We start from the raw sequence: 262603 nt of genomic DNA on the forward strand, positions 1-262603 counted from the left end.
GGTACTTTCTTAATCACAAATAACTTGACTGAAATAGCTTTGCTAAGATTAATAGAAAGTGCTTAAAATAGTAAATCACAGCTGTTTGTACCTTTTTTTTTTTTTTTTTTTTTTTTTTTTTAATTAGCAGCTGTTATGGTTGCTTGTGTGTGTGTGTTGTAGTATACTAAAAGACAGTAATTAGAAGATTATATGCATTTAGTACAAAGCTGTTCTTTGTATTTTTTTTTCCATGGTTAGTGCTTTGTTTCCTGCTCAGTTCTTAGCACAGAATTAAGACAGAGCTGTTAACTATAGGCCTTTCTGGTGCTTAGCATACATGTGCAACAACTTTGTAAATAGCAACCAGCTGATTTTTCACATTTCTCTGAAGCACAGGGCTCTCTCTATTCCCATTTTAAAACTGGCAATATGATACTCTGAAGATTAATACTAAAGCAACAAGCAATTTTATGTGCACATTTAAGGAAAAGAAAAGAAAAACCAAAAATGACCCAGCCTTCTGAAAATGAACATTGGCTCTAGATGCATGTCCTGTTCTTGTTCCATCTGTACTTCCAGAGGTTACCAGCCCTCCTCTTTCTGTGAAAAAAATTCTTACCTGCTGGAGTCAAAATAAGCTGGGTAAGTTTAAACAGTAAGCATATAGTTCTTCCCTGGCACAAATTTTGTTTCTTACTAGAATGGGCCAGAGGGTACTGCCATGCAAGCACCCAGGCAGCAGGCTGGGAAGGTGTGACACCCTTTCTCAAGGAAAACAATGAGCAGTGGGAGACAGAGAGGCTGAGTTCTGTCAGCCTCTGTACTTCAGCTGGTACAGTGCCACAAAGATGAGATTAGCTCCAGGTTAGCAGGTTACTTCTAGCCTACCAAACCGTCACATGTTAGCCAATCCTTTGTAATTACCTGCCACTTATTGGCCTTTTCCAATTACAGAATAACGTGTTAGTTTGCCTCACAAAGGCAGATGGACTTCAGTTTCTTTGTCCGTTCCCTGTCCATCCTTTTCAACCTTCTTTCCTGTTGCTTTGGGGATTTGGCTCTAAAAGGCATGGGACTGTACTGTTCAAGCAGCTCTTCCTGTTACATGTGGAGTATAATGAGCCTAAATGGGAGAAAGCTCTAAAGGACTGGCTGTAGGAGCAGGTTCTTCTTATGTTGAGAAAAGAGCTTCTGAATTCAAAGTGTTCCTCAGATGCCAGTTGACTTGGCTGGGACTGATATATGAGACAGTATTCAGGCACTGGTGGAAGGCTGCTCTGATCAGACTTTGTGCCTGAAACTCAGCTTCAGAGTCTGGAGAAGCAGGCCAGAAGATCTCAGAAGAACTTTTCCAGGAGCTGGAGATTTCTGGACATAAGTGAAAAAACCTCTAACAGCAATCAGGCCTTGCAGGAAGAAAGGGACTGAGGTTAAGTAGCTACGAAAATTTTCAGAAAGCATAATTTGGAAGAAAAAAGTTATTTACTTGTCTGAATGACTGACAGTTCCATCAGCAGCAGTTTACACAGCCTAAATGCTCTTTCCATTAGACAAAGCAAAGATAAATATACTCTAGTCCTGCATAAGACTGATGCATTTAGCAATTAATTCTAACTTTCTGTAGTTGTTTATGTGAATATTTATGTAGTTTGTTACATGTACTTTCGAGAGTATTCTTATGAGAAGAGGAAAACTTATAATATGGCATTTCCTATATCTTTCCGATTATTCTGAGCAATGTTTTGTTTGCATTCCCTCTCACTGCTGTGTGGAGGTGGGATGGTGGAGCTGTAGCCACAGGAAGAGATCTCTTGTGTATTTCAGTGAGTTATCTTGTCCTAAGGGTGTGGCAAGAGAAATAAGAAGCGAATGGAAATCTGTCCTTGAGCAGTTACAGAACCCAGAAATAGCACGTCCTGTGCCCTGTATTGCCCCATGTAGTAACTAGAAAGTTTATGTGGGCTTGGATTTATTTGGCTGGACTCTGAGGGATATTTTACTGCTGTGAGTAAACAGCAGCTTCTTGAGAATGGGCTCTGTTTAAATGAGAGTAATGTGCTGGCCAGCATACACGAAATATCTGGTAAACAGACGATGAGCCTTGTTCCAGCGCCTGTCTTCTAGCTGATTCACAAACTAGACACAAAATTTGCTGAAGGATTTTGTTTAATCTAAGTAGCGGGGACAAATGTTGCTACAATAAAATGCCCAGGACTTCATTTCAAAGGATGTGCAAATAAAGATGGGTGTTTTCACCATATGTGAAATTAAGGGTTAATTCCAGAGGAATATACTTACATTGATTATTTACCCACATTGATTTTTAATGTCCCTTATGAGGCATTTTGCCCCCTCCGTGTGGAATCTTGACCCCACTAAAGTAAGTCTTCTATTTACTGCATTTTACCCTAAAGTTTCAAAATGTGCTATTTTTCTTACGCCAACAAACTAAAAGTTTGTATTCTATAATGTCTTACTTCATATCCTTTGTCGTATCTTCCCAGACCCCAATAAATTCTCCCTTTTATTTGTAGGAAGTGCCCTGTTGCTATTTATGCAATCAAAATGCATGTAACTTTTCTTTCCAAATCTTTTTTCACTATATGCATTTTTGTAGCCATTTATTTTCTAGCACATACTTGTGGAGCACAGCAAAAATTCTGATTGATGCTAAACCTAAATAAAATCCTCAGAAATACATCTGATTCAAATCAGATACTTTGCCTGATTCAAACATTAATTTTTCACTTTAGAAAAGGTCATGTTACATGTGAGTCTGATTGAAGAAAATGTTTCAGAATCTTACATATCCAAAGATGAGTAAGGGCTATGTCTAGCTTTACTTTTGAGTGATAATGACATAGTTTCTTCTTCACAGAATTGTAATTTCACGAGCTAATTAATTATTTTTGCAAATGAAACTGGAAATGGGTACTGATAAATCATATTCCAGTGCTGATTAACAGTGTGGTCTAGGGTTAGTTGATTAAATGCATTATGCATTTATTCAGAAAGGACAGATAGAATATGTCACTTGCAGCAAGGGGAAGCTTGTACTAAAATCATTGTTTTATTTTTCAAAAAGGAACCATTGAAGATAGAGGCTGATCTTTCAAATATGTTGCAAATGAGATTAATGCACATACAGAAATGGAGAAAAGTACTTTCTATAGAGACTACAGCATTTTCTAGCAAAGCATAGATCAACGTGAATAGCTTATTCTTAACTTGACATTTGCCTTGTGTTTGACATTCTAAAATTCAAATTATCTCCTTAAAATGCTGAATGTAAGGAATCTGTATCCTTATATTAACCTCTGCAATATATTAGAGAAGCCCAAATAAACTGTGAAAGGCTACTGGGTTTAAAAGTATGGAATATTTATATATATATAGATATTGATATATAGATAGATACAGGTATATATATAGATATATGGCATATGTGTATGTATATACATATGTACATAGGGGTATGATGGACAATGGAATTTTCTGTGTTCTCAGCTTTCTGTAGAATTATTGGTCTTTTTTTTTTTTTAATATGTTTTTTAAAGTACTCTTTCAAAGGAGATCCTATTTCATAAGCATTGTATCACTTTTTCCCGACATTTTTAACAAGTATTTCTTCCTAAACATTATTCAAAGACAATAGACATTGCAGAGCCCTTTACAGAACGATGACTTTATGGTGTGCAGATTTGTTTTGTTAGTAAGAGTAACCACAGTAACGTGTGAGTGTATGTTTCTGTAGATCCAGAAAAGATATAGAAGATAATGTTAACAGAGTGATGATGCAGAGAACAGTAGAAAAGTGCTTAAATTATGAGAAAGGATTGCTGCGTTAAATATTTCAGGTGACAGAAATCATATATATATGTTCACTTTACTTTTTTTTTTTTTATGTACTGCAATGGTAATGGCTGCTTTATCACTTTATTAGGATTAAAAAAATATTTTATATCCATGTAATGCAGCTATTTTTTTATCTTGCATTTATGGGCATTAACATCTTGCTATTTCATTCTTGATAAGAAAAGACTAGTCTATTTCTTTCTCTTCAATTTTGTATACCACACGTGGTAATGTAACTCAAAAGACAAAAAGCAATAGGTACCGCAAAAACATTCCACTGACAATTGCCCTTTTTGGTTAACAGATATGTTGTATGTAGGCCTTTTCTGCCCTGGTCTGAGTAGGGTGACCGTAGTGTAGTATCTCATGAGTGGTGTATAGTGAGGCTATTAGAAACTTGCATTTATTAGTTTATTTATTATTCTCTTGAATTAGAATGAGTTGGGCAATAATAAGCAGAAAATTGATGTGGAGACTGGTGGGAGAAGGCAGAAAACCATAACTCTGTGCTAAATAACAAAATGCTGATAGAGTTCTATAATCTAGGAAGAATATGTAGATCGGGACGGTGCTTTTAGCTTTTGGACTACTGAGTGCTGGGGGAATGTTGTGTTGTTGGAGGTGCTGCTTTCTAGAGAAGAAATTTCCAGTTGCAAGTAAATGGCATTGGTAATTACAGAATGAGAGAAAACAGGGGTGTAGACATCCAACAGTTTCAAATGCATGCATTTCCTTAAAGATACTTTCTCTCATTGTACAAATAGTTGCATTGCAGCAGTTCTGTATGAGTGACTATTGTAGAGCTCAGTAATGTCTGTGTATGTCTTGTGCATCCTTTTCAAAGAAAGAATGTTTTACTAATAGTCATACATTTATATGAATAACTCTGTTCTTTCATGTCTAATACTGAGTAAGTAACTGAACTTCCATTCAAGACACAAAGCTGAAATCTAAGAAATTCTGAGAGCAAAATTCAGAGCTATGAATATCTATAATGTCAAGTAGTGGAAGGATTTAATTAAGTCCTTATGCACAGTTGAATACCTCCTGAATTTCATTTCAGTTGCTATTAAGCATCTGCAAATGGAGTCGATATAATCGCAGGCTTTGTGACATTTGATAAAATATTTTTATTAGCAAAGATGAGAATCTGCATCAGCTACAAGACTTGAGAATACTTCTTCACTTTAGCTTTTGCAAGTCCAGTAGTAAAAGAAGGGTTTTACTTCATGGAAGGTCTAGTTGGTAGGATGTTTTAGGAAGGAAAGTTGTTTAAGGAATAAAGATTCTAAAATCTGGCAATAATTAAACAGAAAGTTTGAATTTAATGCTTAAGTTTTTGTGCTTTTATGCAGCTTTTAGAAATCGGACTCACTTTTCTATTTCCTTGGGGAACTGTGGGCTCCTAAGTGCTTGTGTCTTTTAAACAAGCCACGCGTCTCCAAAAAAGGCAAAATGTCATAGGAATGACATTTTAAAATAAACGGTATTTTTCCACATTAAAGTTTCTTGTTGAAAGACATAAGTTCCCTCATCCCCACCCTCTTACGGTAGAAATAGATACAGATTAGCATAACCACTTCTGCATGATAAATTATCATGTTGGACTTGGATAACCATAAAAATGTATCTACAGAAGAAATAGAATTGAAGAAATTTAAATTGTGCTTTCTGGTTGATAATGATATTAAAAAGCTTCAGTTGCAGTTGCATTGCACATCCTGGGAAATTAAAGAAGCTCAGATATGGTTAGTTTCACTGAAGAGCCCTCAGCAATGGCAATGCCTCAAAGAGACATTAAAGATTGCCTGTAGCATGGAAATATGTTGGAAAGACAATGAAATTAGCAGGTCAAATTGCAGATCCTTTAGTTTCTCTACTTTATGCACTGAAGTTTTTACACTGATTAATTCACTCCCCGCCTATGATTCATTCAGTAGCATACCCAGCCATTGCTTTCGCATTTTGGAGCATTGACTACCAAGCTACTATTTTGGTCTCCAAAGCAGGCTCTCAGTTTTATGAAGTGTGCACCGCTTATCCCAAGTTTCACCTCTGGAATGAAAAGAACGGTGTTATTTTTCAAGGAAATGTACATGCTTAAAGAAAATCATAAGCACTCTGCTGTAACCAAGGTCTCATTATTGAACCAGGTATGTACAATTCCAAGGTCTAAGGAAATGCTGGCATTTTGCTGTAGATCTTAATGAAAGGTAAAAGATGTACAGTCCCTGGGTACAGTTTCCGTTCAGAGTACATAACTAATACCATGTCTCTGACTTTGGTGTTTTTAAGCCAGGCTCCTACCAGAAGGAGAAATCCTGCCTTCCCTTCCATCCTCTGCCATGCATTTTGCCCTGTCCCTTGGACTGGTGCCAACAGAGCACACAGTATGCTGAAGCAAGGAACCATTCTGATTGCAAAAGAATCAGTTTTATGTTTTTTGCTGGCTTAGTTCCAGCCAAATCAGTTTTCTGAGAAGCTTACCATGTGGCCATAAAAATGTTTGCACTAATACAAGGCAGTAACACTCTACTTAGGGGTAGTGGGAAGCTAATAGGTATATAAAGGGGTAGTTGCCCCTTTAGGTAGCAGTGTCATATCAGATCAGATTCATATCTTCAATTGCAGCACATTCTTAGCTGACTGGCATTAAAAAATTAAACTGAGTAAAGCAGTTGCACTCATGTGACTGTTATCACTTATGTCTAGGGTCCTTCAACGGATTGGAAGTGCCTCTTACCTTTTCCACTTTCATTGCTCCACGTTCCCCATGGGGTCCATTATTACAGGAGTGCATAGCTGATGCATAGGGAAGCATGGCAACAGAAAGCTCCTTCCTTTCCTAAAAGTAAAGGTCTGCTGTTGGTGCTTGAGGGAAAGATGGGTCTTGTGCACACAGCCACTTTTGCCTCTGTCATCAAAAGCAATTAGCCACTAATATGGTGATACTGGTGGAGCTTTAAATGAAAGCAAGCAAGCAAGCTTGTTTCCAAGAGAGGTAAGCACTGCTATTAACAATGTTAGTGTTTGGAATTCTGTGTTGTTGTAGATACTAATTTTTGTTTATATCAGTAGTTAAAGCATTGGTTACTGTTAAACCAGACATACTTCCTGCGTTAGACTTCAGATTTTTTTTTCCAAGGGTCCATTAATGGAAGTGGGTGGCTCCTTGCCATCTTCAGTAGGATGCTCTTCTAAAAGTATCCAGCTCTTAAGGGAAATAATTTAATAACTGTGCTTTAGGCATGCAAATTATCTTCCATAGTGTTAAACCGACTTACATATTTGAGTCAGGACTCCCAGTCCATCTGCCAGAAGACATTCTTGCTGCAGCTGCTCCTTCATTCAGCAGCATTTTATCCCAGCTTCCTGATTTTTCAGTGGGGTTTTAATTTTGCATCAACATAGCCTTTAGGAGTGGCAAAGATAGGTCCAAGCAAGATTCAGAGGTGGAGCCTCCCAACTTTTTACAACAGACTTGTTCATTAGTCAATCTCAGCACTCAGACTGATACCCTCCAACATCCTGAGCACATCTTCAGAGAAAAGCTGCATCTGGTCTGACTGACTTGTGGCCAGATGTGTGATGGAGCAGGTGTGGAAGTGAAGAACTGCTGCTTTTTGTGGCAATGAATTACCACGTGCCTGCTGATCTGTGGTAAATGTCTACTTGTGGATGCTCACCTCTGGTAGGTGCAATGCCAGGCAGAGTGGCTTCCTCTTGCTTGTGCTGCTGCTTTTATAGGAGAAACAAAAAGAGGTGAAAGATTTATTTTAGTTACTGAAGTCAATAGCTGTTTCTGTTCTCAGTGTATATTCAAGAAAAATTGCCAGGTTAATATTTGTTTTTAGATTTTTTTTTTTTAAATCCAAAGGTTCGAATGTTTTATGGAAGCCTTCATCCCTAAGTGATTGAATGTGGAGAGAACTGAATTCCAAGATAAAAACAGGTAGTAAAGAAGCAAATACTACAAAAATGGAAGTATTTACTGTCTTTATTCTATCAAAACACGTATGTGATACAAGTATGTGACTTGCTTTCTTTTTTAACCAGCAATTTATTGTAGTTTGGAAATCCTCTAAGGCTTCCTGATTCCTTGCCAAATCTATAATTCATTAAATTTATGTCCCTATTCTTATAACAGAGCTTGCTCAGGGATATAAATCTCTCCTTTTTTAGAGGGTGAGAAAGACTCTCATGATTATATTTTGGTAAGCAGAATAATAGGGCCTCAATTTAAACACGGGAGCAATAAAAAGCAGCCTTAGATACCCTTGTTTTCAGGCTGTGTTTCTAATGTAACATCATGTAACTTTGATAATCCTTTTCAGCAAGAAATCCTTAATCCCATATAAGCAATGACATTTTTACAAACGATATGATTCATCACTAGCCTATGTGAATACACATCCATTAGTGCAGCTATTGCTAGGTGCTGTTTCTGTTGTTCTCATTTCTCAAGTATATGAGTGTTTAGACACAGTCAAATGAAAGGATATGTGATGAAATTGGAACATTTGGAACTTGCTTGGAAGTGAATTTTAGACTGTTTCATGTCAAGTTGCATTTCTCCTATTTTCTTGCTTTATTCTCTCTAACCATTAGATATTATCAGCTTTTCCAGTCTTGGGATTAATGTGAGCTTTAGATGTTTTTAAGGGGAGGGGTAAGGAAGAAAGATAGACATTTTCGAAGATTAAGTTCTGAATACTCTCATTAGAATTGCAGAATTTCTGTATTAGGTACAGCAAACAAAGAAATACCAGTACAAGAAAATAAAATGTCAGAAGCACTTTGTTGGTGATCAAATCCAGGTACTTAAGAGACGGTCACTGCCAAAACTGTTACAGTTTGATGGTTTTTATGTCTTGGAAGAAAGAAAAAGTTACTCGCTTAGCATGCTGTCAGACTTCACAAACCATTCTCCCTTACTCTCTGTCAAGCATGAATTCTGAAGTGCTAAAAATATATTCTTCCTGCTTGTTCTTATGGCACATTTCTCAAGAATTATTTAGTGATTTAAAACAAAACAAAACAAACAAAAACACACACACAAAAAACAAAGAACACATTTTATTTGTGTTTTTGGGAGGTGATATTAAAAAAATAATAAAAATAAATTACAAGGAAACTGTTTTGGTGGAGGATATTTTGAGAGCAAATGAACTGAAGTGCACTCATGAACTATTCTCCTTCCTTTGACTATTTGTTTGATCTCTATTTTCATAATCAGTTTAATGAAAGTAAACATAGAAATTACTATTATTATCTCATTCTTTAAGATATCCAAGTTTTTGAAAAATTAATCAAATAGAGAATTAATAAAAGCACTTAATGTAGGACATATACACTTCATGCTGCCCTACTTCCATTAGTTGTCAGCTCTGATGAGTCGGGTTGGCATTTACATGTTTCCTTGTGAACACATGGGTACAGGCTTTTTAGTAGAAATCTTGCATCATAATAGCTAAACTACAGCTGGCTGAGTGTGCCTAGGAGCCATGCGTCTCAGCAGTCTTAAACCCTCCCGGTGTGTGGGAAAAGAAGTTATTCCCTGAAAATTTCCGATAATGCAGACACATCTGAAGGAACTGTAGCCAGAGGTGAATAATGAGCTGCTGTCACCAAATGAGCCGAAAAACTGTGCTTGGCATTGCCGTCACTGTTGGCAGGAAAGGAAAAACAAACGCATCACTAAAGAACATCATGCAATTTTAGAGTTGGCCATTGTAATTATTTTGCACTCTTACTGCATATGAAATGAAAGAAAATAACATTTTAAAGAGAGAATGCAATTCAGATCTAATTAAGTTGCAGTATATTTAAGAATAGAAATCACCCTAAAGACATCTAAATATTGAATGTTTATAGTAAGGGATAATAGATGTTCCTAAATTACTTCTGTGTCAACAGAAACCTGACATTGTTTGATAAGATTGTGTTCAAAATGTAGTCTCAAGAGATTAGCAGATTAGCCCTGGATGATGGGCACAGAAGAAAACAAATTAATGCAAATGTGGAGTGCAACTGCTTGCGGAAATAAAGCTTCTGTAGAGGAGTGTGAGGCATTGTGGCTTACATTCAAATTCCCGCTCCCTCTTAGACAGGTTTTTACAACTCCATTCGTTCTAAGTCAGAGAGTTAATTTTACCCTAAAATATGGTTCTTCCAAATGTCAGGACAATGCCCCTGGTTCAAACACTCCTTTCAAATAACACTGAAAAAGTTTTAGTTTCCTTCCAGTATAGAACATCAAGAACAAAACCCTCACATTTCAAAATGTGTTGTGAAAAATGTCCTCATACAGAGCCCTGTTGTGAGTGAAAGCAATTTCTTGCTAAAATATTAGGCAGAATAAGGGACTTACTATTTTAATTACCTATTTATTTATTGAGACGTGGTTTTCTTTAAGAGGATTTAGAGCAGGGATGGTGAACCTCTACACATGAATCTCTTGTCTGCTGAAGGACGTTGTGTGACTAGCAGCACTTCTGCATTGTCAGAGGCCGTCTGGTGACCTGCACCTGGAGAAACAAGTGCTGCCCACCCATTTCTATTTGCAGCACCTTTGGGTGGTGTAACAGGGTTGCCTCCTGCCCATGACCTGTGCAGAAATGCCCTGGCTTCAGCTCTTCTGGGTGTGATGTCTGTGTCCTGCAGCTGCTATCTAAAGGTTCTGCCTCAGGGTTTTGATGGTCAGGAGGGTTGGCAACTCCAAGCTATTAACACTGGCCTTTGTAATTTATCTTGAATGACAAACAAACCAAATTCAAAAGTTGAAACAAACTATGCACTCACCACTAGCTTCCAATTTTTAACATCAGAACTACTTCTAATTAGTATAATACTTAGGTAAATCTAGTTTCCATCACCTGGAAAGATTGCAGTGATTTGTCGGGGGTAGCTTTTGTTTCTTTCTCTCTCCATTTATTTATTTATTTATTTTAAAACAATTTGACACTTATTTTCCTACTGTAGTGATTTAACAAGCATTGAGATGCTACCTGATTTTTCACACTGGGGCTATTGTAAGTTTTGAAAGTTTCTGGGGGATTTTGACTGAAGGCTTCTTGACTAGTTACTGTTGCTGCTGACATAATTTTTTCCAAATGTGAAACTGTTGCAATTAGCCTTTGGTAAGATATGGGTGTGTGTTAGGATTCCTAGATGTTGCACAATAATTTTGTTTTACATCTCCAGAATAATGTGGCCAAAAGCAGAAGCACTTCTGGCCCTGAGCAGAACATTCCTGCTTTTTACCTTGTTTTCCTTTTGTGCAAAATGTAGCTTGGCCAAACATATGATAAAGAAAATATTTACTTTAGTGGCATTACTCTGATTAATACTGGTGTGGCAGAAGACTATTGGGTTAAAGAGCCCCTGTGGGCCAGACTGCACAGCTGTTTGGAGCAAGAAACTGCCTTAAAGTCTAAGCCATATAAACTGTTTTATTGCTGTCATAAAGTTCCTTGTTATGACACAGGCTGGAATTCTCTGAAGTGCAGAATTGGTATTTCAAATCCATCCCACAGTGATATGGGTTCAACATTGTGCACAAATTAATTGTCGCATATTTATATTCTGTAGCCACAATCCAGGAAGTTTTGTAGTAATTCAGAAGCATCTTGAATCCCAAGTTGTCTGTTGACCTCAGCGCTGGCAGTTTCAACATATTCTTTCCAGTTCAGCAGGAGATTGTAAATCAGCAAAACTCTGGCAGTTTGCCAGGTTCTGTGCTGATATGCATGTACCTCAGAGGCGTCATTTGCAAATTTAATTTTGACACAATTAAACTGGCTGAAGCCCTGAGCAATCCAACCTCAGAGTTGACCTGGCTTTGAGCAGAAACCAGGACTAGAGACCTCCTAAAGCCCCTTTTGACCTGAATTATTCTGATTCTAGATGGAAGGGGTATGTATTCCAACTTCAATTTTATTTGGATTTATTGTTGATCAATTCTTCCCCTTGACGGGACTATAGGAATTCAGGTTTAGGAAATTCTTCCATTTGTGGCTGTTCTACAGCTGAGAGTCTCATGGAGGAACGGAAATGAGTGGTTGCATAAGTGGACCTGAGAACTGATTTCCACTCCCTTTGACAGCAGAAATACTTATTTCACTGAACAGTGTAATTGCATTTTCCTTTAGTCTTTCATTGCAGCTTGTGACATAGGTGATCATAGTTTTGAATCACAAAAGCAAACCCTTTGCTACCCATTGGCATTTTCTACTTTGTTCTGTCATTTGCAGTTTTGATCTGTGTGTCTTTATAGAAAAAAGCAGTGCATATGAACTATGCTCATAAAGTAGCCATCCACTGGGACCTGTAACCAGGTAGTTACATCTCCTGCTCATCCTCATCCCCTCTGGGTATAAACATTTTGGTCAGAGATTATAGATAGAGACCGTAGTATTCAGATGCTCCCTTTATCTCTCCAAAGACCAGCACTTCAGAACTGGCCCTGACTACGTCATAATAAAAAATAAATAAATACATGTAAAACAGATCGCAAATCAGAATTTTCCCTTTCAAACTACACAGGAAAAGATCTGACAGCACAGATGTGCAGTTTTTCTTACTTGAAAAATATCTTCTGTTCTTTTTTTTGGTCTTATTTGTATGACCAGTTATTAACATGTACTAGCAATTTAGTAAGCACTTCTGTCATGAAAGTGGTGCTCTAATACCAGCACGGGTTGCCCAGAGAGGTTGTAGAGTTGCTGTCCATGCAGATGTTCGATGTTCACAACCCAACAGGACGCAGTCTTGGGCAACCTGTTCAAGCAGTTCTTTCCAGCCTCAACTATTCTGTGATTCTTCTGTGATTCTCCAAAAGGTGGTTTTTTTTTTTTTTTTTTTTTTCAATAGGAGAGCTGTGATTCTTGTATTGGATTGTATTTATACTGTCAATAATCCTAATGTGAATTATTTCAACATTTTTTCACTATATATATCATCCCTAAGGATTGTAATCACAGTATAATGTCCTCCTATTGATTTTCACTCAGTTCCTGTTGACCCCCATGGCAGAGTATGGCTCTGAAGAGATCAATCAGTATTATACTCAAGTCTCCTAACACCTAATTTCCTACACAACTGAACTTCAGCACTTGTAAAATTTACTTCCTTGTGACCTTTTTAAAGGGCCATTTTGAATTTATAAACCATCCCTCAGCAATCGGGGGCTACTTTAAAATGAACTACATTGTGAAAGTGGGAGCTCTGTTGTATGTATACTGAAATATGAACAGCATTTAGCATCTGGATACAGTGAATCATTCAAATTATGACTGAAAAAAAACACCAAGGAATCTATTAAAATTTAATATTCCACTGGCATACAGAAAAGTCAGCACTTCTACCTAGCAATTTCTTTTAATCCGTTTAATAGACCGCTGAGTCATTGGTTCACAACTAAGGTTCAACAGCAATAAATGGTTTTATTTTAAATTCCTATAGCTTAGTAATTGCGTAGCTGATCATTCGATTATAGAAAATGTTTATAGGAAATAACCACCAGGTAGAAACACCTGCATAAAATGTTTGTTTATCTACAATATGCCTATGTCTCCTTGGTCCATGCAATTTCACTCTTTCCAATGACCAAAATCATGGCTCCATCTGAATTTCAATTCACCTTTAGTTTTGTGACCTCCTTCTTTCATGGATCAGAACATTTGCTGTCTTAACCAGTTTTAAAATGTCTGAGGTGCAAGTCAGAGTCATGTGGCAGCACTGTACAGTAGCTAAGCAGTACTGAAATGTAAGTTGATGTGACTAAGTATTATTTCTGCAAAGGGTGCAGCTCTAGTACTCTTACTGAAAGAGTGTTTTTCATATCCCTCAGCATCGTCATTCCAAGAGTTAACTTCTTGACTATCAAGACTCATTAAGTGTCTCTCTAGTCTGGAGCTGACTGTATACATGTCTGTGCTGAAGAGTTTTAAATCATGTAGAAATATGTATGGTAGAGGAAATGAACATCTTTTATGACTTTTCTCTTAACTGCAAATCCTTCAGACAGTTCAGCAGAAAGACTGTTATTTCTATTCTGTTTCCTTCTGGTTTTCCTAAGAAAGCTTCAGGACTTTGTTTTTATAGATTTCAAGCAATGTCAAAGTACATTTTTCTTTGATACTTACCAAAAACTGGGAAGGAAAAAAAGGGCCTTTTTGGGGGAATGCCTCTTGTAACGCCCAGTTAGGCTCTTGGGCACAGAAAGTACTTTGGATAATGTGTACAAGTCCTGTGCCCATGTGGGGCACTGTCCATGGAGCCACTGTCTTGCTTCTTGGTTTTGGTCTGCTGTTTAGGTGTGACACACGGTGACTTTGATTTCAAACTCAGGAAATAGGGAGCTGGAAGCTCTGCTGAAGCTGGGTGTGAACACCACATGGCAGCAGCAGCTGGCCACCTTGTTTGCCCTGGCTGGCATTGGATGCAGGCTTGGATGGGCTGCTGTCAGGGAGACTTGAAGCAGAGCCATGTTATTGTTAAAGGATGCTGCCAATGGTGACAAGCTGTGCAAGTCTTGGTCGCTCTGAAAGAATATCACTTAGGCCCTTAGGAGTCCCACAGATCCTCTGCATGTGGGAACAGTCAATAATGGGCATCTGGTTTTCAAGAGAGGAAGACCGACATTATGGCCCCCTGCCAAAAACTGGTGCCAGTTTGACAAATAGCATGGTTATTTCAGAGTTTCTGCCACACCGCAAATGAATCTCCTTCTGGATGCTGGCCACGGCAAATTCCTGAGGCGGTCCATACATCATCTTAATGCTGTGAAGTCTGTTGTGAGGCTGTGCAGCGAGGAGTGGTTGTTCAATTAGTGGTGTCTTTGTTCAAGGCTTGCACACACTGCATGTCCTGGCTCCAACAGGGAATGCTTTTGCTTATTTTAAGAGATCTAAATCCTTCATATCTTTCTGTGTTGCTGTTTATTGAAGTAAACACCTAAACCCCATTGTCAAACCCAGCAGGTACATGTGATAATCTGCATAATTTTGAACTTCAGCATTTGCACATCTGCCAACACTGTTGGTAGCATATCTGCTGTTGCCATGATGTCTATAGCCTTCATCTGAAAACAGTGATACCAGTGGAATGCTCTGGTGGGTCCTTAGTTCACTCCTAATGACCAGCAAATGTGCTGCAGGGTGCCTTAATTAGCAGTGTGTTTGCCCACAAAATCAGCGGGATCTGCAGACTCTGGAGCATATGTAGGATCTGTTATACAGGTAGCAAGGAGCCTTCTCAGCCCAAGCATGGGATGACAACAGAAACCTTGAAAGTAGTGGGACAAGATGGTACTGGAGACTGAACTAAAAGCTCACCATTGGCCAACTTCTGGTGCTTAAAAAAAAAAAAAAAAGAAAAAGACTTGAAAACAGACAAAATTGGTTTTAAGGGTAAAAAAGAACAAGTATCTGATGTATGTGAAACACACCATGTCTGGTGAATTTGGACATAAGGCAGACTTGTAGACTAATAAAGAAACAACAAGGTGTAAAGACTAGTTAGAAAATATAAAAATAGCCTTGAGTGGACTGTAGGCTGGGGAGGAAGAAACCATCCAAGTAGTATCACACCTCATGCAAAAAAGATACCCCCTGGCACACTCCTGTCACCACATCACCACCACAATCATGATCCTCCCTGTGAAGACTTGGGACACTGAAGTCTCACCATGTGGACTGACTAACGCTGGGACCTGAAGGGGCAGTGAAAGGCTGAAATGGGTAGACTGCAGAAAGCTTGTGTTTTGATTACACAGAAAATATCTGTTTTGACTTGGCAGAATTTGAACTATAAATGTTAGTGTCACATTTTGACTGATCAGATAACTCTTTTATTAGACTGTTAAAGCTTTAAAAAAACAAACAACACCTAACATAAGGTATGACTTTGCCTTTAAAGAGTATTCCTTGTTTTACTTGGAAGATGTTGAGTACAGCATGAATCAGCAGCAGGCATGCACGCGTGTGCACAAACACACACCCACTGCTCCTTCCCTATCCAGTGTAACAATGCTGTAGGTATTTTCACTCCCATCCTGCGTTTTGGGGCACTGTGCGGGGAAGAGTTATATCCGTGAGATACATGGCATAGAACGGTGTAGACTGAAATCAGTTGTACCATATTTTTCCATCCTTTATTTTCTAGGGTGATCTGTGTATGAACAAAATCTTCGGAGACAAAATATTCTGCTTACGACTATGCATCTGCTATCTCGAAGGGCTTAAGAGGAAACATTTGGCTCTTTTGTGATTATAGTATTTTTCTCTGATAATTTCTGTAACATACTAGCTGGCCTCCTACATCAACTCCTGAATGGCAACTAACAGCATTTTTTTTCATGAAAAGAAATTTTTAATGGGCTGTACCATAAATAGCTGGGACTTGCTGTCCTATGTGGAAAATACAGGATATGAGTCATTATCAACAGTAGGAGACCTTAGATCCTCTGTAGTTGTACATATCTTCTGTGGCCATATCAAGGACTGCATTTAATCTGAGAAGCACATGTTCATTCCAGATAGCTACAGGAGACAACTTGGCTCCCACTGGCACGTTTTGTAGTATCTGTTCTCTAGTAAAACCTACTCTACTCTTTAAAGAAACTCCAGTTCATTTTGTAACCACTGAGTTTCTAGTACCTTAAAGTGATAGTGAGAAAAAATCAAAAATAGTTATTACTGAATTACAATAACATTTACTGAATTATTGGCTTGTCTTCAAGACAAAAGAGAGAAACAGTCAGAAACCCAGTTCTTTCAGGAGTTTCTGATGTCCCATGTTCTTCCAGAGGGACCATTTTTGTCATAGATGTGATATCTTTCAGTGAATCTTTAAAGATCCTAACTAAGCTAACATTTTTTAACAAAGATCAATGAATTTTTACTATGACAATTTCTGCAACTCTCTAATTGTTTCTAACATTTTTAAGAATACAGTTCAAAAACAGTACCTTATATATATTTTTCTCCTTTTCCATTTCCAGGAGTTACATATGGATTTTGAAATTCTTGAATAAATTTTGCAGTTCACTCTTTCACAGATAAAAAAAGACAAGGAAACAAACAGTGTCATTAATTTCAATATAGGGATCAATGGGAGAGTAGAACACCAATACCCTCCAGACTTTTTGATCCCCATGACTGTGCTTTAATCAAACCCTATACTTCTGGGTACTTTAGCAGCAGAGTTAAACATGCTTAAATTAAGGAGACCTTATTGCTGGAAACCAGGGCTGAAAAAACTTTTTAATGGTTCACATATGGCAGCCTGATTCCCAAGTCTTCTTCTAAGGTTAAAAAAATAATTAAATATTTGTTTGGCACAAGTTGAGACAGTGATAATGGCAGCAAAGTCAGCAGGAACTTCCAGTGTGCTTTGAAGGCTAAGTAAAGTCTGCTTGAAATCTCTTCCACATACTACTGCAGCATGCTATACTATGCTATGTTAAGTTATTACAAAACAGCAGCAGCAAGCATTAAATCACTTATGATAAAGCAGGTATCTGTTTCTCAGGGTGCTAGCTAGCTGCTAGGCCATAAAGAATAGAAAAGGGCTGAAGCACTGAATGAAGGCCTGGGGCCACCTGTCCACGTCAGCCTGGTACTTAAATAAGCTTTTTTACAAGCATAATCCATTAAGATCAAATTTCTGTTTCCCTTTGTGGGTCCCAGACTAGAAAGACTTAGTGAGAATGAAAGACTGAAACCAACCTAGTAGCTGTAAACTTGAAGAATTACCTGGAATTTTCTCAGCAAGGTTGCTGTGTCTGAGCACCATAACTATAGATATTTCTTCCCATCCAACTGTGCATATTGCATTTTTGAAATTAGCCTCCACAAGGAAATGATGGACTACTTAATTGCAATTTAGGCTTCAGATTTGCAATTGTAGATACAGAGAAATTCCATTTCCCAAAGAAATAAGTGAAGAGAACTTTAATTAGTTCTAAGGGCTCTTTCAACAATGAAAGTGAGTAATTCTGTTTTTCTTAACAGAGTTGCTGATATGGATGGAGATCTTTATTTATTTACTTTTTCCCCACACATTATGAATAAATGCATAAAAACAATGAAGAGATGATTTGAATCAAGTTTGACTTAAATTTTTAAAATATCTAGCATAGAAATCACTAGTTTGGATTTGTCCCCTTGGAAGAAAGGCAGGAGAAGGCTCAGAATTGTGGCTGGCTCTCCAATAATGCTAATGTATTTTTGGGCATCAAACATTACTAATTAAACAGAAAGTAGAAACAATACTTTTGCTTCAAATGTTGCTACACAGAGGCTTTTCAAAGTAGAAGAATTGTACGGTTGGCAATATTTAGTTTTATTTTAAATTATCATATATCCATTGCCTGTTAGATGTTGATTTTAGAGTGTGAGATGTCAGACTGGTACCACGAGGGGTTTGTTTTCATATAAGAAAACCCATTGCTTTACAGCTATGATATTGTATCATCAAAGGAACTAATGCGTGCAAGTACCAGTTTTGTGCATCAGGAACGAGGTGAAAATGGCATAACAATTCTGACATTCCTTGAGAAGTAGTTTGGACTTGCTGGAAAATATACGATGTTATTTAGTGCCATGGACCAGCAGAAATTCTAAGCTGAATTTTCCTTCTGTACTGTGAAACCATCATCTGTAGCTGAACTTATTTAAATGCTAATGCTTACTTAGATCGTGATACTTTTATCAGTAACTGCATAAGCTGTTTGCATATCCTGCAAATAGCTTCTGAACTTTATGGTATACTAAGTCATACTGGAACTCCTGTTTAGCTGATTTCTGTGGCTGTGACAAGTCATGATGTGGAGATTTTGACTGTGGAATTATAAAAATCTTTATTATACTAACAGTAGGGTAAGCATACCATGACTGGAAGGACATACCCATCTACAAAGCACCCATAGTGAGCTGCAGTTGAGATTCTGATCTAGATGCACACCTTTCAGGCCCCAGTTTCCAAATACTTTCCATTCCATAGAAGCTACACCTTCAGCTCTTACTTCAAATATATGTCAAGCGTATATATTTTGCTCTGCTAAAGCTGCAGATTAACCCACTGCTGGGGAGCCTGGTGCAGTTACTCAAGTGAGACTCAAGATGCTCGGGCTCTAAGATTAAATAGAGAAAACTTTTATAGCTGCTCATGACATCAGTAAGTAAGCAAATTGGACAGGGCTGATGGGTCCTGGACTAACCTTGAACATTCGGATGTCAGAACAGAAAAAAGACGGGTGCCTATATGCTTTGTATTTTTAGATGTCAGCTTGGAGCCTGATTTATAGCAGCTTTCCAGTCTCAAGAGCAAACTGCTTATGGTCTTTCAGTACATACAAAGGCAGCTCAGAGAGGCTTTCAGCACAGAAAATGTGAGGTCAGATTAAGGGATTGATGTAAATCTACACTCTGAAGTCTCTGCTATCTGAGATTTCTGACTCTAAAAGATGAAGCACATAATCCTGAAACTCAGCTGGTACCACTGAGGATAAGAAGCTGTTGCCTTGTCTCTGTCTTAATTTTCTACTTCTGTTGAAACAGTTAAGATGTGAGAGTTTACAGATTTCTGGCATTGCTCACCAGCATTTAATAAGCATTTTTGCTTTTCTAGCAAAATACCTCTTTATATTTAATGGATAAGAAGCTATCTGCAACAGAGCAGGTGTGACAAAACCTTTTTACATCTCCTGAATTTTTACAGATTGCCTGTTACAACTGTGTAAAAGTTAAGCTGTGAGCCATAATTTAGATAAGGCCAGCTAAACATCCAGGCTTGCTTGGCAGCAAAATGTTCTAAACACCTCTCCTTGGTGGTACACTTTGATGAGGGGACTAGCTAGCAGGTTAAGGTGTGTATTGCTTCTGTGTGCATCACTCTGTATTTTCCCTGTTTTGTGGCAGTCAGGGAAGCTGACTCACGGCTCAAGCAGTAGCAGCTCATGATACACTGTTCACCAAGTGGCAGTCCCAAATTTCATATATGCTTTCCTCCCATCTGGTAAGTGGATGAGTCATTTATGACTCAATTTTCTCTGCTCAGCTTAAGAATGATTCCTAATGAGTCAGACAGAATGTTTTCAGGGACTCCTGCTGTTGGAGAGCACTTCACCTCTACCGCTCCCATCTTCTCATCTCTCCCATACTGTGGGCTGTGGTCTAACTTCCAGAGCAGAATCCTTCTACACTAAATTCAGGATTGGTGAAATTGCTGCTTTAGTGAGCCATTTTTGATGTAAGTATGACTTTTAGCTTTGCCTTTAGTATCGCCAGGCATGCTGATACAGGAACAGGACCTCCCTTTCTAGTGGCTTTGTGCAGCACTGCCAAGAGACCTTCATGCTGCCTCTGCAGCATGGGTACAGGGCTGCTTTCAGATGGAGGACATTCAGATAGTCACAGGTTTGTTCTTTCCTTTCTTGTGCACAATGGTTAGAGGGTTGGCCTGGGTTCCTTTACTACATTGGTAGACTAGATCTGTCTTGATTCTAGACAGATCTTTTATGCTGGCTCTCAGTTTGGAGTGCAAGTTCAGTACTAGTCCTTGTCATAGACAACTGTGCTCTAAACCAAGAGAATGTGGGGAAGGACAGGTGCCAAGCTGCAGGCAGGCTCCTGGCCATCACTGGCAGGCTGTTGATCAGAGGTAGGCCTCTGGGAAATGGTTAGGAATGCCATGTTTGTAATAATAAAAACGGGGCAAAGTGGTCTGCTAGTACAGAGAGCAGCAGTCTGCATTTGTGCAGAGCGCTTCAGTAATATTCTTAAAATTGCTAGTAATATCTATCGGTGGCAAAGAAGTGATAAAGGGATGGCAGAGAGAACTTTTGTTGAACTTATTTTCCTATGTATATATGTACTTTCTTGATACACTGCAGCTAAAAATATAAGTAAGTGTACTCTTTCCATAGAGAAAAATGCAGATAATACAACCATGAGATACAAATAGCAGCTTGTCTCTCACTGCTTTCCCAGACATATGGCCAGTCCTATAGATGTGCCCCTTATGTAAGAGAGATCTTGTGGCACGCTTTATTGCTGCATGACGGTTCACTGGAAAAAGCAGTTTGAGAACCACTAATTGAAAGAAACCTCAAGTTTGTTCCATGTTTGAATCCCAAAGATTTTTATTTCAAAATCATTCCATCAATAATCAAAGTTTGTATATTGGAAATTGAAAATCTTTGGACCGTATCTCCTTTTACTTATCTTTCTATTTAATTAAAATTAAATAGTTGGTTCTCCCCAGTTCATTCTTTTGCCCCTAAAGCTATTTCTAGTACTATGTTCTCACTAATTACTAAAATCACAGCTAAATAGCATCCATTCCTGATGGTTCCTTGATAGTTTAAGGATTCACCACCAGAAGCAGCATTTGCTCTACAGTCTATATCTGAAATTAAATGTCTCATAATAATGTCATTTTCTGCTTGACTTTATTCTCTGTTAGCAGAGATTTTCTAATTGGAGATTAAAGATAATGTGGTTATTGCCCCCAGACTAAATGAATACTTTTCTTCAATTTTTAGTAAGGTTGATAATGTATGTAGAGGCAAAACCAGGATGGTTAACAGAAATGACTGTTTGAAAATGAGTATTACTAAATCTGAAAGGAAAACTGAAGCATTTTAATATGATCATCTGAAAGGGATCAAATTATTTCCTTTCCAGACATCTGATAGCCATGGAATGTGAAAGGATTTTTATTTAATTTCATTGACACCAGAAGACTGGAGAATGATGTTTATAATAACCAAATTTGATGAAAGAGAGCAAAACAAACTACAGACCCTTTGTTATCAAAATTAAAAAAAGAGAAATAAAACAACAACACATATAAAAAAGCCTTACCAAGCTCTTTTAAAGAAAAAGAGTCATCTCTGGGGACAAACAGATACGGAAAAGTGAGACAAAAATGGGCCAAAATGAAAGAACTAATCAGGGTTGAGAAAGATTACCAGGTCAGACTCCCAAAGAACAGCCTGCTGACTGATTTTAGACATTGCTTTTATTAACAGCCATAGTGTAAAAGGTAGGCATGTACTGATTTCAATTTATTCATGATACAAAGTCAGGAGGTACAAAGTAGTATGGATGATCATAACTATACTGCATAAAAACAATTGTATGACCTCGTAAAACAAAGTAATAGCAATAGGAAATTTAATAATGAAAAAGGTAATGTTGTGCTTCTATGTAGTAACAATTCTTTTAGAAACTGGAGGGCTGTCAGCTGGAAGTGGTGCTGAAGGTGAAGGCTGTTAGTTGACTATGAGGCACAAGAGACTTGTAACCTCGAAAAAAGCAAACGTTCCCAGGAGTGCATCAGCTGAGGTCATTCCAGCAAAGATGGGCATGTACTTATGCTGTGGAACAAGGTGCTGGGTTATCTTAAGTGCTTCAGCACAATGAGTCCTTGCAAGTCAAAGCAAAAACAAAACAAACAAACAAAAAGTATGCAAAGCATTAACTTTTCAATTCCTTGTGCTAAACAGTGTATATGAATTACATACTTGCATGATTGTCACTCAATAACATTAGCATATCCTTACTAGTGTCTAGTCTTTGTGGATGGAAAATCTGGTCTTCAGAACTGACTAAGAATAGCTGTCTTCTCTTATGAAGCGATCTGCAAATAGTACACATGGAGAAAAATGGCCTCTGAACTGTTATGAACTGTTATTCATATTCTATTTAAATGAGAAGAAAATAGCAGAAGAGAATTAATTTCACTTCTGCATATTCTTCTTTTTTCATCACTTATATTTCCAATAGCACAAGCTGCCATGTAAAAACACAAAAACACATATGTAAAATAACATTTGGAGAGTGTTTAGCAACAGGCTAGATAAAGAACCTTTTCCTCGTGTCCAGTCTGACCCTCTCCTGGCACAGTTCTGTGCCGTTCCCGTGTGTCCTGCCATCGGTTCCCAGGGAGCAGAGACTGTCACCTCCCTTTCTGTAGCTGCAGAGAGCTGTGAGGTCACTTCTGAGCCTCCTCTACTGTCGACTGGACAACCCCAGGGTCCTCAGCCTCTCCCCATAGGACATGCCCTCCAGCCCTTCTACTGGCTTTGTTGCCTTCCTTATGGGTGCTTTCAAGTACTTGCATGTCCTTTGTATATTGTGAACCCAGAACTGCACACACTATTCAAGGTGAGGCTGCACCAACAATAATATAGCAGGAGAACCACCTCTTTTGACCAGCTGGCTGTGCTGGTCTCAAAGGTGCGGTTTGCCCTCTTGGCTGCCAGGGCATTTGCTGGCTCATGTGGAGCATGCTGCTGACCAGCACCCCCAGGTTTCTTTCTTCAGGGCTGCTCCCCAGCCACTCGTCTCCTAGTCTGTGCCTGTGCCTGGCATTGCTCTGTCCAAGGTGCAGCACCCAGCATTTTCCTTTGTTGAACTTCATGGTGCTGCTGATCACCCAGTGCTCCAAATAATGTCAGCAATTCTCCAACAGAAATTGGATGTGAAATAAATAGGTGATGTTTAATTAAATGAGGTAATTCTTGAAACTGTTGTAACTGGTCTGATTTTTACCTTGAAGTGTTAAGCAAGTACCTTTGTAGTTGTCTTCATATGGTGCTTCTATGCTTATTTATGCAGAAGGTTGGTGCTGGGATACTTCGGGCAATGAACCACTCAGGATTTTTTTAGATGTATTAGGCCCAGAGATCCTTACACATTTGACTAGAAATATCAAAGTAAGTTTCTCTATGATACTTTGACCTGGTGTCTTACAGCATTTTCAATCTGTTTACATGTCTGGAAACTTAGAGTTAAAAAAACAAAGAAACAAACCCACTGTCCCAATTCATTTTTTTTTACACTTTCACATTTCACGTAATTTTTTCCAGTTATCTTTGTGAAGTTAGCTGTTATCCATTTCCTTTGACAATTAGCAGTAAGCTGGGTATTATCAACAGAAATTTCCCTCTGAATGTAGAGGACTTCTTCTGCAAGGTATTATTTCTGCCTTTGTCCTCTTTCCAAACCTATAAGCATATACTCAGCTCAGTACAGAAAAGACAGATGGAATAATAAATCATTGGATAATAATTCCCAGTTTGCTGGTCAGCCCTTGCTTTAAAAATTGTGTTTGAATTTATTGCTCCATCGTGCCAAAATAAAAGGGGGAAGATTTTTTTTTTTCTCTCCACATAACAAGAACATCATGGGCAGCAGCAGCATTCACTTGTCCGCATTGCTCTGCCAATGTGCTTCAGCGCTCTCTCTGCAGGAGCCATCCCATGTGTGAGATAATGTGTTTATCTCTGTAGCCGCTAATTCTCAACTTTTTTAGATAGCCTAAGTGAACAGCAACTCTACCAATTATTTGAAGCAACTCTACCGATTATTTGCACTCCTCAAACTATGTTATGAATTTTCTTGTTCAGGAAAGCTACTCAGATTTGTTTTATATAGACCAATGCAGGCCAAATTAGAATGATTGCAGTGATATGAACTGAAACAGTGTTCTAAAGTGAATATAATTTTCTATTTCTGCATGCAGTTGGGATTTTACAGTATGATTTTCCACTTAATCAATTACATTAGGAATTATTACTCATATTTTAGAAACCTAATGAAGTTACTTCCTATTTTATGTTGAGGTTTGCAAAAGAAAAAAAATGTGCCACCTTTCTTTTTTTTTTTTTTTTTTTTTTTTTTTCCTGCAGCCTGTATTATCATTCTTTATTTTTCATCACAAAGACAGCTTGTTTCCACATCAGCTTCCCAATTGAGTGCCCTTTTTGGTGTGTTTAATTAGATGACTCCAGACAGCATGAACTACAATAAGCTTAAGCAACATCAGGAGCTGATGGCATTGTGTTGCCTAACAACTCCAGAACAGTTTCTCCAATTGTGCTGAGTTGCCATAGTAATATCTGCCCACTGCTGGTGGACTTGCTTGAGAAATTTAAATAAAAACAACTGTCAGACTAATATCGTGGCAGATGCATTAGCCTCAGCAACATCAAGAGACTCAAAATTATTTCTGTCACTAGCATATATGAAGCATAATTTTGCATAGGATCACCTGAGGTATGCATTTTTTGCAGGCCCAATAGCCTGGTGCTTTCTCTCAATAAATGTAGCTATATAGAATATGAGATGGGCACAAAAAGTTCACAGAATTATTTTTTCTCTGTGACACCACCGTTTCTTCATGGCTAACTTTGACCATATTGGAATCTTAAATTTCCACTTCATTCTGTTAAATATTTCAAAACTGGACACAGCATGAGTATCATATACTGCTCTGGTGTAAATGCAATGCAGCAATAACTTTGACTCTGTAGTCCTGTAGGAATGGCTGGCAGAGCTTTAGTCTCCCCAGTCAGTACAGGTTTTCATTTCCTAGACCTCTCTTCTCTGCAGATCAACCCCTGACTTTGATTTTTTTTTTTGAGGACTTCATTGGCCAAACTTTGAGCAATGAAACATTTTTAGCACTGGAAGATATAAGTACTATTTCTATGCCCAGATTAAGGTGCTTCAGGTATATGTGTAATGCTATTAAACTGCATAATTCACCCATTCGGAAATGCTTAAGGCATCTAATCTGTTCTTAACATATAAACTATGAAAAAACAGTTACCCTATAACATCAGAAAATGAAATTCAGAAGCTGTTTTTTATGTTGTGTTTCTACAGCATGCTTCCTTTCTTTCTCTTCTTGGGATGTAACCGTGCTTTATTCTATTTATTCTTCAATTTGCTGCACATATTCCTGAGATAATATAATTCTCCTTTTTATCAGTAGAGCTTATTGGTAAAGGGGAGAATGTTTGGATGTGATTAAAAAAGACCTTTTTATTTTAAAATGCCTCTGAGTTCTGAGTACTTCTGATTCTTCCCACCTCTTCCATATTTTTCAAATACTTTAACATGTATGCTGAAGTTATAGGGTTGAATTTTTCTGTCCTGGAAAGCTAATTGAGCAAACTTAAGCCAGTAGTAATTATTAGCCCATCTGTTTTACTTCACCATTCTTTTCAGACAGAAAGAGGAAAAAAAACAAATCGCTGTCTCCACAAAAGATGCTGGAGCCTTTACTTTGCATGCATGTTTCCAGAGTTGTTCCATTTAACTTGATGGAATGACAAATCCCTTTCCCCTCTGCTGTTTTGTCTGTCTGTCTGCTTATATCTTCAGGATTAAAATTCAATTTAGTCAAATACTTGGGTGAAATGATGCTTTAATTTGGTCTCCCTAACAGGTTTTTTCCTCTTCTAAGGAGAAGCTGTTTGCTTTTCTCAGTATGGTCAGCAGCTATGCTATTAAGTGATAACTGACATAGGTGTCTGTCTAGAGCCAGAATGTCAAAATCTCCATTTAGAAAGTGTCACATTCTGCCATCCCACTCTGCCTTAGCTGTCCAAAATTAAGTATGATCAGAGTGGGGCACTGTGTAAACAGACATGGCATGGAATATTAACTGGTTGCTGATGATGTATTTGCTGAGCAATTTGCAGGCTATCATTCTGATTAATAGAAAAAAAAAGCTGTATCTATGGAAACAAAGTGTGGAAAATAGCTTTTATGCCTGAGGAATGCTCAAGGAAAATGGTTAGGTGGTCTTAAACGTGATAGCAGATGTCTTCTTAGCAAATCTCAGGGCACTGCTGATGTGAATAGGGATGTAGCAATGAGTGGCACATAGAATCCTAATGTTGTGAAGCAAAAAGAGAGATCCCCTTTTATTTAAGATTATTTATTTTTTATATTATATTTCTGTATTTTTATTTTTATATTTATTATTTATTTAAAATTATGTTTAAAATTATTTAGAATTGTAGAACTATAGAATATCCTGAGTTGGAAGAGACCCACGAGGGTCATTGAGTCCAACTCCTGGCTCCACACAGGACCACCCAAAAACAAGACCATGGGTCTGAGAGTGTTGTCCAAATGCTCCTCAAACTGCAGCAGACTCAGTGCTGTGACAGGAGCCCATCACAGTGCCCGACCCCCCTCTTTGTGCAGACCCTTTCCCTAACTCCCAGCCTGACCCTCCCCTGTCCCAGCTCCATTCCGTCCCCTCGGGTCCTGTCGCTGTCCCCAGAGAGCAGAGCTCAGCGCCTGCCCCTCCGCTCCCCTCATGAGGGAGCAGCAGGCTGCCATGACTGCGATTTAAGAGCTCTCCATTTATAATAAGCAGAGAGATTTAAATTGGCGAGGAAGAAACAGGTTAGTTTTTTAACTGCATTCCAGTCACTTTTTTTTTTTTTTTTTTTTTTTTTTTTTATTGCCTGTTGCTGCTTTTGTGAATTGACAGATCCAAATTTCCCACTATAAGAGGTAGATCACATTTGCTGCTAATAAATTGCACCTAGATACATTCTAAAAAATTAAAATGGCTGCATGGGGATAAAAAATATAGTCACACCAAGTTTATCACTGCTTCTACTTTTTTGAAGAGCCTCTATGTGGAGCTTGGACTTCTGCCTCACTTCTTGCTGTAGAGCTAAGGAAGCATGCACCTTTTATTCTTCTCTTTCTTTCCCATTTTATTTCCCTGGCTAAAAGATGTTGGCCAACAAACAATAGTTTAGGTAAAGCTCCTGACATAAAAAACTCTATCCTTGAAGATGGCTTTTCCCCAAGAGATTTCCTCAGCGTATTGGCCTCTACAGGTTCCTGTCTGATCTGCTCAAAGCTTATGTTGCTGTGTGCCACTGTCACAGAAAGTACAGGAAACATCTGCCTTCTTTCTATGAAAAATATAAATAGGTGCCTGAGTTTTCTTATTGGTTCTGATATTGTTGACGGACACGGAGGGCCATAATCACCCCCAGTTATGACCTTTCCATTTGTATTAGGCACTTGTCTTGAGAACACGAGCTCAGTTCCATCTAGATGAAAGTAAGTAAGATTTGCTCCAGGAGCACACACCACGCTTTCTGACCACTAAGAGCTTCTTGATCTGAGGGGCTAGGTCGGAGTTTGTCTGGAGGCAATCCCTCTGACACACGTGTAGTGGAGACCTCATGCCCACAGCTCTGTAGATCTACTCCTTCTGCAGTCTCTTACTGAGGGAATTAGCTGAGCCGTGACGCTGCAGCAATGGCATAGATGTCCTTGTGGCATGGCTCTGGGCAGGGAATTGTTCCTTTGGAGACAGAAGGGGCTGAGGGAGCAGGTGGGTTTTCTATTCCACTACCTTCACTGTTTCATCAAGCAAAAGTATTTAGCAAAGTATTGTCATTGAAGAAGATTATGTCAGAAAGGAATATTCAATTTAGCAGGTAATATTAATATAGTTTATTTTATAATTCACATCCTTTATTGTAAGCTGGTTCTAATGTGGAGTTATGTCAAAGGACTTGCCTATTGATTTGTTTGAAGGAAAGGCTTCAGTGGAAGAATAAACAAAATCTTGTTTGGTGTACCTTACCTTGGTCAGCATTAAACAGGAAGCAGATCTGAAATCCTCTGTCAATAGTAATTTCTAAAGGTTTGGGGTAAAGGCAAAATAGCGGAGCTTTACAGAATGTATATTGTGTGGCCTGGTTGTTGCAGGTAGCCTTGGGTGACGTGAATTATTTAAAAGGAAAGTTTATTTTACAGTGGTAGAAGGGGAGCCCAAAGCATGGTGGATAATTATGTGTAACAGGAGCAGAAAGTTTTTTCAGTGGACAATTGTTCCTCAGGGGCCAGTAAAGATGCCAGAGTATGATGCAAATTATAACAAGCTTGGTGGTAGCAAAGCCCTGACACTGTGTGCGAAACCAGCCCTTGCTCATGTGGGGACATTTTGCAGCCATGTCCCTTTTAGATCGTTTGCAAGGTTTTTTGTCTGTGTAAAATTCATGCTCCTTGCCTCTACTTGGGTTCTAAGGGAAAAGAAGCTACTGAAAGTGAAATACCACCAGGAACAACCAACCTGGGGAGCTTGTCCATGGGTTCATCTTGTGGCCAGAATGGCAATGCTTACTTAGAGGTTTTTACAGTGAGACCATGTAAAAGCAGTGGAGCAGTTAGTGGGGAATTAAAAGTGAGATAAAGGGAAGAAAAAAGAAAATGTGACATAATGCAGAAAACTAAAATAAATGAAAAGGCAGTCAAAAATAAATATTTAAGATATATCTTCAGATATGTTTAATGCATAATATATTTGAGATATAATGCAACAAACCAAACATTAATAGCCAAAATATACATGATGATATTGGAATGTTTTAATACTTTTTGAAAGCGCATGAAAAGCCTAAAAATTCAGACATTTTAAAACTGCAATATAAAACTGGTATTATCACTGGATTGATGGAATACGTATGTTTATTTGCTTGAAACTGAGCTCAGTGAGGAATCTGAGCATATTGTAATAGTTCTAGCTGAATTTGTACCTCTTCACTATGTGTCAAAAGAATTCTTTACACAAATTAAATATTTTAGTGGTTAAGTATTACTCTATAATTTATAGGCAACTGGGTTTGGAAATTCACGTAGAGGCAGTACAAAACGATACAGCATCACCTGCAAAACCATGTGTGAAGGGCTGTACTGTGCTTTACCTAGGTTTGAGCAGCAAAGTGCTGCTAGTGGATGGTACAGCACAGCTCTTCTGTGAGAAACGCATTTTATTTCCATATAGTTCCAGATCTGATAAGAGCTTGCAGGAGTGTTTCCAGATCTTTGGCAGAAGCTATGCTGTATGCAATCTGGAAAGTCCGATGTCTGCAGAGGTGTCTGGGCCTTCCAGACGATACTGGGTTTGTTCTGCAGTGGGATCCTCCTGGAGGGGCACAGACTACTGATTCCAGCGGGTGAGGCAGGAACGTGGAAAAGCTTGGTGAACAATTCTAATGCAGCGACTCCTTAGATTTCTCACATTCTCTTAATTTGAGAATTAAGAGAAAAGAAATCACCAAATGTAATACATGCCAGGTTGCTGTAAAAATGCCCTTTTCATTTTGGCATCCAGATGTCCCCTCTCCCTCTTTCATAAACTTGTCAAGGAAAGGTTGAAGATAACAGATAATACACCAGCAAACCTATGACGGAACACGTTTCACTTCCATTTAGTAATGGGCAGAGAGAGGCATGGGGAGTGTAAGTGAGTTAGGTGAGCTCAGAGGGGCAACCTGCAAAAAAACAAACAAACAAACAAAAACAGACCATCCCTCTCTAGATTCTCAGGCTAGTGCACTTACAACAGCAGATTTTTCCAGCATGCCCATGATTAAACCAATTTCATTGAGAAGATAGCATCACTGATAACATGTGCAAATGAAAATGATGAAGTATTTGAGGAGCCTCTTAAAAATCCTCCTGCTAAATAGTGCTTCTGTAACAATGGACAGAGACCAGAATATTGCTTAGGTTCTAGGAAAAGTTTACATCCTAAGTATATAAAAGAATAAATGACAACAATGCAGATAAAACAGTGACTACAATTTTAAATCTACCAGGTAATATGACCAACATACTGATTTTTTTTTTTCCCCTGCATGTGTGAATTACATAAGTCCTTTCAAAAATGAAGCACAGCAATTCAAATTTTCCAGTTCAGTTCTCTGGATCAGTGACTTTAGAGAAGTTTTATTAAAAAAATAATACAGCAGAACATATTCTTAGGATATCATTTCTATTAAGTAATTTTTCTCAGAAGTTCCTCAGTGTGTGTTTCTATCTATCTATCTATCTGTCTAGCTAGCTGAATTACAGTAGTTTATTGTTGTCAAAATGTGTGATACTGGATACTGGTAAAACATACTGAAAATATTCATCTGCAAAAGCCATACTTCAAGAAAGGTGCACTTTTTTTTTTTTTTTTTTTTCTTTTTTTAATAAGAATGTTGCTCCTGTTTGCTTTTATTGATAGTACTGCTCTAAGAGGAAAGGAAAACTGTACTTCCTTGAATGTTGAATATATTTCCTTTTGTATTCACATAATCCAAAATAAGCTGTATTAACTGACATGTTTTATTTAGCTGCCTTTAGTAAATCTGTTAATAAATCTGAGATGTAATTTGGAAATGGAAAAGTGCAATTCCTTCAAAACCTCTTTTTATCAAGGGCAGGAAAATACAAGAAAATAAATATAGAAAATAAAAAGATGTTAATCTTGGAATTTCATTTGCATGCTTAGTGTCTATGGAGAGACAAACTGGTCAGTTATGAAATCACAGTTTACTTAAAACATCATTTGATTGAGTAATATTAGAAAGTTATTACAAATAAAGAGGAATAATCTTCCATGTTTTCTCAAGTATGAGTGGATACAGAAGGCATCCCATGTATTTCTTTTAAGTTTTCCTCATGGGCTTACAACCCCATAGGTTTCCTCATGCCCAAGTTTCTGTGCACCAGAATGAATTGTTCGAGATGTATGAGTGGCTTGAATAAACCAACTGAAAATAATAACATAATTCTATATTATGAATCACAATAGAAAATGGACTTTAAAAGAATGGACTCAAGCAGAACATGCCTTTGTGCACAATATAGGAAAAATATGCAAATGAAACACTTATTGATTACAGGTATGCTCTTTGGGATGACCTGAATGAGTGTAAGCATTTTTTTTTTTTTTAACAGAGGCCTTTACAGAAGGCTACATCTTGCACCAATTCAAATAAGCATCTGTTTATACAAAAACTAATGTGTAATCAAGCCTCAAAACACCACTTCTGTGCCATGTAAATATCCTTGAAAATGCAACAGTCGCCATTTCTGTCACAGGGAGTGTCCTGCAAGTAGTTAGGAAAGGGAATGTGGAATATACTGACGTGCATCTCTGACATCGTATTTTATTATTTGTGCTTACTTGCTCGATTTTGCTGTGTGCAGCTGTTTATGATATTAGGATTTATTTTCTTTTGTCAGATTGTTTTTTCTTGCACAATATTTAAATGTTGTCTAAGTACTTTTACTCATAGAAAAAAATATCTAATGACTTGTTTGGAAGAGAGGTTCATTTTATCTTTGCCTTGAAGATTTAATGTTGAAAGGGGTGCAGGGCAAGTGACAGTTCAAGTCATATTTTTATGTACTGTGCACAAAGCGAATAGCACTTCGTTGATTTTACTTCACTGCCACTTCTCAGTACTGTGTCATCACTCGGTAGGTGCACCTGTTTGTTCACTTTGCACTCATAAAACAAGTATTAACTTTTTATTCTCATTAAATCTCAGCACTGTATTTGTAATGTGGCTGTAAGCAGATAACAGTTTTAGGGTGCTCATACAGGTGATTACGCTTATAAATTTAGTTTTAACTGCTGTGAAGTCTTTTAGGATTTTGATCTGTAGTTTTATTGGATGTCCATGCTGCATTTAAAGGGAAAGAAGGAACTTCTTTTAGGTTTAACCACTGAAACTTCTTTTAAAATCTACTAATTTTAAGGCGAAGTGAACAGTGCTCTGACACATTGACTATTAAATATTCTGCTCTGTAATAGTGTGAGCAAATGTTATCTCCATCTGTGGTCTTCACTGAAGCCTAAGTAAGAGAGATACTACATCGAAGAACATTTTGAATATGATGCATTTGCTGTTGTAAAGGCCAAGTTTATGGCACTTTTGTATTGCAGTATTAGTATTTGGAAAACATGAAGACTATTCATTCATGTAAATGAGACTGCAGCTGAGGAAGAAGGAAAGAATGGCAACTCTGTAGTTAAAATAAACATGGATAGAGTGTCCCATAACACATTTAATTTGATGTCTTTTCTTTTGAGGATTCCTCTCATGTCTCTGTTCCTTCCCAGTTTTAAATGCCTTGTGACAACAAGGTGGTCTTTTATTTATTTATTTATTTATTTTTAAATAGAAAACCATCAACAAAAAGCAGATTTATAGGTCCCAATTGTAATGATTTTGGGTACTGGTACATCACAGAGAAACCAGTCCCATGCAAGCACACTGTGCAATTCTGCACCCATACCAGTGTTCCTGCAAGACCCTTGCAGCTAGCCTTGAATAGCCACAGGAGAAACATGTTCATAAAGTGGCACATGAAGGGGCTGACTTGTTTCAACGTAAATATTGAAATATATTTAAAGGGCATTTCCAAAATTGGACCAACTAACTCCAAAGAATTCCTATTTTCTAATTTTACAACAAATCAGTTAGATGATTAATATTGATGACAGAAACATTGTTACTACGATATTGCAAGGAGCAGTCACTAAAATGCTACTGGGATGATTTTTCTTTTTTCTTCTTCTTCCTTTTTATGCTGTCTGTAGAGGCCAGCTGCTGCAACTCCTAGCACAGAGATGCTTTATGGCTTCAGAAAAACTAGCAGAAACATAGGATGCCGTTTGCACATAGCATCAGGGTGCTGTGGGCAGGCCAGCTCACCTGGCATGATGTGCCCTGCCTGTGGTGCTACTGCGCAACTGCCACCGTTGAGCCTGCTTCTTGCTCTCTTGGTGACAACCTTGAAACAGCCACTTCAGGCAGTGCTGTGCTGGTGGGTTACGGGCCTGCAGTTCATGCTATCAGCATGCCTGCTTTAGTGCCTTCACATGGATGTTCAGGGATTTCAAATCATTAACTTAAATATTTTGATGAAGTAGGCCCATAGTTACAGCTTTCATTCTTTGCTTTTCTGAAATTCAGTGTGTAATTAATGCAAATTTTGTTTATCAGTTAATTAAAAATCCAAAATATTGTTTTTCAATTTTTTTTCTCCTGTTTACGCTTTTGTTCAGCAAATGGATTCTTGGCTTGGGACCAAACAACTGTGTTTTCTATATAATTAAGCACTAAATGTACATATATGAGAATGATGAAAATGAAAGGAATAGGAGGATAAAATGCAAAGATTTAATTCCTCAAAAATGACTGTCAGTCTTGTAAGTTCATCATTATTATTCTTGATGCATATTCTTAGCTTTTAAAGAAAATGCCAAGTCTGGTTAGAATCTATTTAAAGACCATAAATTCTTCATTGGGGAATTCTTTTTTGACTTAAAATCCATGTTATTTCTAGGATTTTGAAGGCAATTTATATACTGGCTGTCAGAGAACAGATTATGGGCAAAAATTATCTCTGCATTACTGTGATCAGAGTGATGAGTATTTTGGTTTTGTCTCCTGTTGTTTGTTTTCTTTGCCATTGACAATTTATTTTTCTGTTGTTTCTTTTCAATTTGAGCTCCTCAGCATGCCTACAAATATTTTGTGGCATCCTTTGGGATGTCATGGATTTGTACTGACTTTGGATTACGTTTATTTTTACTTACACTGAATCTGCAGCGAGTCTGTTGAACGTAAACCTTGCAGAGCTTTTTTTTCCCATTGCTTTTGTTGCATTGCAAAACATCTTTCTTAAGCTGCTGTCTTCATCCATATGGCTGAAATTTTACACAAATTGAAAAAAAAAACTACTTCAGAAAATATGGATAGATTATGAAAAGCTTGCAATATTGTATAATTTAAAAAAATTCAGAGAAAATATTTTGTTTAATCCACAAGATACTAGCTATTAAAAGCATGTGGAGAATAAGAATAATCAGAAATTCTGAACTAAAACAATTCAACAGAACAAAGTACTTTTTTTTTTTTTTTTTTTTTTTTTTACTTAAAAAGGCCACATTTATTGAAAACTTACATCAGTGCCAAGTGTAAGTTTGTTTGTGCAGCTCTTGGTGCCTTGGTCTGGTGTTAATTTACTGTGTAGGGCTACACAGTAAAAGCTGGCCATCATTTCTGCTCTTCTGCATCATTTTGTGCCAGGGATACAGCCCTTTTATCACATACTATAATCTTTTACATTTGCCCGAGCTTTGTTGGATACCGAATATCTCAGATTCATAAAGATACAGATTAAAATAATAAACTTTGCCCTACAATGACTGATATGAAAGTGCATTAGAAAAGGGCTTAAAAGGATGTACTTTACTAACTTCACGTCCTTTGTGCCTGCTGTGCCTTAGCAGTGTACAAGCAGGCTCTGAATTACGGGTGGGGGTAAAATGAACTGCAATGGCCCTGGTGAACGTGCCCATTTATGGCTTACTACCAGGGCCCTTTGGCTCTGCCCCTGGATTTCATTAAGTAACAAAACACTGCCTCGCATGCTTCCTTCTGCCAAGAAAACCGTATTTGGCAAACTTGTACAAGGTGGGTGTTATTGTCTTTTAACATCCTTACAACTTCCAGTCTGCAGCTTTTAAAGCAGATCAGTTGTTTCTATACATGATGCAGTTGAGCTTTGTTATCTGAAAAAATAATTTGGACTTTCTGGGCTTTATTTGCTTTCAGCAAAGACTATAGTCCAGTTTAAATGGTTCAGAACAAACAGATCAGGCTTGCTTTTGTAGCTGAACCTGAGCTATCATCAGGAGCTTTCTAACCTTCTCCTGAGGAAATCTAAACATCTATGTCCTGTCTTCTGCTGTTTCTTCTGCTTCTTTTTTTAAAAACAAACAAACAAACCCATGTCATTACTGCTGTTGGCAAGGGTCATAGCTAAAGAAAATTTCTACCCTTTTCTTTATTAGGAAGTTATGAACAGAGACTGAAGATGGGTAATGGGGAATAAATTTTTTATCAAAATAAAAGTTCCAGCTAGTTTAGGAAGTAGTTGTAATGTGGGAAGAATTGTTTTTATCTGCTAGTAATTGTGTGAAGCTGTGTTGAGAGATGACACTTATTCTGTTAAAACAAGGAACAACCATGTTTGCCTTCCCAGTACTCATTTTAACTAAGTTCAATGACTTTGTTAGCACAAAAGTTTTCAGGCATATCCACAATCAACAAAAGGAGTGTATCTATTATTGCATCTTTCACTTTTTTTTTTTTCTAAAATACCATTTGGTAATGTATAGTCAACTGTGATGTTCTTACAAATAGAAATTTAATTTGAAGATCTTTATTGATTAGGAAAGTAAAATTACAGGAACACACAAAAGTAGATTTTTCTCTGAAGAGCACTGCCTTTTTTCAGCGATCAGCCTTGAAGGCCATGTCCATCCTGCATACCCTGACGTTCTGAGTGAAATAGAAAAACATTTTTGCATTGTCTCTAGACTTCTGGTCTAATGCATAGGAAAACATTTCCAGATAAAGCTCCTGGATTGTGATTCTCTCTTTAAGTTTTTCTTTGGGCTGTTCGTATTTGTTTAACACTTGCTCCTATGAGGGAAGGAGTTGAGGAACTAAAGGAATGAAGGGTTTTTATATCCGATGGCACCTTTATGGGTTTATTATATGGATGTTTCAATGTAACTGAAAAGCATGCTCAGATATGTTTAGAAATAGAAATCCTAGGACCTGTACAAATATGCATGAGTAAGGATTAATGAACTATTATATAAGTTACCATTCAATTGATTTGGATAAAAACCAGCCTGTGTGTTTTTTTTTTTTTTTATGCAAGCAATATTTTTTGCATAAGCAAATATATACACTTGGAGCTCTGTCAGTCCCCAGCAAATTCCAATGTGGTCTTTTGTGAGATTGTAGAGTGCTCTGCCAAGTGTACTTTCAGATAAATTGTCTGAGCAGATAAATTGTCTGAGCCAGAGGTTCTCCCCAGCCTGGATTTTCCCGTGCTCTATTCTGTGCTTTGCTCATCGAGCCATACCTTTCTGTATAGTAGGAAGTACATTTTCACCATATCAATATATCAAAAGTCATCAAATTGTGACACAAAGCGTATGTCTATCTAAAAGAAAAAAGTGAATTCAGAAGAACTCATATCTGCACTGATGCTTCTTTGAAGTGCATAAGAGCATAAACCATGACAATAGTAAGCATCATATAGCAACCTAGAATCTTGTACCAAGCCAGTTTAACATACATTTCATCTATCCTTAATGTTAAGAACTGTTTACAGAAACCGTATTTGGTTAAGTTACTTTTTATTGTCATCAGTAGATAATGTCAGTCAGATGGCTCTGAATCTGCAGAAGGCATTACTTTTACTAAGGCTTCACTGAAATTAAATTTGGAATTTGAATCAATGCCCAGGAATGATGTCAGCTATAGCAGATTAAATTTGCTAAGGTCTCTTCATTTTAAATGTGTTTTTAAAACAAAGCAGATAATTTTTCCAGGCTTTGGCCTTTTAATGTTTTAGCCTTTGTTTGAACTGAATAGACCATTATATTTTGGGTTATTGAACATTACATTTTAAATGTATTTTGTAGTGCTTTTGCATACAAAAACATGGATTTCATAGATGCATATATTTGAACAGTAATTTGTAAGTAGCAAGCAAGACATTCAATATTTTATCTGTCTTTTGCATGCTGTCATAATTGTACTTTTATATTTTGAAGGAATAAGTGAAAGGAAAAGCAGAGAAATAATTACTGATGTGAGGATTGTCTTGTACTTATCTTCAGAAATCAATATACAAAATGCTTCTTCAAATATTTAGTACTGAAAACAGTATATAAGACATAGGAAAATGCTTAAATAATTCAATTTTCTGTCTCTGAAAGAATTGTGTATTAGATATGCCTGGTCAGGATTTTGTGTTGTTGTAACAAGATAACTCTGCCTTTGTTCCACCCGGTGATATGCTTATGGTCTGAAGCCTGAAAATTGCTAGCCTTTTTATTTTTATCTGATGTTACATTAATAGCAGCTGTCATTATTATTTATACCTTAATGTTATAATTGAATCAATGGCATCCTGCAGCAATGAATCCTGCAGGTAAATTATATAGTCTATATCCTGCTATTGAAGAGAAATGTGAAGTGTGCAGATTTCAAGTACTTTAAAATAACTTTTAAGTAATTGGAAATACAAAGTGCCAGCTTGCAGCAGTGCAGAGCACAGCTTTGCCAATGCAGCTTTATCCACAGTGGCACTCCTTTGCTCCATCTTAGACTCCCAGAACCCCGGTTTTAGTTGATAGGGACCTCTGCAAGTCAAGCAGTCAAAGCCTAGATCAAGGTACTCAGGGTCTTGTCTAGACCAGCCTGGAACCTCCTAGGACGGAGCTTCCACAGCCCCACTTCCAGCTTTCAAGCACCCTCATGGTAAAAATTCTTTTAAAAATATTGGAATTTCTCATTTTCCCCCTAACACCATAATTCTTTGTTTCTTTTTGCCTCCATTCTGTCGATGTGCACCTCGGAGATGAGTCTAGCTCCATCTCTGTTTCCTTTGGCTGGGTAGCTGTAAGCAGCAATAAGGTCTCCCTTAAGACTTCTCCAGGCTGAGCTCTCAGGTTGGAGGCTGAGTTCTCTTGGCCTCTGCTCATCCATCATGTGCTCCAGAGCCCTGGTGGTCCTTTGCTGGACTTAAGTCAGTATGTCAATGTCTTTCTTATTCCAAAGAACCCAAACTTGGACATGATTCTCCAGGTGTGGTCTGACAAATGTCAACTAAGGGCTCAGCAACTGTGAAAAGGCATGGGAAATATTTGTAATTCTTAGGAGGAGAACTGACAACAACCCAACAATGATATGCTATTCTGTAAATCTGCATCGTTCTCATATATTAATTTTTGTGTGGATAGCATGAAACTGTGAGTGGGATGGAGAACGTGAACAGGAAATAATTATCTAATGTTCTTCTAATGGAAAAATTTAGGGATAGCATGCATAGCATGTGTTACACTTAAAACATATACATGACAATGTATTTTCTGTAATGTGTTACTGAAGTGTACAGCAAAATTGCCCCAGGATGTTGTAGAAAATAATGAATAAATGATTTCAAGAGAGCTTTAAGGGAATTCATATTGAATGAATCTAGCCATGGCCAGGAGATGCGCTATCAAATGCAATCCCTGGCTCAAAAAGTCCCTTGTTTGGGAAGGTGCTGGAGCAGGCTCATTTTATGCTTAGTTAATTTGTTCCCTAGCTATGTAACATTGGCGGTTTCTGCAGATAGGATATTGGCCCGCAATAATCAAATCAAAGGCCTTGATAGCCCTGATATTGCAGAAAAGGGGCTGTTTTATTGAATGGAAGGAAGATATTATTAAGGCTGTATCCAGCATTTGAGTGGTCACAGTAATATTCTGGCATGTTCTTCAGGTCCCACTTGAGTCATGATTTAGTGTAAATGTTTGCAACAATTTTAGAGTTACAGCTCAAATAACTTTTTTATTAAAAGTGTAAGAATAATAACCGGTGTACATTCTTTCTGTTTTTGTGTGTCAAAATGTAATATCTTTACTTAAAAATAGGATCACAGGAGATATTTCCTGTTGTGTAAAATTCCTGCCCCAGCCCATGCAAAGGTCTGTGCCACTGGGTGGCCTCTGGCTTTGCAGCTCCACTTCATCATTTGCATCGGTGCTGACACAGGCAACAGCCACACAAAGAAAAGTTCTCCAGGCAGGGAGACCTCAGTGGGAGCTGAATCAGGCCTTATCCACACAGAGGAACTGTCTGGTCATTTTCTCAAGCAAAATCCCAAAGCAGAACACCTCAGTTTACACATTTGTTAAAATCAGTGTGGCCTTACCAAAGTTTTGCTGTTTTGTTTTGTTTATTTTATTTTATTTTATTTTATTTTATTTTATTTTATTTTATTTTATTTTATTTTATTTTATTTTATTTTATTACATGTCCACTCAGGCTATTGATTTTAAATGAGAAAAGGCTTATTGTCCAGCTTTTACTTATCTTTTAGTAAAAGTCACATACATAATCTGATGGATGAGCCCATCAGTATTGGAAGCTATCAAACAGATGATACTTTTGCTAACCAATAGGTATAAAATCCAACACCCCTTCCCCTTTTTTGCATGAATGTTTTCTTTCTGATGACCATTTAAGTTACTTCCCAGAAAACAGCTGTGGCAGCACAGAAAACAGAACAGTTTGAGAGCTCATCTGGGGCACTCAGGCTGATTTCACAATGGAGATACTTTAACAAACACTGGGAATTGTTTTGATCATGTAAGAGTGACAAATGCACCATTTTGTGAGGGATTTAAGAACTCCTTTTCTCTTTTTTTTTTTTTTTTTTTTGATTTATGAAACACGATTGGAAAATGATCTGTAGGTATGAACAAGAGTTAGCAGTGAGGATGTGTAAGGCAAAGAAGGAAAATAGAAAAAGGATGCTCTTATTGGAAGCTGGAGCTAAAGCAGCTGGAAATCAGGGACAAGGCTTTTTAAAATTATTTTTTAAAGAACAATTAAACATGAACAATTCAGAAACAAGTTGGGTTCTTTCTTACAATTATATATTACTCTAAGCTTTAAAATAAAAAAAAGTCTTTTGTAAAGATACACTTCAACAATACTATTGCTCTTGAAAGTGATGTGGAATTCATCAAATTGGTGTGCTAATTCATGCACAGCACTGCATCTGGCTGGATGAAGCAATACACTTTTCAGATCAAAAAGCATGCATTTATACTCAGTGCTATCCATAGATATTTTCTGAATAGTCAGAAACAGAAATATTTTCATTTTGAGTGAAGTACAGACTGCTATTTGTTTCTGAAGAGTTTCTAGAGTTGATAGCATGGATATTTTGAGGACACCCTCTCTCTTTATAAGAAAATGACTGCATTCCATTAACAGAACAGAAAATTTGATTTTACCAGTCATAAGAATTCTCCTGCAAGTAGCTGAGCATTCGTGTGCTTATAATGTGCTTTCCTGTTGCTTCTCTGTGGGATCCTCCACTCTCTTCTGTTTTTATAGGGTATTTTTGAATATCTCAACCCAAGCTAACTGAAACACGTTTTTTAAAAAATGGAAATAAGGAAGATACAAGAGACCATCTACATTTCTGATTTCACATTTTTGTCTGTTCTCAAGCTTTAGAGATAAAGGTTCCATTGTCAGCCTGGGTATTCAGCTCCAGTGTTTTTCACAGCTGGGGAATGCTTCTTTACTTCTAGCATAAACTGTGCTTGCTACAAATTAATCTGATTACTGTTTCTGGCACCCAAGTAAATATCGATAAACATTGATTATTTTTGGTTTGTTTTTTAGAGATCACATCCAATATATATATAAAGTATTATATCTTGCCAAACTACTCATTACAGTTATTGTATAATTTCTTTTTGCTAACTTTATTCTTTACTAACATTCATCTATACTCATGCAATTCCTTATTCTTGTCCATATCTGGACTTACGGAAATTTGCACACACGAAATAATAGTTTGGTGCCTAAAACTGGATAGCAGAGTTCACCTGAGGCTTCCTAAATGCTTCCTGTATTTTGCATTTGCTTGCTTATAATATGAAATTTGTACTTTTTATTTTATTTATTTATTTATTTATTTATTTTGTGGCAAGTAGACTTTGAGGACCTAACCTGGTAAGGTAGCTGTCAGGTCAAGCAGAAATTTTTCAGCACTTTTCCCATCTGTAAACTGATAAATCCATGTTTGGTTTATGCTCAGTCTGTGTTCTAATTCAAGGACAACTGCCTCACTGTTTTATTAAAGATTTTTATACATTTTTGAATGCAGCAGCAGAAGGAGTTCACTGCCACAGCTTGACACAAGTTCCATTTGAATTAACCTCTAGGCTTTTCTTTTTTTTTTTTTTTTTCTTTCTTATTGGTAAGAGGTTCACAACTGTTTACATGTGGTAAAAATGCTCTGAAATAACACTGATGGAGATTAATGCCAGCAGGAAGCACATTCAAGGAAGTGGCAACTTAAATTCTAGTGATAAATAAACAAGCAAAAGGAAGCAAAATAAGGCAGCCCAAAAAGGATCCTGATGAGCTCAGTTTTATAGGGCTTAACTCTTCTTTTATAGTCCTTTTTGTGAGTCTCTATCACAAGTACAACTTCACCAGCCATATCAAAGTTCAGTCATGGGCTTTTGTAGCTATACGAAGGCAGCAGATAAGGCAAGAGCTGCAGTGGTGGCTCTCAGTTCCCACCCCACCTGCAGTCCTACCTGTGGTTGTTGGATAACGCCAGCTGCAAAAACATTTAAATGAAAACAGACAGTGGCGTAGTAGCTACAGCTATTCCTACATATATAAAAAGCTCTTTTGATTTTACATCTGTAGGGGGAGCGGCTGAGGGAGCTGGGCTTGTTCAGCCTGGAGAAAAGGAGGCTCAGGGGCGACCTTATTGCTCTCTACAGATACCTTAAAGGAGGTTGTAGTGAGGTGGGGGTTGGCCTGTTCTCCCACGTGCCTGGTGACAGGATGAGGGGGAATGGGCTAAAGTTGCGCCAGGGGAGTTTTAGGTTGGATGTTAGGAAGAACTTCTTTACCGAAAGGGTTGTTAGACATTGGAACAGGCTGCCCAGGGAAGTGGTGGAGTCACCATCCCTGGAAGTCTTCAAAAGACGTTTAGATGTAGAGCTTAGGGATATGGTTTAGTGGGGACTGTTAGTGTTAGGTCAGAGGTTGGACTCGATGACCTTGAGGTCTCTTCCAACCTAGAAATTCTGTGATTCTGTGATATACTTGTGGCTAATGTACTGGTCCACCAGTAATGCCATTTACTGCATAGTTCAGTCACTCCTCTGGCCTCAGGTTTCAACCTGTAAATGTGAGTAGCTTTGCTGGTCCCCACTATCAGGCAGTCTTTCTACAGTTGTTTAATATCCAATTACTCAAAGGTCAATAAAATATGAATTAATAAAGTAGATAATTAATTTATGCTTTTAGAATCTGTCATTCTAAAGAAGTCCAATATTTAAGAAAGAAACAGTTTATTTTTAAACTCATTATGTTTATTATGGCTTTGATTTGAATTAATATATTTCTCTTATATTTTGTTTGGAAAATATATTCAAGGACTTTTATACCAAATCATGGGTTGATATGAAAAACTTGACAGAGGGATATTTTGCCAGCACAACTTTAAACTTCCCTAAACTTTACCTTTACACTTTGGTTGAACTTGCCTGTTCCAGTGATATTAAACACAGTTAAGTGATACTAAACATCTGACTGTCAGCAGAGGTTTGCTCTTCTCATTAATCTTGTTGCATGCTAGACTGTTGAACTAAGTTTTAAATGTGCTGCCAGTTTTTACCATCAGTTGAATACTCCAATCATCTTTTAAGATGTTTATAAGTTAAAAGCTGGATTTCATCTTGCTGGAATTAAGGTTAAAATGCACAATACGTTAACAAAAGACCCTTCTGAATTCAGCAAGGATTTCAAGTAACGTAGCAAGTCCCTGAAGTGCAGAGGTTCTGAACAGGCTAATTTTGAATCAGATAATACTGTGCGTACTCCAACACTGTCACGTCATGTATTTAATAATATTCAATTCTCTTTCATACTGACTTTTAGAGATTATTAATTTTATACAGATGGAAATTTTGAAACTAGATGCTGTGAAAATTAAGGTTGAATTTGTTGATTTTCTCAGGTATCTTACATACCTGTTGTAGCTTTGTTACTATATAACATATTATCCAGGTCAAGTTGAAGGATGTGGGGAATCTGTTCTTGGCTCTTTGCTAGGTACTCTTTATATATTTATTTTTTGTACCATGTGTATACAGTGCCAATGACTCCATCTCTTGTTAATTGAAGCAAATGGCATTTTGCAAAGGTTTTATGAAAGATTCCTTCTTAATAAATAAAGGAAGAAAACTACTGATTCTACAGATACATTTTTTTTAACTTTAAAATTATTCAGAAATATTTTCCTACATCACAAGAACCATTTTTGTATTGAATATATGTAAGAAATACCATACTTCTCTCACTTAGTATTCTATTCCCGATGATGGTCAGGAGAAAATACTTAGAAAAGGAATATAGCAAAAATACTGTATATAAAGTAATCCTTCTGTAATATGCTTTTTTTACCTTATGATATTCCACAGCTTGTAGACATCTTAAGCTGGAGGTTGCATCTGAACTATTTTGTTAAACAACCCTTGTTGGACTTGCACTGAATGTATTACCTAGTCCTTTTGGCATTAATTTATACTTTTGGTCTTCCTTGATGTATAATTCCATGCTTAATAATGCAGCTCGGTTAAGGGTAGAATCCCTATGTTGCATTTTCAGTCTGAGATGAAGAGAGGTTTTTCTTCTCTGCTGGCATCTGTTCTGTTATAGTCTTTTATAAATATCGAGAGGCATTTTCTTGTTGCTATGGTCCTGGTGGAAGTAATATATAGCTGAAGGGAACAATTTTCTTGTTTTTGTTGTAGAGTTGCTCAAAATGGATGCTTGAAAAAAACCTCTTTAGATAATAGTTAGCTAAGACAACTTCACTCCATGCTTTATTTGTCTACACACTTATTGCACCATGGACTAGTTATTTTCTTAGCCTCTGATGTAGTTCAGTGGGATACACTTGCAGATGCTTTGTCAAATCTGGTTTGCCTTCTTCCTTTTATTCTGTTATCTCTCTTTCTCCAGTTGTATGCCCATACCAACAACTTGGCAGTTCATTTTCCACAGTCAACCACAGCTTTTGTATTCAAGTGACTTCTACCTTACCGTTATCTCTTCCATGCACGGTTATCAAAATTATAGTGGCTTCATGAATACTCCTAAAGAAGAGATCAAAAATACAGGAAATGCGATAAAACAATGTGCTCTGTTAGGAGCATATCTAACCCAGAACATTAGCTTTTTTTTGTTTATTCTACAGCTGTTTATTCTACACTATGTGGGCAGTCTTGCCCTTTTTGCCATTTAAAAGTAGCAATCTCATGTTATTATGGAGAACACCATTATCCTTCTGATTCTCTGTGGCAATTTCAATCTGCGTGTCTTATTTCAGCAGTGCTGCCAGTTCCAGAATGTTTTTTTTCTTTCTTTTTTCTTCTCCAAAAATCAGCATATTAGTTTTGCAGCCAAACTGCTTCTTGAGGAATTCCTAAAAGTTGGTTTTTGTTTCATGAATGTTCCTCATGTACATGAATGTACCTTGACTTCAGCCAATGCTATCAAAAAAACAGTTTGCCAATTCTTTGTAAAAAAAGGAGTTAAAAGCCACAAAGCGTTAGAAAAACAATAACCTCTATTTTCTTAGGTTGTGCTGATTGCCCATCATGGTATGAGCTACATGCAATTGCTATAGTTCTTATTTTGAGAAACTTTAATCTGTCCTTCAGTGGTTCTCTATAACCACATTTTGAACAAAGTAACCACAGCCTCTCACTTTCTCTCTAAAGAATTAAAATGAACTACTGAAAAGTTATGATGGAATCATAGCAAGGAAGACCTCAGAACTATTCTGTACTTTCCATTCAGTTTCACTCAGACATCCCATTTGATTCCTCCTATTTTTCAACTTAACCAGTAAATTTCTGCTGACCAGTTCCCAGATGCCTGGAGATGTTGCATGCAACTGTGAACTGAGCATCTACCTTACAAAGCAGGTGAAGGCAATCCTTTTTATCACTTTGCCTTGCAAAACTCTCCTGCTTCATTTCATTCATTGACATGCAGCACACTTTCCACTGAACATTTGATTTCCTCTAGATTGCCAACTATCTTTCTTTGTTTCCAACACTTTTCAGTGGGATCTTCTCAAACTCTTTCCAAGTCCACCTATTAAAAATAGCCTTTGTTTTATTCTTCCCTTTCTTGCTCCTGGTGATGCAAGACCTTTCTCCTTTGTAGTTCTTTTTGCCTGGATTATCTGTAGCACACCTCTCATCTCTTAGTTTTTTTTTTTTTTTCCATCTGCCAGAATATTTACTATTTGTTTCAGTAAAGTAAATGAATAATTCCCTAAAGTAAATTCAGTGAAAGGCCATATTCAAAGCAAGCTTTATAAAAGGTGTGCCTACCTAAGGCACCTGGGCATTCTGTTGACTGCTGTGAGGTCCTAGATGACATTAATGCAGATTTGAGACATCTTGTGTAATTAACCCAAGTTCACTTGGTGCTGAACCTGTCTGTGACTGCTCACACAGTAATGACAGAATTTTGGCACTGGTGACCTCTAGTAAGGGGCAGTATTGAATGAACAGATGTGACAAAGTCTCACTATGTCATACCTAGATTTGCAAATAGGCATCTGTTTGTGCCTTGAAGTTTTATCGCTAATTTGGTTGAAAGCCTTCATAGATATTTGCTTTCATTTTTAATTGCCTAAAAGCTTTGATAAATCTGACTCAAAATTCTTAACTAGTATGAGATAACATGCACATAGCAAACCAACGGAAGATAATTTTTCTCTTTGCTATACTTAAAGCTTGCTAGTTGCGGAACACAAGATTGAATATACATAAATTAGTGATTACATGAAGAAGCCCCAAATAGAGTAAATTAAAAGTAGGAAAACATACTAAAATAAAAATATCAAAGGGAAATACTCCTTGCTGGGTCTCCTTTTTTAGGTCATCTAATCACTGTTAACAGTTATCAACCTGTATCAGTCCCAGCTCTTCTGGCTACTTAACTGAGTCAACGCCAATGCACTGTGTAGGCTGTGTGTGCAAGTCTCTCAAGTTGCTGTCCATCAGTTACGTAAGGCTGATAATGTTAATACTGTATTCTGTGGAGAGTCTGAAAATCCAGCATTACCGTAACATTGGTATTTTGCTATTGCAAAATTGCTGGAGACCTGTATATTTAAATCAAATCCTTGACCTTTAATAAGACTAGATGCTCCTTTTTCCTTTACTATGCTTCTTAACTGGTTAATAGTGAACACAGATGGGCATCTCAAGTAAGCTAGGAACTCTGTTCATGAAGGGACTGTAGCACAAATACACGTACAGGGTTAGCTAAGGCAGGAGCAGACAAACAGAACAAGAACAGGAAAAGGCCAGAGAAAATCCATCTGAGATAATTTATCATTTCAGGTGCAACCTTTCCCATTGTTCTGACTTCCTTAAAATAACTGCTTCTTGTTTAGTATTCTGGATCACCTTTACACCAGTTTGTACAAGAAGGGCACAGATGTGTATTTCTGAGCAAGTCAGGTCAGCTGTAATTCCTTCCCTGGTTCCCCCGCTGTTGCTTATGGGCTGTAATTTCTGGTTGCCCTCTGCTCCAGCAGCAGGCTCCTGCCCTTGCTGCTCCACATCACCTGGTGCAGCTGCGCGGAGCTGATGCTGCTTTGGCTCAGCTGCTGCCTACTCTCCTGCAGGGGAGGAGAGGCATGGGACTCTGCTGCTGCCTTCTCTGAGCCTTGCCCACAGAAGCTGAAGGGATGAAAGCTCTTTCCTTTCTCAATGTCTTCATGAGTGTTTCTTTGTTCACATTTCCAAAATAGCAGCATATATTTAAAAAAGTGTTTATTTTATTTATTATTATTATCACATTTTTAATTTAATAGTTGGTTTCTCTCTCTTTAGGGGTGTGCAGAGCACTTGCTTGGGCTACCTCCTTGGTTTGTTTTTTTTTTTTGTTTTTTTTTTTTTTTTAATGCCATATCTATCCCTTTTTACGTGGTTCCTGCTGCTTCTTTCATTTTTGAAGACGAGATTTTATCCTCCAATGTCATCTTTGGTGGTTTGCTGTATCAGTATAAGCCTTTAGGGAGGAGGCTACTTTATCTGTTCTTTGGCTAAGGCTTGCCAGGTGTTTCTGCTGTAGGAATTCCTATCGTTCTAGCAGTGTGGGCCCACAAGGAGTGAAGCTGTTTCTGTTTTGTTGTTGTTGTTTGTTTTTTTTTTTTTTCTGTGGAGTTCCAGTGAAGTCAGCAGGTGTATCTCCACTCGCAGTGGTATTGTTTGGGCAGCTTGTTCCTCCTGGAAGGATACTATCTGCTGATAATACTTCTCTCCAGTAACTCAAAACAAAAGCTACGTATTTTCTTGTGAGGGGGAGAGAACAGCTTACACATGCTATTTTTTTTTTTTTTCATTGTAACATTGGACAACAAGAGCAGGGAATACTTTATGAGAAAAAATAGGCCCTTAAAATTCCCCTCTGTCCTTGGAGGTTTATGTGGTTTCTATAAATACTTCTGTTCTTTGCGTTGCTTCAGAGGTCTGGAAGTTACGAGGCAAGGAAGAGCCCAGATCAGTGTGAGAGTTCTCATCAGTTATTCCTTGGAGGGATATTTATATTTTTTCTTCCAAACTTTAGTAGGACTCCATGCACAAAAGCAGTGGAAAGTTTGGAAGTTTCCAAGTGGTTCCTCAGTGAAGTTTCAAAAATACTACAGCCTTCCTTAACCAAATGAATGCTTTGCAGTTTCTGAAAAAAACAACAAAAACAAAAACACAGCGCGATTGTCTGCATCTCTTCACTGTTGCCTTATGATGCTGTTTGAAAATTATAAGAGATATTGCTCATCCAGTGACTATTTTTTGGACACTGCTAGCGAAGAACATGGGACTGACTATTATTTGTCTGAGTCAGGAATAAGTCTCTGAAAGTCAGTGAAATAACACCAGTTTAAAACTGTGTGTGCATTTAAAGCAGAGAAGTAAATAAAATGTACTATTTAATTATCCACCTGAAATCAACGTGTAACAGATGCATCTCAAATTGGTTTATGACTCCCATAGGGGATATTTTAAATCTTGAGCAGAAAAAAAGTTTCCTGGAGAAAGAAATCAAATTAAAAATTTCTGAGGAGCATTGGGATTGTTTCAAATCAGTGAGCTTCTTCTATTTTTTTTCTGCAAGATCCTGAATACTTAATGATATTACACACGTTTCTGCCAGTTGCATCAGATGGGAACCTGTCATCTGTGTGACATCATTGTTACAGATTTGTTATACCTTTGTAACGCTGAGCACAGATAAAGCTGTCCAATTAAAGCCATACTGAGATATGCAGCTGCCACCTTATGCTCCTTTCAGTCAGCATCTTGAGGACCCTTGTTCTCAGGGGTCCAGCCCAGCCCAGTGGCCGGCTGCAACGGCAGCAGCTGGCAGAGCTCCGGCACGGTTACTGCCACTTGGCACACGCCTCTTGCCTGGCTTCTGGTGCAGCTTTCGCTCTGATTGAAACAAACACAGTCATTGAGAGAAGTCTGTGGTATATTTGATTATTTGGCTGCTGCTTGAGAAACAAAGATTGTTGCTGATTCACCAAGTGAGACAGGTGCTATTTACAAAGTACAGGAGGTGCATTGCCAACTTGGGGCTGTGCTGAGCAGGCGAGGAAATCCTCCCCTTCGCCCTCTCCAAAACCCAGCCTTGGCTGTACAACCGGGTGCTTAGGTCTGCACTTGAAAACAGCTCTGGCAGCCTGCTGTGTGGCTGGCGTACCTTTTAGTCCTCAGCCCTTGTGCTGTTTACGTGTACTTTATTGTCTTGCTGGCAGACATGCAGAGTTCAGCATCAGATTTTGACACGGGCATGCTGCTATCCCGAAGGATTTGCTGAACGGGCTGTCTTGCAGCTGCTGCATTTCCCACCAGTTAAATTGACAGCTACCTACTGTGTGGAGTTGCTAGGAGAAGGTGAACAGTCATCATTACAGCATACTCCTTCAATAACAACCTGTAGAGCTCTCTGATTTCTCTTCTGCAGGGATTTATACTTGTCTTCACTGCCGACTTAGCATTTGTTCGGTCATTTTCTTCTCGAGAGGCTGGTAGATATTTATTCCTTAAGAATCAATTCAGGATCAACTAAAGAGAAGAAAGTGCTGGCATTTGAACACACGCTCTTTGTAGGGTGATGTGGCTGATACTGGCTCCTACCATCTGCTTTTCTATTGCAGCCTGTTTCTCCAACCTGCAGAGCAGAAGCCAGCCTTTCTTTCCTTCTGGATCGTTAAAACCATTCACATATATCCTGCATGGCAATGAATTATAGTCCATTTTAAGGAATCTTTTGTGCTTCTGTGCATATTCCTACAGCAGACAAAGTGCATGAGGAAGGAGCTTGTGCAGCCAGTCAGTAGTGTAGAAGCTGGCTCACACGTATGGATTAGACTCGTGAGGTCAGAGGAGCTGTGTGTGCTGCTCTGTGCTTGTGTGTGGGGGGGAGAGTGGATTTGTCTATCCAAGTGAATAGCAATTCAGGCAGGATCATCCCTCAGCTGTTGTAATTCTGATGTGTTTTGATGTGAAAGCTGCTACTGTCTAACGTGTGTGGATCTTCTGACATTTGTAGTGGACTAAGGAATGCTTTTACTTGCTGCTGAGCCTGACTGTAACTGTATCGCTGTAGGACAATAACGATGGGGGCTCGAGCGACAGAAACAACTCGGGAACTGGAAAGCACCTCGATAAAGTATCAAATAGGAGGACATGAAGAGAAAATGTGGCAACGGCTCAAAGGAATGTGAGTAGTTTCCGTCCTTGGCTTTTGTTTTGTTCCCTGGGAAAGACCGTTTTCATCTGTTTGTTAAAATGACTAATTAGCAAATGGCAGAGTTATCTGTAAGCTGTGAATAGTATTTGCTTTCATAATACAGTACCTCACTCTCTTCTATGATGGTAGTTAAATTAATGTTGGATTCTGTGTAAGGTTCAATCACCTCAAAAAGACATGACTAGTGAGAGTGGTTATCCAAATTGAAATGCAGGTAAGTCCTTTCATGTTAACACTCCCCTAGCTCTGATGTGATTTTGTAAATGTTGGCTTCAGAATCAGCATTACTGGAGCTGTTCCATCATTTCTGTCAGTGTATGTAGGTAAATACATGTTACTGCAGTTCCATAGGAAGTATCAGTACTTTGTCTTTTGAGACTGGAGGTAAAGAAGCTTGTGTTAAAAGAGATGCTCATCTATTAGGAGGCTGCTATGTGTCCCTGTTTTTTTTTTTTTTTTTTTTTTTTTGTCCCTTTTATCAATTATTTTTGTACTTAAAAATACTGAAAAATGATTCAAGGACTACTTTAAGGGACCACCATGCACCTGCACTGTGTAATTCATTCAGCTCAAATGCAAATTTCAGTTTAGACTTTTTGTGCAAGTGATCAGTAAACAAAGGTTTACAACTTGTCAGAGAGAAAGTCAAACAAACTAGTTTGTTATAAACACCTTAAACTTCAGTGTCTCCTTTGAAGTATTTATCTGGTTTTTGCTCTGAAAGCTGATGTCCGGATGTTACAAATGAATGGATGTGTTATATTTCTTGCTTTAGAAGCAAGGAAATTGCACTCATTTTATCTGGAAAGATTTGAAATAGTATTTCTAAGGGTATGCCACAGTTGCTACATAGTCCTTCAGCTGCTGAGGGAGCATGTTTGATTGAAACCTATGGGTCACTTAGAGTGCTACGAGTGGTAGGCTATGGCTCTGCCTGTTTCTGCTGTGCATTGGGTAGAGATTCAAGCTGGCTGTGGGAAAGGGAGTCTTTGCCATCTGCTTTCTTTCATGAGAAAGTTTGCTTGTTTCTGTGGAAAGTCACTTTTCAGCTGTGGTCACAGATTTATCACAACTTTTCTGTGATATCTTTTTGAATATTTGCTCTAAATACTATCATGACTCTGTTTTAGATTATGCATTTTGGGAACCATGTTGTCCATAGAAACCTGTAAGTGTACCCAATGGAGCGAATCTTTTGCTCACTTCCTGATGCCACACAACTTGCCTCTGACTTTCCACTACCAGGGAGCTCCACCAATTTGTGCAGACTTTCATTTATGTAGGGTCTAATCTGTTGCTTTTGTTCAGTTTGTAAATTCTCTATTAACACCAGAGTAATAGCTTTCTTGGGTTGAAATGCGTTCTTTCAGAATTGTTCCATTAAACAAACAAACGTAAATACTAAATATTACCGACACTGAGTACAACAGCTCCAGGAAATGAGGTTCAGGTTTCTTTAGGAGTTATTAAAACAATGGTTGGAATTTCACACAGAATCATCTAGGTTGGAAGAGACCTCTGAGATCACCAAGTCCAACCTCTGACCTAACAACTAGCAAGTCCTTCACTAAACCATATCACTAAGTGTGATATCATTTGTGTGTATCAAAATCAAATGGAGTTTAACTGTTTGAAAAAGCATTTGAAAACTGTCTTTCTTAGTTTGGTGCCAGCTTCTTGACTGTTATGACTACAAGACAAGATAGTGCTAAAATACTGGTATTTAAAAGAAACAGGTTATAATATTGGATAAGGTCTCAGCTGACCATTTCTCAGACTTCCCAATGATTTCATTTCAGTCAGTCACCAGTCAACAGGAAATCACTGACCGGTCATTATTTTGAATATTGTATGGGAAAAGTTCAAAGAGTTGAATTTCTCAGAGCAGATCTCTGTACTCAATTTATAGTATAAACATCAGTCATTAAGAAAAAGGATTAATTTTGCTGGTGCAGAGATATCAAAGTATATTTGTATGTGGGAGGAAAGATGGATAGATAAGCGGGACTGCCACAGACTATGTCATTTGGGAAGAATTGCCTTATGAATTATTGTCAGTCAGGATAATTGTTTCATCTTAGAGAGGGAATTGTTAGTGTGAAGCCAAATTACACCCTCATAGTAATATAACTATATTGTAGGCAAGATGCAGTGTGAATTATGGAGCTGAATCTGTTGCTGATACATTCCACAGGCCTGCAGAGTGTTCACCAATGTATACATATGATTTCAAAACAATTTTACTGTACTTTACTAGTTGAGAGTGCTGATTGTCTTCCTGCAGGCAGGTCATTACTTCTGAAAAAACATTAGATTTCATACAGGTAACTATCCACAAAGTGTTTAAAAGCTGCACAGTAGGTCCTTACTTAAAATGAGATTTTATTTTCTGTTAGCATTTTGGCTTCTTATAGTAGACATTTAGCTTTGGATTTGGCTGCAGAGTTCAGAGTTCCATATACATTTAACTTTGTCTTTTTTTTTTTTTTTTTGGTAAATATAGTTTGTTCTTTGAGATAGTTGAATTGGACATGATTAACAATGAATGAGAAATCATTATTTGAATGCCCTGTAAGAAAAGCTGGGCATTGGGAATGAGCTTGGACAGAAGAGCCTTTCTACACAGTTTCTATTCTATTTGTTTGCACAGTCCTTACTAACCTAATGCTCTCCCTGTGTGCTGTGGTAAAGACTAGGATGTTTTGAATAACATGAAACCTACATCCAGCTTCCACCCTGTTCATGTGGCCTTCCAGCCGAACTCTGCTTTCTGTATTACAAGTCAAAATCCAACTCTATTATCTTTATGTTGAAACTGTAGCAGTGCTGCAAACAGGGGGTTTCTCCTGCAGATAAGAGATTATTTTGAAATTAATAATTTGATCCTTAGAGTTGGTACTGAGTTTATTGATGTCTAAATGTATAAAACAAGGTCACTGAAGCAGGACTTACAAAAAGGAGGCGTGTACATTTCTGTCCTAACTTGAACTTCTGGTCTTTGAATTCACACATTTTCAATAGGCAGACTGCAAGCTTCCTCTGTTTTGTACTTCAGAGAGAAAGCAAAAACAAATAACAAGTGACAGCTAAATAAGTCATATAATAGTGTGGTTTTAATGATTCTTTGTTATGCAGAAGAGTGAAAGGAAAAGCCATGCAAACCACAGCTGGAATTTGCACTGCCAGCCTTAGGGCAGTGTAGTACACACTCCTCTAGAGAAGGAATCTCCTCACAACCTGGCCAGGTGGATCCTTCTCAGACCATTTAATGGCACTGAGTGCACTTCTTCTCCTTTAGCCTTTCATTCTCTTTCAGATAGGACCTTATTTTAGGCAGGAACTAAGTCTCCAGATTAATTGTATTCTGGTGTCAGCAGGACTGGAAGATTTGCTGCCCAGGAGAGCTTCTCTTTGGGCGCTGACAGAGCGGTAATGAGATCTGAAAGAGAAGCAGCTTCTTTAAAGCATTTTGCTTCACAGCTCAGAGAACCAGATCTAAAGCAGAGCTCTGTATGCTCACTGGCTTTACAGTGTTTGGTATTCTTAATCTGCAGATAGACTTGACTTAACCCTGTGTTCCTCATTATTCTGTGGAATGATGCATAGTCTGTTTACAGTATACCTTGGCTGTCTGCCACTGCACTCAATGTCACACACAGAACAGGCAGACTCCTCCACACCGTACTTTTTTTTTTGCAAGTAGGCGTGTTCTTTGCAAGTAGTTTGTCTCCATCGCTGTTGAACCTAGTATTAGAAGTGAGTACCATTTTTTGAACTTTAACTTAATAAGTGAGAAAATAACCTGCTTTTCATAGATAAGCATATTTGCTAGTATTGTCTCCTAGAGTTTAAAAAAGTCTCTGAATAGAAAAAGTTAAATCCAACATCCCAGAATTTTGGGGAATTGGTGTTCACCAATAGAATAGACTACTTGGTTGGTTAAAATAGACTACTTCATGCAATTGTTACTGATTTAAAAAGAGAATACATTCTATTGCCATCTCTATATGTGACAGTATATTTGCTATTGCCTAAAACTGATTTGTGCTAACTTGGATGGCAAAAGGCTGCTGAGGAAAAGCATAAGCTTCTTGCCTTACCTTCTTCCCTTTCTGTTCCTCTAACAACTGAAAACAGGCCCCAGAGAGTTTTAAGACACTAAAAGAGCCTGACTCTCCTAGACACAGTTTGTTGATCCTGGGGTGCGGCAGTGACAAGAGCCTATCACTGCGTGTGTACAAATTTTATAGAGGCAAAAAGTCACTGACCTGGGGAAACTTGACTTGATGTCAAGGAAAGTAGAAAAATGCCTTCCTCCACACTTGCTGAGTAAGAAATGAGGATGCTTTTAAATGCATCAAGTGGAATCACAGATTAGCAGCCTGTTAGGTCTAAAAAAGACCAGAAATTTTGGATAACTTTAGGTGGGGAACCTCACTCAGTCATTCCTTCATTCAGACCCTGATAAACTAGTGGGAAAGCTATGAAAGCTCACAAAAAAAAAAAAAAAAAAAAAAAAAAAAAAAAAAAAAGTTAACTGAAGAGATCATCATTATCAAAACCTAAAGTTTTATGATATGAAGGTTTATCAATTTGTAAGTACTAAAGAATCAGAGGAGAAGAGCTAGACTTAGAGATGGAAAATTGCTAAAAAAAGTGATATAGAAATTGTCACTTACAGGTAACTACATTAAGAACAGATAGATATACTGTTCAAGTAGCTTTTACTTGTAATGTTGCCTATCTTTACTTTTTCCTAGCATGAAAACTTTTCTTTATAAGAAAATCATAAGCTCTTAAAAAAATTCAAATGAGATCCATATCTAAATGGAATTTAAATAAAATAAAAGCTGTTACTTTTCTAGTATGACTTCAGAAATGATCTGAACAGAAAATTGAAGAAATTATGTACTGATTTAACTGGTGATTGATATGGATCCCATTAGCACTACAATTACAGTAAGAAATGCTCCATTACAAGTTGTGAACTGCTTCTTTTTATACCCAAACCAAAGTCTGTTTCTGTGACTGAGTAGTCAAGGTAAACAATTCATAATAATTCTGTAGCATAAAAAATATATCTAATTAAACCTATAAAATGACAGATGTTACATTTTGCAATAACTATTTTAGCCATACTCTGTTACTTAGCCTTAGCAATTTAAAGAACTCTCTTATCCAGTCATGTTAGTACAATAATAATATTTTGTTGTTGAATGGATTTTCCATTATTATCATTTATAGGATGCAGAGAACTAATTTCCCAGTGCGTATTAATTTTTGCTGAAATGTCCAGCACCTAGTGGTGCTTTTGATGGATTAGAGTAAATGCTAGTCCTCTAATTTACTGTGGGTAGGTGAATTGCTGTGCTTATAGAAAGCTCTACTAGAAGTAATTGCAAATAGAAGGAATGGTCCACAAGCCATAATTTGCCTATGATACCACTAAGAACAGGAAAAGTCTGTCTTCACTAGTCTCACAATCTCTATATGATATAACAGGGAAGTTCATGATTTCCAGACCTTCAAATGTACATGTGCATACACCCCTCACATATGTGTCCAATTACAATTAAGTGCTTTCTCTGAGAACATAGCAGAGGAAATTAGAGATAATATTTTATGAAGCTGACTGCTAAGCTGCAATTAAATGAAGTCTCAAATTTCTATCCTCTGTATCTTTGTTTAGCTTAGACTTCTACCTCTACTTATGCTACATCAAACACTTCTAAGATTTCCTAGAAGATACTTTCTCTGACTACCTCATACATGTTCAATTCAGATCTGCCTCGAAAGATATAGCATATCATCTGCTACAGAAGTAATTACTTTCCTCTTATTTTGAACTCCTGCCAGCTACTTGTGCAGGGGCCTGTGTTTGCCCTGCAGGATGAACAATTTTTATGCACATTTTTCAACAACCTCATTCTCCGGTTTAGATAGTACACACTGAAGCTTGCTGACAAACTGTTACCCACTTCTCAAAGCTTTTGGTCAAAAGTGCTGATTATATAGAGTTGAAAAAACTCAAATGCCTAAATACCGAAATTACATATTTACCAGTGGAAGTTATAACAAAAATAGGCATTGACTTCCAAAAGAGAAACATAACCTCAGGTTTATCAAAATTGTCTGACAGAAGTTTTCCTGGAAGATGTCAAAACAATCGTTTAGTAGTGAACTGAGCATTAGCACTTCTCCATTTTCTTTGCATTTGCCATCCAGTCTGGTTTGCTCCTGATATCTCTGGAGGAGGGCTAGAACAAAACCGTTGCAGTTATTTCTGCAACCGTTTACTGGGGACTGTCAGAAAACTAAGGCTGCAAAACCAAGGTAAAGATATACTGTTTGGTAGCAAGTCATCCTAGGCTACTGTGTCATCATTTCTAACTGGCAGGTTTTTGTTTTGTTTTGTTTTGTTTTGTTTTGTTTTGTTTTGTTTTTCCAAATAAATGGAACATTCAAAGCCCCCCAGAAGGGAGCAAAATAACCAACCAACCAACCAAGAGCCAAATGGGTTAAGCTTGACTCCCAACCTGCAGAGCAGCAGAGTGCTTGTTCTCTGGTGACAGCAGATATTTGGGAAGTTTGGATTTGTTTTAGTTGCCCTGTACTGCCTTGCTTTACCATTTCATGAAGTACTTTAAATCACAGATTTTTTAAGGTATGGCTTCACAGGGAAGAGATATAGTGATGGTCAGAGCTTAATAGAAAATTAATCCTTTAATTTTACAAAGGAGATAAGAAAACTGAGCAGTTACAACTAAAACAAGAGAGCAAATTGTGCTCCGATGTGGCTAAGGGAAGCTGAACAGGAATTGAGTACATCGATTAGAAAGTTACAGCTGACACCAAAGTGACTCAGCTTTCCCAGGCTGTAAAGCTGAACAATTAGGCAAGCAGTGTTGCAAACTAAACAAGCAAGCCGCCTTCCTCGTCTCTCTTCTCCTTTAGAAAACTGCTTAGACTTCCTTGTAAAAAGCCAGTAAATGCATTCAGTACCCCTTATGGCTGCAGCTGGTTGCCAAGTAGTCTGTGGCTCTAATCAGACATGCTTTCTGAGTACATATATGCAAGGAATAATGATTTTAAATGAGTATGTGAGCTAATCCTAAAACTCTGGGTGATTCTGGCTGTTCGCCAGCATATATCATTTCTTATGGGTAAATCAAATACTGTTACATGATTTGTTGTATTAATTCCTGTGGATTTCCATAGAAAAGCAATTTCCAAACCGGTCTTCTGTGAGCTGTGCAAGTTTGTCAGCTACTTGGTCCTGAGAAATGTCACCTTTTTCAGCAGCTATGATGGATTAGGTTTTCTCCTCTGATTCATTGTTGCCTCCCAACTCTTGCCTCCATGCTAACTTTCTTAGCTGTGCTAGTATGACTGGTTTTGATGTAGTTCTGGGAATACTTATATATAGTATCCCTACTATTAATTTTAACTTGAATCAGTTCCTTGGTTGGATTCTTTGAGCGTTTCCACACTCAGTAGCACCCTTGCAAGGGAGGAAGCTGTCTGGTTATAGGAATAGCTGGTGATGAGGTGAAAGGGTTCAGACTGGCTCGAGCTGGTGCAGTTTGCCAGCAAAAGAACTATAGTTTCACGTCGCTCTTGTTTTAAGTCTGTGATCCCGTGACATGATAAATCCTAGTCTAGGATCCTGCTATTAGATCAAAACATGACAGAAGGTGTTGATGCAATATGAACTGGTGCTGAGGGCTCAAGTTTGTTCCAGTATTTTGCAAGCTTAACTTTGTAGTAGCATATTTTATGAAAATCAAGTATCGTCCACGTCACTCCAGCTTTATAATGCATCAGATAACATCTGTGCTCCTGTAGCCAACAGAAAGCTGACCTGAAAGAAGTCCAGTGTAAACATCCATACTGTGTACTTTGGCGAATGCAGTACAATTGTAATCACATATTTGCACCTCAACTGGATCAGTTAAGTACTGCTAGGTAACCTATAACCAACAATCACAAAACCCTAACCTAAACCCCTTAGGCCTATTGTTTACCTGTGCCTTATAAAAGCCTTTGACACCACTGGCAATGTTTTGGATTCCTGTAAAACCCTCCAGAACCCTCCCCTGGCCCTCCCACCCCAATAATCAACCACCAGCATTATCAAACAAACAACAATAAAAAAACAACCACAATAAACTACTTCATTAAAAGTTTGATTCTTCTTGGCCAGAATGCTCAGACACGGCTGACATTGTGCTATTTATGGTCTGCATGATGCAGGTGGAGAGTGATGTGGTTTATTATAAGCTCTTTAGAATGAGTAAGAGAAGTAATGCTCATCTGAGTCAGAATCATAAAAGAACAAAATAAAAGAGTGGTCCAAAATATAAATGTATCAACATTAATGACATTCCTGAAAAGTCTTTAGAACTTCTAGAAATCAACAAACATCAACAGGTATCTGAGAAAAGGCAATTCTGACTTTGTGCAGGCATGCAGAAGTAAGGCTTAGTAGTTCAAGCTACTTGTTCCTTGTCAAAGAAAAAGAAAACATTTATATTTCTTGAAAAGCATGGGAGAAAATAAAACTTCTGTAAAATCTAAATTTTATATCTAACTACAAAAGTTAAATCAATAGGCATGGCACAGGAGTGGGCCAGAGTGCTTCTCTATCGGCAAATTTCAGCAATACATCAGATTTTTAGGCCTTTCAGACGAGCTGGTATAACTTTAAGCATCATTTGCTGGAGAACAGATTGATGAGCGAGACATACATTAAAGCATTGCATTTTCCAGAACTAGTAGTTCTACAAATTTCCTTCCAAAGAAGTGGTGTGGTATATTTTGTTGTTGGTGGTGTTTTCTTTGCTTTAAGAACTAAGAGAAAGGAATGGGCTTTTGCTCAACTATTCCTCCCTGATCTTATGCTTGCTGCATGATGGCATAAATATTTGTAATCATAGTCATTCAACATTTTTGCCTGTTTTTGTTGCTGCTTATTTAATGAGCTTTTCAGCCTTACAGACTGTTGAATTACAGCAGTGCAGCTTTCCAAGCAGAATGCAGATATTATTTGGTGCAGTGTTATTTAACAGGGAGAGATCTAAAAGAAGATGTTTGTCTATGCAAGTGCTTACGCTCCATTATCTATTGTTTGACATTGGCTGTAGTTTGTTTGACCCAACCCTTCTCCAGACTTTTGGCGCCCCCGGGAAAATAAGTAGCCTCCATAAATATTATGTTGACATTTAATTGTTGTGAATTTCTCTGATAAATAGTGTTTGGAGGCACTTGCATTTGAATGGTTCACTGTTAGTGTAATTTATGCCAGAAAGACACTAAGGAACAGACTACCGGGTAGTATTTACTTCTTTCTTTTGTTCGTATACAGTACTGAACTATTGTTCTGCCTGGGTAAATTTAAATGAAATACTATTGTTGGCTTTTTCTTTTTGGTGTGCCATCTGCAGAATTTATTTGAAGAATCAACAGCAGGTTACCTGCAGTGATGTGTTCATGCTTTTTATTTTTTTTTTTGCCATTTGTTTTCTATATTTTATTTGTTGTTATATATATATATATTTATATTACCTCCTCTACCAAGTAATTATTTTCAGTAGCTTCTTTTATGACTGTATGTCTCGTGACTACTAAGACATCTTCACTAACAATAACATCAGTTAGCTTAGAGAGAAACCAGGTTTATGGGATAGTCCTATAACAGCCAATGGCAGTGAGATGGAGATACAATAGCCTTTTCCCTGCTGAATAGTGCCATGACAAGGAAACTCTATTTTAGTGTTATATTTCTCTTGACTCTCATTATTGGTCTTTATTTTAAATAAGCGGGACAAAAGTGAGACTTCAAATTTATTCACCTGTGATGTGAGTGTATGTACCTATAGTTCTTTAGGAGCATTTTACAAATACATCCTATAAAGCTCAAGTTAATAATGAGAAGAAACGTGTGTCTTAACCTCCTCTTATAGTGTATATATTTGATAATTTTAAGAGTGCCACATTACTATATTGCACTGGAAAGTGTTGGGCTCTTCCTTCCTATTCCACCATGAAGCCTACTCCAAACTGTATAACTGTTCAGATTTCTTGAATGAAATAGTACATGTATCTTTGAGAGCAAAAGTGCAATCATTATCTGATAGGAACTATGACTTTAAGTGGTGAGAGCATATGTAAGAAGAGCAAAAATGATTTTTACTATTTGAAATAAGTTTGTCTCTTCTGGATACTTTCTGGTTTATGTGAGTTTAGTCAGAAGTATTATGTGCTTAACTTAAAATGTCATAGGTAAAACCACTCATTTATTTGGGCCTTTTGACTTCGAAGTTCTGAGCAGATTGATTCAATATTGTTTGTTTCTCTGGAAATATTTAAAAATATTTGTCAAGCACATGTCAAAATGAAGAATGTTAATAACATACACATTTAAATAGTTTAGCGATAACTGTGAGGAAGCTTTGCCTCCAAGAAAGAATTTACTTCTATTTTTAGTTTTTCTCTTGAATAGTTTGGTTAGACACTGTCTGTCTTGCGCAAGCTAGTCATCAGGGATTCCTTCTCGTTTTGATTCCTAGAACACCCTACTCTTCCATAAATGTTTAAGTATCTAATGTGCAGAAGTAACTAGGAATGAAAGCGTTAAAACATCTTGGTTCGACCCACTTCCAAACCTACATATTGGTTTCCTGGCTTTGTAATTAAAAAAGTATGATGCATACTTAGCAGTTTTCCATGGTTAAGTTCTACTGGGGAAGAAATGAAAGATTGGTAATAAATTTCTGTCCTGTTGAAACAGAAGATCAGAGAAGACTTATGGCCTAGGTCTTATGATTTCCAATTCTTCATTAAGATACCAAAACTTCCCCTTGCCTTCACCTCTAATGTATTTTATTCTTCAATATTCCAAGAACATGCCAATATACCCCTGCTGTGGATTGAATGTGGTACATATGCTGTGTGAAACTGAATTTTAGCTAAGAGAAAAATGGTTTGTCTGCATAGCAGACAGGGAAAAAGAAAGTTTAAAAGTGAACATACAACAGCTGCTTGCCTGTTTTAGAGCTGGATATGGGGTAAACACAGGATATGAGCATCCCCGAAGATTATGACAGTTTATAGCTGAATCCAAACTTTCTGAGTTGTTCCTCTCACTGTTATAACCTGTCTGTGCTCAAAAACTTAGAGACCTGTAGAAGACTAATTTGTGTATAAATTTAATGGAAGTACGACAATGCATGTCCTGATGTATAAAATAAACATGGTATTAGGATTCATATGGAAAATCTTGGCTTTGACTTGGCTTTCTAATTGTATTTCTGCTTTTTCATTGGAAGCTTGCATATCTATTAACACACCATGCCAGATCTGCTGTAGACTAATTGAATTCTACAGTAACAAAAATGCCCTGATTTATTCATGTTATCACTTTCTGAAAAAAATTAGGTGTCTCAGGTGAGCATATGCCATATCGAGTCATTTCTGTCACCTATTTCTCCCCTGAATTATACTCAGTTTTGGCCATATTCATTCTGGATATGGAAGACAGTCAAACACATCTTATTCATGAGGTCCTATTTAGCCACCTAGCACTGTGCCGATCATCTTTTCTATGTAATGAAAGGCTATAACCAGAATGCTGTCTTGTGTAGCTTAAAAATATCCTTGTGCTCACATTGAAATGAAAGCAAAATGTAAAAACTGTATAATGAGTTAGTGAAAGTGTGTAATTTCCTATGAGTTTTACTGAAGACCTTTCAGTTTGAAAGTTTAGAACATTTTCAGCCTCAGTTCAATATTAAGATCATCTCATTGATTTGGGAGAGGAGGACTCGGAAGTTGCAGAGTCCTTGAATCATGTTACTATTTAGGGACAGATGATTATTAATAGATCTTGATTTTTAAATATTTTTCAACCTTTATCTTTACTTAAGTTAAATGTAATCTCAAGTTTACTCTTAGTTTGAATGAACATGGGAATAGAATAAGACCTTAAGACTTCAGCTTCAGTAGAGGAAGTTCTCAAGGGGAAGGATCCTGAAGAAAAGGTAGAATTCATAGAAGTTTAGAGATTTACAACATTTTTTCATTCCAAGTAATGAAAAACAGTATGGCATCTTTACATACTGTGACTCTGCAATGAAGTGGCCTCAGAAGGATACTCTTTAAATCTCTGTAACAACAGCGTAAAGCCTCACAAGTGACAACAGATGTGATTTCTCATAGTGAAGTGCATTCTTATAATTTGACAATGATTAACATTATGATGATCCTCTTGGCGTGGAACTGGAATTTTTCTACATTGTACAAGCTATATTAAATCCGTCTTTAGCTGGCACCCATACCTTACTGAAATTGGCAGGCTACCACATGCATGGGACCAATTCCAGCTTTCTTCATGGGCATGAGTGCAAAAATCTCCACATGATGCTTTACTGATGAAAATTATTTGATGATTCTCACAAGGAGGCTGCTGCATAATGCAATTCTCTATCTCAGAAAAAAAAATGCTTTGTGGCCCAGTTTTGGATTCTACTTACTATCTCAGTCATCTTTCATCCAATACATTAGGATATAATAATATTTAAAGGCACTAAAGTTTCTGGTTGTACTGTGAATTCATGATTCAGTCTGAAAGATCAGAAAATCTTGTAGCTTTCTGAGACTGCAGTTCAGAGATGTGAGCAATTGTCAAGCTCCAATAGTCAATTAATTCCATCTGTGAAAACGTGGTGTTGGACTACAGCTTCTGTTGAAATGGACAGAATGAAAGAGGTTTGAGGTTTTTGAATGGGAAAAAAAAAAAAGTACTTTTTGAGGCCTATTTATCATGATGCAGTTGATGGTATGCCCGTAGACCTCAGAATTTCAGCCTGTGATTGTTCCATCAAACCCATAATTTAATAAAATTAACCTGGTTCTGGTCTCACTTACACCAGTTTAATTGGAGGCTATTGAATTACATCACAATAAATGGTAGTTCAAAATAGATTTACTTTATTATGACAAAAGATTGCGGTATTTCATGGATGCAGTGGAATTTGGCTAAGGTTTATTGGTCACTCTTTTTTTCTGAACTCTGGGCTACATCAAGTATGTTGTAATTTTTCAGTTAGCTGCTACTGCAAGTGATTCTTTTCTTGCATTGCTAAGTGAGCATGCCACCTGATAGGAAAAGGATTTCCTGAGGCTGCTTTTTTTTTTTTTTCCCTCTTTTTTTTTTTTTTCTTTTATCTTTTTTTTTTTTTTTTCTTCCCAAAAGGAAACATGTTTACCTCCCTTTGTCTATCACTTGGTTGGAGCTAGAAGGAATAACATAGAAGCAGACTGAAAAAAAATTGCTATTTTATTGATTTGGGGTTTTTGCCACTCTTGCTAATGAGCTTTGTTTTTGCAGACAGACAGTAAAGGTGGGCCCCACGCTCCCATGCACTTGATTGCATCCCAGTTTGTCACTAAATTTATTTTTAACAATAAAATAATCAGATTGTAAGTTGTATTGTGATCACTACAAGTAGATCTCATCATCTTTAAAGTAACTGTGAAATTTTCACTGTGCAGTTGATGGGAATTAGACACTGAAAAAATAGTCAGTTGCAGAGCATCATCCAGGCAGTTGATAACAAAGCAAATGGTAGAAATGAGAACTTCAGACCTCTTCAATCATACATCTGGACACCTTCTGCACTGTGCTTTCCAGCTCTGTTCTAGTGCTAGGGTACTTCATTTTAAAATTTTAATTTAGTGGTTTCTCTGTTGTAATTTGAAGAATGGGAACAGAAGGAAAGGTAGACACAGATGGGAAGGGACAGTTTATCTATAGACCCCATTTAAACCAAATAGCTACATTGCAATTCCTTCTTAGGCAGCATGCAACCAGCATGATATGCACAATATTGTACAGTGTTTGATATAATACAAGACTATACTACATTAGGTGATGAAGCTTTAAATGTTGCACTTAAATTTTTGTAGGTAGCTGAAGGCTTCTCACTGTACATGCTCAGAACTGCTAAAAGTATCTAACAAATAAAAGTTAGTTTTGTTTTTTTCCCAGCTGAGTTGCCTCAGAGGAAAGTGTCAGAAGCACAAAAGCCTTTGTTACTTCACTTCATGATTAAATCCAGCCTTCCCCATTGAAAGAGCTCTTTTCTTTTGCATTATTATCCTGTTACAAAATATCTCTCTTCCCATCACAAATATTCCAGTTTCCCTATGCTTCTCTTCCTAATTAACACTGAAAGCCATTCCTAATGTTGAGTCTAGAAGCTGCCACGCCTTCAAGTTTAAAGAATTAAACTCAGCAGTTACATATTTAAATTAGATGTTTTGCTCAGTAAACCATCTCTGTACCAAAAGTAGACTGTTAATAAGCAAATGTAGGCTACCATTTTTAATCTTTAATTTCATTATCTAGAAAGTGTCGATGCCGGCATGTATGATTGCAGCTACCCAGATTGCTGTATTTGTGTAAATGAATTATGAAAGTGAAAACAAATTAAGGCATTATCTGAGCAGCAATATATTGCCAATTATAGTGATGTAGTTATTCAATTATAACACTTCCATTTGGGCTCGTTGTACTCTAAGGTAAGGTAGCTTTTTTTTTTCCTGTTTACATTAAATTTTTCCTAACAAATATGGTAAGCCTAAAAAAAAATCAATTTATGCTGTGGGAAGAATTATTAATATCAGAGGTTATGTTGCTTAGCTCTGTCAGCTTCAGTCCACAGCTATGGATACAATAACCTGTGCTTGCTTCCTCACCCTATTTTGGAAAGAAGAGTTACCTTCAACCTGTATTGTTTGAAGTAATCCAGATGCTTTCAAGTCTGGTTTATTAACACAGTTAAAAGGACTGTGGCATGGAGCAGGAATGGACTGTCAAAGCTGGGGTGGAAATAGTAACTCACTGCTGAAACTGGGATATTGATGAATAAAATCCCTATTTTGTGTTGAAAAGATTTCCCTTCACTGAAGCTGACAAAAGGAAAGGAAATGTTATCCCCAGTGCCACTAACTGTGCTGCCAGTGCTGGAGTTCTGCTAACAGCAACATGCGATCACCTCCCTCCCTCAGTGCAACTGCAACAATAGAACACACTGAATCAAAGATTCAGGGTTTTACATTCGCTTGGCACCATGCTAACTTAATCAAGAATGAACTCGCTCAAGGATTTTTTCCATAGAAATAGGACAACAAGATGTGCTGGTACCACGCCCAGAATATGACTCACAAAGAGAAAGCAGCAGAGTGTTTTTTTCCTTTCACAAAATCCCTCACTTCCTTTCAAGGTTATGCACTTGTTTTTGTTTCTAAATGTGTTACTTGATTCTCTTCCTATTAATGTTTGGAAAAACAGTCTTAAAGGTAGATGGCAGTAATACTTCTGGAGCGGGCTGTGCTCCCCCTCCGCTTTTCCTGCAGGATGAGCGTTACATTCTTTCTGTGTTGGGTCACTTCAGTACAACATGAAATCCTGACATGACTACAAGCGCTCTTCACTCCTCACTAAAAGGGCTGGTTCTAGCAAAACAGACCAAAAGATGCCAATAGACTCTCTCTCAGCATTCATTCATTAGTGTTAACAAGTATTGTGACATACAAGTCTCCTCTTGATGCTAAGGTATTTCACACTCAGCCTAAACCTAAAGGCTAGCTTTCCCCCCTCTGCAGGTGCTAGTCATTTTGGATCAGTCAGCTTCTAAACAAAATGCTGCTCAAATCACCCTCCTCTTAAATATGCTGATCAATAGCTTTGTCCTACTTATTACAGAATGATTAGGTTGCAAAGTCCTAAGCTCACACTTAGTTGCAGTTACTTGGTATAACCTAGATCATTGTTCCATATTCTTGTGAATGTAGTATTTCCTCTTTGTAGTTAATTATGACTGTATTGGTTATTCTATCTGTAGAGATGGCAATCAAACAACTTCTCAGACATTCAGGTAGTTATGTGAGCTCCAGTAACACAAAAACTTTGTTTCTGGGACTTTTAAACAAATAAATACCTGTTCTGAGAACTAGTTCTGAGAGAAAACTAGTACCTGACCTAAAATAAAGGCTTAATTTTCAGTTTCAGTTGATTTAGTTTTGGTCATGTCACTGTGTTTTGCTAGCAAGAGAGTTCCTTTTAACCCTTCACATCTCAGAGAAATATATTTGAACGATTGGTGGTGCTGAGGTACTTCAGTAAAATCTGGTAAGTGAAGCTAATACACTTCAGATAAGCTTATGTTAATGGGATTTCAGGAAATGTGCACTTACTGGGTGGATGGTTCATCTCTGTATTATGCAGGAAGTATTACAAGTTACTTAAAAAGAATAGTTAAGACAAAAAATGGATCAAGCAAAATATATATTAGGAATATGAAATATATATCTTAACACCAAATTACCAGGATTTGTTTATAGGCCCAACATTTTGCTTTAGAGAAGGAAGGAAGGGAGGGAGGAAGGAAGAAGGAGTCGAACACATTCATGTTACTACCATGGAATGCATTTCTGTTTCTCTATGACTACTGTTGATTCTGGATGATATCACATGTACCAAATGATGGATCAGAGTTGATGTTTAGTGAGGTTTATAGCTGAGGGGTACACACTGTTGATAATTCCAGTATCTGCAATGTCAGGGTTGATTTCTTTGCTAGCTCTTCATTTTAAGTAGGCTTCCAACTTACTATTTTTTCTTCAGTGTTAAAAGTAGCAAAACCAGCTAACCAAATCACTTGGCTAGCAAGTTATGTTGAATTTTCCTCATCTCTGCTTCTGCTTTCCTCTGCACTTTCTGATTATTCTGTTTTTCCCCCTGTATGCCTGTATGAGACTGTTTCTGTGTACTGACTTCTATGTCCTCAAAAACTCAGAGTCTCTGGTAAAACTGATTACAATTTTAAAATTCTCATTCCATAAGAAATGCCAAATTCTAAAGGGTTCTTATGGGACTGTAAGCTGTTACAACGTTGTGAAGTTTGTGTGTCTTTTACTTTTCTGATATTTTACACAATCAGTGTTTCTTCTCTAGAGAAATATTATTGACTTGTTCAGGTGATTTATTGCAATGGGAGTTGCCCAAGTCCACCTTGCAAAGACACGATAGTGGTCTATAGCTAAAGATGAGAACACACTGGGGTAACAAATTCTCTCTCTTTCCCTCCCATCCTGCAAAAAGATTCTGGACAGTGGCCAGGCTTGAAAACTAGATATACATAGGGTTCACAGAATGCATATTTTATTATAGTTTATGCTGGTTGGCTAATAAACACAGTCTTTACAATAAGAAGTTTTTATAATGGATATAAGTGTGTACATCACAACCTTCCTCTCTCTGCATACTCACATAGACTCGCATCTCATTACTGTCTAGCTATTAATTGTATGTGTCTGGGAACAATGATTGCTTCAAGTTCTAAGCTGTCAATATGACTTTCCCAGATGAACATCCAAGTAGGCGTAAATGTCATGATAAGCATGCTGTCTTCATGTATCACAAAGTTATTATCTCCTTATTGCTGATTCTTATATAACTATGCTTTTGGCTGATAAAATAGAATAAATAATTACTTTTTTCCATAACTAACTGTTCTGGTATGTTTCGATGTGGGTGAAAATTCCTCTTACTAATAGTGATATTTTTCGCTTGAAAATCTGATAACTCTGAGTGACACTTTTTCACATATTGTTGTTTCCAGGCAAACTTTAGAATGCTTTAGAGCAGTTAGATATGTGAGGTTAAATAAACCAGTATCAGTTACATTCATCAGCATCAGTTGACCTTCAGAATGTGTGGAGAAAGAAATTAAATGGAATTATGTTATTTAACAAAATGTAAGAAGGTAAGAATAATTGTTAGAGACAGCGGCACTGCGTATTTAATCTACCAAAAATGTATCTGAGTGGCTGGAGATAAACTCATTCACTGTTTCTGAATGGTAAAAGACATTTTAAAACATAATATTTTTAGTCATTTTTTTTTCTGTCAGTTTTCTGAAATGCAATAAGATTACTCTCATAATAAATAGCAGAAAAACACAAAGGAATAATAAAAATATGCCATGAGATTGATTGTTTAGACAAAAATTGCAAACTAAAGTAACATCAACATATGCCACAGATGTACCTGAAAATATTTTATGTGCTAATGCTGACTGGGAACTCTGTGACTGACTGGGGAGTGAGGTGCTAGGGACTGTGATTGATATAGCTTTTACCAAATAAAAAATGATTTTTTTTTTAAATTTTATATTGAAATTAAATGCATTTGTTCAACATAGTCCATAGTCATTAATATTTGGAATTAACTTTCAGTATTTGATAACATTCAAATATTTGTCTCTGTAGTCTTCTGGACAGCCTAAATTTTTTTTTTTTTTTTTTGGGGCACAGTTATTTTCACATCTTTCCTGATGCACTTTCTGCTGTGTACTGGTATGGAATGAGGTTGTTGGATATTTGGTGTTCTTGGAACATGCAAAAATATACAAAGGTAAAGACAGAAAAGCCTTTAAGCTTTTTCCATGGAACATTTTCATGTATAGGTTCCTCTTGTGCATGTGCTTCTCTTGCTAGGTGTGTGTGATAGAAGTGAATTTAAGTCTCCAATAACACAAGGCTTCGAGTTTCAATCCTTTGTTTTCTGTCTAATCCTAAGCATTTCAGAGGATAACTTGTTAAGGCATGCCATGCCATGTTTGTATAGATAAATATAGCTTTTATTTTTGTGCATATATGAGCTATCTATAAAAGAAAAACAAAGACACCCCTAACACCCACTCCTGGGATTTGGCAGCAGCACAATTTATATGTGAGTGTAAAAGGAAACAGAATGTAACAGCACTTCTCTCACCTTAAATACTCCCTCTGGCTCTGGCTGTGTTCTGTAGGTTATCAGAATGCATGTTTGTAAGTATCCATATTTTTAAAGAGGTTTGAATTATCTGTGACACAGATTATATGCATGAAGTTACAGTACTTCATGGACACTCAACACTTTCTTCATTTTAAAGGTTGAAATTAATGTAACTATACTTATGCCCTCCTTAGAACAGAAGTGATTGGGATGTACATTTTCTCAAGACACTTATAAAGTAAATCTAAAACTGAAAAAATCCATATGCGGAGGTTTGAAATTCCTAGGGATTCACATACAGGTCACATGCACAAAACAGAGGACGTATCCAAAAACACTGGTACAAACACTGGGTTACATTAAGCCTTTCTCTGCTCCTGTTCATACCAAACCTGTTTCTTGAAGTCTAACAGACATATCAATAGCTCCAGGCAAATAAATCAGTAAATAGGCACTGCACATTCTGACGAGGTGTGAAAACTGCACCTTTCAGATAGGTATTGTCAGTGCAGAATATCCCAGGGAAAAAATAGGGGGGGAGAAGGAAAAAAAATGCCTTGCAAAGATAAAGGCAAGGTCATTAAGCTCCTGTATGAGTTTTATGCTTATAAGCACTTATTATTATTACTTAGAGTACAGCAGCTAAAAATATTTTAGAAGTTTCCAGGAATTAGTCTCTCTGCTTTTTGGATTGCAGCTGCTGGTGTAGCTGCTGGGTGGTGCTTTCCAGGAGGCAAAATCTGACCAATGTGGTGAAATACAGAATACTGATAATCAGAAACAAACAAAGAAACCAACAACAGATGTAAATACAGTAAAGGCTCGGGGCACTTCATACATGAACTTACAGGCTGTCAATACTCATTTTATATAACATTTACTCCTACTCCAAGCAAGGCTTTTTTTTTTTTTTTTTTTTTTTTTAATTTTAAACAAGGTCTTTCTTGAAGCTTTGTGTCTTTTTGTGTCAGGGTCAGGAGCAGATGCTTGAAATTTCTAATCTCTTCTTGTCAGATCAGTGCATGGAAAAATCAAACAATGTTGTCTGCTACTTTTAAGCCTCTCAGAGACCTTCTTTTTCAGTGGCTGTTGGAGAACGAAAATGTGAAAATGTTCAAACCAAAGGTTCTCCAGGCACCTCTCAGTGTTCATGTGATCCTCAGTGCTCAAAGGCTTTCTTTCAGAAGAAAACACAGGGAGGAAAAGATTTCTTATTTCTTTTTCTACTTTAAAAGATCCTGCTGATTCTACTTGTCCATTACTGCCATATTTGGATAAAACAGAAAATGCTCCTGCGCATAGGTTTAACTATTCTAAATCAGTTTCTGAGCGTGTTGTTTTCAGCTTACCTCTGTGAAGAGCATAGCTGTGGGGGGGACATAAGAAGCCATGCTCAGGAATGGCTGACTTTTTGTCCTATTTTTCAGTTAAATCTCAGATAAAATTGAGAGATGAAGGCTAGAGCTTGATGTAACAATTAGGATGTTTGTGCCAAGCTTTTTACTTCTGAGAGAGGCTAAGCCGAGAAGTTTCAGGCACTTTTGTTAGACTTGCCTCAGTCTGTGATGTTGAGAAATTCCAGTATTACAAGATTCCCCTTAGATATAAATGCCCATAGCAGTAATTATTTTACACAAGAAACAAACTCAACTCTTCATCTTTTCAGCCGTTTTCTTTTTCTCAGATCTACTTACACTTAATTATGTTTCTGCAGTTCTTTCATCATATCCTGTAGCTTAAAGCTCCTCCTAGTTCTTGTTCAGAATTTTTTTTCTAGATATTTATTCCATGTTTGCCCCTTGTGCCAGTTGTGGAAAGCTTAACATTCTGCCAGTTTAAGTAGAGCTTCAGACCATATATCTACAAATTGTTGGACTTTTGTTGTCCTTGGCTTTTCTTCCTTTCCTTTTCTCTTCTTTGAGCAGTTGCTTTCTTGTTGCATTTTTCTGTGTGCCTGTTTTAACCCTTGGTCTTGAAAAATGTGCTCTAGCTTTTTGGACTTATCTCAAAATAACCTAAGGATAACTGCCAAGTTCTTAGTTTTAAAATAAGACCAGCAAGAGAGTATGAAATGATTCATCACTTCCTGGCAAGTGTAATTATCACTGCAATCACCATTCATTATCTATTTGCACCCTTCAAAGATGAGCTAAATATTACTGTAAGTTCAGAAAGTTATCATTTCAACTGAATCAACTAAAAAAAAAGAAAATCACACAAAAAAAATCAAACCATAAAACAAAACAACAACAACAAAAAAGCCACCACAGTACAGGTGTGTTGTTTAAGCAGGCTGATCTCCAGGACTCCTGAAACTGCCTTCCTTAGAGTGACATGTAAGAAATACATCACATCTGTGTAAAAACTGTACGCGCTGAGGTAGCTGCTATAGAAAAGACAATAGATCAGTCTGTTTACCTATCGTATTTGTCATTATTGGAAACTGACTGCTGAAATGAGAAACCGGTTTCACACTAGTAGGTCATTTATTCACTGTCTGAACAGGGACACTAGAGATCCAGTAATTATGTCTAGTATTCAGTTTGCATGTTTATTTAATCTCCTCTTTCAAGCAAATTATATGTAGCTTTCATTCCTATAGATGCTTCCTGGCAATTATCTTGAAACAAATAAGGTGTCTATTTTAACCTAAAATAGCTATAAATTCTCAGTATTTTGAACCTCATAGAAGTGACTCAAACATAATTGATTCTGACTATAAGCAAACTACTGTGGGATGTAGTCACTGCACTGAATGTTTAAAACAAAACCCAAACTTGGTAACACACCAATGCACTCATTTCTGTTAATTTCTCGGTTAAGTTGCATTATGAGATCTTTGGGGTAGGAATCAGCTTTTTGTTCTTTTTGTATATCAGTTGTTACAAAGATGTCTTTATCAGAGGAAATTTTAGGTACTATCGCAACAAATAAACATCATTAGTAAATTGTTTAAAAATCTTGGGGTACATGAAAACTTTTTCAAGGTGTTATGAATAAATGCTATTTTTTACTAATTTGTACCAGTAGTTATATTTTAATATTTCAGCTGTTATTTTTTCCATGTCATCTGAGCTCTATTCGTATGCAGGCAGAGCAGGTGAAGAGAGTTGCATTTACTTACCTGGCCTGGTGATGTTCAGCTCTAACTGAAGGTCTCTCCTGTGAACTTACATTCTTGTATGTTAGAAGCAAAGACTTCCAAAACCAAATTTCATGCTGGAAAAATACTAAAAATATTAAAAATGGAGGAATCAAATGGTGTGGAACAAAAAATTTCTAAGAGTGACAAGAGGTGAAGAGTGGAAGCCGTAAGGGAGGAAGAAGACCTGGAACTCTGCAGAAGTGATGGGTGTAGGAATGGTCCTAACCCAAATTATCCCCTAAATCCCTTTGTCAGTATGTCCTGTTGCTTAGTAATTATGAAAGGACAAAACAGTATTTCAAAATAGGCTGAAATTTTAGAATGAGTGAATATGTTGTCTGTCTGGAAGGACTATGTCAAAATGTAGACATTTCAGTACTATTATATCAGAAAAAATGAATGAATGGATATCTTGTGCATCATAATGTTCAGTGTAGAATTTCCAGTGGATTTGTCTTTTTAAATTTCATGGTATCAGAAATGTTAGAAATTAAGGTAGATTTCATTTCAGTTTTCCACTGGAGTATGCAGCTAGGAAGAGCTCTGAACACCTCCCATGATTCTAGATCTTATTTTAGAGTACAGAACAGTTGTATTTTTGACATCTTCTCCAGGCTACCTGTATGAGGCTGACTTGTGAAATTTCAGTACTATTCCTTACACCTAGTTAAAGGCATTAGTGAAGAGTCCTTTAAGAAACTCAAACAGGATAAATTCCCTTGTTTCTGTAGCATCAACTGAAGGGGAGTTATTGACGGACAGTGGTCCTTTCACTGTAAAGTTTCCTTAACTCAAAAGATTGCACTGTGCTGATGGGAGAGGGTAGTTAATTTTGCTTAATTCCAAAGTCATCTAAAGTATATAAATATATATTTTAATTTAAACAAGCAAGATGATGATTATAAAACAAATTGCACATAATTTTGCGATTTTAGTGAGTCAGCCTGGTCAAGTGTAGTGGCCTTCTTCTAATGCAGCCTTTTTAGAACATTCCCATGCAGGGTTCTTCAGTATTTCTCACTGGGATTTGAAGGTTTATTTGCGTTACTGACTAAGCAAAAGGCTGATATCACAGATAGGGTTTGTGTCAGCAAGCTGGCAGAACATAAGCTTTACTTTCCTGGCACAGATTACTTTAAGAAATTTATCTGGGAATATTATGCAGACTCAAAATCTGTCAAAAATGTGAATGATGGTGTGACAGAAACCACCTGCATAGCTCATGATGTTCTTGGATCAAAGTACCAGCAGGAAATTGCTGCAGTATTCCAAATAGTAAGTGTGGTTTTGGAACAAAGCAGTAAAATTTGAGAACACGTTGATATTTGCCTTTTGTCACCTTAAAGCGGTTTCCTAAATCTTATATCAAAGGATATACTGAATTTGTGGAAACTGTTAGGAAAAAATATTAAGTTACATATCCACAAGTTTATAAGATCTGTGAGGCTAGGTCACTTGATGTATAAAAGGAACGAAAGAAAATGTATTGTTAGATGTGGCTGCATAGGAAAGATTTAAAAAGCAACCATTGCTAAAAAGTTACTAAAATGAGAAAGAAAATATACTTGATACAGCAGAGGAAACAAAGAAAGATAATCTGTTCTTGCAAAGCAATTTAATCCATAAAAAATCAAAGCACCTTTCTCAGGGGAGAAATTTCATCAGTTCCCAGTGTTGAGACTTAAGCAGTCCAAGTGGAAAGTGAAATCTGAGATCAGTCAATGGCCTAATCAAAAGCTCAGGGCTCTTAGGCCCCAGCCCAGAGCCTTATCTATCAGTCCACACTGTACAAGAAGGAAGAATAATCAGGTTATTTTTGCCATTAATCTATTCCAAACGCCACTCATGTCATATAACAATAAATGTTCAGCAAAGTGATCAGCTTAGTAGTGGGGCCAGTCTTCTTTAATATCTTTATCGATGATCTGGACGAGGGCATCGAGTGCACCCTCAGTAAGTTTGCAGATGACACCAAGTTAGGTGCGTGTGTCAATCTGCTTGAGGGGAGGAAAGCTCTGCAGGAGGATCTGGATAGGCTGCACCAATGGGCTGAGGTCAACTGCATGAAGTTCAACAAGGCCAAGTGCCGGGTCCTGCACCTGGGGCGCAATAACCCCAAGCAGAGCTACAGACTGGGAGAGGAATGGTTGGAAAGCTGCCAGGCAGAGAAGGACCTGGGAGTGATGGTGGACAGTCGGCTGAATATGAGCCAGCAGTGTGCTCAGGTGGCCAAGAAAGCCAACGGCATCCTGGCTTGTATCAGGAACAGCGTGACCAGCAGGGCTAGGGAGGTGATCGTCCCCCTGTACTCAGCTCTGGTGAGGCCGCACCTCGAGTACTGTGTTCAGTTTTGGGCCCCTCGCTACAAGAAGGACATGGAGGTGCTTGAGCGGGTGCAGAGAAGGGCGACGAAGCTGGTGAGGGGCCTGGAGAACAAGTCCTACGAGGAGCGGCTGAGGGAGCTGGGCTTGTTCAGCCTGGAGAAGAGGAGGCTCAGGGGCGACCTTATCGCTCTTTTTAGGTACCTCAAGGGAGGCTGTAGCGAGGTGGGGGTTGGCCTGTTCTCCCACGTGCCTGGTGACAGGACGAGGGGGAATGGGCTTAAGTTGAGCCAGGGGAGTTTTAGGTTAGATGTTAGGAAGAACTTATTTACCGAAAGGGTTGTGAGGCACTGGAACAGGCTGCCCAGGGAAGTGGTGGAGTCACCATCCCTGGAAGTCTTCAAAAGACGTTTAGATGTAGAGCTTAGGGATATGGCTTAGTGGAGGACTGGTTAGTGTTAGGTCAGGGATTGGTCTAGGTGATCTTGGAAGTCTTTTCCAATCTAGACGATTCTGTGATTCTGTGAAAAATGCAGTGCTATTGCTAGTCTTTTGCCACATTTAGGCAGCAGTAATCAGCTGTACAAACACAGGCTGGAGAACAACTAGCTACATTTCAATACTGCTGAAAAGCATCTAGAAGGTAATGATAAACTTAAACAAAATTAACTAGTGACATGCTGTTATGAAAAAGGTAAATGCTAGGAGATAAAATCTCTGCTAGCACTTGTGAACTGCTTCACAGCAATTCAACTCCCGCAGTCCGTGCTTCTCTTTCCGAACAGTGGGCATTGATTCTATTGCTTACAAAATGCTGTTTTTATGTATCTGATTTTGAGCTTCACATACAGTGTTACTCTTAAGAGGTTTTATATCCTTCTTAATGTTCCTAGTGTCACTCTGAAGTGCAAAATGCTCTTTAATTGCAAATCTATCTGGTCAAGAGCAGATACAGTCTTTCATTACTATCATTCTACAATTTTTGTCTGAGAGCACCTTTTTTTTTTTTTTTTTTTAACTCAGAAGTTCAGATTCTGTATTTGTGGTACAAATGATTAGGTCTCTTTTCAAGGATATATGTTTGCAGTTTTTAAATTTTCAGTTGTAGGTGGAGTACAACTTTATTTAGCATCTGCATTACAGTTTCTTAGTTAAGTCCCCTTGCCTGATCTAGCAGGAAAGTATTGATAATGTGAAGTGCATCAGAACCAGTTATTGTAAGAACTAAACCAACTTTCTGGCTTCTCACTGGTGACAGCCATTGTTAGAAGAGCCTGGTTTAAGTCTGCAATTATTCCTTCTGTTTCCAAAAAGTGTCAGCCAGGTTGGAGCTTTTAAAGATTCACTTGTTTCAATCAGGTTATTTCCTTTGTTCTTCCAGCTTTTGATACCCTGAGCCACTCAGAAGTGTAATTTGTCACTTTCCCCCACACTGGCTGTGTAACATGATCTTCCTCACAGCACAGTCACTCTTTGAACTCACCCCACAGAAGATAAGGTTCTTCAAACCAGTAAAATCCCTTCCTCTTAACATAAACAGTGGTTTACACAGCATTAGGAAAGACAGAAGTTATCAGAAGTAGAAAACAACTTGTTTTTATACAGATATTCCTGCAATTTCCATCATCTTCCTTGTCTTTCTTTTCTACAAAATGATCATGCCAAAATAACAGAGTTGACCTTATGTAGCCCATAATGCTTTCCTCAGGCTATGTGTTTTTGTGACATGTTCTTAATCTAGTTTTTAAGTGGGTCCTTCTAATCTCACTAAAAGAATCATCTCCTAAGGGTCAAAGAATGTAATAGCAGAATTAATATAACTAATCTGGATAAAGGAATTAAATAACACTGCATTGATCCAAGTGAGAAAAATTCTTAGAAGTAATAGACATTTTACTGACAGAAGTCGTGGGCATGTATGCTTGCTTGTATAGAGTCAGGGGGAAAACCTGGTTCATAAATGTCTTAAAAGCTCTGTAAGAAAGGCTGCTACACGAACAATTTATGTTAAAAAATATTTTAGTACCTGCCATATAGTCATTAATTATAACATGCTCATTTTGCTTTACATGTTATTTAAATACTCACCCTTGTTATGTAGTTTCTTGATTACATGTATGCATAAAGTGAAGCCATTCACTACACCAAACCAGAATATTCTGTGTTATTTTATTTCAAGTGCTTGACTACATTGAATGTTGTCATCTTGGACATGTTAATTCCAGTTCTAGCTTACCTTGTCAGGATAGTAGCAGAGGAATGTTAGTGGAAGTGTAGATCTCCATGCTTAATTAGAAATTCTGCAACAAGATAATTAAAAATCAGCTAGTTGGCTATTTATATAATTAATTTCAAATTAGTCTGATTATGCTTTACTGCTTAACAATAGTATGTATAAAAAACAGAGGCTTACTGTGCTCATGGCAGTGGTATTTAAAAGCTGTAGAGCATATGTATTTGGTATTAAAGAGAAAAATGTATGCTAAATACTAGCAGAGAGTTGATTTTGCTACTTTTAAAAAAGAGATTAAAAATTAATATCAAGTGTCAAACATTTAATAGGTAGGAGCACAAAAACAAATTCTGGTATAAAATACACTTTCCAGAGAAGAAACTGATGTCAAAATAAACACTGTATTGCAGAACTGCATGGGAACTCTTGCTTTGTCGGAGAAAATTGTAAAAAGGAGATAATGAAAGCACACAATATTGTGATGTGTTGACTAAGAGGAACTATGAAGTTCATGGGACTCAAAAAAATAATCTTTGCATCTTTGCATTAATTATTTTCATCTGGTGGTTTAGTTCAAACTGTCAGTTGTGATTCTTATCAGAAAGTACCACATAACACAGTTTAGAATCATAACAATAACACAACTCTGTGTTTTCTGACAGCTTCCAGAGAAAAGGCAAGCTGGAATGAGCTTGAAGCAAAACTGTTTGTCCTTGTTTTAGGGGATGAATGGAGCTAAGTGGTAGAATTCTTATAACAACTATGGAACTGGTACCTTTTTGGATGGGGAAAAACACACCTATTCTCCAGCTTAGATTACAAAACATTATCCAGAGATCAGTTTTAGCCTACATTTTATTAAAATAATCTTCCACCTGTTCTTAAGATATTTTTAATTACTAGAAAATATTTTTCTCACTGAATGTTGTGTTTTAATTTATCATTCAGTAGTGATTCATGAAAAACATTTAAATCTGGCAGTTCCATGAAAGAACTGAGAGAATCTACATAATTCATTAAAATGATGGTCTTTGTTGCTTCTACTTCAGTTTTAAAACTTCAGTGTGAAAAATACCAACTAGTTCTGAAGTCCAGGTACACCTACAAACCATATGTAAGGAAGTTAACAATGCCTTGGTGTGTGCTTTGTCTTCTGAGTCGATAAGGAAAACACTCTGTTCTCTGGAGCTGGCAGCATAGCCCATTACATGTGTGCTAAGTACATATGTAAAATAATTGTATGAGTAATAAAGCCAATTATATTGTACCCACATTTAAGTATTTCAGAATTTAACTAGCAAAATTAATCTGCCTGAACTGAAGGATGAGGCTGACTATTGTATAAAATGAATGCATATTCACTTTTTTTTTTTTTTTCAGTTTGTGGTTCAAATACAGTTTTGAAGTCATTTTTTCTAAAAAGAGATTTTGAATGTATGAATGTTAGAAGATTTACTGCCATGAAGAAGGGGAAGAGAAAAAAATCTAGGCAGGGACCTTGTGGGAAACAGTGACTCATCCAGTGTTTATAAAGTGCAATATGTTTGGTACATTTCACATTTGCTAGTCGAGTCCTTTCTATTTTACATTTGCTTGCAAACTTGTGACCCTTGAAGAAAAGTGTGAGCATTGAACTACTTTTGAGAAGTGCTTTTATTTTGAACCGTTATTGGCTAGGTGATATTCTGACTTACCTACTGTAGATTCTCTGACTGTTGAAACTTATCCAAAGGAGTAATAGGTCCTGAAAACAGACTTGCTAGTGAGCCCTTCTTCAGGGTCTTTAGCAGTGATTTCAGGGAAAAATACATTGTATAGTTGTGGAATTCTGCTCACTTTCTCCAACAAGAGGTTGAAGGATTCTCTGTCATTTTTGCACAGAATCTATTTAAATCAAGTGAGCAGATGCATTTGAGATACATTTCAAAGATTTATCTAAAATCTAGACTACAATTATTGGGAAAGCTGTGTTCTGTAATTCAACCATAGTAAGAATTCACTTTACTGGGTTAAGAGAGAGAAATATATGATACACAGAATCTAAATTTCAACTTTACTTGTTATTTTCCTCTGGAAATGCTAATGCCAAAAACAACCTAATTTTTTTGGTTGTCCTTTAAAGTATTGCTAGAAGAGAGAAACTTCCCACTAGTCTGCCACTAGCACACACACCGGGCACACTTGGACAGATGTCATTACATTAAACACAGACTTGGGATGTACTGTGTGTTGGGGGGAGATGATGAGCGAGTATATTGAGGAAAATAATATAGGTAATTTATATGTAGAATATGTAGAATAAAGGATATATCTACATAGTTTTCTTATCTTCGAAATCCAGCAGTCTGTATTGCAAAGGCAGTAATAGAATCTATACAGAAAAAAAAAAATCAGATCATTACTGTGTGCATTATGTTTTGTGAATATCTTTCTATTACAAAGATAAGAATGATCAAAATGTTATTATGTTAGAATAATAGATTTCTGAGTCATGCACAAGACATTTTTTGTCTATGGCCGTGTTACATATCTGGGGGTAGAGCTGAACACAGAATTTCTTTATCACTATTTGTAAGACTTTAAAATGATGGATGTCAGATTTCAAGACATCTGCAGGGAAACCATTATTTAAAAGCAATTTTTGCAATCAGAAAGCAAAGCTCTGGTATTATTAGTGATGCTAGTTCAAAGAAACAGTTTTGCAAGAAGATATATAATCACCTGTGGAGTTTTTTGCTGTTGTAACTTCTTTTGTATCTGGTCTATGGATAACGGAAATGTGACCAAAGAGCAAGTAGCTGATAGAAAAGGCACTGTGACAGCTCTCAGATACTGCTAATCCTCTAGGGAAATGCATGTGTATATACTTCCTAGTCTCTATGTCTCTCAAACTGGATGCCAGAAATCTAATGATGGAAAACCAGAAAATGTCTATAACTGTGTGTAGACCAGAGTATTTTAACCAACGAAAATGACTGAAATTCCAGAAAGCTAAGAAATAGATAGACTTGGAGACCAAGGCAGTGCAAAATACTTTCAGAATCTGAAATGAAAAAGTTAAATTACCAATGTATCTGAAGCAGAATTACCTGAAAAAAATCTTTTAAAATGTTATTTATTTTTAATGTGCCATTAATCAGAACAGGTCTAAAACTCTTCCAGTTGCCTTGCAATGCTTTCTTTATTATGTATGACTGATTGTTTAACTTGCTTGAAGATCATACTCTGCCACCTACACAGAAATGTAAAACTGGATTTGAATGGGAGTTAAGAATAATAACCTATGCAGTGGAGAGATAGCTATGACAGATTCTTGCATCTTTATTCCAGACTTTCAGGTGATAGCTTCTACTATTGAGAAAATTGTCACAGTCAACTCAGAATTTTTGTAAGTTCTTGAGAACTTTCTTCACCAAAGGAATTCAAGGAAAAAACATCCACAGTGTAGCATGTCTCTTCTGATTCTTTTTAGCACAGTCTCTGTGGTAGTAAATGGCCATATATTTTCCATGGAGAGCTGCCGTTTAACAGATAAATTCTTTTGGTCATGATCTTGACATTGTCCAATCGCCATTCCTAACATATGCCACAGTTACTCATGTTTTCCTTTTTGTATTATTTTGGGGATTGTTCCAAACTATTTTTGCTATCTTTAAACATTGTACTGAATATTTATACTGTCACATATATTTAAGACAATAACTTAAAAAAAAAAAAAAAAAAAAAAAAAGACTTGATATTTTGTAGTCCATCTACTAAGTCCCTTAGCGTTTTATGACCCCTTTACTCCCTTAAAGAATCACAGTGTGTTAGTCTGAAGCTGCTCTATTGTCTGTCATATGGTTGTCATTATATGTATACATTTAGTAAACTTACAGCACACCAGTTACAGTGTTTTCCAATAGAAATTGAATTTTCATCATCTGTGGCCAACAATAATATTGCACTGGCTCAAAACCAAAAAATGCCATGTTTTGACTTGTGTATCTCAGCACTAATTTAGCATCATATATCCCAAAGGAATTTCTTTTCATTTCCCTTCCTCTCCTTCTCATTTCCCCTCCCCCCCTTCCCTTCCTCTTCACTAAAGATACCAAGTATAACATTCTAGTAATATCAGATAAAATCAAAACAAAATACCTGTGATACTGGTCAAGTATTTCAGAAGAGTTATATTGATCTGGAGAATCAATATAGAGATTGATCTGGAGAATCAATGTCTTGTGAGACACTGGTATTTACATTTTTTGGTATTCATTCCCTGGCACTCTTAAATTCCAGTATCTAGTTATAGATATATGTCTATATATCGTGGGTATCTATATGGATGTATTTGTTTGTATGTTTATCTGTCTATAGGTATGCATTTCATAGCATGTTGCTCAGTCTGTATTCTGGCTCCTGTTCCTCATGCTGCAGAGCTGCAGCATGCACTTCAACAGCTGGTTAGTCTGCTTCTCCTTTGAACTACTATTTTATTATCTTTTGATCAGAAAAAAAAATAAAAATAGATGTTTCTTCATTCATGGTCATGTAGGGGATTCTAGACATCATCCTTCTTCATAGTTGTGCAGGACACTTTGTCACTTCAGTTACTTTGACGATTAATTAGTGCTCCCACCTTAGTGAAATAACAATACAAGTTTGTATTATAATTTTCAGTGAACCTGTCCTTTAGTCTAAACTAGCTTCTTAAATGTCTAGTCGATGAAGAGAGCAGACGCTATTGACAGACTTTGATAGACACTATTTGATTTTTAAGACATGCTGGATGAGTCACCTGGAGGTGCTCCTGCAGTAGCAGAGAAAGTTGTCTTCTGCAGAAGATGACTGTCTATGTCTGAAGAAAGCCTGAAAAGTGAAGGGACCAGTCAGATACTCCGGGAAAATATCAGGCTGGGACCCAAAGGCTTGTAGAAGATGAGCTTCCTCCCACTAAATGCCAGATCCTGTCTGTGAAGAAAACTTGCAGAGATATTGCAGAAAGGTTTTTCTGTGCAAAAGTACCACAGATTTGCTGAAGGCTTAAGGTGTAGAAAAATATAATAGCAAAAGAGAACTGGGAAGCTTCCTAAACCAAATTACTGTGCTCTAGTCTAAGCAGAAAAGTCTCAGCATGTAAATTAATCTGTGTGATGGCATTTACGTAAGTCTCTGCTCAGTTTGTGTGTGCATATAAACAGGGAAAGCAAGAGAGAATAACACAATTTTATAAATATTCTTACTTATGAGGAGTGAAAAGGGAAGCCAGATCTTAAAGACCTGCATAACTGTTTGCACAGAGCTTTACCACATGCACTACAATAGATCCAGCAATGTTTGCCAACTTTTCTATCTGTACTCTGAATGAGTCACGGTTATCTCCAGTACTCTCTAGTTTTTCAAGCCTGGAGAAGTCATTAGGTTAAGTTTCAGAGTGGGTTTTGCTGACGTCAACACAAAGAAATAAATTGACGCTGTCCTACACATTTATGTACACAGAGTGCAATCAGCTTAATGCAAACCTCACAGAGCTGTTGAGTGAAAAAGCATTCAGCCTGATCCATGATGGGATGAACTGTGCTGGGGAATATGGGTAGCTATAAGGAGAATGTGGGTAACTATAATTTAGCTCTTAAACCATTATACAAATGCAGTTTTTCTAGGTATATATTCTATATATTGATTTTTCAACTGAACAATGCAGGAGTAATCTTAGTTGGACTGAAGCTTCATACAGTCTAATTAACCTGTCATACCTTTCTTAAATGCATTTTTTGAAGAATTTGTGTGCATACTCATTCAACAAGTAGAGCTGATTTCTGAATATTATACGGAAAAATTCTGTGACTTGTTGCTGTGTTGAATGAAAACTCTAAGTGGACAAAAAAAGGCTGTTTGGAAGATGAAAAACAATCCAATTAAAACAAAGTGATGTTGTCATTTAATATTCACATTTTCCTTCCCTGCCTTTTTTTTCACAGCTCTCAAATTCCTTGTAGCCGAAGTAATTACACTGCAGGAATTTCAGCTGCCCCAAACAGTACTTTTTTCAGTGCCATGCTTGAATGGAAGTCCCATGAACAACAATGTTCATTGGACTAGGCCCAGAAAAAAATACTGTTAAGATGTGTACTGGTTTGGGGACTGGTAAAACTGCTAGATGAAAGGTTGGGGAGTTCAGTGGAAAAACATATTTGGTATAGCACTCACTGAGGATTTTTTTTCCTTGAAACTCTCAGAAGATATCAAGATCATTACCCTGAGCTACATAAAGTCTCTCTGAATAACCTAAGTACAGCAATCCTATGCACATAATGTGAAACAGAAAGCAAAGGGAAATTTCTTTGTGATTTGCATCTTTCTCTATAGATAGTGAGTGAACACGCTTCAAAAAGCAGTAAATTATTTTGAAAAGCTGAAAGACAGAGCAGGAAAACTGCATGAAAAGAAATGTGAATCTTGGCAGGCAAGAATAAGAAAGATCATGACTACATGAAAGGCTTTACAAATATGACAGCACTCTGAACACTGCATATTGTTGAAGAAAGATCCTCAGATCCTTCAAGATCCTGGCAAAAATGAGCCTGTGATCTGATAAAGATAGTTGTCTTGATGAAGGTGTAATTCTGCCTACTTCTCAAAGGAGTAGAAATAAAAAGTGGGGCAGGGTAAAACTGAATCAACAACAAATAGCTGGTGATGGCTGTCTGATCATTTTTCCTTTAGATAATTGCTCAGTGGTTGTGTCATGGAAATAGTTCCATGTAGTGTGGGGATCAGTTTCGGGCTAACCAAACTTTGCCCTATCATGACATTCTGTAAGCAACATACATTAGATCTAGAAAGGTATTTTACCTCTTTCAGTAGAATCTGTTAATCTAAATTTTCCTATGTGAAAGTGTATATTACTGGGATATTGGTTATCTCCCTGATTGTTATGTATCATTATTTCATGGAAATTTTGTGAAATTCATAATTTGTGCATAATGTAGTATGAATTTGCTTAGTTGCATACAGCCTAAGTCACATCTCAGTATTGCCTTTTTTCATTTTTTTTTCTTCAGACTTAGTGTCCCTCATGCTTAATTTGATAATGCCAGTATTATACTCTTAACTGTGTAAATTTACCACTCTTCTGCTCTCTGTCCAACTAATACTGCAGTTGCAAAAGACTCCCAGCCTTCCTGATCCTGCATGTCACATATCAGAAGCATTACCTAGCATATAGTAAGAGCTTTTTGAGAGTTAAGCTGGAAGAAAATGGGGTCACAGGGAAGGAGCCACTGTGGCAGGTCCTTTTCCTCTCTGCAAGAGGGCACATGCAGTGTCAGGGTGCCATGCAGCCAGCTGCATGCGGGTGAGTGCTTGCTTTCTGCTCCTCTGGCTGGGTTTCATGTTTCGCATCAAGACCTGTGCCAGCACCACTTTATTACGGACCCCTTGAATTGCCTGGGAAATGGCATCTCACCTTAACCACTCGTGACCAGTCCCACAAGAACCACAGTTCTGCTCCTGCCTTGTAGCTTTCATTACAGCCTCTGTTTGCTGCGGTTGAATTCTTCCTGATTTATGTCAGCATGATGTCAGAGCAAGCTCTTGACTTTGAATCTCTGTTGAAATCTTATCTTGCAAACAGTAACAGTTTGCTACTGTCACTATCTGAACTTGGTCAGCTTTGTTTTCTTCACTCACATAGCGTTGGTTTGTTTTATGTAGTTATGGTTCTACCAGCTACAAACACCATATTCTGCTTCAGCCAACTCTAGGTTATTAGGTTATGAATGCTAAAAATTATGAGCAGTGCTTTAATTTACATAGCTATAGCCACACATCATCCTGAGTGAATAAAAGCCAGATTGTAAAATAATTACAATCTCTTGAAGTGGAGCCAGCCTCACAGACCAGATCCATCCGTCTTCATTAATTTGTATACAGTTCTTTTACCAGAACAAACTTTCTGAAGGTACTCGCATGGGAATGCTGAAACAGCTGCACAACTTTTATTTTGAAGAAAAACAAGTTGAGCCTTGGAACAGTGTGTTTTAAAGAGCGAGGGAGAGAGTGACTCTGCATTTAAGACTTTGACCAGCATGTGTAAGAAGTGCTCTCATGGCTGGAATAATCTAAAACATTTTTACCTGGGTAGCACTTGGCAAAGCTCCCCTTTTTTCCTGCACAGTTGAAAGGAATCCAGTACAATTCTGTGCTTCGATCAACTTGACTCCAGTTTTGCTCAGCCTGCAGGGTCTGCTGGTGCACGGACGTGCCTGTCTTATGTGGCCTCTATGGCCCTTTTCTGCTCAACTGTCAGAAAGAGGGAGGGAGGCTTCCCCCAGAACCAAAATATCGTTCTGTGTGCTCTCTGCAGCACAGTAGCTAAGACCAAGTTTCCTGATTACTCCCTGGTCTTTTTGGAGTTATTTGCTGGAAGAAGTCTTTTTTCCGTCTTTAAATGGATGATTGTGTTACAATCAAGAAAAAGCATCTCCAAAGACCAATCTTTAGGTAAGTGATGCTACTGTTTCTTTGAACTGAAGACATTATGAACTTTTATCCTATTTGTTAGCTTAACGTTCATATGCGAACACACAAAAAATTGCTCAAGAAAAAGAGTTTAATCTTAGATAGTATTAGATAATTTTGGTGCTCAGATTATATTTTTTCTACTTGTATGGGGACTTTGGAGATTTTTTTTCTTTCTGTCATCTACATTTTCTAAAGTTTTGTGGGGGATTGCCTTTATTATGAAAGAGGAGCAACATAGCTCTTGAAAACTTTTTTTTTTTTTTTTTTTTTTTTTTTTTTTGGTGCGCACATTTTGTTTTGTTTTCCTACAGCTCTGTAGTCCCTCAGTGTATTCTGGAATTATAAAGCTGTTTAAATGTGGAACACGAGTCTTGGTTGGTTTAGTTGACTGTGTCTGGATGGCAGAGTTTTCGTATTTGAAATGATGCACCTAATAGTGTAAAGGAGCTTGCTTGCTCCTCAGGGCTAGATTTATTTTATTTATCTTTTACTAAAGCATACCCCTTTATTTCCTTTGGCCACTGCTAGCTTCAGACTAAGTGATCTTGCATGGGAAATAATATTTCTCAAACTAGTGAGAGTAAGGTTTCAGTGGTCACAGGATTAAATATACCTCCAATAGTTCACACTTCTGTTTATGGCTAGTGACATCTTCAACAAAACTCCAGTTCTTACTGGATGACCAGTAGGATATTGAAACCACAGTGTTTATATGACAAATATATATAAGATTATAGATGGTCCCAGAGTAAATACAGGTTTGTAATTTATTGGATGGCCACTACTGATGTCATATTTTATGAGATTACAGTAATGGCTGGCATTTCAACTTCAGGGTAAACTCAGGTAGCCATGCCAGGATTATGTTCTGCTACCTGGGGAGAAGTCTTTCAGTAGTGTACAGTTACGGTGCAGAAAGGGAATACAGAGATTAAAAGGTTATTACAGGAATGAAATGGCCTAAGTGCTAACCTTAAGTTGGAAAGTCCTGTGTGGATTTGCTATGTAATTTATATCAGAAATTAAATGAAATGCATTGCACTTTGCTTTAATGAAGTGTGGCTAAGGCATTATTTTGTAGAAAGCTGTTGACTGAAATTAATAGTTTAGTTCACTGTATTTCTGTTTAAACATCGGTAACCGTTTTTAAAGGATCAATGATAACTATCCAATAAACTGTAACCTTTAAAAACTTTATTATAAAAGCACATTCTTCACAGTCTTGGTGCCATTAGAATTGCGGGCGAAGTGCATATTTCCTGGTGTGTTCAGAAATCTGCTGTATGTCATGTAGCATTGGATAGTTTGCAAAAGTTTTCTTAATGGATATCTCCCTAAACTCTCTTGTGGTTGTAAACTTAACTCAATGAAATACAAGAAATTTCAACATTTCTTGCCCAATTCATTCCTGCAAATCAGTTTTAAATACAGAACAGCAACTAACTATTGCTGGCATGCTTAATCCAGAGCAAGAAAACCCCTAATATGGAAAGCCCCCTAAGAGCCCACGGCTCTGCAGTGACTCTTCTGGCAAAAGATCTCTGTTATACTACAGTAAATGCTTAAGAAACATTTCCAAGGTCGAGACCAGCACAATATTTTAGGCAGCTCAAACAGAAAGACAATCTCCGTATGCCATAAAGATCATATCATGTACAGTAAATACAGATGCTATCATAGTACATTAAACAGATGATTTTTTTAAAGTGTGCTCATTTTCCTTCTGACTTTGGAAAATATTCTCCAGTGAAATAGTGTTCTTACACATGAATTGTGAAGATTTAGCCTCAGTGCTTTTAATCCTGTAATATTTTTCCCATATAAGTAGTATGGTTTTACGGGGTGCAAACCTTACATTGAAGTAACTGAACCTGCAGTTCAGATTATATTTTTTCCCACAAAACAAGAAGAAAATATAAAATTGCCCATATATAAGTGTGTGCGTACATGTGTGTGTGAGTGTAATCTGTATATACAGGCAGCAGTAATTTTAGATGTACACTAAAAAAATCAGGTCTTTCTTGGGAGCTATAGCAGAACTTAAGTACCTATGAGTATCTTCCTTAATAAGGTAAATTTACAGTGGATATATACTTTTGTTTGAGTTACCTTCTCAGTAGAAAAAAAAAAAATAACAGACTGAGGATCTATTGTAAATGTTACCTTCCATGTTACTAATCCTTTGTGTAAGAGTATGATAAGTACTACATTTTCATATGTGGAAATCAATAACAAAAAAGATATTTCACACACTCATGTTTTTTTTTTTTTTTTTTTTTTTTTTTTTTTTTTTTTTTGTAAGTCCTGAATTCATGAAGTAATAATATAAAAATGCTGTGAAAGAAGTGTAACTTTTGGTATTTCCAATTTAGTTGTGGTAGGAATTAACTAAAAAATTCATTCAGAAATATAGCTGCGTAAAAAAGCCAAGCTTATGAATCATAAAGAAGTGATTAATAAATCACATCAATTGGATAAAATTTTGTAATTGCATCAGAACCCAACTGCCAGATACTTAGAGATTCCTGCCTTTGTTAATATCAAAAGATCTGCCTGTTATATGCGAAGATACTTCAACAGAGCTCAGATATTTCACAGAGCTTGGATATTCACTAGCTATTTTAATGCTAACATAAATTACTGAGGACATTCCATATTTTTATTAAGAACAGCATCTTGAGCATATTTGCTATAACTGGAAATGGTCAAATTAATTCAAACAATAAACAAATCAGCTTTCTCAAAGAATGCAGTGGGAGCTTCATAGCTCTGCCATTTAAAATTGGATTGAATAAAGCCACATAAAATATGCTTTAGGGAACAAATCCTTTCCTGCCAACTGCATAGATTAGATGACATAATAAGTGTTTTAGTTTTCAGATTTATGTGATTTCTATTAACATAAGAATCTCCACAATCATTAGTCAATGCTTACACTGAAGCTAATGTTTTTCTACACTCCAGTCTGTTTTTTGTTGTTTTGTGACTTTGGTCTTCCTTGTCTTCACTGTGAATGGAAGCAAAAGAATCAGAGTGTCATAAGAGAAGCTGTTCTGGTAACTGCCTTAGTTGGATCCAAGAAAACCTGGAATTATTTCAAGAAATCCATGGCCTTTTGAGATTTCCTGATCAACTGTAGCTGGATAATAACAATGAATTTGTCCTTGCTGTGTAACTTTGATTTAATGCATTTTTAAAAATATTAATGCGTTAGTTTCAAAATACCTCTCTTTTCTGTTCTCTGTTTGACACATTTTTTGTGGAAAAATAGGGCTCATGGTGTTCTTTCTCCTGCTTTTTGGGAGTGGAAAAACACTTGTTTTCCAACTCTTCAGGGAGCTCTACTGTTATCTTTAATATGGTGTTTGCCTATGAAAGAAGCTTCTTGTACTGTTGCTGTTGTTCCATTATCTTTGTTCACTATATATATGAACGTTGTATTAATTGTAATTAACTACACTAGATCTCTGTAACTTGAACTCCTCTTTTACTAAAAAAATGACCTAGTCCAATCCTTTGGTTTCTTACTTCTAGTCATGTAAATAAAAAAGTCTGCTTTGTTATTTTGTTTTATGATAAAATCAGCTTCAAAAACTGTATTCTGAATCTTACTGTAATCCACTTGCAGAAGCTGTTCCAACGTGATTCTTACACCTCTGCAGGGCACATAGGTGATGCTAGGTGATGGCTGTGCAGTATATTGCATATGTTTACAAAGACCAGGTTTCTACAAAATATTTATACTGCCATCATTTGTGGAATAAGAATAATCTATACCGGTAACTTTATTTTTCATTTACATGTAGTATAGTAAAATACAGAAACAGCATGTTCTGTGACTTCTAGACATTACAACTTTTTGGCAGACTCTTCTCCTATGGAAAAAAATACACTGACAAGTATTTTCTAGCAAAAAATAACCACCATTGTAATGTCCTTTTTTTTTTTTTTTTTTTTTCCCCTCTGGAAGCTCAAAATATTCAGGACTTTTCCAAGTACAAGCAAACACCTGCTTATATATAAGGATGGTATTTTTTTCTTAATTGTGATTTATAGTTTACTCTTTTTGCACTACGACTTCAATATAGTATGTACTGAACAGGGATCCTTGTATTTTACAGGAGCATAAATGGTGCTTGCACCTTCTCAATTAGTGTCCATGGAGCAAGCACAAAATCAGGATATCACATGAAAAGGATGTATCTCAGTGAAAAGGAAATGGTTGTAACAGTAGGCAACCTAGAAATTAGTAGACTTTAAAGCTATAAAGTGGTTTAGGAGCTTGTAAAAACAAAAACGAAAACAAACAAACAAAAAACCTGATCTTTTCTGTCTTTATTTGTAGTGGTCTTCAATGGGTCCAAATTATTATTATCCTTATTCCTTGTGTGTAGAGAATAAGCAGATAAATGGGAAACTTTGCCAGGTTTATATTGAATAGTGAACTACAATTACTACAAATCTACATTATATATCATTATTGCTAGTGATCATTTAATTGTAAATTAATGTAGCATATTAATTTAATGAGTGATAATTTATTCCAATGGTGTAGGAGGAAGGTGGGAAGGGAAGAGAAGATGTCATCATCCTTTGCTTCTTACTTTAAAGAAAGGCTGGAATGTAAAAGCACAGTTCCACAAGAAAACCCTGACATCAGTATGTTTCTTGATTTCCCTTTGCCCTAACAGCAAAGCTTGTTGCACCTTCTGAAAGGCTATATACAGTGCATAACCATGGCCATCTCTTTGGTGATACTGCTGAAGGTATTTTATGCTTACATGCTTGTTTCTGCCTCTTTTGTGTGGTTTTTGTGGTTATATTGATGGGTAAATACCCAAATTTTATGTTGTCGTGTATTGGTTTAAACAACAGTTGTTTTTAAATGGTAGTACCTTAAAAGACTTAACTTAGAAACTGGAATGAGAAAGAGGTTAATATAAAAAGTAATCATAGAAAAAGTGGGCATTGGGAGGAGGATTGAGAGGACAGAAACATCCGCTCTTACAGCAAAACATACTATATGGTAGAGATATCTCAATCTGGTGATAGCCAAGCTAGGAAGTCAGGAGAACTTTTATGGTCATCACAGTAATGATAGTCTAGATTGCTGTTGAAGTGATGGAGAAAAATCCTGTCTGGTTTTGAAAAATGAGTTGTGAAGAAGACTATTTGTTTTGGTACTTTTGACAATAGAAAAAGATTTGGTGGCTTAGAACCATGGATTTTTATTTATTTACTTATTTTTGTACTAAAATACAACTTTTTTGTGTAACTTAAGACAGTTCATTAACAAGAACACGCTCTTTATTTAAGCACTCTGTTCTGTATTGTTGTGTATCCAGTTTTGTTCTGCTCTAAGTTTCACACTCTAAAGAAAATACCATATGAAAAACAGTTTTGCATCATATCTCATGCTTCTTATAAGAGCCTTCCCTTCATTCGTACTTAATCAAGAACTGATTTAACAACAGTTTTGACTGTAGACTTCCAAAGAGAAAACGTGAAGTGAGAATTTATCTGCATTCACTGATCAACATTTTAATCTTTAAAGATTTCTTTTGGTTGGAATTAAAGTGTCATTATTTAGTGCAAGGTTTAAAAGGATATATGCACAAATGTCAGGCTATGCCTCCACTGGGATAAAAAGGAGTCAATTTTTTGGATAGTAGCAGAAGAGCAGCCGCAGATCATGCATTGCTGGTTGCATTTTAGAGGAGTTTAAAAGGGAAGAGAGGAACTTCTGTATCATGTAGTTATTTATTTTCCCTGAAGAAATAGAACTGACAGTACTTCAATAGAACAGTACTTCAAGCAGAGAAAGCAATAGTGCAAGAGAAAGAAGACAGTGAATTATTTTTTTGCATATCCTAAAGAATCAAGACGATGGGAGGCAGGAAAGAAATTAAATTCTGTTGAGATATGAGGTAGAATTCTGGAATAGGGATTTTTTTTTTCCCTATTTCTCTGAATAATCAGAAGTGATAACGTAATTCTTTCTAGGGTGGAATTGACATATTCTGAAGGCAGATTTAAAGAATTAAGCTGTAAGTGCAAGTATTTGGGGTCCTGGCATTGTGAAAACATTGTATTGGAAATATGTTTCATCAGAGCTAATGCCCCTGTTATGCTGAGTTCTCCACATGTTTGTGACAAGGCCCAGGAGTGAAGAAGAAGCACTGTAAGTCGCCACGGTAGACAGACAAGCACTATCCCACACCACAGATTAGCAGAAATTTTCAAATTGGTGGGAAAAGGAGTTGTAGCACAAGGTAAGAGTCATTCTTCTGCCTCACAGAACTTGCAGCCCTTGGCATGGTGGGAGACCGTTATTTTTACTTCTCCTTTGCATTATCCTTTTCTGGAGAGTCATAGACTAACATTGCCTGGTATAGTTGAAGAATACTTATTCCTGCTTTCCCATGGCATTGGTTCCTACACTTGCCGCAGAGTACTTGATACCCATTTTGTCTCAGTTTAACATCCTTTGTATCCATGTACGAGCGCCTGTGAATGAAAACTGCAGCTCAGCCAGTGCAGCAGCTCTGTGAAGCAAACTTGAAGTGTCCTCTCTTGTATTTTTGAAAAATAAGCAGGTTTTCCATGTGGTAAAAGCAGAGTTTTGAATTTGTTTCTGTGGCAGTCAGAAGGCTGCACTTGAGCATGGCTTGGCACCTGGCTGGGGTCATGGACCAGGACAGAGGCAGGTCTCTTGCCTCCACGCCTAGGATGGAGTAGGATGGGAACTTGCTGTGGAGAGAAGCAGCAGCAAAGAAAGGAAGTGGGCTTCCTTTATGCAGGTTTTAAACAGCTGCTTCTGTCAAACAAGATTAAATAGCTTCCAGCATAATCCTGGCTAGATCACAGGAATCTCATGCCCATCAGTTTTAAAAACAGACTAGGCTGACTTTCTGGGTTTCCAAGCTTCCTGTGTGCACATAAATGCACTTGAAGCAAAAGGAGTCCTGATTTACCCATGAGCAGAACCACATACGATGGGCCTGGTCATTGTATTGTGCTGAGATGTTCATTAGTGTTTGTTCATTAATCTGCCTGGTAATTATCTGCATTAAATATGAGAATGAGAACTGGCTATGTTTTAAACATGTATTTATTTATTTTCCTATAGTATATTTAATATATTTGTGTATTCTGTGTGTAGAATATTCTGGCATGTCCTTAAGGTGTTATCAGATAATGTTATTAAAAGTTGATTTCCAAACCAGGAGAGAATAGCAAAGAACAATCCAAGCCAGTAATCTGTTTATTATTGGACATTATGGAAATCTTGTTTTCTGAAATGTTTAATTTTCCATTTAGCCAGCGCTTGCAAACATTCATTTTAATTCTTCAATATTTCATCTTTTAGATACATAGAAAAGCAGATAATAGAAAAAAATGAAGCAAACTGTCTGCCCACCTAAGAATCATGAGTATGATGGTTTACTTTATAAATGCATGTGAAAGTGAAAATGGGATTTGGCAAGACATTTAAAAGAGTTACATTTTAAGTATTTTTAACTTTTGAAAATGCCTATAGTGCCTATGAGGCAATAATGACAAAGTAAATTAACAAATCCAAAAGAGAGTCTGAGAAACAGTTTACACAAATATTTGGAACTGTTATCCCAAAATATTACCAGGATTCTGCTCTCAAGTGTGATTTTAAAATTGTTTTAAAAATGTGAATTTTGATGAGCTTGATAAACAGCCATCAAATGCATAGACTGCATTTGTGTAAACCTGTGGTTTTCTGAGCTAAGCTGCTAATGTACAAAAAGGCACTCAATGGTATGTTCTGTATTAAGAAGTTGGCCATTACGACACTACATTTGAATTAATATCATTTCCTCTCATACTCTTTTCTGGCAATCTGATTTTACTCACAGCTTGAAAACCTGAGATTCAGCAGGAGGTAGTGGAGAATACAAAGGGTTCACGTGCAATACAGGACCATCTATAGATGCTAACTTGGCACGTAGTCGTAACTCAAACCAAAAATGGTTGGGGAATGACATAGCAAACTGGACAAGTGGGAGGATCAAGGCTGGTGTGAGCAAGTGAGGATATGAATCTCATTCTCCTACTTTCATGCACCTTGCAATGGAGGTTTCTGCAGTGCTGTGTGTGCCTGTTGTGCTGGTGCACACTGCTGAGGTGCTTCAAGCTCACCTGGTGGCTGCATGGTGACTTCTGTCAGCATCAAACTCGGTTTTGAGTGTGGCTTTAGCCACTCCAAGATGTCTCTTTGCTGCCTCAAATTTCTGTACTTTCCTTATACCTCTTTTAAGCTGACTTTTTTTTTTTTTTTTAATTTCAGAAGTCTCTCCATAATTCCCTGGTGAATTCCTGTGGCTGATGGTCATCTTCCTCTTTGACTTAAACAGTTTTGTGAAAACGTACTTTCAGAGAGTTTCCTCCATCCCATCCACACACACTACTTCTGCTCCTACTGTTATCCAGCTTTTTTCTTTCTCTCTCTTATTTATTTATTTTGGCCAAAGACAGACACTGCAGACACCTACACAGATGCAGATGAAGTGTTAGGAGTTTAAAGATAGGATGTCAGCACTAGAATTGAGCTTGATGGTTGGGTTGAATGTATAAGGAAGCAGAGGATCAAATTTGAGTAGGAAAGGTCACAAAGACCTACTGGTGGGAAGAGTCTGTTATTGTTCAGAGGAAAAAATACACGCAAAGATGAGGAGGAAAAAGGAGACAGAAAGTCCACAAGTATGTAGCTACTGGTAAGGCTACATAAGGGATGGAAAATAATGGATTAAAAAAATCCAAAACTGGAGATCATTTATGATTTAAAGAGTGGCTTTAGTGGCAGAAGTACACTGAGAAGTTGGATAAGAGTTTGTGGAATTGAGAATGAAAATGGTTGATGAGAATGGGTGGTAAGAAGCTGTGCAGAGATGATATGAAGCAAAAAAAGAAAAAAAAAAGTGGATAATAAATTGAAGGCAAAATTAAAAGAGAAAGAGAATGAGTAATGTAGAATATAATGAGTGATGTGGAAATGCAAAGACAAGCAGGTGGTGAGCTGACAAAGAAATTAATGAGAGTATGGTCATTTGCAGTTTTACATGCTTACTCATCCCTAATATACCAGAACATAATTGTGTTAAATTACTCCATGTTATCTGTAGGTAGACTACTGATAGTGACTCTGGTGAAATATATTTAATATTTAATATTGTCTTGATAGGCTGGTTGGGATACTGCTAGTGAGCTGTTTTGTACTACTTCTAGGAAAACTTTTCCAGTGATGAATTCAGGAGACATTACAAGAAGATTAGTAGTTAAGTCATTTTCCAACTGGCATGAGTGAACTTTGTAATGTTTCTCATTAATATTGTTAAAAGTGTCTGATTGTATAAAGTACTTCAAGGAAATAGTGATGTGAAAAATCCACTTAGGAAGCAGATCCTATTTTTTTTTTTCTTTTTTCAGTTTGCAAAAATTAAGTGAAGCGATTTCCTGATCACCAGAAAAGCTGACACACAGCTTTCCTCCAGGCCTGCAACTAGTGTTTAAACATTGCCTGACATAGAGAAATTAAGTCAGCTTGATTCCTCTGTATTGCTATTCTGATTGTTGGAGCTCTAAGGTTTTCAGTCTACATTCGGAGCTTAAAGCATGCAGCTTTAACCACACCATGGTGGTTGTTATACACTTTATGGGTAAACATCTGTATTTTTGGAGTAAATTAGTTTGGTCTCCTGGTAGCAGTAAAGGAGAGACATTTTGTGCTGAGCTGATCTATCTTAAGTTATTAATTGCCTTACTTTAGGCAATCCATTTTTCAGCACCAGAATAATAGGTCTTGCTAACCTCTCATTTGAAATGTAATGATGTCTACTCGAGGCTTTGGATACACATTAACTGGAACATTTGTATTATGCAAACCAAGTAAAATGCATTGGTGTAAAACTAATGTATTGCACTAACCTTCACTGTTGATAATGGACAATTAAAAGAAATTGTTTAAACATTTCTGTGAACCAGAATTAATAGCTTCCTTAGTGATGGAGAAAGGATTTCAATGCTATAACGACATGGCTCATAAAAATTAAAATTTAAATAAACAAGCATTATACTTGACTAATGGGGGTGGTATTTCTAAATAATTAACAGAATTTTCTTGTTGTTTTGAACAGCAACAACCAAAAGCAACAACAACCAAATCCCCATAAAAATGCATATAGATTTTAAACAATGTTCAGCAAGGCTGATCTAGTCAGAATGATTGCCCCTTCAGGGACCCAATTAAAATGTACTGTTATGTTACCAGATCTCCCCATTTACATTCCATTCTCCTGCAATGTAAAACAAAACAAAACAACAAAAACAAACAAGCAAACAAACAAACAACAACAAAACAAAAACACAACCAGCCAAACAAACAGAAAAACAAACAAAAAAAAACAACCAACCAACCAAAAAAAACAAACACCTTTAATGATTCTATTACCTAATGTACCACACTACATGAAGCTTTTCTAAGGAATCCAGAAGAATATTCCTTAGCCCAGCCTGAACTCCATCCTGCTACTGGCTGCTTCCATGACAGGACGAAGCTTCCTTGTATGTTCTCTCAATGTATGTGCACTACAGTGAGATCTGCAGGAAAAAAATGCCCAAAGCTATTGAAAAGATTGCTTCTTTCTCTCCTCAGTATATGGAGGAATACTTTGTCATCAGCTTCTTATTAGTAACTTTTTTCTGTGTTTACCTTTCTGGCTTTCAGTCTTCTCTTTGTTCAACAAAACGAATCCACTTCTTCAGTATTCCTCTTCAGGTGAATTTGCCTTAATTTCTGGGTTTTATCGTTTCCTTTTCCTTTGTGGTATGTCTACAGCTTTCTTCAAAGTATAATTCCTCCAAATGGACAGATTATTCCAGTAAAAAATTATATAGGTGTTAGTTGGGAGAAAAATGAATGTGTCTCAAAATCCAAGCAACTCTTTTATATCACCAAGACTTGCTTTTTTATGCTATTATCCCTTCTTAGTCATGATATCATTCCCAAGATAATTTCCATATCATTTTTGGTGTTACTGCTGCCTCATCAAGTGTTTCCATCTCCTTTCTACAGCATTTTTCAATTGTCTCTATTAAATGTTATTTCATGTAATAGGAAGAATTTCTTTGAATGAAATTTTTATCTAACCTCCTAGGTACTTGCAGCTTTGTGGTCATGTTCACAAGCTCTTATCACTGAGCTTTATGTCTCTATCCAAGAGAATATGCAGTTGATTTGAGCTGGTATAGTTGATTTGAGCTGGTATCTTATGATACCACTTGAATTGTGCTCTTTCTGTGGCAGTGAACTATTCCTAATTGTTTATTCAACCAGACTTATCCTCATTTTAGGTAATTTCATCAAAATTATATTTCCTTACTTTCTTTATGAGAATGTCTCATTAGGACAGCAGGAAAGACTTTATTAAGTCATTATATTACAAAAACACTTCCTTCTTACACACTAGACCAGTTAGTCTAGCAAAGAAGAAAATTAAAGAGATTTGACAGGATTTGCTTAGGAAAAATTAGCTTTGGCTATATTTTATTACTTTTTTAAACATGTATGATCCTTTAAAATGTTTTATTAACTATGTGATCTTTTTCTCTCTGTGAATCTCAGTTAAAAATGAGTTCTTGTTTCATTATCTTTGTGTGCTTTTGGCAATTTCTGTTCTTCCTCATCTTGGTAATTTTCTGTAAATTTGCTTCATTATTTGCTCCCTGTTGTCATTTAATAAAGATACCTTTTAACAAAGGCCCTATATTTATTTCTTATCTTTTGGGGCCATTAGCTTCAGCTGGAAGTAAGCGTTAGGACTCTTGCTGTGCCACTGATCACTTTGCTGCTATGAGGGTTGTGTCTGTCAGTGCCACCAGTAACTATGGATGAGCAGCATCAAGAACAAAATTGATCATGTGCCCCAGGCAGAATGGTTTTTGACCACTGACTTGGACAAGCTCCTCCTAGCAGAAGAGTGAGGCGTGAATTCTTCTCTCACCAGTGGGAATCATTCCTCTTGATGGCAGATTTGGGATCTTGGTGGATAGAGGGCTTGCACTAAGGGTAGAGCACAGCCATGTGAGTACACAGTGGCCAGTCTTCTTATGCAGTTGCTGATGTAACTGCATTCTTCCCTTTTAGCTGATTTCCTCAGTCCTGGATGTGTCTATGTTGAAGAAGTCCTTTGTTTGTGAAAATTTCACACTTAAACCATGCTATCCTGCAGCTTTCCTGAAGTATGGAGGTACTTCTTTGGCAGACATCCCAGAGTGGGTGATGCTTCTGTCCAGTTTTCATTGGTGGGTATGCAGTCTGGTTATCAGGACTAGCGTGGATATCCCCAGTGTCAAGATTGTTTTGTGGGCCAGGACTTACTAGATGCAGACTAAAGAAGAGATAGTGGTGTTGACATCATTTTGATTTCCACACGCTCTAATTCTTCCCCTTTGTACAATCTGAAATAAGAAGTGAAAGACCTACTTCTGTGACTACTGTCAATAGGTAAATTTAGCAGGTAAGCTCAGTTTGTCTCCCAGCATCCAAACATCAAGACCAAAGTAACATCTTACCATACATTATATTGCACATCACAAACTGGTATATGTTAATTCTAGCCTATTGGGTGGAAAAGCTGGATCAGGACTGAGTATAAGCAAAAAGGGAGAACCAGGCCTCTAGTTAAAAAGCTGTGTTTTTACTATGTGGTCTTTACTGTGCTTTAGCTATTAGGTGTCACCTCCCAGAGGAAGCATCTTAGCAGCAGCTTCTTGTTTGTTTTCAGTGCAGTCAAAGAAATTAGAAATTTAAATAATTGCCAAAGGAGGTTGAATTTAATCAGTTTGATGTGAACTGAAAGAACTGCTTACATGGGCAAAAAAGCCGTGAGTCACCACCTCTTGTTTAAAAGTAGAAAAGGACTCCAAGTAAGCTTTACATTGAACAAACGCACTGAACACATTTTTTAATCTATTGTGCTGGTAAGTAAGATGTGATCAAATTCAGGGGTAAAACAAAATGTATTAACCATCCTGAAGACTCTCTAGAGAAGTGTCCAGTTTAATTTCTTTTATGAAATAGGTAAAATCCAAACAGTAAGCAAACAGCAAGGATAACATACCTCACAAATTCCTCATGTTTAAATGGCTCAAGGTACTGATAACCAGCGTAGATAAGTTTAAAAGTACACCTACTGTTCTACAAATGCTCATTTACAGCAATAGTTTTCTTTCTCATGCAATAAACTCTCCTGATTTTGTACAGTGAATATTCACAGAGCAAAGTGTGAGTGGATAAATTGGATTGCTATCATCGCTGTCCTAAGATGTTGTATGGATCCTGAAGAGATTCACTAATGTGGTAGTTCTTAGGCTGCAGCACAGATGTTTGAAACTTCCATGCAAAGCACCCTTCTGAGACTGCCAAATATGCATTTATAGAATCTTGCAGACTGGTTTGGTAAAAGGGATTGATTTCATTATATCCATATTTTTTCCTGACTACCCTTTGATGGTGTTTCTTTACTAAGTAAAGACGTGATCCTGCAAATAATTGTGCCCATGGGTAGTCATTATGAGAGTTCTAATGAAATAAGTGAGACTGCACATAAGAAAACACTGTATTTGACAGTTAGGGTTTCACAGTATTAGCCCATAGAAGATGAACAGCCTACCCAACACTGATTTGGATTAAACGGAGTCTTACTTTTAATCTAATTCTTCTACTAATTAAAAGTAAAACATTAAGACTTCAGCTGCATATGGAATGCTTTTCAAATTACATGTGCAGAAAAAGGATCATATTTGTAAGAAAACATAATGCAAAGAAAATTTAAACAACCCAGACATAATTGTAAATTTTTCTGTTTAAGGGAAAGTAGTCAAAAGTTTGTCCAAAGGAGGGCTATGAAGATGGTGAAGGGTCTAGAGAGCAAGACATATGAGGAGTTGCTGAAGTCACTGGATTTGTTCAGCCCAGGGCAGAGGAGGCTGAGGGGAGGCCTCATAGTGGCCTTCAGCTTCCTCACGAGGGGAGCGGAGGGGCAGGCGCTGAGCTCTGCTCTCTGGGGACAGCGACAGGACCCGAGGGAATGGCATGGAGCTGGGACAGGGGAGGGTCAGGCTGGGTGTTAGGGAAAGGTTCTGCACCCAGAGGGTCGTCGGGCACTGGGACAGGCTCCTCAGGCCAGTGGTCACAGCACTGGGCGTGCCGGAGTTCAAGGAGCATTTGGACAATGCTCTCAGATCCGTGGTCTGGCTTTGAGGTGGTCCTGTGTGGAGTCAGGAGTTGGATTCGACAATCCTTGTGGCTCCCTTCCAACTCAGGATATTCCACAATTCCGTGAATCTATGAGAAGTTTGAGTAAATATGAGAGAGCTACTGTTGATTGAATTATTATAATAGTTAAAACTATTATTTTAATTTTAAAGCTCTATTGTGTTACTTTACAGAACCCTTAGTCCATCTGCTGAGCTATGTATCTCTCAGGATTAATGCTGTTCTGCATGAAGACCAATTGAGAAATAGTCTGTACCATATTGTGAATGTTATCTTTATAATTTACATAATACAGTATTTCACTATCAGATGATATATTGCAGAAGGAAACTGAATATTACAATCTCATAATATGCAGGAAATTGAAAAAATGGAAAATGGCTTTAGAGATTGTTGACTGCTCCAAGTATAAGAATCAGTTATTTCAGAACATTCTTTACGTAGTAATTTGCAGTGAAAAAAGCAGACAAATGACAGGAATGGCTTAATGATCATATATTCATTTATTTATTATTTCTAATTAAATACTAGTTTTGTTTTAATTTATACATTAATGGGTTTTAAAACCAAGAAAGGATTACTGTATTTACCTGTATTGCCTTTACACTTAGCAGTGTGCATATAGTTACTCAGAACAATTCTCTGCTACAAATTCATTTGCATTTGTTAAATAAATCAGATATTCCAGAAAAACATAAAGGTAAAATGATCAGTGATAGAAATTCTACCACACCTTTCTGTAAATTGTTTTAATGCTTAATGGCTTTTATTGTTAAGGTATCTCTAGTGTTATTTTCTCAAATTTAAACTTCATTTGATCCACTTCCATAAACTTGCTGGATTGCTGGATTGAAGTACTTTATAGATAGATAGATAGATAGATAGATAGATAATGTCCCTTTCTGAGATGTTGTAAATTCTGTCCTAGGAACTCTAAATTGGCTCAATTTTTATTTATATAGTTTAAACTCCAAATATTTTACCGTAAAACATCCATTCCCTTATATTCATTGCTCTTCTCTCCAGTTTTATATCCAGATTTCTAAATCTTCCTTGAATTATGAACATGTGGTTGGACTGCAGTATTACAGTGCTGATCCCACCAGTACTAAGTGCAGAGGTATATCACTTCTATGTCTACTTAAGATTCCCTTGTTAAGCATCTCAATCTGGAATTTACTCTTTTTTGCTATAATACTAAAATAACTCATGTTTGGCTGCTTATCCCTCATGATACGTGCGTACATGTATATGTATCTGTTTATTTAAGAGCTCAACAAAAATGGTGAGATTTATGAGATTCAGTTACTCAAACAAAATGAAACAAATATCACTTAGTTCAAAATGAACTATCTATCCTGAAATAAAAACACAGTCTGTGGATCAGAAGGTATTTTGGGCTTGGCTTCATAGTCTCTTCTTTTTATATTTTACCACTTTGTATTAAATATCCGCTAGGATAAAAACCAATTCAAATTTTATGGCTCGTGGGCTAATGTCTTTATCACTGAGCTAAATAACTACATTTTAACTTAGCTCAATGACTACCATTTAAATTATGTGAATCTTTTTGTCAGGTTTTAGTAATTAAAATCACAATTAAAATTAATTTATTAGTTAAAAACAAATACAAACTTATCAATGTATAATTCTAACTAAACTTATTTATTAACCAGCCTTCTAACAGTATGTGACACAGAACAGAGCTTTGTTACACATAGTGTTATTGGACTCTCCTATGTAGTTTTAGTGCCTGCCTTGGCACCCTCCAAAGGATCTAGATTTCATCAAAATGCTGTACCATTTTCAAAAGAAATAATCTTCTTCCTCATCAGATTTTCAAGGCAACAGAGAGACTTTATACTCCAAAACACATGGATCTTGTGTCTCTGTAGTTCCCTACACCAGACATTCTTAATTTCCTCCTTACAGGGATCCTTCTGCCTGGGCCTCAGCTCCTCAAGTGATACCTCTTTTTGAGATACCACCATGGGGTATCTCAAAACTCCGTAAGGTTTCACCACAAAGACCATGAAAGATATATTTATTCCTCCTATTGCTCAGACTGTTACTGATCTGGTTCCCTTGGAAGAGAATTTTCAGGAGGAGGAATAGCAGATGCCAGTATATTTGTCATCACCAGCCAAGCCAGACATCCTTTAATCATGCTCTTTTATCCCAGATGATTACAAATCCTTCCAAGATCTTATGAGAAAAGTTGCCTGACATCTATGTGGAAGCAATCCAGGAAAATCCTTACAGTGTTGAATGTATTGCACACATCTGTGCCTAGATGGATGGCTTTACCCATCAATGAAGAATTGTTGGACATGGCCAAATTCCTTTGGCAAGCAACAGATCCTTTACCGCCAGTCTCCAAGAAAGTAGATTGCCATTAGTTTGGGCCTTCATGTGAGCAGTTCTTTACTTGCCTCTGCTGGACTTTCTGCTGTTACAAGCAGTGAGCAAAAAGTCTGAACAGCAGTAGCTTTAATCTCTTTCATATGTAAAAGTCCAACTGTGATTTTTCTATACACTGCAACATAGGATTCCTGGACCCCCTTTACAGACTAATTTCATTAGGGCCTGAGGAAATTTTAAGATCTTAATTAACGATGCTCAGCTTATAAACAGAACATCACTGAAGGCACTTTGTGCTGATTCAGTCATTCACCAGTGTTAGAGAGCGTTCTTTAAGGATTACAGTTTTTTACTAAAAAAATAAAAATAAAGCTTTATAATTTAGCCTAAGGATTTTCATATAATGATATCAGTCAGATCTCCACCATCAAGAGGCAATTGGGAACATGCCATCAGAAATATCTTAGGTAGGCTCTCAATCTCTCTGTGCAACAGGTGCTTCAGTCACCTTTAATCATCTCTGTGTCCCATTGCTGAACTCCCTCCAGTATGTCCATGCCTCTGTGTACTTGGGAGCTCAGAACTGGACATAACACTCCAGGTATGTCTCACCATGGCTGTGCAAAGAGGAAGGATCACCTCCAACCTGCTGCCAATGCTTGCTTCTCCTAATGCAGCCTAGAAGGTTGTTGGCCTTCTTTACCATATGGATACATCACTGCTTGGTGTTTAACTTGTCCACCAGGACTTCCCTTCCCTGCCCTTCCCTGCCCTTCCCTGCCCTGCCCTGCCCTGCCCTTCCCTGCCCTCCCCTCCCCTCCCCTCCCCTCCCCTCCCCTCCCCATTTTTTTCCTGTCAAACTGCTTTCTAGCCAGTTGGTCTCCAGTCTGTACTGGTGCAGGGGGATCGATATTCATCCCCAGGTAAAGGTCTTTGCCTTTCCCTGTGATATAAACTTCATGAGATTCATATTTGCCCATTTCTCCAGCTTCTTAAGCTTCCACTGAAGGGCAGCACAACCATCTGGCTTATCAAACACTCCCAATTTTGTATTGTCTGCAGACTTGCTAAGGGTGCTTTCTGTCTGTGATGAATGAAGAAGTTGAACATGTTGGTCTGGGTATTTCTGTAAAGAAGTCCTTCATTACTGCAGTCTCCATATGCAACATGAAAAGTAAAGTTGTATTTCTAACTGACTTAACTACTAATTTTTTGGTGATCAGGTTCTCTGAATGACAGAATCCTGCAAACTGGGTATTCCTAGAAAGAAACTTACTAGGAAACCAGGACTAACCTGATGCTTTTGTATGTAGTGTATGATTTTAATGGCGTATTTAATGAACTTAACTTAACCTATATACCAGTTCCTATGGAAAACTATCCTGATGCTTAATCAAGTATAGTAAAATACTTGGTAGTTTGATATTCACACCAATGGGATAAGACTGCTTCATTATGTCAGTTACCAGATATTAATATCAAAGATACAGATGCATAGGAAGTGTTTCTGGCAATGTGATAAACAGCTGTTACAAGGGCTATTAATTACTGTGTTTTTTTTTTGAAAAGACAGAGCATTCAGGTGTTACCAAACCTGTATCTGACCAGACATATTCAAATTACGTCAAGAAAGACCATGTGTGAAACATCAGATCTAAACAGGAACACATTGTGTTTAACATATCTTTTTGCAAAAATGCAAACAACGCTTAGTGGTAAGAATAATTTATCTCTCTTCAGTCCTAAACCTCTGTCTGACAGTATAAAGCACATTGTTGCAGCTTCACAAATCTAGATTTAATTCTCTGTACCTCTAGCTAGGTAAAGGTGTCCATCCACATGCTGTCAAAATTAGAATGAGCTCTTTGTGTTTTTTGATTGTTTGTTTTAATTTGTTCAATGTTAATAGTGTAAATTAAGGTTAGGCAAAATTGTTACTTTTCTTTGAAGTGGTCACTAAACTTGGCTACTGTCATGCAGTTTCAGCAACAAGAACTTTATCTCCTTGGAATCTTACAGCAGAGGTTGCCAAAAAGGAGTGTCCATTTCATGCAATTTAAAATTACTCAATGAAGTTTTGGTATTTAAGGCTTCCAGTTAAATATGTTCTTAGTTTATAAACTTACAAAATTATAGCTGTAGGAATATAGAGATTTTTTTTTTTTTTTTTTTTTTAAGGATAAAAAGGCATAAATCTCCAAGACTAAAAATTAAAAGCGAGAAAAAAGCTGGAAAAAAAGTTAGAAATCGATGAATCAGGCTTAGAAAGTGCACTTCATTTTGCGTAAAATGCACTTACTAATTTTTAGCAGTTCTTTCCATATTCTGCTTTGAGAATTTGACTTACTTATGACATTTGGTCCCAACTTTTCTACTGAGCAGTGAGAATGATTAGTAAAGGATTTTTAAAGGTGGGAAACGTGCAAAGGAAAAGCATTCTTTAATACTTTTTGAAAATACTTCCTTAAAATGAAATGTAGAAAAATGATTTTCAAGATGCTGAAAAATGTTTTAGAATCTAATACTGACATCAGATATAAGATACCAGGGAGCAGATACAAAAGAACCAACGGGCTTTCAGAATGAAAACATAGGAACTCTGAGGTTTTAAAACTTTTCTTCAGTCTAGGCAGTTGAAGAAATATTCGCAGGCAGAGCATTACTCAGAGATATTTGATTATAAATGTGTGGATAGCCACATGGTAAAACATGAATTAGGTGTGGGAATAAGTACCCTGTTGGCCATGAGTGAAGAGAATGAACTTACAGGAAAAAAGAAAAAAAAAAGAAAGCGAAACATTAAATATATTCATATAGAGGGCTTGCTCAGCCCTTGTTTAATCTTAGAGACTTCTAGGATTACCTCAGATAGAGCCATACTCAGAATAACAGAGGAGGCTGACAGGACATTTCTGTGAGGACCTTCTGACTATTGAAATTATTTCCACATTTCCTTTCAAAATAAGCTGTTACACATTACCCCTGAGCAACTCCTACAAAACTTTCTGTCCTTGACAATAAGTAATGGTAGTAAAGCAGCTTTATTAAGAAACCATAGAGACCTTTAGAACATCTTTAGAATGTAAGATTTATGAGTATGTATTGTTGGGAATAATAGATTATTTTTATTGCTATATTTTAATTTGTAACACATCAAGCCATACTTGAAATAAATAATCTCACTTGGAAGTTATGTGTAGAGTTGGTTAGGAAAATGTACGGTCTTTCTTCTCATATACTTTTTTTTTTTTCTTTTGAATACCTCTCAAAAAAATAAATACCCCCTTTTTTATTGCCCTTTTTGGGAGAGGCACCTTGAAATATTTTTCTTAGCTATGTCAGAGTCACAATATGGAAATATTTGTGAACTTCTGACCTCAAACAAAATGTGTCTTGATGGGGTAAGTGAATAAGTAAAGAAATGTATAAAAAGTAGTTTCTTATATTTAAGTATCATCTGTTTATCTTTTCCTTGATGGTTTCTTATCCATGAGTTTTAAGTACTCCATAGATGTAATTAAGTAGCTTTTCACTATTCATGGAACATTATGCAAACTAGAATGATTTCTGGCTGTGATTAACTGTGATTAAAGTGGACAGGAAAACCTTGGCTCATTTAAGGGATATACAGACTGCTGTCTCTATTCTGCTTTAGAGACGAGTGCTCTGTCTTCTAGTCAAAACATTTCACAATAAAAATTTAACAGGCTGGAGAGCATTTCCAGAAACAAACTGTTAATCTGAATATGAGCTGGAATAGCACAGAAAAACAAGTCATGAGGAAGTGATACTTAAAGGGAAAGGAAAAATATCTTAACTTTAAACAAATTTATATCCCATGAATGCCATTCCTTGAATGGGAGGTCACAGCCAGTGATGCCCCATCTGCTGCCCTAATAGGAACCAAATACTATGACTGAGCTCTGTTCAGAGCTAATGCAGTATTTTTAGCTTGTGCTGTAGTAAGTAGCTACAGTGCCAGGAGATGGGGGAGAGTGAGCGTTTCAGAAGTAGAATAAACTATCACATGTAGACAGGCCTCTGGACAGTAACACAATTCAAGTGGGAAATAAAGACTGTAAAGATAAAAATGTAGTGTAGAAGGAATGGAAATTGCAAAATGCAGTTGGGCTAAAGTTGCCCAACACTTTGGTTATAAATATGTGTTTCATTCACTTATAATCTTCTTAAATATACATGTAAAATTTCCATGCTTGCTCTACCAGGCTGGTTTTATTTTTTATTTTTTAAATCATTTGAAGGTTTTAGCCAAAACCGTACAGACAATTCTGAAGCTAGGCAAAAAATATTGCTTTCCTTTTGAAAAATCATGTTTTACTTTAGAGATGTTGTTGTACCTGAAAGGTGACAGTTTTTTTTTTTTTTTTTTTTTTTTTTTTTTTTTTTTTTTTTTTGTCATTTGCATTGTAACTTTTACTGACATCATGAGATCTTACCTCAAACTGATAGCAATGACCTTCTACTAAATTTGAGTTTTAATAGACTCAGTATTGGCTTGCTAGGTTTGCTTGCTTGCCCAGACCCCAGGAGATTCTGTCCAACTCAGGAAAGGACTCTGTCTTCACAGGTCCTCTGTGCTGAATAGGATGGTTGGAAATTACAAAGCAGCTATGTGAAGGGACCTTCCAAGACAGTAACATTGTTCTGCAGAGTGCTTTTGTTAGCAGTTTTGGTGTGAGATTCCTGATTCCTGCAGACCTGAAGCTCAAGGGAAAAAATCAAATTTGTCAAAATAATTAAAACTACAGCTGCTATATAAAGCTGAGTACGAATCTTCACAGTAAAGTAAATCTAAAACATTTACACATCCTGGGTTTTATTTACATTAATGAGAAAAACAAACAAACAAACAAACAAAAAACACAAAACAAGAAGAAAAACAAACAAAAAGTTTTTATTTTCATGCCAGCACAATTTCAGCATGTATTCAGGTTATTTTCTTTCTGACAGCTCCATGTACAATACAGTCCAGTTAGTCCAGAAAGAATAAAGCTAAAATGCTGGTTCACATATATGTGTATATGTATTTATATATATATATATATATACCTACAACTGAAGTCCCGCCATATGCAGCGTTCATAAAACAGTAGTTACCTGTGTTGCAGAAGCCAACTTTCCTCCCTTTTTCTTTTGTATAAATAGAACAAAGTGAAACATAAAACAGTGCTATTAATTATTTCCACAATCTGTTCTGATCCTGCCAAAAATGATATTATGAAATTTGCTGTTAAAGAGAAATGAAAGAAGGACATTACGTTTATCCAGGGACTTTCACTAAACAATGAAATATCTTGCATTCTCAGAGAGTATATGAGTCAGAAAAATAAGATTAAATACTTGATTTTGCAGTTAATGTTTGTTTTAGTTATGGTCATTTTTCTGTCTCTTGTGACTGAAAAAAAAACAATCACCAAAAAAAAGACCACCAAAAAAACAACAAAAAAACCCCTGCTGATATCTGTTTTATTATGAGAAAGCAGTACCATCATCAAAGGAACAAAAGTGCATGAACAGTGTCATTGCTTGGCAAAGCTACTTAGTATCCTACCCCCACTGCATGGGTAATTCTTGGTATGATGTGGCCATCTGAGTTTTCTCAGATGAGAAGGTTTATAGCATGTAGGGAGCAAAAAGCTCATGGGAAAATTCCTTTTGTAACCTTTTCTCTCTTATTATTCTTGACCGTTAGCTCTCTATTCTCATCTGTGCAAAATGTGTCTGCCATAGTACAACTGTTAATTACCCATTTGCTGTCTTGACACAAAAGAATAAAATTATTTATAAAATTACTTCAATACAGTTTCTGACTGATGAAAAAAGGAAACTTGGATTTCTTCTTAAGAAAATCTAATAATAGAAAAGGAATATGAACTTAAGACATTATAGTTCTGGAATATGAGGATTCTTCTCTGTCTGGTAGAACTGGTGATCAGCCTAGTTTGTTCAGATCATGTTGCTTTTTCAATGTTTACAAATTATTTAATTTTCCTTCCTTCCAGTAAAATAATATTAAACCACATATTATAAAAAGGTTTTGATAGACTGATGTATATCATTTCATGAAATTGCATATTTTATAGAGGAATCACAAAGCTTTTGCAGCCTGGACTATTCCTCACCATCTTTATATTGAGTTTGTTATTCAGATTTTAGAGTGCCTAGAATATTTTAGGATTCTGATATGTTCTGAAAAAGGGGTACAAAACATTAATTTTGTACATTCAAAGAAGCATTTTAGTAGAATTATCATTTCATTAAAATCTGCTGATTGCTGAGATACCCTTCAAGGAATATCAAGGGAAAAAGAAGAATGAACTGTTGTGGGGTGTGAGCTGTCCACTGTCTCTAAATCATATTTTTGCTGAGGTTGTGACCTAAAAATTGATTGTCCTGAAAAAGTGACTGAGACTCTATTTGTTGCTTCCTTTTCTGTCTTAAGCATGGAGGAAATGCTCAATGATCAGTTTGTTATTGAGGTCTTCCCTGCAAGCAATGATTGTGTCCAAAGTTGCAATCAAGAAATAATATAAGGACTACCTTTCACTACTTTGTAAACAAAACTACATTAAAAAATGCAAAAAGTTAATATTTTCTGACCTAAAATGTTTTCTGAAGACTGGCATTCTTCTACCTTTGTTGTTTTAATATTTACACTAATATTTACTTGTGGAAGGGTGAAAGATTGCAAAGAGTTCCTATAACATTACCAGCATACCTGTAGTGCTGTGCAAAATGCTTCAAAGAAATATGGGCAATAACTCTGTTTGATCATTAGGGCATGCACAGGTAAGAAAATAGTTGCATGGGAAACTGTAGTAAGTAGTGATTTTCCATGCTGGGCCTGTCAACAGTTTTGAAATTTTCCCAGGGTAGTGGAGAAAGATAAAAAAAAAATAGATAAAAAGGTAGATTTACGTGTAGATTTACTAATGCTCCAAAACACCATCTGCATATGTCATTGTTACTTGGTTAGGTACTACATATATTAAAATAGACTTGTTATGGGGAAATCAGTACTACAAGCTGGTTTTGATATTTTTTTTTCTTCCACAAATCATGTTAACTTATTTGTGGAAATTGTTACTTTGATCTCACTGATTTTTATCAGCTTTCTGTTTATCTTTTAAGCCCTTATTGCTTTGCTTAATTAAAATTCTGTATGCTCTGTTAATATTGGTTTTCTTCCTTATAGTTTAGCTATTCACCAACTTCTTGTTTGCCACAACTTTGTCTATTATATTTCTCAGTTGCCTTTTTTTTTTTCCCCCAGATAGAGAGGCTTAATAACTAATCTAAGTTACAGCATGCACAGAGGCAGTCTTGCATGCGAGTACATCTCAGTGCTCTAATATTTAATTAAACCATGTTTCTACAAATATAGGTACAGAAAAGAAATATGTCAAGATTAGCACTGAAAATATCCACTGTCAAGGTTTTCCTCTACTGAGATCACAAAGACTGCTCAGTTAATGAAATGTTTTCTCATTCTGACGCTGGGCATGACCTTGTGCAGTAGGCCTTTCCAAGAGTGCATTTCCTTTCAAGATATGTTTTCTGACTGCATCTAAACTTGTCAGTGTCTTCTTGCTGAGTCTTTGTGTAAAGGAGAACTAAAGGAAAAACCACAGTAATTTGGGCCTGTTGCTGGAAGTAAACAGACTTACATGGATATATACAAGTTGTTGTAATGGACAAAGGTGAAGATGATTAGTATCAGACCAGTTGGCCCAAAAGTCAGAAACAGCCCCCAGCTTCTTTAGTTTGTGCTGTCATATGAATTTAAAAGGAACATAATTCCCAATAAGAAAAAAATGGTTTGATCCCAGTAGTCATGGGACCTTTGTTGTATACGCAAACAATAATTCCTAGGATGCTGAGTGAGTTTCATACCATCTGCAGGCTGTTGTGTGTTCAGAGAAATGTGGTCTGTGCTGCTGCAGGGATAGCTTTGGTAAGAAACAGGCCATTTTATCTACCATTGAGATTGGCTCTGCAATATTATTTAGAGTAAAATTTCCCGCTACACCTAAACTACACTGACATCTTCCCTGTTGCACATTTCCTTCCCTGCATTGCACAGCAGGATGTAACAGTGGCCAAGGGTTGAGTCTGTTTGGGCAGGTGAGCTGGGGGGAGGCAGGTCTCTCCTTTGTTTACCAGGGTTGCAGTCAGTTTTTTCATTTTCATCACTGACTCACCTTGCAACCACCATGCCAGGTCCCTTCTGGAGCAACTAGGAGTGTGTGGACAGACAAGAACGGAGTATGATATCAATCACTTTTAATACCATTTGGTGTAATAAGCATTTAGGTATGGCAGAACAGATAGAAGACTGTTCTATGTAAAGCAATGATGCAAAATTTAGCCCTGGTATAGCAGATTCACTGTTATGGTCAATAATTCACATAGAAACATTGTACTGTTAATAGTAAAGGCTATAATATACTAATCTCACGGATGATTCCCTGTAGGTATGCTTTATCACTTCTGCATCAGTAATGTGCATTTAAATAATGTATTTAATTATGTCGACGTCACAGAATATAATGCCAATTGGCAGTGAAATTAGGGCCAGTAGTAGGCCTATTGCCATTTAAATTCTACTTTCATCCCTAAATGACAGTCTGAGTTTATACTGCCTTTTGCAGAGAGGTGCACCTTGTACTGCCAAAGAAATCCAGAAGATGAACTCAACATTGCTTAGCTGTTCAGGCGACGTGACCCTGTAACAGAGGTATCACAGAATACTTGTTCACAATATAGCCTATTCCCCTCTGGTTCCATTACTGCATGTTTTTTTTAGCTGAAGAAAGTTTGCATAGTGTGTTGGAAATATAAACAGAACTGTAAAAGCCACAAGGCATCCTTAACAACAGTGCCATCAAACCTTCTGTTTCACAACTAAGTATCATGTTTTCCTTGGATTTATTAGCACTTTCTCACTGTTACTTTTTCCATCAGCAATAGTATCTCAGAATGTCAGAATTCATTAGAACAGTTTTAAAAGGTACAAAATTACTGCATTGCAACAACTCTCTGCCTTCTAATTGTCTACAGAATGAAAAGCTCTTTATTAAACTTTTTTTTCTTTTCTTTTCTTTTTTTTTTTTTTGATGATAGTTACTGAATATTGCTTCAAATATTTTGCCAGTTCAGATTTGTTTCTCAGACAAACAGGAGGTTTTTATAACTAACCCTGTTTCAACCACCTAATTTTGGAAAGCAAAATGTTTCCATGTTACAAAGATTAGCGAGTAAATGAATGTTCACTTTCATTTCTTTGTGACATAAATAACAGCAGAACAACTCTGCTCCAGGCATTTTTTGGTTTTCTCATTTGAGGCACACAAGGTAAGTTTATTTCTTAGCAGTTAACTCAAAGACTAAACTGGGAAAGTATGGTCTGCAAGGGTTTATCAATAAACTATGCAACTTGTTAAAACTTTTGTAATTGGGATAATCATTATGTTTATTGGCACATTAGTACACAGTGTACTGCTTAGTTCATTACAGCTAACTTCTAGTTACTGCTCTGCTGACAGTTACACCTGTGCATTCTCGCTGACGTCAGTCGGGTTTATATGAAAGTTAAACAAGAGCAGTAATTGGCACTAAACATAAAATGTTCTGTTTGTAAAGAAAACAATGTGTGCAGAAAGGAATGAGTATCAAGAGGCTTTAAAAAGTTTTGGCATATTATTAAGAGGAAATATTTAACAGGATGGTTAAACTTTAAACTAAAAATATTTTCCCATTGCCTTTATTAAAAATATCTCTTTAGGTTGCAAATGAGAAAAAGACACCTATAGACCAACTGTAGTCTCCGTGACAACAAATTAAACTCACAAAACATGGAACAGTAATACTTGGCATCAAAGTTATTTTACAAGCTAGTACAGCATATCAGCAGGACATATGCTATCCCACTTCACCAAAAGTCTTACATTTTTGTTCTGTCTTAATAAATGAGCAAAACATTGCACACAACAAACATGAAATCAGGCTCTGCCCTATGTTTTGGTTGAATTGTTTTTGTGAGTTTCATTGGAATAACTGAAGAAAAATATTTCAAAGTCAGGTCTTTTCTTGGGAAGTGTGACAATCTCAAATTTTTGCTAATATTTATGAAAACTGAGATAGATAACTTTCTTGACTCTGCAGTTGTGAAGGTTATGCATATCTTCACAGACTTATGGAAAGCAGAAATGGCAATGACCTATGGCTGCATCAAGTCATGCAGCCATATCTTTTGCCAGTGCAAAAATAGTCCCCAAAATACATTGAGTGTTATTGTCTAGTCTAGTTTTAAAAGTTTAAGACTATGTAGATTCCATTGTTTCCCTTGGGAGTCCAGTTTGTTTCACTGCCAGGAAGCTTTCCTGATATTCAGTCTCAGTTTTTCCATGTTTAATTTCAGGCTATTAATATGAGAGCTCATACTGAATAACTATTCTACTTTTTGTTTATGATCTCAAAATATTTCTAGATGCTGTCAGTCAAGTCACATGTGAACCAATCTATACTTAATTATTTTTAACTTTCCTCTCTAACTGACCCTTTCAATCTCCCGGCAAATACTCTCTGAGTAGTTTCTATTTTCAATAGATTTGCTTGGCTATAGGAAAACTTAATTTCAGTTTTTCTTATAGAAGTCATATGATAATAAATCCCTCTTTCTTTTCTATGATGTATTTAAACTTCTCTGAATTACAGGCACTTTTTAGTGACATCCTAGCATGAATAGTTGGTCCCATTACATTTATCTCAGCAATGCTTATTTTTACCTCTCTTTGAACTAGATATCAAAATACATTCTCTTGCATTTTGCATAGCCTCCAATACTATGAGATTGTTTTCATAATGTTGTTTTCTGTACATTTGCAATTATTTTTAAATCCTCTTTGTTCTCACCTGGCTTGAAATCAGACAATTTAATTTTGCCATTATTAAATCATAAGGAAAAAAAGAAAAAAAGTTTTCAGTCTCAGATATTAGCAAAGCTACATCTCATCTGGATGTTATTTTGTTTATCATTTTCATGAGAATTTTTAATTCTCAAAGCTACCTTCCTTTGCGAGCCAATTTGCATTACATTTCCAAGTATTCTAGTGTCCAAATCTTTCTGGATATCCAGTTATGTATGTTCTACTCTACTCACTTGTACTGCTTCATAAACAAAGCAATTGAGATTACTTGGTTCAGTCTTTATTAAACCTAAAACACTAAATTGTTCATGGTTTCATAATTCCCCAGTTAATCACCATGCTATTCTCTTAAAGTATGTTCTGAATTACTGGGGAGCTACAAATTCAGATATCTGGTTGATAGCTGCCATCATCATGATTTAATTCTTTCTGTTCTAACATTTGCTTTTCACAGGTTTCCAGTGATTTTTTTTTCCTAATTCCTTATAGATAGGCATATCTAGATATGCATGAATTGATTTCCTATGTAAATCTGTTCATGATGATTACTGTGGTTAAAAAGAAAGAAAGTCTGAAGATCTTGACTGTAGGCAGTACTCCAAATATGGAGAGTGACTTCAATCATCAGCACGTTCTAAATGTAGAGATGGACTTAAGGAACTATTTGGATACATCTATTTGTATCCTGGCAGATTCATGTTAATCAGCAAATTTAAGACCTTGCTTAATAGCTACTTTTAGAACATCATCTCAATGCCTAGAAGAAACTTTTAAAGTCTGCCCTTCAGAGCACACAGAGGAGTTAATTATCCCAACACTAGAGTAGTTCAGGCAGACATGCTGTGGGATTCATCATCTTCATAGTCCTCAGACCAACTGTGCCTAAGTGAATGAACTAAGGGTTTTATGTGAATCCCTGTCTAAAGTCTTTGAACAGTTCTTACTACACATGTAAACATTTATCTCACTCCTTAGTCAATTATTCCTTCCTGCCCTGCCCTTTGCACTAAATTCTATTAAATTCTTTCTTTCCCTCCACATTCTTTCCTCATATTGAAATATAATATTGATGGTTTCTAATTAACTATTAAATCCTGTGTATATCTTCTACTATAATCAGAAAGTTTGTTCCAGTCTCCTGTGTTCTCCCATTCCCATTGATTTCACTCCTTTTCATTTGATTTTTTTTTCACCCATGTATATACTAAGTCTATATTTATTCATTTAGATCCCTCTATATCCTAATTTTCTTCACAAGTAACAGTACTGGATTCTGGTTCTCATTTTCAATAGCTAGAATTCTTATGAAGTATTGTGATTCTGATTCAGATCTTTCCAAAGAGATTTATTTTGACTCAATAGTGCCACTATTCCTCTTGGAAGCAGAAAAAGTACCCTTTGACTTGATTGGATTCATCTGCCTGAAAGTGCATGGAGCTGAAGGATTCCCTGAGCAGGGAATGCTTAGGACAACAGTCCTAAAGATGTCATCCTAGAATGACCATATGGACAACAAAATAATTTATTTAAGATGGTAGCTGAAAACTAAATAACAAGAAACAATCTTGGGAATAAAGGTTGTGGCTAAATGAAAGGCAGACTTATACCAGCAACTATGTTTTTATGGAAAAGTTGTTCTTGACACACACAGGACAAAAGAAGATAAAAGCTTCATTGATTTGTGCTTTATGGTGCAACAGCATTTGCTTAATTATGTTGTTGAATATTTTCTTTTTTATTTCTACACAAGAAATAGCCAAGGTTTTTTAACACAATGCTACACTACTTTCCAGAAGTTTTGAAAACAGTAAAAAGCAGATGTCCAGGGAAGACAATGAGAGTGCAAGTAGTGCACAGTGACATTGGATAATCTCCCAGACTTCAGCCATATGGGGATCAAGGACTCCCTAACACAGATAAAAACTTCTTTTGTTAGGAGTCCTCTAACTCACTTATCCTAAGAAAGAACTTTACATCTTCTGGTAGGAATCCATTTGCATGATGCAATGAGTTTTATTCCTTTCTCCGAAGGCTAACTATTCAAAACCAAACCAAACAAAACCAAACCAAGCCAGCCAACCAACCAGGCAAACAAACAAAAAAACACAAACAAAATGAACCAACCAAACAAACCAACCTCATGAATGTATTATGCACATTACTCTAGTCTGTAAATAAACCCTTTTGAAGACTTATAAATGTGATCCTGGGTTAAAAAGAGCAAGGATTTTGCAGCTGCATACAGTGCCAACAGGATTTCAAGTTGTGTATTATGAATATATTAAGAATTACCAGGAGTAAGAAGTGAAATGATCAAGAAACAGAAATGTCATTGCCATGACCTTTTATTAGTAAATGATTAATGATTCTGTACAAAACATACCATTATACTGAAGGACTCCTTGCCAAACAACGCTGTGGATACCACAAGTTTATGTGATTGCAGGATGAGACTGAAAAGCTTCATAGAAGGTAGATAGTATATTTCTAGATATATAGAAACTGTCTCTGTGTCAGGGAATCCTTGATCCCCATATGGCTGAAGTCTGGGAGATTATCCAATGTCACTGTGCACTACTTGCACTCTCATTGTCTTCCCTGGACATCTGCTTTTTACTGTTTTCAAAACTTCTGGAAAGTAGTGTAGCATTGTGTTAAAAAACCTTGGCTATTTCTTGTGTAGAAATAAAAAAGAAAATATTCAACAACATAGTTAAGCAAATGCTGTTGCACCATAAAGCACAAATCAATGAAGTTGAAACATTAAAGTTTTTGAAATAAAACCTCCAAAATTATTGTGTAAAAAGACTGGAAGAATTTTAAATATTTCATAATCTGCATATAGTTTCCCTCAAATTCAGAATAATCCATTCTAATATAGTGTGGTTACAACATAGTATTTTTCAAGTTCAAAAGGGGATTTAAAATCAATCACCATTGATTTTTATTGGGTAGCTCTCAAAATTAAGGCCCTAATGTGTCAAGCAACTTATTTTTGTTTGTCATTTTATTTGGGGATATAGTGAGAGAGCACAGAGGTGTAATTTTGGTGTGCAAAGGAATTGGCAGTGAAAAAAGATTTTCTGCAGAGATCTCATGATGTGCCATCAGGTACATACTTTTGTCTTCCAGCCATGGCTTTGCAGCCTGCGGTCCACAGATCCAGTGGTCCTGTGCTCTGCCTCAGGAGGACCATAAAGTAACCAAGAAATCTGCTTGATATCTCTACGTAAAAACTACCAGGGGGAAGCAGATTGGAAAAATTTGATGATCATTGCTTAGCTTGACCAAGAGCAGCTGTACAATTTTATGCAAGTCATCAGAATAGGTAAGCTCAGCTATCTGTTCTGACATTCAAATCTATGAAGTTTGAACATGGAAGTAGCTGACTGCAGTGGACTGGTCATGACACATGCTTAACTAGCCTGCTGATTGAAGGACTAATTCTTTCTTTTGTTTGCTGAAAACTGACCCAATTTACACATCAGAAAAAACAGTTATGAATTCAAGTTGTACATTTGGCAATCAAACATTTGAACTCCTCTATGAAGCAACATGGACCTCTGACAGAGCAGGTCATAAAATGTGTTTATCATATGATCATATTGAATAAGAGGAAATAAGGCAAGGGGGATCTGCTTGTAAGTATTTCAGATGTTCCTCCTAAGGCGTGTGGGAGTCTTCTGATAGTTTTGAGAAACTACTTCTTCCACTAGTGGCTTTGTAGGCATCTACCATTGCCAGTGGGTGGAGTTTCCTCCATCTGCACAGCAGATGAGAATTTTGGACAAGCAGTCATCACAGGAGTTCTTAAATGAGCTGAGAAATACCATATCTTAGGTAAAAAAACCTTTTCAAGATCTTGTGAAATCAGATACGTATTTCAGTTTGGTTCTGTGGAGTTTATTTATAGATGGGGAAAAGATTTGATTGCAATAAATTTTGGAGACTTTTCAAAGGAAAATTTTAGCTAAATAATCAGAGTTTCTTCGTTAGTACCTTTGAGTGGGGTTCCTATTGTTGACATGTACATACTAAAATCCAAGTAAATATTTTTTAAAATATGTTTTGAGAATGTTTTTAAAGCGAGTACTAAATAATTGTAAATACTGTAGATATTGTACATGGAAAGCACCATCCATTCATTTACTGATGTAGAGCTGTTTGTCCTGTTTAACAGCAAACAGGTTCTTCCTTTCCCAGAAGTTTTGTAACATCATGTGGCCTCTGTCTCAGTGGCTTTCAAAGCAATTTTATTTCTGCATAACATCTTATGTTGTGAAAGTAAATCTTGGCATTGATACATCTCTGAACATCTAGAAAGCAACCCAAGATATGGCAACCTGCTTAAGTATTTGATAAGCAAAATAGAATAACTGTGCTCTAATACTGCTCTTTGCTAAGTGGTGGGAATTCAATCATTACGTAACAGAAATTTAAAAAGGAAAATTAAACAATAATAGGATATCTACTATTTAATGATACTGAAGTGTTTATCTCATCCTCTGCAAAACTTAGGAAAAAAAAAAAGTTAAAGCAATAACGTGTTTTTAAGCATACCAATTATAAAATGATTTGCAGATTAAAAATTGTGTTATCCTTGCTTATTTTACTAGTGAAAAAGTCAGAACTGAGTTACATAGTGAAACACCCCTTGAAAACAAGGATGGTCTCTAGTCTCTAGACCTGTATTTGCAAATATATTTGAATAAGCACAGCTCTCATGAGTGTAATTTGAATTTTGCTATCCTGTAGAGTTATCATTAGCTCCATAAATTTGTTGAGAACTGAAGTACCACTTCATGAGAATTTTGAACATGATGCAACTGCAAATCAATACTATTTTTGTCAGACTGATTATGGTTCCTGGCACTCTAGAATCATCTGTCTTTAATTTAAAATTAAGAAAATAAAATAAGGGTAATTTTTATATAGTGAAAGACTGACTTCATAGGTTTATGATGGATCAATCACTATATGTGGCTTACGTATTTTATTTTTCAGTACTATAGATTTATTGAACGAAAAATGTACTAGCATTCCTTATGAGATTATGGCCTTGTGCATTTGATAGCCTTCAAATTTCTTTGTGTCAAATAATAAATTTGTCCAATTTGGATTACCTGAGATACTGCATTTTAAAGAACAGAAAGAACATTAATAAGCAAAGTCAAAGAAACAAATGACTTTTTTTTTTAATGCAACTTTCTATGTTCATTGATACTTGATTTCATTACAATAAATTTACATTAATAACACTTTTTTTTTTTTTTTTTTTTTGGGGGGGGGGTGTGTGTGCAGAAGTTATTATAATCAAGAACCTTACTCTAAATTTCAGTCTTCTCTCTTTCTCTTCATAGTTAATACTGTAAGGTCTTCAGTGAATAAGTGACTTAACTGGAAATATTATAGATCCACTGTTATGCAGCAGTTACATTATGTCCTGATGATTTTCCTTTAGCTTAGGGATAAAATATAGTCTGGTCTCATAGCTAAGTGTGCTTTTATAAGGACATTGGACCTATGGAGCTCCCATCCAGCCTGTGATTCTCAGTCCTTTATACTTTAATGAGTGCTGAGAATAACTTGTAAAGAGCCTGTAGTAGACAAATTTTACTAAAAAGTCATCTCTACACATTGTGGAGTTAGCAGAAATGAACTTAAGTTTGATGCATGGTCTTCAAAATGGGGAAAGAGAATTATTGTGATCTTGCAATTATATTAATGTCAGCAACCCTGTCCAGACCTCTAACAGTGAAATCTAAAAACAACTGAAGTCCAACTTTATAACCACTTTTCTGTTATGAAGCTGTATCTGAGTTTTGATGATGCTGTCACTTGGGTGCACCAGCTACAACAGGAGCAAAATAGTGTCTTACTAGTTCACTCACTAGAGCTAGAACTCATCAGAACTCACTAGTTCTGATGCCTTGTGAGTAGATAAAATAGTAGGAAAAAAAACTTTTTGTAGAAGATCCGTCCTCCCATTCCCACTCATCCTTTCAGTTTCTGAAGACTTCAGAGTCACAAAGTTTTAAACCAGCAAACTGTCTTGCAGAGGACTGTGAAAAGGATCTGCTATGTTGAAAATGGAAGAAAAGACTTTGTCCTCTGAGGCACAGTAGCAACCAGCATGTTTTCTGGGTTTTACAGTATATTTCTGTGTATTTCAGAGATCTATACCCTTCTAGTTTTAAGTTTGCAGGCTTATATCTTCTATCTCAAGCCTGAAAGGCTAAAAATACTCTGGACACAACTACTCATGTCCAACAGAATGAAATAGGTTTGGCACAATCAATTCCTCTGAAAACACTTTTTTTTTTTTTTTTTTCCTGGACAGTAACATGACCAGAGAACAGAGATAACTTATCAGAGCATGGCAAAAATGTGGTTGAAAAACAGGAATGTAAACACTAGTACTGTAATATGTAGGAAACGTTTTAAGCTTTATGTAAGAAGGTTTGGATAGGGAGTTTTCAGTAGTCAGTGATTGTAGTGTCTTGAGTTCTGGGCAACGTAGCTAACTCCCTGCTAGTGTTATTTATTTATTATTTATTTATTTATTTTCAGCGTACAGGAGAAACACATGGCACAGAGTGGCAAAGAATAAGCCTGTGAGCCAACAGAATTGTGTCATATTTCCCATGACCCTTGGCACCTAGCTTCTCATGTTCCTCAGTATCCCTATTTGTAGAACAGATAAAAATTTGGTGTGTAACTCTCAACTTGTTTATAAAATGCCACAATATCCTTGGATAGAAAGTGCTATGAAAATATAAACTATTCTACCAAATAAAGCCTCACATTACAAGCCTCTTTCTCTTTGAAAAGGAAAATAGATTCAGAAAGCTTAGAGAGTTTTCTGGCTATAGTCGTACAGTATAAAAGCTCTTAACCATGTATTTATTAGAGAATATGAAGAACCACCCACTACTACATTTATATGGATTGCTTCCTTTTGCTCAAGACTGAATATAGAAAGCAGTAAGTATGTATTGTTGAAATTTTGAGAAGTGAGCAAAACCTCTTTCTTTAACTATGAATAGTAAATTAGTAGGACTCTGTAAAATTTTTAGTGACACTTTTAATTGAAGTGGGAGTAAATTGAAATGGTTTTACAAGTTTTATTGACAGTAGGTCAACCCTTTCCCTAGCTGGCATAGTTAGGGTGATGGCAGAGCAGAATATGCAGGTTGTAAAAGAAGATTTCATTGCTGATTCTTTTACTTATTCAAAGTGATCAAATGTGAGAAATGGACTGCAGATTTCTTCTGAAAGCAATTCTTTCAATTAATTAAATGATTAATAGATTTATATTTTTTTATAAGAGATTGCTCCAAAATGGTTTATTTAACATAGCCTATGTTTTCTATGTGACAATGTGGTGTTGATGTTTTTTATTTTCTTAAACATTCTTTCAAATCAGAAATTATTTTTGATTTTTGAAAATTCAAAAGTCAGATTTGACTAAGTGCTAAGTAACTTAAAATCACTAAATTACTTTTGAAAGTTAAAACCAAGCACAAAGCGTGCTTATTTATTTTATTTGAAAATCATTAAGTCAGATTCACAGTTTTAGTAGCACAATCTATCCTTGTTAGAAAGGATAAAAGTTACAGGATTAGGTGTTATTTTATACTTTAAAGCTCAGACTGAGACAAAATTTTAAACTATTGGCATCTGGACATGATGCATCTCCTGATTTAAAGAGGACTAAGCTAGTTAGATAAACATTACATGATAAGAAAATGAGAAAGAGGAAAATTTCCTTTGCACTGAATGTCCTTGCTTAGCTACTACAAGATATGAACAATAGAGTTTTTTCCTCTTGTTATCAACACCTTTTTTAAAATTTTTATTTTTTTTATATATATATATATATATATATATATATATATATATATATATATATAACCTTCTTGTGAAACTATTCTGGCTGGGGAATGTACAGGGCATGAATGTCCCTGACCTTGAAGGGAATTCCTCTAGTGGGACTCTGAGACATCAGCACTTTCAGACGTTTGCAGCTGCCCTGTCCCTGTGTGTACTTCAGCTGTTTCCTAGACAATCCAACAAACTCAATCACAGTAAATGAGTAAGTGCATTCTTTCTCATCAGAAAGAATATAAAAAGTGGCAGTGCAGTTCACTATTAATTGAACAGTGGCTGTTATTTCTGTGTCAGGAAATAGCAGGATGAGACTGATCTTCTCAGGTTTTCCATATAAAATAGTCAGGAAAGTTCTGGGGGCTGGGAACTTCCATCCAGTTTTACCTCTATTAAACTCCTCTGCTGATACACTATTTCTTCTTTTCTTTTACTTCTATTTCTTTTGGTATGACATTGTTATGACTAAATGTCAGTAATGCCAGTAGCAGCAAAAACATAAGCAAAACTATAATAAAGTGAACATGCAAGACTGATGGGCCCTAACAAAGAAAAAGTGGAACACTGAATTTATTTTGGGCTTTTGAACAAAGAGACCTCTAAAATATTTTATGCAATTGAAGGTATGGTCTTTCAGATGACAAATGACTAATAGAAATGTATTCAGAGAGACATTGCTATGGAGGATCTTCTTCAGAGGTCACTAAGGGGCTAAGCTGCCTTTACGTAGTTATTGCCTTAGCCTTTGGTGCTAAGGAAGAATCACAAGTGAAGAGACGAATATTCTCCCAACCTTCAGCCCTGCTCTTCCTTTCAGCTGACAGTCTGTGAGACATGGTTCATATGGTGCACAAAGAAAACATATTGTTCTATGTCGTTTCTTATGTTTACACAAAACATACAGTCTTTTTCAAAATCAGTTTGACTATAGGAATTAATAGACAAATTTAGATAAAGCCAGTTGCTTGGAATAACTTTGGAATCTCTTAAAATTAGTATTATAGGGCATGGGTTTCTGGGAAGGTTTTATTTTAGTCTCCAGTGACGTGATATGGTATGCTGTGCAATTCTGTAGCAAAATAGCTGGCACTATTTGAAAAGTACAGTTTAGTAGTATTTTCCATTGTTCACAAACAAGGCTTTCTGATTTAACAAATAGTACTTTCCTTCGGAAAACTGTAAATACTACAATTATAGATTTGCAGCAGAGCCAATTCAAGTCTTCTCAGAAGCACAGGCTAAACTTAATTTTGTCTTGGGACAAAATTAATTTTGTCTTAATTTTGCCTCAGGACACCAGTTTTCAGGTCTCTACTGTGCAGCTACCCCAAATGCTATGCTGCCTGGGGCTGGTGGCATTGCTGACATCTTTAATTGGCAAGGAAGTGTGAGAGAGCCAGTGACATCCTAAAAGAGCAGAAACAAGCCAATATTTTGCTCTCTCTTTATATGATCCTTTATATGTTTAGATGGCTTCCTAAAAATAAAGCAAGCAATCTAAAGAAAGTGTTTCTAATACAACTTTTTAAATGTCTTTTTAGGAAACAACTTCTGTACAGCAATAGTAACGCCATAGGCCAAAACCAAAGTCAAATAACTTCTATCAGCTGGAAGCTCTCTACAGCAGCATAAGAAGGTTGCCTCCTGCTCTTTAGTGTTGGGTGAACAGTGGGAAAAGAACAGAATTACTGTGTTCTGAGGGTCTGAAAAAAACAAATAATGCCTCAATTGAAACACGTAAAGCTACTGAATTAATTCCTTGCATGCATGACACAGAAGTAGTTAATAGCCCAAACACATTTATTTTGTAGTTTGTAATAGATAAATTGGCATTGCATTAACAAAAGTTTTCTTTAGAAAAAAGATACCAAAAGTTTATGTATAAGATTGTTGGGTTCAGCGGCCATGAATACATTCACAACTGCATGATTGTATACACATCTATATGTGTATACACATGTATATGTGTATATGTATGTATATGATTGTATTTCTAATGGTTTTCAAAATCTCATGAAATTAAAAATTTGTAAATATTATTAATAACCCTTTTAGGAATGATATTTGCCATGATTGTGGCAAATATAAAAGGCTGTTGAGATGTCTGTAAATTCTACAGAGAGAAAGCACCCACGAAAATACATTTTACTGCTTTAATAAATTCCTCTTATTGAACTGTGGTACAAAGTATTGTGCATAAATTGTATTTGATAATTTTGTGTAGATGAAACAGTGAAGCTTGGGAGAGATAAGATATGAACTCCCTGCAGTCCTAGATAGAGGGGGAATGTGTAAAATGCAGCTTCAGTAAATCCAGCGAGGACATTCTGGCAATTGTCCACTTAGTTGATCATTCAAATTGCTTTTTGTCAGCTACTGATACCTCTTTTCTGACTGTTAGCTCAACATAAAAATATATGAGCTAATATATGGACTTCAATGTCCAGTATCCATCCTATTCACACATTTTAAAAATCTTTGAAAATATTCTTATTCTGTAAGGATAAAGTTTTGGATCTTTCATACAATCATAAAACCTAGAAAGTGACTGAACATGATGAAAAAAAATATATATATTTATACATATAAGCAGGTGAGCTGTCTTTCAAGAAACTATCATTTTACATGGCCTTTTATTATTGGCTCATTTCATCATAACTGGTGCTTTAAGCAAGTTCATCTTTCAGTTCTTTTCTTATTCTCACATTAAAATATCTGGAGGAATTTTCAGGTCAAACGAGCAGCCCTCATGTGAAGTCCAGGTAGCAGCCTGCATTCCGCTGTTGCTGGTGGAAGCAGTGGTGTGAGTCTGTTCCTCAGGGGCAGGCGCAGTCTCACAGAGATGACTGAAAAAAAATCTCAGCAAGTCTCTCCCCAGGGAACCGCAGTGTGTGTCCTCAGTCCAAAGGGACGATGGGGCTGAGAAGAGTTAGTACTGGGAGACAGGAAGGGGGAGGAGGGAGATGCTTACACTGGAACACTCGCATGTTCCCTGGGTAACCGGGTAGTCAGACCAAGAAACTAATAAATCGGATTAAGAGTGTGGAACCCAAGCTTGGACTACAGATCACAGTTCATCTCAAAAGAGAACAACAAAAAAAAATCATACATTTTATCAGATGGCTTTTGTTCCCACTTATGTTATAGTCTATACATTATTTATTCAGGAGTGGAGGTAGCTGTAATCTGTGTTCCTTTACTACCACGTTGGTGGTGCAAAAATATTTAGATGCAACAATCTCCATTACTTTCCTATGTGTGGTGCTCTGGGGTCATGCCTGATAAGAAGCAAATTAAAACCTGGGCATGGTAACAAAGGAGGCCTGCGTGTTAAATCAGGTTATAATCAATTGCAAAAGGTGAAAAATCATACAAAACGAGGGATAATAGTGTTTCTGACATCTCAGAAGACTGCAGTGCATATGCATTTTCTCTGTCTCCGTCTCTCCGGCTTTCTCTTTTTTTTTCTGTTCTCACAACACATGTACGAGATCGGCTTTTTATGTCATACTGCAGTAGCACCATCCCACACACTCTCTGTCTCTGAAGAAATGTAACCCTTCTCCCATTTATCTTGAAGTAGATTTCAGTGATTTCTGAACTGAATATCTTCTGTCTGGAGGAGCATGTATCTGCTTAACCTGTAAAGAAATGACAGCCTAGGCGTGAATCAGTCGCTCAAATACAGGCATCTAGTGCCATCTGAGACACCTCAGGGTGTCTGAGACATCCACCCAGGGCTGGCAGCTATGTCACAGGACCTGCAGGACACCTGCGCTCTTCTGGAGCAGCAGCTGGGGACCAGGTGAGATACGCCAGGGCATCTCAAATGGTGCTAGATGCCTGTATTAGATAATGGATTTGAGCCTTCTGTTTCTAGGCATAATGTATATTTAATGTATAAGATGACTGATCAAAAGTTAAGGTCCTGGTTTTGTTTTTGTTTTGTTCTGAGGCCAAGTTGTACAAATCTGTAATTACGTCGTCTCCCTCTTGATGCTAATGGAACTGCTTATCCACGTAATTGCTTACTGTTTTGGGTACATGACTGAGCTCTCCAGCTCTCCAGTCTGGCTATGCAGCAGCTGTTCTTGAAGGGAACCTTGATAAATGCCAGAGCATTCAAAATTTTTCTAGTTCATAATATAAAAGGAGCAAAGCCACACAACTTTAGAGTTAATAAGTAAAAATGATCATGTATATTTACACAGAATGCTCTGCACTTTAGGGCTTGTAAAATCTTCTGTCAATTCTGATACTGTACAATTTGTTCAAGAAACAAGAGACTAGATTATATAGCATCTCTTTCTGAGACCAGATTTATGTTTTGTATGTCAAAATAACATTAAGCAAATCCTCTTCTTCCTGCTAAAGAAGCTAGCCAGTGTGTAGCTCTCAGGAATTTTCTTTTTCAGTGATAAACATTACTTCAAAAACTTTTCCATGCACCTGGGTACTGACCAAAGACAACAAACAACGGAACAGGAAACCATAATTCAATTCTTTACTATATAGAAAGCTTTGCAGATGACCTAAGCAGCTACATTATTTATGCACTGGCTTTTTAGAGGTTTATATGTTTTTTTGGCTGGTGCAAATGGAAAATCTTTCAGTGTGTTCGATGTACGTTTAACTGGTTTTTAATCCTCTCCATAGTTATACACTTATATTGCTTTTTCTTCTGCTTCAGAGAGCAAGATAGAAAACAGGCATAAAACATTCCCACTGATATTCCTTTCAAACATGTATATGTTGCAGACCAAACTAGTTTCACAGCTTTAAATGCTGGGGACTTAGAGCCAAATCAGTACAGCAGGGACCTTTCTGTTATTAAAAATTACCTTGCTTGAAATGGATATTAGAGGTACTTGTGGTATATTACAGTTTTATTATGAACACTATTTCTTTTTTCCTTTTCCATATCTAGTGTTGATTATCTATTTTGTTAATACTTTCTAAAGCCTGACTTTATTATTTTCTTAATAATTGAATTTTTAACAAAATCTCAGAGGTGAAACTTGTGCCAAACCTCAAACCCGAAGACAGCATGGGTTTCTCTGTAGATTGGCTCCTTTCCTGTGACCTAGGTTGAGAAAGCTACAGGCAGCAGAGCTGCTTTTGGTAGTGTTTGTTGGGTCATGGGAAGAAGCCAATCATTCCAGCATATCAGGTATATACAGTTCCTTGGAAGTGTTTCCTTTGCAGTGGTATGTAGAAGTACATCTCAAATAAAAGAAATTAAAAGTAAAATATTATTTTATTGTGGCAGTAGTTTTCCTTCCTTTGTTTTGTTTTGTTTTGCTTTTTGTTTTTGTTTGGAGAGGTCTCAGGCATTTTCATCTACATGACCTCTCCAGCTGATATTGCTGCACAGCAAGCTGTATTGATAGGCATGTGAAAGTTCAAGGGATCTTTTAGTATTATGTCAGTTATGATTCTCCAAGCTGCTTAATAGAGTGTTTCTTTTTGACATTTGTAGATATTTTCAGTTGATGTGTGTCTCTCCAGAGACAAAGAACTGAAGCTGAAATTTCCTATCATTCTGTCAAAAATGACTGAACAAAACAAGAAAAAAAAAAGTACATTGTGCCTCCAGGAACTTTAAACATTTCTGAATAGTAGATAGGATATGCTTCAGTTCTCTAGAATCTTTATCTTTTTTAATCCATCCTATACAACTGTCATGAAAATTTGTCTTCTAAACATACATTGGGAATATGGGATCAAAACCTGCTAAATATTGCATGTATTATGTATTGCAGTTCTTGTGAGAATTTTAGAATATGGAAATGGAAATCTGATGGGGTGAGCAGAAGTTTAGGTCAGGCACTTTTGCACAAGATAGATTTCCTGCTCTTCTGGAGAGATGACAATTACATGTTCAGTTGACCTGGTTCCACAGATGTAATTGGATCATTAGATTCAATCTTGACTTCATTGATATAATTTATATATTTTTTCATCTTTGTTCTGTTTTCAACAGAGGGGCTAGCTTAGGTATTAGAGTTACAATTTATATATTTATGTTTGAATAGCTCTTATGGAGTGGTCTCAACTTAAAATCAAGGGTTTGGCACCTTCTGCTGGAGCTGACAGCACTTCCACAGCCATTTACAATCATGCTGTTAATAAATTATTGATTAGTTAAAAGACAAAATTTAATTTGTGAAAAGGAACATGAATGAGAAGTTAATAGGTTCATTTATTTGATTTTTTAGTCTCTGCTTTGCCACCTGCTTCTCTATGAAAGTATGCAGTCAATTTCCTTCAGCATGCACATGAGAAAAAACTACAGAATTGTGAATTAAGATGCTTATTTTAATAGTTGGATGTCCTGGTTTCTACTCTAGCCTGGTGTCCTAGTCAGTGGTCATAAGCAAAATGGATTATAATATCACGAAGACTAGGAACTGACCAGACAGTTGTTTGTGGTTGGACTTCTGAGAGTTCCCCCGATAAAACAGACATTCTGGAATCAGCTAAGCAGAAGTCTAATGTACATACTGATTTAGAGGAGCAGAACAATCCTTATCAGATGGCCCAGAGGCTGATGCATGTGAGAATCAACTGCTGAAGACATAAAGCTGTTCTGTCAAGTACCAGTGTGAACATGCAGAAAAATGCAAAGTGACTGCAAAATGCTTCCACTGTTCTGTGCTCTACTGATAAGAGGTTTTTGACAAAATACAGGCTTGCTTTTCATAAGAAAATGCTATTTTTTTCGGAACGAAAAGCTTTTCTGGTACTGTATCGTGTTCAGTGACATTTTGGTTGAGAGAAAGATCCATACTTATGGCCTACATGATACATTCTCTGTTATTCAGAAATAATTTTTGTTTTCTTTGTGAAATATATTGAAAAGTCTGAGGAAATTTTTGTGTTTTGTGTACTGTATTAAATGCTATGAATGCCTGTCATTAAGCATAAAAGATAAATATTGAGATTATGTTAAATCTGAATGCAAAGTAGAACATGTGACCTTAGGAGGAGCACTACAACTCATTGATTTGCCATGATTACCACAAAATAAGACATTCTTGTTTTAAATTTTAGAATGATAGCTAAATCTAGAAGCTATGTAAAAACAGTCAAGTTCTATAGGAGGATGCTGATAAATGATCTGGCAGATCACACGATTATACTGTCTGATCCATCAGTAGAGAAACAGCAGGGACATATTTTCATTAATAGAGGAAATGCACTAAAATAAATCCATTCCACAATGGTGTTTATCTTCTAACAATTATGAGCAGCTAGCTAAATGCAATGACAGGTCCATTAAATAGAGATTCTATAGGCATCATGAATAGGATTATCATGACATACTTATCTTAGTTTCTTTTTAAAACTCAAGATCTCTAAAAGGTCTGAAAAACCTCCTAACTGACTTTTATGGGGTTCCTATAATCCTATTTATAAAACAAAAGTTTCCGTGTTCATTCACTGATGTAGGTCCACAAAATATTGTTTAAAGATTTTTCTGGTTAAACAAGATTTATGAGACAATATGTTTTGGAAAAGTGCCACAGTCTTACAAATGTGGGATTGGGAGGTGCTGACAAGATTCAGAAAAGCAGCTCAAAAACTGAATTATTCATCACAAGGAAACAGTGGAGCAATTCTGAACAAAAAGTAATTATAATTTCCAAAGCAGACCTAGGCCATGTATGCATTACATTTACAGTATTAGAAGGAATGCTACAGAAAACCTTGGTGATGCTTAAGGTAGCATTTATTCCATCGCCATAAAAGAGAGGAAAATTTGGGCTGCTTTATAAGACACCAAAAATTCACAGTTTAAGACAACTATGAATCTGGTGGAGTATTATCTGGTAGAGTTAACTGGAATACACATAAAAGGCTTGCAAAATCAAATAATATTTTATTAAAGATGACATATTTTCATTTTGGAATATTTCATGCCAGTTCAAAATCATTCTACCATATATACAATTTATAACTTGGAGCTTTAAAGAGGCTACATCAGAAACTATCCTGGTTAAGTTTATTCTCGGTGCGTAACAAGAACAACAGAGAGGAAAGGAAAGATCGTCCTCAGCAAAGCTTAGTGCTAAGTCATGAGTTCCAATAATCTGGAGATATAGATGTAGATATGATACGAGACAGTTTGGTATTTGTGTTGTTTGAAAAATACTCATACAGTGAATCCTTCTTCTATGTGTGGGATAGCTTCTCTGTTTGTCGAGTCCCAGAGTCCCACCTTATTTACACCAAAATCACTATTTGGCGTGGCTGGCTGCTGCTTCATCTCTGCAGGATATTGGCGAAGTTCTGCTCCCTCTGGGAGTTTCCAAAGGATTCCTTCTTGATTTCTTTGTGAGCTGAGCCTATAAAGAAAAGAAGATATACTAGAGAATTTACTATCTCAAACCAATATAATTTATAAATTTTTATATTCAAAGGCCTGAAAGTTTGCTGGAGAGCACTGCACATGTATTGAGTGGAAAGACTAATAGCAAAGCAGAGGAAAAGATACAGTCTTTATTACTGTAATCTTTTCACTTGTTTTTATGCTTCTTTGGGCTAAATTGATCAGAGAATTGATGTTTAAAATGAATCTGAATAGCTTTACTCACTTTTACTCAGAAGCTTTCACAGGCTTCTGAAAGAAATGGGTCAGTATGTGCACAGTGCAGCTGGACTTGTGGGGCTAATGTGATTTATGGAAAGTAATTGCAGCCTAAATTTTCAGCTGAAAAATGATAGGACAGTCCAGTTGAAACCAGCGGTGGTAAGCCACAGAGGTAAAACTCACAAATCTTCCTCATATATAGGAATAATTTATTCCTATGATTATGTTATACATGTATGTTGTCAGATTCTGGGGCTCACATTGATTTATGATCAAATATGTCATGCTATTATGCTTCTGAGAAGAATTAATTAGTTCCTCCTACTACAAAAGTAATTGAAATCTGTGTCAGAAAGCTAGATAACATAAATGAAGTCATGAAAGTTTAGTAAATTTTAAGTCATTTCTGTAACCATGTTTGTGGTTGAGGTGCCAAGATCTCTTTTTTGAATACATCAGAATGTAGCAAAATAGCTCTGGTTGAGTAAGCTTCTCCAATTCTATTATCAGAAAATAATTAGATCTTCATCTGATTAATCCTTTTCCAGAGTTATTGTTGTTATTTAGTGAAATCAGTTTTAAAAGGCTTATTTCATTGTACTGCAATAATGTTTTTTTGTTTGTTTGTTTGTTTGTTTGTTTAATGCTGCTCTAGTTTGAACTTTGATAAGAGTATTCTAGAGAAGAGTCTGAGATTACCTATTCTGGATTAAAATTTAAACTAAATACATCTGGCATGGCTTCAAAATAATAATCATAGTGAATGAAAAGCTTAAACAAGTATTTATGTACTAGTACATTTTGAAAACAAGGGTAGATAACAGATATTTTATGGCAAAATATACTTTAAATTACTCCATGGATTAACTCCACACTCAATCCGATTCACAGTAATATGAGTGCTTTTCTTTAATTCCTGATCCAGGATCTACAGGAAGAAAATTATTACACTGATTTTAGTTTCATTTTTTCTTCATGTAAAATACATTAACACGTATCCAACTGTAGCATGCTAGCAGTATTTTAAGGTATATGCTGATCCATGCAAAGTTAGAAGTACATTTGTCAGACAGCAAATTTAAAAGATATAAAAATGATTAGAAGATTAATAGAAAAATAGTCCTTTTGTTTCCCAAAAGTTATGCCATTAATCATATTTTTTCTTCTGGGTGCAGATAGTTTTTCATAGCTGTTAGCTGTTCCTGTTTATCTCACTTTAATTTTATGGTACTGAGTCTTGGGCAAGTTTCTTCATAAAAATACATAAATATTTCTGCTAGTTTAGTTACCTTATTAAATGTCAGTTCTCTATTCGCATTTCATTCATATTCCTTGGCTGACTATGACAGAGGAAGGCTTTAACCTGACTTCCTCACATACTCTCAGTTAATCAATCAGGCACTTCAGCACAGGTTTCCTAAAAAGGAAGCAAATCTGTCTTTTAACATCTTCCTTTTTTCCTTAAATGTTTAAAAGCTAGATTTAGGTCTCTTTATTGCTTGATTTGATCCCCCAGCCTCAAGGTGGGAGCACGTTTTTCTACTCCAGTGTGTATTTAATTTATTTACCTATAGGAATACCTCTAACAACTTTATCACTACAGTTGTTAAAAAATTGGAGCATATATACATATATATATATCCATCTTTCAGTTGTGTGTTTTGTGACTCTCTTGCTTTTCCTTTTTTTTTTTTTTTTTTTTTTTGACTTGTACCCTCACTATGGAAACAAATGCATTTTTTAATCTCTTTCTCTTTCTTTTTGTATCATTTCAGAAAATGCAAACCTCTGGCAATGTTAACACTATAATCTTTCACACATCTTTCCAAATTGCATCCTTGAATCCTTGGGTCAACCTACCAATGTCCCAAAGTTTACAATTTTGATGTTCCCTAAAATAAAACTTTTAGTCAAAAACAATCATAAAAAATGGCATTAGGAAAACACCAAACCCACATAAAGAATGAGCCGACATAGATATAGAATGGCTTACAAGGCACAATTCCAGATATGGTCAAATCAAGTGTTATTGAACATTGCATAGCAAAGAGCCAGCCAGGGTCTTGACATGCTATTCAAACCATATAAGCACATAGGCAGTCCGCAGCAGTTACTGTCATTTGCTGACCTAAGAAAGAGTGGTGGCCTCCCAAAAAGGTGATATCTCTTTGATTTTCTGTCATTTTCAGATTATCTTTCTGCAGCGAATTTACACTCTAACATGAAAATTCTCAATCTGTAATATTAACAATAAAATCTTAAGTAGAGTTTTCATCGCAGCGACCACAATCAAACAGGCTGTAAACACTCATTTCATAAAAGTTGAGCTCTTATTTTTGTGGTTTTCTTGATCAAGGCACACATACAAAGCTACATTCAGTGAAAATCAATCTTTAGCATTATAATTTATTTTTCTTTTACCATCAACTCTTGAAGAATGCCCTGCATTGCATACTCAAGACATTATGCAAATGTGTGCAGGTGAAAGTAATATAGTCATAGTTTAGTACTGAACCAGACACTTTCTCATTTGCATTAATTTATAAAATGAAACTCCTCTATACTTTGCTCTAGTACTTCTCTATGGTCATTATTCAGTTGAGCCCTCCCTTCTGATTGAGGCCTGGATTGATCACCAAAGTATTACAGCTGGCTTGTTCCCTTGGTCAAACTACTGCTTTACTTCTCTGAGTGATGCTATTTTAAAGTGAATAAATTGATTTAAAAAATGAGGATTCCAAGATAGGAGAATCTGAAAAGAAAAAAAAGACAACACCAAAAACAAAACAAACAACAACAACAACAAAAATGCACTGTTTGAGAATGACAGACAGATCACACTATGTAGTTCCATTTCCAAATCTTTCTAACGAACCATTTTACTGACTATTTTGATTTCAAGTCATGTTTGTTATGTATTATACACACAGGCTTTTCCTAAATCTGTGGTACATGTGTAGATGAACACTATCTTCTAACATAGACTCAAGAACTTTACTAGTTTTCTCTTTCAAAATTCAGGTGTAACCAGGTTTTTTTTTTTTTTGGAAGGAATGTCAGGAGTTAGCAGAGAATCTAAAGGGTAGTGATTCATTAAATAGAGCTACGAAAAATGAAGTACTGCTTAGCAGTTCTGTTAGTCATGACCATAAGGGAGCTGAACTTTACAGATTACCTTTCACATCCCTAGGAAGTACATTTAAGGATTTTGTGCTATCATCTGAAGAATTCAGACTTTAATTTCTGAGTCCGAGACAGGCACAGAAATTAATAACAAAATTTTATGTTGTTAAAAGCTGCTTTTGAATTTTTCTTGTAAACCACTGCTTGCCTCAAAGCCCGGTTATTTTCCTGCTGAAAGCACTTACTGGTATAGGATTTGTTTATCTAACAAACAACATTTATAAGCAATTTCACAAGTCATTAAATATAGCTGGATGAATTTAGTTATGTGGTTCATTTTGAAATCAGTATAGGACTTTTTTTTTATAAAGTGATGTAGTGGTGCATAATTTGGCAACTAAGAAAGATGGACATCCTGTTGGACAGACAGTCTGATAATTATTTTAGTATATTTTTTTTTCCATTAAAGTATAAGAGGTGCTTTATAAGGCACTGTCCATGTACTTTGTCTTAAGAAAGCATTATTGATCTGATTCTCTTGTTAGGAGGATCACTTATATGATGGTGTACCTCCTTAGACGTGACTGATGATTACCTACAAAACTGTCTTTTTAAAACAAGGAAACACCTTCATTTTATTCTGTAGGAAGCATGACGCGTTCTTAGAAATTCTGCTGCTGTCTGTTGAGGCTGAGAGATATCTTCTGTGTTACATTTTCTTTCACCTGGAGATATAGAGGTATTAAATAAGATGTCTGCTGCAAAATTCTTGATGAACCAATTCTAGGTTGGATGTGGTACTTAAGGATGTGATTTGGTGGGTAATATTGGTGGTAGGGGGATGGTTGGACCAGATGATTTGAGAGGTCTTTTCTAGCCTTAATGGTTCTATGATTCTATGACAGTCTGTGTACTATATGATGGATAATGGGTTGAAAGTTTTATTGCTCAAGAATAACTTTGTTTTTGGAAATATTCTTTCCGATGAATTGCAGGGACTTGTTCTACTCATTCTGAAGTATTCAAAGATGGAGCTATTCAAGGACCGATAATGAATTTCAGTTTCACACCTTAATTCAAATTTATTTTCTCATGTAGACAATTTCTAGATCAAATTCACATGTGTAAGAATGGTCATGTTACATTTCATCCTACTTAAAGAATATAGGGGAAATGTCATCTGCTTGATTCTTTCCTCTTTTAAACGTTTATACAGCTGTCAAGTGTGTTTAAGCTTTTCTAATGTTCTACTTCTCATTACCAAGATCTACTTTGAAGTACTTTGATTTGGCAATTCTTCAGCGGAACATTTATTTTTAACAATTTCAAATGCCAGAGTAAGTTTCACACATTACATAGAGTGCTGGATTCTAGCATCTCCTACTTTTTTTTCTTTTTTATTCATTTAATTGCAGTATTGCAATTTTAAATAAAAACCCTGTTCATATTCTTACATTGTTATATACATTATATGTACTCTATCCTTTCTTCAGAACCACTGAGATGGTAATGATTTTACAGCAAAATTGTACTGTAATTGCTACAGCTGTTGTGCTAAAGCATTTATGTCTTGCTCTGGCTTTTGAATGAAAAAATCTTTAATTGAACATAGATGTGTTGAAGCTGTTAATTATTCAGTAAAAAAGACATCTGAATTAAGGTGTTTTTTTTTTTTTTTTTTATAACATTTTAGGGAGAGTAGAGTGACTTTCAAATAATTTTAGTACTTTATTTAATAGTCCATGATAGTTCAAAATGAAAATATATTTATATATATATATATTTCAAAAGTATTTTCCAATAAATAAAGATCTGTGCTTTGTTCATCGTGATATACTGTTAAACCAGCATTCAAAATAAATTGACTCTGTTCTCCCATATGGAAGGCATAATTATCCTACATATTAAAAGTTTAACCTTTTTATTCTGGTACTTAAAGTGCTTAAATTTAACTATAAAGTTGAACTTAGTAGAACATAGGTCTTCTAAACCAAATGACAAGTTAAAGCTTGACCTCAAGTAGGTTTATGTTTGTGTTGAAGGTGTGGTCACATGGACCGGTCCAGATTGGCCAGCTGAACCAACTATCCTGATAGCATAACTGCACATACAAAAAAATTTAAATATTGCCAGAAGCATTGGCTGTAAAGATTTATATATGTTCTTCTATGATATTCCTCAGGGAAATTCTGTCCTGGTTCTAATTGTTATCTTCAAGAAGTCAAAATGTTAACTCTTTGCAGACTATGTTGTATTTAATACAGTTTGATTCTATAGGGAAGACACAGAACAAAGTGTTGTATTAATGTTAGTGAAGGGCACTTCCTGGGCTGTTTGCTCATACTTGACTTTATCAGGGAGAAGGAAGGATATTCATGCTAAGTGTCATAAATGAAGTTTCTTTAATCATTGGGTGTTTCAGTGCCTAGCACTTACCAAGCTTCTGCCCTTAACAATCACAGAAATTGTGCCAAAGTGACTTTCAGTATATCTTATGAGTAGTCTAGATTTTTTTTTTTTTTTTTTTTTTTTTTTTTTTAGTACAAGGTTACCAATTCTGGTTAATGTGGTCTTTAATGAAAGAACATTAGTTGGCTTTTTACATGATGGTTTCTTCTTAATGTTTCTAAAAGGACTTCCTGCCTCTTTGCATGCTGTTTTTAAAGGATGAATATCAGCATTCTTCAATCCACATTTTCAGATCCTGAGGAATGAAAGGGATATTCAGCATACTGGTTCAGCATGGGTGTACCATCCCTTCTATGCTAATGACTTCAGGGTGAATGAGAGGAGAAACAGAATGAAAGAGTAATGAGAGATCTATTTCCAAACCCTTATCATTCTGTGATATTTGATAAGATGATAAGATAGCACTGCATGAGGACATATTCTCACGTCTATGAATTCCAAGAGTAACTAAAGCAAAATACAGTTTGTAGCAGTACTATGTAGCAGGTAGGGAACAAGAGAGTTCAGAACCAGAAAGAAGTATTTTCAGACCATTAAATTTATCCAATTGCTGACATGAGAGGATCCATGCTTTGGGTTGTGTTATGAAATCAAGTATTTGGTGCATGAAGATCATATTAAAACAGTCTGGATCATGTGAAGGAGAGAGGGATTGTGACTTCTTAGTGTTAGGTCAGAGGTTGGACTCGATGATCTTGAGGTCTCTTCCAACCTAGAAATTCTGTAATTCTGTGTGATAATACCATTGTCAGGAGAAATGCTTTCTAACAGGAACTCTTAAACCAGCAGGCATTTTCCATCCTATGACACTGTGCCCACCCATGGGGCAGAAGTAGGTCATGATCTTTCTTACAAGAACATGAGATGCAGTTGCCATGAAGAGCTGCTGTGAGGTAGGGTTAACAGAGTTCTTCAGAAGCACAGAAAGAGACCCGTGCCAGGTCTGCACTCCTCTGATGATTTTCAGTGATACAGAGGTTTGGATATTTATATATATATATATATTTATATTTTTTTTCCTGGAATTTAGAGCTAACACATGAATATGATAGGAGGAGTATCTCTGTGATGTAGTCTGTTTGGAAATATCCTTCTTCTGCCATGATTTAAAAAAAAAAAAAAATTAATAAAGAATGCAGGAGACTGCTTTGCAAGATTTAGGGGCTAAACTTCTGCCTCTTACCAGCTTCTTCAATTACTGTGCTCAAAGTTGCTGTTTGCAGCAAAAATAAAGCTTTTTACTTGTCTACGAGGAATAAAGGATATGTGACTTTTCTGTGAGTTTATTGCATTAACTTCAGCAAGTAAGACTTGCTGAAAGTCTTCCATCATTTTTAAGCATGATTTTTGGCAGGTGATGAGTTTACATTTGATTTCCCAGCTTGTTGTTGATAGTGAGTTTAGCTAGATTATGATGAAGAGTTTGAGACATACAGACTGTTCAAGTGTTTGGCAACTTCAAGATTAAATAGCTTTAGCTGGCATTCTATATTATGTTTATAAAATCCAGGGGAACCTTATAGATCAAATGTCAATCTTCAGACAAAAATAGAGATTAATCAAAAAAACATTCAAAGGATTTACAAATTACTTCTACTTACTATTTACAAATCAGTCCAATAGATGGTGTATTATTTGATTTTTATTTTATATATTGATTGTGAAATGGGAATATGAGATAGTGAAAATGGAAATTGAGACAATAAAAATACCCATAGAGTTTAGAGTAAGGAGAGACTGGTTGGTTACTGGTTGGATCTAATAGACGACAGAGAAAACACTTGGATGTGTATACATATTAAGTTATTTGCTTTAGAGAGCTTGGATCAGTTTATGATTTCAAGTGGAAACCATGTAAGACCCTTTTGCTTTGTGTAATTTCAGCTAGACATTAAAGAAAACTTGGAAATTTTGACTAAATTTTGATTTAGCCTTTTAGCACACTTGACCCTGATACTAAATGAGACCCAGAGGAAGTATTTACATGGTATTACAATGAAAATGTATAAAGTGAGTAAGGTAAAATGAATTGAAGCCTAACAGACAATGCCTGCCTGAAGGAAACCACTTCATGATGTATAAACATGGTTAATATTTAAAGAGCCAAGGCAATTCTATCACCATGAAAATGCATTTTTTCATTAAGAAGCTGTAGCTTTGAGTGTGTGTTATATAGCTGCAGAATTTCTATTTTAATTTGTCAATATGGGTTTGAAGTTTTGGTATATCAAAACGCTGGCTGAATTACCACCATATTCAATATTTATTTTCCAATGACTGAATCATAATTACAGATCACCGTGTACCACTCATAGAGCTTAAAATAATCACAAAATGAATTGTGATTCGTGAAACCCTTAGCAACCACAAGGCTTCTTGTGCATATACTCAGACATAGAAGTGACTGAGAAGTAGTTTCATAAAGCACATTTGCAGCACCAAAAATGTAAAATTTCTTTCTTGTGTTTCTCAGTAGCTGAATTTATTGAGACAGCACCTCTAATTAGAAGAAATATTAGTTAACTGCCTTGTTATGGTTTCAGGAAGCAAAACACACATCAAGGTCTGAGTAAGGAGCTATCAGTTCTAATTGCTCTCCAATGACATATTGGTCATTGCCTGGACTGGCAAAATGTCCCCATGTCAACACAATTTTCACTACCATAGTGTAAGAAACCTCAAAGTAGAGGTTAGCTATTTTGAAGTCACGTTAATTGGCCATGATGTAACTGCAGGTGGGAGTGGTGGAACAGGAGTGGCTACCCAAAGGAATAATTTCTGAATCTTTATTAGCATATTTTGGATTTTTTCCCACTGCCTCTCATCCATTTATATGATCTAGTCTCACACAACCATATATTAAAAATATTACAAATATATTCAGATACAATGGAAACTGTGATTTTCCTGTTTCATATTTACGAGAGACAATATTTATCTCCCATCTTGCAGAAAACATGCAGAAAGGAAATTATAGCCTTTGTAATCATAACAAAAAATTTCTAGTAATCCTTATGTTATTATTATTTTTACTTGAAGAAGTAAAGTGTGGACTTTGTACATGATTGCTTGTTATTATTACAATTTATTTTTTATTTCTGATCTGTGTCATTTTTAAGTATTTGACAGAGAAACTGGATTATTTATACATAGATTTATTTTGTACATGCATGTTCTTAGAAAAATATAAAATTCAAATGATACTGAGTCACGTGTAAATAATTTGGTGAATTTATGTAGGGAATCCAAGGGAAAAAATAATACGTTTTATTTGTTGTGACTTTTCCAAGATGAAGTTTTTCCATTTCCATTTTGGATTTTCCCTAATCAAACTATTTTCCTAAATCTTAAATGTGCACGCAGGTCATACTACTTAGATTCTGGGAATGGGTTGTTTTAAATAAAGGAGCTGAACTTTCCGTTGCTCATGTGGTGGAGCTGCTGGATATTGTCCCTTTTTCAGATTGTTCATGTTTGAATGAGGATATAACTTCTGCCTTTGAAAGCTGAGGGTCTGTTGGGTGAGCAATGGTTTATGTGGATCGTGAAAATTGTTCAACTGATTTACAAGAATCACTACAGGTAGCCAAATTAGCTTCCAGTTTTAATTTTCCAGTTCAATTTTTCAGAGGAAAATTTCCCACTTCTCCAAGTTTTTAAAAAGCTTCTGATGTTTAAACTGTAACTAGCCAGATTGTTAGAACACGGCTACTCTTCTCCTTACTTTTAATTTCATGTCACATACCAGTCCATTTTTAGTTTGTAATGTTCACATAGAGAGACAAATCACTTGTATAATAAGTTGCAATTATTGACCTAGTTTTCTTAGTCAATATTAAATTGTCTAAACAAAACATGGAATTACTGTTCGCAATTACTGTTCTGTCCTTACTCTTGTTAACATGTTGTCAGTACTTGCTCATCATTTTGTCAATGAATTAATACAAGGATTTTCTCAGCTGGTTTATGGGAACATAATGATTTACAACTTGTAATTGAAGTAACCAATCACAACTGGCATTGTGATTAATAAATATTAAGAGAAATAACTCATGCCCCCCCCCCCCAAATTAGCATCAGCATTTTTTAGTATATTATTATTGATTAGAATATTTTATTTTCAAATAATTATTAGGCTATTTGTTGTCCATCCTTAAGCAGTGACTTCCATTAATTTCAAAAGATAATAGGAAACAGGGTTTAACTATGGTTTACTCTTTGCAGTTTACTTCACTTCCTCTTTAACAGGAGCTGTTGCAAAAGCCAGCTATTTCGTACAAAGTTTCCAAAACAGTTTTAAGTTAAGTCCAGATGTGTAAGTTAGAAAGCTGGTTCTTTACATTGCTTGGTAGTAGGGAGGAACAGCTAGCAGATCAGGGCATTCTTTGGAAGTTAATTTCAGGTTCAATTTTCTTCCTCTGGTTTTTGAAGGCTGCTAAGCTAAACGTGTGACTCCCATTTATTTTCAGTGATCATTGGTAATTTTCCCTTTGAAAAGGAAGAGGCAGTCTTCAAAATCTGAAACTGAAATTGTCATTTACCTCTCTACCTAACAATCTCCCTTCTTAATAAACCTGTCTCTGTCACCTTTCTTTGTGATCATTTCAATACATATTTAAGATAGTTTTTCCATCCATATTTTTTAGTATTGTTGAATGCTTGATTCCATAGAATAAAACATTTTCTTTTGAAAGCATTGCAAACAGCCCTTTTAGTCACTTATTACTTATCTTCATTTTCCCCCCTTATTACTGAAACTGTCATAGGAAACCTTCTCAAATAATTTAAAATCCGTCTTCAGTTAATCTGGTACAACCCCCGAAAGTTACAATTTCTCAAAACTTTAATTCAAATGTTGGGTAAAAAGAGAATTTCAGTGGGGAAGGAAGGAAGAACTGCATCCTGATTTTGATACTGTTAATCAAGAACATTCAATTTCTGCTCCCACTCAAATCCTTATTTTCTCCTGGCTTGGCTGTGTTGCTGTCTGGACGTCAGGGCTTGTTGCCTACAGCTGGACAGAAGTGTCAGATGCACAGGGGTGAGGGCTGGGCAAGCACTGCCTCTGCTGCTGCTCCTGCTCACCTCACAGGAAGTGCTATCAAAAGTAGGTGGGGGCAGAGTGTGCTTGGATCGTCCAGTATTTTTTTAATACCACAGTGCTGTTAACGGTGTTTACCAGAAGATGGTTCTCCACCCACTCCCTTTATTACTTACAGATGTCTCTTTCACCCTTATGAATTGGGACTGCTAGTTTTAAAATGTTGTCAGTTGTCCTGAGATAAATAAACTCTTCTTCTCTACAAATCTATTTCTTTCACACCAGTTCATTTTTGCATTTCACAATTATTAGTGCACACCCCCCCTCCCATTTTTTTCTCTTTGCTATTATTTCTTAGTATTGTGGTTCACAGGCAGCATCATACCAATAGCTCCAATTTTAAGTAGCATACCATGTTTTCTAACTGTATTTCTCATATTTCTTTTCCATTAATTACACTTAATTCAACAAAAGCAAACAAATAACAAACAGTCCTGTCCAGTACAGCTGCAGTATTCATTAGTTTTTAGTCCTTTTCCTTCTTTTCTCCATTTTACAGAACTTTCTTTTTCTTGCCAAATGATGGGCTATAATATTTTACCACTTCCTGTTTTGTCTTATAAATTGACATATTTATTCTTTACCAAAAGAACATTTTAAAATCTTTGGCAATTTTCATTTAAAGAACAGTATTGTAAGTGCATATGACTGTTCAGATAAGGTTATAATCCACTTAAGTAACTTAAGTCGCTGCCTCGGAAGTCCAGTTTTCTCGACAGGATTTCCAGGTGTCTGATCAGAAACACTGTGGAGGGATTTTATGGCTGTCTCTAGCTTGCTAATGGGATATTATACCACAGATGGATCCAGGCTTTCTTTGGAAGTGCACAGCAAAGAATGAGGGCTGATGGGAAGAAGTTGCTACAAAGGATGTTCCAATTAGATATTGGGGAAAAAACAATCCACAGTGGGGCCGGTTAAGTAATGGAACTAGTTGCCCACAGAGTTTGTGCAATCTCCATGCTTGTGGATATTCCAAACTGAAGCCCCACTGCGATTCGATCTAAATTTCAATTTACATCTAACTTTGAGGTTGGCCCTGCTTTGATCAAGGTCTTGGACTGGGTGGAGGTCCCTTCCAAAGAAAATTATCCTGTGGTTCTATGACAGAGCTGCAGTGGGTCAGCTCTCCTCAGTGAGCAGACGCTCTTGAGGACATACCTGCAAAGGTGCGGATAAGTGAGGTGACAAGGTCACTAGTAGTACCAATTTGTATGTGTTTTATCTTTTTGCGTCTCTGTAACTTCTTCAGAATCACGTTACCTTTGCCTGAACAGCTTTTCCAAATTGCGTTGTTTGTTATTTTGTTCTGCATTCCTTCTAGAGTAAGAACAATAACTACAGGGCAAGTCACATCAGCTGACTGCCACCTATGCAGTAAAACTTTGCAAGGACATCATGGTTTACCAGCTCCCACAGGGTCTCCTTTCCTCCTGCAAGTATAAAATGATTCTACATATCTGTTTGATCTGTGTCCTAAGGTAACATAAAGCCACACAGATAAGAGCTAAAAACACTACTGGAAATCAAAGAGTTTGAAGCAATTTTGATCTTCAATTGTACTGTAGCCTGGCTCTCCCCTGCAAAATGTTGCATTTTTGAATCTGTTTACCCTTCCACCTTGGGAAGTACAATTCCAAGATAATTTCAGTCAAACAACAAGAGAACAGTGCAAGTGGTGAAACTGCCCTGCAGCTCTTGGCAAGTCAGGGCAGTGGTGCTGCCAGCCTCACCTGGGCATTTTGGCACTGGTGTTCAGTAGGGTGTCTGTGTGGTGTGTGTGTGTGCATGCATTACTGAGGAGCAGACCTGTCCAGAGAGTTAATTGTGCATGTGCTGAGTACTGCTGGCTGAGTGTCTACTCAATGCCTTAGTGACAGTCTCTAGGTGCTCTGAGTTGGAGGGAATTATTTCCTGGAAAGGCCTGCATATGCATAAGGTTGTTTCTGTGTAGGAGATGCACTCCCACGGTATTTCAGCCACCCACCTCACCTTTCTGAGAAAAACAAAACAAAACAAAACAAGAAAACTCCAAATTTCCCATTCTGTTTATTTGCAATGCACTGTGTAAAATGCCAAGTAATTATGGTTGCTAAGAGCCCTATTTGTCTTATGTTCTATACTAATTTCAACTGAATTAAGACTTTGGAGAAGTGAGGAAGCTGATCTTTTAAAACTCCATTTACTAAAATTATCCTTTCAGGCTTGGACATAATTATGCTTAAGTCCAAATACACAGGAAAAATGTGAAACTGGTTTTATGATGGAGCAGTACTTTCCAAATTTATGGGAGTTTTTTTTCCAAACATTGGTTCATTTTTAAAAATTAATGCATTTTAATTAGCTAAAATGAAATATTTTATATGCCTAATAGAAATAAATGGGCATCAGGCTTCCATAATTTCATTTACCTATTTATTATTTCTATCCATTTATTCATTATTTCTATCTGTTTTGTATTGTTTATATTATTTTTATATTATAGTATTTTTCACATCAGATTTCTTTTGAAAGTAGTCATCTAGTGCTGACTTATTTTCAACCCACTTTTAAAGTAAATGCTTGTTTCACTCATTTTTTTCACATAAAAGGATTATTTCATGTAAATTGTAAAACTAATAATATACCTTTAAATAAAAAAATCTGTCTTGCATGATAAAAAACTTGTAGATCATTTCAGCTAAGAGGTATATAGCACAGAAAGAAAAAAAGACTCATGCTTCTTTAAACAACCGTTTAGTCACAGCTCTACATAATTACAGATAATTTTTTATTTCACTACAGTGCTGTGACTTCTTCATAAGGTTAAGGTAAGCAGTGTCAGGAGTGTTCTCATCAAAGAGTTTAGGAAGAATTTGGTGTTTATGTGGTTTGTCTGTGTAAGTGTGTTGCTACAGAGGCATGATGCATTACAAAATCTCTTTTGGGCGTAGCCATGTTTGTAATGTAAAAGAATGTTCTCAAAACTAAAAGCAAAAACACACTTGGGAAAATATTTGGATTTTTCTAATGCCATAGGCACCACCTTTCTTCTGGTATAATGATGAATTCTCTGTAAACACAGAAGCAATAGAGCTCCACATTAGCTCATAATAACACATATTCTCCAGCAAAAACATACTGGATGCTCAAATAAAAAATAAAGACCTTAAAATGAAACAAATTATATGTAGTGGATATTAAAGATATAATTGACCTCCTAAGCATAGAAAAATCATAGTATGACAACTTGCAAAGTTTTGTTTATTATTTTTTAAAAAATTAGAGACTCAGGCATCATAGCAGTGTCATAAATTAATATAAAATACCTCTGATCATAGTTATTGAGTCCTCTGACTTTTCTTCATAGATCTTAAAAATTTTGGCAAGCTGCAAAAATAGACAGTTTATTATTATGTGTGTTCTAAAACCTTTTTTTTTATTATTTTTTAAAGATGATATGCATTGAAAGTCTCTTTCCTTTACAGTAGATTTTCCATTGCTTCAGATAGAAAATGCTGTTACTAAAATTTGATATAAGCAATGCACCGACATTTTTATTTTCTTTTTCACAGATTACGATGCTTGGTGAAGCAGCTGGAGAAGGGTGACATTAATGTGGTGGATTTAAAAAAGAACATTGAATATGCAGCATCTGTGCTGGAGGCAGTTTATATCGATGAAACCAGGTAAGTCTGAGAGAATAGAACCATAGAATGGTTTGGGTTGGAAGGGAACTTAAACATCATCTAGTTCCAACACCTCTCACTAGACCAGGTTGCCCAAAGCCCCATGCAGCCTGGCCTTGAATACCTCCAGGGATGGGACATTCACAACTCCTCTGGGCAACCCGTGTCAGTGCCTCACCACCCTCTGAGTAAAGAATTTCTTCCTAATATGTAATATAAACCTACCCTCTTTTAATTTAAGACCATTTTTGTTTAAAAAAGGAAGAAATGTTGGGAGTCGCATTTTAGAAATATAGTCTTTGCATGCACTTGTAAATGACGTGAGGTAAAGGTCTCCACAAATCAGTAGAATAATATATGGCTTTTACGTCTCTTAGTGACAAGGTTAAAGCACATGAAATTCTAAAGGTCAGATGTAGCTGTCTGGAGGGTTTGCTTAGTTCTCATCTCCCTCACTTGTCATATGTCCATGGTATAAAGTCACAAGAATTTTCATAAGGAGGGATGATGGGCTTTCTTTCCCCCAAAGGCCATATACTTATAATCATTCTGAGGATTGTATCTCTGAAAAAAATGATCTATCTGGGAATGACATGCTCACAGAGATGAGGCAGGATATTGTAATCTGTCCCCTTAATACATAAATTCATGAAAAGCTGTGATTTATTTTATAGTATTTGATGCTTTGTTTATGATTATTTTTACTGGCAGTATGACTGGCAATCATCTTTAATGTGGGTTGACTTGAATGAAATTAGAAGTTCGAAGTATTTGGCTTCTTGAAAGAAGTTTAAGATATGTACTATAATTGATGTTAACTAGCCAACTTACAGTTCTTATTTCAACTTGCTGGCCTCTTAATTTTTTTTTTCTTTTCTTTTCTTTTTTTTTTTTTTTTTTTTTCTCTAAGCAGAATGTTCTGTTAAAATTGTCTGCCAAACCTTCTTAAACCTTCTTCAGTGCTTCTGGAGCATACAGTCTATGTCTAGTCTTGATTCCATATGTCCATATGACATTTAGGAAGTCTGCCATCATACTAATTATTGCATGGACCTAAGTGTCTCATTTGCTGTCTTGCAAGTATGAAAATTTGGTACATCATTTAAACTACAGCTCTAGCTTTTTCCTGTTTCTTTCCCTTTGATATGTATGATTCACTCACCAAACCTTGCAAGTCTGTGATCTGGAGCACCTACTATTGAGTGATAGAAAGCCTACCCATTTGGACACAGAAGGATGAAAACAATAGCAAATGAAGTTGGTATACATACTCTGTTTTTCCCAGATTACACTATAGACTAGGTTGGCAGAATCACTTACACCGGTGTCCTGCCTTTAGAGTTAACACACATCTAGTTCCGTAAAAGATGATAAAACAGTGGCAAACAAGGAGACTTCCCGAGGAGCCTGTCAACCACAATATCATTCTTAGGGACACTGTCGGAAATATTGTTATTGATCCCAAGTTAAATGCACAACTTGAAAAGCATCAGAAATCTCAGTGAATCTGAAAGAGCTTATGTTTGCAGACTCAGTTAAATTAAGCTTAACTGAACAGAAGAAGTTCAAACTCACTCAATAGGTGTTATAAATAATTCTGACAAGTCTTGCAGAATTGTCTCCGTTAGTACCTGACACTTGGCTCAAGGCAGTGGAAGAAGGATTTTTGGAGTCAAACAGGAAATAAATACAGGCTGATAATTCAGTCAGGACAGCTGTTCCATTCCTTGTAAACATAGCGCTTTATTCATGCTAAGTGAGAAGAAAGTAAGTCAGATAAAATGTGGATGGAAATTACAAGATTAAAAAAAAAAAAAAAAAAAAGCATTTGAGAGCCAATAAAACCTTAAAATTTAAACTTTTGTGGTGAACATTGTTAAGTTGTTCTGGATAAAATTGGAATATTTTGTTCCAATCATGGGCTTTTTTTATGCTTTTAAAGTGCTTTAATACTTTATCAAATAGACTTGATTTCAGGAAGATATTTATCCGTGCCATTTCAATTCCACATCTAGATATTAGTTTGTTTTAGACTGTATAATGCCCTTTCAGAAGACTTTAACCTTTTGAAAACATTTTTGAAAGTTGACCGTATTTCACTAATACATGAATTAGATCTGTTGTATATAGCTAGCAATTGCTTTGAACATCTTTCTTTGTTTGATTCCACAAGAAAAAAAACAAAAAACACAAACAAATACAAGTTATTGCCACATTCTTGAAAGAGAAAGGAAATCTCATTAAGGGTAAATGGTGTTATAATAAAATGTGTCATCTGTTTGCATGAGAGATTTGGAAATACTGACGTTATTTCAATGATACTATAATGCTGAACAGAGTCCTTGAGAAAAAACTCTTACTAAAAATGTACACATTATGATATGTATAATATTAGTGAAAAAGGAGGTCATTAAACCCAATCTTTGTGACTGCTGTTATAATAACCATTTTGGACCATGCAGAATTTCAGTTCACTGCTCTATTAATGCATCAAGTATTTCTGGTGTCACCAGACATCAAGCAGGGACAAACAAATCTTCAAACTGAGGACAAAAGGGAAATGCTTTAAATTGGGATTGTGTCACTTGCAAGAGTTAGAGTTAACATAACTTCATATCACCAACTGCTGGCATGACCCTTAAGAGTGCACCACAGAAGTGTTTGTGATAGGAACATGCACGTGTATCTTTGTCACATGGAGTCTAAGGAAAATGAAAGGGGCAACAATTTGGCTAGATGCTGGTGCTCACAGAGCTCTGTGTAACAGAATGAAGTTTACCAACTAGGAATTCTCCCCTGATTCCCAGAGTTCCCAGGGTGAAGAATGATCAATGTAGCCTATTTTTAGGCAATGTCCAGTACACAACTTTAATTACATTTATGAGCAGAAGGATGCTGTTGCCAGGTGGTTTCAGGATTCTCAGTACTGCAACAAATTGAGTCCATGGCAGCAGATCTGTCTGAGACTAGTAATTAATATCTCCAAAAAATAATTAACTGGTATACTAATCTTGTACCCTTGTGCCTTCTCTTTCACTTTCTTATCTTCCTTATGGCCATTATGGCCATCAATCTAGATTTGGCAGCTTCTCTGTATTTGAAAATAATCTAAACAATAACAAAACTCAGTGAAGGCTTTTTTTTTTTTTTTTTTTACATTTCTTTGTCATTTTATTTTCACAAGCTATATTTTGTATTGGTGTTGCAAAGCTCTAAATGACCACTAAATCAGCATGGAATAGCTGCTGCATAGCTTAGCATCTCACAGCAGGAGTTGGTTGCTTAACATTACAGGGCCATTTGCATTTAGGTCCCACTTGCACATAGTGTACAAAATACAGTTGACTTTGTGAATCATGTTTCACTGATTATAAGGCTTTGCTTATGGAAGATGTACTAATCAAGACAATGTTATTTGTTCAGTGTCATCACTGGAGACATTCACACTGGCAAACCTTTGCAGGTTCAAGGACTGAGAGAGTGAAATTCTATTACATCAAAGAGATTTAGGTTGCTCAATTTTTTTAAAAGTGTATATATGCCCAATCTAAGTACTGGAGAAGACCGATTTGTTCATTTACACATGAAGGTAACTGTATTTCATTCTCAGTGCATTATGACACTCAGTCAATGATGTAATTTATTTTAGTTCAGTTGTCATCATTGAGTAACTAGACAATATTTCCCCTCAAAGTTAACTTAAAAATAAATCAGAGAAAGTTTAAAGAAAATAATCGTCCTAATGATACATGGATAAAACAAGAGGAAAGAGGTAACTCAATTTGGTAATTATTTGCCAGAAGAAAAAGATGGACTTTGAGCCCTCTCTGAGATGACTTAGTGGAGGAGAGATCAGAATTGACAATTATTAAGCATGACAATTATACGACATGAAATTCAATCTCAATCTTAAAAAGTCACAATCAGACAAGCTTGCTATGAGTGTGTATTGCTGTCCTCCATATTGAACCCATGGTTAAATGTTCTTTGCCGGAGTTGCTTTGTCATTAATAAATGTATCATTTGAAGAAAATCATTCAGTTCATCCATTAAGTGAATCCATAAATGGTATTGAGAAATCATTCAGAAAAAGCTTGTTGTATTGAGATTAATTCAGTGTATTTCACTTGTATAGAAGTTCAAGATAAACCTTCAAAATCTTTTGTACTAAGCCAAAGGCTATTCTAGAAGGAAAGCTTAAAATAGCATCAAAATTATTTAAAAACAAACAAAAAAAATGAAGTTACTGAAAATCTGTTAAATTCCGACTGCAATTCTGCAGTTCATTTCACATTATTTAATAAATCGGCTGCTTCCATTTTCAAAAGTTACTGATTTTTTCTATGTCAAAGTTATACTATTAATTTATTTGAGAACCATGGCTCTCAGTAGTTCCTATCCTATAGAGCTTACAGAATCTTGGTAAAGCAACTGAATAAAAATGGGAAAATATATCAGTTTACAGGTATACTCCTGGGGAAAAAAAAAATCCTGGCCTGAATCTTAAGATTGTTGATGGCCTTTGGTATGTAGGTCTGTATTTCTGAATAGAAAAGGTAGTTGAGAGGCAGTATGTGTCAATAAGTGAATGTTTCCAGTAACAATGGCCCTTCCCCAACAGTTATCTACTGTTGTAATAATTGTATTTCATCCGGAGTCTTGAGTGTTTATTGTAATTAATTGATCTTTATCTGAGGACAGTTCTTCTGAGAAAGTGCCAAATTTTAAGAGTGTGACATGTTTGTTAATGCACTGTTTCTTTAGAAAGGCCTTTATACACTAAAAGTGCACCACCACAATAATTTTTGCAATTCATTTATCTTCAGTGGAAGTCAAGATCTTTTTTTTTTTTTTACTGCAAGTAAGTGGAAATTGTAAGGGAGAATCGAGGATGTAAATAGAAACTAAATATATTGATTCATGCTTTTTCAGGAAGATAGTGAGAAACTACAACACAATTAATTGATGAAAATGTGAATTCCACTTTTGGACCTTCCAAAAATAAGATAGGACTTTGATTTTACTGTTAAGGAGTTGGTCATCAGCTTGATTGATTGGCTAAATGATGAAGAGTTAATTCTTCCTCTGGCCCCCATAAATGCATCATTGCATTGTTTGAAATCTTTCACCATCTCTGTTAGGCAGAATGACTGATTGGCACTGATGATTTTTTTTTTATCGTGTAGCGATTATCTAATTTTTTTTTTCTTCATTTGCTATTCTTTCATTCCCTCCACAATATATCAGATTCCTAAGGGAAAAGAAGTGTACTTTTGACTAGTCCATTACCATATTTAAAATTGTGATTAAATGAAAAGAGAGCTAGAAATTATCACTACTTGAATTTTGAAGAATTATTCTTGACAGAAAAACACAGTACTATGACAAGAAGATCAGGTTATTAGTTACTATGACTGCAGCATTAATTGATTGCTAAGCTGAAATGCCATGGACCATACCTTACCATATTCCCACTACTGTCAATGGGAGCTCCAGTCATGGAATGAATAGAATTAAATAACCTAAGCCTCCCCCTCTCCTTCCTACGCATCTCTCTTCCACATATTGCATCTACTTAATAGGCTTATGATATATGGGCAAAATAATTGTATGTAACCCTGCAATTCTGAATTCATGTTGAAGAAAAAGTACTTTCTGTGGACCACGCTGTTAAAGCTTCTTTGTTTTTTTTTTTTTAGCATTTTAAAGTTTTGCTTAGTTTTAGGAAAGAAAAAGCTAAATCACGTGCCTTGGTATATTTATATATATATAATTAAACCATGCTATTGGAGTTCATGCTTCCCAGTTGTACCAATGGGATTCATATTGGTACATTTTTTCTTCTTGACACTTGCTACTTTATTCATTATTTTTTCTGATGGCATTTTTGAATCTAAGTAAAGTTTTATATTGCAAAATGTTAAAAAAAAAACAACAAACCTCTGTAACATTTGGCATAAATTTTAATTGTTTAACAATGTTTGTCTTTGTAAAGGCATTCCGAATAATCCCAAATAATTTACCTATTTACCTGTGATCCATGAAGCAGCAGGTCGGAGCAGGAAGTTTAAATAGTAGAATTATAGAATACAAAAATATTTAAATATATTTTCCTTTTATCTAGACAGTAGTAATTTTCACTAGGCAAAACCCAAGTGCCAATAACTTCCTATTGATTCACTGATTTTACTGAAGCTTTTAAAAGTTGTGCATTCTAAGTAGATATACATTAAAAGACCAGTAGTATAAATGCTCAGGAATAAAAAGGTTCTTAATATACATTTCTGATTATTACTTTTTTTTTCCCAGTAATTGTAGAAAATGTTGCATTGTAGATTTTTTTTCAAAGCAATGATGATGTGATAATACTGAGTGGTTGCACCAGAGTGACATCATAATACATCTGCTGGGATCCAGCCTTTTTTTCAGTTAAGTTCTAACCAACAGGAACAGCAAGACAGACAGACCTGTAGAAGGGGCTTTGTCATCTACTTAGTTCACTGTAGTGATTTGCATGTATAGAATAGCAGCCAGCAACCAAGATTAAAGGTAGCTCAACATGAAAACAAGATCCATGTTAAAAAGCAAAATAATAATAAATAGTGGCTTATCAAAATCAAAATTCAAGGGGGATGAAAAAACAAATTTTAGCTACTACTGTAGTGTAAGTGGTAAAATACTATTAATACTTCTTGTTAATATGTGTGAGTTTTGATGCTTCTGCTGAAGGTTCTTTGTGTTACTTTTAGTAAAATTTATACATGTATTATTACAAATATGTATTATATAGAAGTACTGATAAAACCATTTCAGATTTTTACATCTTAAGATATAAATTTGTGTAATTTCAAATAAGTGTTTTCATAATCAGTAAATAAAAGGTGAACAATTAAAGATGTATTTCACAGAATCCACAAGATGGCATATGTATACATATATATACACTCATGGAAGTGTAATGGAAATACTATATTTTTTTAAATAAAGGTATAGATAGGTGAATAGAAGTGGACAAAAGTAATGAACTATTAATTTAATTAAATACTGGATTCTAACAATTTGTGATAATTAAGTGTACTATGCATAGTGCAATATATGTACATGTATATAAAAATATTTTCTAAACAAAATTGCCATCAAATTGTAGATCCATCTAACCATCCATTTATTCGGCTGTGTGGATCCATAGATGAACTCTGTCTCTGTAATTACTGAATAATGGCAGTCATTAGTTAATTTATTCCAAGGCAATTTCTAGCAATGCATATGCCATGTGTAATTTTTCCCAATATGAATTGTATAATTCAAAAGGTCAGGAAGATGTAAAAAGTAGACAGTTACTAGCCTGTGTTTCCTTTCCTTAAATGTTGTCTCAGTTAGGCTTCTGAAAAGAACTAATTCTTCTGGAGAACTTAGTGAGGTTATATGTTGAAAGTGTTCTGATCTGAGGTATCTGTAAGAGCTGATATTTACAAAGGATTGTGCTTACAATGTAATTCTGTGTTACGGTTGCTTTCCTACTGATTTGAGTAGGAACCAGAAACACTTAATCTCTGTCTTTCACATAAAACATTGTTCAGTCACCTCTCATCAGAAAGGAGTGGTGTCATGAAAATTCCGGGAGTGTTCAGGAAACTGAGCAAAAGATCTTGGTTCAACACTTTTCAAATTCTGGTTTCTCTGTTCTGTCTTCATAAAGTAACTTAATTGCTATCAGGTACAGGCTGAATAGTCCTCCTGCTTTACAAATGAATGGTTAAAAAAATTAGAGAAACTGCAGTGTGTCTTCCTAGCCTTATTTCTTTCTCCAGTGGCCAATATCTATCAAGTTCAGGACTTGGTCCCAGATTCAGTTCTGCACCAGACTGTAGAAAATTTGTGTAGAGTACTTCATGCAGTAGGCTCTGAGATAGCCTAGTGACAGTGGTCCTTTTATTGCTGGAATAATTTCATGTCTTTTGAGTAGCATTTTGGATAGTTATAAAACTGTTTTGGGATTATAATGTTTATTCCTGATTATACTACAAATACATCAAATGCCAAGTATTCATCAGAAATAAAAATGTACTGATCTCTCCAGGGATATTTAATATCAGCATTAGACTAGTAGAGATTTAAGTGGACTATAACATAGTTTTAAATTGGTGGAATAAAATCAATCTATAGCTTTTGACCTATTGGCAGTCTTAGACTGGGTTCAGTTTTGCAAGATAATTTACCCAAATACTTTCTTCTGCAGAAGTCCTTCTCCTCAAACTTAAATTACTGACTTCTGGTGAGTTTCCCACTGCCAGAAAATTCTCATAATTCTTGTCTGTTCTGCTCCTCCTGCACCCTGTGTTGGAGACATTTGTAGTCTAACAATTTTATGTCTGTAAGAAATAGGAATATTCCTGCTCTTCTTTCAGTAAGCAGTGATGATGTTAGGAGAGTTTTATGTATTTTTATTTTTTATTTCATCCTATTTGTCAAGTCCTACAAGTCCTATGTTTCATTGTTCACAAATAATTTGTATGCCACATCTGGTGTCATGCTTCCTACTAGGCACTGTCCTCAGGACTAGATGTACATGTGGACTCCATCACCCATGTTTTTGCTCAATTCTTCTGTATGCCAGAAATGACCTGGATTAGGCAAGGATTTGAAAATGGTGATGAAGAGAAACAAAGAAAGCAAAAAGTGTGAAAGAGCTGTTAAAAATATATGAAAGTGTGCAGATAGGATGAAGAATCTGTGGAGTTATATATACACAAATCAAAGTTAAATATACTTTGTCCACCATTGCTTTGTGTCCAATTCATGGAGATTCAAGTAGTTTCAGAAAATCACTAGAAAAATAGATCTACATAATCAAATAATGTCTGCAATTCAATTGGTACTATTTTTAATAAGATATTTTTGAAGGATGGCATTCTTTACCTGTGTTCAGATCATCCCGCCTGAACTTTCTTGCATAACTTAATGAAGGAAAACTTACTATCAGAATAAATAAGCAATTTGGTTCTCAGAAAATCCCAGCAGATGAGTGATATGGGCAGGTAATAGCAAGAAAAAACAGTTTTCCTACTACTGGTATGTTCATAGAAGTGTAGAATTGAAGTATTGAGTCTGTTTGAGGAGAATATTTAGTTACGCGTTTCTTCTAAATAAACTGATCTCCAGTTCTGTTTAAGTGAAGTTACTTTTTCCATTCTGCAAAAGGTATACATAGCTTTTCTATATTTTTAAACAATTAAGAACTTTGACAGCTGACTTGTAATCTAATCTTGTATAATATCTTTACTGTTATGATTTTGTTACCCTTCCTTCAATAGGAATGTCAATCTCAAAACAGAAAGAATTCATTCTCAGTAATACTTTTATTGCACTGGAGTAATGCAATGGACATGTATACAGGGTGTTCAGTGAAACTAATTTGCCATAGTGTTTTTAGGTAATATATTTTTTTTGCATGTAAGTGTGAAAACTTTTTTGATACAATTTTGGAAGATAGATCAGATGGGTCATAGGTATTCTTTGTTATTGCATCAACCCACCCTTTCTAGAGGCATTTCTGTCAGCCACTCTTATAAACCTCTCCTTGGGACTTTATAACTCGTTATTACACTTCAATCCACCAAAGCTGTTAAAACCTCAGTGGAAAATCCTTCACTTGCCTTTCCTTGAATATCTTGCATTTGAGCATCTTTTACATACTGGAACATGAACACAGGAAGAAAGGAAGACACCTGATGTGCCTGCCTTCCTGGAGGCCTGAGTATGTCTGCCAGAGAAGCATTTGAAGATGTATTAAGTTAATCACATAGACAACCTCTGCTCCTGTTAAAATAAGTTTTGTTAGCTGTTCACATGTCCATACACCTTTTGCTTCAATCTGCCATCTTCTCAGTTACCTTTTATTAATTTATTTTTTTTTTTTTAGGAGGCTGTTGGACACTGAGGATGAGCTCTCTGACATCCAGTCAGATTCTGTCCCGCTGGAAGTACGGGACTGGTTAGCTTCTACATTCACGAGGGAAATGGGAATAGTGAAGAGGAGACCTGAAGAAAAGCCCAAATTCCGAAGCATTGTGCATGCTGTACAGGCTGGGATTTTTGTAGAAAGGTGAGAGTTATTTTTTCATTACAACAAGCATTGCATTTAACCACAGTGTCTGTCTGTTGTTAAAGATCCCATCAAATGGTGGCAGAAGCCTGAAGCAAATCTTTGTGGCAGTTTTTAGGTTCAATTTCTGTAATCTTTGTATTTTTATATACAGAAATCCAGATGAGACCTCTACTTTTGTAATGAAATCTTCTGGATTTTGGAAAATTCTGGGGATAAACATTATAGCTTGGAAATTTCTATATGAACATGTACCAAAGACTGCATGAACATCAAAAAATAATACCCCAGGAGAAGAATTTTTCTCAGAAGTTCATAAAAAGACTTATGTCATCTTTGGGATCAGATCCTCAAATAGCTTATTGTTGTTTCACAGATTATGAAAGATAAAATTTTAATGGAATTCTATGGCTGAATATTTTATTTCTTCTTTTAGGATGTACCGTAGAACTTCTAGCATGGTTGGTTTGGCTTACCCAGCAGAAGTGATTGTAACGTTTAAGGTGAAAAAAAAGTTTAATTTTTGTGGAATTTGAATGTATTAGTACTTATTTTTAGTGTCTTTTAGGGTGAAATTAATGCATTTTTTCTACTGAATGTACCCTAGCCATATTTACTACTACAGAACTGAACACAGAAAACAGAGAACTTTAATAGCTAAAACTTGACAAATAGCATATGATTCTGTTTGTTTTTTCACTGTTTAGTTGTGATTTAATTTAACAATGTTATTAGAGAATTAGGACAAAATCATATAGAAATGTTTATAAAAATGTCAGAGCCATGATTGTATCAGCTCCCACTAGTATGGTAATCAGTGTCTCAGCAGTATTTTTTTCCTTTTTGGAAAGAAGAAGGGGAAGTAGTATTGGGACAGAGTTAACAAAAGAAGCTACAGCTTATGGAACAAGTACAGTATTTCTGTGAATTTAATGCATCACTGTAGTTTACCCAAAAGTCAATCTCTTATTTGAGATTCCTATGGCTACATCAAGTTCCTATGGCTTCATAAGCAGTATAGAACAATATATTCTGAGAAAGGATGTGGTACCTCATGTTTTTTCCTAACAGCCTGAAACTAGTGTGTTATTCACAAATTGGTATATGGCTATATTGTTAATGACCTTGCATAATAGCATATTTTAAGGACAGACATTCATATTAGCTTCTTCAGGTTCTACAGAAATTTTTTACTCAAAATGTTAAATGTAAAAGATTAAGGCTTTTGATTTGAAGTGTAGAAAGTTGCATAGGTCATGTCATGAGTATTTTATTCATGACCATCACAACTATTTTGATCATTAATATTGAAATAGTCATCAATGTGTTATCAACAGGAAGAGTTCAAAAGACGTGGACAATAAAAAAAATAACTGACCCCACCCCCTACAAAAACAAAACAAAAAACTCCAAACCCACAAAATATCTAAATATTTTTTCCAGTGATGAGCTGGAAAACTATTTAAACAGATGGAAACTACCTTTTTTTCCCCCTCATTTACAGGATGTTGATAAATGGTCTTTTGACGTATTTGCCCTAAATGAAGCAAGTGGAGAGCACAGTCTGAAATTTATGATGTATGAGCTGTTTACTCGATACGACCTTTTGAGCCGTTTCAAGGTCAGAAACTATTTACTAATAAAAATACGTATACAAAAATAAGTATGTCAAATTTAAAATATAAGAAAGCCAGGATATATTTGAAATGTTATTTTGTTGTACAACGCAGTGCAGAATTTTGTAGATTATATTAATTGGAAGATCATAATATGCCAATAGTTCCACTGAATGAAACTTCACCCAGAGCAGGCAAATGTTTCTGCAGCCCAAGAAATCGAATGCTATGTAGACCCATGTCAAGTCAGTTTGGGATGGGATGTTGCTATTGAGCAGTTAAATGCCTTAAGCATTAAATAGATTAAATAGATGGAAGAAAGATTCCTAATAAGGCAGAAAACTGTAGTTCTACATACTCTATTCATAGCCTAGTTCATATTGTGTTGGTCAAAACTGTTGGGAGGTTTCAACTGAACCTTCCTCTCCAAACCAACTTTGATGATACACATAGAGAAGGCTGCTTTTAGATAGTGTTTGCAGGGTGTTGCAATACAATATGGAATATTTGTAACCAGCTTTGAAAGGCTGAGATTAAAAACTGGGTCAAGTGTCAGATTTATCACTATGATAGTACTGAACTAAAGTCTCAATAGAGTTAAAGACCTCTCCACAGCAAAATTTTACACCCTTTGAAGAGGCTGGCTCATTTTGAAGTTGGTTTGAATAATGACTTAACCAATAACACAAACTCATCTTTTCCCAGGAGTGCTCTGGGTGCTTGAAGTCAGAACCACATCAGGGCCACCACTAACAGCACAGTCAGAAAGTACACAATTTTATTGGCTTGGTGGGCTTAAACCCATTCTCAATCCCACAGTTTACCTTGCAGGGCTTTTAAATATTAATAATAATAAATATTTAAATAAAGAAAAATCTTAAATAATAATTTAAAAAATCTTAAGGAAATATCATTTCATTATACGGGGAAAAACAGTGGTAGATAGTACTTGCACTTCATACATTGCTTGGAGGAAGCAAGAGGGAGGGAATGAAGACTATCCAATTCAAGGAAAACTTGTCTCAGGCAATGTAATGCTGAGGAAGAAAAAGAAATAATCTTATTGTTTGGCTGCTATCTGTTATACCTTTCTTATATGAGCAATCCATGCATACAGACAGAAACCTCTAAAAATGATTTGATTGATAGGTTTAAAGTCTCTTATACACTAACCACCTCCTGTGCATGGTGCATGTAGTAGGATGTAACATCTACAAGAATTGGATGAAGACTTCCAGAAGCATATTAGATTTTAGACCTTTACTTTTTAAATTATTTGTTTCTTATTTATTAACTAAATTCTATGATGTACTTATTTGTGGTTTATTTATTGCATGATTAACTTTGCATCTGTTGCAAGAAAAAATATTTATTTTAATTTTTGCTTCCCTCCTCCAGATCCCTGTTCCCAATCTCATTACATTTGCTGAAGCTCTTGAGGTTGGTTATAGCAAATACAAAAATCCATATCACAATTTGATCCATGCAGCTGATGTTACTCAAACTGTGCATTACATAATGATTCACACTGGTATCATGGTAAGAAATACTATGAAGTTCAATTTACTTCTTTTTGCAGACTCTCTGATGTTTTGGATAAATGTATGTGTGTGTTTTCAGTAAAAAGCTCCCTTGAAAATTATGCAGAGAGATTCCAAACTAGTTCAGACTGTGAACTTCATGTAATTTTAACAGTTTTTCTAGCTTGGAAATCTCCTGATGCAGAGGAAAAAAGGGAAAAAAAAATCTTAAACCGTTTTCATTTTTCATTGCCTGGGCTTGTGCATTGTGTATCATACTGAAAGGGGTACATTTGCAGGAGTGGGAATGTGAGAATTTTTGCTTCCACATTGGAGCCTGGGAGGTGTGATCAGGCAAGGAAACTTTAGTATTTGCTGAGGTCTTGGCCATTGAAAAGTATATTGAATCAGTGCAGCCTTACTCAAACACTCTGCAACTGCTTTTTCTTTAAGTTTACATGTATAACCTTATTTAGGATTGCCTTTACATACTGAATGTGCCTATATTGTTTTGCATTACTGCAATATCTCAGTATTCTTTAGTAATTATTTGGGAATCTGAAGTGAATCTGTGCAAGCATTTTTACTCTAAGCACTTATCTTTCACTTAATACGAGTAGTGGGAGTTTCCTCACTATCAGTTTGCTCAACAAAAGTAAATATTGACTGAAAGAAAATGGACATTTCTGTTATGTTCTTTTGATGATTTGTCTTCACTATGGATTTAACCATTTTTTTCTTAAAAACAAACAAACAAACAAAAACAACAACAAAACAAAACAAAAACAAAAAGAAAGTGGAAAGTGATAGCATTTGATTTCTATTTGCAGAGCCACAAAACAATTCCATTAGATATAAAAATAAAAATTTTCAGGCTGAGTTTGAGTGTTTGTGCTCCAACATATAGACAATAAATGAAAATCATTCACTTATGTTCAGCCTTTTCTCACTGAAAGCTTTGCCATTGGCTTCAGCAGAGGCAAGAAATCCCTATGCATTGCAAGAATTCTATAGCATAACGGAAGCTTTTTACTTGTAAACTACATATTAATACAAGTGCTACTTATAGAGTGAAATCTGTAGTCTTCACCAGCCAAGATTCTCTTCAACATTGAAAAATTTCCATTAGAAAGACTTCTATATGAGACTGAAGAATACGCTGGACAACTCTCTGACTCCAAACTATAGTTGTATAAGATGTTCACCTACAGAAAACATATTTTAATAAAAAATCTTGAAGGAATCATGGTTCCTATCCTAGACTTGTCTTCTACTGTGAGGTCAAGTGCAAGCATGAAGTCATGTGAGACAAGTCTCTGTTGCAGGATAAACAGCTTAAAAGGGAGAAAAATCCCTTTGTTCTTCAGAGATTATAAACATCCCCATTGTAAACATCCCCTTGGCCAGTGTTCCTACCCCCTTCAAAAAAGGCAGTAGCATCCCAGATTTTCTTTGTGATGCCAGGACAAGGTTTGAATTTTATGAGCTATCTCACTCAATTTGGGATGTTTATCCATTGACTAAACAACTTTGCAACACACTTCAGGTGTCTCTGAACGCTGAATGAAGGAATCTGTTTTGTGTTTGAGTATCTGCTATTTTACCAGGTGCACATGAGAATGAGAAAGGCCTCTCCAATTGGCAACTTAACCTTGTAACTGCACTTTGATGTGATTTAGACAAATATTTTTAGGAAAGTATAAACTTTGCTGTTACTGTGCTGTAAAAGATCATTAATCTTGCAGTGCCTGTACAAGATATTCCTATAAAATTAGGGCAGTTTTTAAATATTCACATTTGAATTGCTGAATTACGATACTGGAAAGTTCTTGGAAAGTTATCTAACTAGGACGACACTTAGTCAAGAGTGCCTTCAAACAGATGCAATTTACCAGGCAGAAGAAATGTTTATAGAAATCAGTGTTTGAAAGAAGGCCTAGTGATTCTGCAGCTTGCAAAGTATTTCTGTCCCAAATGTCATTTGCAGTCTGAGAACTCATCAGTATCATGCACAAATATTCTGCTTAACGCTTTTTTTCCCCTTTCTTTCCTGTTGCCCAGTTGATTACACCCTTACTGAACCCTACTCAGTAATGATTTGAAGTTGGCTTCTCAAACTATTTTTTTTTCAGATTACTGCATTGGCTTGCAGTAGCTTTTTTATTGCTACTTGCAGTAGCTTTTTTAATTCTGCTATATCATCTAACAAATTATTGGATTTGGATGATACATCAGTTTGATGCAATCGTATAACAAATTTCTGTGAGTTTTGCAAACTGGTGTGTGATTTGAAATTCTTGTGCTTTTACTGTATCTTTTCAGAACTGGTACTGACTCCCAAATCTTGCAAAGAATTGCTGTCATGCTTGTTGAGTTCTGAAAGACATACAGAAGCAAATGTTAGAAAAAGGTTGAAGAAAATCCTTTTTATGACTCCTCTTGAGGAGGTCATACATTTTGTATCTTTTATGGGCACCTGGAATACAGCCATATTTTGGCATTTGCCAAAATTCTTGTCTGTTCAGAACTTATCCTTTTCCACAAGCCTGTAAAAAGATTTCAGTGAAGAATAACACATTTTCAGAGTCTCATTTAAAGAAATAAAATGTTCATTATATTTTCCAGAAGATATTGGCTGTCTATCTTAAGAAAAAAGATTCAGACACTTCAGATGTATGTTAGAAAGTTAGATATCACAGATGGCAGACAATCTATTAAACTCCCCAAGATTTTAAATCCCAGATGATACAACTAAAATATACATCTCAAGCTAGCATTTATGAAGTCTTCATCTTTATAAAGATTCAAGAATCCAAGTCTCAGGGAATACATCTTGTAAAGAACTTTTGAGTCATCGATCATCTTCCCACCATCCCTTTTCTCCTCCCACGTACCTGTATTGCTCAAATGAAAGGAAAAAAATGTCTTTACTGTCAACAAGTGTATTGTCAGACTCCTGTTCTTACTCATTTTTTAATCCACTGTTGTTTAAAAAAAAATAGTTTGAACCAGAGTTCATGAAAAGTTGAAATGCATCTATTTAGTTACAAGAAATTTATAGTACTGTAAAACATTTCTCAATAGAAGAGATCTTTTCCAAGAGTTGTTACACCTGCATCACACAGTATCTTCCAGGAGGGAAGTAGATTCCATCTCTTTGTAGTCTGTCAGACTTCCAGATACAAGAGAACTGCTTTTCCCTCTCTCTTTGAAGAAACAATTCTTAATTTTCTCCCTAAGAGCTTTCTCCTGCTTTCTTGGGAATTCTTTAGCTAAATAGTTCTCTGATTGCAGATTTTAATACTAATCTGAATTTTAACTGTACTGCTACAGTGTCTAGAATACTTGCCTTCATATAATATGGTATGAATATTCTGTATAATCTGTAGATACTGTTTTTAAGAAGCACTCGACTTATAAATGAATTATCTAGCAACTTAAAAAAAAAAAAAAAAAAAAAAAAGCTTTGAGAAGGCATCTGAAAGAAAATGTTTTTGTTTAGATTCAGTTACTAGTAATTTCTGGGTTTCTATTCTGTTTGGTATGTTGAAAAGATTGTGAAAGCCAGGAGCAGTCATGGCCCAATTTCTTATGACACACAATACTATGAAGGTCATCATTTCCATTTTTAGAATTGCTTACAGTACATTCTCATTCCTCCATTGTGACCTTTTTAAATCTATACAGCTTCACCAACAGCCAGCACTACTTGTTCTTCAGCTATCTTATTTGGTCACTGAATGACCTATTTCATTGTTCTCACGCAACTTAGGAATTTTGATATTTTTCTTTGAAGAAATAATACAACTTCTGGCATCTTATACATTTCATATGTATTCATATACATATATGTGCTGAAATGGGTGCATAAGGATGAAGATCATTCTTAGATCTTATAGTACAGAAGCTTACTTCTACACTGAAAAAAGTCTGAAATATATGTGAAAATATCCTAACTGGCATTTGACTTAATCAGTCCTATGATTGCAGGGTTAATTTTGATTTCCTACCCCCATATTAGATGTTTCTACCCCCATTTTTAAATGGAGTACATTTTCTCCTTGAGCTTCATTTCTCAGTAATAAAATAGAACTTGAAAGATAAAATAACAAGATTTCTCAGTAATAAAATAGAACTTGAAAGATGATTTCACAAGATCTATAAAGGACATTCTCAATGAGGAAGTTGTATAAAAGCGCATAAAAATCTAGGATCTGTATTATTTTGTATAGAAGATGATCCTTCTTGCCTTTTGTTCTGTGAAACTGTATACCAGCTTTGTGCACCACATTTTTACATTTCTAGTTAGCTGAATGATATGATAACACAAAATACAATATAATTTAGAACTGGAAAAATCTCCCATGGGCCTAATTTCTGTACTACAGTACAGGTGAAAAATAGTTAATACTGATGTGTTACCTAGAAAAGTATGGTGAACTTTATATATTTTTCACTAAAAGATAAATTATAACCTTAATTTTGTATCAAGTTTTTAGATGAATTTACCATAATTCAGCAAATGCCAGATAGTGTCTAGTAGATTAGATTCTTTCTACTCAAAACAGCTGCAAAATATACCATGTAATTTTCTTAATAACTTCTTAAGTATTTTGGCTGCCAATATTTACTTTGCTTGTGATCATAAAGTATTTAACTTGGTCTTAGATAAATCCTAATAAGCACAAGGACTTATTTTATTACATAATACTTAGGTGTTATGAATCTATAGTCAACGGAAATCAGAGAAGGGTGAAGTTTAATTTAGTTGAAGGTAGTGCAAAATGCTTCCAGTACTGCATTTATCTGAATTAGGCTGTTATAGAAATTATGACTAAGATTTGTTTTTCATTTACTAGCACTGGCTCACAGAACTGGAAATTTTAGCAATGATATTTGCAGCTGCCATCCATGATTATGAACATACTGGGACCACAAATAATTTTCATATTCAGACAAGGTAAGCAAAGTGGTCCCTAACGTATCATGTCTGGAGTTTGCTGTTGATTCATCTGAACTGTTTCATTCCTGTTACTGATACTGCCATGAGGTAGCTAGGCCATTCCTGGTTTTATGAATTGAATATTCAGGGAGAAAACTTCAAGCACAGCTTTATAAATCAATACCAAGGGTCCTCTCCTAGCATGTTATAACAGGATCTGCAGTAGTTATGATAAAGAAATCCAGTTTGAAAGTCAGACTAACTGCATTCTGATGTAGGCATAGCATTTCATATCCTCTGGTCCAGAACAACAGCATATAACTTAAAGTATTTTCAGCCTATCAAAGAAAAATCACTGACCAGTCCTTTAGTGGGTGATAAGTGGTATACCTGATACTAACCTTAGTACTAAGTGTCTTATTGTTTTTTGTTTTCACACTCTAGACTGTACTTTGTTTTCAGTATCCTCAGTTGCTATCCACTTCACACGCTCTTCAAAGTAAATAAATAAATAAATACAGTAAAACTGGCATATTCTAATGAAACATCTCTATTATCAAGAAGTATTACTACTTTGAACAGAAGTATCCTTGCACTCACCTATACAGGTGAGCCCAAGGCTTAAGGTTAAATTAAATCCAGAACATACTTAGGCCCTGGGATATGCTCTTCAATAAATCAAAAATTATAGATCTTCAGCTAAAATAAAGGCATAATTCTTTTCTTCCTCAGCATAGTCTTGCTAAAAATAAACTTCATTTTGTAGTTCCAAGTTTATTTTACTTTTCTATTTTTGTCTTTAATATTTTGTTCTGAAGTATTGCAAAAGTGGAAGAATGAATTATGCTTTTGACTTTTACTTGGATATACTTATAAGCAGGTATTTGTTTTGTCATGGAGCTCATTCTTTGCTCTTAGTAAAATTGGCCCTGATGTGACATCCCATGACATGATTCCAGGTTTCTTTTGCCTGCAAAATCCTGAGGAAATGGCTGTCATAGTCATATAAAATACCAACACTGATTAAAATTTGACACAATTAGCTAAGTGGGCCAAAGTGTGTTTCAGAAATGTATGTGATTGGCAAATCATTATTCTTCTCATGAATTATGGACATAAACATATTCTTTATTTAGGTAGGATATGGTTTGTTCTTTCTAAGTAAACTTTCTAGTCCTATTTTATTTTTTTTCAGATTTCCTCGTATCTTATCATACATGTGGGTGGTTACACCAAATATATACTATTATTGAACCTTATTGTATCATCATAGCTGCACTGCTAAATCAATGCACCTCTCTTCTGCTACAGACTGTTCAGTTGACCAAACAGAGGTACTTGGGGACAGTTTTATCAGAAGGGATGTATAGCAGAGAAGGGAGACCCAAAGAGGCCTAACAAGTTGGGTAAAGGTCTTGAGACAACAGGTTCCCCAAGAATTATTGAAATCTGAAATATGATAAATCTGTACCACATTAAAATTCCTGAAGAATCTATATGTAATTTTGGTATTTTAAGTTAGGTTCTAATTAGGAGGGAAAGGATATGGTTGATGGTGCTAACTTTTAAGGTAACAGTCTGGCTTTAGAAAGCATTTATATGCAATCAAAAATTCGGCTTTGCATTTCTGCTATGTCTTTGTTATGAGGCTTAAGTTTGGGCTGTTTTTCTGACAAAATATGGCATCCTTTTATAACATGTGAATTTGAAGTTTTAAAACATTTTAATGTTTACAGCTCTTTCTGATTTTGAGAAGCATGAGCCAAAGCACTTCATTCTCAGAACAGAGGTGGTAACTTCCTAATATCCATTCTATTTGTAGAACCTCTCTTGTGAATGTATTTAATTTTAAATGGTTGTATTGCCAAAGAGTTTTTATGAGTAGCCTAATTAGAGCATTTCTGTTGCTTTATGATCCAGTCTACTGTCAAGAAGCTCTAGGCTTGCCTCACAGTATTTTTTTTTTTTTGTCACAGTTTTATTAGATAAATAGAACGTTATCCATCTAAAACTATGACTTTCCCACAAACAATACATATGATGGTAATAATGATAAATTGTTATACATTTAGTATGGAAAACTTATCAGTATTTGATAGAAAAAATAAACATTGTTTATTATATATATACATATATATGTCTATATACTCAATAATTCTCATAGAGAATAATGTCCTACCTTCTCCAGTGCTATCATTGGGATGCTGTTGAAAATCATGTCTTTTTTTTCCTTTTTCCTGTCTTTTAACACTAGGTCAGATGTTGCAATATTGTACAATGATCGTTCTGTTCTTGAAAATCATCATGTAAGTGCTGCTTATAGACTCATGCAAGAAGAAGAGATGAACATTCTGGCAAATTTAACCAAAGATGACTGGAGGTAAGTCATCTTCTGACATTCAGACATAATTCCAATGTTTAAAAATAATAAAAACTCCAGGCCTTCTCTATGGAGTCTATTTTAAGAGTTCAAATTACAGGAAAAATTCTTGGCTCTGAAGGAAGTAATGGATATTTAGAGATTAGAGAAATCTGCTGTGGTGTAAAGAAGTACTGTTTGGAAGATGCCAATACTGAGGTTGTGCTTTTATGAGGCACAGTGCTGGACTGTGCGGACAGTCTCTGATAAGATAGTTCTTCAGGAAAACCTCAGAGCTGCCCCTCTTGAGGTAGGTTATCTTTGTCTAACGGTGGGTTAAAACCCCATTGCAGAGTCACACTCTACTGCCAGTCTGATCACTACTGCCTATGCAATTTCTGTTGTGTAATGTAGCACAGCATAGTCATATCTTGGTTAAGCATTAAAAAATGAGTTATAGTCCCAAGCACTACGGAATTCTTACTTTTTTTTTTTTCTTTTTTTTTTCTTTATCTTAATGTACTTCCTGAAGGAAATTTCACTAGCTGAAAGAGAAAGGATCATAACTGACATTGCACAAATACCAAGATATGTAAGAAAAAAATGAGCAGGTGTTAGAGGTTTTTCTTAGATATTAGAAGAGGCATGTTTGCATAGCATAGAATACTACATATAGCCCTTAAACATGAATCTTCTGTGTGTTTCTGTAGACATAGCTATTATCATTTAGAGATCCTAAAAATAACTTTTAAATAGGTGGACTGTGAATCCAGATAGAGATGTTCTGCTTCCAAGAGGTTCTGCCGCAGTGAATGATGCCACCATAAATAACATAACATAAATAACCATAAATAACAGCTATACTTTACTTCATTTATATTTTTACAAAACTCTACAATTATAAGAATACATCAATATCACAACAAATTTTGGCATAGTATATATTTACAGATAAAGGACTTACGTGGTAGAACTACATGATTTTACTTATCTATGTGATCAGTACATCCCTAAACAAAGACATTATTGAATATAAGTCAGCTGATCCTTTTGGTTTTCAGTTCATTATTTTCTCTAGGTGCTCCAATGTGCTTAATATTAAAGAACTTTTAATATTTTAATTTAGTAAAAAGTGAAAGGAGAAACATACACTTTTTCATTCTCATAAAGGATTTCTTCTCAGAGGATACTCATTTGGATTTAGTTATCATAAAGTTTGTATTGTAAATTTAGTTCTGGAGTAAGATCTCTGGAAGTAAATTGTGAACTTCTGCAATAATACAGCCAGATTTTCAATGTTAACATTAGAAAGAATCTTGATCTGCTGGGACCTGTTTTCTGGACCATTTCCTCTTCTATTGCATTTCTTTTCTCCATGTTTTTTGAACATGTGATGCTATACCATGTTTCTTTAGAAGTTACTCAATCACAGACTAAATGCTTTTCAATCTCTTCTCACTGTAAGCCAGTTTGAACTTACTGGCGGATTTTGTTTTAGCTTTGGGAATTTTGATGGATTAAAGTGGCCGCACACTATTATATTCAGCCAGTTTGAAGTTGGTGGGTTTGAAATCAATAGAGAGTAGAATTTCTGGTCCAACTTGTGGGGCTATTCAGTACAATTTAGAAGAAATTTATGAAACCTGATTAATAATCTCAAGCAACTACACTTAGACACACGGTTCCATGTTTTGTTACTTAGACAGATATTTAGGATCTGTACTTTCAATGAAACCCGTAACTTCCAAAGTGCCAGTCTGAGAACATGTGCAGTCTGTAGAAGTCTGATGCTTTAGATGGTTAGTCATGGAAATCATGATTTCTTGGTATTTATTTCTAATTTTCAAAAATATTTCCATTACCCTGTCATCAGATACAATTGTTTGTTGGTACAATGAAAAAAGCTCCTCAATTTCTAATTATTTAGAAAGTGATCTTCTTGGATCTACATTGAAATTTATAGAATCATTAAGGTTGGAAAGACCTCCAAGATCATCTGTTCCAGCCATACCTCTACCACCAATATCACCCACTAAACCATGTCCCTAAGAACCATGTCCAACTTTTCCTTAAACACCCCCAAGGACGGTGACTAAGCTACTAGACTAACAGTTTTGAAATTTGCACTGAATCATATTGGCAGTAAATTAAAATGATAATTTGTTTAACTTTTTAATGTACTTCCTGGCACTAATTAATTCCTTGACCACTGTCAGATCTGTTTTTTGAGTTGCAGTGAATTCTTTTTTTTTTTTTTTTTGTAATTAATTCCTCTGCTTATTTAAACGGTAGTTCTGCTAATTATTTCAACAAGATGAAGCAAAATGACTAGGAATGACTTTATAGTATTACACTTTTTTTCTGCATGTTAACTTTAAGATAAATTAACTAATAAACTGTCAGCTTCAATTAAGTTTAAAACACAGAATTTGGGTATGAACAGGGAAACACTGCCAGCATCCTAATGAGGATGCCCTTTGTGGATAATGCATGTGACATTCATAGTCATTTCTCACTCTTTTCTCAATTCTGAAAATATGTTCCAGTTTTTCATATTAGTTTTTTTCTATCACTTAGCCCTCCCAGGAACTAAAGAGGTATCCTTTTTTCTCCCACTTTCTCCTTTAATTTATTGGGTGCATGGTGTTTTAGCACCCTGTACATTATGTCAATGATTACAAATGGACAGGCAGTATTAAAGTCCCAAACCTTTCTAGTCATAAATATACATTGATATTATAAATGGTTATATTAAAAAGACCAAAAAATTGCATAATGAACATCTTCTATTTCACAACTGTTCTTGGGAGTCTTCTGCCTGAGGAAAGCAGGATTGCTCTAACTTGCAAAATGAGCCTTAGGTCTTCAGTTCTCATCCTATCCTGTTTCTGCAGTTTTAACTCTATGATCTAGTGTGCCCAACTGACTAACTGTCTTTGTCATGAACAAATCCAGGTAAAACTAGTTTCTGTTTATTGGATAACTACTTAATGGAGAAATTCACGTGTTTCTCCTTGTCTCTTGTTATTGCAACATTATTCATGGCATTTTTTCACATAATATTTCATCTGCTACTTACAAATATACGTAGGACATATGTTTATGGAAAGATTAAGAAAAGATGATAGAAGAGGAGATAACCATTTACTTAAGAAAAATGGATACTGAATACACAAAAGCAGTATTCTTCAAAATGTGAGCTCCCCAAAATTGCTATGTGTTATAAATGTTACAGTTACATTTCTTGTCATAGAACAAAAGGTGGTAAGACCTATGCATGATTTTGCTGTGGTAGTGTGAGCAGTGCTAACTGTATTATCACAATACCTTTAGCTGTGGACTGCTTAATGAAGTAGTCAGAGGTTTCTCTACAGGAGTTCTGTCTGAGATTGGCTGAGGTCTCCTTCAATATGGAAGTTGAGAGGGTCTTTTTCGCTGGGAGACAGTTAAGGAATGGTTTGATTCCAAGAGTAATCCTCTGTCCAATGGTAGTACACTGAGCCTCCTTGGATCTAGTGAAACTTTAGTTAAATGTTAAAAATTTTCTGTCTCTCTGTACGTCTCTCATCCATCATTAGATGGATGAGAGTGCAGGTAGAAAAATCATTGCAGACTGTAGGTAGGAGAGCTTCTCCTTTGCTATTTAGCAGTTTTGGTGGCCTGAAATCTTCAGTAGTGTGTGAAAAGGACAGTGCTAAATTGTTTTATTCTTCTTTAGGTGACAGATGTAGTAATTTGGGTTTGTCACTTGCCATGACAGTGTGAATCTACCAGAAGCTGCATTTTGTTTGTGTATGTGTCTTATGTAATGGGAGTGGGCTTACATGTATTACTGAATACTCCTGAAAGACATTTCAGAACTTGGAAAGTTAATAGGAAAATCTTCCGTAGGAATGGAAGTGATAATTATTTCAGTTTTGCAAACAGCAGGGTTTAACAATGCTGCGCCCTTAGTTTTCATGCAGTTTAGGTTTTTTTTTTTTTTTTTTTTTTTTTTTTTTTAAATGGATTTGGCTATGTTTGAAGGGTACGCTTTCAAAGCATTGTGGAGAAGAAAAGGTTGGGATGCAAATTAGTCTCTCATTATGAGGTCAGACAAGGTAAGTCATTTTCTAAACTCAGGTTGCTATGGCTGGATATTATCATTTGAGTGGAAGTGAGAGGGTTGAGTCTTTATCCAGTTATATCAAAGTAAGTCAGGAATAACACAAAAAAACAATCAGGGATATCAGCTTAAATATGCCATTAATTTGACTCATCTTGATATCTTATTATAAAAAAAAACATTCTAACAACCCTAAAGAAAACTACAACTTACCTCTTTTAAAATGTGTTTCTTTAAAAAAAAAAAAAAAAAAAAAGACTCTTACAAGGTCTACATACAATCCTTCTACCTTGAGAAAAGCAGAATTCTCCAAAGTAGTAATAATTACTGGCAATATAAATGTACTTTCACATACAATGAAAAACAATACGCTTTCTCACATGATTCATATTTTACTATTTTAATATTAACTTAAGAGAAAACTGATGGATAAGCCAAAATCTCTGGCCCTAATAACAAGATACAGATAAATTATAAATCCTGAACTTGTTTTAACTCATGTAATAGGCATTAAGGAACTTCTGAGTTGAGTTGTAGTTTGACATAATATTCATATATTGGTGAAACGTTCATAACATTTCAGATCTAATACATCTTGGTCTTTTGAGGTTCTTCAGTCTTCTTCCTAGATTTAGTGTTGTGCATGCTTTGCACTAATATGAGGGCAGTAACAAAAGATATCAATATATTCTCCTGTGTGTTGGTGAGCCTAGAGACTGACTTTTTTTGAGTACTTTACTTTTGGAAAAGAAGGAGTGGCTTATAATATGTTACAGAAATGACTTTAATTTTAGTTTATATACTAGAAAAGAGGAATTCCGAACCAGTGTGACTCTGAAATAGTGCTTATAGAGAACATTTTTGAAGTACATTGCTTCTACACAATCCTTTTACAATATATGGTCAAGTTGTTAATTATTTATTTATAAATAAATGTAATAAAAACCATGATGCTGTTTAGAAAGTTATAAATTAACAAGTACTGCTTAAAGAAATGTTCCATATGTAGAATAAATGAATTGTAATGAGTCATTTTGCTTTTAATTATTCTTAGGGAGTTGCGTAGCTTGGTCATTGAGATGGTCTTGTCTACAGATATGTCGGGTCATTTTCAACAAATTAAAACAATGCGACACACTCTACAGCAGGCAGAGGGGTAGGTCATTTTCCATTCTGTTCATTATCTGTAGTCTTTAAATGAGCTCATGTACAAGAAAAGACTTCAAGTAGATGTTTTTGTTCTGAGATAATTGGAGCATGTCCTTGAATTGACAGGGTAGACAAAGCCAAAGCCATGTCTTTGATTCTACATGCAGCAGACATAAGCCATCCAGCAAAATCCTGGGAACTGCACTACCGGTGGACCATGGCCCTGATGGAAGAATTTTTTCGACAGGTGCCATTTTAAAAATCTTTAAATAAACTAGTTGAAGAAGGACTTGTTACACAATTAAGTATTTTCTTACATCTACCAGCAAGGATGCTGTTGGTTGTGATAGACGAACATAGTCAGTAGTATATATTCCTTACTCTTAATACATACCACTGACATTAATTCAACTTTATGTGAATAAGATGAAATTGTTATAGCTCCGTATCTGTTTCAGCTGATGCCAGGATTTTAAGTATTGTAGCATTTTTTTCTTTCAATAATAATATAACTTGTCAAGCTGTTTTCATTCTGTAGATAGAAATGTATATATGCTTTGAGTTAAAAAGAAGCGCTGATAGGGTAGGGTGAGGGACTTGAAATAGAAAGATTCATGTTCAAAGAAGAATGCAAAGCTCTATCTCCATTTAATATTTCAGAAAACCCTCCAATTACTTTTGATTGCCATGCATATACCACATTGTTATGTAGGTTTTGCTTTCATAACAGCCTGATCCAAAACCAGAGGTTAGAGGGAATCATCCAGTTAACCCTGGATGATATATAGATGATGTTGTAGGATATATCCAAAAACAAAAATGAAGGCACACCCTTATTACAGTCTTTTTTTGTGAGATACTGAATTCAAAGAAAAAAAACAATAGGTGTTGGTGTCACAGCTGCCATTTTCTGACTCACCTCAGCAGGTGAAAAAAATTTTCTCTGAAGGGGGAACGTTTTCCCTGTAAAGACTATTTTGGCCATGCATATTTTTAAAGTAACCAAAATACAGTTTAGACATTACACACTTCCTACAGTTATGCACAGCTTTTAAAAATGGTTAATAGAGATAATGAAACAGTGTATGTCTCACTCATCTTGATTGTCATTATTTTGCTATATATTAACATTTTCAAATCAGGTCACGCTGGAAAAAAGGATCAGAGAATAAAAGCCAGTAAGTTAACCAGTCAGTCGGTATCCAGGAGGTTATTAGGTTGATCTGCCCTAGAATGTTCTTGCTTAGTTGCTAGTGGTTCTTTTTACAAATTCTCAATAGGGAGCATCAGGACATCCTTGACTCTGGGGTTTGCAGTGGGGAGACAGAGTGGAGAGCTGGTGACTTAATCTAAACAAAGAATGGACTAAATTTTGTGGAAATACCGAGTAGTGTCACGAGTTTGTGTCTGTTTCTGTAAATGGAAATGATGAGGATTTTGAACTTCAGAGGAAAAAGGAAGAGCAGACTACCACAGATATATATTACTTGAAAAGGTCAGAAATGACCAACTGTAAAAACATTTCAGACACAGAGAGACAGACTAGCAGAGCCCATGGGACAGTGAGGCAATTGTGTTCAGTCAAGTGGATGTAGCATTAGCAATAAACAGCATTACGCTGGTTGTTGAGTGCATAGGATCAGCTAATGTTTTAGCTATACTCTCATTAGACAAAGTAACTGGATCACAAATAAACTGTTCAAAGCATTTAGCAGTAGAATCAAGTCACCAAGTGTGTATTTCTGCAGCTCAGCAGTATAAAATGTGAAAGTCACTTAGGCTGTAGAGGAATATGCAAGGAATTGAATTCCCCCTTTATAGGTATGGCTAAGAATAACAGCATGTGTGGAGCAGTTCCAACACATATAAAGTGTGATGAAGTAACTGTACATATAGAAATGTAGTGCAGACATGAGAGGCCTCTTGCTTCCTATATGCTCTGGCTTGGTTATACCTCATCTGCTCTGTTGATCTGAACACGTGTGGTGGAAATCTCTGGGATTTCCAGATCTGTGTCAGCCAAGATGAAGTAGTCCAAATGTATACAAAATCCATTAAGTCCTCCTCTTCTTTTCTAAAAATTACTTTTTCTAAAAATAGCAATTCAACTACTTCCACTGCCTTGCAGGAAAAAGCAGCAGAGCTTGTTAACTACCACCAAGAAAACAATGTATTAACAGGCAGCTTTCAAAGTAGTGAGCCCTAGCAAAAAAAACAAACATTCACCTAGACGAAAATCTTTGTTAACTGTTAATCATAATTAAAATATGTGCGAGTGTTAAATTCTAGGAAAATGCCAAAGAACTTTTAAAGTTTAAAAACAACTACAGAAGGTGTGTTATAATGCCAAGGAAAATCTGAGCTATTTGTTTAAAATAGAAATACACCCACCCATCTCAAAAACTTAAAACTAAGGAATATATAGTTCAAGTCACTCAGAGAAGCACCACAGCTCTGACAACATTAGGTTCTCAGTCTGCAGAGATCCAAAAGTGCAAAAGAAAATTTGTCCAGTGAGTTCAGCACCTGAGAAAAGATTTTTTTTTTTCACTCTGTTGATCTTTATCTTGATTTTAAATCTCATGAGATTCTAGTAATCAATTTAGATATCAATGCTGTGTCCTTTATGTCTATTTATGATAGACTTGGTTTTATATGGCACTTCAGTATTGATTATGTATTAATTAATTTAATTGAAAGCATCAAAAAAAAAAAAAAAATCAAATGTATCCCTCACCAGTGTGGAATTTTCTCTTTTTTAATATCTAGTTTAACAGAAGATTGCAAAATTAATATTGCTTTAGAAATCCTATATTTACAATGGCTGGAATTGTTAGAACTAGCCCATTTTATATTAAATCACAATCTGTTGCCTGCATTTACATAGAGAAACCAGTAGCACTGCTCTTAGTAGTAACTGAACCTGTGTTCTTTTATACACTAAAGGCAAGTTATGAACACTTGGGTGTAAAATTTATTATCATTACCATAGTAATAAAAATCTCCATTTCCACATGAAACACAATCTGTGGGTTACATCTGTTATTGTGTCTGAAGTGGTTTCATTGCTATTATTAAACTAGATTTGAGAGAAGTTTAGAAATGTGATATACGATAAAAAGACTAAGGAAGGTTGATACTGCCCCCTTTATACATCAACTTCTGATAAGATCTTTGCAAAAATGGTATATTTTTTACCTCTGCTCAGTGAATGATCATGAAACAGCACTCTCCATGACTAACATGTAGAACCATTTTACTTGAAAGACCGTTTTCCTTGGTCTATAATGTCAGTGCCTCTGGAAGCCAGGTTTGTTCAGCAACACAAATTATATCTTCCTTTGAAAGATCTGTCTCCTCAGCTTTTTGTGCAACAGGACACTCTGAGCTTTTGCAGGTCAATTGACCTACCATGCTGTAAAATGGTAATAACACTACCCTGTCTAGACTGTTTTGACAAAAAAAAAAAAAAAAAAAAAGTCTTTTCAGGTGTAAGGTGTTCAAATACTTAGAGAACTAGGTTTACACAAGTCATATTAGTAATGAAATTAAACTTGTGCTTCTTTTTTCTGTCTTCAACAGTAGAGAAATGCATGCTAGTGAGAATGAATTAGTCATATCATGCCCTTTACCTGTGCGAATCCATTGAAGAAATTTTACACATTGAATAAACCAATATAATAGAAGGAAACATTTAATGTTTGGTGTACCATTACATGCACACTAAATGTCTCCGATCCCATTACATCTGAGATCAGCAGGACTAAATAGTGAATACTGACAGACTTCATATAAAAAGTAATTTATTTTTCTTCCCTGACAAATGTTAAATCTCATTGGCAGATGCCTTGCTCTTGATAAGAGCTTGCTTGCAATAAGTTCCTTTATATAAAAATTGTCAAATGTAAGCTATAATTTTGACTTTTACTTTTCCTGAAATTCTAGAGTGATTTTTTCTTTTTGCCTGCAGCTTGTTTTTGTTTAAGCATATAAGTGAAGAAAGTAATCTGTTGAATAAATACTAACCGTATTTATATAAATACTGTTATATAAATATTAAATGTTATTATTAATAAATATATAAATGTTATATAAACAAACAAATAAATAAATATATAAATACTAACAGATTCATTTGTCTCTCTGTCCATATATTAAATACGTGCTTATAACATTAAACATTGTTGTTTGCAGGGAGACAAGGAGGCTGCTTTAGGTCTTCAGTTTTCACCACTCTGTGACCGCAAGTCTACTTTGGTAGCTCAATCCCAAATAGGTAATGACAAGTTGTGCTTTTCTTCTTCTTTTATGTGTAGGAGCATATAAAATCACGTGGACCTTTCCTACACCCATTTTGAATCTTAAATGTTCAAAATCCCATCATATAGAAAGTATTTTTTGTACCAATTTGTTCACTGAACTCATGTGCCCTTAAAGCAACAATATACTGGTCTCCAAAGAATATAGGCCTATTACAACACATGTGGTGTGAGGGAGGGATAGGAGAGGGATTTAGCAAAGTACTGGATATGAGCCCAGTTTTTATTGTACACACTTCAGAGTTTGGTAGATAATATCCTCAAACAGGTTGTCTCTTGCTTAAAAACTTGAAGGTCTATCTGTCCTACAATCTGAAAACCTGGTAACATGTTAGATGCATCTCAACTAAAGCTAATTCACACATCAGATATCTGGACTGTAGAGATCTGGTGTGGCATGGTCAAGCCTCCTTGGGCTGACAAGGACCACTGTGTTCTGTTCTCATCAATTCTAATTTCATTTTGGTCAGCAGCAGGCAAAATTCAGCTTCCCATTTTCAGAAATATAGGTCTTGGGTCTCTCTACGCCTATTTCCTTCAGCAATAATAATGTAATAAAAATTGGTAAAGATCACTGAAGCTACCCTAGATGCATACTGCATAGATCAGCATGTCCTACTAACAGCTGTACTTTTTATGAGTGGATACAGAACTGTTGGAGAGATTCTACAGATGAAGGTGTCTTACCCTTGAGTTGAAGCATGTTGTGTTGTCTGATCTTGTTACTTAGAATGTTCTCTATTCGATTTCACTGAGACTTGAAAGGCAATGCACTTGAGCATCACACCTACTGCAGAAAGGAAGATGGATCCTAGGCTGAAGCACTGCTGCTCACCTTTGTGTTCTGTTGCCTGGTTAGAGTATGAAGACTCCTGGAAATCCGTTGCTAGCTCATGTTTTAGATTTTTTTATTTTGTACTTTTTTCCTCTTAAGTGTTCAGTGGTGAATAATGCTTCATTCTCTCACTGTGTCATTCCATACCTTGATGAGCACTTTAAAATGTAAAAGACATTGTTCAGAGCTGACATCTCAGAACTGTGGGATGAATGCTGTCTCCTAGGGATGTTACTTGTTCTCTTCACTGATTTGACAGAACACTCCTACACACTGTGAAATAACACTTTACCTCCACAGAATAATAAACAGCAGTTTGAAGTATTAACTCCTTGGCAAGAAGTGTTGAATGGTAAAAGAGACAGTATGACTTCTAGACCCTCAGCTCAACTGTGCTTCCCTTCTATTCAATAATTAATATTCATTTCAAAATGGTAGGCGTGTTATGCAGTACATAAAATTTACAAAAAAAAAAAAAAAAAAAGGAATGAAAAGCTATAATTACTATTGTCTAGTTATATCTACACAGATTCTTTTTTTTTTTTTTTTTTTTTTTTTTTTAGTTCTGCTTTTTTTCCCCTCAAGATTGTACAACTTGTATCTATTATATTGTTAGGACTACAGTCAGAAAATCAGCCTGATATCAAGAATTTATTTTTAGTTTTGAGAGCTGTGAAAATTTTCTTCTCCTTCAGGTTTCATTGATTTCATAGTAGAACCAACATTTTCTCTTCTTACGGACTCAATGGAGAAAATTGTTATGCCTCTTATAGAGGAAGCATCAAAATCTGAAAGTCCTGCATTTAGGACACCCAGGTATGAATACCTTTTTTTTTTGAACTGAAATAACTAACATAATAACCCGGGTATGAATACACTGTTTTTGTTGTGAACTGACATAACTAACATAATGATGTCTTTCTTAGAATTTTTATAATTATTTTAACAGTTGGAAAAGTAACATAAATAGCTATCCAGTATTGCCACCATGTGGTGCTGTCTTGTATTTGCAGTATGCTATTCCTCCATCGACTGTGGATGATCATGCATAATAAAAGGCAAAAACACAATAATGATTAGAATGCACACTTAAAATATAAGTTTATTTTCTACTGCATCTTTGATAACATTTTTCCTTTGACTATAATCTTTGTAATAGATGAAGTTCTTAGTTCTGTTATCCTTGAGTCTTTTTCAGTATAATTTTAATTAACAGTTCTTTGATTTCTGAGAGACATTTGGAAGTAGAAGTGGTGAAGGCACTTTTTTTTCTGAGTATTTTGTTACAGAATCATTGAATGGTTTGTGTTGGAAAGGACCTTAAAGATCAGCTGGTTCCAATCCCCTTGCTACAGGCAAGGATACCTCGCACTAGACCAGGCTGCCCAGGGCCTCATCCATCTTGGCCTTGAACACTTTGAGGCATGGGGCACTACTTCTCTGGGCAACCTGTTCCAGTACCATTTGAGTAAAGAATTTCTTCCTTATATCTAATCTAAATCTACCCTCTTTTAGTTTAAAGCAATTACACCTTGTTCTATCACCACACTTCCTGATAAAGATGCCATTTTGTTTCTTCACATTCCCATTTTAGTATTATTTCACGTATACATGGAAGGTAAAAATGAATCAATTTAAATTCCACTTGAGTGATTTAAATACACTATTAATGAGATGCAGTTTTGTTGTTGTTGTTTATTTGTTTTTTTTTTTTTTTTTTGCCCATCAAGCTTTTGATTATTGCACCATGATAGAAGATGTCTACAAAATAAAATAGTATGGTGTGATATGATTACCTGTGCAAAGCCAGAATAAATTTTCATTCTAAAATTAAAATTAATCCAGAATTAATTTACATCCTAAAAAAATATTTTTTTTCTTTACCTTTACATGTATTTGCATATTCACATACAAATTACCTGTACACTTGTAAGGTAGCTGCAGTAGTAGCCCGTAAGTGGTGGTTAATGCCATTTTTTAATTATTATTTATTTTAATAAAGTTCTGGATATTTTAATTTTCCATATTATTTTGAAGGGTTGGATTGTATTGCCACTGTACTACACTCTGTTTGGTCTACAGTTGAAAGCATTGTACCTTGAAGAGAAATTTTAGCTGAAGATAAACTCATTTATCTGCCAATGTATTGTCATGTCTTGCTTTTTTCAAATGGGTCAACAAATAGCTATCACGTTTTTCCTGTGAGCCCTCAAAGATACTGATTAAAAACATAGCAAAGAAGGTGCTCCAAAATGGTTACATAAACCTTCTTTCAAGATACAACCTAAAAGTAACGTATTTCCACAACCCCCACTCCACAGCTTTCATGGAGAAAGGTTGGTAAGAATCATTCCCAGGTTACAGCTTCATGAGTTGCAGAAATGTCTTGTATCTTAGGCTTACTTTTTAGGCATATTTTGTTGAGCACTCTTATTTCTATATAGTGATTACCTGTAGGAATTTGACTAAAATGAACTCTTACTGTATTATTAAAAACTACCTTATTGTGTACCTAATTCATACTTTTATTATTTTTTGTGTGTGTTTCCCTTTTGCAGCCTGAATAGTTTGGGAGCAGTAAGCAATGCTGAAACACAAAGACGACACAATTTTAAAACTACAGCAAGTGATGGAGGGACTCACGCAGAAAATTCTCTAGCAACTGTAGACCTAACAAGCTTTAAGAACAACTTGATGCAGATCATTCAAGCAAACAAAGAAAGATGGAAGAAATTAGCAGAAGACGGTATGATATACTAAGGAGGGATGTTTTTATAGTTTACTCCCTACTATCTCTTCTAATTTATTTTATTTATTTTCCCTCTCCCTATAAAAATACATAGTTGTACTGTATTCATTGATTTTATTTCATATTTGTTTAGATGGCCCTGTTTTGTTCTCTCAGGAGGCTTAGAGAGATGCCTAGCCAGCCTATGAGAGGAAATCCTACAGCCCATGTAATAAGGCTCTGTGTTACTCAGTTTATCTTTAGAGGGATGGTTTGAAAAAGTCTATTTTTGCATATTAATGCTAATGCTGACATCTAACTGATGCTGACATCTGCCTTAAATACCAAAGCCAACAATTCAAAGTATGATGTTTTGCTGCATTTGTTAAGAAACATAAAAATGGTACTTTGCTATTAGAAATGCTATTTGTTCTGCACTGTATGGAACAAAATTCTTTATCACAGGTTTCTTGGGACTATGCTGTAGACAATTATTTAAATAACCCAAAATAAAGATTTTGGCAATCACAGATTGTATTAGACTCAAATAAGTCCAAAAGTGACTTTTGATTTGCCAGTTGTTAGTTAATAATAACAAACCTACATCAAACATCTTAGTTCATGAGCCATAACTGAAAATTTTTCTGGGGTTGCAGTTATCTAAGTGAAATGACTGTGATAATTGTTGTGTGAACACAATTTATAACCTTGATCCAGGTTAACTGAATGCCATTTGAGAACATATTGTCTACACAGTCTGTGCTGTTTCCAAGTAAGCACCTAGAACATTTTAGCATAGTGTTTCACTGCTGTGAAGAACTGAACATGATCTGATACTGACTGTCAGGAATGATACATTGGTATGTAGAGCCTTGTCTCTCTCCCCATCATCCAAAGCAGCATCTTTTTTTCTCTCTCATTAAGAGAATATTAAGTAAGAACAAGCTTCCTTACTTATATGGTGATGGTGACTTGAGAGTTAGGCAGAAGTGGCAGCTGAGGAGGAGATGTAATTCATATTGTCACTTCTGCACAAGCAATTTCATATGATCAATTGCCTCTTTTGATATTGTCCAACTAATACTGTGTGGTCAAAAGGACAAAACAGCTAATTTACGATGATCCATGGCTGGCAGGCATGCCATGGCATGGCATGGCATGAACCAGTTAGCTACAGCCTACAGAAATCAAACAGTCCTGGGCTATCTACATCCAACATCCTTCAATGTAGAAGAATGGAGAACTTGCTGTCCGGAAGTTTGCCACTTCCAGTTACATCTACTACTAACAAGCTAGTTTGATTTTGGTACATCAGCATTCTGCTACATTACTCTGGATGTGTACAATGCTATCAAAAGCTAATTTCTTCTTCATTTTCAGTACTTAGTAGTGCTCTATAAATTATATGTCTATATGATAGACTCAGTTAAGTTAAACTGGACTATTAACAGCCATAGAAAAGACAGAGCTTCTCACAGTAAGAGATTTAAGAACTCTTTGAGGATAAATGGTTATAGAGTCATGGTTATAGAGTATACAGTTATAGAGTATACAGTCAATCTTATTGTGAGGCCCAGCAAGATCCAAGAAATCAGGAAGGTTTTTTACAGGGAGAAATAGATTTATTAATGTTCAGGACCTCTATGGACCTTGTTGAGATTTTAATTGTCCAGATTCTAGGATCCCCTTATTTTCCTCCACCACCCGATGAAGGTATTTTCTGAACAGAATTATGGTATTACAGTAGAACATACATTAGGAAAACTGATGGATAAGTGGAGGTATCTGGTGTATACGCTAGACCTTGATGAATGATATCTGTTATGTGTGATTTTGTCTGAATCTGTTTTGCAAAACCTCTGTGAGAACAAGGAAGAGATTTATAGAAAACTGCCCCCATAAAGAGGCCACTTGCAGCAACATCTATAGTTAACTGGATCACAGCATGAAGACCTTCATGGTAGCTGATTAGAATCTAGAGGGACCTTGTGAATAGTGCAAATACTTTTGAGTACAGATTTCTATTTTATTAATACACATATGATAAGTTTTTTTTTTTATATAAAAGCTATGGAGGGATCTTATAGGTTTTGTGAAAGTTAAGATATTTTCCATTCATGTTTTTGCATTGCAATTAATACTTTTACTCCATGTGTGCTGCACACATGGAGTACTCCAAGTGTTGCTGGAAAAGAAGAAGAGAAGTTTTCACTAAATTAATATCTTCTATGGAGCACTATCTAAGGTAGCACATACGTTCCTTGTTACATAATAAAGAAGAAGCAATCTTCCCCCATTGGTTCAGACTAGCAATGTATCTTCTCTGATGTTGTGCCCTGCAAAGACTAAAAATCCTTAATCAGAGTGTGCCAAATTAGCATATAGTAAAGAATGAAAAAATGTTGAACCCTTTCCACTTGAAATTCCTTTCAGATTGCTCTCAAGTTTGACTAAGTTTGTAAGTGAATAGCCTGAGACCTTGAACCTGAGATAATTTGTCTTGTTCTGTCAGGATCATTTGTCTTGTTCTGTCAGGATCTCATGCTAGTTTTTCTGACTGTTGCCGAGAAGCCTTTAGGTTGCTCTGGACATATGTACAAAGCTGTATTTTATTTATATGTTAGTAGGAGCACCTACTGAGGGAAGATACCAGGGATAAATCACTGCCAGGTGGAAAGAATGTTGTTTCTGTCACTATTTCTGGAAAGATAATTTATTACAAACCCTGAAGAGCTGAGTGTGCTGAGAGAGTGACATGTATGAGGACAGCATGCAGTGGTAACAAGCAGGCTAGCTGTTAGCGTAGACCTCCAAACACTTCCTGAACTGACTCTGGCTAACAGTACTTGTGGTTTTAAAAGAACCATCTGCATTCTTGTCCTTAGGTCTGCAAACACCATATGTTGTTCCCAAACCACCAGATTAGATCCCAGACTCAGGAGAAGTTATCCCTATAATACAGTGTAGTAATACAGATGAACAAAAAACAAACAAACAAACAAAAACTAACAATAATCCTTGCAGTCTCCTGAGCATAACCTGGACTTGCTCTATCTTCTCACCTTATCGGAGTAAGGCTACAGGTGGAGCACTGTCTGGGAGGCAGTTCAGTGGAGGCAGTGGGTGCTGAGGTAGATGGTCTGACTCCTGTACTCAGACAGGCCAGAGCAGAAGACCAAGATACACTGGCAGGGTTGTACTCAGGGCAGCTTCCTGGAGATCCAGCAGGTCCAGCTGCTGGTGCTACTGCTCCCTGAAATGGTGCTCTTGAGACTGATGACTCAGAGCAAGCAGCTTGTGCAAGCAGCAAAGTGCCTTATTTTGGGAAAGCCTGTATTAATAAGGAAAGCGCTTATCTACCCAGGCAGCAGTATGAGAGCTTCCTTACCAAAAGGTTCACAAAATAAGATGGCTCCATTTTTCTAAAAAAAAAAAAAAAAAAAAAAAAAAAAAAAAAAAAAGGGCCATGTCTTACATAATTGATGCAGAGTAGCTCAGTCCTCTATAGCCTAAGGGTCCTCAACCTTTCACCACTGGAGAATTAGAGGAATGTTTCTCAGGCCTTTCGGGGAATTATGTTAACAGGGAATTACCATTATGATCAAACATCTGGGATTCTAATTTGAAAGCCTTGATGTTTAATTAATATTCCAAACCCCTAATCATCAGATAATCTGTCTTTGTTCAACACAGTGATAAAGAGACCATTTCTGCTTTTTTTCAACACCTAGTAGTGACGGCTGCTCCTATTTGAATTGTGATAGTTGTAGCAAACTGACAGTAAAATGCTCAGATGACTCTGAAAGGTTGTTACGTTAGGGAAGATATTTGCTTAATGGATTCTAAGGTCTGGGAATTATTGGCCTATTGAAAAACCTGTAAGAAACAACTTGTTGGGAAAGATTTAAGTGTCATATAAGATACTTCATGATGCAGTTATACTTAGAACACAGAAAATTTGCACAGAGGCACAGACAGCTTAGTACACTCACCACATGGTCAGTAAACTGGTCTAGCTGCCCGTTGGATAGGCCCATCATTAAAGCATGCTAACATTGTTCAAATTCAGGATAATATGACCAGCAGTGCTATTCATTCTTCCCAGTGTATGCTTATGTGATGAGTTAATTGCTACAGGACCTGAACAAAAGTTGCATTATTTGTATGGAAAGCAATCAGTGGCAAATTGTCCTCAACACCTTTTGCCTAAGCATAGTGCTGCATGGCTCGAAAAACTATGCAAGGCTCTCACACTGTCTTGTGCTTAATTTTGGATCAGCTTTTTTTTTTTTTTTTTTCTTTTTTTTTCTTTCCCCATGGGCTGCAGCTTTGAATAACAAATGTCTCTTCTGAAAGACCTCAGCATCATACCTGCAGGCCCCCCTCAGGCACTTTCAGTCCTGCATCCTTCCAGTCACAATAACCACAGGGTTCAGCTCCATTTTGTCTGAAAGATTATCTCTGCAGACTCCCTAATAAGATGAGTAAAAGCTGCTGAAATGCAAAAATCTGATGGCATATTAATCTGATTTAGCGGCCACGAGGAGGGGTGGGTGTTAGAAGGACATGTGTGACAGTCACGGAAACTGAGTGACGCTTTGGCACATGAAATCTACCCTAATAGACTGTATTAATCTATTGGAGAAAAATAAATTCAGAGAGCTAACAGAGCCCCATGTAGTACCAGAGACAGTGATTTTAAATGTAGTGCTAAAATGTTTAGATCACAAGCAGTTTTGAGCTAATGCAGAAAAGTGTTAAGAACTGTGGTAAGAGAAATTTTCTGAGGTCTGAGGAAGTACAGTGACTGGTCTGAGCCAAGAGTGGCAGGAAACGTTTAGTATTTGTGGTGTCCGGTAAATCAGACTGAGGAACTGTAACTGAACCCAAGAGCAGGACCTGTTACATGTCCCCCACAACATATACCAGTGGGCAATAAAGCCTTTCCTTACATTCCCTGTATGACATAATGCTGTGGCATCAAGTACCACTGGATTATATGGTTTGCAGTAGTTTTTTATACTTCTAAATCTGTGATGAAATCTGCCTGAGGAACTGAACGTGGAAGGGGTTGGTGACTAGATAACTCTGTGGGTTGCTGTGATCTATTCTTAGGTTTGGAAAAGCCAGCCATGGTTGTTTGGGAACTCTTGGAAATTTCTTTAGAGTCCCAGAGGCACCAGGATCAGTCCTCTTGCTTTCTGCACAGTTTTGATCTTTACTGCTGCTCTCTTCCTCCTCTCTTTAAAATGGCTGATGTGAGAACATGTCTTTTGGGAAGATGCAGTTCCTTCCAGTGTTGTCCTGGGTTAGGTCTTTTGTCCCTACTTTGTGGAGCCTGGTTTTCCAGTAAAAAAGAAAACTGACAAGCCTAGAAATCAAAGTCTTGTAGTAATATATAAAAGGAGTCCATAACATCAAGTAGCATTTTTACTTAAAAAATCCTCAAATCATTTCATTCTTAGTGAAGCCGAAAAGCCTTCCTCTCTAATTCAGTAGTTTGCTAATTCTTAATGCTTCAATGTCATTGCAACTTTCCATACGGGTAAATTATTATAGCTTATTTTCAATAGAGCAATACAAATACTGATGTGATTCAACAGACGTTAGCTTTACTGGGGTATGGTGCTCTGGCAGTAGCTGCCGTTAACTGATTCTTGGTGTTCCACTTACACATGGCTTTTGTGTTTTTCCTCTCCACTCTTGGTAAGTCAGCACGTGCTAAAGCAGTGCAGTCACTGGAGACAGAAGAGTCTCATTTAAGCCCTCTACTGTACAGATGATGGTAGCTGAAAGATCTGTTTCTTATTACAGAAAGTCCAGGAAAAGAATGTCAATGGACAGACGGAGAAGTAAAAGAGAAAGTCCCAAAATGTAGAAAAGCTTCTTCACCACCTAGTAAACCTTATCCTGAAAATGTTGCTGTGCACACAGGCAGTAACACAGCTGAGCCAGTGGACATCAGTGCTGCAGCTGGTCATGCAGCCTCACCAGGGCTTGAGCAGCAGCAGAGCTGTGATACTCTGGAGACCACGGGGTCCTGCAGTAACTCCCAGAGGCACAGTGCTAGCCAGAGATGTATGACAGTTCTGATGGTTTATGAAAATTTTGATCCTTCCCTAGACTGACAAGAATTCAGCACTCCAACGCACTCCAACGAACAATAGGTAACCGTATGTCAAATTTTTATGACAAAATAAAGCTTCCAGCCATGTTCATTGCTGGCACTGGGAAACATCATGAGGACTGAGCCTATTATTGCATTTCTGTAATAAGAAATCGGTGAGAATCCTACTACATTCTCATAAATAAAAACACAGTACAAGGTACTTTTATTGAGAAAAGGTTAGGATGTTTAGAGGGTTTATTTATTTAAAAAATCTCAAAGCGACTAAAAGGTCACATTCATCCAACCAAAGCAAGAAGTGAGGATCTCAGCTGCTCTGCAGCACTCGCAGCTACCTACACTTTCCTGTTCAGCTGTGAAACTATACAAGGAGGGCTCATAATCAACAAGAACAATATTTATTTAAAGAACCTGCTTCAATTTTTAGACATTTATCAGTCAAAAAAAAAAGAAGGTGACATAACAAAAAACTAGTAGAATTTGGTCAAAGAGGGAAAGAAGACACCTTCAGTAGTTAACACATTTTCTGTAGATGCAAAAAAAAAAAAACAATAAACAAACAAACAAAAAAAACAACCAAACAAACAAAAATGCGCAACCAAACAAAACCCCACAAAAGCTGAAACTACTGAGTAGCAGAATTTTTCAAGTATTCTGAAACCTGGCTATTGTATCACAACTCCTGCCAGTTTTCCAAACAACGGAATGCATGACAATTATTTTGCCAACATCCCAGCCTAAACACATGAGAAGAAAGATACCACTTATACCATGTTTATTTATCAGATGACATTATTTCTTCTCATGAAAGATAGTGATTTAAGGCAGGAGTTCAGAAATGGCAGAGAAGTACTGAAGAGAGGGATATGACTGAGCCATCCCTAACATACCTGTTAGGAGAACGTTTTACAAACTTGAAGAAATTTTGCTGAATAACACTTGGGTTCTTGTAAAGAAAGCAAAACCAAACAATTGAAAATATGTAAATAAGCCTGGCTCCAGGCACTCTAACCAAGTTAAAAAAGGGTGAGCAAAAATGGTTGCAAAAATAATGCCTGCCCTGAGTTCACTGTAAAGCACACTTTTGCCTGCCTTTATCTGAATGGGTGTGATATTGTTAAGATGCTCAGTGTCCAAAAAAGAGATGTGTGTTTTCTGGAAGGTGGTGTGGTTTAAGCCAGCAGGATTATTCAACAGCCTGCTACTACCACTTTTGTAGTAGTAGTTGGTGGCTGTTCTAGAATATGAATGAGAAAGGGAAGGTGAATGGGAAGGTGTCCAGCCATGTCCTCAACTGAGATGGGGTCCCTGTGGAGATAAGGTAAAGAGTGTACTTGCTAATAGGTTTCATAAGTATTTACCTGAGGTACAAGAATGACACTAATACAAATACTGGATTAGGCTTGTGGTTGTGTAACATGAGCATATGCTATATACAAACTGAAAAAAAAAAACACAACATAAACAACCTTAGACCAGCCCTTGGAGTTGACAAACAAAAAAAGGGTTGCAAAACACAATCTTGAGAGCAACCAAATCAACATTGTGCTGGCAAGTATTAAATTAATATAATGCTTATAACAAATTATAAACAAATTTGTTCTTACACACTCTGGTCAGATCTGTTGTCATCTCAACCAGTTGTGCCCACACAGGGGACCAAAGGACTGTTGCAGTTTAACCCTGCAGGCAGCTCAGCACCATACAGCCATTCGCTTTCTCTCCCTGCATCCAGTGGGATGGGGGACAGAACTGAAAAGTGCAAGAGCTTGTGGGCTGATATAAGGACAGTTTAATAAGAAAGAAAGAAGGAAAAAAAATAAAAACCAACAACAACAGCAATAAAATCATCAATAACAACAACAACATAAACAAAGAAAGTGATGTAAATCAGTTTCTTAGGACAAAAGCCTTAGGTAGGTAGATTATATAACAAATGACAGATGCTTTAATTAACATATCTGGATTGAACAACACATTTACAAGTCGTGCATACTTATTTCTTAATGTCTTTAGCCCAACCAGTTCTTTTTAGGAGCTGTACTCAAGGGTGTAGAAAAAAGAGTAATTGTCCAAGTTTCAGAAGTTCAAAACAAGTCTAAATTCCATAGAAAAACTGTCTTTTGAAATTGCTCAAATTTGAAACTTCTTGAGTTTCTTAAAAGTATCCTAGAATGTATAAGAACTTAAAAGGGAAGGAAATTATTTAAATACTCTATGCTTCTGCACCTCACCTCAGGTTTGGAAGTCTTCCTTTACATCTGAATTTCATAGGCCAAATTATACCTCAAAGTGACATTTCTTTGGATTCAGGAAAATGATGTTAGAGATGCCAAATGGATGCCAAATGCTGACTGTGGTGGAAATGTGATTGCAGACTGAGATGCAGAAATATTACTCCCCCTAAGTCATCAAGTTCAATCACTTTAGGTCTGGATTTGAACTGGTCACTCGTGACCAAAACTTACTTCCAGAGACTTGCCTATTGAAGAAAATAAGTATCCAAATGCTTGGTTTACTTCTGTAAGACTGTAAGCACATCCAAGTCAGTAATTTTATGCCATGACATGCGGCTATTTTGTGAAGGTGTTGTTCAAACTGCAATGCTTTCACTTTTTAAATTGGTAGTATTTTGTATCTTCTGTATTAGCATATGGATTCTAAAACCTGAATTTATGAAATTAATTCTAATAACAAGATAAATAGTGCCTTCATGAACATGTACAGGTTATTTGTATCAGACTTTTCAGTCTGTGTCACAAGATTTTCATTCTCAGTTTTGTTTCATCTTCTGGTTTGTCCTGGTGCTTCCTGCTTCCTCTGTGCTGTTCTGCTCTGTCTCCTTTCACTCTGGGCCATTTCGTTTGTACTTATCTCCAAGTTTCTGCAACACAGCATGGAATAGAGCATTCCATTAGTTGTTTGTTTGTTTGTTTGTTTGTTTCTATAGCTTCTCTCCCCTGAAGCACTATTTTCCCCATATTTCCTCCTTCCTATTCTGTATCTGCCACTAGCCATAATAGCAGCAGAACTGGACTGCATGTATATAGCCTTCTGATTTTATTTTATTTTTTTTTCCCAGCCAAAATTCTGTGTAGCTGCCTTAGACTTTTCCAGCCTGGGAAGCCAACTTCCTTTAGGGCTTCCTTTCAGTTCTGACACCTGCCCCTTCCTGGCAAGGTGTTCCCCTCCATGCCCTTTCTCTATTGCAGAACTGATGAGCTCTGCCCCTTCCAGTCCTGTTGAGGTGAGTACCACTGCTGGTGCTTCAGCATGGAGTCCTCCTACTCCCATCCTTCAGCTTACAGTGTGTTTGCTGCTGTTGCCTCCAAATAAAAATGTCAAATTGGAGGTTAAACTGGAAAGTAGACCACTATGGTTCAGTTGCAATAGTGTAATCAGGACCAGAATCTGACCCTTATTCAACACACCGATGCACGTCTTCATGCAGAAAGTTTATGTTCACAGTGTTCCCATATGCAACTCAGTCCCTACTCTGAAATCAAACTGTGGCATGTCCTTCATATCTAATTCACATATTTTGTTCCCTCTTTGTAGAACTTGTGAGAAATGTTGATGAACAGAAAAAAGACCAGAGCAGAAATTCCACAGATGCACAGTTACAGGAAGAGACAAGAAGCATACAAAATGAGAGTAGTCAGGGAAGCGATGGTACAACCTGTCCTACCAGATCCATCGTCCTACAAGTAGTCACTTCCGACACTTCTCTGAGTGATGAATCCAACTCAGAAAAATGCACTAACTCTGATCCGAACCAGAAAGATCTCACCGATGCCCAGCAAGAAACACAGAATACAGACCCACTGAATGGTAATACTTCTTCACAAAGCACCAGTCAATCTAATGAAGCTGTCCAGGGCGAAGCTGCAGCAGTGTCTGGTATCTCCCTGTCAAACACTGACAGTAGTGAAATATCAAAACAAGGTGTTGTAAAACCTCCTGCATAAGAAAGTTGCTTCAGGCAATGTAGAAGCAATAGTGTCCTAAAACCATCAAATAAAAGAGCTTTGATATAAGCAAGTATAATCTGCTTGATATTAGTTATTTGGTATCTTGTAGAAAGTCCTTCACATAAAATACCAAGACTTTTAGTTGAACTGCAAGGGTGATTTTAAAATAATCTATAGATGCGTATCTGTAATTAAATATGCTTCCTTACTGAAGAATGAAGTAAACTTTCAAAATAGAACTATCTAACATTTTGTAATCATTGTGCTATTAAAATGCACAACCTTAGATTAGGCACCTAATATGACTACTATGTTGTAAAGTACATCCTTTGTACTAAATACAATGTGAATTTTGATCTAACTTTGATCAATTTATGTAGATGCTATTTCCTAACAGTAGTAGGCCCGGGACTGGGTCATGCTCTTAATACAAAAGATCAGTCTCCTGGCTGTAGTTTCCAGGACAGGCAGAACAGCCAAAAAATCCTATAATGTCAGAATACTTTTTTGGGAATGTATTTTATCACAAGCTGACTGTGGTTTAGTATCTGATGATTTTAAAACGTTACCAAGTTGAAGATGACCAAGCATTATGAATAGATGTTAGCAATGTAAATGAAAGACATAGTGCATTTTTATTTTATTTTCATACGGTCTGAATTTTCTTATTGTTAGAATAAATCTGAGGTATTAGGGTAACCGGAATAATCAAAACATATAATGGCATTTGTTTTCTTCGCTTCTAATTAAAATGTTAAATTCATTAATACTTTTTTGACAGTGGGCCTTGAAATATTGTGCCAGAAGTACGGCATTGCCTGAGCAACAGCACTGAAGTGCTTATGAAGCTTAGCTTAGACATAAATATATAACTTGGCGTATTTCTAAAAAATCTTTTTTATGGAGAACTCCCACTTATTCTGGAGTCCAACATTCTACCCAATTTCAGTGCACCCATGGTTTTGTTGTTGACAGATTTTAATTTTTATTTTTCCACCAGCAATAACAGATAGTTAATTTAGGGTCCTAAATCAAAATATTTACACTAAAATTAATTCCACAGCATCTAATAATTGACGTTTTTGTCTTTGACATGCATTTTTTGTACCACTTTTTCTGTTAACGTCCAATTTGAAATTTAAGTACCTTAGAAAAGTTTCCCATTTCCTGGGTGAGGAAGACAGTAGGAAAAATTACACCTGTTGTATTTCAAGCTGTAAAGAAGGCCATTGTGGTGTAGCTGTCCCTGAGTGTCAGTAGATGATTTATGAACGTAAATGTTGTTTGTGAAATCAGATACGACTTGGCATGCAATTTTTGCACTCTGTTGCCTTGTGAATCTTTAAAATCCACCTTTCATATGAGAGTAGAGGTTTCTTACTTTGGAAAAAAAAGCTAATCTTTTTCTGAGGAATTCATTTGCCAAGGCATGAAATTTGCTACAGAAGGCCTTATATCTTAATACTTCAATCTGCAAAATTTATAAAAAGGGTAGGAAGTGATCAAGTTTGTAATAGTTTATTTCCAGTGACAAATGTCATCTAGAAGGTATATTTTTTTCTTGAAGATGGTAAAAAAGATTAATAACAGGATTTCCACCAATCCAAGGAGGATTCTTCTCTTGAGATGTCAATAGTCAAACACAGTTCAGATGAATAATGGTGCAGAAATAAGAGAGAGATCCAAATGTTTTCTGGAAATAAATAGTACTGGTAGGGTCCTGAATGAAAAAACAAAGCTTATACAAGGACAGCACTCAGCCCTTGCGTCTCTAAAGAGGCAGCAGTACCTAAACCATGGAACGATAACAAGTCACGGAAAAAGGGGAGATATATCAGGAGACATGATGCATCAAGTGATCCAGCACACAGTAGGAGAAGCAGAAAATTATTTTTCAAGGCAACTCCAGAGGCTGAGCTATGGGCCAACGCATGCTTATTGGTATTCACCAACTTATGCCTGAGCCATGATGGATTTTCTAGCTGATTGACACAGAAAGTTTTGGTATAATAATGCACACTTCTCTACTGAAACTAAACATCTGTACCGGAAAGATCTAAACTGCTGCATACTTTGGAAGTGAAATGGAACTGAAAGGATCTTTTCTCCAAACTGCTCTGTACTATATGCTGTGCCTTTTCCTCCTGGTGAAAATATGTGAGAAGCACAGGCTTCATGCTGTTGATAGAACATGCACCCTGCTATGGCACATTCTGAAAAGTTCTTCAAAATACTTTGGAAACTATTCATCTGCTACAGTTTGTTAATGAATGCAGTCATCAGTTCTTGCTGCTGTCACGGGGAATGACACTGTTATTCAGCAAACGTATGCATTCCCAGTTTGTTGCATCTTGCATTCCAGAATAGTGGCTTTTCACCTGTTTAGACCTGGGAAACCTTAACATTTTTCCAGTGGAAATGCACATCCCTAGTCAGGCAACTTATGCCTACAGAATATAAGACAGCATTTTTTTTAGTCTCATGAACCTTTTGTGGACTCTGTCACAAGTAATTCCTGGTCCCTCCCGTCAGAAAACCACAGGATGAGTCTGGATTTCTCTTTTGCTTGAAGATTTACACTATCACAAATATTTAATTGAGAACTACAATGGATAGAATAAGGAAATTGATTAGGTTTTGTTTTTAAAGGCATCTGTTATTTGAAGGCCTTTTCAGTTGTCATTTTATGTAGCAGACACTTCTACAAAACTTCTGTTCTTTCCAGTATGTTGAATTGACTCTCAGCCATCTCCTTCAGAAATTATTTGTGTTCACATGCCAGCATAGATAAATCACAGGAAAGTGGAGAGCTTGATGTTTTGCCTGGTTTCTGTAGCATACCAATGTCAGTCTAGTACTCTCTGAACAAGCTCTTCCAGATATTCCACAGATTGAGGGTACAATGTTTAATATTAAATTTACTTATCTGAAGTCATTTGATATTACATTGCCCTTGCCCATCTCCACTGAGCCTTCTTCCATTGTTAGGGCTTATTGGTCACAGTGTCATTTATGTTTCATTTTTATTTCATCAAATAGGTTTATTTATATTTTAATAACATTTGATTCTTGCATTGTCCCTATTTTCTCAATATTTAAATCTGTCATAGAAAGCTATTTTGAATACTTTCTGGTCTTTTGAAATGACTTACAGAGCAACTATGTCATCATATTCTTAGAACTTTATTTCCTAAGGACAGATGATCAGCCATATTACTATTTCAGTAAGAAAGTTGACTATATACTATTTAAATATGATATTTTAAGTCAGCAGAAACTCTTTCACAGAATTTCCCATTTAACATATTTTTCACAAATTGATGGCATATTAAAATATCTTGTCAAGTGCAAATGATGAAACAGAGGAACATTTGTATATACTAAATATATATCTTATCTCAAATTGCTTCTGGTTTTCCTGGACGGAACATATTTCTCACTACATGAAAAAAAAAAAAAAAAGTGATTTAATTGAAACTGTATTTTCTAATGGAAAATACTGAATTAATTAAAACACTTAGTGTTTTTTTTTAGTTCAAGAAAAAAGTGAGAATTTGTTGTTACATATGAGAAATATTTTACATGTATATTTAGAAAATCTTCTTAAAGTAAAAATAAGATTACAAATAAGAAACTGGTGTTGCAACTTGTACACAACATTCTTCACTAATTCATAATTTAAAAATAACTAAGTTTAAAAAATATGTTTTGCAATAGCTCTGATGATTTTGCAGGAGACTCAGGGTGGATGACAACTGAAGAGTAATGACTGGCTTTTGAGTGCTGACCATTAGGACTGAGAGTCTCACTGCAGTCTTGGCTGCAACACATTTATTCTAAGAGTCTGGTACTGTCCAGAATGACGGAATCATTAGCATAAGGTAGTATTTGTGCATGGAATTGGGTATATCAAAGGAAAACAATAGTGCAAGTGCCCTCTCCAAACTTTATATAAATTCTTAAGTCTCACAGGAAGTATGAACATAGAGTGTACCATGCCATCATAATTAACTATGTTTGTTTTCTCTTTAAGATATTTTCTCCATGGGAATAAACAAAGGCTGGGGAAAAATAATACAGAACAGTCAGGAAGAGTAAAAATCCAAAATAAGAAATACAGCAGTGTATGTTTCCATGTATGAATAAATGCAGATAGAAATGAGAACAGACTGTTGAGAAAGAGAGAAGCTAACTGTGGATACCAGGAATCTAAGAATTAAAGAATATATATATATATATATATATATATATGTATACACATATATATATATACACATATATATATATATATGTATACACACACATATATATATACTTACATATATGTATATATGCATATTCCTTCTAGATTCAGCCTTGACTAGGAATGGCCATTATTTTTCAATTTTATTTTATGTATCTCATCTACTGTTCCTCCATGTGGAGTAACAAGTATTTTTCTATTACTTTTCCTCTGCTAATGGCCAGCAGACTCACACAGGACACTTTTTTAACCAAGGCAATTTTCAGCAGAATGCTTCACTTGCAAGCAAGAAGGTAGAATACATAAGACATTGTTTTCATTATTTTATTTATTTATTTATTTATTTTGGCTTGGTTTCCGAATTAGAGTATTTTAATCATTTTAAGGAGCACTATATATTTATCAGGGCATTATTAACACTCTCCGTACAAAATCTTTCTACATCTGAACTTTCTGCCAGCCCTGTACTAAGGATGGGGGCAGCAGGCTAAAGAAGTGCCCAAAGTGCTTGCTGACTCACCCTGGGTGGAGAAGCAAGTTCCAGGGTGCTCTGAGGCTGGGAGAGAGACCTGAAAGTAGGTAAGGAGAAAAGCAACGTAGTTACTCAGAGTTAATTTCATAAGTTAGCTGTCATTGTCCTTTATAAAAAACAGAAAACTAACTCTCAGCATTCTGTAGGAAAGAAATTGCAATATAACAGGGATGGAAAACAAAGGTAATCACAGGGGAAGATGATCTGCCTTCCTGGAAACTGTCACCGAATTGTTAGGCATGCTATGAGAGGGTTCTCTGATAAAAAAAAAAAAAAAAAAAAAAAAAAAAAAAAAAGAGAGAGAGAGAGAGAAAAGGGATTGTTTTACCCTCCTTGTATGACATCTCTTTCTAGGGTTAGTTCTCATACGCCATCACATTTTATTACCAGGTTTTGTTCTGCCCCACGTCCTGGTCAGTGCAAAGGGAGAACCGGGCACTGTTAGGAGAGCTTGGCTTGGGACTGAACACTGCTTTCCTCTGAAGCACCTCTGTCCTTTCCACAATCTCACTGTCATTTAATTGAATGTTACAAGATTAAGTGGAACTATTATAAGGTGATTTTTTTTTTTTTTAAGTGATGATCTTCCTTTTCTCCTGAGTGATTTATTAATTAGAAAATTCATTTAAAAACTGCTTATGTTTTATTAAACAACTCCGTGTTTCAATGATTTATAATGGCTAATTGGCATGCTTTTAACTTTTCACTCATGATGATAGCCACATTAATCCTTAATGTCAAAATGTAAAGGAGACAATAAATCTCTGATAAAACAGATTACCAGTAACTCTGTCCCATGTGACAGTAGAGGACTATCCAGTCACAGTGAGTTATAGAAAGCATGCAGAGCCTTCAGCAGTCACTGTCTGAGAGCCTCTGGAGGATAGCCAGGTAAAACAGCACAAACCCACACCAACAACATGTCAGTTTAATTTACGGCCATGTGGGTGGCATCAAGTTATCATCCATGCCATGCAAGTGCTGGTGGCGGCTCAGTCTTGTGGCAGCCCCATGGTGCTCAACTGTGTTTTACTGTGCCGGGTGGAACCCTTCCTGTCCGTGCAGAGCAGGTGCAGATCACAGCTCCGTGTGCTGCTCATGGCACTCCCCGTGTGTGGCTAAACAGCACTGCAGGGCTTCGGGGCCTGGCCTGGCAGAAGCAGCTGTGCTTGTGCCGGGGAGGAGGACAGAGGGAAGGCGATATTAAAAAATCAAGCTATGTGCTAATAAAAAGAATACGGTTTATGAGATAAAAGCTGTTAGTGACCATTTGAAGGTTGTTATAAAATTGGCACACTGACACAAAGAATGTTATGTATGGGTTAGAGTTCATTGTTTTGTTTCTATGAAGATTAATACATTTTCATTTACTTTAATACATTTTTGTTTCAATGAAGATCCACAGTTCCTGTTTCACAAGGCCTTCACAGAACACTCTCACTCCTAAAACCATGCTAATCAGTCGAAGTCAAGTATGAAAATTAAATATTTAGAGCAATAGATTGTGCTTTCATACCCCTCCCCCCCCCCCCTTTTTTTTTACAGATAATAATAAAAGTTTTGCTGAATCTCTCCAAAAATAACTGCAGGCAGGAAGATCTGGAGAAATTTTATATTTTTTTTTAATTCATTTTACTTCATTTTATAAGGCTTCAAAATCCTTTAGAGACCTGGCTGTCTATCAGCCATGCACACTACATTAACATAAGAAAAATGAGGGGAAGAACACTAGTTACAGAGCAGGCAGCATCCTGGCAATGAAAACATTGGTAAAAACCAGTAACAAAATTCTCTCGTTTACTGTGATGCTATGTCACAGCTATTCCCCGTGCTATTCCCCATGCTATTTCCACATGCTTATTCGCATGAGCTCCCATTCCTCTCTTCTCTCTCTCTTTTCTAAACTCTGAGCCTCTTCAGCTTTGACTCACTGTCTTTCAATTTTCCATTTGAATTGCACATCAACTGCTTTCCCTTTCAGCAACTCATGCCTTTGGGTTTTGTCTTTCAAAAGTCTTCCCCAACCTGTATTTATATTTCTGTAGCTTTTCCCCTTCTCCCAGCTCACCTTTGCTACTTTTGAGACTCTGTGCTTTTCCTTTTTCACATTTTCAGTTCAGCATTACTAATCACTGGTGGGACCACTCCATTCATTGGTTAAAGCTGAGAAGTTACCATACAGCTAGTATATAATACTGTAAGGTTGTTGCATTTCCCCCATAGCTACTATCCAAAACCAGTTTGTAATTTTCCCAGCTGTACTCATTCAAAATCACTCAAGGAATAGTTTAAGCAAGAACTCAGTATTATGATTAGAAGTTTGAGATCTGTATTGCATCACTTAGTTTGAAAACTACTCTTGTCACTTGATATCATTTCTCCTATCTGATTGAACTAATTGAATTTTTAAAACTTGACATTGACATCTTCCACTAAGTGAAACTTGCCCCTATTTTTAATGCCTACATCGAAGAGGATTTAAACAGCACATCTCTGCAGATGGTGAATTTTGACTTTCAGTAAGTTGGAAGGTTAAAAACAAAAAACACTTCATTACTGCTTGTGTAAATGTTGTATTTTTGTTTCATGGTGTGTGGTCTATCACTTTCATTCTATCTTTTGCCTTTTGGATAAACCACAATGATCAGTTAAGTCACTCCTATATTTATTTTAGTAAGAAAGAAGTTAAAGAAAGCCATGATGGAACCCTCACTTTAACCTTCAGATAGAAAAGGGAGGAGCATTTCTGCTTGTCTAAGGCTGTGCAAGTGCTATTTATTTGGTTTACTTCCTTGCTTGATTTCCCAATAACATTTTTTTCTTCTTCCAGGTGAGCCTATACACTGTAAGAAATCAGAAGATATAGTAAAAGCCACTGAGCAAAAACAAGCACTGGTACACAACTAGATTTCCTGTTTCTTAAAAGCTTCTGACATTTCAGGCAGGACAGGTAATTTTGACATTTATTTCCTATAAAGAGGAGAGTTTTATATGATAAGGATTCACTTATTGTTATTATTATCCTCTTTGGTCTACTTCTGTTGTGGTTTTATTACAAAATTTTGAAACTGGTATGTGCTATAGCCTGCTTTCTATTTCCCTTTAAAAGTTATTCAATACAATGGAAGGGAAACCCAATTCTGTTACGTTTCTGAATTTTTAATGCGAGACTAAATAAACATGCAATAATAAATCCTTGATTCAATTATATTAAATACTGGTAGTGATAGTAGTTAAAGGCCTATTGTTTACAAATTTTCATTTGAACCCTGTTGCAGGAGAAAAGAAGAACACTGTCTGTTCCTGCACCTGTGCTCTCAGAGGCTGTTATCTGTCATCTTATTCTTGGATCATCCTGTTTCTGTGGAGAGTGATTGGACAAAATGATCAAAAGTGTAAAACATTAAAACCTGAGCTGGTAACTCAAGGCACTTAACAACTCTCAGAATTTCAGTTGTATTTGTTGTTGTTATTTCCTCTTCTTTTCTGCTTTCTTAAACTAGCCAAAATAATTTTTTCAGCCAAAGTTGAACCTCGCTGTGTTGTATCACTGACACCAGACATTTCCAATTAGTCATGAGACATGTGAAAACATGGCAATCATCATCTGCACTGGATTGCTGTTACATGTCACTGCTACTGGTGTCCAATAGAAGTGGAAAGTCAAAATGAGATGTTGCTATAGACACTTGTTCATGCAACCATGCTGCATGCAACGTTGAAGTTCTACTCGTTAGCTTCCTTTAAATATCTGGAATTAAAAATATGTAAACTGTGTGGGAAGTTCTAGAGTTGTACAGATGAGCCTGTGTGAATGATGACTCTTTCCCTTTGCGGTGGCTGCCATATGGAGAGAAATGGTGTTTAAGAAATCAGTATTTGAAAACCTCTTTAAAATTAATTGAATAGCATCCAGTATTATGATTAAAACATTCTCAGTGCAACAGTGTTTTCTCAGATGTCACAGCAGTGGTGTCAGCCCTACCGTGAAGCTGGTGCTTATTGTTCTGTAGGCGGAAGAGACTGCTACATGAATACATGGAAATTGCTTTGTTCCAGCAGAGTTCTGCCTCTCAGGCAGAACTGGAAGGTGGCACTAAGACCTTATATCATGGTTTTTCTCAAATGCAAAGCTAATGACAAGAATGCAACAAAGTCCTTCCTTGCCTTGTTTCATTAAAAGAAAACACCAGAGCATCTTTCTCTGAGAGGCAGCAAAAGCGGAGCATGCAGGCGGTTACCTCTGCAAGAAGTCTCAGGATGAGCCATCCAGCCCCAGCTGTGCCCAGAAAGAGACTCCATGTTCATCTCTGCTTCCCTCAAGCTGCACAGGCCCCTTGGCTTGCCCCTTGGCCTCATGCAGCTCGCCAACAACCTTGTTGCAACAACTGCTGCAGCCTACCAGGAATCCTCCACCCCCCTCTTCAGGTTGTATGCTCGTGGGTGTGTTGGGTCACTGCATTCCCCATTCCCCTTTTTGGACCCCGTGGTTATTACCTCACTGACCAAAAAGTCTGCAATCAGCCATGGTCCACTCTGAAGACGACTCGTGGGGGCAGTGGCTCTCCCCTCTATGCAGAGGCCTGTGTACTACTCACCTGCTGCTTCAGGGATCTAACCAGAGCTCAAGCATAACATAGGCACCAGGCTCAGCCTCAATACGGACACGTTATGTCCCAATTGAAGAAGGAATAGTAAACCAATCACCCCGTACTGAGGGAAGCGTACACGTCCATACCTTTGACTGTCTCCTTTCTGACAGCACAACCATTGAAATTGAGCTGGGAACAATACAAGCTCTGAGCCCTGGGATAAGGGCATGCCAAAAGGTGGAATTTCTGTTGTTGAATATGTAAGCCATATACACACTATGCATAATTAGTGTGCATAGTTTTAACTTAAGAAATATTTGTGCATATAGGTTGTAAAAAGTGCATTTAAACTGTTTTGTGTATCTGGTCCAGGGCTTGTATTTGGCATGGACAAAGTTCTGTACAGTGCAGTTAAAGAATGAAATGTTAATGAATGAAATTGTATCATATATGTTATAATGCAATTGATATTTTTTGCTAAGAGTTAAGAATTTATATATTATCTACCAGTGTTTGAGCAAATCATTAGTAGCTGGGATCACTCCATGCACCTTTGCAATCCTTTTTGGGGAATGTTGGGCACATTTTTTCCTTTATAATGAAATGTAAACCATCTTATGGTTTCTTATTGTCATTATGACAAAAGAAGAAGCATATTGTTTATATCAGACTTTTTTTTTTTTTTTTTTAATTGTAAGTTGTCATAGCTTATGGCAGTAGAAAATCTTGTTTAAGATCTGAGAATTTTGGTTTTATGTCTTTTCTTTCAAAACATGGGACCTTATTTCAGATGTGTTGAGCATCTGCAGTCCCACCAAATTTGAAAAGATCAAAAGATGACTGATATTTTTTAAAATTAGGCCAGTTATATCTTTGTAATGTTCTTCAATATCGTGATTTATGATTCATTGAGAACAGAAGTCAGGAGCAATCAAAATGTAATGTTCTTATTGTATTTTCAATTTCAGACTTTTACCATAGTTGAACTTGACTTTTTCTTTCTGTATCTCTGTCCCATCACCACTGAGATGGTCTGCAGAAGTTTTTTCCTGGAAATAGAATCAGAAGTTATAGCTGATTCTGCAGTCTACTGGGAGCATTCTGTGGGGCTCTTGGTGTCCTGTTGTTATACCTGGCCCCGTGATCTCCCACTGCAGAGGCTAGGAGGAATTCCTGATCTCACAGGAGGTACTCAGTGCCTGCAGATCTCCTTCATTAATATAGAAATGTGATTTGTGTATAAATATTCCTACTTGCTCATTTGTATTCAGTTTTAATCACTGTGGTAGATGTTACTGAAATACAAGCAGAGTCCTTACTTTTTCTTTAAAGCCAGCTAATTCTCTTTCTTTCTTCCTTTATTCTTAGCAAGGTTTTATCTGGACATGACCCAAAACTTACTGTGTTATTTGGTTGAGGAGAAATTTACTTTGGTGGAGAAGACCATAATAACCATGTGTTAGCTAAGGCTTTGACCTTGGGTGGAATTCACATTCAGATGGCAGAGGGGCTTCTTGTTGGAGGCTCTCCTGAACAAAAATTTCTCTCTGAAACCTGCAAGGCTGCACTACCAAAACACTGCATGGGGCCATAAGAAATGGTATTTGTATATGCATCTCTCCCACAGCATTATGGGCATGTACCCCTGCATTGAGCACACTGAGGAAATGTAGCTATAGATTAGCCCTCAAGAATTTTATTTTGTATTTTTATCTTGAGATATCTGACAAATATATTATGTAATATTGTTATGGGTTATGATCTAGCCAGTATTTTTTTATTTAATTTTCAACAAGGCAATCTACAACTGTGTGTTTTTATTCTGCTGTATTTGTCCGTATTTCCTATGATGATATTCCTAAATAAATTTGATTTGAGGGCAAGGATCATGAAGCTATTGAATGTTAGTTACAAATTTGCTTTACTGAAGCATTTGCTCATTTGCATATGATTGCCTTTGGAAAGTGACAGATCATAAATGGTTGTTTCCACACCTTTTGCCTGCTTGCAGCTCCGTGCTTTTTCCATAACTGTGCCAGTCTGTCATACAAACTCACTTGTATCTCATAGCACTCTTGAAAACAAGTAAGCTTTTCCTTCTTAACTTTTACTGCTAAAGTAGCCCTCATATGAAGGAAGTCATAACCAATAAAGCAGTATTTTCTCCCCAGAATTTTAACATGGGCTGGCATTGTTGAAATTGCTGGGACTGCTCATGTTAGCAAACATTTGTCAGGAAGGGTGCGACTTTCAGAGGTGCCTCTATGCCATACCATAAGTTTAATCAGCAGAGTTCAGTGGTACAGGGCCTCATCCTGCTACAAATGGAAATCAATGGAAAGAGTCTCATTGGCTTGGATTTGCATCACATCCTAACAAGCTGCATGATGGTAGTAAATACAGACATCTACTTCATAGCATGTACTTTGCAATTCCTTTATCCCAGATGCTCTCCCTTTTCAGCTACACACTTGAAGGCTTATCATGTGTTGTAAGTATGCCAGAAGCCAATCGAGCCACTACTGAGACCAAAATAACTTAAAATTAAGAAATTAATCAATATCCCTAGTTGTAATGTATAAAATGCATGTTTTTAACTGACTATGGAGTTATTACATGACGAAGTGGAAAAGGTAAGGATAACTAACGTTCTTCAGTAACACCTTAAAATTTTAAGTCTAGAGTAGCTTAGCAATGACTTATCTGAGAGGGGAGTGCATCCAAATGTAAATAATTATTTAAAAAATCAAATCAATGAAAACACAGATATGGAAAAATGAGTAGAAATGGCATTTAATACTATAAAGAAAAGAAAGTGTTCTCTGTCAAATACACTATACAAACATTTAAGCAGCTTTCCTGGGACAGTTTTACTTTCCTGGTCATGTAATTGTTTAATGGGTCTCCAGAGACTCATTGTCTGTGTCCTGGGATGGACATTCAGAAGTTTTACAGGATTGTGGACTTCTAAGTAGTCCTCTAGGAACAAAGAGGCAACTCATAACCAGAGAGATGTAAATGTGGGGGAAAAAAGAATATAAAAGAAAATAAATTAAAAAAAAAAAAAAAACACCTTGTAAAAACATGGATTTTAACTGTTTCGGGCTGTTGGGCTGAATGTTCCTACAAAACACTTCTCTTCTGCTTAGGCAAGTCCTGTTCCTACAGGTTTTGCAGTGGGCAGCAAAGGCAGTGAGAGGCTGGGATTGGATAGCTCAGCCCTTCGATCAGAAGGAAAGAAAGCATAATCCTATGTTTGGTAAACTGTCAATAATTAAAGTAATTAAGGTGTTGAGGCAAATAAAACTTTGCAAATAAACCAACCAACCAACCAAACAAACAAAAAACTAACAAAAACAAACAACAAAATGAAATAAAACCAAATTAAAACAAAACCAAAATAAAACACAACCAAACAAAATACTCCCAAACCCACAACTCTAAAAGATGGCAGTAAAACTATTACTGATGCTTCTTACATATGGATTGATTACTGCTGGAGAACTTTTCATTAGCAAATCTTGATAGGTAATGTCCTCAATAGATGTACTCTAAAGCTGAGGAGTCTCGTACGTCTGTAACACCATATGTAGATCACTTTTACAAGTCTGAAGTAACACAAAATTAAACACATGAATATAATGTGGTCAGAGTCAAAATGGGAAGTGGAATCTGAACCTTGAACACAGTTCAACAGAACAGATAATTTTTCATTTTGTTTGGACTGTAGTTATAAAGTTGTCTCATAGTCATATAGGGTCTGATCCTGAGCACTTACACAAGCAACTCTCCTGAACCTGCAAGATGGACTTTTAGTACAGTCAGACCTTAAGGCTTGTATCAAAATATTGTGAAAAACCTATCAAAGAACATGAAAGTATGTGCTATTTATATAAAGCCTGTTATAGTTTTCTTTGTCCAAATTCAGTGAGTGAATGGGTCAAATGCACCCATGCTACAATGCCATGAAAACCAGTCAAACCAGTGTCATTATGTCAGGAATTAATTTGATAATTGGGTCATGATAGGTTGTCCCTATTTCTCTGTATTTAGCTGTATTATTGAGGGTTTTCTGCAGCAGGAGGAATCTCTGATATTCTGTAGAAGGCACTGCTCAACTTCTAGCTGCCTTTAATTCTTTTATTGAAATTATACTTCCTTTTCTTTGAGATCTCTCTCGTTTTTGCTTTCCAGTCAGAAACAAACATTTGACTTTATCTCCTGAGGTACTCCAGTAATGTACAATTGGAATGAATGGCAATGAATTTGTGTCAAGCACTGCTACTTGGTGGATGATGAATCTTTATTTTAGCATTCGTGTCTGATAGAGACCCCTGTTCGGCTACTAACAAGGTGGTTTTGGGTAGGGCAGAACTATGATTGCAGCCATAAAAAGTTCTGAGGGACACATGTGTGTTAGCAAGCAAATAATGGGTACAGGAACAGGGCTGCAGAGTTGATATTTCCAGTAAATTAGAGAATAAAAACAGCACAAGCAATTTAAATATTATTTATAATTGACCTTCATGTCTGTTTTTAATATTCAATCTGCTGAGTGTTTAAGAAAGCAATTAAAAGTCCCATATAATGTTAAAACCCTTGATAAATGTAATAAACAAATGACATATTCAAAAGAGAGAATCTATGTCCCATTAGGAGAGAAAAAGAAAGATGAGAGCAACATATGGCAGTATAATTAGCATGATTAGGGAAGCACATCAACAGAATTTATGCTGCAGGGAAAATGTAATAAGAAACCTACACACTTTCCTCACTGCCTTGAAAACTGCAAATATCGCTTTCTGAAAAGGAGAAGATGCAGAAAGGCTCTCTGGCATTTAAAGCTGTAACTTGTGTTCTTCTGTCGTTATTAAAGATGCACACAGCCATCTGCAAACCATTTATTTTTTGCAGAGTTCACATTGTCCCATTGCTTTGATTAATAAGGAGCAATATTACACCTCAGCTGCTTTTCAGAAAGATGCTATTTTGGAAACCTAATTAATACTCACTCCACAGTTAGCTTGAGGTGTTCGTTAGTGCCAGATACTGAGTTCTTATTTGTTTCACATTATGTGGAGAGTATTGCTTCTCAATGCCAACGTTTTTGTTTTGTATTTTGGAATAACCTTTCAACACCCCCACTCTCCCTAGCCCTCCATTCAGGAGAGCTAATAACACCTGTCGTCATTATTTTAACATGCCCATTACATCTGTCAAAGACAAAGCGTGTTATTTACATAGTTAGACTATCCTGATGCACAGCAAATATTCCTGCCATTTTCTGAACAGTTGGGTGAGAGCGAAAAGAGAAATTTAGAAACCTAGCAATGCGATTCAAATTTCAGCTTACCACTAAGGGTCAGTATAAACTAAGTAAATGAGTTGTTACAGAACCAAAACAGAGTAAGTTTTGCCTAGCAGGAGTACCAAATATCTTTTATGCCCGAGAAATACCAGATCACTTTATAAATACAACCCCCCCCCCAAAAAAAAAAAAAAAAAAAAAAAATCTACAGCAGAAATACCCTTGCTCTAGGCACTGAACTTGTACAAACTTCATCAGCCAGCTTTACTGTATCTGGCAGTCAGCAGCATGTCACCAAGTGGCCTGAGGCTTAGTAAAGAGTGCAAAAACATCTTGATATTTGCCCAAGGTGCTGCTGCTGAGGATGACCCTGCTGCCTTGCTGGGTAAAGGAGTGAACTCAACAAAGCAGGAGAGACATTTAGCATCCACTCAGCTGCCAAGTATAATACTCCCTGCGGAAAGGGCAAATGTAATTGCACTTGTGAGGAACGAACAGAACAACTGAGACTTTTATTGCAACCCACCATTGTGCTGAGCAGCTAAGGAAGAAGATAAGGAGAATAAAAGAAGACCCTGAGCACCAATTGGACCTGAGCACCAATGTGGAGAACGGATGGAGAGCTTTAGGGACAGCATGCTTTAAATATGCCTTATGGTGTACCCTGAGAACTAGGGACAGAGAACATCTTAGCTGTTCTTCACAGGCCTGACCTACCCACAGGATTTTCATTCTGTGCAGAGGCTGGAGTTTTGGTGTATACAAGAGCTCATAGAGGATGGACACACACATACATACACGAGGACGTAACCTCTGTAAAATCAGTAACACAGATGGGGCCGGCTGTCCTAGTGCAGATTGCCACTCGCCACCTGCACTCTGTCTTCTAAAAACCTGCCAGTAGAAGGTACACTGTCCCCTTAGGCTCCACAGAAATAGGGTCCCTCATAAAAAGCTCATGTCTCAAACTGCAAGAGAAATTAAAAAGAGGGGAAGCCTGCACTGAGCTGTGGCACTTGCCTGCATGGTGCCAGCTGCCAGACACACAGAGGTAGCCCCGGAGCCTGCAGGACCCCTTTAGGTCCCTCCCCAGCCACCAGCAGCACTGGAGCTTGTCCAGTCACCCGCCAGTTTGCCTTGTGGAACAGAATAATCATGTTTTTAAAGAGCACAACCCACCACTGACCTTGTCTTTGGTACTGCAGTCAGTCAGAGAGAAGACAGACAGACTGCAAGCCCCTTCCTCAGGCAGCAGGGCCGCAGCACCATCATGTTACAGGTGCTTGTATGGCTTCAATAAAACCAGTGGGGCAAGAACTAATGGGAATTTTTTGATTATCGTAGTAGCTAATCAGAGCCTTTTCCAGTGTGCATCGGTGGGGACAATTAATTATGAGAAGATAGTGGGGTTTTCTTTGAAGATTTCAGCAGCATTGATGGCAGTCCTAAGAGAACGCCAGTAATTCAGTGGTTAAATCGCCTGCAGGATGACAGGAGGTTTCCTGTACACTACACACCATACTTTCCCCTAAGAAAGTCTGCTGTCAGCCAAAACCTATGGCCATTCTTGAGCAAAATTCCTCTGACTTCAGTGGAAATTATGCTTTAGAAAGGACTTTTAAATGTTGGCTCTTACTTTGAATCTATTTAAGTATTATCTGGCTTTGCACCTGGAGAATAAACAACACATACCATCCTGTAAGTCAAGGCGTGGAATTTTTCCAACTAACTTATTAGCACAATGTCTCAATAAATCTCTCTAATGGGAAGGATCTGTCATGGAATAACAAGTATAACTTAAGAAAAAGAAACAAGGCTGTAAAATCCAGTAACAAAGTGCCTTTAAAATGCTATACATTAATGAGTTAGGGGATTCTGGGAAAAGCCTGAGACCAGTCCAAACAGACAGTTTTCTTTCAAGTCTTGCTGTAGTGTTCATTCTGCAAATAGCATTTCCTACAAAATTTTGACAGCAAGAACAGGAAATGTAGAGCAGCATGGAAAGGTGGTAGATGTAAGAACATGATGGGCGGGAAAGGAAAAAAACAGAGTTGCCTGTTAAATAAGAACTATGTTCATTACTTCCATTACTTGCCTTTTATTTATTTATTTATTTCCCCCCCCTTTTTTTTTATTATTTTATTTTCTCTTTTTCCATCAGCCTATTCATGGAAGATGGACTAATACAATCTATCTCTAACAATCCTGCTCCCACCAAGCCTGCAAGTACTCCCTAGCAGGAGGCAGGTATTTTGAGAGGAGGTGCCTTGAAATGGAAATATCACAATTTTCCTTTAGGGTGTTTTCATGGCATGCCGTTTCAGACACTTGAAGTTCATTAACTTTTAATCTACTCTCTCAATCTGCTATTGATTCATCTACAGTAAAAAAGAAAGACAAAAATTAATGGATTTTTTGGTTTTATTCCATGCTTTTAGTGACATAATATGCCAGGCAACAATGATTGACTCACACTATTGCAGCAGTCAGTTGAGGAATAGCAACTAAATAGCTAGCAAAGGAAATAAATCTTTTGCGTATTTTATGGATGCAACAACATGCATTTCACTGCTGCTTACAAAAACCTCTCTTTGCAATGTTCCTACGTTTATGTAATTCTACATAAATACTTTCACACACCACATAATTCTTGTTCCTTTACCTCTGTTGCTTTTAAATATTCAGGATTCTTGCCTTTTCTTTGGTCAACTCTTGCACCACAAGCATACAGAAATCACCTTTCTGTGTCTGAGCAAGTGAAGTGTATACGTGTTTATAGTGACTATTAATTTTTAGCATGTTGAACGTTATACAAAGGGCTTGCTATGCTCTATCTGATCCATTGATTTCAGTGTTTGGTCCTCCAGCAGTGCCACCAGCTAAAAAATGTCAAACCAAGTCTTAATAACATAGAAATCTTCAGTCATTTTTGGGAAATGAATGAAGATCTCCATGTACAGGTTGCTTGACACCCTATGTTGCTTTGAAACATGGAGTTTAAACAGTATTAACACTTCTGTAGCATTTATAAATAAACCACAAAAATGTTTGCTTCCCTAAAGAATTGAATCCCTACAGGAAAGCTGAGCAATTGCCCAGGTGTTCATTCATTTAGTAATTTTCCTCCCTCCTCTTGCCATTCTCTCTGTATCATTAGAAATGGACCAAAGCAGTTATTGTTTTTGACTGCAGACAGCATTTTGCATTGTTACAAAGATCATCATAGTTCAGGCACGTGTCTATATAGCTCACCATGCTGTGAGACAGCCAGAGCTTTCATTTGCACCCAATGCATACAGAAACTCTCTATCTAGGGCCACTGATTTTAAAGGTCAGAGGCTGGGCCAAGCCCCAGAAAAGCCATGGTTCAGGAAGCAGACTGCTTTTCCTGATCCTCCTTTCTGACTTCCAGACATTTCTGTCATGAGGTTCGCTGACAAGTCACTGCAGTGCTTCAGCTCTGCTCCATGACAAGCGCTTAGACAGACTTTTTTTTTCTGGGTTCTGCTGTTTTACTGACTCTTTCCTTACAGCCTGACTTATTGTATGCCTCACAAGTAGAAGATCAGACAGAGTTTGCTTATTGTTTTGAGTTTAAAATGTTGTACTGTTGTTTTGAAAAATGTGCATCCTGTCTGTGTCCTTTAGATGAGGTTCCACTAGCAAATGGTGTCATGGTGGATCCATACTAAAATCTGTGTGACAAGTCTTGTTCCTTTGCCAAAAATGATCAGTCGGTTCCTGCACTCAGACATGCTGCGTGCATAACCCTGGGTCAGGAAAGAGAGAAAGCAACAGGCTTTTAAGATGATAAAGCACAGCTGGAATAATTAGAGATGGGGGAGGTGATAAGACCTGGAGTTAGAGATGCATCCAAATTCTGGCGTGACTATCTGAGGCTCTTATCAGACCACAATGCTTCCTCCAGATTGGGGCTGTAAAACAGACTTGTTGTCCTCTCGTTTCTGCAGTAACAGCCCTGCAACACACTCAGATCTGGTTCAAACTAAATCTGCTGTTATTTATAAAGTATAATCTTCCTCCATTCCAACAGTGATCCTGAAATTGACTCTTTGTGGTGAATTCTGTACATACTTATCAGGTGTTTTGTGTTGCCTCTGGAATGTTGAGGTCCCAAAGTGCCTTGTGTTGGTATTGACTGTTCATATTTAGGCATGTTTTATTCCTTTGGCCCGTAAGTTCTAGATACTGCTTATTTGAAGCCTATGGGTACTAATAACCAAGAAAGTCATTTAATTCAAAAGCACTTTATTAGCTAGCAACACAATGCATCCATGCTGATTGGCATTTTACCACTGGGAGTACAGCCAGAGATTAACAAAGAGCCTGGTGCTCAGCAAAGGCAAAGCTGCAGCAAAGCTGGGACAATAGCTCAGCTCTTCTTGATACTGCTCCAGTCTTAACTTTGGTCTGTTTGAATGTTTTATGAAGGGTCATTTCCCTCCTTCCTTGTTTGTGGCACAAAAAGCCCTCAGTCCTGTAGCCACTCCTGCACAACTGGAGAGACCTTTTAGTCCTCCTGCGAGCCCATACTGAGCTGGAGTCACAGGAACTGTTTGCAATGTTTCTGCAGAACATGGTGACAAAGAGGACAGATACAGAGGCATAGATGGAGGGCAAAAAGATGGCTCCCAAATACAAAGAAACACTTGTTAACAGACCCTGTTCTCAGCATGTCTTCATGAAAGAGCTCAGATTGCAAGTGAAATCATCAGGCAAGACAGAGACAGAAAGCTGTGTGTTTTTTCTTTTTTTTTCTATCTCAGCCCTTTAAGAAAGGCTGAAAGCAGTGGAATGTTAAACCAAGGGTAAGACTCTGTAGCAAACTTAGTTAATACAAAAGCACAGTTAACTGGTTTAAAAAACAGCTATTGATAAAAAGGAAATGATCTGTCAAGTGTGACTTGAAGAAACATGGCTTTTCTTTTCCACTTTATTTCATTTTATGTTTTCTCTTTAGCTCAGTTGGAGCCGTAGAGTTTGCATGGTCTGTGATGAAAATGCTGGTGTGAACCACAAACCCAAACTACCGGGCCTCAGACACACTACATGGCACTCAGACTGCCATTGCAGTCATAGTGCCATTGCAGTCATAGTGACAGACTTCATTGGTCTGGAGAGGCGACTCCTCTTGTTTTTTTTTTTTTTTTTTTTTTTTTTTTTTTTTTTTTTTTTTCTGCCTATGTTACTGCAGCTAACTCTGATGTTACTAGCAAAAGCTGTCTTTAACTGAAGGGGTCATTCTATATGACATTTCTCTGCAGGGTAGACAAACCCACTGTACAACACAAAGTCTTGTCTAAATGAATGTATTATTTATTTTGTAGCTTTTAAATGGGTTTTATTTACAACAAGTCTTAGAACAAAGCTCACACGCAGAAGTTAAGCTCTGGCAATACTGCCATCAGATCCCTACCACGTTTGCAAATGACATTTCTATGTCATAGAAAATGAAAGAAGAGTGACTTTAAAACAACCGTTTTATCTCCAGGTATAAGGCTCACAAAACGAATTTGCAAGTGGCTGTAAAGCCCAGTCAAGGCGTGCTCCCCAGCGCACCCTGCTCTGCGGGAACACAAGCGGTGGAAAACTGTGGGACGCACACGGGGTATCGCAGCTCTGTCATCATGGTACCCGGCCCCCAGGCACCCTTGTGCGGGTTAGTGGTCCCATTCCTCTTCTCTTTCACTGATTCCCTCTTCCTCTTCTGGAAATGCTGAATCACTCTGACTCTTCAGATGCTTTATCCCTGAAAATATAAAAGTCGTAGTTAAAAGTTGTGGTAGCTCATGTTGGACATTTGTTTTCCTGAAGGAAGAAACAAAGAAATAAATAAACTAATAGAAATATTTTTAGTGCTTATACTGATCCCCTTTTCCTGCAAACATCAAAATTCAGACAGTACTGTAATGTATTTCCAACAGAAATATTCTCTTCCTTGAATATAAGATCTTTGGAAATTTATCATGCTTTGTTGGAAAGACCACTAACAGACACCTTGTAGAACAGAACAGTATTTGCTTCTTTTCTTTTCTTTTCCTTTCCTTTCCTTTTCTTTTCTTTTCTTTTCTTTTCTTTTCTTTTCTTTTCTTTTCTTTTCTTTTCTTTTCTTTTCTTTTCCTTTCTTCTCTTTTCTCTTTTCTCTTCTCTTCTCTTCTCTTCTCTTCTCTTCTCTTCTCTTCTCTTCTCTTCTCTTCTCTTCTCTTCTCTTCTCTTCTCTTCTCTTCTCTTCTCTTCTCTTCTCTTCTCTTCTCTTCTCTTCTCTTTGATCCTTGAAGAGATTACTATTGCCAATCTCAAGTGACTTTTGAATTTTAAAGGCTCACAGAATAGGTGTGGGAATTATTCTACCAGAATTTCAATCTGAGTCTTTCCCTGAGATTGATCTGCTGAAAGTCCTTGCTCACAGAGAATCAGGGCCTCATGGCCACAGCTTCCTACATGCAGCAGAATTCTCCAAGGTGCTTCCCCACGATCTATAGACAAGAACTGTCCTGATGCAAAGTGAGCACCAAACCTGACAAAGATTCTCTGGAGCTCACGTGGTGACAAACTTGAATCATTTCTCACACCAAGAATGGAGATCAGGACATAAATGAACATTATCCATTGATTCTCACACAGCAGGAGTTTGAAAACTTCCAGAAGTAAAAAAAAAAAAAATAAAATAATAATAAAAAAAATATATATATATATATATATTTTTTTTTTTTTTCATAATTCCTATCTCCATTTCATTCTCAGGTAGCTAGAGGCTTAGATGAAATTTTGTGATGTTGAAATGGATGTTCTGAGAGGAGATGTCCTGGCCAGGCACTGTGGCCTGGCCCGGCCTGCTTGCTGCGGCCTGCTTGCTGTGGCCTGCTTGCTGTGGCCTTCCCATGGCGCAGCCCAGCCAGCACACAGCAGGCAGCAGGAACTGTATTTGTTTTTTTTTTTTTAGACTGGATATCAGGAAAAGGTTCTTCACTGAGACAGTGGTGGGGCACTGGCACATGCTCCCCAAGGAAGTGGTCACAGCACAGAGCCTGATGGAGTTCAACAAGTGTGTGTAAAACTCTCTCCACTGCAAACTGGCAGTGTTCTTTGCGCTGGCTAGCACATGTAGAAAACCTTGTAATGCCGTAATTCACAAGCCACAAAACGTTGCAGTGGAGGCTGCCAGAATTAATTGACCCTGAAGTGAAATAAGACAGCTACACAGTGCAGGAAGTTAGCATGCAGTGACACACAGGAAGTGAAACTCCTATGAGTATCATGGGAACATATGCAGTGGGTGGATTCATAAGGACATGTGAACTGAAGAACATGGTGGCATTTCTGGAAACTTGTACTTCGTGCACAAAGTGCTAGACTTCAGCAGTACCAAAATAGTCAACAGTAATAAAAATATTTAGTTAAGTGGTAGCAATCATACGTTTAGATTAAAAATCACGTGCAGTCATACAACGCTGCAGTGAAGCGTAGTGGCTGCCAAGGCCGGTCAGAAGGCCCTGGCGCTGCCCTCGCCCAGGAGCACACTGCGGCACTCACCCCCACGGCCTGCTCGGTGGACAGATTTCGGGAGGAGAGGCCTTTGCAGGGGCTCTCAGGTGTCACACCAGCAAGGTTATTTAAGCTGTGTGACCTGCTCTTTGCCAACACGGGGAAAATGATAAACAAGTAACAATGTGGTGCTCTATCCACAGATATTCTCTTGACCTCTGAATTCCACACAGGAATGGATGAAAGGGGTATCTCATTATATTTGGAGGTTTGGGTTTGAAAAAAGTTGTGAAGTCCCTGCTGCTGGTTGTTTTTTTGTTGGCATTCTCAAAAAAATGTAAACAAAAAATACACAAAATTACTCTCTGGACTAGTTCCCTAGTTTTTGACTGAAACAGTTGTAGTGGGAACAAAACTTTTAGTCAGAGATTCATGATTTCATCAAAACATGAGTCTGATTAAGTTTTCTGGAGCTGTTGCTGTCAAAACACGAAAACAGTTTTTGTTTCACTGCAGATCATTCATAAGTCTGCTCCCCATTTCTGGTTGTCAGAACCAAAAGCTTCCCTTATGCATCAGTTCCTTTGTTGAGAAGTTGCATCCTAGCCACTTTAGTTAGGTGCAGATGGATAATCTAATAACCCCACTGTCCCAGCAATTCTAGAGGCAAATTTAGAAAAAAAAAAAAAAAAAAAAAAAAAAAGCATTCTTACGGCAGAGCCCAGATTACCTCTTAAAAGGTAAGAAAAATTGGTGGTTTATGTCCAAGGGTCATGGCCCCAGCCACGTAATAGGCTGGAGGTTCCTGCACGTCACTACTTACATCTACATCACTCCAAAATATGGGATACTTTTTCACAAATTCAGTTGAAAATTTTCAACTTCAGTTATTCCAGTTTAATCAAGTTACAAGTAGCTGGAAACAGCTACTTATCTTATAGAAGGTCTTATAGAAGGGCAGTGCGGCTTGCTCCATATCCAGCAGGAGCCTGTCTTGTTCCATGCTGGGCCTTGGTTTCTCTGGGTTCCTCTTTCTAGATCACACAGACAGCACTTGGTTCCCTGGGAAACAGTTGTTCAGTTGTTGAAATGGATCTTCTGAGAGAAGATGTCCTGGCTGGACGCTGCAGCCTGGCCCGGCCTGCTTGCTGTAGCCTGCACCCTGTGTCCTCCATGGCCCTTATTCCAGGCAGTGGGTAACCCTGAGCCTGTGGGCAGTCTGCCCACCCGAAGCGTTGCCTCCTTGCTCCGTCTGGTGGTCTCTTGCTGCCCTGTCCCCAGCCTGGGTGCTCTGCCCTGCTCTCCCATGGTGTGTGGGGGTGCTTCACAGGGTCTGAGCCATCCTGCTGGCTGGTCCCCGGCCCCGCTCTGGTTGGGGCTCTGCTCTCCACCTGGGAGGTCTGAGAGCAAAACCCTTCCATCACCAAGGCTGCTCACCTCTTGTGGGGCTTTACCTTCTCACTGCACGCTCACCATGACTTTGCACCCACAGGTTGCTCAAAATCACCCTATTCTGCCTTAAGGTGAAGCCTGGCTTTTGATTTTTTTCCTCTACCCCCTCCACCCCCAGTCTTTTATGCTTCTGAAGCCATCAGGACAAGAATTGTTTTTCCTCAAAGGGTTCATATTTCACTGCAGGTAATTTAATCCAATTAATGCTGATGAAGAAACCCTTAATGCCAAGGCATATTCAGCAGATGCACACTAATATACTTTGAACTGGTAATTCTTTTTAGATGAAGTCACTGCCTCAAAGCATATTTGTAGATTGCTTATAAATTATGAGTGCAAATGGTACAACTTCCTGGCATCTTTGCAGTCACATAATAACATCTATGCTGTTTAATCAACAGCTTGATTTTTGCTTCTATCCATTTGACCAAAGCACCAGATTAGAAGGCTAAGCAGTGTCACAAGATATGAAATAACCAAGTGTTTCTGAATTAATATCTAAAAAAAAAAAAATTAAGGTAGTTCCCTATCTCAAGTAATTAAGGCAGTTCCCTATCCTATTTAACACTCCTTCCTTCACCCTGCTTCACTGCCCAAGGAACAGTGTTGACATTTACCAAACTTCAGATTGAAGTCTGCTTGGCAGTTTGAATTCCCTGAAGTTTGAAGGGTTATTTACTTTTATGATTTGGAACTGATCCTCTTCCTATCAAAAATAGATTTCCAGATTTTCAAAAAGCAGTGATAGATGAAGCTGAGCTGCAGACAAAGCAGACATTTTCAGAGTTTCAGAACTTAAATTGCCTTGAAATTATCGAGCAAACAAACATGGCCAAGGAAGATCATAGCCAAGTAAAAATGTCTATTTTATGCCGGTCCTAAATGAAATATGTTCTGGTTCCCCCAGAAAGCATAAGAATATCAAAACATAAATCTTGTATCCAAGCCACCAAATTGGAAAAATAAATGTTCTTTTATGTAACATTGTGTTTTGAATTTATCAATAAGTCAAAAATGTTTTTACATCTCTAAAACTCCTTTGTCATCTTTTTTGTTTTCAACTGAAACAGATTTTTGAATTATATATATCATATATATCATATATTATTACTATATATTATTAATATATTAATATGTTATGTTAATATACTATATATTATAATATAATATTATATATTATATTATAGATATATACATTGCATATTACATATTATGCATTAGATATTACATAACATACATATATAATATATAATATATTGTATATTATATATATATATTTATGTATATAGTATATATAATATAATATAATATAATATAATATAATATGATATAATATAATCTAATATAATATATAACATATGTAATATGTTATATATATATAATGTATAATATATCATTTATATATATATATGTAAAAGAATAACAGAAAAGCACATCTTTGTCTTATTCAGGGAAATTGTAAGCTGGATGCAGTGGGAGGCAGACATGAAGAGCCCAGGAGAGCTAGCTAGTCTTCAAGGGCAGCCCCCTCCAAGCACAGACATGGTCTGTACTGATAATAAAAATGAGCAGCAGTACCAGAATACCACCTTGGCTAAGCAGGGACCCCAACAGTGAGCTCCAAGGCCAAACAGATGATACATACAGCAGAGTATATTGTAGATGCAAGTGAAGACTAGCTAAAAATGAGGAACATGTGGAACATGGTGAAAAAATGCAGGCCTGTACTACAGGGATGGTGTTAGGAAAGCTAATGGTCAGCTTGAGTTGGAACTAGCAAAGGATATCATGGGCCAAACTCTAAAATACTTCACTATGAAATCACCTTGAAGGACTATGGAAGGTATGTGTACTTGCAGGCTGTGGTTAAGCAAGGTTTCATGGTAATGTAAAAAACAAATCACTTGATCCTTGATAACCAACATGTAAAGGTCTGCCTTTACTCGGTGAGCAGTGAGACAGCCTGAACACAGACAGGTCATCTGGCATTACACAGAGCTTGGTCCCAATGCTCCAGATGTCAATGGGACTTTTCCTTCCTGTTTTCAAAGAAAGAGAAAACAGCTTTTGTGCTTGATCTTCCTCTTTTTTTTTTTTTTTTTTTCTTTTTTTTTTTTCTTTCTTTTTTTTTTTTTTTTACTGTAACATTGATAACATAAATTTCTTTAAAAAATACTGATAGCTAAATGAAAACAAATGATCTGAAGTATTGGCAAATCTGATAGGTTTATGTAGGTCACACCTGGAGTAGATTAGATCATCAGTGTATCCAGCAGGTCAGCATGGCCTCATAAATATTTGTGAACGACCTTTCTGACACAAAGCAACAAGGATTGCCTAAGTAACTCTTCTCTTAGCTCCAGATATACAAAATGTAGTCCTCATGGTGAGCTTTTTAAAAGACAAAATTGGGGGTTATGCCGCTTTCTTCCTAGTCAAAAGACCCAGTGTTACACTACCACAGTAACAACTGTATGAGAGCAGCAAATTCATGTTGCAAAGATCTGGCTGCTTTCCATTTTATTCTCTCACACAGCACTTTCCAGTTTTCACTCCCAGAAGCTCCTTGAAGCAGCTCTGGCTCCGTAACACCAGCATGGAGGAGCTGCTTCAGCACAGAAATGCTTTTGTTAATCCTCCGTGGGCTGGCCGGAACATTCACCGGAGACAGAGGTCAGCTTAGCTGTGACCAGGGGACAGCACCTCTCACTTACGGTAGCCAACAGAGTAAACAGAAAGGCTTTCGTTGCTCCAGGCAACTTCTGCTGGTATGCAAACATATCCTTTTGCTGGTTTCCTTTCTAGGCCTTTGTCTGCAGAAGTCAGCCAGTATTAAGGGTCCAAATGAAAAGCAGAAGCCCCTGCCACCAGCTATGTGAATGTTTCGGCTTGTAACAACCTCAGCCCATCCTTAATTTACCATTTGGAAAGCCAGAAAACATTTCTCAGCTGATTCTGTGGAGGATGGCTCTAGGTCAAATACCTCAACGACAGCTTGAGGTGAAAAACGTGGCTAGATGGCTTCCACATGTGTGACGAAGTCCTGCAAGGCTCTTCTGCAGGGCTCTGCTGCTCTGGCCTGCGTGAGCTGCCGGAGCCTGCAGCTGGGAGTGTCACGTTTCTTCAGCTGACATTTTTTCATCCATTTTTTTCATCATTCAGAGAGAAGCTTAGAGCTGCGTGCTTAAATTCAACACCATGGCAGGGACAGACGAGGCAGTATTCCTCTTCTGAAGGGCCTGCAGCCAAGGTGCCTTGTAGGCCTCACAGAGGGCCTGCTGCCTGGCTCCAAGCTTTGAGCAATGAGAACAAAGTGTAGTGCTTTTACCTATGTCCTGCTCACAGCAGCTTGCAGTGGTATAAAGAAAAAGTGGTATGAAGAGGTGGTATAAACTCCATTTAGTAGAGCAGGGAAATGATCTTAAACAGCAAAACAACCTCTCACTGGTGGTGCACTGGTACCACCGTAACATTAAGAACCACCATTTCTTTAGTGGAAACAAATATTTGTCTCAGCTTATGTTGTTTATGGGTCTCTGGAAGCCAAGGATTATTTATTTATTTATTTAATCATAGGGACATTTATAGATGTAAACTTGAACGATGTGAATAAGATTCTCATCCTGATCAGCTCTGTTTGTACCTCCTTGGCAGACCTTGGCACAGTAATGCAGCCCCGGTGTACACCCCATTGGGCAGCTAAAGTTTACACAGAAAATTTATCTGCAAAATTTAACAAACATGTAGGAAGATACTATGTCCTAAATGTGCGTAGAATTCTGTTAACTATAGCAGGGAAACTTCATATGTTGTGTACAAGGAATGAAGGGACATAAGTACATCTGCAATATTAAGTATGACTGCAGGTTAAGGAGACATGAGACCTGAGACCACATCCAGATTCAGTGCACCAGGTGCTCACCAGCTGTGACTGGCTTCTCATACAAGGACAAGTGGTTAAATTTAGGCCCAATCACAGGTTAGACACATACAGGATCAGGTTTCTCCAAGAGCTTAATTATCGCCCCTTTTGCTAGAGCGTATCATTGGGAATACTCATCCTAAGTTACAGGGGCCAGTGCTATCCTAATCTCACAAGTTTTGGCCTTGGTACACGGCAAACGTTTTTACTTAATGCAGATTTTTTGGTAACCTTTGGAGTCTTTTGTTTTAAGTGCAAAGACATGTGATGCTCCTCTATAATGATAAACTTTGTAAAAAGTTAACATCGTCAAAAACATCCTTGCTTTCTCTCTTCCACTGGCACCACATGGACTGTCCCTGTGGGATGTCCAAGGGCACTCCGGATGTAGAATTGCACACAGATGCCCACCAACCTTCGGCTACTGCTGGTGAGTCCTTACACCATCAACAGAGAGAAACTCCCCCAGTCTGATTCTCCACATGGCAGCCTGTAACAAGCCCAGGGTAACTACATGCCTTAGTTAAGCAGAATGGATTCAGGCCAAAGCATTTATAAAAATGACAGCAGCAGACTTCAAAGCTGAATGTTTGCACTTGCTTGGAGCTTTACAATTGTTGTTTGCTTGCAATTAGAAAAAAAAAATCTGAAATTTCTAAATTTCCTTTATGAGTAATTTCCTTTATGATATTAGCAGTGCCAAAACATTTAACTTTGCCTGATTTTTTATAAAAAAATCTAGGCATGCTATAGGAAAATTAATCTTTGATTTGAGATGAAAACACAAGGAAAATTCATTTAAACACTCTGAGATTTGTGCATTTAAAACCTTACTGAAAATGCTTTATGAAGCATTTTGATCTCCACAGCTCCACGAGACATTTCTGAGCAGCTGCATTTCAGTTCTCTTTAGGCATTCTTATCTGACATCAGCGTTAACAGACAGAATTATCCAGCTGCTCTCGTTTTCCTAGACAATTGTACTGTGGTTTTGATTTTTTATATTTGGGCTGACATTGGGGATATTTCTGAGGTCAAGAAACCTAAACAAAAGAAAAAGAAAAGAAAAGAAGAAAAAAGAAAAGAAAAGAAAAGAAAAGAAAAGAAAAGAAAAGAAAAGAAAAGAAAAGAAAAGAAAAGAAAAGAAAAGAAAAGAAAAGAAAAGAAAAGAAAAGAAAAGAAAAGAAAAAGAAAGAAGGGAAGGGAAGGGAAGGGAAGGGAAGGGAAGGGAAGGGAAGGGAAGGGAAGGGAAGGGAAGGGAAGGGAAGGGAAGGGAAGGGAAGGGAAGGGAAGGGAAGGGAAGGGAAGGGAAGGGAAGGGAAGGGAAGGGAAGGGAAGGGAAGACTGCCACTGTCCCGAGGGGAGAGGATCCCTGGCAGAGACAGTGAGGCTGCAGTGCTCAGAAATAGGAGACAGAGCCCAAGACAGGATGAATGAAGTTCTGCTTGTAAGGGTTGAGCAGCTTCTGCTGCTTCACAGCTTCCTCTATTTCACCCCAAGCACTGGCAGGAGACCCTAGGCATTCTGCTTGGTTTATCTTTGGGATCTGTATTTCCTATTTTTGTCATTATTTTTGTGAACATTATTTCTTTCCATGGTCTGGGTCAGATAGAGCACAAGATTTGTTAGTGGCAGATCTGAATCTTGCTGAATACTTTGTGCAGCCTGAGATTGTTAGAGCACAGATAAAAAGCTTTGCAGTGAGTTGTGCTTTGTAAAACAACAACAGGAGCAAAATCTCTGCTGGTCAGCCAGAAATCCATCTCTGTTCTTCGTTGTCATACTTCCATGGGGTGTGTGGCTTTCACTTTTAATTAATCCAGTCTGTTTGGTTTCTGTCAGAAGTCTATAAGCTTCTCTGTTAATTTGCTGATGAATCCCCCACTGAGTTGTAATTACAGTCTTCATTGTGATCCTTTTTACGATGACAAAGGAGATAGGATTTTGGCATCTGCATAACCTAACATCAGTAATACTGTAAATGCTGGAATGAGCTACCCCGTTCTTTTAAGTATTTTATAAACACCTTCAACATTACAAAAACATTGTGATGATTAAGCAAGTGATTGATAAGTCAGTGTTTACATTGAATTACCCCCATCACAGTTACTTCATGGGTGGCATATGAATAGCAGGCAATTACCATTTTACATTACCACTACAGTAGCTGCAGTTCCTACATCCAAACAGGAATCTGCTGGAAAGGATGAACCTGTGCAGTTTTCACCACCTCATTATCTGTGAGCTGCTGCAATCACCTCAAACAGTTGGGATCCATTTTGGAAGACTGAAACTGAACATGGCTTGAACCCTTCCCCTAGCCCTCTGCAGCAGGCATTTCATACTAACCAAAGCAAAGCCTATGCAGCGAGTTACTAACAAGTCAGCTTAGCTGCCTAGGCGCACCAGAACTCTTCCAGAAAATCAGAGCCAATCCCTTTTCTGGTTTTATTAACAACCCTGGTGCTAGAGAGGTGTTTCTCACATTAAGAGCTAACTTATTTGGGGCTTGCAGCCTGCACTAATTCTAATTTTTGATTCTGAGACATTTTCCCCTAAGACACAGTACTGACCGAGCAAACTGACTTAGAGAGCACTCTTGCAGGAGTATGGAACATACTGACACACAAAAAGATGTCATCCATCAGAACAAAAGGTGAAATTCTGGTACGTGCAGCTGCAGGATGAAGTTTTTATCATGGTTGTCATTAACATTTTATGAAATACTTATGTTTCAGAAATGGTAAGAAAAACAACTATTGAGCAGCTGAATAGGTGAGGCTGAAGGGTACCCCCGGTGTTGTCTAATCTAACCAGGGCCAGCTGGAACAGATCGCCCATGACTGTGTCCACTCCTGTTTTGAGTATCTTCAGAGAAAGAGACTGCACAAGCTTTCTAGGCAACCCGTTCCACTGTTTGACCACTCTCACAGTGAAAACAAAATTTTCTTAAGTTGAATTACATGCATTTCAGTTTGTGCCCTTTGACTCTTGTCCTCACATAACATACAAGCTCCTCATTTTCCAGCACAGAAATGTCAACAAGGGAACTGTGCTTACTATACATTACTATTTCATAAGACATAACTGCACTTAAACATAAAATTACAACTCTAGTCTGGAAAGTAACTGTGTAGAAGTGGGAGGTGGATAGATATCCCTAATTTTCACTACTGTTCCCAGTGTTCAGATAGGTTTTTTTAAAGAATCCATGCTCCTAACTCATAAATAACTGCTGTCCCGTCTTACAGGCTGCAGCTAAAAAACGCATTGGAGAGTGTTGTTTTCTCTCATCATTTCTACCTACTTAAATTCCTGATCCTCGCTGCTGCAGCCAGCGGGAAGAGGACAAGGAGGGCACCTCTTGGTCCTCAGTGAGGACTGGGCTGCGCTCACTCACTCTTGCTGGTCAGCTGCCAAGCGGGAAGTGGGGCTTCTGCTCTCCAGCATTCAGGAAAATGAAGAGACCCTTTCCCACACAGCATTGAATCTGAAACAGCTGGTGGAAAACGGTTCTCCGAAACAGAGACAGGCAAAACAATCAAGTACCTACAGCTTATGGACAACCAGTGTGCCTTTCTGTTCGGAAATATGCCAAGTCAGCACAACCGAAGTCCTAGCATAGACCACAGTGGGGGGCTGGAAAAATGTCTCTGTACTGACCTTTGGGGAGAGGAGAAAGAAGATGAAACAGTGAAAGTTTTCTTTTGACACCTTTAGTCATATTCTAAATTTGATACTTTTTCACTTTAACTCACTAAGCCTACTGACAACTGAAAGCTTACCAAATTCTTGTAAATTTGTTTTTTTGGATTGCTGGCAAATTCAAAACAAATATTAAGAAATCATCTATTCAACACGGAATGCTGTCACCGCAAGTGATTTGCATTACCATCGATACAACTGGTCTTACTTTGTAGTTGCCATGGGCAGCAAAACATCAGGGGCAAAATCTTTAGTGGCTCCTTATTGTGCGAGTGACTTGTGAGAAACCTACATCTCCTGGTTTGCCTAATGCATCAAAATACCCCAGAGCCAACATCTAATACAACCAGAATGTAATTACATCTTGGAAGCACGCTATCTGGCACTCAAATTAATAGTCAGAGGCTGAAAATGAGTGTTGCTCTCAATTTTTCTTGAAAGTGCAAACAATAATCTAGGTGACAGAATATCAGTTTACTCAGTTTCATTGTGGAAAATACGGACAAAGTACAGAAAAGGTAAGCACATCTCTAAAGGCTTAGACACATTAATTTCTGAGCCATAGATTCTGTAAAAATGACTTTTAACACTCTTCTTGCTTTTGATCTTGCCAAGAGAGAGCTTGAAGCAAAGGTCAAGCTCTGAGCACTCCAGAATTTGGGGAAATTTGGTGACCTGCAGGTGAAACGCAGTAACAAGCTCTCAGATTTTAGTTGAAAAATACATATCACAGACAGATTTTAATATGTCAGCTCATTCTCTTATAACTTTTCTTGCCAATTTCCCCAAAATTTTAACAGGCTTTTTTTTTCGAAAACAAAAAAGAACAAAACAAAACAAGCAACAACAACAACAATAAAAACAAACAACAAAACCAAACCAAACCGCAGCAATTCATCAGAACTAGTGATAAGAAAATACACCTTCCTGTCATCAGGGGGAGCTTTAATGCCAAAAATCCCAGTGACTTTTTTTTAGTAATTCAGCTTTCTCGGGAATTTCAAGGCAGCTGAAGAGAACGCTGAATTTCCATCCTTTCTCCTCGTTCCTGAGAGAAAAGGATCAGTGTGCTGCCCACCTTTGCCTGCGCAGGGGAAGGGCAGCTTGTAGGCACCGTGTTTTCACTGGCCCTGCTCATCCCCATCCATCTGGTCTCATCCTGCCACTGTGTCCTGTCCCAGGCTGGGCTGGGTAGGGGTGCTTGGCCTCCCTGTGTCCTCTGCTTGCTCTCTCCAGGCACAGCTACAAGTCTGGTGCCTCTTGTGCCGCCCGGAAAGATGCCATCACAGCGAGCAGCCCATGAACCCACACCATTTGCAGGGTTTGCCAGGCACACGGTCCCCCAGCCTTCTTGCTGTGCGCACAACATATACAAAAGGGGGGCACCCTGGGCTGGGATGATCATGGCAAACATTTTACGTATATATTTTTTGTAGTGGTCATTCAATCCCACAAGTCTTATTAAATGTGTGCTTAAAAGTAATTACTCTGTAGTTTGCTCAGAGCCTGCTGAGTCTCCTCTGGCTATAAAATAACATTGGTTCACAGGTTGAGTGAAAGCTGAAAAACCTGAAAAATCCTGTTTCAGGAAAAATTAGCAGCTAAACCTAATGAGAGCTCTTAAAACAACTTCCTTCTGGCCCAGGCAGCTCACAGGAAAATGAATCCCTTTTCAGATCCATATGCTTGCTGCAGTATTTCCTGTGTTTTTCTGGTCACATTCACACACATAATTCATGTGAGTTTTCAGTCCTAGCTGTGGGCCTAAAAGGATGTGGTTGAAATCTTCAGTCTGCTCATGTTCTTGTCTCCATGCCAAAGCTCTGGTGAAGGGTTTTGGGAACTCTCTGTTCCTGCTAAACTGGGCAATGTCGCATCCCAAGGGGTGAGGAAAGGGAGAAATTACGGAGAGGAGGAGAAGAACCACATGGCCATCTTTAGAAAAAAAATTGATTTTCAATAAATTCAGACTACTAGTCGCCCACTTCAAAAGGAAAAAAAATCAAGTCATAAAACTCAGACAACATCCCCACCATAAGGAACCCCATGCAGGTGGTCTCCAAGAATCAGAAGAAAGTCTGTTTTTGTGGGAGGATTGTGCTGTACAAGCCACCACAGATGTGCTCAGTGTGTGGTGGTGCCACTCACACTACATAAAGTTCACCATGAACCTTGGGCTTGCTTGTAGCTTTGCATGCTGTCTTTTGACAGCTTTGCCTTTTCGGGGTTGAGATGTTTGTAAAGGAAATGTGACTAGGTGAAGAGGAGATATCAACAGACATGGAGGGACTGCAGAGGTGTGCAGTTAGATACATTTTTGTATAAGAGTAAATTAAAGAAAAGGTGAGCCCACATACTATGGAGGTTTTTTTTTTTTTTGCAAAAATCCTCCTTAGGGAGGTACCCCTGCATATACCTGTGCTCCTGTTGACCCACCTCCACCCCCAGCAGGCCCCAGTACAACCTGACCAGCTGCCCCGTGCCCCCCATGCCAGCCCCACTGGCGGTGCCAGAGGAGGGACCTGCTGTCCCCCATGTGGCTGGCTGATGGCACGGAGCTGAGGAGGGACAAGGACTTGACTAACACCCTGGGTACCCTGCCTGCAGCTCCTCTCCGGGAGTCAAGCACCACAGGAGCCCCAGTGGTTCGCTTGGTCAGCTTTCTCGGGATCAAGCTTGGGATTTTCAGTGCAAAGGGGCAGTTATTTATTCCAGCAGGGCTCATTGGAGTCAGAGTCTGCCGTGGGGCTTGGTTGTTAACCTCCACCCCAGAAATACGGCTATAGTCAGGAAATAAAATGTAATGCCCTTCCAGATGACTGGCTTCACAAGAACCTAACATCTCATATAGAAATATTATATTTTCTTCAAAAGCTGTTTCAATTCAGAGCACAGCACTGCCAAAATCTTTGGAATTTCACCATAAATATGTCTTATGATATAAAGTAACCAGAATAACTCATTGCCCTTCCTGAGCTTTCTACTTTACATTTGAAAATAAGTACTAGGCCTCCCACATTCTCCTTCTGTAATATTTTATGTTGTTATTGCTTAAAAGGTTGACTTTTTAATGTCTTCTGTTACTGCTTAGAAGCAATTAATAATACTATGATGTTTACACTGCTCTATATTTGGTATAACAATACTCAGTAATACTACTTTCAAGCCATAAATGCTGTTTCACAAACATTTGTAAGCTAACCCTCCTATCATAAAAGCAAAGTCATTTTTTCTGTCGTAAGAGGGTCTACCCTTAGAAAGAGGCAGGTTTAACATTCACTGCGTGAAGATTAGAATGAAGTATCAGATATGAGGACTTCATGCTGAACTGAATTAAGTCAGTGGAAATATTCCCCTAGACTTTGGTCTGGGTTGGATCAGGCCCTTAGACCACACGTGGTGATTTGGGGACTGATATTAGTGCTCAGCACAACCTTTTGTTTTTCACACACCAGGTACTGGTGGCAGATGACAAGTTATAGCACAAATGCCCCCTTTTTGGTGTACAGCAGATGTCAAGCTTAATCTCCACTGAACATCTCAGTCTCTCTAAAGGTAATGTGGTATTTACTGCAGCCAGGGCCAGAGCCATTTTGAAGCAGAAGTCGCCAGCTGTGTGAAATGAAACGTACTCAAAGCTGCCAGCAGTAAGAAATTAAACACAGACTATGGCAGCGTCTGCCAACTTTTAGGGCAGTAGCAGAACAGTGGTAGCCAGTTGAACTTGAGGTGGCAGCAATTTAATGCACCCCATTCACCAGCTTAGAGATTCACTAATTAATTTATCTCTCTCCTTTTTTTTTTTTTTTTTTTTAAATTATATATACTGTTACCATACTACAAGTCCCAGAAAGGAGAGAGGGGAGTAGATAGAATGAGGAAAAGAGATAAAGCACTGGAAGATAGCATCCTGAGAGGGAACAGCACAGAAGCATATCCTGTCTCTTTCTTGCAGCAGTATATGTACGGGAATTTCACAAATACAATCTCTGTAACTAGATCTGATACATCAGATGGAACAGAGCCAGGAAGTTTGTCCAAGGCCATGCTATATTAAGTGGTGTGGCAGTTTCAAGGTATTTTCTGACTAAGATATGGGTAAGAATATATATAAAAGAAAAGAAGAACTACATTTGAAACCAAAGCTGCAGCTTTCTTTTGTGATCTGGTTATGCAAAAGAAAAAAAAAAAGTAATCGTACAAGACTGCAGAATAAATGTTCTTTTCCCAGTGCTTCGGGAAGTCCTGGCAGTTGTGTGCCTTCTACCTGTGAGGCAAAATGCACACAGCAAAGTGCTGTGTCACATCACATTACAACACATTAACAAACAAGAGGTAATAATAAGGTACAGCTTTGACTTGTTTTGTTACCCAAGAAACAACTATTGAGATGAAATAACTATTGAGATGGATCTTCTACCTAAAAAGAAGGAACTGAAGAATGGGTGCCATCAGGCTAAAGAGCAGATACCGATGCAGGACCACTGCAGCTCTGCTAAGGCATCTGAGAAGTACTTAGCTCCATCCCTGGTGATTGCTTCAGGTATTGGACTGTGCCTGCATTGTGGAGCAGTCCCAGATATCTGCCCAGAATTAGTCTCAGTCCCTTAGCCTGCTGGAAAAGCAAAGAGGTCTGGAATATGAGTTCAGGACTGAGGGGATAGTTGAAAACCAGCTCCTTCTTTTGTTCTGACTTCATGGCTCATGTGCAACACAGTCACATTAAAAAAGGGTACGTAATTTCTCATCATTGTAGAGACTGGAAAAATGTAATACCCTGAGCCAAAGTGACTTACCCCCATAAGAAAAGCATATGAACAGTACCAGCTTAGAATGCTGACAAACCTAGCCCAATGTACAGAAAACAGTGCAAGATGTGTATAAGATTGTGGCTAATATAAATTTCATAAAAAATAAATTGAAGACTTTGTGTGAAGCACAAATCACACAAAGACATCGTATTTTTCTTTTTTGTATAGTATGATATTTCTTTGTTTTGGCCTGATGTATTTAGTTAATGGTAGAACCCCTTTGGAGTTTGCCATGTAAGAAAGCAGCCCATAAAATCATATAGGTTTCTGTAGTCGCTGCTTAAGACTCACAAACTTCATTCCTCTGCCACCTGAAGTAAATTTAGCCTGAGATTTTTGTTCTGTGATGATTCTCGTGGGCTGTGAACTTGGTGCTTGCCACACTAACAACAATCCTTTATGTCTCCAGACTCTATCCATGTTCCTTGTTAACCTTCAGTCACAAAGTAATGAGATGCATCAGACACTGTGAAGCTGGCCTAAGGGGTTACAAATTTGGACGAGGGCCACATACTGTACTAATTGCTTCTAATAAATTACATATTTCAGGAGGGACATCATGATTTTAATCATTTATTCTGCACGTTGTTTCCTTTGGAGAGAAGAACAAGGCGGCACTAAACAAGCCCAGCATCTGAAATTCATGGCAGAGACTAGAAAGAGCTCATTTAATAACAACCATCATTGTAAATACTAGAATTATGCATGTATCAAATCCCTGGGTCTGAACACTGTGGGAAGAGCCAGTGAGTCCTGGTTGTTTTAATGAGCCAAGCCAAAATTATGTCGTTGGATGTTCCTTAGATTTATAACAACTCAGACTTAACCCCATTTCAAATGCTGTAGTTAGGACCTAGCTGAAGAAAAAGTCTTTGCTTGTCTGCAAAGAAAAACACATTAAGAGGCAAATTTAAAAGATGAATTCTCCCAAGGAGTAGGGGAAAAACAGAATCAAAGGTACCTTTCACCTTGGTGGGGTAGGACCTCAATTATGATCTGATTGTAATTATGAGCTAATTGTAAAAGTGAACACAGAAAGCAGCAAGAGTTTTCTGTAAAGCCCACTGAAATTAGTAGGATCTTGATGATGAGCCCACCAGCCTCCTGCAGGGTGAAGTCAGATGAGGAAAGGTTTCCTATTTCCCTGACCTCTAGCACACCCACACCAGTGGGCTCACTGTTAATAAAATCCTCAAACCACTCGGGAATGAGCACTTCCTTCTCAAGGGAAGACCTTGATGGTATTTAAATAGCTGCTAGTATTAATAGCAAAAGCTGGTAGATAATGTGGAGACTTGTGAGCTCTGGGGAGCAATGCAGGTTTGGGAACAGCTCAGTCTGTCTTGTGTTTGTCTTTGTAAACCTAGTTTCCTGTCACTCCAGTCTGTGTTTCCTTTCAAGTATGAGCTGATATACCAAACAAAATGTGATTATCTAGGCAAAAGGAAAACTGTCTTGGTACAAAGTATGGCTTCGATGGGAAGCTGCAGATGTAGCTCCAAGACTCAAATGTGCTCTTTTAATTTGCGGGTGGTAATGAGATGCCAAGGAAGTACCATTACCAGGGATAAGTGCAGTCTGAGCTGCTCCTCTCTACTTTAGAGGGTTTTTATCCCATTTCAAACTTGTCTGGAGAGTGTCTGTGTGGGTATGGGAGGGGAAATCATGAGAATCCAGCACACCTTCCAAGGGGTCCTCTGGCTCCCCAACCAGAATAATGAAGATATCTTTAAGGATGCCATTCATGGATGAATGGATATTTTTACTAAAACAGCTGGACATCTGCTTTGATACAAAGGAAAAGGCCTAAAGGATTCTTCTTTATTTTGTCATACAGAATGAGAAGCAGATCAGTTAGTAGGAGTAAGAAGCCTTAAGCAATGAGAATTAACTGAAAAATATTGCCCTGTGTAGAACTGGTGACTTCTAATTGAGACACCTTCCCCTGGCTGTTCTTATGGTGTTCTTCATAGGGAGGTACAAGACAACTTCTGCACATGAAGAAGATCTTAAAATGAAAGGAGAAAGTGATGGGGATTCAAGCTTAACACAATGGCACATTGGAAGTTGGGGAAGGAAGAGAGAATCTGAAGTTCGGACCTAAACGCCCAAGAGTAAGGAAAGAAAGGAGGGACACAGACAAAACAGAAGTGATGAACTCAGAGGGCAATAGAAAAATTAACTAGATTCTCTAGCATGAGATAAACGCAACACTGATGTGGAACAGCGTAAGCTTAGTAAAATTGAAAGTTTAGCTTATGACATTACAGCTGACGTGAAATAGAGAAGCAGTTTTAACCTTCCTAATGTTCAGTATTTCATTAGTTATTATTACTATCCTCAGGCAAAAGGTTTTGATATACCTGGAAAATAACATGAGAAAAGGTAAAACATAACATACTGAAAATATTATGAATTCAGTCTTCGGATTCTGGCTTTTGCTAACATTACATACAGTGTAAGAGTACAGAACTAACAAACACTGCTGTAGCAGAGTTAGCAAAAGAAATAATTTTGAAAGCAAAATGAAAATTCTCTTTGCCATCCATTAGGCATAGTAATACAATACTAGCAAGAACCGAGCTGTTATCTGGTTTGCTGTCTGATTTGCTCTCCAGATTACCACCTAAATCAATAGCTCTTACATTGATTTTTCCAGCACGCTGTATTCCAGTAAAAAGAACAATGCTCTGAGATGAGTCAGCTATTTGCTACATCTGCAGGGACTCTGGTGCAATTTTGTTTAGGAAAATAAAAGCAGAAGCCAAAGTACACACACATATATAGTGATAAGAACCTGCCTTTTGCTTGCACCCTAACCTGACACTGTCTCTGCAGACACATGGGTTTGCCACAGCTTGCTAGAGAAACTACAGGCCCGCCTCAAGACAGATCAAGCCATGGAATGGGTGGAACCAAAGTGTTTGGGGGCAATGTCAGACAAATAGGAACACGGTCTTTCAGTTTAGGTGACTGCGATGGCAGAACAGGAAAGTATGCCCGGGTTTAACTAAGAAGCCATATACTTACTATCACACATAAATCACCAGCAGTACTGCACTTTCATATATTTATTTCATAGGTTTTCACATATTTGCATATTCCATATAACAAGTACTATAGTCATGGTACAGTACTGAGAGATATTCATCATCCAGAATGTCATTCTTTACTGTATATTGAAGACTACCCTGTGAGTACACTGAGGGAGAAATAGCACACAGGGAAAACGTGCACAAAGCTGAGTGAATAGTGTGAAATCATTTAGCCCACTATTCTGAAAATATTGCTGAATATTGCAAACCACTATAAAACTAGACTTATTTAAATCATTACAGAACTTTTACAAAATTCTGCATTTCATGGTAATGCTTCCACAGCATTGTGTATTTTGGATTGCTATGTTTTTCCTCCTAATCTCTTAGTCTAAACGAAATAACATTCATGTTTTCATAGCAATGAAGAGGAAGAAATAATTAATTTTCTACTCCAAGACTTTTTAAAATAAAAAGGACAGTATTTGTGACAGTTTAGTATGTTTAGTACGTTGGAGCAATTCAAGCGGCTTACAAGTAGGGTTACCAACTTCCAGGTGTCCACCCATGGACACTGTACCGTGCAGTTTAGGGTGTTAATGTGTACAGGAGAGGTGTTTTGCTCTTTGCTTTCTTCTGTGTATGAGATATTTCAGATCAGTTATGAGCTGTCTTTCCTACTAGAAAATCTATTCCCTGTGAATAAGGTTGATGGAGGAGCAAAGTATGCCAGGCAATTCCCCAAACCTCAACAGTGGTAAAACTGAGGAGGCTGCAGTCCTTGAGAGGAGCTATGAGGACCTATATTACAGAGCACTTCATTTAGACATGATTTAGTTTAGGCTCACGGAGCAAAATAATACAGCAGTGAGATCAATAGGTGTTATTGCTACTCATGCAAAGATTCTTCCTTCCATAAATTATTACAATTGACTATAATAGTTATTTCTAATAACCAATAAAAAAACTTCAGCCCATATTGACAAACAGATAGCAAGTCTTGTGCAGCACCTGGGTGATGTTTTCATAGCCGCTGAGTGCTGGAGAACTGAAGCTACAGAATGACAGCCATAGAACTGGCTGTTACAGTAAATTACCTAATGACAGGGTTCACTCTACAGATCAGATATTCTATTGTGCTGAGCCGAAGGAATGGAAATAGATGATATTCAAAATATATCCAGAGACATCTGTCAGGACTGGCTTTGGTCTGCAGTCTGGAAATGGTCCTATACTGAAACGTGCTGGTCTGAAGAGCTGATGAATTGCCACAGATCTCACCTACCTGCAAGCATTTGCAGGTCCAACTCTGTTCAGTCATTGGAGAAAAAAGACCTAGATAGAGCTGCCTGATTGCAGCTAATACTCTGCTGCTTTTATGTTCATTCCTGAAAAGCTCATAAGCCCTCTAAACATTTACTGAGATTTCTCATGACAAGTAAGGCTTCATGCTCCCTGTGTTGATTCTGTGTTCAAGGGAGATAAGTTTGAACTTCTCAGTGCGTGCGCTGTGCTACTCATGGGCACACGGGGCCACGGCTCATCCCCAGGTGTCCTCTGCACGCAGGAGAGGACTAAGCTGCCACGTGTAATGGGGGGAGTGTGCTGCTGGGTGCAGGGACAGTACCTGGACAGTACCTTTGAGGGCAGGAGGGGTGTACACGCTCTGCTTCCTTTGCTTTGGCGAGGCGCTCTGGGACTGGCGATTCAAAAGAGAGAGAGAGACAGTGAGAGACCGAGGTGGAGAGAGCCTTCCATGCATGGCAACTCAGTCTTGCCACGCAACTTTTCCCTCTTGTTATGTGAAAAATGTAGCAACAAATGCAAATTCTTGTTTCATATTTGAAATCACTCTGGGTGCTTGCCAGTGTAAGTGGTACACCCTTACGGCCACAGTAGGGTGGGACTGAAACAACTCCTGAGTACATGCAAGCAGTGATGGGCAATTTGTAATATCCTGCAATGCTCTGCATTGCTTCAAGTTTATAGGGTGCATATATCACTCTGAGAAGTTTCTATGAAAATGATACTCTATAAACCCGATGCCAGTTCCTGGCAACTTTTATAATTCCCAGGCAAAACAGACCCAATATTACTGAAAATTCATTGTAAAAAAATATTGTTAAGCATAAAATTAAGGTAGCCTGTGCTTTTAACAGTCTATGTAGCTGACTCTCATAAGGTAAATAAATAATATATATATTAAAATAATGCAAGATTTACTTTAATTAATATGCCAACTAAACACACTATAAAGAATGATTCTGTGTATAAGTAAAGTAATACTGAAATTCTTAATACATACATTTTTACATAAGTAAATGGAAGATGCTTCTCTCTGCACTTTTACAGTATATTACTCGCTAAATAATTGCATTAACCACTCTGCCTTTTGCTAGGCCTGTTTTAAGTGGTATCTTTAGTCACAGTTAAACTTTTTTGACCCCAAAATCACACCCATGTATGAAAGATGAATTATTCTAAACTAACAGGAAAATTACATGCAATATATGTAATTTTAAAAAATTAAATACAGAGTATAATTTTTAAAAATTATATATGGAGTAACAGAAGTGTAATTAGACCAATGTACAGTTAACAAAAACTGACTGAAATATATTCCAGTGCTAAGGCAGTGCAACTTCTGCAGAATTAAGGCAGTTAAATTGGTGTTTATGTAATATGGAATATCTCTATAAACAAATGACAATAAAACAAAATAATATTTCACACGTGGCTAATTTTTGAAGACATAAGCACCACATTACATTCCCAAGAAAAATATAAAAAAAGCTGTGCCTAAGCAAGCTTTATTTTCTCTCATCAATTTCTCATAGTGTTTTTGCTCGTAATGATACTGTCTTTTCCCAAATATTTGATCAAAATGCCTCCTACTTTTCCCCTGAGTACTTCGTTATATCGTCAGGTAATTTTAATCAGATCTCTCTCTTCAAGGAACATCTGAAACAGCTCTTAAGAAAAACACTTCCACACGAATACAGCCAATCATATTACCTTATCACAATGGATGGAGTGATAACATTTATAAATAAAAGATTGTCTTCTTTTGAAAAAGCAAGCTATTTATAAACACTGTGGGGTAGGTTGTTGATCCTCACCCCAGTGAATCACTGTAAGTCTGTGTTTGAGTCCAAATCTAAAACAATCAATACCTCCTGCTGCTATTTAGAGCTTTGCCAGCTTCTCTGGGCAATCAGGGGAGGAGAAAGTGGTCAAGGAGCTGCAGGAACTATGCAAGGGGAGATCAGAAAATGAGACTGGAGGAGATGGCTTTCCTGCAGACAGCACCGATCCTGTGCCTGCCATGGGCTTGGCAAGCTACAGCAAGGGGGGAGTTTGCAGTGGTTTTGCAACCCTACTGCCAATGCTGGCTGGGACGAGTTGGCAGGGCCACCTTGGACCAGGTCGGCTTTGTTTTGAGTGAACAGGGGCAGAGAGGAAATGTGCCTTGGCAGTTCCCTGCTCTAGGGGACTGGCTGTGCTGCTGGAGGTGGGGTGACAGCACAAAGAAAGACATCAGCTGGGACAGACCAGTAGGCCACAATGGGATTTTTACAGGAGATCTATTTTAACAGTAAATACATTGTAAGAAAAAAAATATTTCACTTACTTCTGCCTGTGAGATGTTTGTTCTCTTCTCATCTTTTTCTAGAGGAGGAAAAGATAGAAAAAGAGAAAAGTTAGTACAAAAGACTTTCTTTGTGCAAAGTATTGCAGCTCTGCCCTGCACCCTGCAGCACCACTGTAAATAAGAAATTTCCTTTTTGATTTATAGCTTGTTTGTGTACCTCAGAAATCCAGATGCCCTGATTACTGTTTAGACATGAGCACTGTGTCTAAAGCCTTTCACTCACGTGTTTTGACTGTGAACTGACAAGTAGTGGTGTGTGGTCAGCACCCAGCCCTTTGGCTGGGCTGGCAGCAGGGCTCCATGCTTGAGTGGCCATGAGGACCCAGGGCTGCTCTGCCCAGGCCCTGCACTCTCCCATTTCTCCAGAAAAGCAGGCTTACCAAGGCCTGGTAGGTTGCAGTAAGCCTCAACAAGAACTCCAACTCCATTCAGCTGTTAATACACTAGCAATGACACTCAAGAGCACTTAACAGTAAGATGCAAAACCAGCAAACCAAAGCATAACTAAGTCTAATCTTTCATCTTAAAAAACCACTGGTGTAGTGTTGGAAATGGCTGTGAAATATTTCCTGGTACTGCTTGCTTTTGTTGCTTTAGTTTGCTCTTGAGCATAGGCATGGAAGAAACAGTGAATGCTAGAGATTTCTAATGAAAAAAGCACCTCTGAAAACCTAGCTGAAAAACTAAATGAAATTGCATGAAGCAGAGGAGCCAAGGATCTTCCTAACCATAACACTAAATCAGTTTGTGCATCAGATTAAATTATTTTTCCAGTGTTATCTTGGTATGGTTAATGGTCAAAAAATGTGTCTTCTGAGGATGATTTCCCAAATATTTGACAAAGATCATATGGGATCTTTGATGCACAATAATTTGGAGCTCTAAAATTTAAGTGTCTCTTAAAGACAGACATCACTGTCTAATTGTGCCACCACGCCTTACAAATTTTTCCACGTACAGATACCACTGTGCAATTCCTACTGAGGTGTAGCAGATCTGAAGGAAGAACTAGGTCTGTGTAACATCACTTCATCCAGCTTAGTCTCTATGTATTGGCTGCCAGTGGTGTGCTGTGTGTGAAGAGGAGAGCCAGTCCAGGCAGACTGTCTGCATTTCCTGTTGTGCTCTTTACCCTTATGTCCAGGCATCTTGCAAATATTAATTGACTTAGTGGGTTTACTCAAAGTATGGATTCGCCATTATATTAGAGACATCCAAATGACTTACACTCCAGGTTAAAATATGTGGTTCAAAACAGAGCTGATTACTCCAGTGTGGTCCCAAAGATACGGAATTAGACAAGACAATCAGGAGGCCAGTTCCTGCCATTGACATTTGCATGACCTTGGGTAGATGACTAATCTCTTCCTTGACTTCCCTACCTGTAAATAACGATTGCAGTAAATACCTAGTATCCTTTTAAAGCACTTTGGAGCATGAAGATAGGCTGGCTAAATGGGTGATTATTTAAGTGTTTGTAATCATTCATATTGATAGCATAACAGAGACACAGACTGCAATGACTCAACATTTGATTTTTTTTTAGCTGAGAATCCTGGATTTAGTTCAGAGGTGGAAAATTGAATAAATCAGTAACTAAGGGCAAGGAACAATGAAAAGTAAGTCATGTCCCATTACTTCTTGAAACTCTAAGCTTGTCCAAATTCAAAGTATTTTTGGTAAACTCAGGCTGAGACTTGCACAAGGAAAGAAAGCTGCAGTCAGCAGCTTTGTCAGGTTTCAGGTCTTGTTTCTAAGGATTTGCGTTTCTCTAATCCTTTGCACTTGCACTTTTAGTGTTCCTCTTAGTGGGGTGACATTAAACCTACCAGAACTGGAAAGTTTCCAGCCTTTCTTTTCATCCAGCAGCCTTTATATGAGGGTAATTTTGTGAACAAGAACTGGTCCTGTATGGAGCTACAAATCATTTATATCCACAGGGCAAGGAATGACAACAAACAGCATTAAACTGTGGAAATTCAAGAATGACTTACAAAAACACAAAAACAGTTTTTCAAATCCAATAAAGAGATATCAGAAATGAACCTGAAGGACCAAATGAAACAAACTTGAAGCAGCAGGTGTGAAGTGTTTTACATGAGTTGAGAGATAAAAGGAAAGACAGAGATGCTTGGAGGTATGTTTTGGTCAATGGTACGTTTTGGTAAACATTCATTTTAAAGACAGAAAGGGTACTCTGCATGCTTATTTTGATTAAAAAAAAAAAAAAAAGTCAATGGAGAATACAGATCTTTAAGGAGAGGCAATGAAGAATAGGAACAAGAGAAGCTGAGATCACTGTATGTCATAGACCAAGGCAGGGAATAGAAAATAAACAAAAATTTTCAACAAAAAAACTCTGCACATAGAGGAGAGGGAAAAGACATAAAGCAAGGAAGATAGAGCAAGAAGAGAGCAGCACTTCTTCTATGCGTGCAGCTAAGGTAGTGATGGGAGACATGGGCAGTGGGGTTGTAGCAGAAGCCAGGGGAGAAATTTAGAGATGACAGAGAGCAGAGCAGGAGGGCAATGTGCGCTGGAGCTCGAGCAAGAGCACCCTGTCCAGGGCAATAGTTTGAGCTATACTGGTGTAACTGAAGGGTTGCAATTATATTTGTATGAACACTCTTCCTTGGATAAAAATAGTATTTTCCCAGTGTAAATTACATTGCTTTGAAAGCAGTTTAAGTAATGTTTAATGTAGCAGTTTAAATAATGTCGTGAAAGCATATTCTTAATAAGAGAGCGTCCACCAGAGACACACGGGTGCACACAGATGCTCTCACTACATCAGGTTAGTTCTGGCATGAGAAGAAATCTCAGAAACGACAACATTTGTGGTGGGAATGGATGGTACAAGGTAAGAAAGAACATGATTAGTCAGCTGCTGTGACTGAGACGTACCCACATAACAGAAATCAAATGATATTTCCCACCCTTACATCCCTGTCAAATCCATTGACAATTAGAAACTGAATTTTACTAAATTCTTTGAACATAAATTCCTCTTGAGAGGGGTGAGGAAATGATCTGAAACTAAACAGACTTGATTCACAAGGGAGAATGAAATCCCTTGTTTCTCAGCATCCTTCAGTTCCCATTGACTATTGTGCACACTTCTACTCACAAAAAAACACCATATATTTATACAGAACAAGTAATTTCCTTTTCTTGTTTATAACTAGGCAATTACACATGGAAAATTCAATTGATCAGGTGTACTTGTGTCTTATATGAAATTAAGCTCTTGGTTAAATAACTTCTCCCTACAGGTTCTCTTTCTGGGGCCAGGGAGACTGTTTAATGATGCTCCATTTTCTTCTCACAAACCATAACATTGCTCACAGAACACAATACTGCTCTGTTGTACTCCAGATCTGAATATATGGCATTTTTCCAGTTTGACTTATTCTCAGCTGCCCTAATTAGCTAACTACAATCTAATACTCAAGTCATTTCTTGACAGCTTTTACGTTTTTGTTTTCAAGTGGTATGTTAGAAATCATATAAGAACTGAGAACAGATTTGTGTTTACCCAAGTTACTGGAAAGTGGGGATTTGTCTCCCACATGCTCATGTTAGCTTAGCTTTTTTGAACATTTATTAGCACAGCCACCCAACCAAGCTGGCAGAATAATCTGAGCTACTCCAAGGGTGTCCTTACATGAAGTCAGAAGTAAGGTGGTGTTATCCGAGGTCAGACAGGATCATAGCATACAGAAGCTGGCTATGGGCAGAATGACAACTGCCTAATGCAGCTCATAACTCTTCTCATGAATCTCCATTGCTGTGGAAACAGCAAGGACATGCCGAGGGAAACCTGATGGTCGCTTTCAAGATCAAAATTCATCTGCCCCTCTTCTCCCACTGGGTAATGTTAATGCACTTGCAGCAGTCATGCAGGGCAAGAGGTGATGTGTTTTAAAATATGTGGCCTCTGATATCACTCATGGACTCTGAAGTGGAGTCATCCAGCAACAGCTCATCTCATCCAGTTAAGTACCCTTCTTTCTTTCCTCTTGGCAAGAATAAATAAAAGCCTTTTCTGCAGGGTTTCAGTCAGGAACTGGAGGAACAGACCAGGTCAGAGAGGCTGGCTTTTACACAAGAGAAACTCAATAAAAGGCTGGTTGTTGGAGGAAGCGTTGTGTAGAGAGTTTGGAATTTTCCTTGGGAAAACAAAGATACGGAGTTTCAGATAAAATCATAGGTGGTTGGTAGGGTTTTGGAATTATTATTATTATTTTTTTTTTTTTTTGTGTGTGTCAGAGTATCTAAATTTCCCCTTAAAATAATAACTAAAATAATTCTTTAATTGTTCAGATAGTGGAAATAATGCATGAGTCACATGCCTATAATAGATGTAAGTAAAAGAAAGCGTTAAAAAAGAATGGTCTCAATCTCAGTGAAAGAAAGGGACAAGAAAGAGTTTAAGGACATGATGACATCAGTCTGGAGCCTGCTTACAGTCCTGCCCCTGCACTGTGTCAATGGTACCACTGGAAAGAGCAAAGTAAATGAGCAGAGCTATGGACACAGCCTTTTGCATGCAGACTTCAGTGCAGGACACACCAAGCTATGGAGACAGAAATCAGGTGATGCTACAGCTGTGAAACAATTCTGCCAATTTTGTGAGTTTTTGTGAAGTGTCTCCATGGCGAAACACTACCATGCCTGTCAGCAAAGCTTTCTCTCTTGAAAAATGTGAAAGAAATGAACCAACTGCTGACTTCTTATGAATATGATTGATGATGACATACGGTTTTGTAGGCAGAAAATTGAAACTCATTTTCCTGGCTCCGGCTCCACTTAGTCATCTCCTGAGATGAAAAGGAGGGTGGCTGTTGGCTCCAGGTGCAGGGGGTTGGTGTTCAGGCAGTGGGCAGCAGAAGCCTGCCCCCAGCCCTGCTCTGTGCTAGTTTTGCAACAAGGTAGATCACCTGTTTCAAAAACTTGCATTCAAATGGCACAAACAATTTCAGGAACCAGAAAAAGAAATGCATTATTTTTCAAATAATTCTTCATTCTCTTGCCACTTACTGGCAGGTGAACCTGAAATTTTCCAAACATTTTGGTTTCTGTCATTTTACATTTCAATTTCTCCATCATAAAATAAGGATTTTTAAAATTATTATTAATCTACCAGCTTGCCTCACTGGTGTTTGATGACCACAGTTTGTATTTGCATTTGTATGTGTAAAATAAACTCACTGAAATCTGATTTAGAAATTGACTGGTGTAATATTATTATTATTTTTTTTTCTGCTATAAAAACTACATTTCCTTTCTTCCAGAAGACAAAATAAGATCAAAAATATTTCATGCTTTGCTTTTGGCAGAATGCTAACCACACATTGCTGGATTAGCTAGAACTTCATAGCTTTTTACCAAACCACGGAGCTAGGAAATGGAAAAAGTACAATAAGGCAAATATTAAAAAACAAAAACAACAACAACAAAAAACCCCTCGTGTAGTTAATTGTTTGACTTTTGCTTGTTGGTTTCTATGTGCCTGTATCTATCAATGAGAACTTGACTATGAGTATGGATGTAATTACATTTAATTACAAAAAAAATATCTTGGTAGGCCCTCCCGGCATGAGTATATGTTTCTGAAAATTTTCACATTGCAAAAGCACCTCATTAAACTCCAGTACTGCAGCTGCTGTGGTAAATGTAGCTAGAGGGTCTTCTCCCTCCTCAGTCAAACACTGACAGGAGAGTACATTCATTACTGTTCTGCTGCATTTCACACACTAATCGGCATCTAAATTACTGCCTGCTTCTTTAGGGAATGCTAATAGCAAGATTTGTATAGGAAATAATTATAAAAACAGGAAAGTGAGGAGTTTGCTAGAAACACAAGCATTAGGATGCTTAACGTGTAAGGCACCTGCGGTTAAGGCATGTATCCTGTGGGAGATCCCGTGCTACCGTGACAGGACCTACCTGCCACCCTAGCTGAGGTGATTGTGCGGTAGATGGCTTTTGCACACCAAGTATTGGCACAGTGTGGCAAGGTTGTCCTGGCTGAGAGGACAGAGAAAGATTGAACTGATGGAACCAAAGGGAATGGGTCAGAGAGAAATGTGCATGTGAGACAGCACAAGGAGGTGGCCGTGGTCTTCTGTTCATGGGCAACCGCCTTGTAGGACAGGGAACTCCCACAGGGCTGCAGTACTTTGCATTACCATGCCCTTAATTGCTACTTGGAAAAAATAAAGTCAGTTATAAAAAAATAAACGTGAAAAGTTGCAACAACAAAAAAACTTCAGATGAAACTACAGTGTGGAAATTGTACTGATTTTACTGTTTTCTTTCCTAAAAAAAGAGACTCCTGTTCTGCAGAATTCTCTTTCTGGACAGTGACTTTCTCTGGATTTATTTTGATACAGTCTTGCTTACAGCATCAGAAAGTTGAATTGATTGTTCTGTTGGAAGTGCAGCATGGGGAGAGTCAATCTTGAAGCTGTGAGGAAGGGCTAGGCAGCTGGACATGGGGTGCTGCAAAGCGATGTGCTTGGCTGGACAGAAAAGGACCCCAGTGTCTGTGAAGAGCAGACCTGTGTGCTCTTCCACCACCTGGCTGTTTCATGTCCCGCACCTAAACAAAAGGCCTGGATTCGCCTGGGCTTTCTTTACATCCAGACCCCACAGTCTTATAGCAGTGGGAAATGGCTCTGCAAGAAGTTTATTACTAACTCAGCATTTACATGCTATTTCAGCCCAAGTGTAGTTGGTCATGCCATCTCCTCCACTAAGCTGGCTCAACGTTGCTCTAGTTCATCTAGAAGTTTTTTTTCCAATGAGCAATGACTGTAACCAGCCTTTCAGAGTTAGCTAAAATGCCATACGCCTGATGAATCAGTTTGCTTGGACATTTTATCTTTTCTTTCCACGTAAATTAACACATTTATATTCACAAAGCTATTTCCCACCTTTGGTATTGAAGTAGCCATTACTAGTACTGAGTGTGGACAGCTGTCATCTTAGTTATAGCAAATACTTCCTGATGGTGCTCAAAGACAACTTCTAAATGAAAAGAATGATCATACTTCTACCAACACAACAGCATCTGGTCCAAGCTGTGTCTGCATCACTGCACACCACACAGGCAGTACCCAAGGGCCCACTTACAGCTGCACAGCTGTAAGAATGTGAAATAAAACCCTATCATAATATACATAGATCAAAATTTCTTTAAAACATGCATTCTGATACTGTAGTCTGGTTTAGAAGAAACTGGAGACATTACAAACAACAAATGTGAATCTAAATGCATTTGTTCACATCACATGAATCTCAAAAGGGAATTGTATGGTGGTGTCTGCTTCATGAGCTTGTTATTCCAGTTTCACACCCAGCTATGTAAATCAGCCTAGTTTCACTGGCATTAAACTAGAATATAGCAGTGATGAATCAGGTCTGCAGCCTTACCACAGAGCACTCATGAATTGTTATTACAAGCATCAAAAAATCATCCTTCCCCTAAGCTTTATGTTTTCAATTTTCTGTTCTCTTTCCCTAAGAGATTCCAAACCTCTTAAATAAATACATTAATAAATAAATATCTAATTACCATAAATCAATATAGAATCTCAAAATATACGTTGGAAGATATTTTAAGTTCTTTATTTTCTCCTGTCTTATTAATAATGACTTATTTCTTATCAATAATGACCGAGTTGTTCTTTCTGCCTTCTTTGATACTTCAATACATACATTAGGCAAAACACCATCACATTCCTAATTATCACCATTTTGCTAGTGGAGATCCTCTTGTAATGCATCTAGGAGTGATGCACACAGATGGATGTAAGCAAGAGCACATTTGCATCTGCTGTGCTTTGCTGCTCTGCATAGGCAGGATGTGAGCTGAGCAGCACTTATGCACTTTGGTGAGCATTTTTTACACAACTAGACCCTTTTAACAATTTTTAAGGCCATGGACAAAATATGCACCATAATCAGGAGCTTTTTTAAAGGCAAACTGAACTAATTTGACAGAATGGTAAAGTCCCCTTGTAATATTTGAGTGGTTTTTGTTGGTGGTGGTGGTTTGTTGTTTGTTTGTTTGCTAGTTTTACTACTTCCATTTACTATTTTACTTACTAGCCCAGTCGTGATTTTACTAGAACACAAAGCAGCCTTTGTGGAAAAACCTGTCATGAAAAAAATCTTCCATGCTAAAATTTCTTCTTCTCATAGCAAAAGTCCTGCAACCCCGCACCTGTGAGGCCCTCTTCTTCTCTGTGAGAGGGTCGGTGAGCAGGAATGCTGGGGCAGACCTTCCCAACAAGAAGTCCCTCATCAGTTGTATGGGGATGGTTACAGACTTGGCAGTTCTTCACAGAGAAAGAAATTAAGCAATGAGAAATACATTTAAAATAATTTTCTCTTTGAATAACTGATGACTGACTGAATAATTGACTTGACTTTAAATTAATGCTAGGCTTAGAGCTGCTTTCTTAAGTGTATCACTATCCTGAAGTGTATCTATCTACCACAGACTTCTCTCTGGTGAAGTCAACAGAGATAGCTCTCAAAGAACAAGGGGCAAGAGTGGAACAAGAACAAGAGTGGAATCAGAAGAAAGGAAGTCTTTTTCCTTTCAGTATCTCTGATAATATATATATATATATGTATTTGGTCCGATTATAAACATCTTACAGGGTTTGGGGGAGTTTCTCTGAGATAAACTTTCTGTAAAATTTGCAGCTATCAGCTAGTAATTCATGGCATTACAGCTGGGAGACATCTCCTGCAAGACCACGAGGTGTCACTGTGACCAGAAGTACCCGGTCAGGGTTGGCCTATACCTGGCTTCCAAGCCGCAGTAAATTAACTCTTTCCAGAATAATATAATTTAATTAAAAGCAAAGTACTTTTTCCCATTTCCAGCACAACAAAGTTAAGTTTAATCCCAAGTCTTTGTAACTTGTCATCTGTGCACACACTGCAGTGCCTATTATGCTTTGACCCTCTGGAACAAGAGGTACTTCAGCGCCTGGTTTAGTTTACAGGAAGGTTGGGGGAAGTGAATACTGCTCTAGACAAAACAATCCCAGCCCAGAAGTTCAAAACAAGTTGAGTGCTGCTCAGTGTAAATACTGTGGCAAATCTAAGGTCTGCATCAGCAAAACAAACCAGAGTTTATGAGAAAAGCAAAAAACAGAAAATCATTTTGCTACTGACTTTACTAGGCCATAAGCAACAGGAAGTTTTGCCATTGACTTCAAAGCCACGGTTTTATCCAAGATATATTGCATGAGTATGGCAAACAAATAAACAACCTACCAAATAACAACAACAACAACAAAATAAAACCAAGGAACCAACGAAGCAAGCAACAACAACACAGACAAATGACTGTCATTTAGTGAACTATTTCTAGCATTACGTCAACTAGGAAAGAACTTCAGCCATCTGTCGACTGACTTCTTAGTCTGAATTGTTACACATATGCATAATATAGATAACAATATATAAAAATATATAATACACATATAAATAATGACAGTCACATTAATAGTCACTCCATCTCTGAGATCCAAGTTAATTCATTCAACTAGATAAAAGTGAGGCAACTAGATAAAAGTGAGGCAAACTGAAGCAAACTCTTGTGATTGGTGATGTGGAATTCGAAATCCTTGGCCTGTTGGCCTGAATGTTGATTGTAAATTCAAGTCTCAGATGTGTGTAAAGTGTGTCTTAAAAGATACATGATGACTTGCACACAACTCTCTTTTATGGACATTCTTTTGTTCTGATTCAACTCTCTTCTGGACTGAAATGTAGATAAGAAAAATTCTTTGTGAGGCAAATATATGTAAACTAGGGTGACGCTGATTTTCTGGCATGATCTCTGGTGGCTCTGGGGAAGAACGTCATTACAGTAGGAGGAGAACCTGACAGCCAGCATTTTTATGTGCCCCAGGAGGTGCTGGAGGGTCAAAGTGAAGTACAAGATGACCTTGGAAAAACAGAGTATCACGGAGATATAGAACAAGTCAAGGGACAAGGACTGGAAAATCAACCTAAAGCATGACACTTTGTCTCAAAATTTGACTGCCTTTGTAGAAGGAGAACTTACCTAATTAAAGGTTATACTGACACCAGGTCTATTCTGACACAAAAGCATACGTCAACGAAGATTACATCTTTGTTTTATGGATTAAGGGCAGTTTCCACACTCACAGCACAGACTAGCCTGGAACATGACAGTGAAAGAAAAGAAATGCATACAGTAAAAAGGGGGGAAGTAAAGATAAAGATTGCTTCTAAGAGGCTTGAGGAGGGCCAGAGCTGTTCAGTGACTGCCAGCAAATACTTGGAGGAGCAGGAGCAAAGAGCAGAAACTTCCCACTGAAATGAATGTGTCCAAGCAAAACATACTGCCAAACTGTTAAATATTTGCAAATAATGGCTAATGTTTTACCAACTATTACCAAAGCACACTCACAAAAACGTCCCAGATAGTTTGCCCATTGACTCTAACACTCCTAACAATATATTAGTTTGTGAAAAGACTTAACATGTTCATTAAATATTTTCAAGTAAAAAGAGCTAACTACCTTGAGAGAACAAGTTGGGAATTCACCAGTAATACTGAATAGTGTCAGTAGCATGTTACTTCCCAGATGATTGCTTGATTTATGTTCAGTCTGTGTTCAAATGAGATCGTGAAGTTGAAATCTAAATACAACTGAGGCAAAGATCATAAAGAAAAATCTAAGATGACCAGAAATACAATACTAGCTGGTCCCCTGATATACGTTTAAAGCATTCCCTAATAGCGTTGTATAGAGGAATCAATTGCAATGGAAAATGGCTTGGAACTGACCCACTGGTGGCAATCTATGTACTGGAGATGTAGTTGCAGTAACTACCCCTGAGAGTTGATCCTTTCTCTGCTGTGAGCAACAAGAACATTCTAAGTTCTAAAATAAAAGGCATCATCAACAGCCAAAGCTAAAAAAAAGGTCAAACATTTCTTTGCTTGCTATAGCTCATAAAACAAGAAAAAATATCTTAGCTGAATGGTTGTATATTGTACAGTCTGGAAAGTGACATTTACCAGGGGAGAAGAAACCATATACCAAATAAAACTCTTCCTTAGCCAGTGATTATTATTGCTGCCTTTGCAGTTTCCTTCCTTTTTGAATAATACCTCAAGGATTTCAGTAAAAATATGTTTTAAAGCTAGTCCTTGCCAACTACTCTCTGCTTTCCTATGATTAGATTACACATGCATAAAACCCCTCATGTACATGTATCAGTTTATGCACAAGTGAAGTGAACTATTAGCAATAGCGCTTCTTGGGTTTTGTGACCCTTATACAAAAAGAAGATGCAAATGTCACTTTTGTGGATTAATTCTTTGTTTTTTTATCTGGAAGTTTTCAAAGAGTCAACATAATGAGATTCCATAATCTCATTCTCACCATGAGCATGGCTAGACAGGATGGAAATGACAGGGCAATCATTTGTTAACGCAGACTAAGTTAGCCTGTAATTTCCAAAGATGTTTTTCAGAATTTCTAGTAACCTCACTAAATACCAGGGCCAGAGGGGATTCTGTGTTTTGTGTTATACGTCTTCATCTGCACTGTCACAATCAGCAGCACATCATTGTGATTCATGTGGAATGAATTGTTCCACACCCTCCTACAGGATATGCTATACACATTAAGGCCCAAGTCATCCACTAGCATCAGCATTTTAGGAAGCCTGAAAGCACATTTCTAAACAATTACAGCTCTGCTGTCTACTTACCTTATTTCAAAAACAGAAAGTAAAAAAACTAATGTTGAACTAGATTAAAACACCTGGATCACAGTTCTTTTGATGAAAAATATTATTTTCTCTCTCTCCCCCTCCCCGTGGTTCCCCCAGCCCCCTCCAACACATTTAGTTCTTCAATATAATTCCAAATTGGTGGTGGTCAGAAAAAGAACAGGAAAGCTTCACCCACATCTTTGCTTTACACCACTGTCTGAGAACAGCTACAGCAGAGAATTCAGAAAGGAATGCTATCACCACAAGCCTTTCTCTTTTCTGAGTAATAGAGACTCAGTGCTGAAACGTTTAGGCTGTGGGATGTCTGTGTACCAGGATAAATAGTACTGCAGGATGCAGTAGAGCTCGCTGCTTTACTTCAATAAGAAGTTTCCATCTGGCCCAACTAAGCTCATGCACTGCTGTGTGTGACTATTCTCTGCTTATGTTCTCAGAATGAAGGATATGGTCTCAAGTGGAATATACTGCCTTTAAAATGCACATTTGTGTACTTAGCACGGCTAATGGACTTCTGTAAGTGTGGTTTGGCTCCACAAGATAAAAAAAATGCCAAGACATTCACTCTCTGTGGTATGCCTGTGTCCTAGGTATCCCAAGGAAAACACGAACGAAATGAGCGTGTAACTGCACTTCATTCTGCTGCTATCATACTCTCTTGATCACCCAGTAAAGCTATTTAAGGAAAATATTAGACGTGATGATTTTAAATACAGACACACGATTAGGGTTTTAAGGGGTGGAAGAGGAAAACAGTTCCTTCCAACAGACATAGGGTATAATTCTATCCTAGAACTGTTTAGATGACTGTAAAAAGGAATTAGGCTGGTTCAGCTGATCATATTTCCACAGCTCATGACACAGCCAGCTCAGACACAAGGAAAGCAAAGCCAAGCTCTACAGTCCCCTTACACTCTCTGAATTTCAGCAGTCCAGCCTTGTGCAGTTGGTGAAAACTCCCCTGACTGATAGCATCTTTTTGCTTAGAGTTCCTGCTAGCTTTCAGTCCAAATTCATTAAATGCCCAATGTTGGTGTATGTTGAAGTGAGGCTTTAACATGAATTACTTCACATAAAGAGTTAATTGTTTTTTCCTCCCTGGAAGCTCAATAAATGGGGCTATCTTGATTGATGCTTTAAGTGCAACCCCTCCCCAATATTCTGAACATAATGAGGTTAGTGCTAAAAGCTGGATTCTCTCTCATCTGTCCACATTATCTATTTATTCTGCACACATCACCATGGTGAATGAGTGCTGCATTAAGTACTAAATAGGAGAGGTCAGACAAACCCTGTGTGTTTTTTGTTTTTGTTTTTGTTTTTTTTTTCTCCTCAGGAAGGCTGAAACATTTATTAATGGGTTTTTGTTTATTAGCTTATGTTTTAAAAAAATATATCAGAATTATTATATTATTGAAGTATAATTTAAGCATAATTTTAAAACATAATAATTTGGTATTCTTATTTAAGCCAATTTGTCTTACTATGCTTAAATGGACTTAATTTCAAATTGTCTATGATTTTTCTGCTGTTAAAACAAACAAACAAATAACCCATCACTCAAAATGCAAAGAGAATGTTTTGCTCCTGGCTAAACTGGACCTATTTTGATCAAAAATAAATATTTAAATGTCACAAGCCCCAATAATTGTCTGCTCATATAGCTGTACTAAATATAGTTTAGGTACTTTGGCTATAGGTAGCTACATATGCCTAGATTTTTGTTTTGTTTTGTTTGTTTGTTTTTTAATCGGAAGCTCACCATGTATTCACATTTCTCACCAAAACAAAGTGTATGAAGTGTATAAGTATTTGGCACAGAGCAAATCTGTTAGGGTTCCTCTAGCAAAGTGCTAAGCTTTATGAGTGTAATAAAGCTTGAAGCTGTCAGACTGGCTTTCTCACAACATTATGTAGCTTTCCACACTGCTATTCTCTACCCCATGGCACACCTCGTTGTCACATTAGTGTGCATTAAGATGAAAACAGAGGTAAGCTGTTTGAAAGCTTATCAGTCCTGACACTGGATAATCAAGGAGCTGGAGATATGTAACACAAAACCATATATATTAAAAATGATTTGCAAATAATCTCCTGGGATGGAAGAAGGCTGTTTCTATGGTGCTTTTGTATAAGGAATGAGGAAAACAGATGAAGAGTACAAGGTTCAGTTCTAAAAATACCTCCTGTACTTTCAGATAGCTCCACGGATGTTGACCCATCAAACACAAAACCAACAGAGGGCAGGAAGCGGGAGCAACAAGCAGTGTCATGGCACACATTAGGAGCTCAGCTGCATGGGTAAGTAGAAGAGGAAGTAAATTCACTTGTGGAGTATAAAAGGATGGAATGGGAGAAATGGATAAATGTAATTTTGCCCAAACTATGAATGAGTGTCATGTCCTCTCAGCTGCACCATTTCTCCCATCTAGGTCCAAAATCTGAGTTCTGGTTGTAAATGCCCGGCTTGCATTTCCACACAGCAGTTATACTCAGTCCCTTCCACAACCCAGAACTTTCTCAGACCATGATTGCAGCTCATGCTTCCCCTTCTCATGGAGGGAAGACAAACATCACTGAATGTGAGGAACTTGTCTTGTTTTGACTGTGAATTTACTTATTTCAGCCAAATAGACTGTAGCTGTCAGTGTAGTCTGGGGATTTAGTTTGTCAGCTGCAAATAGCAAAGGCTCATCCTGAGCTGAGCTGAGGACCACATAGTACCAAAGAGGAGGCACAATAATCCTTTGTAGTCATTGTATTTCTTTACCATAGTGGTTCTTCTGTGCAAATTAAAGAAATCTGAAGGCTGCTTTAATAACACTTACGGACACAACGTACTTTTATTAGGCTATGTGTCTACAACAGCCAAAGGAAGAGTGAAGGCATAATACCGACCACATGACAGTTAAGATGGCGAGTTAGGATGGCCTGACAGGTACCTGAAGGTACCAGTTCAGAACAATACAAGACCTGAAACTATTGGCTTTTTTTCATCTTCAAGATATGTAGCAGCTTGGTTGGGCACTGTATGAAGCAGTACATATTTCACACTCATCCAGACTATGTGTTTTACACAATGCATGAATTGTGGGAATGTTTATATTTGTGAACTAATATGTTCATGACCTCAAAAAAAAAACAAACAAAAAAACAACCAGCAAAAATGCATCCGGGTGCCTCTGTGATAACCTCTAGATCAAGCAGAGCAGTGCACAGTTCATTCCAGCCAAATCAAAGCCTGGTCCTCCAGTGTGGTGTCTTTACCTTACTGCAGGCAGCATGACAGGTCCTTTGGTGATGATGATGACATAAAATCCTGTCTGCCTTTGAAAGATGCTAAGGAATTTTTATTTTTATTTTAAATTAAAAAATGTTTCATGGCTTCTGTTTGGAATGTGTGAGCTGTTGCTTCTGGGCTGCATTAAAAACAGCTCAAGCACAGTTTCCTGTCCTTATTTATTCATTAATTAATTTCAGTCCATGAACTTTTTTTGTTGTTGTTTTTTGTGGGTCAGACCGTGGAGTTTTCACTCACATACCATATGTGTGAGGAACTTATGCTGTGGCTTGTCCCAGGGACTCTGTGATCCTGAACTGCAGACTAAATTCAAACTAACCCAAATGAAACAACATCCTAGCATAGGGTAAATAGGCAAGAAAAAAAAAAAAAAAAAAAAGGATGTAGTTTGTCACTGAACAACTGAAGTTCTGATGTCACATATCAGCCTGCAGATAGCAGGGTTTTTTCAAGCCTAGACATTTTCTTTCCAGTTCAAGAATTCCTCTGTTGCCTATTAGGGCTCATGCAGTGTTTGTTTTATGTATTCCATTGTTTCACCGTGTCATCTGGCCCTTCTCAGCACAGCCTTGACGAACACAAAGGACTGCACTGCCTGGACCAGCAGTGCCTCATCTCTCAGCATCTTTGTGCTAGTGGCAATGCACACAGAGCTAGCTGTACCAGTCCTGTGGCAAGGGACAAACACATCTTTTTCATTGCTTACTGCCATACCTCCATGAAGTCCTAGACTATAATAAAAACAGACAGCACACTTAAATGATATTCAAATTTAGCATATAGAAAGGCCAATTTCTTAGACCAAAAAAAAAAAAAAGTTAATGACAGTTTTTTTTTTATAACCACATTAGAAGCCTAAATTTGCAATTGAAAACAGCTGTTATTTGGCTTACACACTCTCTATTTTCTGAACCAAAGTAAGCAGCATGTCCTACCAGAATCTCATGCTTTTGAAAAACATATCAGTTTTCATGAACTGTGAGACCAAGAGTTCTCTGTTGATTCAAGTTTCAGTGAGCTTTTTGCCCGAGAAAGGACTGCAGGACTGGTTTACAATTGACCAGACAGCTGTCTCCTATCTAGCAAGTCTCTTTTGCCTTGCAAGAAAAAATGTGATTGTTAAATGTAAAACTTCAATGTCAGATAGAACTTAACACATCTACCCTCTCAAGGATATACTTCTGGCATAGTTTGCATCATCAGAAAAGCACAACTATACATGGCAATAAGATTAATTGTGCAGGGATAGCCTGGGAGTGTCTAGAACCAATTTAGCATTTAAAAAAACCACACACACACACACAACACACAAAAAATAAAACAACAACCTAATGTGCTTTGGGTTGTCATGGGACTGTAGCAGGTGTAAGGGCCATTCTTACTCCCACTACCCATCCATCTGCATTGTTTGCAGCTGTACCAAATACTGACCCTGCCCTTGAGACATCTCACCAGAGCTCTGGAGATCCTGCACTGAGCTGGGAGGTATGACTCCCTGTCCAGACAACCAAAAGTCAGCGGGGAACACAACAGAAAAATTGCTAATGCTCAAATACAGACTGCAAGCAAGTTCCTTATCTGGATATGGGCACAGCTTTCTTACAAGTTACCTTTTCTACCTTGAAATTAGATTTGCCAAATACAAAAAGGCAGCTCTGAAGAATTATCAAAACACATTGCTATGTTTTTCTTATTTCCAAACACTAAGTAACATTTACATTACAAGGAAGGAAGCCAAAACATGCAACTGAGTAGAAAGGAGAGTTGCAAACAGCAAATACATAGAAAGTTCAGAAACACAGAATTTATTCTAATGTTTACCCATATTCTAGTATTTCAAGAAGACTGAACACTCTGACATGAGCTGAGCAGACCCTGCCAGCTAGACTGTTTGATGTTGCCTTGGCTCTGTGACAAAGCCAGTCCATACAGGAACGTTGGCATTGTTTTCTGATCAAAGTGAGCACTAATGGCATTAAACCTGAGCTGTGGTCTGATGTTTTCCTCCTTCAGCTGTCATTACTCTACATTGCTACCAGCTTTCATGTGAGCCATTGCAGTATGACACTGCTGGTTTAAAGCATGGATAGACCTGTATTTCAGATAGTAAGAACTGATTTTCATAAATATTCTCCTATACTTGGTAAGGAGACAGGAGATTGTGAGTGTATTATGGCATTAAAGAAAAGGTTGCTTTCCAGGTATGTAATTTTCAGTTTCTGTTGGCTTCAATGATACTGCAAGAGAAAGAGGAAGCAGGAGAGCTTTTAGCAATTTTTGGATTAAGCTCTTCTGCAGCATGACAGGTAAAAGTGTCTTTAAAACTAACCACATGCTTACATCCTTTTTTTAAAGGATCGGGATTGTGCAACTGTTGCTATAGCAGGATATGACTGGGTTTCCTTGGTAATCTATGCAGGCATGCTGTTTAGGATGAGACACTGCAAGTTTCTGTAGTTCTGCCCACTAAAATTAGGCTCTGCTCTCACAGATAGTAAAACGGTATTGTAATTTCAAATAATAGTAAAACCAGTTAGATATTATGAAATCAAATATCAGATTCTCAGAAAAAATACAGCTCAATTGATGGCAACAATTACTCTTAAGGTGAATCACTTCATAACTTGAGTCTCAATTTTTCTAGTGCTAACTTCTCTGCTGAGATGTGACATAATCCACAATAAAGCACTTTACAGAACACATACAGAAAAAGTTGAGTTTTTTTTCATCACTATGTTGCTTCAGAAGCCCGTGATGTCCACTGCAATCATTATTGATACTGTCACTATTTAAATTTTTCTTTTGCTGTCTTTGAAATTATATATGATGCCAACCAGAGTAAGCAGGAACAAATGCACCAATCAATGATACTATGGTCTTGATATTTGCTTCTGCAGTCACATCTACCACCTGCCTGTAAATCATTTAGTGTGGTCTGGCATTTACTGTCTCCTTGGGCAGGGAAGCCAAGGGGACTCTTAAAGTTTTGAAGTAGTTGTCATCTCCAAATGCTGTTTTAAATTACTTATCCTTAGTAGCCATTCCATCTTCACTTTATAGTACAATGGTCCTTACCTACATGCGTGAAGACAGATTCCTCTCAAATCTGTTGTAGACATCAGGGCTGGATGAGAAGACTTAGAGGAAAGTGACTGTTTTAGATCTATGTATGGCACAACTCAAACGTAATTTATTATAAAGTTTTGAAATGTCCAAAATCATTTTACTCCTTTCTGGTTTCCAGATGGGTCTATATCCAGAATGCCACAAAAATGCTACTTTTTTCATGCTGCAATCAAGAGCAGATGCAACAGAAGGCTATAGAAAAGTCTGATTCTTAGAAAATGCCTCTCTCTGATTTTCAAAATAAAAGAAGTTTAGATAATTTGAGTAAACTTTGCGTGGGCATCTGAACATTTAGAATTGCACTGGGTCATGCATTTCATGCCCTTGGAAGCATATACTTCACTATCTGTTACTAATGAGGGAATTGAAGTACTTCAGTGGGCAAAAATAAAGAGACAGGATTCTAGTTTAGTCCAGTTCTAATTTAATAGTTATCTTTGAAAATATCACTTCAATTCTCTGTTGCTCATTTTTCTCATATATTTACAAAATCATGCTTTTAATGAAAATTGTGGTAGTGTCAAGTTTTCACCCTTACTACTGTTATTTTATTTACTGTAAACACGAGCATTAAAGAATTAACCATTGTTTGGAGATGAATCATTATTTGTTATATCATTGAGCTCTATTCAAAATCAAGTAGCAAACTAGCAGTAGGAGTTTAATCTGCAAGTTGGCAAGAGTCTCTAGGACTTGCTGACTCCTCTGAAAGTTGAAGGTATACAATAATTTCAGAAGTTGCCTGGCACCTTGCAAGATCACACCCGTAATGAATTTATATACGATTCATACTCCCATTGCAAATCTATAATCTGACTTTCCAATTTGGCTTTGTGGATCTTGTATTCAGTGGGTTTACATAGCTACATGTGCACGCTCCTTTCAAAACACTTGCCCATATCAAGCATGCCATATGGAAACACATATGCACATACTCATGCAGAAACAACATGAAGGGGGAAAGGAAAATGAAGGTGCTTATAATTTTGTTATTTTTGTCTTACTCTGTATAAAATTTAAAAAAAAATAAAAAGACAAGATTTTAATCTAACCAAAGAACTTTCATCAATACTGGTTTTCCGGTACCTAATAAGAGGGGATAACATATCCATGAATAAACATAGGTGAAATGGACGAATACTAGCTCTTGGGTTTACATGGAAGTTTACTGATACTTGCAGCAATCCTAACTGATAATAAAAATGATTTATTTAAAGATTTATTATGAACATTGCAGGAAAGGAGATAACAGACATGCACCACTTTGTTTACACTAAAATTTCCTGTAAATTAAAAAGAGTTCTTATTCTTTGTTTGGTTTTGATTTGGTACTCTACCAAGTATCTGTTTATAAAAGGAAATATGACAGTACAAACTGTACAAAGTGAATTGCAAAAGAGATTATCAGTCAAGGTGAGTTTGCTTTAAATTAAGTCCTAGCAACACAGGCACTGTATCCCATTAACCTAAGGAAAGTTGGTCTGAGGTAGATCTTTCATGCATCATTACTGAGAGCTGAACTGCCTGAAACATGGGCCAGAATGCTACTCTCCAAACTGGGATCAGCATTAGCCCTGCAGCAAATGCATGGGCCACTTGCAGTGTCAAAATAATATAACCTTAACCATATGCCATGCTTGAACATCCCTAATCTGAGCTATGCTGCAATGATCTCAACCTCAAGAGCAGGGTTCTTTAAATGCTTCTCTCAGCGCATTTCTCAGGAATTTCAGCTACTGGTGACATTAATCAGATTGGGAGAGCATCAGCACACTGCAGTAAGAGGAGATCCCAGTAGAGCTAAGATGGTTTAATTTTACATTTAATTTTACCAGTGCATACAGCAATGATCTAAAAGATATATCAGTGAGAAAAAGCCTGAACTGCTTTTTAAAGAATGAAGAGATAAGGCAGGAAAATAATGTTGCAGAGGGCTATATAAGATAAAAGTTTGATGTGAAGTGAAGTAGGTAATGTGTTTCAAATTCTGTCTTAAGGGCTCAAATTATGTCTTAAGGACTCATATTATGTCTTAAGGATCATGTTTACTCTCCTTGTACATACAACAAAACATAGGGAAGTATAAAATACTGAAATTATTGCCATCATCTGGAGGCCAAGATTTACATGGATTCATGTTTTTTACTCCAAACTGTTCTATGGTCCATTATTTAATATTTAGTACTTTGAAATTACTGCTGGATTTTTAAAATCATGTAGTTCATTAACTAACCATTTTGCAGACAATCCCAAATACACAAATTCAATAGTTTAGAAAGTATGCTGGCACTTACCCGGGGGCACATGATCATTCATGATGACGAGTGATGCTGGCGTAGGCCTTCTTTTCCTGATCTGTAACGTGCACAAACCAAGGAGAGTCATCAGGGCCCACCAATCACCCCACACTCAAAGCAAAACAAACAAGCCATCTGATGTCCTCCTGACTGTAAACCAGGCAAAGTTAAAAAAGAAAATATTTAAAGGAACAGCAGCACATTGCTGTCTTTCTGACTGTTCTTCTGGACTGACAATGATCAGGGTCATACTGATGCTTGTATATGGAAAACACAGGTGAGATCCCTCTTGTATAAGTTTTTGGACATTCATTGCTGATATGTTTTGGTTATATCTTAAAATAATTGGTATTTACCTTTGTTTCAGGAAAATAACTGCAGTAGTTTGTGAACTTATATATTCAAATAGCTACTGCTGTTATAGCTCTCACAAGCAATTATGAATATGATTTTTTTTGAAGCACACTTGAGAGCTGACATTGTATATGTGTTTTCTGATGAATTTATATTTCTAAACTGTGGCCAGAAGTGGTGTTGTTGTTCTTTAACTAAAGAAAATAATAGTCAAGACTTTAAAAAGAATGTTTCCAAATAGCACTAGCTTAGATATTTACCTATCAATATGTAATTCTGAATAGAAATCGTATGCAGTTCTTCTTATTCAAAGTTTATTTGACTAAGCTTTTTTTTTGTTCCATTAACACTGATTGAACTACATGATATTGGACTACCCTTCTATAATGGACATATTTGCATTGAAAGTTGCTACGCTAAAACTTCCAGACTATCAATATTCTATTGAATTCAAGAGAGAGACTGGGTATTTCAGCTAGAAACCACACTGACACAAGTGCTCAATGTCAGTGCATTTGTTCTTTTTTAATTGCTGAGCTCTGTAGTGAGCTGGGTTCAAATTTTGCTTTCAGAGGTGTAAATGGAAAATTACATCATCAGGTTTAATGGGGTTATACCAGATTAGAGTAAATGTATCTGACAGCAGTATTTACTAATTTAATTTCATCACACCTCCACAGCATAAATGAATAGCACTTGGAATTAAACTCACAACAACAACAAAATGATTACCCTTAAAATCTAGGCAGAATTTGTGGCACAGCATTTCAAAAGCCATGGGAATCCAGTGAAATCCAAATAGTATGATTCTTACAGATTTCAGAAAAAAAAATATCAGAACACAGCCTGCTTGAATTCAATGCAGGGCTTTTCATAAGGCACGGACATTTTATAGTTCAGAAGTACCAATGGACAAAATGAAGACCTGCAGCAATTCTCTCCTGCACCCTTCTAGTACTTCTTCATTCAGTGGTCACTCACAAGCCATTGCTTTCTGGCAAAGGCTCACATCAGAATATTCAGGAAACAAGATACCTGTCCTAAAGGTGCCAATACTTTTGTCGTTAACACAGAACTGTCAAGGTTATGCTATTCCCCTGGTATCATCTAAAACTAGACTTACAAAAATAGAAGCAAATGTCGAGAAGTACTTGCACTGAGAGAAATATACTGGGTGACCTAATTACAATTTATCCAGATTTTCTCCTAAGCTTATGTTTGTTCTTCTTTATGTACATCTATGCATAGCTGTACATAATAACCATGTGTACAGAAAAACAAATTTCCTCCATAGACTGCTGTATTGTTTTATATATATTACATATATCTGTGTATGTGTATGGGAGTCAAAACCTAAAATAGTATACATATTAATCTCATACATACAATTCTACATCCAGACATATTTCTACACTTACGTACATATCTTTAAAATATGTAAAACATTTTAACAATGATATAAATAAGACTATACTAATCATGTAAAATACAGGATATAACTGAAAGGATAAATTGTGCAAAATGTAACTCATTTTATCATGTAAAATGAATGGTAAATAAGCTGTCTTCTAACTGGACTGTGCAATATGTCTCATTAGGTACCTATTATAAACTTCATGTTTTGCTTTATATAAAAATAATCTTCTTAAGTTTATTGAGAATGTGTATTCAAGTGGAGCGTATGCATTAGAGCACAAGGTCCAGTTACAGGAAAAGCACAGAAAACACATACTGAATAAACCTACCCAAGATAAAGGGCTGGAGGATATATCCAACTCTCTTTTTGCATGTATCCAAACAGTGCTGTAACTTCCAGAACATTTGGTCTGTAGTTAAGCTAATATAAGTTGGAAAAGCATTTAGGCCTTAAGTATGACCTGTTACCACCCTACATCTTGCACCCATTCTACCCCTTTCCCTCAAAACTGTGAGAGAAACTTGTCTGCTTACCTGCTCAGCTGCTTCGGGATCTATTTGACTCTGAAACAGTGGCACAGCAAACTGGATCTTTTTGGGGCTGTTGGGCTCCATCCCAATGCTGAGGTGAGGCAGGCGAAAGCAGAGCCTGGAGCGCCTGAGAACAGAGCCTTGTTCTGCGGCTCTCCCCGGCGCCCTCCCTAAAGCCACGCTGTGTGCTCCTCAGTAACAGCTGTAATTCCCGACTTAGCAAGTGGATCTGTGTGAGCTGAGCAGCTCCCTTATTCCACATCCACAGAGATGCCGCTGGCTTGACTATTTTTTCCCCACTCCCCTCTCCCCTTTCTTCTCCAGTCCTTCAGATCCTCTCAGCACAAAGCTAAAAGGAACAATAAGCTAATTGTGCACCAGTTCACTTCTGCATATGCCAAGCATTCACTCAGAAGCTAATTGAAAACGCAATACTAGCATTGCATGGCCTGGAGCCCTGGGATTTGAAAGAGAGGATCTCTCCACCGTACATTACTATCTGGCTGCTCAGAAGTGCAATGCAAGCTCCCTCTGAGTATTGCTGATGGGCTCTTAATTATTGATGAACACAAATCAGGAAGTTTTCAGATTTTGGGGGTGGAGGTAGCTGGAGGGGTGGATGCAATAATTCCGTCTCTGTTACAGTGTGCCAGAACTGCTCTCCTCTTCTCACGTATCACACAACCGCCTTTGCTCTTCCAAATCCTTTTCTAAACCTCTTCCAGGAAGATTTTTTGATGACGATGCTACATAGATGCCTACACTTTCTTGAAGCATATCTGGCGTGCTAAGTGCAGTTTGCACCTTAGGCTAGTTCATATTTAGACTGCAAACTCTTCTGGTGGGATCCATCTTAGATAACTTCAGACACTGAGAAGTTCAATGCATTTAAGCCAGCAATCTGGGCTCCCGACAGCTTGACACATCAGAGCATGTTTCGTTCTGTCCCACTTAAGTGCAATATAGCATCTACTAGAGATGACATTTTGTCTCTGTCAACCCTAGAAAAAGTAAAGATGGCTCAGCCTAGTCACTTCGCTTTTAGAAGGCTAAAATTCAGAGTCCCAAATCCTACTTTGGGTTACAAAATCTGTGCCTTCTTTTAAGACCAGGAAAACAATTCGGTCAATCATACCAGTAACATTCTGGTGAATCTGCTTGATTTTCACTTTTAATTTCATCTTAATGAGAAGTATATGAAACAATATAAGTGACCATTAACGTAACCTACCCATTTGCTCAGAGCTCCTGACCACTGCAAAGCAGCACAGCAGAGCTCTTGCAGCAAAGGTGCTCTTGATGCTAAAGCTGCGTCCCTGGACAGACAATGCTGTAGGCAGGTCAAAGGACTATGCTGTAAGCACAGCTCTAAGCCCACAGCCAAAGAGCATTGGATCAATCTCCTGGTAACCATTACAAACAATTGGAAAGAAAGAAAACAAGGCAAGTCCTGACTGGTATGGCACTTCGAAGAGACAGATTAATCTGGGATAAGGCTAGCTGTAGAGAGCAAGTGAATTTTCATCAGCTTTTTGGAAGACCTGTGAACTCTCTCAGTAGAACTACAACCAGTCAGGATGAAGAGCAAACAGGTAAAATGCACAGAGAAGAGTAACTTGAGCCTGCCCTGACAGACTGCAGTAAGGAAACAGACAAGCAGCAGAATTCAGAGCTGAGGCTCTGAAACCAAAACTCAAAGGAATTTGAAAACACACTTCTGGTCCAGGCCACTGAAAGGATCAAGGATTTTCACAGTTCATCACAGATTTATTCTAAAGGCACTGAGTATTTCTCCATCTGTGCCAGTAGGGAAGGCGGGGGAAGGAGTAGGGATAATGGGTAAAAATAATGCAGAGGCTGTGCACAGCAGAACAAACCTGAAAGTCAAGGTTTGGATTCATACAAATGAAAATAGTTAACACATTATCAGAATACCGGGATATTTCTGAACAGAGGCAAATGCACAAGCCAGTTAGTTTATGAAAAACGTCTAGCCTAGAAGGTGAGAATATACTAGATGTTCAAGGCCTGGTTGACTCAATGTTCAGAAATAACTCATAGTGAGGGATGAAATTTCTCTCATCATCCAAATTAAAACTCCTTTGTACCACAGTGGCTTCTAGTTGATGGCATGTAGCTGGAAAAAATGCCAGTTACTTAACTGACAACTTGCTTGATGCTTTGTGTTGGTTGGCACAAACCATTTTTGAGAGCTATGAGAAAGCCGTGGCTTACAGCAGATGTTCAGAGATCAGAATAGAGACATGGAGCTCAGCACTGCACACCCTACCAAAAATAACAGGCTTCATATTCTGCTGTGTTGCTTTTCTCACAAGAGTTGATCCCTGGACTTACATAAAGTTGAAGTTTGCAAAGCCACCACTCATAAACTGGAACCAATTTTAGTTATAACTTTTCCATAGATCCATTAAAGCAAGGGACTGAAAAGGATCACTTGAGTGACTGAATCTGTGGATGTTCTTTTCACTGAAAAAACACCACATTACAAAAGTGAATTACGCATATAATATTCTTCAAGTATCTCTGAATCTGAAAGAATTGTTCTTTTCCTGAGAGGCTAAATGAAAAAAAAAAAAAAAAAAAAAAAAAAAAGAAAGCAATTAATTTATACTGATGCTGTCTTCCCACATCTTTTCTTCTTTTCTTAAAGCTGCAGCCATTTAATTTGCCAACATACCCCCCTGTCCAGAGATGTCTCCCTTAATTAATACAACTGTACAACTGGAACTGCAATGTAGTAGAAAGCTTTCCTTCACTGAGCTGTGTAACATGTAGCATCCACCTGTTTTTTGATGAGTAGAATAGATAGGAACTCCTATCAGATAGCATCTGATAGGACAGACCATATACGATCATTGGAGTCCAGCATAAATCTGCTCAGGGAATGTCTCATTGCTGGTGATTTTCCTGTCAGATTTATTGTGATAGTTCAAGTGCATTAACTTAGAATCGTAGAACTGCAGAAAAGTCTTAGATGGAGAGGACTTCTGGAGATACCTGTTCTGACATGCTGCTTGACGCAGGGCCTGAGACCAGGTTATCTTAGGCTCTCTCAAGCTGATTTTGGAGTATTTTTAGTATTAAGGTGAAATGTTCGCCTTAGTTCTACTTACCACAGCAAATGAAAGAGACACACCGAACAATGACACTCAGTGTTTCTTAAGATTGTTTTTAAACCTTCACTGCTCCTACAAAGACTAATCACAATGTGCTTTATATAGATAGACAATTAGAGGCAGAGCACAACTGCAGCAGTTCTGCTGGCACAGCTCAGAGCTGACAGTGAAGGAAGAGAGGCCCAGGCAGCTTTCACTAAGGACAATCAGAGTTGGGGGAGGTTTTCAGGACAGTCTAATTATACAGTCTCACAAGACCTTCATGAGCAGACATGCCATTATCTTGTAGATGTCTATCACAGACAAGCCATCTATTGTAGATATCTACGAAACTTTGTGTATTAAATTATGCTACAATTACAGCTATAGGATTACAGGCGCTATAGTTCTCATTTCAAAAGTTTAAAATTTCTTTCACTAATGGTAAAGTCAGGTCACGTTCAGATAGTGAAAGAACGTTACAGCAGTAAATGGCTGACAGGCTGATAGAGGTGGTTCAGCTCTCGCCTGCTGGACATTGCTGTCTAAAGGAATCATGTCTTGAAGTTGTTGCTAGCAATAGTATCTTAGAAACAAGTTCAACAGCCACTTGAAGAAATGAAGCAACAAAGCCACTCCTTGTCAGGCTGAGAAGGGAACCAGACAGCAAGGGCAGGACAGGACAGAGGGACAGGTCCCTAATGGACTGCCAGGCCGCAGGGACAGGCCTAGCAGGGAGAGGCCCTCCAGGCCTGTAGCGTGGAGGTGCCTGCCTTGGCTGCTCTCCTCTTTGCACTGCTCTGGAGCTGGCTGCCCAGCTGTCTTTACGTGCATTACAACAATAAAAGTATTTTTTTTAATAGTAGAAGAGGCATATTTCAGTGAGAAGTTGGATATAGCCTTTCAGGATTACTGCATCAGCTTACTCTTACACCTAATTTGCAGCACTAGATGTCTCCAGGCAAAATGTGTTTGCATTTTCTATAGACTGCATCATAGTCTGGGGAAGAACTGAAATGCATTTAAGTACTGCCAAATCCTTTTAGCTCATCTTCTGTTTTTAGTGCACTCCCCACAATGTTTCAAATTCCTTCATGATTCAGCTAAAACTGTCATGGAAAGAAAAATAATAATAACTGTCTAAGATCTTTCCTTTCTATGTCATTCACTAGGTTCTGGTATGAACCGTTGTCATGATGAGATACCAAATTATTCACAGCTCCTGCCTGAGATATTTTCCCTATTGTAGAAGGAGAGGATTATATTTTTTTCACAGTCAATGACCAAGGCTGCTGGGAAGGGAACTCAGCAGGCTCTGTCCTGCGCTCCACACCATTTTGGCTGTGGCTGCGATCAGCCTCTGCTTCTCTGTGGTGATGAGGGGCTACTGCAACACCAACCTGGAGAGGAGGGAGACCTGGAGCTGCCTGTGAATGTGCTAAAATCAGATGCAACTCTTCCAAGAATAAGCACTGACATTTCCAAAAGGGCCCTGAAAGCTTCCTTTCAAAATAGTTAAATACAGGTGTTGCTGTTGAGTGGGTAGCTTCCACTCAGCCTCTGGAAACACAGTCAGATATTGATATGCAAAAAATGCAAAAGATTTAAAATCTGTACATGTGGGGCAACATAGAGCAGAACATGTCTGTCTTGTGAGCAGCAAGTGCTGCTGCAGGCAGGTCAGGATGGAGAACCAAAAGCATTGTTGAGCAGTCACAGGATCAGGGGGACATGAAGTGAAAGCTGTCGGCCTACTAACAGAGTAACCCAAATTTGTGTTGGCAGTACTTGTCCATCAAACACCAGGTTTGGTCAACATTAACTGTATACATGGATTCATAAGATCTAGATACGTAAAAAAAACAGCTATTTTTATTTATAATTTCTCGTTAGTTGAGATAATCACTCCTTAGCAGTGTAATTGTAATCATCATCAGTTTAATGTTACCTTGACCTGAGGATGTAAGAATTGACGCTATCAACTCAAGCCTTCCTCTGGGAGTCACAGCTCTCCTGACTATCAAGTAATGTACAAACATTTACTGGTAGGTGCTGACCGCTGCCATCTGTGGAATCAGCACATCCAAAACATAGGAAATGGGCTGTATTAATGGGACATAAACTGATTAGACAGTCAAAAGATCCAAGTCCAATATAGACTATAGTTCAATAGTGCAGAGACTAACATTCTGGTAACAGGTTTACAGAGGTATTTCAGTAGGAAGTCATGCTAGAGTTCAATTCCGTACCAAAGAGAGGGTAAATCTAACACATTTTTCAATGAACAGAGCTACTGTGGGCAGTTTACACAGACTTTACAATGAAATTACATTACCTTCTTTCCATATTAAATCTTTAATACAAAAATTGTCTGACTGTAACATTGAACTAAACAATTGGAATATAAAATTTAATTTCTTTTTTTTTTTTAATTTAAAAATTAATTTTTATTTTTTTATTTTTTTTTAATTTTTAAAATATAGAGCACAGGGAACCTGAACAAGGACTAAACTTCTACAGTTTCACAGTCTGGATTAGAAATCTCTGTATACAAACACAGGCTGCTGGGATGGAAATGATTGATTATTTTCATCAACAGGGCTATAAACTCTCAGTATGCCAAATTCATAATATATTTTTAAAATTCTGAATTTTGAGTTTGAAATTTACATTTTTTTCTTTCTTGCCTCCTTCTCCATCTCAGAAGACAGACCTAGAGAAGGCATAGTGATCCTCAGAGGTGGTGTCTGCAGCAGACGCCAGACACATCGGAGGAGCTGAATTGCCCAGGCCTGTCCAGATGGCACAGCTGGAGGGATTATCGGGGGTTGGAGACTTGGAGTAGGTGTCATCATTTGCTATCTCTTATACGAGCATTGGGAGCAGCAGGTACGGGGCAGCACTGTGAGTGGGAATGAGGCTAGAAATCAATGGTGACCCCAGTGTGAACTGTGCCCTCTCCAACAGGGTGCAACCTCACAGGGTCTGGAGGCAGTGGCAGAGCTAGAAGGCATCCAGTGAAATTATTAAGGGATCAGCTCAGACAAAAATCCTTTTTCCATACAACCTGGGCTTAAATTTTGGAACTCATCTTCACAGAATTCTGTGGACACCAGAACTGTACATGCACTAGAAAAACAATTGAGATATATTCACAGAAAAGAAATCCATCAACTATACCATCACTGTCCAGAAAGTCCAGAGCCACTGCGTGCTGAAAGCTGGGAGGGTGGAGATACTCCTCACACTCTACTTGGAGTTTGGCTCTTCCCAAACATTCCCATACGCTGTTGGCCACTGTGAGAGTGAAGATACTGAATGGCCTGGACCTTGGGTTTCATCTGTTATGGCTGCTCTTATGTTTCTAACTGCACTCTAACTCCAAATGTCTCATGAGCCCATGCTGCTAGACTCCTAATACTCAGTAATCATCAATTCCTTTGCTGAGATTTTTTTTCATCACTTATGTCAGCATGAAAACATGCCTATATGTAAATTTTCCTGTAACTCCCCCAATAATAATACTTAATTTATTAAGTATATGTTTAAAACTTGCTTTTAAAAGCAATTTTATCCTAAGCTTTGTATAATATATAGCTCAGGAATTGGCCTTCAAAATGACCTCTCTTCTCTTGTCTTTACACTTATAAAAGAAAATCTAAAGTTAATCTGTGTAGAAGTTTTCTTAAAAAAAAAAAGAAAAAAAAAGAAAGAAAAAGAAAAAAAAGACTATAATTCCCTAATGAATTGTAGCAAATAACTAATGGAAAACAGAACTGGTTTAGAAAATATAAAAAAAAAAAAAAAGGAAAAAAAAACAACTCTATGCTATTATATAACTCTTCACAAACTTTGAAAAAAAAATACAATTAGGCAACTGTACCAAAGATACCACAGTAGGCAGAACAGCTACTCACCCGCTCTGACAATTCTTTCTTTCTGTCATGCTGCCTTCTCATTGCTATAGTTTAATTACTTAACCATTGTCCAGGCTTACCCCTTTTACCCTGTTAAAAAAATAAAACAATAATACAAAAAGATGTTTCTGTATATAATACTCTCCATCACTCAGCAAGCACCTATGCAGAACTGAATGATACACAAGTTATTTGGAATGATAATATTCTTTTGTTTGTTTTTTAAAAAAATTGCTCTTATTGTTACTTTTTGATTGTAATGATAGTGATCATTTTTATTCTATGGCATGAATATAAAGGATTATTATCACATCTAAATTAATATATAAAATACCAAAGTAAATTTGCATCATGCCAAGGCAATGCGTTTATTGTTTTTCCTGAAAATCAAATCATATATTGTTTTGACGTTGTCATGTTAATTCAGAAGAAAGCATTATACTGGCCTGGAGCCATCTAACCAGGAGTTACTCTATTTTGCATCATCAGCCAAGTTTCAGAGTTCTGGTTTTGTTCCCTGTTAAAGAAACTCCTCCAAAAGAGAGAATTTCCAGTAGTTTAGGTGCAATGTTGTTCTACACAAATAGTCATGGCTTGAATTACTCTCATTTCCAATTTGGGCTCCTGTTACCTCTCTCTATAATCAGTATCTTTTGGCCAATTTCATTGAAATTGATTCATCTGTGATATGTGTTAATGAGTTTTTGAATTCTCAGCTTAAAACGGACCTTGATCATGGCAAACCAGTCCTTAGGAAGTGTGTGGCTTGAAGCATATTCCTGGACATTGCTTGCCTTATAAAAGCTGTCTGCTGAGGGTTTGCACACCACACCTTTTCAGAGAAAGCAGAAAATACAAGGCAGCCTCCACCCCTGTGAAGGTCTTGGTTGGCAATGACCTGAAAAAGCTGCAAGAGCCCTTTGCTTCTTTCAGAAGCAGGACCACCCTGAGTCTGCTCTCCAAGCAGAGTTGCTGAACCTACCAGCAGCAGGAGCCTCCCCTCTTACATACTTGTCCCCAGCCACATAGCTGGGCCAGTGGTCATCCTCAGTCCCTTCCTTCTCAGGTCTCTCACACACAGTGCTGTGGCCAAGTGGCAGCAGCACCTCACAGCCATTGCAGCGCTATCCCACATGGTTCATGGGGCAACACTTGCATCCCAAGCTATTTTCTCCAGCTGCTGAATGCTGAGATGTCACCACCTTATTTCAGCAGAAGTCATTTTTGTAGTTTTGTCGCAGGGGCTAGAAACAGACTTTCACTCATCTTTAAAAAAAAAAAAAAAAAAAAGGCACAATTTCTCCAAAAACTAGACCACCAAACCTCTGTTTGAACTGAGCAGCACGATAGGCACTTGATGCTTTGTAGCAGGCTAAAGATTAGTTTATTTGCTATGCTATCAGTAAAGATGGAGTTGTCCTGTAACCATAGAAAACAGTTAGCTTTTATATTTTCCAAAATATAGCCCTTGCCTTATAGTCCTGAAGCTAATTGGCAGTCACCAAGATTACTATCACAGTAAACCTCAGAAAAGCATCCAAAATTTCTCTGGTATTACTGCTGGCTTTATTCATAGCAAATTTCATTGATCAATATTTATCAGCCGCTGATACAGCTGTTTCAATCTGAGATAGAGTTTGTATCAAATTGCAGGCTGACAGAAAAAAAAAAAAAAAAAGACAACACTAATTTGTAGGGAAAGTAGCAGTTTCAGTCTTTAAACTAAAGAAAAACCACCCTTGCTTAGAAAATCATTACAGCTGAATTGACATTACTAAAGGGCAAGCCATCCAGGTTCAGCATGTGTCCAACAATAACGACAGCTGTTCCTAAAACACAAACAGAAATGTCAATAGAGGTAGGTATCAGTTCAGGTTAATTTATGACAGCAGGGCACTACGATTTATTTCTTTTAAACAAGTGTTTATAGGCATTCCTATACCTACATAAATGTCACTCACAAAATATTAGATGAAGGTGTTTTTAAGAGTGGCAGAATCCTATTACTGATTACAGAAAATTATGTGCTTGTATATTCATTAGTTTCAGTATAGCTTTTAGAAATATTGTCTTGAAATGCCTTTATTTTATATTATGCCGGAAGCTCGCAAATCTGCCTTCCATCAACTGAATGAAAAGTTGGCATTCTTTCTCTCACTTCTCAGGATATATTAAACATTAGACTCGAAGTTGCTGAGATCAAATAGTCTTATAAACTCCAAGCTAACGAGCCCCAGATACTCTGGGACCTCGTATACAAGTGACTTTTCTCGCCAAGGCGGAGTGTGGCCAGGCTGCCGCACCCGCGGAGGATGCTGCTGGCAGCCCCTGTTTGACGGCCGCCAGCTCCCGGGGTGTTTTCCTCCATCACTCCATCAGAGCCATAGTTGTCACCTTTCTTGGAACACCACTTTGGGTAGCACACGGGCACAGGATTTACATTAACGACAGGGCATGCTAATTAATCTGGCTGGGGGACAAGGGGAGCATCTGCTGCTCCAGTTATTTGGGTAAGCTTTGGCTTTGCGCATTCACAACCGGAGGTTGTAGCACTCGGGTCTGGCTGTGTGTTCTCTGGGTGACATTTTGCAGTGGAACTACGTACTCACGCAAGCTGCAAAGGAAAGGAGAAACCTACTGCAGCTTGCAACCTCATACAAATTTCCACGCACAAGTGATGTTGGAGTTTATATTTCAGCTTCTAAGCATGCAAGATGAGGTTTTCAAGAAAGCTCTGGCTCTACTCACAGGGACAAATTCTGAGGAGAGGTTGAGCCCAACCAA

The 262603-nt window shown here is 37.1% G+C and overlaps 2 protein-coding genes across 2 annotated transcripts; one reads left to right on the plus strand and one right to left on the minus strand.

Annotated features, from left to right (window-relative positions):
* The first annotated feature begins 49787 nt into the window (after positions 1–49787).
* On the plus strand, positions 49788–196390 carry PDE1A (phosphodiesterase 1A). Its single transcript, XM_032190666.1, has 16 exons — positions 49788–49894; positions 143318–143431; positions 153354–153536; positions 153973–154039; positions 155041–155157; positions 156551–156691; positions 161532–161632; positions 163869–163994; positions 169133–169234; positions 169354–169474; positions 173422–173503; positions 175077–175197; positions 176940–177127; positions 186795–187067; positions 194813–194932; positions 195261–196390. Exons 1-15 carry the CDS (start codon positions 49791–49793, stop codon positions 194887–194889), a joined length of 1917 nt encoding a protein of 638 aa, XP_032046557.1. The 5' UTR covers positions 49788–49790; the 3' UTR covers positions 194890–194932; positions 195261–196390.
* A 7903-nt stretch (positions 196391–204293) lies between these two features.
* On the minus strand, positions 204294–253274 carry PPP1R1C (protein phosphatase 1 regulatory inhibitor subunit 1C). The gene is given in 6 exon segments (XM_032190348.1): positions 204294–207652; positions 227952–228012; positions 229945–229982; positions 250483–250543; positions 252790–252945; positions 252947–253274. Coding segments are annotated over 6 exon segments (507 nt in total). The 5' UTR covers positions 253049–253274; the 3' UTR covers positions 204294–207563.
* Between the last annotated feature and the right edge of the window lie 9329 nt (positions 253275–262603).

The sequence above is a fragment of the Aythya fuligula genome, chromosome 6, assembly GCF_009819795.1.
Source record: "Aythya fuligula isolate bAytFul2 chromosome 6, bAytFul2.pri, whole genome shotgun sequence".
NCBI lineage: Eukaryota > Metazoa > Chordata > Aves > Anseriformes > Anatidae > Aythya > Aythya fuligula.

Coding starts and splice junctions, on each gene's coding strand:
- PDE1A (XM_032190666.1), top strand. CDS start 49,791: ATGGGGGCTCGAGCGACAGAAACAACTCGGGAACTGGAAAGCACCTCG. Junction 154,040..155,040: donor AAGTGATTGTAACGTTTAAG/GTGAAAAAAAAG, acceptor CCTCATTTACAG/GATGTTGATAAATGGTCTTT. Junction 169,235..169,353: donor ACTCTACAGCAGGCAGAGGG/GTAGGTCATTTT, acceptor TTGAATTGACAG/GGTAGACAAAGCCAAAGCCA.